Source organism: Paroedura picta, chromosome 3, assembly GCF_049243985.1.
Source record: "Paroedura picta isolate Pp20150507F chromosome 3, Ppicta_v3.0, whole genome shotgun sequence".
In the NCBI taxonomy this organism is placed as follows: Eukaryota; Metazoa; Chordata; class Lepidosauria; order Squamata; family Gekkonidae; genus Paroedura; species Paroedura picta.
Window position 1 is genome coordinate 65,322,139 of NC_135371.1, and position 222,406 is coordinate 65,544,544.

Consider the following 222,406-nt stretch of genomic DNA (forward strand, 5'->3'; position numbering starts at 1 on the left):
ATTATGGCGAATGGCACCTGATGCCTTTGAAGGTTGTGACTCCAGCAGCATTTTTATTAGTGTGACACTTCAGAGAATGAAATTCTTTGCAGTCATGCATGCTCTGTGCTGTCTGTCAACTTCGCTTTAAGAAAGGAAAAAGGAATGTCTTTTCACACTGGAGAGAATGTAAGGCAGGCAGCACTGCTACAGATCTACCATTGTGCTTTGTTTCTCATATCTTCAAGGTTGTAAAATCTTTGATCCAACAGAGTAAGCAAACCTCCCAGAATTCCTACAGAGGCAAATGGGGAGCCCAGCTACCCCTGCTCTGTACAGCAGTTTTAATCTCACCAGGAGCCGATTAATGCATCTTCTCTCCCAGGACTCTCCTGGGTGGGGATGTGGGGAAGCACTGTTTATGGGGAACCCAGCAGGATCAGATGGAAGAGCTCACTAGCCTCTGCATTTGTAGTAAAGTACACTGGTTTATTTAGTTGATATGCTTCTTTACAGAATGCAGAAAACACATCTTTAAAATAATTATTATATAAGGACATAAAAACACATCAGTGGTTGGTGAACACTCTTAATACAAGATTCTCTCCACTGTTACAGTGTCTAGTGGCATAAATAAACAGCACTGGTGCTTAGGGGGAAGGCGGCTGATGAGAATGCCATTGTTATTATTCTGTTCACTGCCCCTTCGCCTCCAGTTTCTATGGTGACAGGTAGGCCCAGGCCTGAAACTGTTTGTGCTTGCGCATGACCAGTACAAAGTAGTATCAGTTGCTAGGGACAACGGCACTGTTTGGAAGGCCCTTCTGACTTGCAGCATTTGGGCTTAGGAGGCTCTGTGTATGGATAACTTGGAGACATCTGAAAGGCAGGCTTGCCAGGGTAAGTTTTGGCACTGTGCTGCCATGGCTAGTGGCTGAGAAAGGGAAGGGCTCTTACAAGCAGGTTTCCACCATCTGTTTAAAAGTAGTGCCACTTGATCCCTGTCCCTTCCGTTAGCATGCCTATGTGAGGCCTGGACCACGCTGCCTCTCCTCATCTCAGACATACTGCAACAGTCAAGTGGGCAGGGGGGGAAGGAGAGAAGAAGAGAGGAAATTTGGTTTAAAAAACAAAACAAAAAAACTTTGTAGGACAAATGTATACCTGCCAAACTAGACACAGGTAAAAACTGAAGCATCCTTTACAGTCACCCTCACTTCAACACATACCTCCCAGCCCACCTCATGGGGCAGAAGCAGAGTGCAGAACTAGAAGGGCCCTTAATCAAACTAATATTTGCCTTTGATAGGTAAAATCCTGTTCAAGTAGGGTTTTTTTAAAGGCTTGATGGGAAATGCCACCCCTGCAAGTTCAGACGTGCAGGTTATCTGAACCATTAATCCACTAGTTAGCTGGCCATGTCAGCACACAAACATACTTTGCAAAACAGTCAATATGGCTTAAAACGTGTCTGCTTTGTGTGCAAAGTCAGCCAGAGGCTGCCCAGCCCCCAGCCAGGGGATGGACTAATTATTGCAAAGGGTTTTGTCCTCCCTCTTAATGTACCAAAAATAGTCTCAAGTGGACAAGGGGGGGGGGGGAAATCCATGCTTAACATGTCTTTGTCAAAGGAAAAAAGGCATGGGAGTGACCTTGAGGGCAGCTAACTTCCCAGGAGAAAGATGAGAAAGCTCACTTTTCAAAAAGGCAAGAAACTTAGACATGATTCTAATACGTGGTTCTAAAACAGTGACTATGAAAGACCAAAAAGGCAAATAAAACAAAACCCAAAATGAGCGAAGCAGTCAGTCCTGTTGAGTTGATACTAAGAAGCTAAGCTCATACAAACTGCTGGCAGCGTTACTGTTTTTAATTTATTTTTTAATAAAACAATTTGAGGCTGTATCAAAAATTTAGTAAAAAATTAGAGCTGAGAGTTCACTGATTTTAACTATGAACTACTTCTGGCGCTTTTTATTTTCCCAACCGCCAGACAGCTACTATTGCGTCTGTGTGTGCGCAGAGGAGAACAGGGAGGGAGTTGGATAGGACAACCAGAAAGGATGGGGGAGGAGGAACTGTTCCAATACTGTGGTCTAGGAGGAGTTTTGATGTGAGGAAACTGCATTACACTACATAAAAATATTGCATCTTCACCAAAATACCTCAAGAGTGTTTCAAAAGCCAGAGTTTGCCTTCCAGATGAAAAATCTCACAGCAGCACCATGAACCTTTCAGCCTGAGGATACCACTGCTGGGCCTCCAGTTTCCCAAAGGCAGCAATGTCACTACATAGCGAGATTTGACACAGCTTTCTGATAACTGCAAAGAGTTCCCTAAACTTATCTCTTATAAGAAACTTGCAGCTGTCAACACAGCATCTGTCTAGGAACAGCAGGGTAGAGCAACAAGTCCTCTCTCTCTACAGTTTGCAAAAGGACCCCCACTTGATGACTGATTTGTATAACGTGTGAAAAAATAGGATTCCTTTGATTTAAAAAGATGGTCCCTCAGCCTGACTGGCATTGGAAACACCCCGGGAGCTTATTTGTAGTAAAGCACTTCCCCTCCCCGTCCCTAAATCTATACATACAAGTTTAGGTAACAGCGATTAAATGTAAAAACTTAATGTTGACCTCAAAGTCCTCTGAATTTAATTCTTAGGCTATGTTTCATGTTATGCCCTGTAGCTAGACACATGTGAATAGAAAAAACAGTACAGTTAGTTTTAAAGGCAAACAGCAGAGACCCAGTGTGCCACCCCAGTGCTGCCTGCATGTCCAGCCAGTCTCCCTCTGCACAAGTTCACTGATGCTTTGAGACGCCTGCTGTCAGAAATACTTTTTGAGCCAAGAAGATTTTTTCTATGAATAAACAAAACAAAAGCTGTTAGGCAAAAATAAAAGCAGTCTCCCAAAAGTTCCACAAGCACTCTGGTGTAGCAAATGCATTTGGAGAGGGCCTGCTGGGACCGGGCAACACTTGAGATTCCGGATGTTGGTTTTCTGGTTGGTAATGGATTTGCAGGCCAACGATCCCTACAGACAACACTGGTGTGGAACTGTAGGCCCCATCTCCACATGCGTCTCTTGTTCATTAAGGAGGGACATAAGGGGGTGGAGACCTGTATGGGGTCATGTTCTTCGGGCGGGAACCTTTACCTTCCATGGGTGCTGTGAAGGGTGGGGGAGGTTGATAGGGAGGTGCATTGGGATCTTCATCCCGCAGTGGTGTGTACTCCCCTATGGTGTCTTGGTTGAGTGGTGTGGTCTCTGGCATGTTCTGATTTGGGTACTCAGGGGGTGGGAGAGGAGCTTTTTCTTCCTGTAGGATCAATGGCATGCTGGAAGAAGGAGGTGGCTTAGAATCGTCTAGTTCATCAGCAAAAATTATTGGTACTCCCTTCTTGATAAAGGTAGCCTGGTCTTCTATGGTAAGTTTGCCTTTTCTCTTCTTGCGATAGCAAATCATAGCAATAATTCCAGCAATAAGCAGAATGGCTGCCACCACGACAGCAGGGATTACTGTGTGCAGGTACACATCATCCTCACTTGTCTTTTCTGGATCTCGTCCTGGAAGCACATCTGTAGGTGGTGCAGTTGTAGGTGGTCCTTCTTTAGTTACTGGAATAAATTGAATATGTCTGCAGCTGCCAGCACCAACTACAGAAATGTTGATGGGCCTAAATTCTGGTTCTAAGGCATTAGAAAACGCTTGGCTTGGAACACCAGAATCATCAGAAATTTTTTTGCTCAAGGCTCGAATTTTCTCTTTTGGGCATGGTTCAAAAGGCAGAGTATTGTTTGTCCACTCAACTACAATAGACCCTTTGCTGATGTTACCTATGGTAATAGTACTACTGTTTCTGTCTCCAAGTGCAAATGCCAGCTTCTTCACCAACATAATTTTCTTGTGAATGTCATTGGTAACTGTATTATGGTCTCCGTGGAATCTGGCCTTAAATTTAACTGGAGGCACCTCATCAGATTCAAGTGCATGGACAAATATTTCAAATGCATCCACAGCTGTAAGGCCACCTTTGTCAGTGGCATGCATGAAATATTCATGAATGCCTGAATGGGTGTGATTAGGGAGCCCATACATGAGCTGACTAGTGCTATTGAATTGCACCCAAGAATTTTCTTCTAGTGGCTGCTCACCTAATAGTTTCATGGTCAGCTGCAGTTTATCAGTGGTGGTATCTTCCTTGTCATAGAAAGTATCTGAAGGTATTTTAAGCTCAAAGTAAGTGCCCACCCATGCATCTACTCGGTCAATGTGGTTTTTCAGCACAGGTGGATCATTGGGCACACGGGGAGTTCCAACAGTAGTAGTACGCACGCGAGTTGCTGGCGAAGCTTTTTCCGGTTTAATGAGAGGCGACCGAGTAGTTCCAGGCGTCTTTGAAGGTCGAGGAGTTTTAGGACCTCTCTTAGGAGTTTTTCGTGTTGTAATATCTGTGGTTGATGGTGTGGCTGGTTTGGGAGTGGTTCCTCTTGGCTTCTTTGTTGTGGGTGGGGTAACTACAGCAGTAGGTTCCACATACCCTGTCACTGTCGGCTGAATGGGCCCAGGGAGAGTAGTAGTTGCTTCTCCCACTCTGGTTGGTTGAATTGGTCCAAGTGTTGGTGTCTGAACAATAGCACCTCTTGTTCTAATAGTAACTGTGGGTTTCTTAGGCAAAGGTACAGGTTCTCTCACTGGAGGAGCTGTTGTTTCAGTAGGAGGTGCAATGGCTGGAGAAGTGGGTGTTGGAACAATTCTAGTTGGAGGCTCTTGGAGGCCTGTTGTTGGTGGTCCAACAGCAGTCACAGGTGTTGGTGTAGCATTAATTTGCCGCCGAATTCTCTTTGGAAGATTAGGTTTCTTATTAGCAATATGCCAGCCAACTACAGGGTAGCCAAGATGAGCAGACATTGTACCTTCTTTCGCTGGAGTTTCAACATTGCTTATGTTTGGGACGCTATTTTGGCTCAAGGAACAGCCCAATTTCCAGGAGAGTAGAGCTCCATTCTCCACCACCTTCTTTGCATTCCCTGGTCCAGCCATAAATGCTGACATGTCAAAAAGTCTATTATTTACAACAGGTACTAATTTCATGTTATACAGTTCCACTTCTGAGAAGCTTTTCATGCGGTTTAAAAGTTCAATCCTTTGCTTTGGTGTCATTTTTGTTAAGTCAGCATCCAAAATCACAGTCAAAATAGTGACTGGTTCCTCTGCACTACACACAAATGGTGCTGCTTCATTTATATCTTGTGAAGTCACCCGTACCGACTGAGGTTCATTGTGATCTTCAGGATGAACCTCAATTGAAAAGACATTGGTGGTTTGGGGTATGTAGCTTCCATTAGATATTAGCTGCATTGCATTCACTGAAATATAATGAATGCCCTTATCTGTATCAAGTGGGAGACCTTCCAGGGTGCTACTGTTTGGGTCCCAATGCAGCCAAGAAGGCAAAGATTCTTTTCCAGCTTCAGTGATCTATTAAAGAGAAAGAACAAATATAATAAGTTATGCTTTCTTTAAGAAAACAGTAAGATAAAGTCTGATACTTTTAAAGTTTATACAGCAGTGATTTAAAACTTCTCCAATGTGCAATGTGGAAGATAAACCAAGAGTTCAGTTTGTAAGAGGCTGAAGATAACCGCAAGTTCATTAGTCGAAACAAGCTTGTAACACATTGGTTACTGTGGCAAGTAAAAATAATCTCCAGGTAATATTTATTAAACAGCAAGTAATGTTTTCTTTTAGGTTATTGATGTACTACAAAAGATACAAATATAGGCATGTGTGTGGTGGAGGCAGGCAAATATCTTTTTTTGCCGGACAGTAATCTTTACAGACTTCTTTGCACGGGCATGTTACATTAGTCTGTTTGATTCAGATGGGCAGCTGTGCTGGTCTGAAGCAGCAGAACAAAGCTGGAGTACAGTGGCTCCTTTAAGACCAATACAGTTTTATTCAAGGTATAAGCTTTTGTGTGCAAGCACATATCTTCAGATACTGATGAAGTGTGCATGCACACAAAACTTATGCGGTGAATAAAACTCATTCGTCTCTACAATATGCTCCAGGAGAACCTGTTACTCTTTATTAAAAGATAACTTTCCATGATCACCAGAACTCTGGTACAAAAATAACAAGTTACAGAACAATGAAAAATACTAAATCTCCTGTTGCATTACAGACAAGAATGCAGACAGGATACTGAGCAGCAACATGAAAGTGATGGTAGCTAACTAGATCCTCAGCTATTACAGGGCAAAAGGTAGTAAAGGTGGGAATCTGATGCTAAAAGGAAAAGGGCAGTTTGATAAAGTACACTGGTCATTACAGAGTGAGGACTTTTAAAAATCCTGACACTATTTCAAATATGTTTGGTGCTTAATGAAGACCAGCACTCATGACTCATACATTTTGATGAGAATTTCACTGTTTTGCCAAACCTGGTGTCAACCATGGCAATGCTAGGGCTCTCCCAATTTGTTACTGGACCCACTCATCAAGTCGGCCATACACTCGCTGTGGTCTTAAGTGCAGGGATATATGTAGATCTGGTGGTGGCTAATGCAATCTCACGGTCAGACCAGTATGCCCTGAAGGCCAGGCTCAGGATATCACCCCCTTCCTGTGTGGGCAGTGGGTGTATTTTAGCCCGCCTGCGTAGACTTATGGATTGGATTGGATTCCTTATTGCTCTGCGGGACTCAATACCTCCCAGCACTAGTGGGGGACTGGCAGTTCTGCTTCATGGTCACCAATCTTTATTTACGGTCATTTAGACCAAAACTTTAGATGCACTACTATACAATAAGGTAAAGGTATCCCCTGTGCAAGTACCAAGTCATGTCTGACCCTTGGGGTGACGCCTTCAAGCGTTTTCATGGCAGACTCAATACGGGGTGGTTTGCAGGGCCTTCCCCAATCATTACCGTTTTGCCCCCCAGCAAGCTGGATACTCATTTTACCGACCTCGGAAGGATGGAAGGCTGAGTCAACCAAGAGCCGGCTGCTGGGATCGAACTCCCAACCTCATGGTCAGAGTTTCAGACAGCATGCCAGCTGCCTTACCACTCTGCGCCACAAGAGGCCTTCTACTATACAATAGCAGTTTGTAAAAGGGGAAGGTAATACATTAAAAGGTTAAAAAATGCATGAATAAAACTTAAAACTTCTCCACCATAAAAGTCAACATTTAAAAGCATTAACTACCGTTGATCTTCAAGAGAACTTCAAGAGGAACTAAGGAACTAAGAAAGAAAAGGAAAATGTTCAGGAAATGGAGGGAAGGACAGAGCTCTAAAGAAGAGTACCTAAGGTTACTAGGCACTGTAGATCAATCATAAGAAAGGCCAAAGCTGAAGGTGAGCTAAGATTGGCCAGGGAAGCCCATTGTAACAAGAAAAGATTTTTCAGCTATGTGAGGAGCAAACGTAAAGTGAAGGAGGCAATAGGCCCACTGTTGGGTGCGGATGGACAAACTCTAACGGAAGATGCAGAGAAAGCAGAAAGGCTTAGTGCCTATTTTACATCTGTTTTTTTCCCACAGGTCAAAGTGTTTAGGCACATCTAGAGATGGCAGTAGCCAATGAATAGTGTCTGGGTGGCAGGTTAACATGGATAGAGAGGTTGTCGAGAGGCATTTAGCTGCACTGGATGAGTTCAAATCCCCTGGTCCGGATGAAATGCATCCGAGAGTACTCAAAGAACTTTCCAGAGAACTTGCACAGCCCTTGTCCATCATCTTCAGAACCTCTTTAAGGACTGGAGATGTCCCGGAGGACTGGAAGAGAGCAAATGTTATTCCGATCTTCAAAAAAGGGAGGAAGGATGACCTGGGAAACTACAGACCAGTGAGTCTGACCTCTGTTGTGGGGAAGATAATGGAGCAGATATTAAAGGGAGCGATCTGCAAACATCTGGAGGACAATTTGGTGATCCAAGGAAGTCAGCATGGATTTGTCTCCAACAGGTCCTGCCAGACCAACCTGGTTTCCTTTTTTGACCAAGTAACAGGTTTGCTGAATCGGGGAAATTCGGTTGATGTCATTTACTTGGATTTTAGTAAAGCTTTTGACAAGGTTCCCCATGATGTTCTGATGGATAAGTTGAAGGACTGCAATCTGGATTTTCAGATAGTTAGGTGGATAGGGAATTGGTTAGAGAACCGCACTCAAAGAGTTGTTGTCAATGGTGTTTCATCAGACTGGAGAGAGGTGAGTAGCGGGGTACCTCAGGACTCGGTGCTCGGCCCGGTACTTTTTAACATATTTATTAATGATCTAGATGAGGGGGTGGAGGGACTACTCATCAAGTTTGCAGATGACACCAAATTGGGAGGACTGGCAAATACTCCGGAAGATAGAGACAGAGTTCAACGAGATCTGAACACAATGGAAAAATGGGCAAATGAGAACAAGATGCAATTTAATAAAGATAAGTGTAAAGTTCTGCATCTGGGTCAGAAAAATGAAAAGAATGCCTACTGGATGGGGGATACACTTCTAGGTAACACTGGGTGTGAACGAGACCTTGGGGTACTTGTGGACTGTAAGCTAAACATGAGCAGGCAGTGTGATGCAGCAGTAAAAAAGGCAAATGCCATTTTGGGCTGTACCAACAGGGGCATCACATCAAAATCACAAGATGTCATAGTCCCATTGTATATGGCACTGGCCAGACCACACCTGGAGTACTGTGTGCAGTTCTGGAGGCCTCACTTCAAGAAGGATGTGGATAAAATTGAAAGGGTACAGAGGAGAGCGACGAGGATGATCTGGGGCCAAGGGACCAAGCCCTATGAAGATAGGTTGAGGGACTTGGTAATGTTCAGCCTGGAGAAAAGGAGGTTGAGAGGGGACATGATAGCCCTCTTTAAGTAATTGAAAGGTTGTCACTTGGAGGAGGGCAGGATGCTGTTTCCATTGGCTACAGAAGAAAGGACGCGCAGTAATGGGTTTAAACTACAATGATATAGGCTAGATATCAGGAAAAAAAATATTCACAGTCAGAGTAGTTCAGCAGTGGAATAGGCTGCCTAAGGAGGTGGTGAGCTCCACTCACTGGCAGTCTTCAACAAAGGTTGGATACACACTTTTCTTGGATGCTTTAGGATGCTTTGGGCTGATCCTGCATTGAGCATGGGGTTGGACCAGATGGCCTGTATGGTCCCTTCCAACTCTATTATTCTGTGATAAAGGATCTCCTGTGCTCAGGATTTACTACTTTTCTTAGATATTGCATCTGGGTGTTCCTGTTTAGAAGATCTTTCCTAAAAAGTGGGTCCTGAATACGGCTGAAATCATGTTGCCTCTCTACTTCTATCACTCTTGTCTTAACAAGATCTATAGCCTTGTCATAAACTATAGACAAAAACAATTGATATGAGAGACCATAGTAGCACAACCTTTTAGTGAGTGCCATTTTTTCAAGGTGCGACGAATGTGTTTATCACTATTGGACTTGCAAGACCTTGCTGTCGGAAAAGTAGTTTTAGCCAGAATGTAAAGGTAGCTATCCAAAGCCTGGACTGAATGTTGACCATACCTGTCTCAATCCTAAGTGCTATGTTTGAGATGTTGTTTGGTATTGCCAGAATTGCCCTCAGAAATTTAGACTGGACCTTTTCTAGACTGCCCAATCTGTCCGTTATACTAATTGGAGCTTCATATGTTAGCTGAGCAAGAGCCTTAGCCTTGAAGACATTAATTGCTGCTGGAATGTAGCGGCCTCCTTTCTGCCAAAAGAATTTTTTAAATTGCACCTGCACTTTTCTGTGCATTTAAAGAGATGTTATTAATATGGGCAGATCTTGAATAGGTTGCCTGGAAAATAACACCAAGATATATGTACTGTTGGACTTGTTCTATTAGGGCACCATTTAGTCTCCAGATATGAGATTTAGGTCTCTTACCACATACCATGATCTTGGTCTTATCATGGTTAATTACCAGGCTATTCAATTGACAGTAGGAGTTTAGTGCTCTTAATGCTCTTCTCAGTCCTATAGGGGTTCTGGCAAATATGGCTAAATCATCAGCGTATAACAAAAGTGAGATGTGTCTTTCCCCAACTTTTGGTGGGTGGAAATTTGGTTTCTTCCGAGTGGCCAATATCATTGTCGAGAACGACTAGTTTGGGCAGCGCGGGGGGTCCGGAGAAGGAGCGTGCTGACAGGAGCGGAAACCTAAGAAAGGAAGATACAGAGGAAGAGATCCCGACAGACCCTCTTTGGATACGAAACTTACATAAAGGGATGTGGGGAATCAGTTCGCCAGGGGTGGGGGAAACGGTAGCACAGGGGCAGTCAGTACAAGCGGGGAGAGCAAGGGAGAAATCCAGGGCGGGGCGGTGGCGGAGAGACGCGGAGTCCCGGAAGGGCGAGGTCCGCCTGAGAAGCCCGGAGGGTGGAGACAGGGGCTAGAGAGGCTACTTAAGGAAGCGTCAATGAGGAGATGGGGTTGGAGGCGTAGTGAAAGAACTACCCTGAACCCAGGAGCGGGAGAGAGAATACCGACTCCATTCTGAGATGCTGTTTCCTACAGATAAAGCCTTCTAGTCCCGGGTCTCCCTCACCGAACAACGTGGCGGACCCGAAGCGTGGCAAAGACCCGGCGGACCCTGACAATCATTTATAAAGAAATTGAAAAGGAGAGGGGCTAAGATACTGCCCTGCTTAAATCCCTTTCCAGAGTTAATTATATTAGTTAGATGGCCTTGGGGAGTACACTTAACTCTGATAGCTGTGTCTTTGTATAAGTTTTTAATTAAGAAAAGTAGACATCTGTCAATGGATGTCCTTTCTAATTTGGCCCATAGCAAATTTCTAGAAATAGAATCAAATGCACATTTAAAATCAATGAAGGCAATATAAAGGGAGGACACTGTTTTAGATGAATATTTAGCTATCAGGTGGTCAGCTAACATACTGTGGCCCAGCGTTGACCTTCCTTTTCTAAAGCCTCCTTGTTCCTCTATGAGCAGGTTTTCTTCCTCTAGCCAGTCTTGGAATTTCCAACTTAAATGCCTTGCATATAATTTGCTTACAGTACTCAATAAACTTATAGGCCTATAAGTTTTTTGTAGCTACCTTTTTTGTAGCTTGAACCACCAGTGTGACCTCCCACCCTTTCGGAAATCTGCCTGATCTCTCAATTACTGTGAAGAGCTTGGCTAGTACTTGGCTAGTACTGTTGTCCACCAATCAATGTTTCTCTTTATTAAATCAGGGGGTACTAGATCATAGCCAGGAGCTTTACCTGATTTCAAAGTTCCTATCAGCTTCCTTATTTCTGCCTGGCCAACTTGTGGCCAGTCAGGCAGATGGGCTTCCACTTCAATTTCCATTGACTGGGGAATATTCAGGCCCATTCCGCACAGATTCATTGTAGCAGGAGTGTGGCAAATTGTAATCGCTACTAAAATGCAGTTATGCACAACATCGTACACAATCTGCCACACTCCTGAAACAGTCCCGCTAGAAGCGCTTCGTTGTAGCACTTCCAGGGAAATCCCAAAAAGTGGATTCACCCTCTGGAAAGTGCTACACTCTTGCAACCAATCTGCAACATTAGCGAAAAAGTTCTGTGTGTTACCATTGTTGCGGTTTCAGCAAAGTCCCTCCCCCTGGCTCTCTCCTTTGATCTTCCGGCGAAACGATCACCATTTTTTTTTCTCGGAGCGAGTGGAGAGCAACGAACCGGCGAGCCTTCATTCACCCAGCGAGGCTTCCCCGGCTGCAGTCCCTCCACAGAGCTGTTTTAAGTCACCAAGCACCAACAGCTCCGTTTGCTGGTTCCCTTTATTTTCGGCCGAAAATCGTGCCCATGCATGGGGGGGGGGGATTTTTTTTTCACTTGGGGGGAGCGTGGCAACGATGAAACGGCAGCTCACACGCCACCTGCCAGCTAGATGAGTCTCTCCGTTGCAACGAATCAACGCAGATTCGTTGCAACGTGTTGTTGTTTTTTTAAACCTGCCTTGGGAAAGGGGCTTTTCAGGAGCATGATAACAGCCGCCCATTGGCAGATTGTTTGATTGACGGCCAGGGGCGGGACAAAGCTCGGCAAATATCGCTTCCTGGATAGTGATTTTTTTTTATTTTTTATAATTTTATTATTTATTATTATATGAAGCATTTACAGAAAAGTAAAGAGAAAAAAGCGACCAGCTGATATGGTTTGCCACCCTCTTTTAACATACATATTCAGTTCCCATCACATATTAATCCTAATCTAGAAGTTTTTACCATCTTTCTTAGCAAAATGATTGTTAATACATATGAGAGTATGATCTGTTATGAGAATATATTCTATTATTATCTTAAGTGATATAAGGTCAGTCGCCTTCATAAATTGGCCCTGACCTAAGAGTTACTGCTGCTGTCTTGTTAATACATATGAAGTATAGTTTGCCATCCTCTTTTAGCATACATATTGGCATACATATTCAGTTCCCATCACATATTGATCCTGATCTAGAAGTTATTACCATCTTTCTTAGCAGAGTAATTGTTGATACATATGAGAGTATAATCTATTATAAGAATATATTCTATTATTGTCTTAGATGATATAAAGTCAGTTCCCTTCATATATTGGTCCTGTCCTAAAAGTTACTGCTGCTGTCTTCCCCACAGGAAACCAGGAGAATGCTCCACTGTTCATCACATCCTTCAGGTGGTCACAGAAAATGAAATTGTGTTTTTTTCCATAGTAGAGTATTTTCAGGGCCAAAGAAGTCTCTTACTTGATTCTTGCTTGCAGTCGCCTTTAAATAGGCTCTGTATACTTTGTCAATCCGGATCTCTTCCTCTGGTCGCACAGAGATATTTCCTGATAGCTTCCTGCGTGCTGTCGCCTTTGAATAGACTCTATTTATTTTGTTGATCCAAATCACTTCCTGCTCTAAATAGACTGTTTTGGGGAGCTTTCATAAAAAGGACAATAAAATAAGATGTGCGAAATTTTCTCAGGTCGGGAGTTATCACAGGGGCATACACTTAGCTCCAGCGGACAATTGAGAAACCTGCCCTCGAGGGCGGCTGAGGGGAATGAGTTGAAACGTGCTCTTGAGAAGGCCCAACAGTATTTTGCTATTGAGATGTTTGTGAGATACGGAGTTGGAGCAAATCCTGACCATCCTTTCAGAGTGCTATAGATTCTAGGAAGAATTGAGAATTCCTCCTGGGAATCTATATCGGAAAGACGTTGCCGTACGACAGCTTTGGCTGTTTTAAGGCCAAGTTCTATTAGATGGTTTGGATCGAGGCCCAGAGTTTATTCCATATTCTAAAATCCTGTTTTAGCTGTTACAAAGGGAATTTTTAATGAATAGCAGTCACTCATTTAGGAAGAACTTGGTAGACATTATTATAAGGAACACATTAATTTATATGACATGAAGAATGAACCTAAATAATGAGATTATTCTATCATTTAGCTAATTATGAGCATTGTTAACTTCCTATAGAACAACTAAATTTGAGAGAATTTGTTAAGTTTATCAGTGGAGCAAAAATTGCACTGAAAAGACTATTTACAGCATTTGTTTCTACAAGACAATTAATTACACAGAAAGCATTTTTAAGCAGAGAAAATTCTGGGACCAGTACACATTACATGAATCCACACAACAGATAAAAACTGGTTTAAATGAATCTTTAGTTTGCACTTCATTTTGACCTTTACTTTGAACATTTAGGCAGGCAGTGAATGTTCACTAGGCAAAGCAAAAAATAAAAGACAAACAAGATATCTACAAGTGGAATTTCATGAATGTTTGCAGGAAGTATGCTTTAGCATTCAGACTCCCCCGTCCAACATATGTGTGTATTTTGCAGTGCTCTTTAGAATACCAATCTAGGCACAATCCAGCCAAAATGTAATAATAAAATCTCATTAATTTCAACAAGTGAGATAAGTATGTGCCAAAATCTCTGTAGCTAACATAAACAGGACTAAAGAGTGCTTTCTGTTAACATGATGTCCTGCTTTTACCTAATACTGCCAGTCACCTGGAAGTAATGTACTATCTGCTTCTTCAGGGAGGTCTGCATAAAAATTACTAATCGGCCCCTCTATTTCACTGCATTCTTCCCCCCCTAACAGTACATAGTTTGCTCCGTCCTAGATCCTTTATGCTAAGTGTTTACCCTTCAATAGCTAAAATGCTTGTTGATACTTACATGGCACCATAGTAACATGACTAATAACATGGTGGAGTAGGAGGAGTCAATAAAAAATTAAAGCTGTACCAGCTCTGACCTTGGGAGGCTCAAGATCCTAATTAGTGTTTCATATTTTTAGGCAGTTACCTGCCTATATATGTTTACTATATTATGCTCTTTGTATTGTATTATTTGTTATATGTCTTCTATAAACCACTTTAAGACTCCATGAGAAAGACAGATTTACTTCAGAATGAAGTAAAAAATGACATCACAAAAGTTCCAGAAAACATAATGGACTCAAAAATTGACAGGTGAAAGACAAGCTGCATTTTATCAGCTTGTCCATTTAAGTTCCTGTTGTCCATTTAAGTTCCTGTATATTTTCCACCTGCAAAGAAATAGAACTGTATTGTGTATCAGAATTACATTCTTTGTTCCTTATGCCACACCTCATTATCTCTCACCAATAGCATAAAATGGCATTCAAATATTGCGGGTGGGTAGGATGGAAAAAAACTCTACTATTGGGACAGCTAGGAAAAATCCAGGTACAGGGCACAAAAGCATGACTTCTTAAAATTGTGAAAATTTCTTCAACCAGTACTTGAAAGTTTTCAAACTTGTTGTACCTATGATGGCTACAAGTATGCATTTAAAAACAGAGCCACTACCAGTATACTCGTCAACTAAAACCCTTATTTCACACATAGACTCTACTGAGATAAATCTCTTTATTCCAAACTATTCTTACTTATGGCACAGCAGTACAATAAATATTGCTGGTAGAGGAAATGGTAGCAACTGATCCCCCAACAGTAAAGTAGGGGTTCTGGTGTACAGAAAGTAATATAAGGATAGGCAGTCCGTATATGACATATACTGAAAGTCTCTCTAATTCAGTCTGCTCAGGGGCCTATATCCCTAGTTTACTGTTTCAAAAGAATCACTTGGGGTTCCTACAACCCCAACTAGAACGGGTACAACACTAAGGTGACCAGATTTTAAGATTGGCACAGAGGGACATGGTGGGGTTGCCAACCTCCAGGCATGACCTGGAGTTCAGGAATCACCGCTCAACCCTGAGCCAGTTCCCTGCCTGATCAATATATAATGCTTTGCAGGATGGGGTCTTAATCAGTCCAGGCCAGAAGAAGCTATGGTGGTTCAGAGGATAACCAGGTCCCAACTGGAAGCTGGCATCCCCAGGGGAGATTTGGAAGTGTTTGATGGTTCTTTCTTTGAGCCTGCAGGTGTGTAAGCCTGAACAGTTTCATGCAGAATGCTAACAAGACCTCATCCAAAGATCACAATAACATGTTCCGCTGATGTTCTGCACCAATTTTTGGATGCAGAACACCCAAGCATTGATCAAAAGCTGTTACATGGATTTTGCCCTTATGAACCAATAAGGCTCTTTACAACTTCTTGGTATGGTTTGTGGTTGTTTTTATTGATTAAGTGTGTGTGTGTAATTTGCTTTGGAAGCACAAAAGCTTTTGTAAAGCATCACTAATTTTCCCCATCAACCCACTTGGTGTCACTGCCTTTTTTTATTATCTTAAACATCCATTATTTAGAAACTGCCGGAGCTTCGAAACCAGTTTTCATGCTTATTTCAGAAGTGTTTGCAGCACTTAGACAGTTATGGATGGAGCTACACATAAACCAACCACCAGAGAATGCAGGCAGCTGAGGCTGGGTGTCCTGCAGACACTCATGTAAATCAGGGTCGCCAACAATCGCATTCCAGCCTACAGTGGTTTATAGTCGTCTCCCAAAGACCATTAAAAAAAGCTCTAAGGAAGGAAGAAAGGGGCATAGATCAGGTATCGACTCTGTGGGGTATAACCAAGGGGAACAGTATCTCGAGGCAATTAGGGGGGGGAAGGGGGAGAGGCCCTTATCTACAAAGAAAACAGGCCCTTCAAGAAGGGAATTTCAGTTTTCAAACCACTTCATGCATGAGGCAAGGAAAGGGGAAAATAGTAATCGGCTTTTTATTTGTCTGCCACCATTTACTTTGTTTTATTATTCTATTTAATTTATGTCCCACCTTTCTACACGTTATCTTTTTTCCAGGGGTCTCCCAGTGCTTCTTTCTGGCCGGCCAGGCAGAGCGAAGCGGCGAGCGGGGCGGAGGCAGCCGCTTGGATGCCTATTCCATCTGGGCTGTTCCGCGGCTCCTACGCCGCCGCCTCCGGCTCCTCCGGCCTGGCCGCCTCGCCTCCATCCTGCTTGACGGGGCTGCAGCTCCTCTGGGGCATGGCACCTGGCAGGGGGAGCGAAGCGGCGAGCGGGACGGAGGCAGCTGCATGGACACCCGGCCCATCTGGGTTGTTCTGCAGTTCCTCCACCACCTCCTCCTCCGGCCCGGCTGCCTCGCCTCCACCCTGCCTGACGGGGCCACGGTTCCTCTGGTGCGTGGCACCTGGCTGGGCAGAGTGGGGGTGGAGGGAGCCAGAGGCATCGAGGCTGTCCCGCTGCATGGCTCCTCCACTGCCACGGCCTCCAGCTCCCTAGAGCTGACTGCCTCGCACCGCTCCGCCTCACGCAACCCTGCGGGGCCTTGCGCCATTGCGGGACAACTGCAGGACACAGCGGGACCCGGGAAAATTCGTCTGAACATGGGGCAGTCCCCACAAAAGTGGGACGGGTGGTCATGTTATAGAACACAGATGTTTCTCTGTCTTGGTTTCCTTATGGCAGTACAGTTTTCAGGAGTTTCCACATGACATTCTATGTTTTCCTCCACTTTGCTGTGATCTTCCCCAGGCTTGTTATTATCTTGTTTGAAAGACTGCAGTCAAAGTGTTTTGGGATACTGTGCTAATCTGAAGATGCCATTTTATTAGGTTCTATCTAAGAATGGGAGGCTTACTAAAATTAGGCAGAATTCAGGATGGCTAGGTGTATTGCAACCCACCAAGGTTTGCAAATGCACAATAAGAAAGCCTTTGCTATCCCTGAAAGAGAATCCACCACAAAAGACAACAGCAAGCGTTTTTGCTTTTAAACAGTCCATACTGCTTCTGCTACCTCAAATGTTTAATGAATTCATCAAGCTCTACATCACCCCCATGATGCTTCATCCATGAGCTATGGCTAATAAAATGTTCACCTCTCACCTAATCCTTCTACCTCCTGATTACAAAAAAGGCTCTACTGCCCTAAATAGTAAAACTCCCCTTAAGAGGGAAGTCAATTACTAAAAATATGAGATTCTCATACAGTACAATGAAACTTTTGGTTTGTGCAAAACAGATGAATTTATGTGGAATTAACAAATTTAAAACTAATGTATCCATAAACTGAGAGCTTGATTTCTCCTAGAAAATTGTTCTACACTTATTACTACAGGTTCTTCAGAGTTGTTTAATTAAAATCAAACAGTGATGTCATTGTGAAAAAGACTGGGGGGAAACCCCAGAACCATTTCACTGCATGTACTTGCCAAGCTCCAACTTCTCTGCAAGTTTTCTATAAATCTGCTAACATGTAAAAGTGCAAAACGAACCTATTCAGGGAGAGGTACCTATTCTGAGACCCCTATCAATTGAAGTCACCAAAATGCAAAGCAGTTGGACAGGGCACTACATAAACCCAGTATCAGGAACACAACAGTATAGGTCATTTAAGGCTTTGGGGCAGGAGAAGAGAGTTGCAACACCACTGCTGTATCATTCAGGAGCCTCTTATTAAGGCTATATCAAATTTGAAGTCCTGAAGCAATTCAATTTGAGAAAAGTTTCCGTGTCTGTCTACAAAATATCAGCACCATCTGTGAACTCTGCCATTTTATGAAGGACAGAAATATCCCCTCAGATATTTAAAGAAGAAAGCCTGCTTTTATTTCCAAATTATTTTGATTCAGTTACAAATCACACAGCAAGACTTTTCCACAGAGAATTGTTTTCTTATGACTCATGGGAGAAAATATGTACTCAGAATTTAAGGATAATGCCCTAGGACAGTGGTTCTCAACCTTCCTAATGCCATGACCCTTTAATACAGTTCTTCATGTTGTGGTGACCCCAACCATAAAATTATGCAAGTGTTCTTTCACAGAAATTAAACCAAAACTGACCAATGGCATGAAGATTCATTGTTCATGATAGTATGTAAATTGGGTTTTTTTCTGGGGTTTCTCAGTTCAGTTCTACCTCTTGTCCCACCATGCTGATCTTGCTCTTTTCCGCTGCTCCAGACAGACGAATGCTCTATCTCTATCTACCCCACAAGGCTGTTGTGTGGATGGTGTCCCCTCTGGCCAAGCTGCTTGCCCTGCCATGACCCCTGTGTGAAAGGGCCGTTCGACCCCCAAAGGGGTCCCAACTCCCAGGTTGAGAACCACTGCCCTAGGAGAACTTGGATTTATGCCTCTGCCATAAAGCCACTTAGATGCACAGGACATATGCCAATTTATCCTTGAAAGGAGGTTTAAAAAGCCCACAACCTCTGAAGCTCTGATCTGGCCAACTGGAACTAAAATGTTAGGCTTTAGGATCCAATACAGGTATGTCAAGATATGCAAATTTAATGTTGGGTCTGGTAGAAACAGTCCCCACAGTACTGACTTCTAGATAATTCTTGGAGATATGAATAACAAGCCTCACATTTGACACACTGATTATTACTGTATTTCATGCTCCCCTCACTCAGTTTCAAATTCTGGATCTTTTCATGCCCCACTCCAGATTTTACAGTTGTTGTTGTTGTTGTTGTTAGGTGCGTAGTCATGTCCAACCCATCGCGACCCCATGGACAATGATCCTCCAGGCCTTTATGTCCTCTACCTTTCCCCGGAGTCCATTTAAGTTCACACCCACTGCTTCAGTCACTCCATCCAGCCACCTCATTCTCTGTTGTCCCCTTCTTTTTTTGCCCTCAATCACTCCCAGCATTAGGCTCTTCTCCAGGGAGTCCTTCCTTCTCATGAGGTAGCCAAAGTATTTGAGTTTCATCTTCAGGATCTGGCCTTCTAAGGAGCAGTCAGGGCTGATCTCCTCTAAGACTGACCAGTTTGTTCGCCTTGCAGTCCAAGGGACTCGCAAGAATCTTCTCCAACACCAGAGTTCAAAAGCCTCAATTCTTTGATGCTCGGTCTTCCTTATGGTCCAACTTTCACAGCGATACATTGGAATTGGGAATACCATAGCCTTGACTAAACGCACTTTTGTTGGCATGGTGATATCTCTGCTGACTAGATTTGCCATAGCTTTCCTCCCCAGGAGCAAGCGTCTTTTAATTTCTTTGCTGCAGTCCCCATCTGCAGTGATCTTGGAGCCCAGGAAAATAAAACTTTTGCACTCTCCTCTTTCACCTGCATCAAAAGGCTCTTTAGTTCCTGGAGGCTTCCGGCTATGATGTCGTCCTGAGAGGATTGCAGGGCATCTGCTCTGCTATCTCTGAAGCCTGACAGGAGTCAATCGCGCAAGCAATTGGCAGAAAAGAGGAGGGGTACGCAAACCCCACCTCACCTTTCTACCCAGGAAGTTCTTGGAGCCGTCTCCAATCCTTTAGGGAGTATATCTCCCTGGATTATAGGCTGTCAGTGTTCCAGGTCCAGAGGACGACTGCCATATTCTATCTCGGACTTTCTTTTCTGTCTTTAATCTTAAAGCATCTGCTTCAACATCGGCTGAGTTCCAAAACATCATTTACTGCAAGTATCTCTCGTTTTTTTTTTCTCCGTCTCTCTTCCTGCATCAAAGCCCTTTGTTTCCCCCCTCCTTTTACTCTGCTCTGCCCGAAGCCACCTCATTATGAGGCAGGCTAATTCTCCTAACTAAGCAGAAGAAGGACTCAAATCAACTCAAATTAATTGGCAAAAGCTCTTACTGCAATTGTTTTTGTTTTCGGAGATAAGAGATAAGAGCTGTGAATGGGAAGATCTCACGAGAACTCTGTTCCAGCACGAGAATATCTGCCTTACTGACTTCAATATGTCACATGCCTGTGCCGGAACGTTAGAGGATAAAACAGAGGACCTCTACTGGCCACTTGTAAAATTGTTTGAGGCTGCTGTTGTCTTTTAAGTCAAAAACATGTCTATGTTAAAAAGATTGGCTCATCTAATAGAGAAACAAACCCAAAATTTCAAAGCATTTACAGAAGGATTGGTCAAAAATATCTTCAAGGAGATCCAAGATGGCAAGGAAGAAGTCTCCAACAGGAATGATGGATCAATAACAGTGGCTGATGACAGCTCTAAACAAGGTGGAAAACCAACAGTAGAAGAGAAATCTGAAATTCTGGAGATGGAAAAGGGGATGTCGGAGTTCTGCAGCCCAGATAAGGACACCCTTTTTAAAAAGACATACAGCCATCTCAAAGCAACAGTGTACAAAAATCAATCAAAAGATATATGGATCTGTAGTGAGTAACCGATTTAAAAGAGCTCTTTGGGGAAAAAATTGTATTGATACTGGAGTCCAGGAGGTGCAACGGCCTCAAGATTTATCGATGCATATTCTGCGGGAAAGAGTACAACTGCACTTTCTACGCCAAAGGCCAATGGGACAGAATATAAGTCTACGGGAACGACAAGATGTAGCAAGCCTCGAGATGAGACCCCCTTGAGAAGACCAAAAGCTCATATTGTTCTGTTTAATGTTAAGCATTTAATCTAAACCTGGAAACTTACTATTCTCTGTATTAATAACATATACTATATTCTATATTTCTATTTTTATGAAAAAGGGGAAGCAGTGTTTTTTTCTCTCTTGTTTCTTTTCTTTTGTAGGCATATAGGTAATATAATCGTTAGTGTTGGAAATATAAAACGGGGTTTTCCCCCCTTATTTTTTATTTTTTATTTATTAGTGTATTGTTATAGGGCCAAAGCTCACACTGATCTGTAGAAAACGTTTAATGTTAAGCTCTCAACTTAAATTTGAAAATATACCTGTCAGGATGGCTCTTAGAATGGGTCAAGTATAAATTGTTTTGTAGATGTATCTGTATTAAGGATAGGGAGAAGCTATGAAATCCTCTTGTAATTTTTTTTTTTGTACATCTTTATGGCAAAGCCCTACTTTCTTTTAGAGTATTGATACAGGGCTAAAACTCATACTGTTTTACAAGAAATGTTTAATGTTAAGCATCTAACTTAAACCTAGAAATATCTGTCAGGATAGCTCTAAGATTGTATCAAGCAGTTAACGTGAGGTCTATGATCTCTCAAGTAGGTTGATTATTAATAACTTCTCTTTTGTATATCTAAATAGGCCTTTTTTTAAATGTAGTGGAAAAGTGGATGGCTCTTAGACTCAGTTTGGGGCAAAAGTTTATATCATTGTGTAGTTAATGTGGGGTCGTACATTTTCAAATGATGATTATATTTTATATTTTACTGTTCTTTGTACTAATAACTTGTATTACATCCTATATTTCTATCTTTATGAAAATAAAAAAACTTGTATATAAAAAAGGCTCTTTAGTTAGCTTTCTGCATATCTGCATATCTGAGGTTGTTGATATTTCTCGCTGCAATCTTGATCCCAATTTGTGACTCATCTAACCCCGCCTTTCTCATGATGTGCTCCGCATACAAGTTAAATGGGCAAGGTGACAGTATACAGCCTTGCCAAACTCTTTTCTCAATTTTGAACCAATCAGTGATTCCATGCCTGGTTCTCATTGTAGCTTCTTGACTTGCATATAGGTTTCTCAAGAGACAGATAAGATGCTCTGATATTCCCATCTCTTTAAGAACTTGCCACAATTTGCTGTGCTCCACACAATCAAAGGCTTTAGCATAGTCAATGAAGCAGAAGTAGATGTTCTTCTGGAACTCCCTAGCTTTCTCCATGATCCATCGTATGTTGGCAATTTTATCTCTAGTTCCTCTGCCTCTTCGAAATCCTGCCTGTACTTCTGGAGATACAGTAGCTAATGGAAATTACCATTTATATTAATTCATATAGTTAAATGTGAGAACTGTGAGGAATTTGCGAGTCATTTAGCAGACAAAATTTCGACTCTCTGCCATAACCTTCCTCCAACTTTGGACACAGAAAGTGAACTAGAGGCCCCTTGGCCATCTTTGGAGAGAACACTGAGTAACTTCAGATCACTTTCCACTAAATTAAGTGGAAAGGATGCTAACAGCAATGAGGCCAACCACTTGACTCATGCCCATTGTGGCTCCTAAAAACAACGGACATAAGAATTGGGCCCCCTCTCTGGGAAATAATCAATCGCTTTCTCAATGGGAGAATTCCCAGAGGGACTAAAAGAAGCAGTGGTGCGCCTGTTGCTCAAAAAAAAAAATCCCTAGACCCGCAGAAGCCTAAAAACTACGGCCCCATCTCGCATCTAGCGTTCCTGGGGATGTTAGTCGAAAGGGCTGCAGTGGACCAAGTATCAGAATTCCTGGAGGAAACTTCAGCCCTTGACCCATTTCAGTTGTGTTTCCGGCCTGGCCATGGGGTAGAAATGGCACTAGTTGCCCTAACGGACAACCTCCATCGCCAGCTAGACCAAGGCAGGTCAGCGCTGTTTATACTATGAGATCTGTCAGAAGCATTTGACACTGTAGATCACAAGCTCCTAGCTCACCGCCTTGCCAATACCAGTATACGGGGGACAGCTTTCAAATGGCTGATCTCCTTCCTCTGGGGTCATGGTCAGAGGGCTGAAATAGGAGAGAGAGAGTATCCAACCGTCATCTACTCACATGTGGAATCCCACAGGGAGCAATCCTCTCTCCAATTTTATTTAACATCTTCATGCGCCCTCTTGCTCAGCTGGTATGGAGGTTTGGGCTGGGTTGCCACCTATATGCAGATGACTGCATATATGCAGATGACTGATGGATGACTGCCCCAATTTCTCCCCCCCCCCGAAAACCTTAGCCAGATGCCTGGAACCAGTGTCAAAATGGCTCAAGCAGAGTCATCTGAAGCTCAACCCTTTAAAGACAGATGTCCTGGGGCTGGGTAACAAGGGACCTAGCGAGAAAGTGCACCAAGATGGAGTGTGTCTAGCAGTAGCCCACTCAGCCAGGAATCTGGGTGTGATACTTGATGCTTCCCTCTCCATGGAGACGCAGGTCACGAGAGTAGCATGGCAGGCCTTCTATCACCTACACCAAGCCAAGCTACTAGCCTACTTGCCACCAGAACACCTAGCCACAGTGATCCATGCAAACCCAAATAACATCCACATGTCCCTCTCAGACATCCCCTCCATGGCCTGAACTAGTCTGACCTCTCTGGGGGCCTTAGTTAAGTTACAGTTCCTGTTATATTGTTGTTGTTTAAGATCACTGAAATTGTGTTATTCAGAACCACTGTTAGATTTTTGTTGTATTTGACTATGTTATATGTTAGGTTGTTCCATGTATCCCTCCCTGACCCATATGGAAGAGTGGTATAAAAATCTCAATAAAATAATGAATAAAAGAATAAATAAATAACCCTGCCCTGAACAACAAGGTCAAAAGACTTCTGAAAGCACAGAGAAATGTTCCACACACCTATTACTGCTCATTCTCTGCACCCTTTGAAAAGCCACTCTTTATGACTTGTGCTCACAGACTGTTGGACTCAACCCAAGGATGACTGGTTACCCTCTCCTTTCCTAAAGATGATCTCTCCTTTGGCTACTGGTTCTACTGTTACCCTTAAACACACTAAAATAAGTAAAGATAAAAATACAAATCTATTAATTTAGCATGAAGAAAACAAGGTTGCACTTACCTGTAACTGTTGTTCATCGAGTGGTCTTCTGTGCAGTCACACATGGGTTCTGTGAAGATCGCAGGCCTGCCACGGAGAAATAACTAGCCAACTAAAGCAAAAAATTGCCTCCCAAGAGTGCTCACCCCTCCCTTCACAGAGTGACTTTCCCACTCAAAGTCACGTGATGTGGGAGGAGTTAGCACTCTCCCCTCAGTCCTTTTTTTGCCGCTTAGCGGGACAATCAATACGTAGCGGCCCAGCGGGGATGGAGGGAGGGTTGTGTGACTGTACAGAAGACCACTCAATGAACAACAGTTACAGGTAAGTGCAACCTTGTTTTCATCTTCGTGGTTTCTGTACAGTCCCACATGGGAGATTAGCAAGATGACTCACCAGTGGAGATGGGGTGGGCTACGAGCAGAGTATAGATTGTAAAGCCGCTTTTCCCACCGCAGCATCCTTCCCAGCATCCACGTCAAGGGTGTAGTGGCGTACAAAGGTACCAGGTGTTGACTATGTAGCCGCCCTGCAAATGTCCAGAATTGGGAGACGAGCTGCAAATGCTGCCGACGAAGCTTGTGCTCTAGTCGAATTTGCTGTAAGCCTCATCGGACATTCCAATCCAGAAGCCTTATAAGCATGACTGATGGCTTGTACAATCCATGTGGAAACAGTCTGGGCAGATGCGGCCTTCTCCTTCCCCTTCCCCTTCCCCTTCCCCAGAAACAGACAAAAAGGGATTCTTCCTGTCTGAAGTCCTTTGTCCTATCTAAATAAAACAGGAAAGGCCTACGAACATTGAGTGTGTGCATTTGTTTTTCAAAATTAGAAGTGGGATGAGGAAACAACACTGGGAGCACTAGCGATTGGCCTAAATGGAACTTAGATACCACTTTAGGTAGGAAAGATGCGCTAGGGCGCAAAATGATTTTGTCAGTAAAAACTTGTAAAAATGGAGGCACTGAAGAAAGGGCTGCCAATTCTCCCACCCTACGAGCTGAAGTAATCGCTACCAAAAATGCAACTTTAAATGATAAAAAACACAAATCCGTAGTAGCTGAGGGCTCAAAAGGTTTATGTATCAGTTTTGATAATACAAGAGATAAACTCCATTGTGGCATTATAGGTGAAACTGGCAGAAACATGTTTTTCAAACCTTTAAGAAACATGGATGCTAATGGGTGCGAAAACACTGTTTTTCCGCCCACTCCATGTTGGAATGACGAAATTGCAGCCAAATGAACCTTGATAGAAGAGTTAGAGAGGCCTCTATCCTTTAACGTTATCAAATATGAAAAAAATATTATCTAGGGCAGTGGTCCCCAACCCCCGGTCCGGGGACCGGGACCGGTCCGTAGATCATTCGGTACCGGGCCGCGGCTCCGCCTCCCGGGCTGCTGCCTCGGGGGCTGTCTTGCTACTCTGCCGCTGGCTCACCTTTGGTGCTCTCCAGCGGACGCTATGGCTGTTGCTCCCCCTCGGTGTGGCACTGCACAGCTGCAGCTGGCAGCGCCTCCTAGCAGGTGGCAGGAAGTCAGGCACACCGGCAGGAAAGCAAGCGGAGTAGGGGCTCAGGCAGCGGTGACGTCCCTCAGCAAGACTACTCCCCCCCCCCCCCCGGACCTCAGTAAAATTGTCAAGCATCGACCGGTCCCCGGTGATAAAAAGGTTGGGAACCAGTGATCTAGGGTACAAGAAAATGAGTCATATCCCAACTTTGAAGCCCATTGTACGAAACTCTTCCACTTGTTAGTATAGGACTGTCGGGTGGAAGGTCGCCTAGCTGCCTCTAGAACCTTTTTCACATTCTCGGCCCTCATGTCCCCACTCTCCACACGGTTAGGTGGAGGGATTGAGGGTTGGGGTGTAAATACTTCCCCCATGTTAATAGGTCTGGTCGGTCTGGGAGATGGATGAACCGTCCCTGAGATAGGCGAAAGAGTGGCGGGAACCAGGTTTTCTGTGTCGAGAATGGGGTTACACAGAGGCATCAGGTGTTGTCTGTCATCAGTTTCGTTACCATCCTTCCTATCAATCCGAATGGTGGGAAGGCATAAAAAAGGAATCCCTTCCAGGATCGGAGGAAGGCGTCTCCTAGTGAACTCAGGTCCCTGCCTCCCCTTGAACAAAAACGAAGACACTGTGTGTTCTGACGTGTGGCGAAAAGGTCTACTGATGGTTGACCCCATAGCTGGAATATTAGAATTAGATAACAACGGCTGAGAGACCATTCGTGAACTAGATTTATGTCCCTGCTCAGCGCGTCCGCCCACGTGTTGAGGTCTCCTGCAATGTGAATGGCTGACAGCATTGTTTGGTTATCTGTGGCCCAGTTCCATAATTTCCCTATCACCCCAGAGACCCCGGGCGGAATGATGGAGACAATGTGCTCCCCACCCAGCAAGAGAGGCATCCGTATATAGGATTAAGTCACTTTGCAATCCCAAGGGAGTCCCCCTAGAGAGATTACATGGGAGAGTCCACCAGGTAAGTGACCGCAAAACTGAACGTGAAAGTAAGAATAGTTTCCATCTAGAGACTGAATGAGGCTTGCACACTGACAAGAACCAAAGCTGGAGCAGTCGCATCTGTAGCCTAGCATAAGGCGCAACAGCAGTAGTGGATGCCATGTGTCCCCAAATAGTCTGAATTCCATGGACGGACTGAGACCTGATCTTGGAGAATGCGATGGCTAGTGCAGAAAGCTTAGAGGTCCGTGCAGCAGGCAGGTATACCATGCCCATCTCTCCATCTAGCAAAGCACCAATAAATTCCAAACAGCGTGTGGGAATGAGGTGCAATTTCTTTACGTTGATATTAAAACCTAAAGAACGTAACAATGTAATTGTAATGGTGATGGAAGTAGAGAGTTCTTCCTCCGAATGACCAACAAGAAGCCAGTCATCCAGGTACGGGTAAATTTCAATGCCTTGTTTCCTCAGGTGTGCTATAACTGTGTTGGTAACCTTTGTGAACACCCTGGGGGCAGATGCTAAACCAAATGGGAGAACTTTAAACTCATAATGATTCCCCCTGCACAAAAATGCAGAAATTTTGTGTAGGATACATTAATAGCAATGTGAAAATACGCATCCTTCAGGTCCACCTTGGCAAACCAGAGATCCTTTGATAAGAGGGGAATCAACTCCGTAAGAGACAACATACGGAAGCCCTTACTTGTATGAAAACATTAAGTGCGCGTAAGTCCAGGATAGGCCTTTTCCCTCCATCTTTCTTATCTATTAAGAAATACTTGGAGTAAAATCCTCCCAAAGAAGGTGAAGGGCCCAAAAACACCACAGCACCCTTATTCACAAGGTCAGCCACTTCTGAAAAAACATCAGGGTCATACAAATCCCAGTGTGCGGGAGGAACATTAAACCTGGGGACATTTGAAAATTCCAAATTGTAACCATTTTTTATTATGGAAAACACCCAAGAATTAGGCAATATAGAACTCCAAACAGATAATTTGGTAGATAAATCACCAACAGCCATGGACGGAACCCCTAGTCATTGCAACTGAGTCTGCTGTCCCCTGTTATCTTTGTCAGGCATATTCTGCCTATTACGCCCTCCACTCCTGGGACCTTGCTGGAATCGAGGAGATGGAGAGAAATCTCTGGGATTGGACTCAAATGTTTTAAAAGTCCGAAAAGACTGAAAGCGGTAAAAAGGACATCCCCAACGTTTAGGTTTGGATGGGGCAGATGATATTCCAATGCCTAAAGACTTCGCCTGCAACCTATACCGCCTCATCTTCTCCAGGACCTCATCCATTTTGGAGCTAAAGAGTTCTTCCCCTTCAAAGGGAAGATCTTCCAAAGCTGATCTTATCTCCTGGGAGATGGTGGAATTTTTTAACCATGAGTACCTTCTCATTACTATAGAAGTACCCATGATTCTCCCTAAACAGTCCACGGTATGTCAGGCGGACTGAACCTGCTGCTTCGCCAAATTTCTACCCTCCATAAGGGTTTCTAGTCCTATGAGAGAGATGCTAGATAAGGCTCCAATTTTCCCCATAGAACCGCTTGGTAGCGGCTCATAAGGGTTTGCAGGATAGAAACCCTAATAGCCATAGCAGATGATATATACATCTTCCGGCCAAAGGTGTCTAATCTTCTACCTTCCTTATCTAGAGGGGCAGAATGCTGATCTGCTTTGCCCTTTCCTGGAAGGACTGCTGAAAAAACAGAAGAGGCTTTCGGGTGATTAAACAGAAAAGCCAACCCCTCCTCTTGAATTTTATACAAATGGTCAATTTTCTTGGCTGAAGGAGGGGCTGAAGCTGGAGATTGCCAAATCTTTTCCAGCACTTCTGTTACACCTCTAATCAGAGGCAGTGCCACTGGACCTCCTTCAGAGGAATATAAAAATTCCATGAGGGGGTCCTCTGATTTCTCCAGGTTCATTTTATACTGGAGACTCAAAGCATTCGCCATTCTAATCTATTGTTGGGCGTAGGGCTTATTGTCATCCATAGGGGACCTTGTCACAGACTCCCCCACCCTTTCAGATGGGGAAGGTAAGACATCAATATCAGACTCGTACTCAGATGCAGAGTCAATCAGAGTTTTTTCAGGATGTGCCCTTCGATGTTGATCATCGTCCACGGGAATTCTTGATGACGACAACACAATCGGCGACGAGGACCATAGGCGCCGAGCCCGGTCGTCGTCTTCAACATGCCGCTTTGCGGACTAAACTGTTGCCGGCTATGTATTTCGTCGACGACGGGAGAGGTAAGTTCTTTCATCGGCGGTGGGACGTCCTTTCCCCATCGACGCCAAGACGCTGGCACTAGCATCGGCACCCAGAATTCCGACAACGACTCTGACGGCGACAAGTGCTGATGGCGTCTGGGTCTCACAGAAGCGTTGTCATCTGACACCAAAGAAGAGCGATGATGGGACAAAGTCGGCAGTGAGCATTGCACAATGCTCGGCGTCAAGCCAGACCTTTCCACAGTAGACGACGAGCGTCGACACCGACCAGTAGATGGCGATGTCGAACGCCGCCAAGAAACTGACCTCTGCTGCGACGATTGCTCAGTGCCCCAATGAAGCACAGGCTCATCGCCAGCTGGTGGTTCTGCTGTCGACACCGCAACTTGGCATGACGGTGAGACACTGGAAAGCCAAATCACAGTCGATGGAGTCAGTTCGCGCCCTCGAGAGCGGCCCCTTGACGCCGATCGCGTTGGCGATGGTGAGGGGGAATCTCGCCTTCTGGCCCTTTTCGACACCACCAAGGCCGATGGGGAACGACCCCGTGATGTAGCAGTCGCCCTTTTCTTCTTTTTCTTTAAGGGCTCTGAGGCAGCTCTTTGCTGTCCTTGCAGGGAAACAGCAGATGTTGGGCCCACAGACGTAGAAGGGCCAGCTGCCTCCTCAGGTCTCAGGGAGTTTTTCCCACAGGGCAGCTTTTAATCTTCTTGCCCTATCATCCCTGGTCTTTGGAGTCAGTTTTTTACATGGGGGACAATTAGTTGTTGAATGTCCCTCACCAAGGCATAGTAAACAGGAGGAATGATTATCCGACTGTGCCATTTTGGCACCACATTCCCCACACTTCTTAAAAAGCGCCATTATATTGAATTGTAATTTTTTTTTACCTCACAAAGTTATCTGAGGAAAATACCAAGAGCTAGCTGACTAGCGTCCTTCTCCTGCAGCGGCAAAAAAAGGACTGAGGGGAGAGTGCTAACTCCTCCCACATCACGTGACTTTGGGCGGGAAAGTCACTCTGTGAGGGGAGGGGTGAGCACTCTTGGGAGGCAATTTTTTGCTTTAGCTGGCTAGTTATTTCTCCGTGGCAGGCCTGCGATCTTCTCAGAACCCATGTGTGACTGTACAGAAACCACGAAGATGAACTATACAGTATAGATTGTCTTCTTCCACTTAAAATTCAAACCAATTATTACAAAAGATGCAGTATATCATGTCTTCTATCCAGCTCACAATATGTAGACAGTCCTGACAAATAAGACAGCCTGCTGTGATCCTTGATAGAACCTGGCAAGAAAAACTACAAGCTCTACAGCATAATGAAACTGCAAAACACATTAGTTTTTTCAGGGACTAGCTTACTCTATATCCAGGCTGTCAAATGCACATACATAGCTTTGAAGTGTTTTTCTTGGAACATAGCAGGAATGAAAAAAAGGCAGCAGTAGGCCAGTCCAATCTAATTGGGTGATCCTGTCCCATTTTCTACGTTTACAATAAAGTTGTATTTCATTGTACCTAGTACAATTTGGAATGAGCAAATAAAATAGCTATAGTACACTATCACCTTATTTAATAGTTACAGTATCTATAGCCTGCTCCCCCCCCCAACCACCTTGAAAAAGTGTTCTGTGGTGGCTTGTATCTTATCAATGAGGCATTTAAAGCATAGTAATGCTTGTTAGAAATTGTTATAAAGAGTCTTGGTTTATTGTCAGGCACTGAAGTCTCAATCCACATATGAATATGAGAAGCTGCCTTATACAAAGTTGTTTGTCTTTTTAGCTCAGTGGTGTATTCTGACAGGCAGTGGCTCAAGCAAAGAAAGCTATGACATATCATTCTATTTAACTAGGTAGGCAAGGGATTAAATCTGTTAACTACTACATGCAAAGCAGATGCACTATTACTCACCCACAAACTTATATTTCACCCAAATTCCAAGAAATGTCTGTTAGTTTTGGTGGGTTATTTAACATTAACACTGCCCTCAGAGTATGACCACTAGAATATTTCAGAATTCTGGGATAAAGGGGAGATCTTTGTGTCTGTTATTTACCCCAAGGAGAACAATTTCTTGACAGTGTTCTCATAGGAGAAAAAGAAATAGCTGTCACCCTAATAGTAAACACAATTGGGAACTAAAGCTGTCAACATTCAGCTGAAATTTAGATACCATTAAAAGGCTCTGAATGATGAAACCATTGCATCCTAATGAGGATTTACACATTTTGGCAGAACTTTTAATAATTCTGAGTCCACTATATTTAGTATCAAGAAAGGTTTTATGCCAAGATCCAAGACTCATGTGGTCTAATGCTCTTCTCCCAAACTGGTTAAACTAACCCTGGGAGCAGGTTGAGATGCAGTTAGTTATTCATTTGTCCCACATACAGATTAGTTATTTAGAAGTTTATTTTCTCTACCATGGCAGACAGAAAATCTAATTCTGCTTCAAAGAAACCAATCTAGGTTACTAGTCATCACCTGGGTCTATAATTTGAGTATTTTTTTCCAAATTTGGACCCTGTGACTGAAAGTTAAAAGGCCAAACCTCTTCACCATAGATGGCATGAAAAGGCTTTGGACAAATCTTCCAGAGTTCCTTTCCAGGGGCCTCTGTGATCAGATTCCCAGGAGCCCACAGGTGTTACTGAAGCGCTGCAGCATGTGATAGGAGCATCGGGTTCCCACAGACCCAGGCATGCAAAACTCTAAATCCATTAGTTAACAGGCAGCCTGCCAATTGCTCCCAGTGCATTAGCCTGAAGCTTTCACAGAAAGTGCTCTTTGCACCATGTTGACCCTAATCTTGAGTTCATGTTCAGTTAGAAATCCATGGGTTAATCTCCTTAACAGAAGCCCAAAAGGGGGGGGGGAATCAGCATAAATGAGTACTCTCCACTCCTGAATGCTCTAGGATAACGTCTCTCACAGCAGAACTACTGACATTAATAGGGACAGACTGGAGTTCTGCAAATGTGACTGCACTAGCAGCAGATAATGAGCCTGTTTGGTTTCTGCAAATGAAACTTTTCAGATCCTGTTTGTGGATGAAATCGCCTTAATATCTGATAAGAATAAACCTGTTAAATAAAAGCCTCGCCGGCAGATGGTAAAAGTTATTGGCCTGCAAAGCAGCTTTGCTCAGATTTATTGCCAACTGGTTTATCAGTCATATAAACACCATTTGAATGGAGTCATCAGTTAAGTGAGACCTATTAAATGAATGGGATGTGGTCTTGCTGTGGGAAGTTCAATGTTGTCTCTACATCAGTTATATACATCAGTGGTCCCCCAACCTTTTTATCACCAGAGACCAGTCAATGCTTGACAATTTTACTGAGGCCCCGGGGGGGGGGAGTCTTTTGCTTGGGGACGTCGCTGTCGCCGCCTGAACCCCTGCTCTGCTTGCTTTCCCGCCGGCGCCCTTGACTTTCCGCTGCCTGCTGGGGGGCGCTGCCAGCAGCAGTTGCGCAGTGCTATGCCAAGGGAGAGCCCCAGCCATGGCGGCTGCTGGAGAGCCGGCGGCAGAGTGGCAGGGCAGCAGCCGGGGAGGAGGACGAGGAGGAGCCGCGGCCCGGTACCAACTGATCCACAGACCGGTCCCGATTCCTGGACCAGGGGTTGGGGATCACTCCTTCAACTTGTATACTGAACTCATCAATACACACACACACACACACACACACACATATACACATAAGATATATATATATATATGTATGTATGTATGTATGTATGTGTGTGTGTGTGTATATATATATATATATATATATATATATATATACACACACACACACACACACACACACACACACACACACACACACACACACACACACACCTTTAAGGCTGACAATAGCTTTTGAGATAGGTCCCAATTGGTGCATATCACCATTCCCAAAGCTGTCAAATGCTGGTCTGTTTCTCAATAGAGATGTCAAAAGTCTGCCTATCCACTAAATGATTCTTTTGTTTGCTGGATATCTGTTTTTTATTTTGCCGGAGCAGAGCTGGGTCTGGAAGTTTATTAGATTAATTAGGTTTGCTCTGCAGGAAGGCTGAATAATCACTGTGGGATTTTAATCAGCAGTATGACAAGAGAGGAAGATAATTATTTGCTAGATCATTATTGCTCTCCTGTGTTACAGCACCCATTCTGGCAGAAAGGCTAATGCCATCCTTAAAAATACATTCAAGTAGAAGCCATTTTACTTTGTAGTGGCGCAGGCAAGCCTAGTTGCCAGAATAATACATGAATAAAATAATACATGAAGTCTTCTGCAATTGGGAAAGAGTGGCTTGTTTTCTATTCTTTTTAGGCCACCATAAAAGGACTAACTTAGCTATATGTGCAGAAGAAAGAGTTTGTTGTAGAACAGAAAACAGAAAACTAGGGCCATCTCAAAGACTAATCAAATTTATTTCACAGCATAAACTTCTGTGAGTCAGATCTCATTTCTTCAGTGTAGTAAATCTTTCTGAATGAGTCCATGTGCAAGGGATGAACAGATGTGGTTGTTTCACTTAATGATGAGAGAGGTCAAGGTTTCCAGCTTCTCATGGGGCTCAGTTGCCAACAGCTGGATGAGAGCTCATCAAAAGAAGAAATACCACATCACATCTGAACCTAAGAGAAATGGGTTTCCTAACTCACTGTCACTGTGAATTGTTAAATTCAGTAGGGTAATGGGTTCTATCTGCTGAAATCATACTGTATCATATTGTATTCATTGTGTTATGACTCACACAAAACTTTCCTGGACTACTCATCTTGCTCTATTTTCATGTGGTTCATTTGCTGAGATAGAGCTGCTGAGAGATTATTTAGTTGATTTTTATACCAACCTGAGCTGGATTGCTGGGAGGCCAGTATAAAAATCAATCAATTAAATAAATAAATAATCAATCTGCAATTTTATCTCAGCAACTGAACCACATGAAAACACATCAAGATAGGAGTAGAAAACGACCATTGGTTACTTATCAAGTAAGGTCCTTCTCTGAGGACAGGAAGACATCCTGGTGGGTGTTTCCCTCCTCCTTCAATCTGGAAATTCCAAGAGCTATCTAAATAACTAAACTTGTAAACTCAATATTATGAAAAATTCAATCAGAAGGAAGGGAAGAAAACAGGAAGCATTAAGCATCTAGAACTATCCTTAGGTATAGAACACCAACTGCTTAATTATCATTTCAAGTGAACTTTCCTTTTCAGAATCTGATTTTCTGAACTCTTGTGTTCTACATATGTATGGCTTGAGTGTCCTGTGGACATCCAGCTTGTGCCAAATCTTTTCCTCCTGTGTGAAAGGATGGTCAACAGACATATCTCTTGGGACAAAGGAAATTTCAGATTGGCCTTAGGTCTAAATAAATGATTTGTTCTTAAAACAACTTTATCCCTATAAATTAAACACAAATCCTTGTCTATAGAAAGAGCATTAAGCTATGAGACCCTCTTGGCCGATGTAATGGCCACTAAGAGCCTTCATGCCCGCAAAATGCAAGAATAGAATCAATGGGTTTGATGGGTCCTGAGTCAATGCTGTCAAAACAACCTTTAGTTTCCATGTTGAGAAATGATGCTGTGGTGGTGGCTCAGATAGGGACGCTTCTTTCAGAAAATGAATATGTGGATGTTTTGACAGAGAAGAAGAAGAGTTGGTTCTTATATGCCACTTTACCCAAAAGAGTCTCAAAGCGGCTTACATTCACCTTCCCTTTCCTCTCCCCACAACAAACACTGTGAGGTAGGTGAGGCTGAGAGAGCCCTGATATTGCTGTTTGGTCCGAACAGCTTTACAAGTGCTGTGGTGAGCCCAAGGTCATGTGGGGGAGTGCTGAATCAGATTAGAAGTCTGCACTCCTAACCACTACACCAAAAGGAAGTCCATCCTTCAAGTTTAGAACAGTAGATAGTGCTGTGATTTGTCTGTGCAGTGTCCCTGAAGGATGACTGGTTCTGATGCATTCTTGCAGAAATTCCAGGATGCTTTTTATCTTAGGGGCCATACAGTCGATCGTTTTCCTCCTGCACCAATGAACGGAGGCCTTCCATATTCTGTGAGAGGATGACCTTCATGATGCCAATATAGTCTTCGCTACCTCCGAACTGTACGCTTTGTGCTTCAGAGCCAGCTTTTCAGTCTCCATATGGTCAAACTCCACCATTCTGGATGAGGATGCCAGAGAGGGCCCTGCTGCAGAAGATCTGGAATCACTGGCAGTGACCGTTGAGGAAGATCTGACATATGAAGAATGGCTGAAACCCACGGGTGCCTTGGCCACCAAGGTGCCACAAGGATGACTTCTGTTCTTAGTAACTTGATTCTCCTTAGTAATCTGGGCAGGACCAGTACTGGTGGGGAATGCATACATCAGGGTGGGTGGAGCTATCAGTACATCCACCAGTTCTGTGGTAACCTCGTGTAAAACCTTGGAAGTTGATGGTTAGATGGGGATGCAAATAAGTCCACAACTGGTTTGCCAAACTGAGTCATGATTAGGTGGAAGACTTCTTGATTGAGTGACCATTTTGATTCCTGGATAGTTTGATGGTTCAGCCAGTCCACATAGGTACTGAGAACCCCTCTGATGTGTTCTGCAGACAGTGAAGCTAGATGTTTCTCCACCCACATAAGAAGTCTCTTGGTTTCAATCTTAAGTCTGCTGGACCTGGAGCCACCTTGATGGATAATATAAGCTTTTGTGGCTATATTGTCCGTATGAATTGTTACATAAGGGTCTATTATCTTATCCTTGAATGCCTTCATGGCCAGAAATGCCGCTCTCAGTTCTAGGACATTTATGGGCATTTGCTGTTCTACTGGGAACCAGGGGCCCTGGGCTAAATGTGATTCCAGGTGAGCACCCCAGCCCAGAAGACTGGGTGTTAATATCTGTACCAAGTGCTGAATAGGGAAGGGCTTGCCCTGAGAAAGGTTGACTTTGGACATCCACCATCAGAGGCTGATCTTGACTGAAGGTGGTAAAGTAACAGGGATGTTTAATTTTCTGGAGATCTTTTCTTGAAATGGACGGAGCGCAATCTCGAGGAGGTCGAGAGTGGAAGTGACCTCACTATATTGTTTCTGCATTTGATACCAAAAGGCCCAGAAGACTGGAGAGCTGCATAAGAAAGGAACATTTAGCCTTGGTCGCTGCTGAAGCTTGGAGAATAGTTTTAAAAATTTTACTCTGAGGGAGAAAAAAATAGAGTCAAGTGATGTCTATTATCACCCCCAAGTGTTCCAGCCTTTCAGTGGGTGTCAAAGAGCTTTTCTGCCTATTCACCATGAAGTCAAATTGCTCTAGGGTTTGGATGGCCCTCTGTGTGGAAATTAATGATTGCTCTAGGGAAGGGGCCCACAGGAGCAGGTCAAGTAGGGATGAATATGAATCCCCTCCTGACAAAGGAGGACCACGATGTTCACCAAATCCTTCAAAAAAAACCCGTGGGGCCATTAACAGGCCAAAGGATAGGGCCCTGTATTGGTAATGTAGATCCCAAAAGAAAAAATGCAAAAAACACCTGTGACTAGGAAAAATTGGAATGTGAAGGTAGGCCTCCTGGAGGTCTAGGGATGTGAAGAACTCGCTGAGCTGGAGGGCCTCCACAATGGATCTCAGGGTTTCCATTGAAACATTTAAAAGAATGTACTTGTTTATGAAGAGATCCAGAATGGCCCTCCAGTCTCCGTTCCTCTTGGACACCATAAAGAAAAGGGAATAAATCCCCATGCCCCTCTCCTGTTGGGGAACCGGTTCTATGGCATTTATGTCTAGCAGATGCTTTATTGTGTCTAGTGTAATTTGCCTCTTGGATGCATCACTGGGCACTGGTGAACTGTAAATCAATTGGGCAGGAGCTTGCCCAACTGAGGCAAGAAACACACTGCAAGAGCCAAAGAAAGGGCCAAATTGTTGCCCCTGGAATCTTCAAAGTAAAAGCTTGGTTTAAGAACATGTATGTCTCTGTCAAGCAAAAATATTTATGACTAGCCAAAAAGTCCACTGCAAGCCTTGGGATGCTTTTTGATGTTACTATATCAACATGTAGACTTCAGCTCTGCAGAAATTTCTGAAAGTTCTGTGGTTGCTTAAGACAAACACTTCTTGTTTACTTGTAGCCTCCTCCATCTGAAGAGCACTTTAGTGAGTAAACCTTCCAGTTTTTTAAAACACAGCTTGGGAACCACTTAACTGCTCAAAAACAGATTCTTGCACGCTACAAGCAGCTATCAGTAGCTATCACTTTCTCTTGACCTTCATGCCGTAAAGCAACACCCATCAGGCTTTCTACGAATGTCCTATGCAAACAATGTGACTAGCAAAGCAATAGTCTGAATACAGAAGCATCTCATGCACAAAAATGGTTTATTGAAGTTTCATCAAGTTTTGAGTTCTACTTTAAAATACAACACAGTAAGTGCAAATGAGATCTTCCTTATGGCCAGCCAGAGTCAGAGGCATGGCAATCAAGGCATTCGGACTTATAGGGCACTCACTAGCACACCTAGGTAGCTTTAAACAGGTATAATATCATAGGACAAGACCGCTATCTATTATGTTGGTTTATCCTTTTTCAACCTTTTGACCATGGTAACCCATGAAATATTCTTCAGGCTTCAAGTAACCCCAGCAGTGATGCCAGCTGGCCATGCCTCCCTGCCACACCCTCGGAAATCAAGTTTTCAGTGTACATGGCATCACACATAAAATAAATTGCTTGTTAAATAAGAAGTTAATTTCATTTTTGTGTGTGCACTGTCTTGCCTGAGAAAAACTGTGAAGCAGTCATCTCAGTTGTCAAAGCCCATCATGCAAAGCAGCAATTCTCCTCAGGGGAAATGATCTGTGTGATTTGGAGCTCACTTGTAATTTTGAGAGATCTCAAGACACCACCAGGAGGCTGGCAATCCTAGCAAGACCTGAGAATATCTTTTCTCAGGGTTGGAAATGGTTGCCAAGGCAAGGGGAAACCTGGGAAGAAAAGAATACCTATGCAGACTCTGCACAGTCCTTACACTGGATCCAGATATAGCAGCTCTCAGCTAGGGATAACAGCCTCCAGGCGCGACCTGGGGATCCCCTGGAATCATAGCTCATCTCCAGGCTACAGAGATCAGTTCTCCTGGAGAAAATGGCTACTTTGGAGGGAAGACTGTGTTATTGGACACATTCCTCTCCTGCTTGGATATCTTCCTCCAATCATTTTCTGCTAGTGGGGCTCTGGGAAGAAATTCTGAAAGGGGGGAAATGGGAGGAGGTAATGGTAGGAGTGCAGCAGATCCAGCTTTTCCCTTGTGTGTGAATTCAACAAGGCCACAGCACACCCAGACAGATAAGCAGAAAGCCACACTGTCCCCCTGACTCATTCCCGAGTTAGTGTGGAACACAACAAATCCCCCTCCCAACTGGAGTAACCTCTCAGGGGCTCTGGAGTAATCTTGAGATTACTAGTAGCCCTGGTGGAGAATGACTGATTTGTTTTGAGCAACAGCAGTTCATGCTCTTCACTAACACAATGCCAGTGCAATGAATCAAATGTGGAATACAACACTTGCTCTTCAGTGTTGAGAAACTAATGCTGCTTCATTTAAAAAGGGAAAAGAGAAGTGTTTGTGCCACCAAATGCTTCCTAATTCTTTACATCTCTGGGAAACTATTCTGTACCTCATTCCTCATGCACCAACCACCTCTACCATAGTTGGTTTAATTGCATACCTCGTATTACTGTCCAGGACAACTATAAAAATCCACCCATATGAGCAGGCAAATGGCAGCACTTCTCCTGGACACTACAATGCTTTCTCTCAGGTCAGAAAAGGTCACAGCTTCAGGTCTGTTGCTTTTTCTTTTAGACACTACCCATTTAAGGCTAGAACTGTCAGCACATATACCATCTCAGTAACTCCTTGACTCTGGGCTGTATGCTTTGGAAACTTCATTTGGTATAAAACATAGGGCTTGCCTCCTGGCAGGGACATCAGATCAAACACATTTTGCCAATTTTTGCAAACCTTAAAACTGTTTTGATGGCTGTCTGCACTCTCCATTAAATTCACACAGTGCTAAGTTCTTACCTTCAAAGCCATTTATGGCCTGGAACTCACATATCTGATTTCATCTCTTATATATTTTAAAATTTACTGTTTGTATTTTTGTGAGTTTCAAAATCTTAAAAGACGATGCAGTAAAAGTGCTACACTCAATATGCCAGCAAATTTGGAAAACTCAACAATGGCCACAGGATTGGAAAAGGCCAGTTTATATTCCAATCCCAAAGAAGGGCAATGCCAAAGAATGTTCAAACTACCGCCCCATTGCACTCATTTCTCATGCTAGCAAACTTATATTCAAAATCCTACAAGCTAGGCTCCAGCAATATGTGGACCGAGAACTTCCAGAAGTACAGGCAGGATTTCAAAGAGGCAGAGGAACTAGAGATCAAATTGCCAACATATGATGGATCATGGAGAAAGCTAGGGAGTTCCAGAAGAACATCTACTTCTGCTTCATTGACTATGCTAAAGCCTTTGATTGTGTGGAGCACAACAAACTGTGGCAAGTTCTTAAAGAGATGGGAATACCAGAGCATCTTATTTGTCTCTTGAGAAACCTATATGCAGGTCAAGAAGCAACAGTGAGAACCGTTCATGGAATCACTGATTGGTTCAAAATTGAGAAAGGAGTTCGGCAAGGCTGTATACTGTCGCCTTGCCTATTTAACTTGTATTCGGAGCACATCATGAGAAAGGCAGGTTAGATGAGTCACAAATTGGGATCAACATTGCAGGGAGAAATATCAACAACCTCAGATATGCAGATGATACCACTCTAATGGCAGAAAGGGAAGAGGAACTAAAGAGCCTGTTGATGCGGGTGAAGGAGGAGAGTGCAAAAGTTGGCTTGAAACTCAACATCAAGAAAACGAAGATCATGGCATCCGGCCCTCTCAATTCCTGGCAAATAGATGGGGAAGAAATGGAGATAGTGACAGATTTTATTTTCCTGGGCTCCAAGATCACTGCAGATGGGGACTGCAGCAAAGAAATTAAAAGACGCTTGCTCCTGGGGAGGAAAGCTATGGCAAATCTAGTCAGCGTCCTAAAAAGCAGAGACATCACCATGCCAACAAAAGTGCGTTTAGTCAAGGCTATGGTATTCCCAGTTGCAATGTATGGCTGGACCATAAGGAAGACCGAGCATCAAAGAATTGAGGCTTTTGAACTCTGGTGTTGGAGAAGACTATCACCATGCCAACAAAAGTGCGTTTAGTCAAGGCTATGGTATTCCCAATTCCAATGTATCGCTGTGAAAGTTGGACCATAAGGAAGACCGAGCATCAAAGAATTGAGGCTTTTGAACTCTGGTGTTGGAGAAGATTCTTGCGAGTCCCTTGGACTGCAAGGCGAACAAACTGGTCAGTCTTAGAGGAGATCAGCCCTGACTGCTCCTTAGAAGGCCAGATCCTGAAGATGAAACTCAAATACTTTGGCTACCTCATGAGAAGGAAGGACTCCCTGGAGAAGAGCCTAATGCTGGGAGTGATTGAGGGCAAAAGAAGAAGGGGACGGAAGAGAATGAGGTGGCTGGATGGAGTCACTGAAGCAGTGGGTGTGAACTTAAATGGACTCCGGGGAATGGTAGAGGACAGGAAGGCCTGGAGGATCATTGTCCATGGGGTTGCGATGGGTCAGACATGACTTTGCACCTAACAACAACAAATGTTTGTGAGTTTACTGTTTGTCATTTCTGCATACTGCTAGCCATAGTAAGACTATGCAGAAGAGGATGTAGTCCATGTAATACAAAGTATGCTATTGTACCCTTTTTATGTTCAAAGGCATCTAGAAATACACCTGCACCATTATGGTCCAGGGAAAAAAGTACAGACACTGTGACAAGATGAAAAGGGAGAAAATACAGGCATGGCCAAGGAAAACAGCAGCTTTGAGATCACAGGGCTTAATATCCTCACCTGGATAACTTCTCCATTGGAAGCTATTAGGTCTGTTGGGATGGTGATTCTGAAGGAACGACCCACCACAGCAGAGCTGTCTGGAATCCCCACCACTGCTGGCACACTCTCTCGGAGATCTGAAAGCACTGAATGCATGGAGGCCTCCAGTTGATTCTCCCAGTCCCGTACAACTTCTGAGGCCTCACTGGGCCAGTAGCACTTAACAGAGGTAGTCACCATCAGCACCAGTAAAGTCCTCCCCAGCACTGGGGACAGCTGTAGAAACCCAAGAGTCATTCTCTTCACACACACCATGTACAATAGCCAGAAAGGGGAATCCAGAAGCCAGCCAGAGCTGTGCATCCACCAGTTCCTCACACCAGATTCATTGTTGCCAGGCTTAAGATCTGTAAGGAGAAAAGAGAAGCATATGAGTATAAATGTCATTGTGACCCTTTTAAATTGTATCTAGGTTTGCTACTTGGCTAAGACACGAAAACCTTTGGCTGGTGAAGTCTTAAAATCTGTGGAGACCTATTTAAATGCCACAGAAATGCCAGAGACTATTCCCTTAGTCAAAACAGCTCCTAGGCAATTCTAAACATGCAAGAGCAAATCTCTACCACCAAAATAACATCCCTTTTTACAAGACAACCCACTTATACTCTCTTCTTTTTTCCTCCAAGTAATGATGGCTTGGGCCCCAGCATCTTGTACTGGGTGCACTTCCATGGGCTGAACAATTTTTGTCCATAAAGCAGCCGAAGCAGCCGAATCGCACAAGCCTAGTTCTCACAGTGTGAGCCAGGGATTTTGTCTGTTGCCATCTTGGCCATAATTAAGCCACAGGGTGAAGTATGTCTTCTTTCCTTGAGTTTTCTGTCAATTTAAAAATCGATAGGGTTCTGACCACAGAAACCTTATCGATATCTGCTGTTTCCAATGCTGTTATAGCTCCAATTCAATGCGGAATTAATATTAAGAAATGGGAACTGAGATGGCTAGACTGAGTTTGGAGGAAGACTCACGAAGAAGAATCGAGAGCATCTTATAGACTGCAGTTAAGAGCCTATGAGATGGCGGTGAAGTCAGTGAAACACAACTTTTACTTGACTAGCATCGCGTCTGCGCACTCACGCCCAGCACAATTATTTAGGATAGTCAGATCTCTCACCGCCCTTGATGAAGGGTGCCAAAATAATAGCAAATTGAACATTAGCTGTGAGGCATTTGCGAGTCACTTTGCAGACAAAATCTCGAGGCTTCGCCGTGACCTTCCTTCAACTTTAGACACAGAAAGTGAGCTAGAGGCCTCTTGGCCATCTTTGGAGATAACAATGAGTCACTTCAGATGACTCTTACAAACTGAAGTGGACAGGATGCTAACTGCAATGAGACCAACCGCTTGCCCACGAGACCCATGCCCATCATGGCTCCTAAAAACAACACACAGATGAATAGGAGCCCCCCTCCGGGAAATAACCTCTCCCTCTCAACAGGAGAATTCCCGGAGGGATTAAAAGAGGCAGTGGTAAGCCTGTTACTCAAGAAACCATCTCTGGCCATGCAGGAGCCTGACAACTATCGCCCCGTTTCGCACTTAGCGTTTCTGGGGAAGTTGGTTGAAAGGGCTTCTACAGACCAAATATCAGCATTCCTGGAGGAAACTTCAGTCCTTGACCTATTTCAGTCTGGCTTCCAGCCTGGACATGGGCTGAAGACAGCACTAGTCGCCCTGATGGACGACCTCCGACACCAGCTAGACCGGTCGGCGCTGCTCATACTATTAGACCTATCAGCGGCGTTTGACACAGTAGATCATTAGCTCCTAGCTCACCACTTAGCCAACACCGGAATATGAGGAACAGTCCTCAAATGGCTGAATTCCATCCTCCGGGGCCACGGACAGAGGGTAGTCATAGGAGAGAATCTAACCAACACCAGCTCACATGTGGAGTCCCACAAGGAGTAGTCCTCTCTCCTATCTTAACATCTTTATGCGCCCTCTGGCTCAGCTGGTGCGGAGGTTTGGGCTGGGTTGCCACCAATATGCAGATGACACCCAACTCTTCCTCCTGATGGATGACTGCCCTGACCCCCCCCCCCCGAATCCTTAGCCAAATGTCTGGAAGCAGTGACAAAATGGATCAAGCAGAGTCACCTGAAGCTCAACCCTACAAAGAAGGAGGTCCTATGGTTGGGTAGGAAGGGACCATGGGAGGAAGCACGTCTGCCCAACCTGGACAGTGTGCAGCTCTCACCAACACACTCTGCCAGGAACCTGGGCGTGATCCTGGATGCTTCCCTTTCAATGGAGGCTCAGATCACAAAGGTAGTGCTGCTGCTATTCTACCACCTCCACCAAGCCAAGCTACTAGTGCCCTACCTGGACCCAGAGCACCTAGCCACCTCCAACTGGCTGCGGATCCCTTCCTCTGTAGTGCTGAAGTTTTTTAAAAGAAAAATTCAACATCAAGTTAGCAGCTACACACAGCAGCAAGGTGCCTTTCCCTTACAATCACTTCTTTAATGAAATCTTACTGTATTCATTTCACACATACGGTTTCTGGTACATCTATCACTAGCAATAGGGAAATGTGGCCCATGGGAACAACCTAGAAAGAAAAATAAGCATGATTGCTGAAAGCCATGTGCCCCAGAAAGGGAAAGAGAAGTTATTCAATTCTTGCTATTTATTGTGAATATCCACTGCCAACCCTAAATCACCATATATATCTTGTAGCATTTGGCACAAAATGGTCTAGCAGCAAGACCAACTTAAACTGATGGATGAGACTACACCAGGGATTTTGGCTCAGATGTTTACTAGGTGTATGACACATTCCAAGCGGCCACCTACACTCCAGCTACTCATTTCTTCGTTATGCTGAAATGTAACAAATAATTTTTTGTAATACCATCAGGTACAATGTAATACATGGAACATTAAAGTGCTCAAGTCAATTAGTGCACAACTTGAGTCATTAGGAAATCTCCTTTAGAAGCCCTGATCACCAACATCTATCATGTTTGGAGAAACTAGACCTGTGCCTTGCCATTTAGTATCTTTTATATTGTTACCAAACTTTAATTAGATCATTTCAATATTGTCTAAAGATACTAACTTCAAACATTATCCACATACAATACAGAAATTCAATTCAATCTGTCATTCACCCCAAAGTACCAAACGTAAGAAGCGTTTTGCAAGCTCTGAAGGTTCTTAAAGAAATTCTGTATGATCTAAACACTGTATTCAGGAAGATTCAGGTGTACAAAGTTTGCATGCTCACAAAAGCTTATACCTTGAATAAATTTTAGTTGGTCTTAAAAGATGTCACTGAACTCAAAATGTATTCATGGTAAAAGTGTTGTATTTGCTACTGTGCCAATATATAAAGAACTAAGCTCTATATATCTGTAAAAGTATCTGTTTGGAAAGATCTAATGGTCCTTTGGGCAGAAAATAATCAAATTTGTGCCAGTCAGAGATGGTGATATTCCAGAAAAGTTTGTGGGTTTCACTTTGCTGCTGCAAAAAGATTCAGCTCTTGGTTTTTCAAGACCACACTACTGTATCTTTCAGCCTCTCTGAGAATGTCCCTGAGGTCAAGGACAAGTAGACAATATCCTGGAGGGAACTTCGAATCACCTCACTACTGGTCTTAACCAGCCATGAGGGACATGGGTCAAGAGAACAAGTGGCTGGCCAGACAGCTGTCAGGGTCCTGTCTACCCCTGTCAGGAGAGCAAAGTAGTCCAAAACAGGACTTTGAGATGGTTGAGGGGTCTCTAGTTCACATTCTACATCAAACCTCTGGAGAGGGGTGGCATACAAGTCAAAATATAAACAAACAAACAGATCTGGTGGCCCTGGCAGAGCAGCAAGAATTTATACAGAAAATAGCTCACAGAAGCCACACAGCTAATATCCAGTTTATTTTTGAACAATCCTATGGATGTCAGTGATCTAATTATTATTTTAAATAATTGTGCTGGGCATGGGCTCAGGGAGGCAATGCTGGCCACATACAATTCCTTCTTAGTGGCTTTCACTGCCATCTTGAAGAAGAAGAAGAAGAAGAAGCATTCATAAGTGTCTTTTAAGATGTTCTTGATGCTTCGTCACAGGTTTTCTGCCTGACCCACTCTGTTCTTAGAATAACAAATTTGTCTGGTGTTTTCTCTGAGCTTTTTATGCGCTGTAGAACTATGGTTTCATGAATGGAATAGGCAATAATAATTTGTTTTAAGCTGTTTAGATTTTTTAGTATATTTATTGTATATGGTTTTATTATACATATATATTATTTTGTATGTCCATTACAATGTACTCTGCCATGAGTCTAAAAAGAAGGGACAGATAATAAATAAATAAAAAATTACCAAAGCTCATTCAAGCATTAAGTGAAGCAACAGAAACTGGAGATACTACATTTCTGATAAAAGGTAAAAATAAAAGAACTAAAATAAAAACCTACTCAGGAGGCTTCAAGTGAACTCACTGAACAGACCTGAACAGCCGAAGATCATAAACCCCTTCCCCAAGACAAGTGCACATACAAAAAGTGTACTGGGGTTCAGAATACTCATTAAACCACCATTTATCAAATTGGGAACAGACACAATTTTACCCTTATAGTGGCGTGATTGAGGGTTCTCCTACATTCTGTTCATAATCCCAATACCCTTGCTGAACGGAGGATGAACTTTGATATTACCAAACAATAATTACCAAAAGGAGCAGTAGCTTGGAAAACAACATGCTGGACAGAAGCAGAACACATGAATTTAGAAGCTAAATAAAGACACAGAGACTGAGTTGCAAATGAGGAAGCATACCCACTAATATTTACAGTGGGCTGCAGAAGTTTAAAAGGGGATTAATGCAATGACTGAATAACTGAGCTAGCTAAGCATGGGCATTTTTTTGAAGGCTATTTTTTGAAATATATATTTTTGAAGAATGAGGTTTGTTCTCAGATAAGAATTTAATATAAGTTAAACATTTAAGCAATAACCTTTGCACACAGGAAAAGGAACTTCAGCAGATGATGCTACTACTCCATTGTACAATGGTGAAAGCACAGTACTTTATAAATTCTTGACTGGGGTTACAGCCCCTCAGGCTTGATACAATGAGTTACCAAAGTGAACGACCATCTCCCTATTCTATCAGCAGCTGTTCTACCATCCCCTAATACAACATTCAGAACAACTTAAAAAAATTCTGGACATGTCCTATGCTGGTTCATTCTGAGGTTGAATATATTCTATATATGTTGAGCAGGTTCGTGCGTATTTTCTCTGAAGGAGCTTGCATCAATTTGACAGAATTATTAATACTTTCCTAATGCACGTGCTAACACGGGGTTTAAAGGTAAAGGTATCCCCTGTGCAAGCACCAGGTCATGTGTGACCCTTGGGGTGACGCCCTCTAGCGTTTTCATGGCAGACTCAATACGGGGTGGTTTGCCAGTGCCTTCCCCAGTCATTACCGTTTACCCCCCAGCAAGCTGGGTACTCATTTTACCAACCTCAGAAGGATGGAAGGCTGAGTCAACCTTGAGCCAACTGCTGGGATTGAACTCCCAGCCTCATGGTCAGAGCTTCAGATAGCATGTCGCTGCCTTACCACTCTGCGCCACAAGAGACTCTTGTAAACACGGGGTTTAGTGGAACTCTTTCTCCTTATCCTTAATATAGCATGGAAGAAAGACAAAAATGAATCTTTAAAGCAGATATTTATTCTACTAACTCTAATCATTAATATATTGATTTGCAATTAATTCAGACTGCAACAAACTGAAGCCTACTTTTCTATGTAAAATATGGAACCATTGAGGAAAATATTTGTTTCTTGAGGTCCAGCATTATATGTATGACCCAACAGTTCACAGACTATATTTTACTACAGCAAGTTATAAATATTATTTTGGATCAAACAATCAGGACATTTACTTTCCATCTCCTGAAACACCCCTGCTTTTGCCAGTAATTACCATCCTTGCTTCTGGAAAGTTCTGAGCACTGCCAGTCTGTAAGTTGACTGTATACTAATGACCATCTTTGTAAATAGCTAGGCCCAGTGCCAATTACAAAAGCAATAAAACCAAGCTACCTACAGATAAGGTAAGGATATCTACATTCTTGTGGGTGAGGACTCATCAGGAAAGGAGGAAAATATGACTTTCTGAAGGATACAAAAGAAAGGCAGCTGAAAAATAAATAAATATCTCCCAGGAACATAGAACATTTTACTTATTTATTTAGAAGGAGAAGAAGAGTTGGTTCTTACATGCCGCTTTTCTCTTTTTTGTAGGCTTTCCCCCTACAAAATGGGATAACCTGCCGTCAACCCCCCTCAAAAGTTTTAAGATTTCTGGAAATTTTACATTTGTCAGGAGCACTGTTTTTTAATATGATTCCAGGAGGTTCTCAATACAATTTTAAAAGAATTACACCAGAAACAATACTAATATCTAACAGGGCAGGCATTCTCCCATACTTCAATACTACCTACACAACATATCACCACAGGGCCTTCTCAAGTTAAATCCCAGGTCTTCTGGAAGAGGTCTCCAATCTAGCCTAGAAGGCCCTCAGAGATGCAGTTATCCCTCAGCTTCTGGCAAAGGGCATTCCATAAGAGCCAGACAGTAGCAGAAAATAAATGTACCCTTTGAGTTCCAGAAAAAAACTTTGGTTGCTGGTTCCCTATGGAAGGCCTCTTATATGGATCTCAGATCCTGGGTTGCAAAGTATAGGTTGAGATGATCCTCCCAGTGCTAAGGCTCCAAGTCATATAGGGTTTTAAAGTTCAAAGCACTTTGCATTGTGCCTAAAAACAAACTGAAAGACGAAGTGGATGCCATAATATGATTACAGCAGTGTATTCCAGAAAGAATCCCAACAAGTGCATTTTGTATCAACTGTTGTCTTCAAACCATCGTCAAAGGAACCAATTTGTTAAGCAAGTTAACAGAAAAAAGGTAAGTTATCTGCCAACCCCCCTCACCATTCCCAAGAATCATAACTTCCTCTCCACAAGAACAACCATTGGACTTACCAAATAGGGTCCTTCTCCCCTGGAGTACGGCTGACACCTGCAAGGATGGGTTTTCCCTTCGGCTTCTCAGGGAGGCAGGGGTTAATTAAAACATCCTCCCTCACTTCCTGTCCTGTGTGCACCATCTCATTCCCTAGTCTGAACACTCCGAAAGCCATAGAGTAGAATAACTGAAACTAGAACTTAATTTGTAAACTTTTTTGTTATAGAAAGAGCAGAAAAGAAAAGGAAATCTGCTGCATTTCACTAGCCTTACCTGTGTCTTGCTACCTGAATAGTGTTTCATGTTCCGGAATTAGATCAGGAGAGCCAGATGTCTTCCGTAGTCCAGGAGAGAAGGACCTTCTTTGGTAAATCCAGTGGTTGTTCTCCCCCTGGATCGGAGGACATATGCAAGGATGGGACCTTCTACAGCAGTGGTCCCCAACCTTTTTATCACCGGGGACCGGTCAATGCTTGACAATTTTACTGAGGCCCGGGGTGGGGGTAGTCTTTTGCAGAATGACATTGCCGCTGCCTGAGCCCCTGCTCCTTTTGCTTTCCTGCTGGCGACCCTGACTTCCCGCTGCCCGCTGGGGGGCACTGCCAGCAGCTGCTCAGTGCCATGCCAAGGGGGAGCCCCAGCCATGGCAACTGCTGGAAAGTACTAAAGGTGAGCTGGCGGCAGAGTGGCAGAGTAGCCCCCGAGGCAGCAGCCAGGGAGGAGGACGAAGAGGAGCCGCGGCCCGGTACTGACTGATCCACGAACTGGTACCGGTCCCCGGACTGGGGGTTGGAGACCACTTTTCTAGAGCATAATATACCTGGGTGGGTACTTTAGATTGGTTCCAGAACACATTGCCAGACTTCCCTGCCAAGGGCAGCGTTAGCTAAACCAGTTTTCCCTAACTCCCGGGCCGCGTACTGGTACCAGGCCGTGGAGCCCTCGGTACTGGGCCACAGGGTGGGGGGAGGCGCAGGTGCTGGCGCTCCAGTGGGCACGACCCCTCCCCCCTGTGGCTCGGCGCTCGCTGCACCGGGAGCAATTGGCCACCAAAGCGGCTGATCAGTCCCGAGACCCAGCGCAGCGAACACCGCGCCACAGAGAGGGGGAGGCATGGGCGCCGGCGGGCGCAAACACGCAGGTGCGGAGCTGCTGTGCTTGTGCGTTTGCACCCGCCAGCGCCAGCGCCTCCCTCTCCCCCCCTGGTTCCCGGGCCTCCCTCTCCCCCCCCTCCCCGGTGCCCAGCCCGAAAAAGGTTGGGGACCACTGAGCTAAACTGTATTGATCAATCTTGTAGTGCATGGTAAACGTGGCAATAGAACTGATGCTCTTTTTACAAAAGCTGCATTAGTAGATGCACTGCGAATGGGATGTGCAGTGATCCCTGTAGGTATTGACAAAATAAGCCATTTGTATGTCTCAGCCATGTAGGTTCTCAGATTTCTAGCGATCACTGCCATGGACATCTTCTGTCTGATATTCAGAGAAGTTGCTGAAAGGAAAAAACTGTCAGACCTTCTTATGCTTTCTGTGCAAATTATATAAGCTTTAAGAGTTCTCAGAACCTCTAATTGTGCCATTCTCATTCTGTAGGATGTTTTGGATCTAAGACTAATGGAAGAATGATTTCTGCTGCCTGATGGCCAGATCTGGGCGCAGCACCACCTTATCCTTGTGAAAGACACATAAGTCTGATCCTTTGGATAAGACTTCCAGTTCTGACATGCATTTTTCTGATGCGATGACTATGAGAAACATCACTTTTATACCCAAGTGTTTTAACGAAGTCTTTGCGCCAAGCTCAAATGGAGCCTTTGTCATAGCTTGCAAGACCACATTCACTTTCCATGTTGGGGAACTATGTATCTGTGGCAGGGCTTCATGGTTTCCCCCTTTGAGAAACCGACTTATGTGCGGAGGTGAGTGAATTGAAAGCCTGTAGACAAACAGTCACAATTGCCGTTATTTCTCTCCTTAAGGTGCCTGGTTTTAACCCTGAATCACCATGTTTTGTAGGAAGTTCAGAATTACTGTTACTGAAAGCTTTAGGTCAATTTACTTTCTTTCTTCTTCCTCATCTCAAAAAGGCCATCCAGGTGACACTGTAAAATCTAATATTTTAATCTCTCCTGGAAGCTAGGATTGTGCCTACAACCTCCTGTGAGTACCGGGCATTGGTTAGATGTCTCCATTTAATTTCCAGACAGTCATTCTCATCCACTCTGGATCTGGATATGACAAGGGACCCTGGGGTAATAGGCCTGGCATCTGTGGAAGCTTGAATGGTGGTTCCGCTGCCAGTTATAGAGAGCCAGTTTGGTGTAGTGGTTAGGAGTGCGGACTTCTAATCTGGCAAGCCAGGTTTGATTCTGCGTTCCCCACATGCAACCAGCTGGGTGACCTTGGGCTCGCCACAGCACTGATAAAGCTGTTCTGACCGAGCAGTGATATCAGGGCTCCCTCGGGAAGGGAAAAGCGGCATATAAGAACCAACTCTTCTATTTCTTCTTCTTCTAGTAGAGAACGAGGGTCTCCTGGGTCAGTATGACGCCACCAGGATGTCTACTGCTTTCTGTTTTATGATTCTGCATAGGAACACGGGCATTATAGGGATTGGCAGGAATGCAAAAGGCAGCCTTTCTGGCCAATCCAATGTCAGGGCATCTATGCTTTTTGCTTTATATCAGCGGTTCTCAACTGCCACCACCCCACGACCCCTAGAGCAGGTGTGGGGCGGTGGTGTGTGCAGTCACACGGCACGCGTGCGTGTGCGCAGATGCCATCGCTCTTGCTTGCAGGGGGCGTGGAGCGGTGTCAGAGGTGGCCAGAGTGGTGTGGTGATGGCCTCCTCCGCTCCGCCTCAGAGCTTACTGAGGCAGCGCCAAGAAGGCCAACGTCACAGGAGAGGTGGCGTCAGTGGATGGAGCAGCAGCAACAGGAGCAGCATGTCACTGGCCTCCTCTGCATCACCTCGGTGAGCTCTGGGTGACCATGGTGCTGCCGCAACCCCCGGGAAAGGCCAAATGACCCCTTGGGGGGGTTGCGATCCCCGGGTTGAGAACAGCTGCTTTATATGATGGAATCCAGACATAAATCTGGGAACCTGATTGTTCTCTGCCAATGCTAGTAGCTCCATGATTATGGTTACAAACCTCTGTACTATTAACCTGAGTGCCTCTGTGACCACTCTCCTTCTTGCAGGTCCTGCAGCTTAGCCAGTCCACCTGTGTATTTAAGGATTCACTTGATGTCTTCAGCCTGAATAGACAGGAGATTCTTTTCCAGCCACTCTAGAATCCTGGTTACCTCCTTCAATAGGCTCTGGATTGGGAACCCCAGTTTGTTGAGGTAGGCTCTGGCCAGTGTTGTCTATCCATATCAGCAGGTGTCTGTGTATGACCCACTGCTTGAAGTGTTGTACTGCCAGCAAGATGGCTCTCATTTCAAGCATGTTGACTGGTCGGATTGCCTCTTCCTTCGTCCAGGTGCCCTAGATGGTCATTCAGTCCAAGACAGCCCCTTCCATCAACCTTTCAGACTCACATCTGTGAAGATTTGAAACTGTTGGGACACTGAGCAAAAACTCTCCTGGGTGAGATTGTTTCTTTTGCACCATTTCCACTGAAGGTTGAACTTGAGTGACCTGTCTTGTCCTACTGCTATGAGGAAATGAAGCAGCCTGAGAAATATTTGTATCCCCCTTGCATTCTATTTGCCCCACTGAAGGACTCTGTATTCACCACTAATAGGCCCTGCATGCTTTCCAGAGTCAGCAGTGATATCCTCCTGTTCTTCATCAGCTCCCTGATGACATTCTGCCTTTTGAGGTACTTTTTCTCTTGAATAACTTCTTTTCTAGTGTATCTATGATTACCCCGAAGTGGAGAATTGACTGTGTTGGTGTAAAGATACCCGATCTCACGAGAACATCGTAGAGATACGGAAGCAAGTACATTCCTGATGTCTTGAAAATCAGGATTAGGTTGACCTACAGCTTAGAGAAAACACTCGGTGCGGTCACAAGGCCAAACAGGAGGGCTCAATACTGGTAGTAATCTTCCCAGAACTAGATAATCTGTGGTGTGGTAGGTAGATGGATACATGAATGTATGCCTCAGTGAGGTCCAAAAGTGTTTAGGAAGTGTTTAGGAATCCTGAAGGGATTCTGCGATGGAGCAGAACATTTCCATGCAAAACGTTTTGTTTGTTTTTAGCTTGATGTACCTGCTTGTGAACCTCAGGTCCAGGATTGCTCTCCGATCCCCATTTGGTTTTGGAACCGGAAGAAGAAAAAGAGTACACTTCAGCGGAGCACTCTGAAATGGGAACTACTTTGATTGCCTGAATGGAGAGAAGATGATTTTTACACAGATCAAAATCTATTTGGTGGATTGTACCTGAATTCCATCTTGTAACGTTGTTCCACAGCAGGGGTCCTCAAACTACGGCCCACGGGCCAAATCCGGCCCGGAGATGATTTTTATCCGGCCCGCCGGGTGTTTTTCCCTCCAGCTGCCTGTCACTTAGCAGCCGACTCCCTGCAGTGCGCATGTGTGAAATTTGAGCTGCACTCTCTGACTTCCCGCCTTTTCTCCGCCTCTTCATTCTTCCTCTCAGCCTCTGGCGTGATTGGAGGGATAACGAGTGTGCCTGTGCAAAGCCAGCGGCTGCCTGATCGAGGTTAAAAACAAGCTAGGGTTTTTTTTTTACGTTAGGAGAGCCTTTTTTAAAGTTAGGAGAGCCTTTTTTCTTAAGTTGGTAAGTTGGCTTGAGCTTAGAGTGGCAAGGGGAAATTGAGGTTTGCAAAGCAGCACAGGGTCTGCAGCGCACAGCGGCTGCCCTAGAAAAACTCTGCTCTTGCAAGGATTTTAATCTTTACCCCTCCCCTCCCCCCCCTTCCTGTCGGATCTTTTTTGCCAAGCTCTCCATTGTCAGCCGCCTTCCTCTGAAGAGAGACCCGGTCCCCCCCCCCCCATCACATTTTTTTTAACATTAGGAGAGCCTTTTTTTGAAGTTGGTTAGTTGGTTGGGGTGGTTTCTAGGTGGGTGGCATCACAATGATAATGCAAATGGTCAGTGCTCAGAGGAAATGAAAATGGTCAGTGCTCAGTGTTATTGCATGGGAACTTAATCCAGCTCTGCAGACAGCCAAGGAGTAGGAAACCCAATTTAATTGACAGTAGAAGAAGAAGAAGAGTTGGCTCTTATATGCCGCTGTTCTCTACCTGAAGGAGTCTGAAGCGGCTTACAATCCCCTTCCCTTCCCCACAACAGACACCCTGTGAGGGAGGGGAGGCTGAGAGAGCCCTGAGATTACTGAAGAAGAAGAGTTGGTTCTTATATGCCGCTTTTCTCTATCCAAAGGAGGCTCAAAGTGGCTTACAGTCGCCTTCCCTTTCCTCACCCCACAACAGACACCCTGTGAGGGAGGGGAGGCTGAGAGAGCCCTGATATTACTGAAGAAGAAGAGTTGGTTCTTATATACCGCTTTTCTCTACCCGAAGGAGACTCAAAGCAGTTTACAGTCGCCTTCCCTTTCCTCTCCCCACAACAGACACCCTGTGAGGTGGGTGAGGCTGAGAGAGCCCTGATATCACTGCTTGGTCACAACAGTTTTATCAGTGCTGTGGCGAGCCCAAGGTCACCCAGCTGGCTTCATGTGGAGGAGTGCAGAATTGAACCTGGCATGCCAGATTAGAAGTCCGCACTCCTAACCACTACACCAAACTGCATTTATATTCTGATTGCTATTCAGTTGTGTATATTGTTGTATGCTGTGTGCTGTGTAAGCCCTGGTTCACACTGTTGTGATCTCTGAGCAGTGCGAGTTCAGCCATGTTCTTGTATGGCTGAAATCACATTAAATCTCAGGAACCATGCACTCAAAATGGGAACCATCTTTGGCAGCACTTATGTCTGTGAACAGACTTTTTCCAGAATGAAACATCTGAAATCTTCAACCAGATCTAGACTAATTGATGCACACTTGCATCACTTGTCACGACTAGCAGTGACAAATATGGAACCAGACATTGACCATCTCATTAGCCAAAAGCAGGCCCATAGTTCCCATTAAAATACTGGCAAGTTTGTTGATTTAACTTTACTTGTTCTTCATTTTAAATATTGTATTTGTTCCCGTTTTGTTTTGTTTTTAACTTCAAAATAAGATATGTGCAGTATACATAGGAAATTGTTCAGTTTTTTTTTAAAAAAAACTATAGTCTGGCCCTCCAACGGTCTGAGGGACAGTGAACTGGCCCCCTGTTTTAAAAGTTTGAGGACCCCTGTTCCACAGTATTGATTTCCTAGTTGTCTACCTGTGGAATGTTCCATTTTTCTTTGAATAATGTCAGGCAACCTCCCACAGCTGGCCTGCAGTCATGCTCTAGGCTGGGAGCTGTTCTCTATCTATCTTGTCACTTCTGTTACCCATTTCATCTGGGGCAAAAGTTGCCTCTTCTTTGCCCCCTTTGGAAGTGTGACCACAATCCTCTGCAATTGTCTTGGCAAAGGTGCTGTAGAGCACCTTGCGTGTAAAAGGAACCAGGGGAAGGTCTGTTATCAGTGTTGTGTCTCACGTATCTAGGCATCATTCCTATCCTTTGTTTTGATGAGGATACATTCCAGGGCCTCTCCAAATAGATGATCTCCCACAAGGGATAGGTTGTCATGATAGTTTTTTGATTTTACCTCTGCAGGCCATGCTTTTAGCCAAAGAAACCTGCTTGCTGCAGCTGTGGACACCATGGCACTGGAATTAAATATTATGCTGTTCAGGGTTGCATCTGCCATGAAGGAGGCAGTCTTTTAAGAGTCTATTGACTCCTTCAAGAACCCTGGCACTGTCAGCTGGCAACTGCTGTATCAAGTTTCTTGCCCACACGATAACTGCTTTGTTCAGGATATAAGTTATTGTTACCGCTCTTACCATCATAACAATTGCCTCACGCGCTCTGCGGAGTCCCACTGGATCTCTAATGTTTCCCTCTCCATCCTTAGAGACTACACCTGGAGAGTGGATGGCCACCACAGAGGCACTGATTGAAGACACCTGAAGTACTTCTTCACCATATTTGTGAAGATTGCAAAGACTTTTAATAAACAAAGGAAACTGATGTTAATTAAAGGTTTTTCTTTATTTTTTCACTCTTATCTCATTTTTGGGGGGGGAAAAATAGAGGGAGAGGTGCAATTTTGGGGCAGCCTCTGGGGTAGGGAAGTAGTCCCTACATCCACAGCTGCCCTGCTCTTTTTAGTTTGGCTTGCCTGTGTATCAGGCTCTTCAGATTGTTTTAAATTGACCGCTGCTATGGCTAACATGTATTGGTAACCATCTTGTTTAAGGAACCTGCCAAATTGATCTGGAACAAAGAAAATCTGAGTCAATTTAAGGGTTTTCTGCACTATCAGAGGAGTCATAATGCACAGATGCACAGGATCCCCTCTTCCTGGCAGCTTTGTTGGCCAATTATGGGAACACTCATGGCCACAGCCAATATTAGACTCTTGCCCATAAGAGCTAGTCGAGTAATGTGGGGAGCCTTCCCCTTCAGATATGTGACCCTCATTCTGACAAAAAAAATCCAATTTCTTGTCTCATGGTTTTACAAAAGATAACATTTCATCACTGAAGAGGTTTTTATCCACCTGACTCACGTCCACGGTGTCTTTTGAAGCCACAGCAGGATCTGGTGCTGCAGCTGCACCTTGCTCAGCTCTGCTGGCATCATCCTTGGCTGTGCTCTTTTTATGGCACCCAGGCTGGTCTGGCCGTTTATAAGAAGTCCGGCAGGAAGAAGAGCTGCTCTCACCCAAGGCAGGTGTTTTTGGGCCAGCTGACTTTTTCGTGCTTTCTTCACCTTGGTTGGAGCACTCACCAGGCCTGTTGCTTCTCTTTCCAAGGCCCCTAAGAGAGCCTAGAGGTCTCCTGAGAATTCCTCCTGAGAAGAATTCTTCATTGTCCCAGAAGGACTCAATCAGGAATGAAAGGAGTTTAGCTGCGATGAAAAAGGCTCTCAAATTGGCTGCCACAGCTCTTTGCCACCAAAACGCCACTAGTGTGCCTTCTCCTACCATTCTCACTAATCTTCCCTCCATCATCAGCCACTGATCTGAATAACAAATAATGAAGCTGGAGGTGAGGGGAGAAGGGACGGGTGGGAGGAAAGAAAGAAAGAAAGAAGACTAGAAAAATTGAGAGAAAAAGATTTAGAGAAATGAAAGCAGAGATCTCTGTCTATGCTGTCTCCCTATCTCAAAGCAGGGGAAAGACTGGGGAATGAGATGCTGCATACAGGACAGGAAGTGAGGGAGTATGTTTTAATTAACCCCTGCCTCCCTGAGAAGACGAAGGGAAAACCCATCCTTGCAGACGTCCTCCGATCCTGGGGCCCTATGCAGCCACAGAAACATACCATACTTTATCAAACCAGGGAATGATCAAGTATATGTACTTCCCAAGCAGTTCTAAATGAGACTGATGTTTGCAGGACAACAGCCTTCCACTCTGCCTTCTTTATTGGATTCTCTTCCAGTGTACACTTATCTGGTAACTCCTCAGGCTATTTAAGCAGGTAACCCCATCACCTGCCCTATTAACATTCTCCGGTAGACCCCTGGGTTTCGGTTTCCTGCAGCTGTCAAGGAAAAACACAACATTTCAGTACTCAAGCAGCGATTCTTAGCTGTCACTTGGGGCTCGGTCTCCCACATCTACCCCACCCCTCTGTTGCTTGGACTCCGAATCAACACTGAGAACAAACAGTGCTCTCTCTGCAACTTTCTCCTCCCCTTTCCTCCCCAAAAGCCTATTTTCCAATCAGCTCTCACTTCCAGCTCATGGGCAGGCTCTGTATGTGGACGAGCCTTGGAAGGCCACTCCTAGGGTCAGCGGGATGGCTTCCACTAGGAATAACTTGAATTGCTATTTGGTTGCTTATTCTCTTGAATTTTATAGTATATAGCTGTAGGGTTTATAAGCTTCATAGAATATCCTTCCAATATTAGTACAGTCCATTGCATTTTCTGCTCCTGGCTCTCTCTCTTTTGGGGAGTCCACCTGGTCTAGCATTCTAGATCAATTCGATTTACCATCTCCTCAGTCTCCATCATTTCACCCCAAATACCATGGTATCTGTGCATACATATACGTCAAATACCTTGCCTTGGGGTCAAGAGATCCACCTATAAAGGCCATAGTAGCCCGTTCATTCTTTTGTAAGAGTTCCTTCACCCTTGCTCATTTTAATCATTATTAGAAAATAAAATCCATTAAATAGTCTGGGATACTTTGAGACTCTGGACGGACTACTACTAAATCAGCAACACTCCTTTACAATGAGAAGCAGCTGAACTGAAGCCTGTGTCAAGATTTTACAGATGAACAGAAAACAGTAAGTATACCTGTGGTCAAGTCGAAACTATTTCAGTCATTTTGATGCTCACCAACTATTTGAAAAATGAAAACACTATACATTATATAAAGCTACTACTTTCCCACCCCCCTATATGTATTCTGTTTTACCTAACTAAAAAGCAACCACCTTTGGGTTCCATTTTTTAATATGCTTTGCAGTTGAATGGGAACAATATGATTGGCAGGAGGTGCTTTGTTGCCGGCCAGAACAGCACGACAACACAGTATGCTGCTCATAAGAGCTAATGCTAACAAGGACAGAAAACCTAATGTTTTCAAGACAAAACTGGGAACAATGAAATCTAATGACAGAACTGGCAGAAAGACTAGGTCCCCTCCCAGCAATTTTTCATGGTTCTGGAAGAAAAACTCTTTAGCTCCACAGGATCAGAAAGAACATATCTGCAAGCAAGCAACCCCACAGGGTTTGATTCCATAGATCATTCCAGACTTTGGCATAAATTGGCAAACGGAAATATTGATAGGTTACTTTGTATATTGATGGATCCTCATTCCAATCTCACAGTCAGTCAGGTCTCCTTCACAAACCCAATTTACAGATCCAATTCCTTTGAGAACGGGCATCAAACAGGGGATACCTTTTAGCCCCTTTTCTGTTTAATTTTTATATTAACAATATTGCTCAGGCCCTGGATTCCAACAACTTCATTCCACCATCTTTAGTTAGTTGGAAAATCCCAGTACTGCTTTATGCAGACAATATGGTCATCTTGTCCCTTTCCAGAGTTTGATTGAGAAATATGCCATCTAGGCTGGCTACTTACTGCAGGGAAGACCATTTGGTAATTAATTATAATAAAACAAAAATAGTCTCTTTCGGCAACCATAGGGCTAAATTTCACTGGTTTATTAACTCCCTTGAAATATCTTAGCATTGCATTGGAATCTTTTTTCATGGCAGGCACATTTAAATGCCAACATCTTACAGGCACATTGTTTAATGGGTGCCATTATAAAAATCTTTTATGCCAATGGTGGCCAGTTGGTTGCTCCTGCACTAAAGGTCTTTCACGGTAAGATCATATCACAACTTCTATATGGTGCAGAGATTTGGGAATGGCAGGAAAAGGTTTTGGATAAATTTGAAAGTTGTCCAAAATACCTTCTTCAAGAAATTTTTGGGTCTTCCTCAAGGCATATCAGCTGCCTTCCTCAGAACAGAGGTTGGGTTCCACCTATTACCTCCAGAGTGTACATGAAACTCATGAAATTCTATTTATCACTTATTAATAGACCTGAGATCCACCTAGTCAAACTTTCAGTTTTATTTAGAAAGGAACTACTGGACAACTATGGTTTCCCCAATCTTGCATTTATAAGGATCCCTCCCTCCCCCGATTCGATGAAATCTGGGAATTTTGTAAAATTCAAGATTGGGTTTATGAGAAAGATGCCTTATGTCAGTGGTCCCCAACCCCTGGTCCGGAGACCGGGACCGGTCCGTGGATCAGTTGGTACCGGGCCGTGGCTCCTCCTCGTCCTCCTCCCCAGCTGCTGCCTTGGGCTGCCCTGCCACTCTGCCACTGGCTCACCTTTGGTGCTCTCCGGTGGCCGGCCATGGCTGGTGCTCCCCTCAGCGTGGCACTGCATAGCTGCTGCTGGTAACGTCCCCTAGTGGGCGGTGGGAAGGCAGGGGCACTGGCGGGAAAGAAAGTGGAGCAGGGGCTCAGGCGGCAGTGGCAATGTCCCTCGGCAAAAGACTACCTCCCCCAGGCCTCAGTAAAATTGTCAAGCGTTGACTGGTCCCCGGTGATAAAAAGGTTGGGGACCACTTATGTGACAGGGATCTGATCCAAAACTCTAAATTTTCCAGGTGGTATCTATCTCCAGATACCTATATGATATAACAAACGTCCATTTTAGAAAAGTTTTTACTTGTGTAAAGTTTCACACCTTCCCTCCTGCATACTTGCATAGCGATTTAATTGGGTCCTACCAGATTGTCAGGTGTGCCCTTGCAGGCTTAACCTTATCCACTACTTCCGGTTTTGCCCTCTATACAATGACATTCAAATCAGGTTGAATACTGTACGGTCCACTATCTCTGGATCTGATGATGATAAAATAATATTTCTCGGCATATGTTTTCCCTCCTGTCACTTTAATGGTTGCTAATTTAATTTCCTCATCCATTATTATTAGAAAAGAGTTCATTTCAAGTATGGCTGAGGAATCCATATTTTAGCTGATGTATAATTTGTTAATTTCACTTCATTTATTTTATTCTGCATTTGCAATTTTCTTATTGTGATCACCAGTTTATACTGTGACATACATGTGTATATATACATATATATTCATTTTACTGTTTTAATGCTTTGTTTGTATGATTGTTATGGCTTTGGCTTCAACAATAAATTTCAATTCATTCACAGGAAGTAGGAATGGCATTAAAACCATTACAGAAAAGTTACTTTCACCCATGTGCGCTTTCACGCAAATGATATAAGACATGCTTTATTGAACCATTATGCACGGGGGGAATAGCACACATTCGGGGTAGAATGGCGGCGACTAAAATCACCGATAACGCATGGTGCCGGCTGCAACCAGCCGCAGCTTCGGTGCATGTCGCCGAAAAAGCTGCGTTAGCGAAACGCGGAAGAAAGTGCAGTTTCCGGGTGACCGGGGCGCTACCAGAAGCGGTGCCTGGATCGCCGCGTGCATAATTGGTTACTCTGGGTTTTGCCGCCATTGCGCCCCGTCCCGTGCATAACCGGTGTGCTTCGCGTCTTCCCCCTTCGCATTTTCCATGTGCCTCGAAATCACCGTTTCGGCGACCATGCATAATGGCCCATACAAAGGAAAGCAAACCTTCAGAGAAATTGGTGTATAAACTGATCTTCAGTGACGCTGATACCTGTCAGGAACTGACAGTCTAGCAACAAGACTTCTGAATAAAAGAAAGCTTTATTGCATAGCAGTTCAGGATCCTAGACATCTCAAAGTCGAATCTGATAGATAGTTGAAATGCATCCCCTTTTACACACACATTCTCCTGCCCAAACCCAGCCGAGTTCCCAGAGGCTCGAAGCCCCTTCCTGCAGGTGCCAGTTCAGGCCAGTCTTCAGGCATTGAGATTTTCACAGAGTCGACTCGCAGAGATAATACAGTCTGGCAGAAATGTAACAGTTACTAAATCACTACACAAGCATCTCAGGGTTACATGGTTAAGAAAATACTGACACACAGAAACCCTGGAAAAAAACCAATTTACCGTATTTGCCGGCGTATAAGACGACTTTTTACCCCTAAAAAACATGACTCCAAGTGGGGGGTCGTCTTATACGCCGGGTGCACTTCAGTTGGGATAGACATAGCTGCCCATAGTGACCTCCTGATGCTCCCCCACTGCCCATAGTTTAAGGTGACCAGAATTAACGGACGCGGAGGTGGCGACGCTCCCCCCCCCCCCGCACTGAGCTCACCAACTCTGCTGCTGTCTTGTGAACTCCTCCCAGCTCGGAACTCGCTGGGTCCGCCAAACTTGTGCCTGTGTGCACGCCTCACCTCGCCATGGCAGCGACGGGCCCTCCCTCCCAGAAAATACTCTGAAGCGGGAGGGGGGAGAGAGAGAGAGAGCTCCCGATGGGCCGGCTGGGTGAGCCAGTGGCAAAGGAGTGGAAAGGAGGAGGATGCTGGGGAGGAGGGGAGGTGCCAGCCTCTGCTCCCCTCCCGCGGTTTCTGGTGTTTTGAAGCCGCCCCCATTCAGGAAGAGAGCACACACGGCCAGCCTGGCGCGCAGCCCTCCGCTCGCTTGCTCTCTCCCTCTGTTTGCAGTTTGCAGAGGAAGCTGTTTCAGTTCAATGCACAGAGCTCTGAGAGAGAGAGAGATGACTCTCGCCTTTTTTTGGGGAAGGGAGGTAATCACTAATCCGAGCATAGTTTCTTGCTTTCTTTTATTTTTTATTTGGTGTGTGGAAGAGGGGGTAAGTCTTATACGCCGAGTATATAACAAACTCTATATTTTGAGTGGAAAGGTTGGGGATCGTCTTATACGCCGGTCGTCTTATATGGTATATACAATATACAATATACAATTCATGCCACTGGTCAGTTTCAGTTTAATTTCTGTGAAAGAACACTTGCATAATATTATGGTTGGGGGTCACCACAACATGAGAAACTGTATTAAAGGCTCATGACATTAGGAAAGTTGAGAACCACTGCCCTAGCAGAAGAGAATTTCTTATATAAGTTCAGAACTAGCTTGGGAACTGCCTTTAAAGGTCCTTTCATTACAAATCCTTTCTTAAGAATCTAATTTCCTTTCCTTAATAGCTAACCTTCAGACCAAAGTCCTGCACTGGGAAGCTTTATACCATTTCCAAGGATGCTTGGGGGCCAAGGTTGCTATGTAAATATTAGTCTAGCTAATCACATTTTAGGTAAGTAATCAAGTAGACCAAAGGGAAGGGTACAAGATAACAAATGTTTCTGGAGGGAAAACATGCAGCATTTCTGGTATAACTGTATGAAACACTGACACTGTTACTTTGTCAAAGATTTGACATTAGAGATCCCTTTTAAGGCAATCACCGAGCAGAAGAATTGCTTGGTAGTCAACCGATTGAATTTAAACTATACAACGTGCAGCTACTTAAAAATTCTTCATCTGATGAATGAAACCACGACATTTCTTGAAAATACGTCAACAGCACGAATGTATACCTCTTGTTTAGGTCACTGAAGAATAATGAATTAGACTAATGGATTTTTTCTTTCTTTGAAACCCTCCTTTCCATGCTGCCTTGCATATTTGAAAGGAGCAGATATCTTAACCCCGCAGACTAAATAAAGCCATAAGGCTTGGGAGGAGGAGTTAGGGCGGGCTCTGTCCGGGATGAGGAAGGGTGCCGATTGTCCCCTTCCTCCGGACAGACAATCGGCGGGGCCAATCGTTGACGCGTCAGGCCGCCGGCACGTCGAACATGGCGGCCTGCCCAGGCCCAGCGACTGACCCGCCAGTGGCACTGGAGCCACCAGTGGCAGCGGAGCCGCCAGCGCTGATAGAGCCGCGATTGGCGGCGGCGAGGCCACGCTCGGAGGCGGAGCCATGGCCGCGATCACCAGTGGAGCAGCCAGCGCAGATGGAGCTGCGATTGCCGGCGGGTGAAGAGCCGCGATTGGCGGTGGCGGCGGCTGCAATTGCTGCCAGAGCCGCTACCACCCGCCTCGGTCTCCGCTGGGTGCGGTAGGCCGCGCCGCGGGGGGGGGCCCTGACTAACACCTAGCGCCCGCTGTATTTAAACAACAGCGGGCTTATTTTCTAGTTATTACATAAACTCCTGGGCTGTCTGGGGCAGGAAGCCATCAATATCTTTTCCCCAAGCATAGAAACAATTTTGTGCACTGTTTACCAAGATATTTTCAGGACTACCACAGTATACTAATAGCTTCCTTTTAACTTCACAAGAGTGTGATTAGCTCCAAGTCATCTTGATTTATGCACACCATTTGTAAGTTAATAAAACTGAGCATTGTGTTTGTGAATTCTGCATTTTCTTTAGTGAAAATTTATGAAGGAAAAGAAGAAGAATTGTTGGTTCTTCTATGCTGCTTTTCTGTACCAGGAGTCTCAAAGCGACTTACCGTTACCTTCCCTTTCCTCTCCCCACAACAGACACCCTGTGAGATAGTTAAGGCTGCTTGGTCATAACAGCTCTATGAGTGCTGTGGTGAGCCCAAGGTCACCCAGCTGGCTGCATGTGGGGGAGCGGGGAATCAAACCCAGTTCGCCAGATTAGAAGTCCATGCTCCTAACCACTACACCAAGCTGGCTCATTGGGCCTGTAATTTATTTACTCATTGTGTCTATACTTTAGCTCCATACATTCCACAACAGAGCTGGAACCCAGCCTCTTCTCTGTTCCCCCCCAAAAGCACTAATTAGATAAGCTTCATTCACAGTCATGTGGGCAACAGAAGGCAAAAGACTATGGGAGTGTATGAAGGAATCGTACGAAAGCTCAGCAATGCCAAAACAACAAATGATACAGGCATTACATCCTTCATGTACCTCTATTTTTCCATTTATTAGACAACTAGAAATGTACCTCTTTTGAGGAATAAGCATTTCTTGGTGCATGGGCAAAATTAAATTAGTGAGTATTCTATTACTTTTCTATCATATGAAGTTACTTTATGTAGAGTCAGACCACTGCTTCATCAAAGTCAGTAATGTCGATGATCAATAGCAATGTTTAGGTATAAACCTTTCAAATCATCAACTATCTGTTCCTTCTGTGATTCCAAGGAACAAAACTGGGATCTTCTGCTTCTAACGTGGATGCTCAGCAACTGAGCCATGGAAGTTCAGCTGTTTTAGGCTGCTTTCACATTTAGGGGTTTGAAAAGAGTATCAAGAAGCAGGATGTGGTTACAAGCTCAGTGTTGCCATGTTTTTTTGTAAAACATTTACATTTTTAGGAAGGCTATATGCATGACTTCCAAAGTAACTTAGGCTGTGAACACTCCTGAAATAGTTTTGAACTCACTCTCCTCCTGGAGCAAATTACCATGTACAATAAAATTACTGGAAAGGCAATTCATTACTAGAGAAGTCAACCTAAAGATTAACGTTTGCAAGAGCACCCTATCCTCGGCCTCATTCAAATGTGAGGAGAAAGAGGGGCTTTTCATACACAGACGGGTTGCTTGTCAACTGTGTGGATCTAGCTGACCTGCTGCCTTTGAACAATAAAAGGTAAGTTTATGTATGCATCATTCCCTTTCAACTTTGCCTCTTGCTCTAATCCTAATACAATTTCATGTCAGCCATTGACTTTTCATAGGCAGCCATAGCTACAAAGTTTCACTGCATGTGGGAAAACCAGGTTTAAGTCCTTACTCAGTAATGAAGCTCACTGGGTGACCTTGGGAAGTCAGTCTCCCAGCTGAAACTCCCTGATCTATGAATCTGAAATGTGGCTCTGCATTTTTTCAAAGATGGATGGGGCACAAAAGTAGCAAATAACTTTAATCTCACTGGAGGGGGGGGGTGTATCTAAAACACAAAAACTCTGTAACAGCACCAGTGTTCCTTCTAATTTTCCCCCTCCAACTGAGCAGAGCAGTTCATGTTCTGAGAAAAACAGAACTGCTGTAATCGTAAACTGGGCAATGGGCAGTGCAAGACCCTGCATGGCTCCAGACTGCTGCTGAACAGGGCTTCTGTGTTAACGAGCAGCTGCTTACGCACACAATTTGGCCGGAGCACTGAGCAACACCTGTACCTGTACAAAACAAATGACCTCAATGGCCTTTGCGAGGCAGCTGATGCAATATTGTTGGCCTTCATGTCTTGGTTTCTGCCAGCAATAAGGAAGAGGAATGGGCAGGACCCTCTTCAGGACTGGTTTGGTCACGGAAGAAGGACTGACTGGTCAAACCTGGCAGCAATCCCAGGCAATTTGCTGCCATTAAGGTTTAGCTGCCTAAGGCCTACTACTTTACTATCGTTAAGTGCCAGATTAAAACATTTCTTTTTATACAGGCTTTAGTTAGGTTGATCCTTTGATTCATTTTTGCATTCTGTTTGTAACCTGGTTTATAGAATCATAGAATCATAGAATCATAGAATCATAGAGTTGGAAGGGGCCATACAGGCCATCTAGTCCAACCCCCTGCTCAACGCAGGATTAGCCCTAAGCATCCTAAAGCATCCAAGAAAAGTGTGTATCCAACCTTTGCTTGAAGACTTCCAGTGAGGGGGCACTCACCACCTCCTTAGGCAGCCTATTCCACTGCTGAACGACTCTGACTGAGAAAAACTTTTTCCTGATATCTAGCCTATATCGTTGTACTTGAAGTTTAAACCCATTACTGCGTGTCCTTTCCTCTGCAGCCAGCAGAAACAGCATCCTGCCCTCCTCCAAGTGACAACCTTTCAAATACTTAAAGAGGGCTATCATGTCCCCTCTCAACCTCCTTTTCTCCAGGCTGAACATTCCCAAGTCCCTCAACCTATCTTCATAGGGCTTGGTCCCTTGGCCCCAGATCATCTTCGTCGCTCTCCTCTGTACCCTTTCAATTTTATCGATGTCCTTCTTGAAGTGAGGCCTCCAGAACTGCACACAGTACTCCAGGTGTGGTCTGACCAGTGCCGTATACAATGGGACTATGACATCTTGTGATTTTGATGTGATGCCTCTGTTGATACAGCCCAAAATGGCATTTGCCTTTTTTACCGCTGCATCACACTGCCTGCTCATGTTTAGTTTACAATCCACAAGTACCCCAAGGTCTCGTTCACACACAGTGCTACCTAGAAGCGTATCCCCCATCCAGTAGGCATGCTTTTCATTTTTCTGACCCAGATGCAGAACTTTACACTTACCTTTATTAAATTGCATCTTGTTCTCATTTGCCCATTTTTCCATTGTGTTCAGATCTCGTTGAACTCTGTCTCTATCTTCCGGAGTATTTGCCAGTCCTCCCAATTTGGTGTCATCTGCAAACTTGATGAGTAGTCCCTCCACCCCCTCATCTAGATCATTAATAAATATGTTAAAAAGTACCGGGCCGAGCACCGAACCCTGAGGTACCCCGCTACTCACCTCTCTCCAGTCTGATGAAACACCATTGACAACAACTCTTTGAGTGCGGTTCTCTAACCAATTCCCTATCCACCTAACGATCTGAAAATCCAGATTGCAGTCCTTCAACTTATCCATCAGAACATCATGGGGAACCTTGTCAAAAGCTTTACTAAAATCCAAGTAAATGACATCAACCAAATTTCCCCGATCCAGCAAACCTGTTACTTGGTCAAAAAAGGAAACTAGGTTGGTCTGGCAGGACCTGTTGGAGACAAATCCATGCTGACTTCCTTGGATCACCAAATTGTCCTCCAGATGTTTGCAGATCGCTCCCTTTAATATCTGCTCCATTATCATCCCCACAACAGAGGTCAGACTCACTGGTCTGTAGTTTCCCGGGTCATCCTTCCTCCCTTTTTTGAAGATCGGAATAACGTTTGCTCTTTTCCAGTCCTCCGGGACATCTCCAGTCCTTAAAGAGGTTCCGAAGATGATGGACAAGGGCTGTGCAAGTTCTCTGGAAAGTTCTTTGAGTACTCTTGGGTGCATTTCATCTGGACCAGGGGATTTGAACTCATCCAGTGCAGCTAAATGCCTCTCGACCACCTCTCTATCCATGTTAACCTGCCACCCAGACACTATCCTTTGGCTACAGCCATCTCTAGATGTGCCTAAACACTTAGACCTGTGGGAAAAAACAGATGTAAAATAGGCACTAAGCCTTTCTGCTTTCTCTGCATCTTTCGTTAGACTTTGTCCATCCGCACCCAACAGCGGGCCTATTGCCTCTTTTACTTTACGTTTGCTCCTCACGTAACTGAAAAATCTTTTCTTGTTACAATGGGCTTCCCTGGCCAATCTTAGCTCACTCTCAGCTTTGGCCTTTCTGATGATTGATCTACAGTGCCTAGTAACCTGTAGGTACTCTTCTTTAGAGCTCTGTCCTTCCCTCCATTTCCTGAACATTTTCCTTTTCTTTCTTAGTTCCTCTTGAAGTTCTTTGTTCATCCAAATAGGCTTCTTAGAGCTCCTGCAGTGTTTTCGTATTTCTGGAATAGTCATTGATTGAGCATGCAATAGCTCTTGTTTGAGTAGCGCCCACCCTTCACATGCTCCCTTCCCTTCCAGCATTCTCGTCCATGGTATGACACTCATCATGTCTCTGAGTTTATTAAAGTTTGCCCTACGAAAATCCAACATCCGCGTCTGGCTACAAGCTTCCTTGGCTCCCCATCTCAAAAGGAATTCTATGAGGACATGGTCACTTCCCCCTAGGGTCCCCACCTCCTTCACCTCATCCACCAACTCTTGCCTGTTGGTCAGTATTAAGTCCAGTATGGCTGAACCTCTTGTGGGTTCATCTACCATTTGATAAATGAAATTGTCAGCCAGGCAGGTCAGAAACTTGCATGACTGAGGACGCTTCGCAGAGTTTGTTTCCCAGCACACATCTGGGAAATTGAAGTCACCCATGATGACAAGGTCCTGCCGTTTGGATATTTTCTCAAGCTGCTCACAAAGTGCAGCATCCACATCCTCTCGTTGGTCAGGCGGTCGGTAGCAGACACCAACCACCACACTGTTTGTTTTCCCCTCGCTTATTTTCACCCAGATGCTTTCCACTGTAGATATGCTCTCCTTCACTAGAATTTCCTGACAGGTAAGCCCTTTCCTCACATACAGTGCCACTCCTCCACCTCTTCGATCTATTCTGTTTTTTCTGAACAGTTCATATCCATCCACCATTACATTCCAGTCATGAGAATCATTCCACCAAGTTTCTGTGATGCCTACTAGATCATACCTTTCCATCAGCATGAGAAGTTCCAGCTCTTCCTTTTTATTGCCCATGCTTCGGGCGTTAGTATAAAGACATCTGAATCCTTTTACTTTTGGTTCCCTATGAGCTGGCCTTGCCGGTTGGGCTGCCTCCGATAGTTTTCCTTGCATACACTCCCTATGTTGATCGTCTCCTTCCCCTAGTGGCTTTAGTTTAAAGCTCTCCTGATGAATCTCCCCAGGTTCCTGCCAAACACATTCTTCCCCAGTTTTGATAAGTGCAGTCCATCAGGTGCTAGTAGGCCTTCCTCAAGAAAGCCTATCCCATGGTCCCAGAAACCAAATCTCTCCTGCCGGCACCAACTACGCAGCCAGTGATTCACCTCCATTATCTTCCTCTCCCGACGCATTCCTCTTCCCTTGACAGGCAAGATTGAAGAGAATACCACTTGTGCCCCCATTTGCTTGAGCTTCCTCCCCAGATCTTGATAGTCTTTTTTAATAGGAGCGATGGTATTCAGGGACATGTCATTCGTTCCCACATGGACCATCACAAATGGGTAGCGATCCATAGATTTGAGGAGTTTGGGCAGCCTTTCTGAAACATCTTTAATTTTCGCCCCTGGCAAGCAACACACCTCTCGGGTTAGGGGGTCGGGCCCAGCCACGTGGCGATCCATTCTAGTTTATGTAATGTGTTACGGTATTATGTGTTTGAGGATGCTGCTAGGGTTCTTTTCTTCCACTACAACTTTTATGCTGCTATTATTATTAGGTTTTTCTTTGTTAGACACCTTGAACAGGCTCTATGAAGTGTATGAGGTTTAGTGATAGTCTAAATAAGCACAGTTGCCAGCTCTCACTAGCCACAACATTTTCTTATTTTTTTAGGCTATTTCATACCCTGCTACTCTCCTAAATGAGGATTGAAAGCACCTTACAAGTAACAACAATACAATCTAAACCTAAAAACAAAAAAGAGCACTAAACTTCTTAAGCTTTTCTTGAATCCATTAGAGCAGTGGTCCCCAACCTTTTTATCACCGGGGACCGGTCAACACTTGACAATTTTACTGAGGCCCGGGGGGGGGATAGTCTTTTGCCGAGGGATGTTGCTGCCATCACCTGAGCCCCTGCTCCACTTGCTTTCCCATCAGCGCCCCTGACTTCCCGCCACCTGCTGGGGGGTGCTGCCAGCATCAGCTGCGCAGTGCCACGCCAAGGCGGAGCCCCAGCCATGGCGGCCGCTGGAGAGCACCAAAGGTGAGCTGGCGGCAGAGTGGCAGGGCAGCCCTGAGGCAGCAGCTGGGGAGGAGGACGAGGAAGAGCTGTGGCCCGGTACCGACTGATCCATGGACTGGTCTTGGTTCCCGGACTGGGGGTTGGGGACCACTGCATTAGAGCAGTCACTCTAGGCCACAAGCTGTTCCTTTACTTCATGACCAAAACCTTGCGCCTTTGTACACACCCAGGCTTTAAGTACATACAACAGGAGGAAAACAGAACTTCAGCCAGATCTTAAGCAGTTCGCAGACATATTCCCACATTCCCCTTCCCATGCTAGCCAGGCAGTGTATATTCCCCCAGACCAAATTTCTATGCCCTTTCATAAAAATTGGCCAGAAATTATCTGTTCCTTGAAAATCTGACCCTTCAAATACAACAATGCAAAATAAGAAAATAAGGCAGTAAATTTGCATAAAGCATTCAATTGTAGAAATATATTTAATTTATTTACATTATTTATGGTTTGTCTTTTTCACTGAGACTAAAGCCATGAATGAAGCCTATTATTAACATGAATTTAGATAATGCTATATAGAAAACACACAATGTTTTTACTTTAGAGGTCAAAGCTAATTCCATATTGTGCTCAGAAACTCAGTAGGAACCAATATAGTCTATGGAACATGCTGCAGTATAATATCCTGCCCCATAAATAGCACAGCTCACTCAGCTACTTCATGCAGATGAACTTCCACTGCTGGCCCCCTCTGCAAGGTGGCCTTGTATTCTCTGCTGAAGCAAGCTGAAGTATTTCAGTAAGTCCCATTTCAGGGACAGCAATGTTAAATTTCAACTACCTGCACATACCACTGTCATTCTCCATTCAACCTACAAAAGTGGGGTACAAAAGTAGGCAATTCAGGAAAATGGGAGAGCAAAAACAGAGCAAGTAGTCAAGAAGAGTTCTGAAAGCAATAATTTTCATTTTAAGACTTCTGATACTTTGACAATGGGGAATATCTTCAAAAGACTTCCTCATTCAATGAATGAATCCCACATATTATCCAGTCTCAATTAACGTTCCTACCTCATGTTTATTCATGCGGCACCAAAACCTCAACCTACTGCAAAATTTGCTCACAAATCTTCCTCAAACTATTTCCTCTTAAAAACTGTATAGACAGCAGTTAGCCCTGCATCTCACAGCACGGAACAATAAACTGGGATGGTTACAAGCACTGGAAAAATTGATCAATTCAAAATGAATGTTGCCAGTAACTGGTTCACAAGACCATCTTTATGTAATAATTAATTTTAAAAATTACTTCCCCCCTCTGTATGTGTTTATTCTATTGACTGGATGCTGGACTGAGTCACACTTTTCATACATTTAACAATTTTAATACATTATTTTAATTCCAAGTTACTAAAAGCTTTGAAGTTTTTAAGGTTGAGAAGCAGGGTATTTTACATCCCCATTTTCAAGCTTTATCATTAGAATGATACTACATAGAAAAACCAGGTTGGTTATTAATGAAAATTCTCCATCAATCCACGCTGGCCAATCCTGTTTACACAACCCCAACCTTTCAACGGTCTCTCTTAACATACTTTGGATATTTTAGGTTGTTCTGCTTTTCTTCCTCTTAATGAGTTTAGCTACATAAACACATGCAGACATTAAGATTCTCTTCTAGTCTGCAGCCACTGAGGCATACAAATCTTTAAGAAGTAATTTAGGGGTGGTCCTCCCAGAAGCATCAGATAAAATGAACAGTAATACTTTATCTGTTAAAGTTACTTTTGTTTCTATTTTCTGCTCACATTTTTAATCTTAGCATAGTAACATTACATTGATTTGCACAATTCTGAAATGTGAAGAATTTAAAACTCCCTTTTATGAGCTCTTAGGGAAGCTCTGCACAATTTCTATTAGAATCCTATCAAACATACATTTCCAACATTTTTTTTCCAATTGGGCCCATGATAAGCTTACAGAAGTCTATTTAAATTATTGTTTAGGAGGGGTAGCATGACATATTGTCTGATGCTATTTTCAATAACACAGTGTGGGTGACAGATGCAAGCAAAAAAACTGGAATCTAACAGTGCCTGGATAAACAAGTAGTGACACTCCAGGTGCTCTAGGAATGCCACAGGGACAAAACCACCCACAGATTGGAGAAGGCAGACACTCAAAAAACTGAAGGAATTTAAAATCTTCTAACTACTTTACTCCCAGCATTGGACCGCTTATTACACTGGAGGCTGTTCTGCATGTGAAGGGCTAGAAAGTGCAGTGAGTGGCAATGAGATAACAAATTTCTTTGCTATTCTCACTTACAATAATGATTTCCGACCTCACTGTTACTGTGTAGCTCATAGATAAAAAAGTCAATGCCAATTTAAGCACTCTTTCTGAAACACAACCCTTCAGGGTAACCCACATTCAGCTTTGAGTATACAGCAAGACAATTTCATTGTACTAACTGACAGTTCCACGTTACGAATTAATTAGCATAGGCAGATCATACAGCAGATCTCACTGCTGATCAAGAGTTCCAAAGCATCTGCTTGACATGCAGAAAATCCTAGACTCAATCCCCAGCATCTCCAATTAAGTAGTAGGTGATGCAGAATACCCCCACCTAAAACCCTGGAGAACTGCTGCCTGTCTGAGCAGACTATATTGACCTAGATGGACCAACGGACGAATTAAACATAAGGTGTACCTATGTGTATTCTATGTAAATATGCCTTTGGTCACCTAGTGTAGTTTCAAAAAAGTACCCACTCAAAAGTCTCTGGAAGCTGACAAACTGAGCATGGAGCTGACAGTCTTAACTTGTTTGCCTGAAATGACCAGTGGTCTTACCCATGAGGGGTCCTTCTCCCCAGAGGTAAAAGAAGACATCTTGGGTGTTTTCATTTCTCCTTACAGGGAGGCAGGCTCACTTTTTTCCTTTTCTGCTTCCTATGTGGGCGTGCCTCTCTGTCCCAGTTCAAGATTTCCAGTGCTGTATCAGGAATATCAATCCTTACTCTATAGGAAACTTATAATATTAAACAGGAAAAGGAACATATCAAAGAGCACACAGCTAACAGGTTTAAATGAAGGAACAGAAGAAAAAACAACTTGCAACTTCTGGGGGGGGGGGTGAAGATATCTTTACCTCTGGGGAGAAGGACCCCTCACAGGTAAGACCATTGGTCATTCCAGAGGCAGAAGACATCTTGGGACCTTCCCGAGCAGTGTCGCCCCGTGTGAGAAGTTGCTATTTAAATATTACTTCTTGCAATGCCACCTGTCCAAAGGCATCGTCAGAGCTGAACATGTCAATCTTATAGTGTCTTGTGAACGTGGACACAGATGACCAGGTCGCTGCCTTGCATATTTCTTCCACAGACACCTGGTTAAGCGAAGCTGCTGTAGTAGCCACACTGCGCACCGAATGCACCATGATCCCTTCTGGTACAGGTACCCCTGAGGCTTTGTACATTTCAGCAATGCAATCTTTGATGCACTTGCTAATCGAGGATTTGGTCGTTCTGTTTTCTTTGTTTGGTGCTGAAATTGAGATAAAAATGAATTCAGTTTTGCGAAATTCTGTTGTTCTGATAAGGAAGGCTTTTAGTGCTGTACACACAACTAAGTTGTGCCACAGTCTTTCCAGGCGATACCTTGGTTGTGGACAAAAGGTGAGTATATGAATTTTTTGAGATCTGTGAAAAAGAGAATTCACCTTTGGGACAAATGAAGGTCTAAGCGTCACTTTGTCTTTATGAAAGACACATAACTTCGGGTTGGCCAACAAGGCACCTAACTCCCCCCAACTCTTCTTGCCAATGTAACCGCCACCAAGAAGAGGACCTCCATCCTAAGGTATTTAAGCCCAATGTCTCGTATAGGCCCAAAGGGTTTCTTAGTCAAGGCATTCAACACTAGACTGAGTTTCCAAGTTGGGAACCTGTGCTTCACTAGCAGCCCCAACTGTGATGCACCCTTAAGAAATTGCATAATGTGTGGGTGACGGGAAAGTCTTTTACATTTAATCTTAGAAATTACTGTGGAAATGGCTGCTGTCTCCTAAGCAAAGCCACTTTAAGGCCTTGATCCAGTTCATCCTGAAAGAAGGCCAGCATGTCCACTATGTTGGGTGAAGAAACTGACACCTTCTTTCTCCTACACCAACCCTAGAATACCTTCCAGGTGTATTCATATATTTGGTTTGTTGATGCTTTTCATGCTGCCAGTATTGTAGACATCACCTTCTCCGCATATCCCTGTGACCTGAGAAGTTCCCTCTCAGTTTTCAGGCAGCTAGGTGGAACCAGCCCGGGTCTGGGTGCCAGATTGGGTCTTGCTGTAAGAGATTTGGAACTAGAGGCAGATGGAATGGTTCTGATACCGCCAGCTGCATTATGTGGATAACCAAGGTCTTCTAGGCCAGTGGTCCCCAACCTTTATATCACCAGGGACTGGTCTACGCTTGACAATTTTACTCAGGCCCGGGGGGGGGGTAGTCTTTTGCTGAGGGACGTCGCCGCCTGAGCCCCTGCTCCACTCGCTTTCCTGCCAGCGCCCTTGACTTCCTGCCGCCCGCTGAGGGGGGGCGCTGCCAGCAGCAGCTGCCACGCTGAGGGGGAGCCCCAGTCATGGTGGCCACTGGAGAGCACCAAAGGTGAGCCGGCGGCAGAGTGGCAGGGCAGCCTCCAAGGCAGCAGCCAGGGAGTATGACGAGGAGGAGCCACGGCCCGGTACCGACTTATCCACGAACCAGTACCAGTCCCCAGGTTGGGGACCACTGTTCTAGGCCACATCGGAGCCACTAGTATCACTTCCACCTTGAGTAGACTTATTCTCTGAAGAAGCCTTGGTATCACTGGAAGTGGTGGAAATGCATATAGAAGCCCTTTCAGCCAGTACATTGTGAGTGTGTCTGTGTCTTCCGCTTGTCGTTGTAGGTAGCAGGAGAAGAACCTCAGAACCTGGTGGTTGTTGTGGAATGCAAATAGGTCCACTTGAGGCATCCTGAATCTACAAATGATTTGACTGAATACTGATTTCCTGGGAGAGTATTCTGCTTCTGACAGAGTGGACCTGCTCAGCCAGTCCGCCTGGCAGTTCTCCTCCCCTTGAACGTGTTCTGCTCTTAAGTTTAATATATGAGATTCTGCAAACCTCAACACCTTCATGGATTCCACATGCATCTTGGTTGAGCGGGATCCCCTTTGGTGATTTATATATGCTCTGTTTGCTATATTATCTGTCCTGACTAACACAGCCTTGTGTGTAAGGGTTGTCTTGAGTCTGAGGAGTGTCATGAAGACTGCACGCATTTCCAGTATGTTTATCAGAAGACGTCTCTCTGACCTCGTCCAGAAGCCCTGTACTAGATGTCCTTTAGTCATGGCTCTCCAGTAAGTCAGGCTGCGTCTGTGAATATTTCTACTTCCAGGGGTAAGATAGACCTCTTTCCCTTGGATAAGTTATTGGGAATCGACCACTATGTCAGGCTGCTCCGTACACTGTGCAGCAGATGTAGCTAAATGTCTTTCCGGTAGACTATGTTGATGTGATGTAGTTGCAAAAATGTTTGAAGTGGTCTGGCATGTAGCCTTACCCACTGGACCATGTCCAGACATGAGATGAATAAGCCCATGAGACTCGCTAGTGTCATGAGGGTGGTATTTTCTGTGTCCAGTATCTGCTGGATCAGTTCTTGTAATTTCTTGATTTTGGCTTCTGTGGTGAAGAGTGTCCATTCTTTGGTGTCTATGATGACTCCTAGGTGTTTGAGCCATTGAGTTGGCACCAGGGAGCTCTTCAGGAAGTTGACCTTGAACCCGAAGTCCTGTAGGGTGACTATGAATTTTGATCTGATACCTGCTTGCCATGCTCTTAGCCACATTACACTGTATGCTGCTGCAGCAGAGGCCAGGTTGCGTGCATTAAAGATTGCTGCATCCAATGTGGCATCCGCATCAAAGGATACACCTTGCAAAATTCTATTTGTACCCTCCAAGATGGATTTGTCTTTGTCTCCCAGCAGCTGGATTAATTTCCTTGTCCAGACTATGGATGCACACAAAATAACTGAGGATACAGAAGATGCTCTCAGGGCCATCACTGAGGTTTCATGAGCCTTACATAAGGCATAGTCAACCTTCTTGTCCATGGCATCCTTAACTGATCACCATCCTCAGAGAGGAGGCCAGGTGCTTGAAGTGCCACTACGGCCGCATCCACAATTGGGACCTGTAGAAATTATTCAGCAAAATCTAGTAAAGCATAAAGTTTCTTAGCATATGTGGAAAACTGCTTATCTGCCATTGGCTTAAGCCATTCATTCTTCATCTGGCACTCAAAGCATCAACATCAACAGGAGGGAATAACTGGTTTTCTAATGGGCCTTTTTGGTTTACTAAGACCTTCTTCCAGGTCTTCTTGAGGGGTCAGTTGTGAAATCCAAGGCAGCCAGGGTTTTAGCCAATAAAACAAAATCATCCTCCATCTTTAAAAACCTCTTAGAGGGTTCAGGCAGCTCTCTATCTACTTCCAGTTCCTCCTGTGTGAGAAACTCTATCTTGTTCAGCGGTAGCATTGGATTCAGAGTCAGATTCATGTTGTATCTCCCCCTCCCTTGGGGGAAATTTCTTTTCCTGACAGCTTTAGTTGGCCAAAAATGCCTGGGATGGGAAGCGTCAGAGCCATAAGCCCTTGATTTTTCCTCCTCCCTGTGAGGGGGGGGGGGAGAGAGGAATCAGAGGGATCCCTGCACCTATCTCCCATTGCTCTCCAAATTGGACGTAATTGGTTTACAATTGAGCAGTTAATAGACTCAAAAAATCCTTATTTAACATAGATTGCCTGTGGGGCCTTACTGTGTCCTGACTGGAGGTGCCTTCTCCCGGATCCATGGAGCCGATGGGCTCTGAAGCCTCTGCTCTGGCGGCAGCACGGCTGTCGCCCTCTTGAGCCTCTGTGTAAGAGAAGCTTTCCTCAGCCATGAGTGCCTTTTTGGTGCACTCTTCACGCCTTGTGGCTCCTGCTCCAACCAGATGCGGGGCGGGGGGGTTCTTCTCAGCTGCACCCACTGGCCCAGGAGGCTCATTTGGCCCTCCAAAACATATGTGGCGATGTCTTCTTCAGACAAAAAGTCTTCAGCCTCTTTGTCTGTTGCCATGCCGTCCTGCTCTTTTAAGCCGGGAGGGACTGAAGGAGGGGGGGAGAGGGGTCCGAATCAACGCAGTGAGCCATGAATGCAAAAAAACAACTCACCCCAAAGCTGCTGCAAGTAGGGAGGGGTGAAGAAAAGAAAAGATAGAAAGATAAGACTTTTTCTAAACCCTGCTAGCAGGGCTAGAAGAATGTGCTCTCCCTGATCTAGAGGCAGGAAAGAACTGGGACAGAGAGGCACGCCCACACAGGAAGCAGAAAAGGAAAAATGTGAGCCTGCCTCTCTGTAAGGAGAAATGAAAACAACCAAGATGTCTTCCGACTCTGGAGGAGAATATTTGATATTCATAGTTATAGTGCTCTGAAATCAGAAGTTCAACTGAACAATCAGGGGTTGCAGTGTAAGCTTAATCCTTTGAGCTAGAATCACTGGCAACTTAAGGATGATTTTGACAGCACTTTCCCAGTCCCAGTTCTAAGTTATTTTCCTTTGATTTTATCAACATTTACAAGCTATTAGAATTGGCCCATATAACATCAACTCTGTCTCAAAGCACTTAAAGAAAAAGACCCATTGCCTATTGGAACCAATGTCTTTTAAACAATTCTTTGTGCAGTCATACACAAGGGCTCAGCACTTGCACAGAACAAACCTCTACATGTTTGTGAATGCTAACAAGGAGTGTGCATTCGTCTAAATCTGGACTCCCCCCCAAAATAAAATAATCTGGAAAATACTTTATTAGAATTTCCCAGGTATTATTTTAGCAGGATTATTTATTTTCATTTAGTTTATTTTTGAGATTTTTAGGCTCGCCCTCTTCAACAATAGTCCCAGGGCAGCTAAGATTATTAAAATCAAACATAAATATTCTTTAAAATATAAAAGACCATTACAAATTGCTTACAAAACCTTAAAAGTGAGGCAAAACCACTCCATCACAAAGGCTCGGCCTGAACCTGGATCCAGATTAAACTACAGGCCCCAGGTTCAGATGGACGGGATAAGGTACAGGCATGAGGGCCCATTCATTGATGTTCCCAAGTAGTGTTGTGCGTGGCGGCGGCCAAATTAGCTGTTCCAGACCGACACAGCCAGCGCCATGCTGCGGCGCTGGCTGTGTCAGCCTGGAACGACCAATTCGGATGCCACCGCACACAACCCTATTCCCAAGTGTTGGCCCTGGCCTCAACCATCCATCTGGTGGAAGAACACTGTTTTACATGCCTATTAAAATTCAGGTCCAAAAGGGCCTGAATCTCTGTTGGCAGCTTATTCCATCAGGCTGGAGCCAGCCGCACTTCTTTGGGGTCGGGAACCACTAGCAGGTTAGCATTTCCTGAGTGAAGAGCTCTTTGGGGGACATACTCAGAGATATAGTCCCTCAAGATATAGACTGGAGCTGAATATCAGTTATTGGAAATGGCCAAGCCTGAAAAATCACTAAAGACCACCAAATAGTGAAGTTAAAGGACATTTAAAGTCCCTTTAAATGCCTTCCAGGTGAACTCGGCACTTGGAGCAGTTTCACTTGTGGGCTAGCTTAGAGAAGGCATTTAAAGTGACCATGAAAGCTTCAAACATCATCTCCCCCACGCACTGGAAACAGTGGAAGATGTTGGACCATTGACTATAATGGTATAATGGAGCCCCCCTCAAACCAGGATTCCCAAATATTTACCAATTCTGAATACCATACCAATATTGGGATTCGGGAACATCATGAAATACCAATATTTTTGGGGTTCAATATACCCAAACCTGAAGAATAATTTTTGTGTGTGTGCGCGCGCACCCCACCCCACCCCACCCCATTAACATTAACATTCACACACCTTTTCCCTCAAAGGAAGGATTCATAACCATGTGTGCTTGGTGAAATGGTTAGGGGTGCGGACTTCTGTTGTGGAATGTGGAATGTATGGAGCTAAAGTATAGACACAATGAGTAAATAAATTACAAGCCCAATGAGCCAGCTTGGTGTAGTGGTTAGGAGCATGGACCTTTAATCTGGCGAGCTGGGTTTGATTCCATGCTCCCCCACATGCAGCCAGCTGGGTGACCTTGGGCTCGCCACAGCACTCATAGAGCTGTTCTGACCGAGCAGTGATATCAGGGCTTTCTCAGCCTCACCTACTTCACAGGGCGTCTGTTGTAGGGAGAGGAAAGGGAAGGCAACGGTAAGTCGCTTTGAGCCTCCTTTGGGTAGGGAAAAGCAGCATATAAGAACCAGCTCTTCTCCTGCTGTTGCTGCTACCTTTCTCACAGAAGAAAGGGTGAGTATCCTCAAGTGAATAAGGAGTGACGTCTGGCACAGACATCGAACACAGTGTTTAATGAAAGTCAATCAGATAAACCAGAGGCAAGAAATCACCAGCACATGAGCTGAAAGCAGAACATCAGAACATCTGTGGCCTGGTCTTGCCCAAGCAACAAGGCACTGGCACCTCTGCTGGGACCAGCGTTGAGGGAGAAAGGGCCACTGGGACTTACCCTGAGGGCTGCTCCTGCTCTGAGGAAGCAGCACATCTTTTCAGAGGTGATTCCCTTCGGTCCCGTCAAGGAGGCAGCTCTCCCGGACAGAGTGACTCACTTTTTCCAAAAGCAGTATCTATGCTAAAACGCTAAGTAAACCGCTCAACATTTTAGGAAACAGAAATATATTAGAAAAGAAAACAATAATTTATTTTATTTATTTGCATTTATATACCACCCTCCCTTACAACTCAGTTAATAAACAGATTTTGGAATCTGACTTGGAGGCATTATTGAACAAACATAACATCTCCCTGCCCTTTAAATTAGGGTGGGACAAGATGCCTTTCCTACTTCAAAGTGGAAGGAACCCTCATGGTAAGTGCCAACGTTCCCTTCTCACTGTGATGGGTAAGGCATCTTGACATGAGACTTCCAAAAGCTGTAGTACTCCCAGTGAGAAAATCAATCCACTTGCAGTAATACCCTCTTTCTGAAAAATGCATCAGCTGAGGCAAGGATATGCACATTTTAGCATCTGCCAAAAGGTCTATAGATGACCATGCAGACTTCTTACACATTTCCTCAATGGAAGTTTCAGCATCCAATGCTGTGTTAGTTGCAGTACTATGAACGGTGTGAGCTGTGATCCCAGGTGGTGCCTTGGTTTTGCTAGTTCAGCAACCATGTGAGATTAATCGTCTCAGAGTCATAGTTCCATCTACTCCAGGCATTTTCTGTCCCTTGTTGGGTGGACCTACTGAGATTAAGAAAGTGTCCATTTAATGAGAAAGGTGCCCTGTCTTCAATCAGAACATTAACTCGTCTCATAATGTGACCAAGTACAATAATTTCAATTTAGTCGTTTTAGCTTTAGGGACAGTTCAGGCTAGATTTGATCTAGAACTCACTTGTATGTCTTTTTGGTGGTCCATGGTATCCATAAAACTCTCTGTCAACACCACATTTCAAATGAAATTATTTTCTTCCTGTTCACTTTCTTCATTGTTCAAATACTGGTCACAATGATGTAGTCCTGTGGAAGGAAAGGAAGTGTATCACTGTACACACTGGGGCAGAATAGAAAAGGAAGTAGTCATTGTGATTATAGCTGGTACAGATCCAGTGAACACATTGATAACTTTATAAAAGTAATCAGAATATGTATGCTGCTTTTCTCTTTCAGGGTTTACTGCAATTGTAAAAGAAACCTAGTTGCTCAGCACTTTTGCCTTTAGGATTCCTGAATGCCAACTCCTTATGAAACTCAGTGATCATGGATTTAGAATTTATACTGGCAGCAAATTGAAAAGGAATTGGGCCTATAAGCAATGTGGCCAAGGTCAACTTGTGCTTTGTACCAGCAGAGAAGAGAAAAGGTGTTTTTGTAAATAACGTAGTAGGTTGGGCTATTTCTAAAAAGATGTATAAGAAAATATGTGTAGAGAGATGCCATAAAAGTGTAGCATGCTTCCTGGCAGGAGCATCAAAAGATCAGATAGTTGGTTGTAGCCTTGCAAAGATACAACATTAAATAATAGCGGCTCCATCCTGATGGAAAATATCCTCCATTTCCCTGCTTAGGCATTTTCTTCATAGCAGATCCTGTTTGTTTCCCTTGAAATCTCTGCTGCAACAGATAAGCTTCTGTTTCTTTGCCAGAAGAAAAAAGGTTTGAGAAAAATGAGAATGTATGGAATGTAGGCAGCAGGTGGAGACAAGCAGATGTGCTTATCAGTCACAACACATTTGGGAGTGATGTTTTTAAACCATCTCTGATCTGGCTTGTGCAACCACTTTTTCAATCCATTCTCACTTTTACAAGGAATTTGGAACAGGAGGATATACATCCCTGGATGAGGTTTATAGCAAGCTTCCCGTCTTCTGCTTTTGATTTCCAAGGTGCAGCTGCTTAAGTTGTTGGTCACTGTGCTGTCATGTGGTCCATGAATACCACTACAGAATATTTATTCATATACAGTATATATATAGAGAGAGAGACATGCACACACAATGATTTTGGCAGAGTTGGCAGGACACATTTAAAATCTTTACTTGCCCTGTGTTCTGTGAACTTGTTTCACATCTGGCAGGCCTCATCAGTATGTTTACTGGAAAACAAATAACACAGCTGATAGTGGAAGCCAGTTGTGGGAAATGTTCTTTTGGGGAGTGTAAGAGGAGGAGAAGGAATAAAATTCAGTTGTGAAGAAACTGCAGTACACAGAGAGGATAGTTCATTCTGCACACTCAGCACACTGGCACAGCTTTTACCTGCTCTGAACTACACATTTCTGAAAGATGCTGGTAAAAAGATAATGCTGGGGAAGATAATGGAGCAGATATTAAAGGGAGCGATCTGTAAACATCTGCAGGACAATTTGGTGATCCAAGGAAGTCAGCATGGATTTGTCTCCAACAGGTCCTGTTAGACCAACCTGGTTTCCTTTTTTGACCAAGTAACAGGTTTGCTGGATCGTGGAAATTCAGTTGATGTAGTTTACTTGGATTTTAGTAAAGCTTTTGACAAGGTTCCCCATGATGTTCTGATGGATAAATTGAAAGACTGCAATCTGGATTTTCAGATAGTTAGGTGGATTGGTTAGAGAACCACTCAAAGAGTTGTTGTCAATGGTGTTTCATCAGACTGGAGGGAGGTGAGTAGCGGGGTACATCAGGGCTTGTGTGCCCACTGACTTCAGTGAACTTACAGAGGTATAACTCTTGCCCTGTTGGTGTGATCCTTCCTGACTTAAAAAAAAAAAAATTTGTTTGCAGGACTGCAGTCCTATTTCCTGTAGACTGGTTTTCTTTTTTTCTCTCATGATCATACTTGTATAGTGGGTCTTCTAAGAACTGCTACCCTGAGCATTTCTGTTTTCCATTAAGCATGGGGCTTTTCTGACCACCACAGACAATGTATATATACAAGCAGTTACTGATTTTACCCACTTGCAGGATGCAGCCTTCAGAAGGTTTTCCTCAGATGAGCAAAATCTCTAATGGCAGGGCACAGCCGGAAAGGTAGTCCTGCAGATATATAGGTTCAAGGCTATTTAAGAGCTTGGGTATAGCCACCTTGGTATAACGGTTAGGAGTGGAAGCTTCTAATCCGACGAGCTGGATTGGATTCCACACTCCCCACATGCAGCCAGCTGGAAGACCATGGGCTCACCACAGCAATGACTGAGCTGTTCTGACTGAGCAGTGATATCAGGGCTCTCTCAGCCTCACTTACCTCACAGGGTGTCTGTTGTGGGGAGAGGAAAGGGAAGGCGAATGTAAGCCACTTTGAGACTCTTGATAGAGAAAAGTGGCATATAAAAACCAACTCTTCTTCTTCTGCTGCTCTTCATAAGCAGAACCTTGAAATGAACTTGGTAACTGAAAAGTAACCAACGGAGTGTCTGCACCTGATAGTCACCAGGCTACAGCATTCTGTTCCAATTGGACACATGATAATACACTCAGGCACAGAGAGGGCTTCTACAAGGGTGGCATTTTTAAGAATAAATATTTTAATTTGAAGGCTCCAAGATATATATTTGGATATTTTTCACCTTATAGTCCCCATTACATCATATGTGCATTTAAATATTAGACCAGCAGTCCCCCAACTACCAGTCCGTGGATCAATCGGTACCGGGCCGTGGCTCCTCCTTGTCCTTCTCTCCTCCTTGTCCTCCTCCCCAACTGCTGCCTCGGGGGCTACCCTGCCACTCTGCCGCCGGCTCACCTTTGGTGCTCTCCAGCAGCCGCCATGGCTGGGGCTCCCCCTTGGCGTGGCTCTGCGGAGCTGCCGCTGGCAGCACCCCCCAGCGGGCGGCGGGAAAGCAAGTGGAGCAGAGGCTCAGGTCCCTCGGCAAAAGACTACCCCCCCCAGGCCTCTGTAAAATTGTCAAGCATTGACTGGTCCCTGGTAATAAAAAGATTGGGGACCACTGTATTAGACAACTGAAGAAGACCCCACGGGGGGTTTAAATGCATTTGGTTATTTGGTCATTTATCCATGTTTCAAAATGTTTTGAATTTGTGCAATACAGCGTGATATAAGTTGATTTTTTTAAGTGTTATATTGTGCACACTTACTGTAATGTTTGCATTTTAATTTTGTATACCAATACCTATTTGTGCCTCCAGGCCAGCATCAGAGAGGAATCCATCCTCATGAGCCTTCTCAGCCCTGCTAGCAACGTCTGAAAAGATCACTCTCGGCTGGAGTAAAAATGGCCGCTGCAGTAAGAAGCTGCAATCTGAAATATTGTCTTCCTAACAACAGGCTGCTAGCTTTCAGCTAGGAAGCAGTAAGGGGGAAGCAAGGGAAGGAGAGAGAAATAGGAAAGGACTGGCAGAAGGGAACAAAGGGGAAAGTAGTAAAGGAAAACTGAGAACTAGAGCCTTCTACCTAGCTGCTCTTCCTATTGAGGCAGGAAGAAAACTGAAGGCAGGGTGACTACCATTTAGAAGTTAAGAAGAAAGTTTGTTCCTATCTCCCCAAGTGAATGGTAGGAATCACCCAACCAAGATGTCCAGTACCTCAGAGAGAACACAAAAAGTTCAAATGCATTAATGAATTCAGATGTCAGGTTTGTCTCAAGAAGCCATTTGCTTGGCATACAGATAAAAGTATTTGGCTGAAACATCAGGAAATACCTTTCTGATGAGCACTTCAGCATACTGACTAACTTGATAAGAAAAGACTGAGTTTGTATAGTTATTTTGTTTATCATCTTGGAAGGCTGCTTTCTCGTATTATGTATTAGCTCAATAATAAACAGGGCAAAAAGCTTTGCACTAGAACAAGTATCTTTTTGAAGCTTTCTCCACATGGTTCTAGTTTGCTCTTTATTAATAGCACAACTGCTACCAACTAGGGCAGGGATTTCCAGGTAGGGGTCAATGGATCCCTGGGGGTCTGTAGCCTTTCCCCTTCCTGCTAAAGGACTCACGAACAAGCTAGGGAATTGGCCACTTCTGTTGCTCTCCCTCCTCAGCATGAGTGAGTTCTGTCATGGTCTCTGCACCTGCCTACTCCTGACTTAAACTGCCTCCTGTCTCTCCCCCTTCAGTCCTCCTCAAGCCTGCCTGTTAATGCAAGCAGTGATGTCACTTCCGGTGACATGACACTTCCAGGGTGTGTGGCCCAGCTGACAACACTTCTAGGGATCCTCGAAGCCTGAAAAATTATTTCAGGGACTCCTCCATGGTCAAAAATTTGAAAAAGGTAGTTTAGAGTCATACTGTTGCCACATGCTTAGGAGGGGCGGGGAAGAAAGAAATGAGACAGCTTAGCCCAGTGCCAAGTATCTAGTAGCAAAATAAACCAACAATAAGCAAACCAAAAAAAGCACAATATCAGACAAGACCTATGAATGCTCTCAAGTGGAATAACTATGGCCTCTCAAACAAAACAGGCATTTCCAAAATCAGCATCCTTACAGAACTATTGCAACAAAAACATTTTGCTGATTATTATGCTTCTCTAGGACTTACCAACCCCACTCTATTCCAAAATAAGATTATTATAACACAAGATGAGAATAGAAGGGGGAAGGCAGAAGCCAGACAGTCTCCAGAAGTCTAAAATAAACTACGCCAAGCCTGACTGGTGTCACAGTAAAAATAGTTTGGTTTTCTCTTCATTTCCAAGACTTGGTTTTACAGGAAAGAGCTGCATGACCAAGCTGTATAAAACACTCCAAAACTAGCGAATCTCAGACCTCAGGTAAATTTGCCTAAGCATTTACCATAAGAAAGGTCAGCAAATAAGCATGCTGGCTTTTAATTTTAATTTTCATATCCAACAATCCAAGCAGTGGTAATTGACCACCTAATTTAAGAACTTTGATCTATTTTAGACAACGGAGAGATTCCCCCTCTAGCCTATGTATTGCTCATATCCACCTCAGACATAAAAAGCAAACCACAGTACACAACATTCTCATACCCCAAGAAAACTCAAGAAACAATGATGCTCAGCTCACAGTCAACACTGACTTTCCTCATTAAAATGAGTATTCCCTGAACTTGTAAATTAATTTTGTCGGTGTCTATGTGGGTGGGTGCCCTAACATTTTCCCAAAGAGATAACTACAGTTTCTAAACAACATCATTATGTTTTTTTAAGGCTTCCAAGACCATCAAAGCAGTATTTTCTCATTAAGCGCACTAGTTGTATATGGAGAATCATGAACCCTCATTGGACATGCCTTGCTAAAGGCCAGGCTTTTCCTACTCTGGCATTCTTGGCATTCCAACACTGAACTTCAGCTTCATATATTGAAGCACAAAGAAACATTGTCTTAACCAACAACAAAGACCAGTCCCTGACCATACTTTAAATCTTTCCCCCTTCCGTTTTGCAAAACCATCATTTCACATACTTCATCTGAACAAATTCAAGTATCAGCTTTTTGTCTATATGGCATAGTGATTGTTGCAGGCTGTGCTGCAACTGCTGCTTGGTAAATGTTGGTCTGTTATAAATCCCCCCTTCTTTTCCCTAGAGATTTAATTTATGTGCAGGGAATCCTTAAAAAGCTGATCTAGAAGCAAGACACTTATGGAAGGAAAGAATCTGGCCAGGGAATCAACCTCCAAGAGTTTCTCAGACGATCATGGAGGGGCCATTTTCAGGGTTCAGATGGGATTCCCAAAGTGCACCCCCAGTAAATTCTCACAATCATCCACTTGTTCTTCTGGAGAACTTCTCTTTCCACTCCCTAATACATTAAAATCAAAATGCAGAATAGTAATGCAAACAATTACTAGGAAACAGACTTCTATGGGAGCCAAAATGAACACACATTACTAAAATGAGCAAATTCCTTAGGCTTCAGTGCGCAGAAAGTACTTTTTACTGTTGCAACACAATCTAAGAAGTTGCTAAAATATTGAACCCTGCAACAGCATGCAAGCACAACACAGCCTCCCACTGCTCTTCTTTCTCACTTTCTCAGCTTCATTTACATCCTGAAATAAACTGATAAATGTTTGAAAATACAATCAAGGAATAAAGGACACTGATAGCTGATAAAGCAGGGTCTTATCTGTTTGTCATAGCAGGTTCTTGTTAGCATGCAAACCACCATGTTTCGCACCAACTGACATTTTAGGGACAATACCAATACAGCCCCACATGAAGCACATCCTACTTGACTCCCATGTAGATGCAGAGAATGGGGCCAAGTACAAAAAAGAGTAATTGTTCTACAGACCTGGAAGACCCATCTACAGGTTTGCAGGAAACTCCTATCTATAATTAACTTTTACCTAACGATCAACATTTCAGCTGTGAGATCTCAGTCACCATTTAGAAGTCAGGAGCAGCCATGCACCTCTGAATGACCCAAGCAGATGGGGGAAGAGAAATGGGAGCTGGCATAGTGTGGGAGAAGGGAGAGCCACCACCCCTCACCGCCATCTCATTTGCCATTTTAGCAGACAAGCTGGAAAAGAGGGAGCTACCACTGCCCCCCTCCACCAATGGCAATGCTAATGGGTGAGGAAGAGAAAGGGCAGGGAAGGAGGATGCTAGCTTGCTTGTCCCTCCCAGCTTCCTGGTCTGGGGCCTTCTCTGCCCCCCTCCCAATCCTTCCTTCACCTGCAACTGCATCCAGCCAAAGTAATTTACTTTCTTTGAGCGCTCTTCCTGCACATTCTCCTTATACAGTCTTAAGTCCCATCCCAGTCAGGTTTCCGGCCTGGCCATGGGGTAGAAACAGCACTAGTCACCCTGATGGATGACCTCTCTCACCAGTTGGACCAGGGTGGGTCGGCACTGCTCGTGTTATTAGACCTCTCCACAGCATTCAATACAGTCGACCATGAGTGTCTAGCTCACCGCCTTGCCGATGCCAGGATTAAGAGGACTGCCCTTCAGTGGCTGATCTCCTTTCTCCGGGATTGCGGACAGAGGGTAGCAATAGAAGAGAGTTCATCAAACCATCACCAGCTTGCATGTGGAGTCCCCCAGGGAGCAATTCTCTCTCCAATCCTATTCAACATGTTGCTCAACTGGTGCGGAAGTTTGGGCTCGGTTATCACCAATATGCTGATGACACCCAGCTCTTCCTCCTGGTGGATGGCTGTCCTGATTCTCCCCCAAATACATTAGCCAGCTGCCTAGAAGCAGTGACAAGGTGGCTCAAGCAGAGTTGTCTGAAGCTCAACCCTTCAAAGACAGAGGGGTCCTGTGGCTGGGCAGGAAGGGTCCAATTGAGGAAGCGAGCCTACCCAACCTGGACGGAGTGCAGCTATCAGTGGCTCACTTAGCCAGGAACCTGGGTGTGATTCCCAATGCCTCCCTCTCAATGGAGGCTCAGGTCATGAAAATAGCGCAGCTGGCATTCTATCACCTTTTCCAAGCCAAATTGCAAGTGCCCTTCTTGGCCCCTGAACACCTACCCACAGTGATTCACTCTAGACTGGACTTCTGCAATTCTCTCTATGCAGGCCTTCCCTTAACCTTTATCCAGAAACTACAGCTGGTCCAGAATGCAGTGGCCAGGGTCCTCACAGCAACACCATGGAGGCTCCACATTCAGCCCATTCTCCAACAGCTGCATTGGCTTCCAGTAGAATTCCAGATCAGGCTTAAGGTTCTGGTAATCACCTTTAAGGTCATACACGGCCTGGGACCAGTGTACCTGAGGCACTGCCTTTCTGCCTACACCCTCAAAGAGCTTTACACTTTGCTTCCTCCAACTGCCTGGTGATTCCTGACCCCAAGAAAGCTCGCTTGACCTCAACCAGGGCCAGAGCTTTCTCCATCCTGGCTCCCACCTGGTGGAATGAGCTCTCAGAGGGCTCTCATCAGGGCCCTAACAGAACTTGAACAATTCTGCAGGGCCTGCAAAATGGAGCTTCTCCGCCAGGCATTTGGTTCAGTTCAACCTGAACTAATCACCTTCCATTGGCCACCAATCCTCCTTCCTACGAAAACCAATGCCAATTTGTCCAACTCACGAGGCCATCAGTATGCTGTTTAATGTTCTCACCATTGTTCTACTATTCTATTATATTGTTATCACTGTATTGTTATTGTTTATAACTACTGAGTTATCTGTATTGTTTCCCTATTTTATGTAAACTGGTGAGCCTCAGGGGTGGGCGGTATATAAATATAATAAATAAGGCAGGGATGCAGGTGTAGATGGATAGAGTTGGCTATGGGAATGGGAGACACAGAGGGTGTTCCCCCACAGCATATTGACCAGCCAGCTCTAATCCCCTTACCACAAGTCTCATGGGTCCCCTCTCACTTGTCACAGCACTGTTATCTCATCTGGATTAAGTGTCAGTTTGTTTGCTCACACCCAGCAGTTCACTGATTCAAAGTTTCTGCCACCTCTCTAGAGTTAGGTGGGAGAGCAAGAGCAGGATATTCTACAGGCGATACTTTATTACAAGCCTTATTTTATATAGACTGGAGATTTCCCGTTATTTCCTCATGAACTACTGCAGATATGTCAAACATATAGACTAAGGGCTCTTCTACGGCTAGCAAGCAACGGAAGGAGAACATGCCTGAATGTGATACTCAAGGGTCTATATTAGAGTATTATGTACTCTGCATGTTTCCTCTCTTCCCCCAAACACTGGATCCCTCTCCCCAAGCCTTCCCTCAGATCTCCATGGCTTGCCAAATCTGGAGCTGGCAACCATAAGTGTCAAGGAGGACTAGTTTGGTTGGCTCACCCTCTCCCCTCTGATCATAACATGTTGGGCTCCAGTGTCTAGCACCTGAGCTGCTGGAAAGAATGCTGGATGCTCATGTGCAGCAGGCAGAAATCTCTTTGGTCCCACCTCCCTACGCCTAGCCAAGTGGCTTCTCATTTGCAAGAAGCCCAGGGAAGGTACCTGTGGGAAGTTGCTGGCCTACCCAGAAAATATACTCATCTGTGTAAGCATGTGAATGGAACATCTTGCTCGGATAGGCACACAATCCGCAGTAGTCCAACGAGAAAGAAAAGCCTGATCTTAATGTAAGGGCCACTAGACATGTGGAATACCAAAGGTCAGGGGCAGAAGTTGTTTGCTGAGTGGGGTGAGCCAGAGCCTGCCAACCCACTTACTCAAATATGTGTCATTCCTCTCCTGCCTCCCTCCCACAGCAGCATAAAAAGGATTAAATAAGAGGCAAAGCCAAAATGCACACACACTGCCTGTACCCCTTACACACAAGTGCTGCCTGTTGAGGGGCTATAAGGCAAAGGTCAAGGAAAGGAGCAGCCCTTCAGAAAAGTGCACACAGCAGAGGCAAGCATTGGATGTGTATCTGTGCGCTTGCACATGGCGAGTAATTTTTCGGGTGGTTGGATAATGCTGTGTGCCAGCTAGAAACAAGTCTACAAATGCAATTAAAGCGGAGCTGGCATCTTTGGAGAGTGGCAGTGCTTGAAGGTTGCTTGTGGTCCTGCGGAGATCTGCAGTTCCCCTTGTGGTTCAAGCTTCTGGCTGAATTTGGGACTCTGATAGAGGGATGTGTGGGATTGTCTGTGGGATTATCCTCCTCCCTAAAGCCTCTTAACCATAGTTGTTTCTTTAAGGCAGAGCTTGCTAGATCCTTGGTTGATGCTCCTTGGCTTTTGGCTGCCACACCTATGGCAACAGAATGCAGCACTTTGTGCTCCAGCTCAAAAAAAGTTTCTGAAATGTGTTAGTCTTTAAAGAGCCACAAGAATCCCTGGTTGTCACACCTTGATTGCTAGGCAACAGCTCTCTGTGCTGTGCAGAACTTCCTGCACATATTGAGCAAAGGGTACTGAGGTGCTGAGGAAGGGGTGTGGGTCATGATCAGCATTAAAGTATCTCCAGTACCTTGCATTACATTTTATGGCACACCTGATCCAGCCCAACTAAGTGACATTTATATCAGCTCTGTCTCTTGTAACAAACAGCTCTGATCTACTGGGTAGTTTACAGACAGGATGGCAGTCATAGGAATAGCAGGACTTCAACCGAACCTTCATGCACAGAGGCAGTATACCCTTTAATAAGAAATGCTGGGGGGAAATTAATTTATGGCCACCTGCTATTAAACCCTACATGACCTTCCCAAATCATCTATTAAGAAACCACATGATTGGCTAGATTGTTTTTTGGTGTTGAAAGGCTATTTTAATGTTTCCATCCTGTGATCTATTCAGTATGAATAAATGGAATAAGATAGAACTCTCCAAACAATAAAGGTTTTTATCTCTTCAGTTGGAGACTGACATACAGTTCCCACTAGCAACATGGAACCTACTTTCCATTTACTATATGTTGGATTGCACAGAAAAATTTCAAGGAGGAGATCTTTTATTTACTTCCCCAATGCCTTATGGCTTGAGCTGAATATGCTTATGTTCAAAATGTGCCACAGTACACAAGGCTGAAGCTGCTACCCCTTTGTACTTTGGGAACCTGCCACTCCTTTGTACTTTGGCATATTATGTCAACAAAGGTCTACTGACCCTCAGAGAAGATTTCAGGACAAGCAGCTGACTGCTGGAGGAAAGATCCATTCTGCCAGTTCTTCCCAAGATTTTTCCTGTAGGATCTGATCTGGGAGACCCTGTCTTAAATTCCTGCTCTAGAATGGATAAGGGTGACCTCAGGCTTCAAAGCATTATTGCAATGATAAATGTAGAAGGGAGAATGATGTTAGAACCCTGTTTTGGGTTCTGACTAGTGAGAAAAGCAAGGTATAAATATACCTCCCTGGCCCATGGGAGGTTCCGCCTGGCCTCGACCAGGGCCAAAGCCTTTTCGGTTCTGGCCCTGACCCAGTGGAAGGAGCTCCCGGGAAAGACGAGGACCCTGACAGAACTAGCTTTAGTTCCACAGGGCCTGCAAGACAGAGCTCTTGAGGCCAGAGCAAAGTACATCTGGGTCCCTGCCAGAGCGAGCCTTTTCCATCCGGCTACCCTGTCTTCCCCACCCCTCTGCCGAGGCATTTTTAAGGAGTCTGTTTGAGCAGGGGATAGTTGCCGCCTAGGTGGTTTTAATGGCGTTTAAAGATTGTTTTAGTGGGATTTTTACTGTTTTACCTGCCATGAATCACTGTGTGGGAGTAGCGGAATACTAACTGAAATAAAATAATCCCTTTTTCCCCTTACCCACAATAACATTATTTTTATTCCCAACAATTCATTGTTTTAACATTATTTTACTATTTTAATATTTTATGTAGCAATATTTTTGTATTTTTGTCATGATTATTAATTTCTATTATTACAGTTTTGTGTAGATGTACCATTTATATGGGTCAATTGACCGAATAAACATAACAAACGAATGAAACTGAAATAAATAAATGTAAACATTCTATCGGTCAGTGTCTTCCTCCACATACATCTTTCTGTATGCAACACTACTGGAGGCAGCAACTCAAAAGCTGAAGACTGTAACAGCAGACTAAAGCTGTAGGAAAGAATTCATAGTTTATATCTGTGGCTCTTGCAAATATTCCTTAGGCTTGAGGGCACTTATGTTCCTTAACTGGGAGAGGCAGAGGTTTCTGCCAATTGTACTTACTGCTGACCCCCCCCCCTTTGCTCCATATTACCTTCCTGCATAATCTATAACACTTTACTCAGCATGCTGATATTATATGCTCTGATTTTTACAATCATGTTGTCCTTAGTTTTCAAATCAAATGACATATAGCTCCACAAAGAACTTCCACCTCTTGGTTGCTTTCTAGAGGCAAAAGCTGCTCTTACAATACAACATACTCAAAAAGCTTACTGGAGCAAGTTCTAAGAAAAATATAGATTGGTCACAGGAGATAATCATCAACTTGCCTGCCACTTTATTTTTCTAGAGGCTTACATACTTAATTGCTCACCATTCCATACAAGAAACATGACAAAGTTTGGGAATATTAAATATAGTCCATCCAATATTAAAACAGTTTACCCAGTTATGTTGACAGGGGTCTGTGGACCCATCTTTCCATCACTGAGGATCATGTACTCTTCATATTGCTAAAGCCCCCTGCAACTGAACAAAATCCTGAAGTTGCTCCAAAGACACATGCCTCAGATTTAAAGGACTTCTGATTGGCACATCTGTTGTAAATCCAGACTAGAGATTTGAAGCACAGAAGAAGCCTTGAAATGAGAACGTGTGGGAAAGCACCTTTTATGAAAGATCTCATGCTACCATTAAACCAATATTAATTTAAACTGCCTTAACCGATCATCTGTAAATAAACTGGCTGTACATGTACAGCAGTCTCACAGAATTGCAGACTTTCACAGACTCAGAGTGGAAGCATTTCAGAACCGCTTTTTTGCAAAATTCTATGCTGCCTGCTTTCAAATGATGAGTAGATTTAAAGCACATCCTATGAATTCAAAAAAGTACACCATAGTGGTGCAAACAGAACACTGAATGTTTTCAAGAGTTTTGGTTTCTTTTTCATTCCAACGTTACCAAAAACTCAGGAGTGTGCTTCTACATGTGGACTAGAAAAGTATCATCTACCTTGTTCCAATAACCAGGATTCCTAAAGCCAGCATTCCAGAAATTCACTTGTCTGCTTGCCAAAATAAAGTCCTCCTCCCAACACCACATCTCTACCAAAAGCTGTGCTTAAAACCAGACTCTGCCTTCCTAGAACAAACAACATGGAAGGAAGAATAGGGGTGGCTTCACCCTTTCCTTTTTGTCTAAAATCCTGGCAGAAGGGTGGTGGTGCTGCATTCTGGCACTTGCTCAGGACAAGGGTAAACAGTCCCTAAATTCTCTGCATATGACACAGAACTCGTGCAAAGGAAGAGGGCCTGTGGCTCTTGCAAATAAAATTTTAGCTAGTAAGCCAAAATGCAATGACCTTTGCCCAAAGCCAAAATAATCCTTGCCATCACTCAGGGCACAACATTATTCAGCAACATAATCTTGGGGCTGCAACTGATTGCAAATTTTTTGGAACACACATAGTTTGGGAGGACAGCCTCAGCAGAAGCTTCTTCTTCCAATGACTTCTCACCAGGAATCTCCTCTTGTGGTGAAGGCTGCCAACTTCCAGGTGGGGGGCTGGAGACCTCTCATAATTACAGCTGATCCTCGGGATGATACAGACCTTGGAGAAAATGGCTGCTTTAGAAAGTGGCCCCTATGGCATTATACACCTAAGGTCCCTCATCTCCCTAGAGTCAACACCTAAATTTCCAAGAATTTCCCAAGCAGGAGCTATCAGCCCTACTTCCATGAGAGGTTCCCTTGATAGATTTGCCACCAACAAAATGGAAAAGCAGTTCGTACAAAGTGTGCACACGAGGAAGAAATGACAGACCAAGCATCTTCTTCCACTACTTCTCTCCTATGAACTGCATTCTGCCCCACCACTTTTCAATAGTTAACAGGATCTCAGACCTGGGGCTGCTTCTAGATACTAATTTAAGAGAACACATCACCACTTTATGAGCCATGTTTTAGGACAAAACACTGGGCACAAGTATTTTAATAAATATAAATATAGTTTGTGGTACTGTTGCATAGCAGCATGTGGGTGCATGGTACAGAGCACATCAGAGGTGTAGTGGTTTCTAGCCTGTCTGCTCCCTTCCATACTGTGACAGAAAAGCAATACTGAGGAGCATGAGCCAAGTTACATTAAGAGATAAAACAAGATTTGCTTGCTGAAGATTCAAGTGTCTCTCTTGTTTTGTTCTAAGCAGGCTCTTTACAGACTTATGGAATACATTTTAAGGAAAGAAAAGTACACCATTTATTGTCTGTTTTCCTCTGTAAGGAAAAATAAGGTAAGTAGGCTGACCAGTCCAAACCTCAAGAACCTACGCCTTTCAAGAAGGCAAATGATTTGAAATGCCAAGCCATTTAATGAGAGAATGGACAGTGATGGACACCAGTGTCATAAATAATTGTTTGCAGCATTGCTGTGCTGTAGCAATTACATTTTTCCTGGCATCCATATATTTTCTATCATGAACAAGGCACGTACTACTACAACACAAGTGGATTTTTATCTTCTGCTCAGGGTCTGACAGTTTTGGCAGCTGCTACTCAGATAGTTCTTCTGGTATCCTGACAGCTTGTTATTTGAGCTAACTGAGGATTTATGAACTAACACAAAAGTTCTGCCAAAGCAAGGAAGAAAGGGGGGGGGGGAGAAAAATAGAAGCCTGTAACTTCTTGGAAAGCAAGAGAGGATTTTTGACATATAGGGGGCTCAGTCATCCTTCCAAACAGCCCACCCAAAAAAATGTTTGCTAGATTCCATTACCAAAGATGGGTTAGCGATTTGAGGCATATTTATGTAGAAGTTTATTATAAGTACTTCTTTTATCTTCAGTAGCATATTTGTGGATTGCCAAAGTCACTTTCCACAAGTTGGTAGAAAGTAAGCCAAAAATAAAACAAAGAATCCAGAACAGAGGCAGACTGATCATGTGGTATTTATACAAATAAAGAAAAACAAAATAAGATGGAAATATTTACTTGTAAGAAAGGGAAGTTAAGTAACTGAAGTTAGCTGTCATATAGCTAAATGTATTAAGAGCTGGGAAGCACAGAAATCAAAACTGATCAAAGCTATTTCATCTGTTATGCCTGGGCTATGCTGTGTACCAACTGAGAATCCCTACTAGCACTATCTTGAAATGGTTTTGGAAGAAGTATCTTAAAAGTACATGAAAGTATACAGATTACAGCTTGCAGAGTGAATGCTATATTATCCAGAAAATAATAGTGTGGCAGAAAATAGACTGTCCTTCAACTGACAAAGGTAGGGAAGCATACTGACCTTTCGAGAGGACAAAACTGAACAGTTTCCTCTAGGTCATCTTTTCTCCATAATTACAAATTGCAAAGAACTTCAGACAAACATTCCTGAAAATTTTGGATCTAATGCCGTTTCAACACTAGAATGGGTTCAACAAAGAATAGTCTTTGTCAAACCATTCAGTCTCTCACAGCAGGCCCTTGAGAAAGTTCCAGTCTGTAGAGCAGAGTAACTTTCAGAGTCACGGTAATAAGGCTAATTCCTTTCCAGTGAGGGGGAAGGGAGAGGGGTGGGTGGTAGACTGTAAATGGAACAATTGTTTCCCTATGAATGTACTTTGAAAATCAGTTCAGCCCGCTCATTTCTCCAAAGCCATAAGACATTAGCCTGATTGTAAATACTTTGATCTGATTCTTAACCTCGCCTGTTATCATCACCTCCATTAGGGCATGGCTCCCCAGAGATGTATCTTTATATGGACTCTACATGCTAGAGATGTATTCTTTATATGGACTCTACATGCTATAAGTAGATAAGAGTCACTACAATTTGAAAATTGATAATACAAATACAAGTTCCTTAATGTGCCTGAGGCGAGCCCCTATGAACAAATTACCAGTTGATGAAGCTAATCAGACATAAGCTCTTCATTATTTGAAGGGCTACTTGAACAGTGTTTCAGATTACCTATTAGTTTCCAGGAAAGACAGATGTGCAGTTAGCATACTATCTGAGAAGCATCAAAAGAATATCTACTTTTCTTCAATATTTTTTTCATGTCAGCAACCTGCTGGGAGTTCATACAAAAGGGCATTCCATTGTATCCTCACAACAATCCTGCAAAGTAAACTGAACATAGAGACTTGTCCAAGACAGTTCAGTAAACTTTAAAGCTACATGAAGTTTCAAATCAGGATCATAAAAATTAATAAATTGTTCTAATACCATCCAACTGATATGTAAATTTTATTGCAAGTGATTCAGAAACACAGGATAACATCAAACAGATAACAGTTTGAGAAAACAGCTTAGTTCAATTTCTTTTAGAGTCCCTCAAGGCAATTAAATGTGTCATGGAATGGGGAAAAAATCACCGCCCAATGGATTCTGTTATGTCAAAGTGATGTCAGCAAAGACAACAAATAACTTTATCTTGCCTAAATCTGTTCCGTGTGATGAAAAGGAAGAACTTTGAAGAACTGTTCAAACCTAAACTGGCTGGCTTCTTAAACTGGTGTTCATTTCTTGTCAAATTTTTAGTAATGAGTATTGAGAGTTTAGCAGAATGGTTGTGTTTCTGCGACTAAAACTTTGACAATAAGTTGGAAAGATACACACTGTAAAATATGATAAAAAATAAATAAGGTAATGTAACAATAACAAGATGAGCCTCTTGTGGCGCAGAGTGGTAAGGCAGCCGTCTGACAGCTTTGCCCATAAGGCTGGGAGTTCAATCCCAGCAGCCGGCTCAAGGTTGACTCAGCCTTCCATCCTTCCGAGGTGGGTAAAATGAGTACCCAGCTTGCTGGGGGGTAAACGGTAATGACTGGGGAAGGCACTGGCAAACCACCCCGTATTGAGTCTGCCAAGAAAACGCTAGAGGGCGTCACCCCAAGGGTCAGACATGACTCGGTGCTTGCACAGGGGATACCTTTACCTTTAACAATAACAATGGGGCAATTTCTGGTCTTTAAGGTGCGGCATTTCTACGTAGTAAACAAAAGAATGAAAATGCCTTATGGTAAGACCTCATTTAATACAGTTCATGATTTGGTCTTGTGTTAAAGACACCAACCGAAACAACTGCTTACCAATTTCTAGATTAACTGGAAGTACAGAAAAGCTTTCTTGTGAAGAGAAAGAACACTGAAATTCTGGTTACTACTGTACATGAAGTGCATTAAATGGGTTACTAGTAAAAGAAATATTTGGATTAATAACTATTCAGGACAACACTAAAGTACATCAACATTTTAGCAGCTCTATTTATTTAATTTATTTGGATTTTTATACCACCCATTCCTTACAGCTCTGGGCGGTTCTAAAAGAAGCTTCTACCTAAAAGGGTTATAATTCAGACCAGTCCTCTGCTCTGGGACAAAAAGCTACACTAATTTAAGAAACAGCCAATTTGTTAACTTCTTTTTAAAAATCTCGTGCCACAGTTAAGCCCACTAGAATTCAAAAATGCTTTTCTTCATGTTCTTTGATTTTTATTCATTACCTCAGGAGATACTACTTTGACTGAAGACACTGCATTGCTGATGAGAGATTTGTTTGGGGAGCTAGTAGGGAGAAAGTTCAGGACACACTGGCTAGAAGTCTAGGATGGGATGCTACCCAGATCACTAGTTAAATGGACGCTTGTTTGAGCAATCCTGACACAACATTCTTGAAGTATACAAATACCAGCATCTTAAGAAACATCATTCATTTTGCTCTCTGTGGCCTATTATGCACGGCCGCTGAAACGGCGGCATGGACAACGCGGAGGAGAAAGAAGCAAAGCAAACCATTTACGCACGGGACGGAACGCAACAGCGGCAAAACCCAGAGTATCCGATTATGCATGCAGCTAAATCCGCTTCTGGTTGCGCCCTGGTCCCGGGAAGCTCCACTTTCTTCCGCATCTCGCTAACGCGGCTTTTTCAGCTGCATACATTGATTCTGCACCCGGTTGCCGCGTGCATAATTGGTGAGTTTAGCCGCCGCCATTCCACCTCGAATGCGGATGTTCCACTCCGTGCATAATGGGCCTGTGTGGCACATTAACTAGAATGATATTCATCCACATTTTTTATCTATCACACATCATTCATTTTGCTGTGTGCATGTGGCACATTAACCAGGATGAGATTCATCCTCATTTTATCTACTACATTCTTGGGTGATAGAAGCTCATTTCTCCCCATGCACACATTTACTATGTCATTCCGAGAGCAAAGAGTAGGAAAGAAGAGATGGGTGCAACCAAATTATCCACTCCATTATTGTTCAATGTGAAGCTAATAATCAAGTCAAGTTACAAATTTCATTACTTAAATTCCTAAACCCAGACATTTATGGTACAATTATACCTGGCAATTTTGTAGAGCTGTTTGGTCATATTATACACAACTGAAGAGGCAAAGTACAAATTTGGTCCCTCTCACATCTGGTATCTGCAAGATCATAGAATCATAGAATAATAGAGTTGGAAGGGACCTCATGGGTCACCTAGTCCAACCCCCTGCACTATGCAGGACACTCACAACCCTATCGCTCATCCACTGTAACCTGCCACCCCCATGAACCTTCACAGAGTCAGCCTCTCCGTCAGATGGTTATCCAGCCTCTGTTTAAAAATTTCCAAAGATGGAGAACCTACCACCTCCCAAAGAAGCCTGTTCCACTGAGAAAACGCTCTGTCAGGAACTTCTTCCAGATATTTAGATGGAATTTCTTTTGAATGCATTTCATCCCATCCGTTCTGGTCTGTCCCTCTGGGGCAAGAGAGAACAATTCTGCTCCATCCTCCATATGGCACCCTTTTAAATACTTGAAGATGGTTATCAGATCCCTTATCAGTTGTCTCCTCTCTAGGCTAAACAAACCAAGCTCCCCCAACCTTTCTTCATACGTCTTGGTCTCCACCATCTTTGTTGCCCTCCTCTGGACACATTCCAGTTTGTCAACTTCCCTCTTCAACTGGGGTGCCCAAAACTGAACACAGTATGCCAAGTGAGACAGAACCAGAGTAGAGTAAGGCAGTACCATCACCTCCCATGATCCGGACACAATACTCCATTTGATACAGCCCAAACTCCCATTTGCCTTTTTAGCCACTGAGTCACATTGCTGACTCGTGTTCAATGTATGGTCTACTAAGACTCCTAGATTCTTTTCGCACATGCTACTGCCAAGACAAGTCTCCCACATCTTATATTGGTGTATTTGGTTTTTCCTACCTAAATGCAGAACTTTACATTTGTCCCTATTGAACATTTTATTCAGTTTAGCCCACTTCTCGAGCCTATTAAGATCATCCTCTATTCTGTTGCTGTCTTCAGTTGTGTTTGCTACCCCTCCCAGTTTAGTATCGTCTGCAAATTTAATACGTATCCCCTATAATCCCTCATCAAAATCATTTATAAATATGTTGAACAACACAGGACCCAGGACAGATCCTTGGGGTACTCCACTTGTCACTCTTTTCCAAGAAGATGCTGAACCATTAACAAGTACCATCTGGGTATGATTTGTCAACCAGTTATTGATCCACCTGACAGAATTAGGATCCATATCACATTTTACCAACTTGTGAATAAGAATATCATGTGGAACCTTATCAAAAGCTTTACTGAAATCCAGATAAACTATGTCCACGGAGTTCCCCTGATCCAGCAAACTTTCTCGAAAAAAGAGATAATGTTGGTCTGACATGACTTGTTCTTGCGAAACCCTTGCTGAGTCTTAGAAATCACAGCTCTCACTTCCAGTTGCTCAAGGACCAAGTGTTTGATTATTTGTTCCAAAATTTTGCCAGCTACGGATTACCCAGGATGCATGGTGAAAGATCAGATTTGATTGATCCCTCACATGATAAATATAGGCTATAGAAGAGAAACTTTCTCCCAAATGTACTAGCTGCTTTCCAATTATAAGTAACTGCCAACATAGTGACATTAAAACATGTACATTTTCATTTGCAGTCTGAAAATGACGGATACTCACCGAGAAGGGTTCTTCTCCTCATAGGTCAGTAGGACAGCTTGGTGGGTGATTTCCCATCTCTCTTTGAGGGAGGCAGGTCAAAGGAAAACTTCATGTCTCCCTGTTGGGAAATACGCTCCTTTCGCCAGTCAGATTCTTCCTGAGATCTCTCCCTGAAAAACCTTGTCCGTCTGGAAATTAAACTTGGTTAAAATAAGGAGAGACCACAAAAGGCTAAAGAAAGACAGTACAGGAAGTCTTCTGCATGTAATGTGTAATCAGAAACACTTGTCAACGTATCCAACGTGAAACACCTCCTTTTCTTTTCTTTTTTCTTTCTCTCTCTCTTTTTAATACCACAGGAGGTGAAGAACCAAACAGGTAACAACTTTTTTTTTTTAACTGATTGCCTGCAAGGAGAAGACTCTCCACAAGATAAAAAGAGCTCTGGCTAGAGAGAAACAGGGAGGGACAAGCTGTCCTCCTGAACTATGAGGAGAAGGAGCCTTCTCAGTGAGTATCCAATGGTTGTTCTCTCTCTAGGTCAGGAGGACAGCTTGTTGGGGTGTACAAGAGCAGTCTCCAACTGGAAGGGATAAATAAACAAACAAACCCTCTAACCAGAGTCAGTTACCCGCTGTAGAATCTTATGGCCAAAATCTGACTCTGCTGCCTCCAAGGCATCTATACTATAATGCCTGACAAAGGTGAAAGGGGTGGCCCAAGTGGCGGCCCTACAGACCTGTTCTACCGAAGCTCTGTTGGAAAAGGCAGCAGAGGCGGCCGCACTTCTGAGGGAATTATCTGTGATGCCCTCCGGCCCTGTCTTGCCCTCAATTCTATATGCCTCTACAATGCAGTATCGGATGGACTTGCTAATAGCAGCCTTAGACATGGCCAGGCCTGCCCGCGCAGGTGCCGTTGACACAAACAAACTTTTAGTCTTTCCGAGGGTCTGTCCATTTGATGTAAGTCTTAACTCTTCTCACATCCAGCTTATGCCATTTGTGTTCCTCCTCAGAACAAGGCTTAGGAAAAAATGAAGACAAATTAAAGTTCCTGAGACAGGTGAAACCTGGAATCTACTTTTGGTCTGAATAGCGGGTCTGTCCTGAGCACAACCCGGGAACTGTGAAACATGCAGAGTTCCTTGTCAATAGAAAATGCCCCCAGCTCTGAGACCCTCCTGAAGGAGGTGATAGAAACTAAGAAAACAATTTTGAGAGTCAATCTCAAAAGAAGAATGGACTTAATGGGTTCGAATGGTACCTTAGACAAGGCCTCAAGCACAATCTTCAAATTAAATATATCCTGGAGTTCATACAGGAGGGCATGCATTCGGGTCTCAGGTCTGGGACACTTCGTCGACAGGTAGAAGCCCTGTCTACGGTGTTGGGGCTAGAAGGGGGGTCATGTGGGAAAATTATGTCTGGAGGGGGGCTCTGAAAGAGCCACACCTCTAAGAAAACATAGAATGTGTGGATGACGGAAAAGTTGTGACCCCCCTTCTAGCCCCAACACTACCTGTTGACGAAGTGTCCCAGACCTGAGACCCGAATGCATGCCCTCCTGTACGAACTCCAGGATATATTTAATTTGGGGGGTACTGGGGTTGATACCCTTCTGATATGACCATCGTTCAAAGGCCTTCCAGGTACAGTTATACAAACGCGAAGTAAAAGCTCTCCTAGAGGCCAGAATGGTATTGGTCACTGCTGAACTATAACCCTTCCTACTTAAAGCCAACCTTTCAACAGCCAGGTGGTCAAACTCCACCATTGGTCGAGGGTGCCTTAGCGGACCCTGAACTAGCAGGTCTGGAATGGTTGGCAATGTCAGATGTGTGCTGTCTGACATCTGGACTATGGTGGGGAACCATGGGTGCTTGGGTCACCAAGGAGCCACCAGGATCACCTCGGCTCGCAACATCTTGACTCTCTGTAGGAATTTGGGAAGGACAGGAACCAGCGGGAAGGCATAAAGAAGACCTGTTGGCCAGTTGGACATCAGTGTGTCTGTCAATGCAGCTCTGGGATGAAAGAACCTCGTGCAAAAGGGCTCCACCTGAAAGTTTAGGTGAGATGCGAACAGGTCCCTGATGGGGTGGCCGAAATGCTATGCAATCATTCGGAATACTGACTTGTTGAGGCTCCATTCCGCCTCCTGAAGATTCTGTCAACTGAGCCAATCTGCCTGAGTGTTTAGGACGCCTTGGACGTGTTCTGCTCTTAGCGATGCGAGATGTTTCTCCACCCAGTCCATTAGCAGTCTAGCCTCCTTCTGTAGTTGTCCAGATTTCGATCCGCCCTGGTGGTTGACATATGCCTTTGCCGCCGCATTGTCTGTCCAGATAATCACGTGACTTCCTATGAAGCTTGACTGGAAAGACTTCAGAGCGAAGAAAATTTATCGTAACTCGAGCAGGTTGATGGGTTGTCACTGTTCCTCCGCTGTCCAGGATCCCTGAAGAAGGATATTGTTGAGTGTGGCCCCCCAGCCTGTCAAACTGGCATTCGTGAATATCTACAAATAATTTGGAATAAGAAAAATTCTTCCAGGGAGACGACTGAAGATGGCGCCATAAAAAAGCTGGACTTCTGTTCAGCTCTTAAGCCATGCCGAGGGTCAGGAGCTTCTGCACCTGGCTGACCTGAGCAGATACGCAAATCTGCTCACCGGTCGCCCCAGGAACGGCATCCTGAGGGTCCTACAGATCCGTGGGGAGGTAGGGGGACCGAACTCCCCGGATTAATAGCGGCCTGTGCTCAAGGTCACGATGGCGTCCTTGTCGCAAACAACTTTACAAGCTTGAAACGACCAGCTGACCTTATATTCTTCCCAGACCATCTGTTACCAGATCGACAGGAGCGTTGACAGAAGTTTGGAATCTGCAACAGTAAGAACTGAAAGCTTTCTGGCTTTTCTCTTTCTTCCCCCACAAGCTCTTCCCTCCCCCCCCTCAACCAATTTACAAGCGAATTCCCTATTTCGTCAAGTGAGAGACTCCCAGCTAATTATACCCACTAACCAAACAAAAACAGAGCTTTGAAGATTTGTTGGTGAAAGTTCAGTGGGGGAATTTGACTTGATACGGAGATCGACAAACTGATAATTTGGGATCGCTCGTGCTCCCGCGAGACCTCACGAGACTTTCTGTTTATAGTTTGTGACTGCCTAGAACTATGGAAGAATTAACTAAGGCACAGCTTTTCCATTTGTTATGCAAAGGAAACTCAAAGATACTGAAAGCAGTCAATAAGCTGGAAAAGGAAATCCGTGGGACTAAGGGGGAGCTTTTGGATGGAGCCCATGGTCCGGAGAGACCAGCTGATGACGTAGCTCAGCTAACAATAAATCAATGTCTGGAAGTTAATCAATGTCTGGAAGTTAATCTACTGGAGGGAGAGAGTGCCAGAGATGTAAAAACTCAAAGTACCTTTGAAGAACCTGGGAAAACAGATTCAAGGAAGAAAAGTACCGAAAACCTGGAAGTCTATTCAGAGCAGGAAATGATTTGGATCAGCAAAATAAATTAATATGCGATGGGAATTGAATATGTATGTCAATATGTATGCTAAAAGAGGATGACAAACCATACTTCATAGGCATTAACAAGACGGCAGTAGTAATTCTTGGGTCAGGGCCAATCTATGAAGGAGACTGACCTAATATCATTTAAGATAATAACAGAATGTGTTCTTATAACAGATCATACTCTCATATGTATTAACAATCACTTGGCTAAGAAAAATGGTAAAAACTTCTAGATTAGGAATAATATGTGATGGGAACTGAATATCTATGTTAAAAGAGATGGCAAACCATATCAGCTGGTCGCTTTTTCTTCTCAATTTCTCTGTAAATGCTTTATATAATAATAAATAATAAAATTATATTAAAAAAAAAAGAAAAATTCTTCCACTTGAGAGGTTCTTGCAAGCAGTCCACCAACAAAGGCTGGCCTTGACCTGTCGGTCCAGAGTCACTGGAACATCCACATGCAGGAGATTCTCTGTTGAAAAGGTCGTAAGGTCTGCTGCAAAGGGTGTGTGTGGCCGCAACCCCACTGAAGGGTTTCCAAGTTCAATATCAGGAGCCCCATCAGACTGGCCAGCTGTAGGAGTGAAGAGGCCTTGATGACCTGTGTGGTCAACCCTATAGTTTTGATGATCTTGGTTTGTGGGAGGAAAAGTGCCAACTTGGTTGTGTTGATCACCACTCTAAGATGTTCTAGTGTCTGAGATGGAACAGTTGAACTCTTTGTCAAATTCACCAGAAAACCATACTGCTCCAGAACCTGGATAGTTCTGTAGATGTAAGACGTGGATAGCTGACAGGAGGGGGCTCTGATCAACAGGTCATCTAAATATGGATGGACATGAATCCCCCTCCTGTCTCAGGAGTACTACCACGTTGACCAGAACCTGTGTGAATACCCACGGAGCTGTTGATAGGCCAAAGGGTAGGGCCCTGTACTGAACCTGACACCCTCCCTTGCGCAAAAACGCAAGTATCATCGGTGCCCCTGAGCTATGGGGATGTGAAGATACGCATCCTGCAGGTCTAGGGATGTGAGGCATTCATCCTTCTGTAGGGCCTCTGTGATGGAGTGAAGAGTCTCCATACGGAATCTCTTCAGATGAACCGGTTTACAAACTTTAGGTCAAGTATGGCTTTCAGTCCCTGTTCCTCTTGGGGACGGTAGACAAGATCAAGTACACGCCTCTGCTCTGGTCTTGTGGAGGAACTGGTTCTATGGCTCTGATTCACAGTAAGTGGTCTATCGCGTCCAATGTCTGTTTTCACTTGTCTGGTTTTTTTTTTAATTCTGGGGACTGTAGGAATCTGTCTGGGTGCAGAGAAGCAAGCTGGGGGCAGAGAAGCAAAGGTAGCCTTGAGATACTACCTCCTTGGCCCAAGCGTCTATTGGTGAATCTATCCAGGCCTGCTTGAAATGTTAAAGTCGCCCTCCTATAGGAATAGTCGGTGAGTCATGCTTTAAGGGACTTACTGTCTCCCTCTGCTGTGTCGGAGCGACCCTGCTTGAAACGGTTGGATCCGTAGCTGGAACCCCCTCTCCTGAAACCTTGCCTATTGTAGCCCCAGGATCCCCTCTTCCCTTCCGGTCTGAATCTGGGACCAGTGTTCTGGGACCCTGAAGGTTGATGGAAAGGGCTTGCCATCCCTCCTAATGCACTGTGGCATAGTCTTCTTTTTGTCCCTAAATAAGGACTCTGTCCAGAGTGTCTCCAAAGAGCTTGTCCCCTTGGAAGAGATAAGCAGTCACTTGAGTTTTAGAGTAAGGATTGGCTTGCCAGGCCTTGATCCATAACAGTCATCTAGCCACAGTGGTAGAAGCCATGGCGCGAGCTGCAAAGACCACTATATCTAAGGAAGCGTCCGCATCATACGCTGAAGCCTTTAGGATCCGGTTGGTGCCTTCCTGGAGGCGCCCCTCTGATTCAGGAATCAGTGAGCAATTTCTTACATCAGGCCATGGACCCTCTTGCAACAATTGAGGCAGTGGTAGCAGCTCTAATTGCCATTGCCATGGCCTCGTATGCTTTTCTCAGTGCAGTCTCTGACTTTTTGTCCATGACATCTCAAAGATATCCCTTGCCATCCTCAGAGACCAATCCAGAAGTCTGCAATGCTGCCACTGGACCATCTATTGCAGGAATCTGTAACATGGATTCAGCATACTCTGGCAGGGCATACATATACTTGATAAAGGAAGGAAGCTGTTTAGTTACAGTAGGCTTTTCCCATTCAGCCCTGATCAAAGGATTCTGGTAAGGGAAAGTCCTTTATGTTGGTTTGTATCTTATGAAAAAATTCCCCAGTGCCTTTGGGACCATAATACTTTCTCTCCTGCTTGGCAGGGGGTTCCTCTCCTGAATATTTCAAATTCAAAATGGAAATGGACTTATTTAATAAAAATTGAAAGTCCTCTGTATTAAAGAACCTTTCTGTTTGTTGGGGAATCTGTATTGGTTCCACTTCCTCTTCATTGGTAATAAACTCTCCTTCTTCCCATTCCCTGGCCTCAGTGTCCTCAGAGGATTAAGACTGGCAATTGGAGGCATAGTAAGCGCTTTTTTGTGCTGCCTTAATGGGCCATCTAGATGTGGATCTGCCTTGATGAGAGGAGGATCTTCGCCTATGAGACTGAGAGTCAGGGGAGAAGGAATGGGAACGGACCTGGAGACCCTGGCCGAAGAGCAAGGCTTTGCTTACAGAATTTAGCAATCTCTGCCTGCATAGAATTTTGCCTGAAGGTAAAGAATTCGGCAAGCAATTTAAAACATTCTGCCATGGATTCAACGTTACCCAATTCCTCAGGCTGGTTCTGTCTCATGCATTGTGGACCTTCAGGATCAGTCCTCTGCTGTTTCCCTACTGAGGAAGTGCCAGGGAAGTTCCGTAGCCGCTGAGTCAGACAACTTGGGGGGGGGGGTGGCGCAGTTCCGTAGTGGCCCTGTGCAAAGAGGAGCGCTGTCCTTGCTCCTGGGGGGCCATTTGCGCTGAGGTTCCTTGTGTCGCCATGGCTGTGGCATCCCTGGAATCAACTGGCCCCTCTGGGACCTCCTGAGAGTGTTGCTCGTCCTCTGATGAAAAATTGCGTTCCCACCTGCTGGAGGCCATCTCCTGGTAGTGGGAAAAATAAACTCAAAGAAAAAAGCAAAAAAGGAACGTGTTCCAAAATGGCCGCTGCGGCTGGGACACGCTAACGAGCAGCCACGTGGTCAGCTCCCCGCTTCAAAGTCACTCTCTGCTCTTTCTCTCAACTGATCAAGGGGAGGGCGGGAAAGAAAAAAGGAACAGCAGGAGGAAAGGCGAGCAGGGAAGCAGGAAAAGTTGTTGGAACAGAGGGTTGTAAGGAGAAATTCTCTTCCAAGCAGGAGACTTCTAGTCTGCGTGCTCCCTTGTGTGAGGCAGGAAGAAGACTGGCGAGAGGAGGGCGTTTCCCAACAGGGAGACAGGAAGTTTTCCTTTAACCTGCCTCCCTCAAAAAGAGATGGGAAATCACTCACCAAGCTGTCCTCCTGACCTAGAGAGAGAACAGAACAATTGCAAACAATTATACTAAAACTCAGAGCACTTCAAACTGATAAAGGGTGCAAGCTGAATCTAGTTGCACCTTAAAAAGATAAACAAGATTTGTAGGGGATAAGCTTTTAACTGTCAAAGTTCCCTTAATCAGATGAAGGTATCTGACAAAGTGTGCTGACTTTCAAAAGCTTACACCCTAGAAATTTTGCTAATCATTTAGTGCTACCAAACTTGGATCTTTCTTTTCTACTGCAGACCAAATAATTATCCACGTTAAACAATCTGATTAAAAAAAAACAATCTGATATCCCAGAATGATTCATTAAAGCACAATGCACCCAGTTGTATTACTGGAACTACCATGGTCATCTTTTAGTCACCAAGGAGATCTATCACTAGGATATGTAGGCTTATACAGTTTTGTCTTATTCTCCTGTTGATATAACAAGCACAGATTCCATCGCGTTAATGTTTAGAAACATTAGTGTCTGGAATAAACCTGGAAAAATTCAGGGGTATCCCTTTTTCTACCACTACCACCTATATCCATTTTAAACACTGGAAAAATTAGAGTACACTAGAAAAAAACTTCTTCAAAACTCCTTTAAGATGAAGCTTTACTCACTCTAAATGTGTTATAATTCATGTAAGATAATTAATACTAATAATATCAGAGAATGACCATTCTTATGCTTAGAATAGAATATATATTTTATCACAAAATGTGCCATCAACATGCATATGATAAATTTCTATTGAATGTTATAAAGTTTAATTCAACATGTAAATACTCCAGCAGTTCTACTATGGCTGTATGAGTCTGTTCAAATCATACACATTTCTTAATTTATGAAAAAATAAATAAAAAAACAAAAACAAAAAACAGCAAGACGCACATTTTTTCATTTATCCTTATCCATGGTTCCTCTATATATTTGTGAAACAGCCTGGGGGTGAAACATGTCCGGCTGTACAAGTTGGAATAGGGCAAATCTGGCTGCACCCTGATTGGCCCTGCCCCTACAGCTCCCTCCCTCCCTCCCTTCCTGGACACTAGCCATGTTCCTCTCAGAGGTGCCATTTATCATATGCATGTTGATGACACAGTTTGTGATAAAATATATATTCTATTCTAAGATAAACATAAGAATAGTTATTCTGATTTTATTATTAATCTTTTCAGTTTAAAAAATATAAGATGCATATGCAAATGTTAAACAAAGTGCAGCAATCAGCAGTTCTCTTCTGCATTGTGTATATTTATCATTTTGTTTGTATAAAATGAAAGCATTTACACCTTCAAATTCAATAAATATGTCAATAGTACAATCTGTTCCAATTAAAATTTCTGGTAAGGCCTTGGAGGAGTAGCAGGTCTCATGGCTTAAGTGTCACTGAACGCTTAACAGCCACTCAGGACAGCTGTCTTGCCTCTAAGTGCCTTCTCCTTCAACAAGCCTGCCTGTCGGTCCTGCAGCAAGCCAATCACCTTCCATTCCCCACCCCCAAACAACCTCCTCCCCCTTCCACTTCCCTCTGAGGCTTGGAGCCTGCAGATCCCCACTGCGCTAGAGCTGCCCCTGCCAGTAAGTTCTATAACAGCTGCCTGCAGCCTTTCCAGGTTGTGGGGGGAGGGGGAGGCTGTCCACAGAGTTCTTCCACCCCAGCCCCCTAATCTAGCACCCACTGTATTCCTTAATACAACGGGCTTATATAATTATATAAATAAAATGATACATTTTATGCTAAATCAGTAAAATTAGTGTAGTTCTAATAAGTAAGCACCCAACGTACTTCAAATGTGTCCAAACTAAATATCGTGGAGATGATCATGAGCATGTTGATTATCCTTAATAGCTCTTAGTTACTTTCAGTTAAAAATGCACATAGTAATAGCACATTTCATAAAAAGTAACATTTTTATTCAAAGTAAATACATTTAATATGAAAAGTAACCCTAAAAACAATTGAAACAGATAATAGAAAACTGACAGATTCAGGTACCAAAGAACCACATCAATGAAAATAACAAAATACGTGAAACTGACAGATCTCCAGGATTTGGGGTGAAGCTTTTTCAGACTACCAACTTCCTGCATTGAATCTGGAACCTTCTGATTCTGTTCTCTCTTGAGGAGAAATTCATATATACAGACACCATCAGTGAAAAAGTCCTATTAATGGTGAAGGTTAATAACATTAATAGCATTCAAGTGGTAACCTACACAACTCCTTGTCAATAGACAGGGCCCCCAGTTCCGAAACCCTCCTGGCCGACGTAACAGCCACTAAAAATATGGTTTTCATGCCTAACCACTGCAAGGGAATACCCCTAATGGGTTCAAAAAGCTCCTTTGTCAAGGATGACAGAACTAGTCCCAACCGCCAGGTCGGAAATGTTTCTAGGCGGTGGCTCAAGGTTGGCGGCTCCTTTCAGAAACCTTACAATATGAGGATGCTTAGACAATGGAGCACCCTCCTGCAGTCCTAGGACCGTAGACAAAGCCGCCACCTGCCTGCGCAGAGTCCCGGAACGGAGCCATCCTGTAAAAACTGCAAAATGTTACTAATTTTTGGTCTGGATGGCGGCACTGCCTTCTTTCTACACCATCTAACGAAGGCCTTCCAGGAACAATTATAAATTCTTGTAGTAGAATCGCGCCTGGAGGCCAAAATGGTGTCCATTACAGCAGCGCTGTAACCCTAGGAGTTCAACGCTGCCCGCTCAGTCGCCACGCGGTCAAGTTCCACCATCCCGGACGGGGATGAAAGCAAGGACCTTGGAGCCAACAGCTCCGGCGTGACTGGGATCGACAGGTGCGGACGAACTGCCAGCTGTACTACTGTTGAGAACCACCATCTTCTGGGCCACCATGGTGCCACGAGGATCACCTCTGCCCGCAATTCCTGGACTCTTCGAAGGAATCTTGGCAGCACCGGAAGAGGCGGAAACGCATACAAGACGCCCCTGGGCCACACTGCTGTCATCGCGTCTGTCAGCTCTGCTTCTGGATGCCAAAACCTGCTGCAAAACCTCTCTACCTGTCGATTCTGCGCCGTCGCAAACAAATCCATGATTGGCGATCTGAACTGTACCGTGATGAGATGGAAAGCCTCTCTGCTGAGAGACCACTCCGCTTCCTGGATCCACTGACGGCTCAGCCATTCCGCCTGAGTATTTGCCAGGCCCTGGATATGTTCTGCTCGGATCGACGCCAAGTGAGCCTCCGTCCTCTCCATCAGTAACTCGGCTTCCTTTTGTAGTCTCCCTGATCTGGAGCCTCCTTGGTGGTTTACGTACGCTTTCGCTGCTACATTGTCTGTCCTCACTAACACATGAGTGCCCGTGAGACTGTCACTGAAGCACATCCGTGCCAACCGGATCGCTCGAAGCTCCAGCACGTTGATCTGCTGCTTGCTCTCCGTCTGGGACCACGTTCCCTGCGCCGGTGTGCCATTGTACATTGCCCCCCAGCCGGAGAGGCTTGCGTCTGTGAACACTTGCTGCAACTGCTCGTGAAGGAAAACTTTTCCCTTGTTCAGATGGGATCTGATAGTCCACCATCTCAGTCTGAGCTTGACCTGTTGGTCTAGCGTCACTGACACATCCTTTTTCTTCGATATTCATTCCTTGAATGGTCTGAGTGCCTTTTGAAGAGGTCTGGCCCGAGCTCTGCCCCACTGAATGGCCTCTGTGTTGGATACCAAGACTCCTAGAACCTTTGCCAGCTGTAGAAGCGATGACCATCTGGCCTGAATCACCTGGGACGCTAACTGAACAGTTTTTAGTACTTTGCTCTGAGGAAGGAACAGGGCACACCTCACTGTGTCTATCTCCACCCCCAGATGCTCTAACCTCTGCGCTGGGACCAGGGAACTCTTTTCCTTGTTGACCACAAACCCAAATTGCTCGAACACCTCGATCGCCCTGAGTGTGAACTGGCTAGCTAACTCGAGCGACGGAGCCCTGATCAACAGGTCGTCTAAATACGGGTGAATGTGCACTCCCTCCTGTCTCAAGATGGCTACCATATTCACCACTAATTTTGAGAACACCCGGGGAGCAGTGGACAGCCCAAACGGGAGCGCCCTGTATTGATAATGCCGCCCCCCGGCGCAAAAACGTAAGAACCTTCTGTGCTCTGCCGCTATAGGGACGTGCAGATAAGCCTCCTTGAGATCTAAGGATGTCAGAAATTCCCCTTTTTGCAAGGCCTCTGCTATGGACTTTAATGTTTCCATCCGGAACTTCTTTAATGGGATAAACGAGGTTACAAATTTTAGATTGAGGATGGCCCTCCAATCCCCTGTCTTTTTGGGCACCGTGAACAGTAGAAACTCCCTGTCCCTGTTCCTCTGGCGGTACAGACTCTATCGCCCTTATGGCCACTAAATGCTCTATAGCTTGAATCATGCGGTCCCTCTTTACTGGGTCCTTTGATATGGGGGAAGGAAAGAACCTGTCTGGAGGTACGTGACTAAACTCTATTCTGTACCCCCGTTGTACCAATTCCTGAGACCAGGCATCTATTCTGAAGTCCCGCCATTCCTCGAGAACTCCGCCAGCCTTCCCCGCACTGGCAGATTCTGGGCGTCATGCCTGAGATCCCTTGTTGTCACCGTCTGTGCAATCTGATCTCTGCTGCCTGAATCTACTGTTTCTATTATTAAACGTCCCCCTGCGGAAGGACTGTCGTGATTGACCCCAGGACCCCCTTCTGCCTTCCGGTCGAAACGTAGGACCTGACCCCTGACGGCTGATGGAAAGGGCTTCCCATCCCGGCGAATGCGTCTCGGGAAAGCCTTTTTCTTATCCCTGGTCTCAATCAATACGCGATCTAAGGAGTCCCTGATCAATTTATCTCCCTGGAATGGGTAAGCCACTACTTGGGTCTTAGAATGGGGATCCGCCTGCCAGGCCTTGAGCCATAAGAGCCTCCTGGCCACTGCTGTCGATGCCATAGCTCGTGCTGCGAAAACCACGATATCTAAGGAGGCATCTGCACTGAAAGCTGAAGCTTTAAGAATTCTGCTGGTTCCCTCCTGCAGTCGCCCCTCTGACTCTGGAATAAGGGAAAGCAGCTTCTTGCACCAGGCCATAGACGCTCTGGCCACCACCGAATCTGTTGTAGCTGCTCTAATGGCCATGGCCATTGCTTCGTGCGCCTTACGCAATGCAGTCTTGGACTTGCGATCCATCACGTCTTTAAGGAAACCTTCCCCATCTTCAGAAACCAGTCCTGATGACTGGAGCGCTGCAACGGGTCCATCTATGATTGGCACCTGTAGCAGCATAATCAGGTAAGGTATACATCTTTCTGATGAAGGCTGGAAATTGCTTAGTCACTAGCGGTTTCTCCCATTCTGCCCTGATCTTTCTTTCAAAAGACTCTGGCATAGGAAAGTTTTTTAAATTCGTCTCAGGCTTAGGAAAAAATTCACCACTGCCCCACGGGCCATAGTACTTCCTAGCCTGTTTGGCAAGTGGCTCCTCTGAACCTGTCTGCTTTAATTCCAAAATAGAAATGGATTTATTTAACAAAAACTGAAAGTCTTCAGCATTGAAAAAATGTTCAGTCTGCTGAGGTACCTGAATTGGCTCCACCTCCTCCTCATCTGTAATAAATTCACCTTCTTCCCTCTCCCTGAGCTCCATTTCCTCTTCAGAGGAAGGAGATTGCTGCTGAGAGCAATGAGGCCTCTTCTGCGCTGCCTTCGTTGGCCAGCTAGCCCTGGGACGTTGCTCCCTGGGAGACCTCCTATGAGAAGAGCTCCTCCTGGATGCTCTGGACTCCGGGGAAGAAGATCTGGGCCTGGACACACTAGGCAACAGTTGTTGACATACTTTGGCAATCTCCGTCTGCACAGTATTTTTAATCATTGACAACAATTCTGCAGGCAAAGAAATCTGGCCAGAACTGGCCTCAACATTACCAGTGTCCTGCCCGTCCCCGGTCTGCACAGGAGAGGTGGAGTCCTCAGTGCCTGCTTGCCTCCTGGCCGAAGAGCTAGGCACGTCTGGATCCGGGCCCTTACTATTAGCGGCTGAGTTAGACGGCTTTGGGGGGCAACGAGCACGATTTCTGGCCTTGGCAGCCTTGGAGCGCTGTCCTTGCTCCGCTGCCATCTTCGTCGCTGGATCAGGCCCGCTCGTCTCAGCCACCTTCTCCCCGATATCGACAGGGGGCTCCTGGAGGCTGATGTCCTCCTCGGAGGAAAATGCGCCTTCCCGGCGCTCGGCCGCCATTTCGCCGAATTCTGCTCTCAAAATGGCCGCCGGACCACGAGCCGAGCACGCGGTTGCCGCCGCGGAGCTCTCTCCTGCTGCCCGATCCGGCGCAGCCGAGGAGGGAGAGCTCTAGCCCGTCGAATGCGGCCCGATTCCGAAGCGCGGCTGATTTGCGGCCCGAAGAAGCACGCGGCTGTTTTTTAAACGCAGCCCTCAACTCTAACTAATATTCCTTGCTCACTAACAGAACGGGACACTTAAGGTCACGTCTGCTCCCTCGCGAGGCAGGAAGAAGACTGGAGATGAAGGGGCGTTTCCCACCGGAAGGCAAAATATGCAAATGACCTGCCTCCCTCAATGAGAGATGGGAAATACCCGTCCAGCTGTCCTCCTGACCCGGAGGGAGAACATCCAAGATGCCATTGATCATTGGCCACAGGTGGCCTACCTCCTTGGAATGGCACTATTAAATGAGGGTTATGGGAGTGATGCTTAAAGGAAATTATAACCTTCTAATTGATCATACAGTTATTGGAAATTGGCTTTAGATCCATATTGGAGACCAAAATCTCGCTTCTTCTATTTGACCTGTTACCTACAATGGAACATAAGGGAATGGTTTAAAGTGCTTTACAAATATGCTGAATTATGTTTTGACTCAAATAAAAGGTCACTCTTATTTCTAATACCTGGCACAAGAAACAGAGGGCTGTTTAGAAATATGCTGTTTATAAGTGTGACGGGTGAGTCCTGACCTGCTGACCTTGCCATATCAGAAGTATGAGATCAGGACTTGAGTGCTGGCCTAGAGACTTTGAGGGAGGACCAAAGGGGAGCTGGAGATGATTCTGAAGGAGTGACATTACTTATTTATATTTTTTGACTTATATGCCACCACTCTCAAAGACTCGTAGCAGTTTACAATAAAAATAAAACAACCCTTAAAATCCCCACACATAAAAGATAGTAATTCATTAAAATTAACCCCCCATCTCCTCCCCTGTCCAGCTTGCAGTCTGGAGCTCTTTCATTAGGAGCGAGGATCCTGATCTCATTGCTTCTAGGGGATCCCCTGATAGTAACTCTGGGACCACAGCTCAACCATATGCCTGGCAGAACAGCTCCATCTTACACGCCCTGCATTGTTCCAAGCCTCTGAGACAACCCTATAAAATTCTGTGTAGCCCTCTGTTTTCATCACGAGTCCCCTGTGACATTGTTTTTGCTTCAGCTAAAATTTAAAAATAAAAATAAAAGGTTTTCCTGGTGTGTTTTTGGGCAGCTCACACTCCCCAAGAACTCTGCCTGGCCCTAGGGCTGATGAAGGCCTTCCGGGTACAATTGTAGACGTGAGTGATGGACTGCTATCGTGATGGTAGTCAGTGACTTCCTCACTATAGCCTACTTTTAGCAGGGATGTGCTATCAGTCTCCACACGGTCAAACACACGTTCCGGATATCAGTGCCAAATGAACCCCTGATTAATCATGTCGACTGACACTGGTAGTGTGAGATGTGGTCTCACAGCCAAAGGATGGTTGACAACCATGGTCTTCTGGGCCAGAACGGAGCCACTAAGAATCTCCACCTATTGCTTCCTGAGCCTTCATAGGACCTTCAGGTGAATAAAAATTGGAGGAAATGTGTAGAGTAACCTTTCTAAACAGCCTGAAGTCAGGGCATCTGTCATCTCTTTTTGGATGGAAAAATGTGGAGCAAAATATTGATTGGTATCGGTAGTAAATAAATTCAGTACTGGCTGACCAAAGTAACTCACAATGAGGGAGAAGACTTCCTTTTTGGGGGACCATTTTCCCTCTTGTATATTTTGGCAACTCAGCCAGTCTGCTTGAATGTTGCAAATCCCCTGTATGTGTTCTTCACAAAGCAACAGAAGATCCTTCTCGGTCCAGAGGATCAGCTTTAACACCTCCTTGTGTATGGAAGATCTGGACATCTCCTAATCTGCCATATTATCTGTTCCAACATCTATATGTGACCAACACTACTGAAGTGCAGTAGTACCAAGCAGATGGCCTGAAACTCTAGCACATTATCAGAAGGGAAATCTCAAACACCGACCATATATCCTGAGCTGTTCTTTCTTTTAGGATAGCACCCCAACCCGAGGCTTGCATCTGTAAATATCAGGAATTCCTCATTGAATAAATCTTCCTTGTGTGGTTTTTGGTCTTGGTCCATTAAAGTAAGATCTGCTGGACCTTCAGAGATACCTTGAGTGATACTGTCCTGCTTCCTTGTTATCTATGACTGAAAAGGCCATATGAATTGCTAGAGCTGCCAGGAGTGTAGTCTGCCCCACTTTATTTATTTGGTTTCTATAGCACCCTTTCTAAGAGCCTCTTGTGGCGCAGAGTGGTAAGCAATAGAAATGCTATCTGAAGCTGTTGGTCCATGAGGTTGGGAGTTCGATCCCAGCAGCCGGCTCAAGGTTGACACAGCCTTCCATCCTTCCGAGGTCGGTAAAATGAGTACCCAGCTTGCTGTGACACTCCAAGACCAACACCTTCCCCGTCCCCAAATCTTCATTCAGCCAGGCCAGGCTACTCTCCACTGGGACCAGTCACCTTAGACCACGGAGAGGAGGCCACATTTTCAGCTTGCTTTTTTTTCCCGTCCTGGGGATAAATGCAGTCCATGCGTCATTCGGGCCTCGCTCTGCAGCCACCCTCCTGGGCTCATCTCACAACACCCCTCCTGTGCCCCCGAATATGTATCTGACAATTTGGACTCCTGTCCCCTCCCAAAAGGGCAGTCCCAGTACACCAGCTTCTTCCTTCACTGGTGACCAACTCTTTGCAGGCCATCGTCCGGATCATCCACCTCCCTCCCTTTTGTTACATCCCGATCATGTTGCGAACCTTTGATTCATCCATATCAAGAGGAGGCCGGAACGGCGACCTCTTTTCATCCTGAGGGTTTGGGGAGCATAAAGAAGAACCCTTTAGGAATCCCTCAGCCACACAGGCACCTCAACCCAGTCCTCCGCCCCGCCCTCTTTAGGTTCCCAATGGGCTCTCTGTCTTGCATCCATTTCACCCCCTCTTAGTTCCTTTTAGCATCCCAAATACATGAGAAGATTTCTGTGTCGACACTCTTGACCTTTTAATGAAGTGTGGATGGGAGCTCTTGGCCCTGGCAGGAATGGGGCCTGCTCCCTGCCAGAGGCCTCCTTCCTCCTGAAGCTGACTTTACGGTTAACAATCTGTGTGTAACACAAGGGGGTTTGAGAGGGAAGTCATCTCCCTCAGCCCCAAAGCTGCTCAGTTGTCTCACAATAATAAAATCATACTTCCCATACTTCCTTGAATAGTGACAGCATCCCCCTTGCCCCCCAGCACCTTCTGCAAGTGATGCTCTTATAGTCTTGTTTTCCTTTTTTGGCTTCTCCTGTCTGTTATTTTCAGGTCTCTGGAATCTGGAAAAGAGAACTCCTCTCTTGAACATCTGCCTTGGTTATGACCAGGATGAAACCTGGGCAGGGAATATTGGGTACAAAAGGAATAGCCCTGAGAGAATCTGCAATTTCCACTCCTGATATACCTAGGCAGGACTCTTTCTATCCCTTGTTTCAACAAGGATTTTGTTTCATGCCTTGCCAAAGTTTGCCCCCTTGGAAGTGGTAAGCTGTGACAGTAGACTGTATGATTATCCGACTGCCTTGTGTGAAGCCAAAGAATCTTCCTGGTGGTTGCACCAATACCATGGCTCTGGAAGAAAATGATGGAATCCAACGTGGTGTCCTGTTTGCCCCTTCAGCCAATCTTCTGTTGTTATACAGAATCAGCTGGATGATTTTATTCAACCACACAACGGCAGCTCTTGAAACAGTGGTGGAAGCCCTGACCACCATAACTATCACCTTATGTTCCTTTTTTAACGTGAAGTATGCCTTCATATACACAAATTTAACTGAGGTTGCCTTCACTGTCTTCTGAAAGGAGGCTGGATGTTTATAATGCAGTTACAGAAGCATCCACAAGAGAAATCTGCAAGAAATCTTCAGCTTATTGGGGTAAGGCATATAACTTTTTAATAATTCTGGAAATTGCCATAACCCACTTCGGCCCAAACCTTCAAAAAAATTCAGAAGTGGGAAATGTTTGGAGACCTTTCCAAAGTGTTGGGGGGGGGGGTTCTGATTTCCCCTACATCTATTAGCCTTTTTCTGTTCCTCCACCAATGGGGAGTGTTTTACACCAAGTGCAGCCAGAGAAATTGGCAGTATTGGTAGACTTCTGATTTAAACAAATGCTGTCTCAGGTACATAAATTTCCTCCTCTTCATGTAAAACTCTCCTCCTTATTCTCTATAACAGGGGTAGACAAACTGCGGCCCTCCAGATGTCCATGGACTACAATTCCCATGAGCCACTGCCAGCGATCTATGGATCGCTACCCATTTGTGATGGTCCATGTGGGAACGAATGACATGTCCGTGAATACCATCACTCCTATTAAAAAAGACTATCAAGTTCTGGGGAGGCAGCTCAAGGAAATGGGGGCACAAGTAGTATTCTCTTCAGTCTTGCCTGTCAAGGGAAGAGGAATGTGTCGGGAGAGGAAGATAATGGAGGTGAACCAGTGGCTGCGTAGTTGGTGCCGGCAGGAGAGATTTGGTTTCTGGGACCATGGGATAGGCTTTCTTGAGGAAGGCCTACTAGCACCTGATGGACTGCACCTATTGAAGCTGGGGAAGAATGCGTTTGGCAGGAACCTGGGGAGATTCATCAGGAGAGCTTTAAACTGAAGCCACAAGGGGAAGGAGACATTCAACATAGGGAGTGTAAGGAAGGAGACCAATCGAGGGCAGCCCAACCAGCAAGGCCAGCTCATAGGGAACCAAAAGTAAAAGGATTCAGAAGCCTTTATACTAACACCCGAAGCATGGGCAATAAGAAGGAAGAGCTGGAACTTCTCATGCTGATGGAAAGGTATGATCTAGTAGGTATCACAGAAACTTGGTGGAATGATTCTCATGACTGGAATGTAATGGCGGATGGATATGAATTGTTCAGAAAAAACAGAATAGATCGAAGAGGTGGAGGAGTGGCACTGTATGTGAGGAAAGGGCTTCCCCGTCAGGAAATTCTAGTGAAGGAGAGTATATCTACAGTGGAAAGCATCTGGGTGAAAATAAGCGAGGGGAAAACAAACAGGGTGGTGGTTGGTGTCTGCTACCGACTGCCTGACCAACAAGAGGATGTGGATGCTTCACTTTGTGAGCAGCTTGAGAAAATATCCAAGTGGCAGGACCTTGTCATCATGGGTGACTTCAATTTCCCAGATGTGTGCTGGGAAACAAACTCTGCGAAGCATCCTCAGTCATGCAACTTTCTGACCTGCCTGGCTGACAATTTCATTTATCAAATGGTAGATGAACCCACAAGAGGTTCAGCCATACAGGACTTAATACTGACCAACAGGCAAGAGTTGGTGGATGAGGTGAAGGAGGTGGGGACCCTAGGGGGAAGTGACCATGTCCTCATAGAATTCCTTTTGAGATGGGGAGGCAAGAAAGCTTGTAGCCAGATGCGGATGTTGGATTTTCGTAGGGCAAACTTTAATAAACTCAGAGACATGATGAGTGTCATACCATGGACGAGAATGCTGGAAGGGAAGGGAGCATGTGAAGGGTGGGCGCTACTCAAACAAGAGCTATTGCATGCTCAATCCATGACTAGCCCAGAAAGAGGAAAACACTGCAGGAGCTCTAAGAAGCCTATTTGGATGAACAGAGAACTTCAAGAGGAACTAAGAAAGAAAAGGGAAATGTTCAGGAAATGGAGGGAAGGACAGAGCTCTAAAGAAGAGTACCTACAGGTTACTAGGTACTGTAGATCAATCATCCTAAAGGCCAAAGCTGAGAGTGAGCTAAGATTGGCCAGGGAAGCCCATTGTAACAAGAAAAGATTTTTCAGTTATGTGAGGATCAAACGTAAAGTAAAGGAGGCAATAGGCCCACTGTTGGGTGAAGATGGACAAACTCTAACGGAAGATGCAGAGAAAGCAGAAAGGCTTAGTGCCTATTTTACATCTGTTTTTCCCCCACAGGTTTAGGCACATCTAGAGATGGCAGTAGCCAAAGGATAGTGTCTGGGTGGCAGGTTGACATCAAAGAACTTACCGGAGAACTTGCAGAACCCTTGTCCATCATCTTTGGGACCTCTTTAAGGACTGGAGATGTCCCGGAGGACTGGAAGAGAGCTAACGTTATTCCGATCTTCAAAAAAGGGAGGAAGGATGACCCGGGAAACTACAGACCAGTGAGTCTGACCTCTGTTGTGGGGAAGATAATGGAGCAGATATTAAAGGGAGCGATCTGCAAACATCTGGAGGACAATTTGGTGATCCAAGGAAGTCAGCATGGATTTGTCTCCAACAGGTCCTGTCAGTCCAACCTGGTTTCCTTTTTGACCAAGTAACAGGTTTGCTGGATCGTGGAAATTCGGTTGTTGTCGTTTACTTAAATTTTAGTAAAGCTTTTGACAAGGTTCCCCATGACGTTCTGATGGATAAGTTGAAGGACTGCAATCTGGATTTTCAGATAGTTAGGTGGATAGGGAATTGGTTAGAGAACCACACTCAAAGAGTTGTTGTCAATGGTGTTTCAACAGACTGGAGAGAGGTGAGTAGCGGGGTACCTCAGGGCTCAGTGCTCGGCCCAGTACTTTTTAACATATTTATTAATGACCTAGATGAGGGGGTGAACGAGACCTTGGGGTACTTGTGGATTGTAAACTAAATATGAGCAGGCAGTGTGATGCAGCGGTAAAAAGGCAAATGCCATTTTGGGCTGTATCAACAGGGGCATCACATCAAAATCACAAGATGTCATAGTCCCATTGTATATGGCACTGGTCAGACCACACCTGGAGTACTATGTGCAGTTCTGGGGGCCTCACTTCAAGAAGGACGTAGATAAAATTGAAAGAGTACAGAGGAGAGCGACAAAGATGATCTGGGGCCAAGGGACAAAGCCCTATGAAGATAGGTTGAGGGACTAGGGAATGTTCAGCCTGGAGAAGAGAAGGTTGAGAGGGACATGATAGCCCTCTTTAAGTATTTAAAAGGTTGTCACTTGGAGGAGGGCAGGATGCTGTTTCCGTTGGCTGCAGAGGAGAGGACATGCAGTAATGGGTTTAAACTACAAGTACAACGATATAGGCTAGATATCAGAAAAAGAATTTTCACAGTCAGGGTAGTTCAGCATTGGAATAGGCTGCCTAAGGAGGTGGTGAGCTTCCCCTCCCTGGCAGTCTTCAAGCAAAGGTTGGATACACAGTTTTCATGGATACTTTAAGATGCTTAGGGCTGATCCTGCGTTGAGCAGGGGGTTGGACTAGATGGCCTATATGGCCCCTTCCAATTCTATGATTCTATAAATAACATCTGAGAAGAGCAGTTTTCACTGGGGGGCAAAATGACCATCAAGTCTATTGCCAGGTTCAGCTATCTCTCTCCTGTTTTTCCCCGGGAAGGCTGCTAGCTGTCAACAAACAGTTAAAAGAATGGGGGAAACATAAGAAAAGGTATAGGAAAAGGCATTTAGTGACTGAAGGAAAGGAAAACTTGTGCAAAGTATTGGAGAAAAAGACTGCAGGGGCAAGAAGAAGACTGAAAACAGGGTGACTTCCATCAAAAGAGACAAGAACAGGAAGAAAAGTTTGTTCTTGCCTCTGAGGGAATGGTGGTAATCACCCAACCAAAATGGCCTCTGTCTCAGAGGGAGAACACATTAGATATGGAAGCCATGTTTGTTTGTTAGCAGCAAGAGTCCAGCACCACCTTAAAAACTAACAAAATAGAAGTGATCAGTAACTTACAAAAGTTGATATTCTGTAACAAATCTTTGTTAATCTTTCAGATGCTACTGGACTCTTGCTCTTTCCTACTGGTAGAGACTAAAGAAATACTATAAATTCAAGGAGAACAAATTTCAGCAGCAGGAACCATTGATAGTTAAACAATACTACAAAAGGCATTCATGGTTTCCAAGAGACAACGCAAAATGGGAGGAGCAGGACAGGGGAGACTGAAGAGACCTGAGGACATTCCCTTTCTTTCTGCAGGGAAGCAGAGAGTAAAATTCAGACAGGACTACATAAACAAGTAATCTTGTTGATTCCAGTCCCTTAATCTTCTCAGATAAAAGAAGGGTATGGCCAGCAAGACTAGCAATAGTCTAATGCAGTGGTCCCCAGCCCCCGGCTGTGAGACCGGTACTGGTTTGTGGATCAGTTGGTACCGGGCCGGGGCTCCTCCTCCCTGGCTGCTACCTCAGGGGCTGCCCTGCTCACCTTTGTTGCTCTCAAGCGGCCGCCATGGCTGGGGCTCCCTCTCGGTGTAGCACTGCACAGCAGCTGCTGGCAGCACCCCCCAGCGGGCGGCGGGAAGTCAGGGGCAACGGCAGGAAAGCAAGTGGAGCAGGCGCTCAGGTGGCGGCGACGACCCTCGGCAAAAGATTACCCTCCCCCCGGCCTCAATAAAATTGTCAAGCGTTGACTGGTCCCCGGTGATAAAAAGGTTGGGGACTACTGGTCTAATGTACATCTCTGCTAATTCATGATCCTTTGTATTTACTCTTGTACCTTCCCCTAAAGTAGTGATCCCCAACCTGTGGGCTGCAGACCACATGTGGTCCTTCGACTAATTGGAGGTGGGCCCCGAAGGATGCCTTCTCCCCCCCCCCCCGGCCCTTTACATCATCCTCCCCAGCCCTTCACAACACACTTCATTGTTGTGGCGTGTCTGTATCTTATTTTGAAGGGATGTTTAAACATTACCATAGCGATCAGAGAGTGTTAGGGCAGTGGTTGAGAGTAGAGGAGTAAACTACCACCCCCCACCGGGCCTCAGTAAAAGGTGTTGAGTGATCCCCGGCGTTGAGTGGTCCCCGGTGATAAAAAGTTTGGGGACCACTGCCCTAAAGCCCTGAGAATAACTAGCACTTACTCAAGCCATTTTGTTTCTCTTTGATTCTGAAGAAGCTTGAATAAGTTTATTCTGGACTTTAAATGAACTACTATGACGCAGTCTGAGAATCCCTGTTCTATGGCAACACTAGTCCTACATCATTCAAGTACAAGAGCTCCATTCAATGAACACAAACATGGAATATTAAGAAAATACATAAAATGCTCAATTATGCACACAACCACATAACTGCAGCCTACACATTCTAGTAAAGTCTCTATGCATATATTATAGAGGATAGCAAAACCCCTGCACTTGATCAACTATGAATTTCTCATCAACACCTATGCAGAGCTAGCAATTCTAGTTTTCTGCTGGTTTCTGAATATTTCACCCTTGTCTGCCCCAAATGCTTGTGACTACAAAATTAACATGAAGTAATGAAAAAATACAATGAAAAAATATAATGAAAAAGAACCATAAGAAAAAATCAAATCTGTTGAAAGATGTTGGTTGGTTTTTTATACGTACTTGGGTGGGAGAATAGCTGACTGAATTTAAGCGCAGAAGTGTGAGTTATTGTGAACATTATCTTAGGATGGTACAAGTTAGGCAATCCTAATGTGTTAGAAACACGCTGTTAGCACCACCTATAATTAACATTACCAGTTTTACATACTTTTGTTATGACACTTCAGTCAAGGAGTTAATTTCGGCTGAGCTGAAAACTACAACTTGCCACTGTAATAACTGACTGTTGTTGTTCATATGTGTGTTAATGTTTAGCCAACACCGTTGTCAGACTTACAATCATGAAAAGTAGCCCATTCCCTCTTCCCAAAACTAGTTACCGCTTAACTTGCCTGATGTGCTTTGGAATCAAAGCCAACCTCTGAAGCGTTAGCAAAGCAGCTTGCACAACAGTCCTGTGAGGCAATAGTTACTATTTACACCTACAGGACTGTCAGCTGTCAAACAGTAATTTCAGTGTGGATCTACCAGATCCAGTTCCCACATAGCACATTAATTCTCATACCTGCTTTTGGCAAAAAGAATTTTATAGTTTTTAAAAAATCACTACCATCTAGAGATGTGAATGCCTAGAGAAAAACAGGAAAATTCTGATTTCTCAGGTAGTTAAAATTAAGATACATATGCAAAAATGCAACAGTTTACAGCTCTCCCAGGATTGAGTATTTTACAATTTTGTTTGTGGGAAAGTAAGGCACCTTAAAATGCCAAATAATACAACTTTAGAGCCTACATTATAAATGATGTATTTTATGTTATTCATATTCAATTCAATGAAAGGTGTTTAAATTTCACAGGAAAATATGGCATATGTTTCATTTTTAAAAAGATTTCCAACATAATCAAAAAATGGGACATTAAAAATTCTGTAAACTTCAGATCTCTACTACCATCACCACTGCCATTTTACTGAATTAGTATTATCATTCAACTAGTATCAAAGCTCATTTTAAAAATGGGCTTTGAAAGGGGCGGCAGGCAGGAGGGTGTGAGAGGGTGGCCGTGGTTCTCTTTGGCCCACAAAGTGGGCTAAAGGGAATGGAAAGCCCCCCCCCCAATGCCGGTGGCTGCTGTGGGAGGTTCCCTTTGTCCTGGCAAGTGCTCTCGCTGCAGTGAGAGCACTTCCTGGGCTAAAGGGAGTGGAAATCCCCCCTCCTGGCAGCAACAGGGCTTTGTGGCCCACAGGGAGGCTCCAAACTCCCCCACATCGGCTCCCTGCAGGCCACAAAAGCCCTGTCGTTGCCTCTCTCCTCATGGTCAACAATGGAGGCCGCTGCCACAAGGCTTCTAGCAGGCAAGGAGGGAGGGTAGGAGCTAGAGGGGGAGGGCCAATCAAGGTGGACCTGGATGGATAGGGTCCCGGACAGTCTCCTCCCAGGAGGCTGTTTCTCAAATATAAAGGAGCGAAATAGTGTTAAGGATACTCATAACATGACAATACCCCAAACATACTTAAATTTCAAGTGAAAACCTGAATATAGTCATAAGCTTGTCAACTTGAACAAAAGTACCAACCTTTCCAAGGACCAATCGAACATCTCAAAGACCCATTACAAAAATGAAATATGAACAACTCTGCTGGATCTGACCAAGGATTCATACAGTGTAGTATTCAGTTTCCAACCAAAGCCAGCTCCATCAAACCACAAGTTCATACATAGAGCACTGAGGAGACACTGGCTGCTGTTAGCCCACGAACTACTAATACTTAAATGCATACTGTCTCTAAACATAAAAAATCCACTTAACTTCCATTTATCTATGTAAACTATCATTTTGCCTGGAATGAATTTACTGTCATTCAATGTCACTATGCAACCTCCAATTCCAGTGTTATGGCAAGAGAAGGGAAAATGCTAACACTGTTATTCACAGCATAAATAGATTTCTGTCGTGATTCATCCTCATTTCTAAAAAAATAAAAGTATTTTCCCTGGCAGGAAAGACTCTCCAATTTTTGATAATTTTGGTTGCTCTTTTCTGCACTTCTCCCAGTTCCATGAGACACCACATAGCAACTTCTCTCAACCTTTTTACCACTGAGAAACCCCTGAAATACTCTTCCGGCTTCAAGAAACCCCAGAAGTGATGTCAGCAGGCCACACCTCCCTACCACGCCCATGGAAGTCACAAGTCACCAGAAGTGACATCACCAGGCTACTGCTATAGCGAAGAAATATTTTCAATTGATTTGTGAACCATACCTGCATTCTGGGCTGGCTGCCCGTTTGCTCTTCTTCACCAAAGGGAGTCTTCAGTGAGAAACTACAGAAACAGGGCTGGGGCAGGCTTATGCCACTCAGCCACCCTCACCCCCATGCTAGAAATAGGGCGGGGGAAGGCCTATGATGCCCCAATGCTAGAAACACCCCAGTTGCGTATTCCCCTGTACCAGGAACAGGGTTGGGGAAAGCCTATGCTGCTCCATTACCCCCTGCAGTCAAGTTAAAATGAGAGTACTTAAACTCTCTGGATTCTAGTCACCCCCACATGTGACAAGCCTTGGCCAGCAAAGATTCATAAGGCCAGGGCCTTCGTGTAGTGCTTAGGAGCGCAGACTTCTAATCTGGTGAGCCGGGTTTAGTCCCTGCTCCCCCACATGCAGCCAGCTCGGTTACCTTGGGCTTTCTGCACCCAAATGTATCAGTTTATACTGAACTGCATTTACCATTTTGTTGCCTATTCATTCGACTTGGACTGAAGCTTTCTGCAGGCTGCTTAAGTTTTCATCTTGAATACTTTGATAACTGCTGAAAACCGACCCATTTCTTGACAACAATCATTTAAGATTAAATATCTCCAGAGAATATCACTGTTTGCTTCCACCAATTGTAAAAACTGCCATGTTTACTCAAGAGCCTTATTGATGACTATTTTTGATAAGGTTTTTGTAAGTCCACACGTATTCATAGACTATTAAAGGGCTACTATTTACATATTTAAGGTTGGCAAGACAGAACTTCTTTGCAGAAGTCATGAATTTTTACTTTGCAAAGCTTATTCTTCAAGATGTTTAATAATGCTTTCAACCAATGTACTTCAGAGTGATATTGGGTCAAGATTGTTTGCAGACAGCTTAGAAGTGTGTAGAGATCTACCTAATTACTAAATTTTTAATATTGGGAGAACATGGGTCAATCCAACAATTAGCATGGCTCATGATGAAACAATTAACAGCATTAGAGGGAGGGATGGCACTGCTTTGCTAGGAAACCTGAAACCCAATAGATTCTGAACTGGAAAGTCTAACCCAGGGTTCTGATGTCACATCAATATGATTCTACATCTTAGTTTTAAAAAGGAATGAAAATCTCAAGTTTATTCACACATTACTGAGGCAGTACAACTGCATTAAAAATATTTTCGTACAGGCCAAATATGCACCACTAAAAGTCAAGGACTTCCTCCAACTTAGCCACACCATCTCAGTTTATATCCAAGTAGAAGAATTCCCAGCAAAAACTGACCTCCAGCACTCTGAGATGTGAGTTGTGTGGAAAAACAGATTCCAAAAATGGTAAATGTTTATGATAAGTCTGCAGTATATAAATACAACAACTCAATACAATAATAAATATATATAACTGCTATAAGAATAAATAGACATCTTGGGTATATGGCATCCAAATTCAAATACTTCTAATTTGTCTTAGAATACCTTATCTCACCTCTGACTTGTACCTGTGTCAATTCTTCTGACACCCTCCTCAAAGATACCAAAGGACATCGCCACCACTGAGCCACAGCCCCTCCCCAGTCTTCAGTTTCCTTTTAAAAGTGATTAATAGACATCCAGAGAGTGCCAGATTTAAATTTTATCATTCATATATCAAGCACAGTCAAAACATTTTGAAATCATATTCATTTACTATCAGCTACTCCAATATTCCTATCACTGAAATATTCCTATCATTGAAATCATATTCATTTACTATCAGCTACTCCAATATTCCTATCACATTTTGATACTGTAACAGTTTCCCAACAAAGGTAACTAATTACATAACCTAGATTCACACAAGTAGCCATGTTGGTCTGACAATAGAACAAAGTCTGAGTCCAGTGGCACATTTAAGGCCAAGTTTAATTCTGGATATATGCTTTCGCGTGCGTACACACTTTCTTCAGATACTTGAAGATATCTGAATATATCTGAAATGCACATGCAAACTTATGCCCCGAATTAAACTTTGTTGGTCTTTGTTGGCCACTGGGCTCAAACTTTGTTCTATTTACATAAACATTTGCCTCCTAATCTGAAAAATAAATGGCCCAATTTTAAATCAAGTCTCGTGGGCAGTGAAGCTATGTCAAAGTAAAGCCCTGAAGTAAGGTATTCAGTGATCCCAGCAATTGTAACAGGAGCTCAGAGAGTGTTTTAAATACACCAGATCCTCCGTACTCATGTGACTACTAGGAGGCCATAGATAGAAGTGAGATACAAATGCCCTTCTTCAAATTCACTGCTGTTTCAAAACCTCAAAGTTTTATCACACATGTTCACATTAAGACACATGTAATCTAAAGAACCACTCTTCCATTAAGAGTGCACTAAAAATAAGGCTAGGTTAGAGCTTTTTCCCCCTTAATACATCTGTCATTTTTAGACTGATACCCCAGGTCCTACCACAATGTACCATAGGTATCAATGGTAGAAAAACAGAATAAAAGACACAAGGTAAAATGTCCTATGTCATGAGTGCAAAGCCAAACTCCTAACTGGTAGTGAGTTACCACTCCTGCTGTGGACTTTCAAATCTTACTTATACTTCAATAATGAGAGATCTTATAAAGTCAGATTCTCAACATAGTCAGGCCACTGCACACAGTGACTGTACAGATCACCATCGTCAATCTAGGGCAGGGGTAGTCAAACTGCAGCCCTCCAGATGTCCATGGACTACAATTCCCATGAGCCCCTTCCAGTGTTTGTTGGCAGGGGCTCATGGGAATTGTAGTCCATGGACATCTGGAAGGTCGCAATTTGACTACCCCTGATCTAGGGATTAACACAGTGATTCTCAAATTTCTGAAAGTTTAAATACTCCCTGCCCCCACTCCCCCAGTTCAGAATGGAGGCACTATATCTGTTATGGGATATAAGAACCTACAATTCTTAAAGTGTTCACTACTGTCTCGTATTTCTATTTTAAAATCAACAACTGATTTATGAATGTACATATAGAAGTTGCTTGCAATGTACTTTCCTACTGTGAAGAACAAGCATGAGTGAAAGGAAAGACTGCAATAAGGAAAAGCCAAAAGAAGCCCTAGTTCTAAAACAAAGGCTTTAGAGAAGTCAAACTTAAACATGCGCAAGCACTCACATTCTATCCACAATAGAGAAGGGAACAACCTAGCTCCTTAAAGCAAAGCAGATCTCAGTGTTACCCTTTGTTCATAAAACTTTTTTTTTTACATCCTTTCATGATTAACCCAAACATTAAGCAGTTCTGTTCACAAATATGTACACAGCTTCACAATTATGTTAGGTGAATGGTACCAACTATAAGTGTTAGAATTTCTTCTATGGAATCCGCTACCTTGCATTCATTAAAACTGCCTCCTTAAGCAAGCCTTCAATCTCACCACCTCTATGTATCTGGGCATAGTAGTAGCATACAGACAGGGATTTCAATATTTTTCCCTACTGTAAAATGAACTGTGCCCAATTTTTGCTGGAGTTATTTCCCCACAACTCACTCCAGTCTATAAGATGCACTTAAGACCAAGTTGATGAGCCCTGTTTAGAGGTTCAGAGGATTCAGCACATCCAATCCCTGCACTGCACACACTGGTACCTTGCCCATCCACATGGCTGACAAGAATAGTTGTAGGTAGAATCAATGCAGCAGTATCCACCTTTTCCTTCTACAATATCCACACTCCCAATTGAACACTGCAACACAAAACCAAGAAAGCTGAGCATGGCCTGCTTCTAAATATACTGAGTATTTTTATAAATTGTTCTGAATGCTTGTATTGGATTAAGCATTTGGAATGCCTTGCTCATTCTGCTTGAGCAAAACAGTCAGCAATCCCTGGTATGATGACAGCATTCCCAACAACAAGAAAGGTTCTAAAGCATCAATTTACAAGTCAATAGAACCTCTGGTGAATAATTGATTCTTTTAAACAAACTTGCATTTAACCTATTCAATGTCAATGATTCCTGCAGGTCTGAGCTCCAAGACACAACACTAAAGCAACTCCAAAATATAAACAGGCATCTACAGGGAAGCAATGTCTCCTACCTAGCCATTATACAGTTTCTAGCACTTTTAATGGTACAAATGCACGCTAAATATGCCAATGGAAAAATACAGTTAGTACTGTGCCTTACTGGGAAGCTGCAAGGATCACTAAAATAGTCAACATCATGTTATTTTCAATAGCCTAAAGTGCTGTATAATTGTCACTTTCTCCTGATCCAGGGCACTGTGGATGCAGGGCCTTTGAAATGGACATAAGACCTCAACATACACATACACATATGGGAACCACAAAAGGTGTCAAAGGAGCATGACAACATCCTTCTGAGATTCCCCGCATTCATAAGTATGAAAAGAAAAATGCTAATACAGAAATGTCTCCGAACACCAGGCTTTGGCCTAAGGCGCCTTGCTCCTGGAAAAGCAACACCAACACAAGGACCTCATCCCTCAACATGGCAGGCAACTGCAGAGAGTTTTGTAAGGAGGAGCCTGCAACGCTCCCGAAATGGGAAAAGGCAGCCGCGGGAGCGCCACATTTCCCCACGCGACAGATGTCCCACATTCTCGGGCGCAAAGACAACACGGATGCGCCGAGGCCACTCGGGTCCTCCCTGGGTCCTTCAAAGGTGCCGACCCTTCCCATACATCTCAGCACAACCCGCACCGCCAGGGCTGCTCCCCAAGGCAACGCTCGCTCGCCAGCTGCACCTGCCGAGGACTTCCTTTGCAAATCAAGAGCCAGCAGCCCACCCGTCCCCTGCAATCCAGCCGCCCTCCAGGCTCCCTCCCTGCCAGCCACACGCCTCACAGAGGCAGCAGGAGGAGGGCAGCGGCCCAGGCCCGCCGAGAGACGTCCCCGCACGAGCTCAGCCAACGGGGACGGAGGGCTGGGGGAGGAGGCAGGAAGCGGGGGCTGGAGGCGCAGGGTCCCAAAGCCGCCCGGGGGTCCGGCTCCGCCCCAAGCGCCAGGGAGGCCTTTCTAGCCGCACAGATCCCGGGCCTGTTCGGGCCCCGGTCGCCGCCGCGCCAGAAAGCGCCTCTGGGACGACAGCTTACCTACTGCGGCGCGCGGTCCCTACGAAGCCCGGCCCGCGAGAAGGCCGCTTCCTCCGGGGACTCGCCGCCGGCACAGCGACCGACGGATCAGGCGACCGAGCAAGCGCGACACGTACCTGGGGGAGGGGCGGCGCACAGGAGCCTAGCAACCACCGGCACGAGAGCTCTGCAGCCAATCACGAAGCCTTCCCCGGCCGAGCGGCAGCGCAGCGCCGCGCAGCTCACCAGCGTCTGCCCGCTCGGCTCGCGGCGGCCCGACCCAACCCGCCAGGCTCCGCCTCAAGCGCATCCGCTCCCCCTACCCAAGCCCAGGACACGCCCTCCATGAAGCCACGCCCCGAATCCCGGCGCGCAAAACTCATCGATGCTCGTTGCCTTAGCCGCGCCCACGGGCGTCTGCATTTCAAAGACCGCGAATCAAAGGCTCGAGTCCACGCCCATCATCACACTTCGTATTGGGTAATGGACGGGTAAAAAGATAGAGGCCGCGGCTTGCTTCGCTATTGGTCAATCCTGAAAATTCTTGTAGGCGTGGCTCAGGCAGCGCGCCTTTTCCCACCTGCAGACCCCGCCCAGCCCTTTTCTTTTCAGAAGTGGGACAAAGACCTGGGAAAGGAGCAGAGTCTCTGAAGCCCATTTTCTCTGGTAACTGAGCCTATTTATAAATCGTTATCCTTAATCCTAGAGTTGCAGTTGTTGGTGCTCAGTGGAGAATATGTTCTGCACATGCTCAGATATGACAAGATAAGGAAATTTTAAAAGTAATAAATATTGGGATGTTAAACTGAAGGTTGGCTATATTGCTGTTGTCTTTGTCTGAGGGTGTATTTGGGTGTGGGTTTTTTTAGATGTATAAGGTCCCAAGTTCTGGCTGGGAGGCAACGTTTCTAAAGCCAATAAATTCTGCCTTAGACTGGACAGCTCCACCTTGTCAAATTCCAAGAGATCATGAGGCAGTGCTTAGGGAAAGCAGAGTTTGGGCATGGGAGGGAGCTCAGCAAAAATATGATACCTTCTGAATCTCCAGGAGAATTTATTTCAGTAGTCTAGAGCAGTGGTCCCCAACCCGCGGGGACCCTTCACCAAAGCGGCCGATTAGCTTGTGGCCCGGCAAGCTTCTCGCTTCGGGAGGGGAGGGAAGAGAAGCTTGCCGAGCCGTGAGCTAATTGGCCGCTTTAGCGGCTGATTTGCTCGCGGCCCGGAGGGGCCGGGAGGGGAAGCCGCAGCCACCGGCATGGTGGCGCAAATGCGCAGGCTGCCGCGCACGTGCATTTCTGCCCCTGCCGGGCGCATACGCGCGTGCGCGGCAGTCCACACATGCGTGTTTGCGCTGGGGCTGCTGCGCGTGCACAGGCCCCCGGGCCGCCCTCTCCCCCCACTACGCTGCAGCGGTCCGCGGCAAGCGGAAGCTTGCGGACCGCTGGTCTAGAGAGCAGCTGTAATTCCAGAAATATGCCAGACCCCAGTAGATGGTTGGCAACCTGAAAGCCACTTAGATGGAATATCATCTGCTAACTCCATGGTTTTCATGGTTAAAGAAGGGCAGGTAAACATGGAATAATAATCACAAATCCTGAAGGACTGAAGTACTTAACAAAACATCGACCAAATTTAGGACTTGTAGCCTATGTCAATTTCATCTTGAATGCAAAAGAGCAGCTCACTGAATAGGCCATGCTTTATTTATTTGTTTGTTTGTATTTTTAGACCACCCATTTTTTTACAGCTCTGGGTGGTTTACATTGAACATTGCATAAATTTACATGGAACATTATAACAATCTATAACATTATACAGATTTTAATAGAACATCACAACAATCTATCAGGTAACAATTCACAACACAATATGAATAACAACAACACTGGTGAGATCAAATAGTTCAGTCATTGAAGGGCGTTGGGGGGGCAGCAGATGTTCTGAATCAGTCGGCCTCAAGCGAATGCCTGGTGGAGGAGCTCCCTTTTGCTGGCCCTGCAGAATTGTGGATGTGGAAGTTCAGGCAGGGCTCTGATCTCCTCTGGGAGCTCATTCCACCAGGTGGGGGCCAGGACAAAGAAGGCTCCGGCCCTTGTTGAGGCCCGACACACTTCTCTGGGGCCAGGGATCTGCAGCCAGTTGGAGGTGGCGGAGCGTAAGACTTTTGGGGGGTTATAGGCAGGGCGGCGGTCTCTCAGATACACTGGGCCCAAACCGCGTACGGCCTCAAAGGTGATTACCAGAACCTTAAGCTTACTCCGGAATTCAACTGGGAGCTAGCCAAGTTGTTGGAGTACCAGCCGGATGTGGGATCCCCATGATGTTTTAGCGAGGATCCTAGCTGCAGCATTCTGCACCAGTTGTAGTTTCTGGATTAAGGATAAAGGTAGGCCTGCGTAGAGTGAGTTGCAGACGTCCAGTCTAGAGGTGACCGTCGCATGGATCACTGTGGCTAGGTGCTCTGGGTCCAGGTAGGGAGCTAGTAGCTTAGCTTGGCGGAGGTGGTAAAATGCCAGCTGCACTGCCTTTGTGACCTGGACTTCCATTGTAAGAGAAGCATCCAGGATCACGCCCAGGTTCCTGGCAGAGTGCGTTGCTAAGAGCTGCATACTGTTCAGGGTGGGCAGACGTGCTTCCATGGTCCCTTCCTACACAACCACAGGACCTCCATCTTTGCAGGGATGAGCTTCAGATAACTCTGCTTGATCCATTTTGTCCCTGCTTCCGACATCTGGCTAAGGGTTCTGGGGGAGGGTCAGGGCAGTAATCCATCAGGAGGAAGAGCTGGGTGTCATCCGCATATTGGTGGCAACCCAGCCCAAACCTCCGCACCAGCTGAGCCGGGGGCACATAAAGATGTTAAATAAGAGAAGAGAGGATTGCTCCTTGTGGGACTCCACATGTGAGCTGGTGCCAGTTAGATACTCTCTCTCTCCTATCACTACCCTCTGTCCAGGACCCTGGAGGAAGGAAATCAGCCATTTAAGGGCTGTTCCCCGTATCCTGTTATCAGCTAGGCAGAGAACTAGGTGCTCATGATCTACTGTGTCAAACGATACTGAAAGGTCTAATAGTATGAGCCGTACTAACCCACCTCGGCCTAGCTGACATCGGAGGTTGTCCATCAGGACGACTAGCACTGTCTCTACTAAGGTTGTGTGCTGCGGTGTCTGAATTGGCCGTTCCAGGCCTATGCAGCCCGCACCGTGCAAGGGGAGGGGAGGCGCGGGCACCAGTGTGCAACTCAGGGTACACACACAGGCGCGGATTTCCGCACCTGCATGTGTGAGCCGACTGACGCACCGGCACCCATGCCTCCCTTTCCTCCACCCCATGGCACAGCACTGGCTGCATCGGCCTGGAACAGCTGATTCGGACGCCACCTGGCCCCAACCTGGTGGGATGAGCTCCCAAAAGAGCTAAGGGCCCTGCAGGATCTACCAGCTTTCCGCAGGGCCTGCAAGACGGAGCTCTTCCTCCAGGCATATGGTTGAGGCCAGGGCAGCTCTCCCACTAATCCATCAGAGGATCCCCTCCAATATTGAGATTTCTAACATCGAGATCATTGTTAGATCTATTGTATTGGTGCCTCCCTCTTCTGAATATTATTCTCTCCATCAGGCTGAACTTGGGGGGAACTCAGGTAACTAAGATCAGAATTGTGACCACCGCTGCTATATATTATATGTAACTTTTGTTGATGTTAATTGGGGTTTTTATGGGGATTTTATTGTGTTTTAACTATTTATGTTGTAAACCGCCCTGAGGCCTATGTGGAGAAGGGCGGTCTAAAAATTAAATAATAATAATAATGCACAACCCTAGTCTCTACCCCATGGCTAGGCCGGAAACCCAACTGAAATGTATCAAGGGCAGAAGTTTCCTTCAGGAATGCAGATATTTGGTCCGCAGCAGCCCTTTCAATTAACTTCCCCAGAAATGCTAGTTGCGAAGCGGGGTGCTAGTTGTCAGGCTCCTGCAGAGCCAGAAATGGTTTTCTGAGCAGCGAGCGTACCACTGCCTCTTTTAATCACTCCGGGAATTCTCCTGTTGAGAAGGAGAAGATTATTTCCTGGAGGGGGGCTCCTATTCTTATGTCTGTTGTTTTTAGGAACCACAATGGGCATGGGTCTAGTGGGCAAGTGGTTGAGATGTGTCTAGTGGGTCGAGATTTTATCTGCAAAGTGACTTGCAAATGTCTCACAGCTAATGTCCAATTGGCTATTATTTTGGCGCCCTTCATCAAGGGCGGTGAGAGATCGGACTATCTGAATAATTTTGCTGGGCATGAGTGTGTAGACGCGATGCTAGACAAGTAAAAGTTGTGTTTCACTGACTCCACGGCCATCTCATAGGCTCTTAACTGCATTCTCTAAGATGTTCTTGGTTATTTGTTGTGAGTCTTCCGCCAAACTTGCTCTAGTCGTTTCAGTTCCCATTTATTCCAGTGTAGCTCCTCAGTATACCAGGGAGCCCACTTGAGACAGGGACGGAGGGGACATTTGGGAGCTATCTAGTCAATGGCAGGCAGCATTCTGTCATGCCAGTCACTGACCAGTCCATCTAGAGAAGTGCCAGGAGGCATTGGGTCCCACAGAGCATTCAGGAATCCAATTGGATCCATAAGTCTCTGCGGGCGAGCTGAAATGTGCTCGGTGCCCAATACAGCAGGAGGTGGCAACCTAAGCCGGGTCTTCAGGGAATAGTGATCCAACCATAGTATGGCAGTAGTCATGACCAGATCCACACTCAACCCCGCACCGAAAATCAGGTCCAGGGTGTGACCTGCTTGGTGGGTAGGGCCAACAACAAATTGCGAGAGCCCTAGCATCATCATGGCTAACACCAGGTCCAGCCTGTTGCCAGAAGACGGCAGTTCCGCATGGACATTAAAGTCCCCCAGAATTAGTAGTCTGGGGAACTGTAATGTCCAGGCAGCGGCCACCTCTAGCAGGGCAGGCCGGGCATCTGGAGGTGCATTGGGCACATGATACACCAGCCACATGGCTACGCTCTTGGTTGTGCCCCACCCGAGGCCAACACATCCAATTCCTGGGATTATCGGTGCAGGGAGAGCCCTGAAGGAGATGTTATTATGGATCAGGATTGTCACTCCTCCTCCCCACCCCACAGTCCGCAACTTTTGTTAAATGTTTAGCTTGGATGAGACAAATGACTGTTTGGAGCTGACATGCAGAAATCTTTAAGATAGTTTTGTGGTATTTCTCAAACATTGTAATGGGATACATAAAGGAGCCAGTCACTAAGTTTTTTGTATCTAAACCAATTAAACTTTTATAGGTTACAGTTAATTTATTTAAATAGTCATATCCCACTTGATCTCCATACAGGAAACTGAAAGCAGTTTACTTATAGAATATACAAAAAAACACTGCAAATAGAGGTATGCAAACAAGCACACTTTGCCCAATGATGGGATACAAAGTCAAACTGATTCTGGCAGCAGACTTTGTGCAGGGCCACAGGCCAAGAACACTTTGGCTCTTGCCCTTTGGCTTATGCCTTTGGACAAGCCCACAGTTAAATTATTTTCAGAATAGAAAGGCCAGATGTTCAGCCACAGGTGTTGTTCAGCTGGCTCAGATCATCCCAATCTCTTTGCCTCCTTAAGTACTAGAATGAGCACTTTAAATTGTGCCTGAAAGAGGCCTGTTGAACCAGTGCAGATGTTAACATGGCCATTCAACCTTCATCAGTCTTTACTATATAACCCAGGCTCACAGGGGCTCATGGGAATTGTAGTCCATGAACATCTGGAGGACCACAGGTTGACTACCCCTGATATAACCAACTCAACTTTCTTCTGCCAAACTCAGAATCTAACAAGCTGCCAGTCTAAGAAAGGGCCAGGGGGAGAGTCTTGTAAGCCCTGTCTTAGTCTTTGTGCTGTACGATTAAAACAGCCATATACATTTTTGAGGGAGTCACACATAAAAAATGAAAAGTAGAGCCAAGATTTTCCAAGACATTGTAATGCAATGCTGTAAATATATATAATATTTAAACCAGATGCAAGGTTACCCCACAAGAAATAACAGAACAAAGAATAATATAACATAGTATATCCTGGACAGACAGTATACAGATTGAAACAAGGAGATCAAGTTAGACTACTGAGTGCCCCACTAAATGCAATAGTACTTACTTTTGAGTACTGAAACATAGGCCAAGGCTACACATGAATAGGAATTGCAGCTAAGAAGCGTGCTGCTGTAATCAGCAGTGAGTGTCATTTGTCTTTATATCAGGTGTGTTCCCTTACTATGTACAGTTTCACAGTAATTGACAAAGTGCATGCACATAAAAGATTATACCTTGAATGAAATTTTGTTGGTCTTAAAGTAGAAGACTTGGTTCTTATATGGTGCTTTTCTCTACTCAAAGGTGTCTCAGAATGGCTTATATTTTCCTTCCCTTTCCTCTCCCCACAACAGACACCCTGTGAGCTGGGTGAGGCTGAGAGGGCCCTGATATCACTGCATGGTCAGAACAGCTTTATCTGTGCTGTGGCGAGCCCAAGGCCACCCAGCTGGCTGCATGTGGGGGAGTGGGGAATCAAACCCGGCTCACCAGATTAGAAGTCCGTGCTCCTAACCACTGGACTCAAATTTCATTCTGCCGCTTCAGGCCAACACAGCTACCCACCTAAATCTAACTATTTTATGTACAAGAAACTTTTGTAATGCTTTGGTTTAAAAAATATTGTCTCTCTAAAGCAGGGGTCCTCAAACTACGGCCCGCGGGCCAAATCCGGCCCGGAGATGATTTTTATCCGGCCCGCCGGGTGTTTTTCCCTCCAGCTGCCTGTCACTTAGCAGCCGACTCCCTGCAGTGCGCATGTGTGAAATTTGAGCTGCACTCTCTGACTTCCCGCCTTTTCTCCGCCTCTTCATTCTTCCTCTCAGTCTCTGGCATGATTGGAGGGATAACGAGTGTCCCTGTGCAAAGCCAGCGGCTGCCTGATCGAGGTTAAAAACAAGCTAGGGTTTTTTTTTTACGTTAGGAGAGCCTTTTTTAAAGTTAGGAGAGCCTTTTTTCTTCAGTTGGTAAGTTGGCTTGAGCTTAGAGTGGCAAGGGGAAATTGAGGTTTGCAAGGCAGCACAGGGTCTGCAGCGCACAGCGGCTGCCCTAGAAAAACTCTGCTCTTGCAAGGATTTTAATCTTTACCCCTCCCCTCCCCCCCCTTCCTGTCGGATCTTTTTTGCCAAGCTCTCCATTGTCAGCTGCCTTCCTCTGAAGAGAGACCCGGTCCCCCCCCCCCCCATCACATTTTTTTTAACATTAGGAGAGCCTTTTTTTGAAGTTGGTTAGTTGGTTGGGGTGGTTTCTAGGTGGGTGGCATCACAATGATAATGCAAATGGTCAGTGCTCAGAGGAAATGAAAATGGTCAGTGCTCAGTGTTATTGCATGGGAACTTAATCCAGCTCTGCAGACAGCCAAGGAGTAGGAAACCCAATTTAATTGACAGTAGAAGAAGAAGAAGAGTTGGCTCTTATATGCCGCTGTTCTCTACCTGAAGGAGTCTGAAGCGGCTTACAATCCCCTTCCCTTCCCCACAACAGACACCCTGTGAGGGAGGGGAGGCTGAGAGAGCCCTGAGATTACTGAAGAAGAAGAGTTGGTTCTTATATGCCGCTTTTCTCTATCCAAAGGAGGCTCAAAGTGGTTTACAGTCGCCTTCCCTTTCCTCTCCCCACAACAGGCACCCTGTGAGGGAGGTGAGGCTGAGAGAGGCCTGATATTACTGAAGGAGAAGAAGAGCTGGTTCTTATATACCGCTTTTCTCTACCCAAAGGAGACTCAAAGCGGCTTACAGTCGCCTTCCCTTTCCTCTCCCCACAACAGACACCCTGTGAGGTGGGTGAGGCTGAGAGAGCCCTGATATCACTGCTTGGTCACAACAGTTTTATCAGTGCTGTGGAGAGCCCAAGGTCACCCAGCTGGCTGCATGTGGGGGAGGTGCAGAATTGAACCTGGCATGCCAGATTAGAAGTCCGCACTCCTAACCACTACACCAAACTGCATTTATATTCTGATTGCTATTCAGTTGTGTATGGTGTTGTATGCTGTGTGCTGTGTAAGCCCTGGTTCATACTGTTGTGATCTCTGAGCAGTGCGAGTTCAGCCATGTGCTTGTATGGCTGAACTCACATTAAATTTGGAAGAAAAAAGGCATATGTGCCTTCTTTTTTCCTGCAGTGGAATCTGATTGCATGGGTCTTAATCTCACCTATGCAATCAGATTCCTATGCGAGTTCACAAATCGCAGTGCGGTTTGCACCGGGTAGTGTGAACTGGAATGGTGGTGGAGGAACCAGCTCTGTAATTGTGCCGGTTCCCACATCATACCAGTTTGAGCCTGAGATAAAAGTGGAGTTCCACCAATATGGGCACTGGTGAGGCTGAAATGATGTGGACTGGCAAGGCTACATTGATGGGCACTGATCAGACTGCATTGATGGGCAGTGCAGTCTGTATGTCTGTGTGTGGGCAAAGTTATTGCTGGTATATTGTTTTTGTAGTGCTTGGTATTTTACTAATAGCTATTTGTAATCCCTAGGAAACAATGATATCAAGAAAGAGAAAAATTGACTCGGAGTGTAGGATATTTAAAGAACAGTGGACTTATGATTACTTTTTCATGCAGTACAACGAAAAAGCTGTGTGTTTGATATGCCAGAATATAGTGTCTGTGTTCAAAGAATACAATTTGCGTCGACACTATCAAACTCAACATAAAGATAAATATGATTGTTTGGTCAGAGAAGTGAGAAAAGATAAAATATTAAAACTGAAAACTATGTTGACAACTCAGCAAAATACTTTTGTGAAGCAGAAGCAGCTAAATATTTCAGCACTGCAAGAAAGTTTTCAAGTTGCCAAGCTAATAGCGTGCACTGGCAGACCATCCGTGGAGTGAGAATTTGTTAAAGAATGCCTTCTTTCTGTAGCCAAAGTGATGTGTCCAGAGAAGACAGATTTATTTAGTACAGTGAGTCTTTCAGGACCTACAATTACACGAAGGACTGAAAAAATGGGAGACAATTTACATCAGCATTTGCAAAACTCTGCAAAAAAACTTTCCTATTTTTCCTTGGCACTCGACGAAAGTAATGATGTTCGTCATTCTGCAGAACTTCTAATTTTTATTTGTGGGATGAATGACTATTTTGAAGTCACAGAAGAGCTTGCTGCACTGCAAAGCATCAAAGGAACAACTACAGGAGAGGATATCTATGAAAAGGTTTGCCAGACTGTGAATGGTTTGGAGCTGGACTGGGCTAAACTAGCCAGTGTGACAACTGATGGTGCTCCTAGCATGGTGGGGTCTAAGAAAGGAGTAATTGCTCGTATGAGATGGACAAACATAACCATTCTCATCCAATAGCCATACACTGCCTCATCCACCAACAAGCGCTGTGTAGTAAATCACTGAAGTGGGACTCTGTTATGAAAATTGTGGTATCTTGTGTTAACTTCATTAAAGCTAATGCACTAAACCACAGACAATTTCAGGAATTTCTGTCTGAGCTAAATGTTGCCTATGAAGATGTTCTGTACCACACAGAGGTCCGTTGGCTGAGTCGAGGGAGAGTTTTGAAACATTTCTATGACTTACTTCCACAGATTACATCTTTTCTGCTTTCCAAAAAACAAAGAAGTACCAGAGTTCAATGATCCAGAATGGAAATGGCACCTTGCCTTTCTGACAGATGTAACAGAGCTACTCAACAGTTTCAATGTGCAACTTCAAGGAAAGAGGAAGCTCATCTGTGATATGCAATCACATGTGAAAGCATTTGAAGTAAAATTAGGCCTCATCAAACAAGTGAAGGAGGAAAATTTCTGCCATCTCCCCACAACTCAAAATCTGTTAGCGGAAAAACCATTGGTTGCATTCCCAAACAAAACATGTGTGGATTCACTGGAAAAGTTGCAAAAGGAATTCCAATTTAGATTTAAAGGGCTTCATTTCTATGAACAGGACATACAGCTTTTCCGTAACCCATTTTCTATTGACATTGAAAATGTGGATACAATTTACCAAATGGAACTGGCTGATTTGCAGAATTGTGACTCTCTGAAAGATGCATTCAAGTCAAGTAGCCTTCTTAATTTTTATGCATCTCTCCCCTCTGAGACATATCCTAATCTCAGGAACCATGCCCTCAAAATGACAACCATCTTTGGCAGCACTTATGTCTGTGAACAGACTTTTTCCAGAATTAAACATCTGAAATCTTCAACCAGATCTAGACTAACTGATGCACACTTGCATCACTTGTCACGACTAGCAGTGACAAATATGGAACCGGACATTGACCATCTCATTAGCCATAAACAGGCCCATAGTTCCCATTAAAATACTGGCAAGTTTGTTGATTTAATTTTCCTTGTTCATTTTTAATATTGTATTTGTTCCCGTTTTGTTTTGTTTTTAAACTTCAAAATAAGATATGTGCAGTATACATAGGAAATTGTTCAGTCCGGCCCTCCAACGGTCTGAGGGACAGTGAACTGGCCCCCTGTTTTAAAAGTTTGAGGACCACTGCTCTAAAGTCAGTACTTATTCTCCCTCTAGGTCAGGAGGACAGCTTGGTGGGTGATTTCCCATCTCTCTTTGAGGGATGCAGGTCAAAGGAAAACTTCCTGTCTCCCTGTTGGGAAACGCCCTCCTCTTGCCAGTCTTCTTCCTGCCTCACACGGGGAAGCATGCACACTAGAAGTCTCCTGCTTGGAAGAGAATTTTTCTTTACAACCCCTGTTCCAACAATTTTTCCTGCTCCCCTGCTAGCCTTCCCTCCTGCTATTCCTTTTTTCTTTCCCGCCCTCCCCTTGGTTGTTCTGAGAGAAAGAGCAGAGAGTGACTTTGAAGCAGGGAGCTGAGCACATGGCTGCTTGTTAGCAGTGGTCATTTTGGATTGCTTTCCTTTCGCTTTTTTCCTTGCATTTATTTTTCCCACTGCTGGGAGATGACCTCCAGCAGGCGGGAACGCAATTTTTTGTCTGAGGACGAGCAACACTCTCAGGAGGCCCCAGAGGGGCCAGTTGATTCCAGAGATGTCACAGCCACTGTGGCACAAGGAACCTTGGCGCAAACGGCCCCCCAGGAGCAAGGACAGCGCTCCTTTTCGCACTGGGCCGCTTCGGAACTGTGCCACCCCCCCAAGCCGTCTGACTCAGCGGCTACGGGAGAGGGGCCTAATCCTGGGACTTCCTCAGCGGGGAAACGGCGGAGGACCGATCCTGAAGGTCCACAACATGTGAGACAGAACCAGCCTGAGGAACTGGGTAACGTTGAGTCTATGGCAGAATGTTTTAAATTACCTGCTAAATTCTTTTGTTGTTGTTGTTATGTGCGAAGTCGTGTCCGACCCATCGCGACCCCATGGACAATGATCCTCCAGGCCTTCCTGTCCTCTACCATTCCCTAGAGTCCTTTTAAGTTTGCACCTACTGCTTCAGTGACTCCATCCATCCACCTCATTCTCTGTCGTCCCCTTCTTCTTTGGCCCTCGATCACTCCTAGCATTAGGCTCTTCTCCAGGGAGTCCTTCCTTCTCATGAGGTGGCCAAAGTATTTGAGTTTCATCTTCAGGATCTGGCCTTCTAAAGAGCAGTCAGGGCTGATCTCCTCTAGGACTGACCGGTTTGTTCGCCTTGCAATCCAAGGGACTCGCAAGAGTCTTCTCCAGCACCAGAGTTCAAAAGCCTCAATTCTTTGACGCTCGGCCTTCCTTATGGTCCAACTTTCGCAGCCATACATTGCAACTGGGAATACCATAGCCTTGACTAAACGCACTTTTGTTGGCAGGGTGATGTCTCTGCTTTTTAGGATGCTGTCTAGCTTTGCCATAGCTTTCCTCCCCAGGAGCAAGCGTCTTTTAATTTCTTTGCTGCAGTCCCCATCTGCAGTGATCTTGGAGCCCAGGAAAATAAAATCTGTCACTATCTCCATTTCTTCCCCATCTATTTGCCAGGAATTGAGAGGGCCGGCTGCCATGATCTTTGTTTTCTTGATGTTGAGTTTCAAGCCAACTTTTGCACTCTCCTCCTTCACCCGAATCAACAGGCTCTTTAGTTCCTCTTCCCTTTCTGCCATTAGAGTGGTATCATCTGCATATCTGAGGTTGTTGATATTTCTCCCTGCAATCTTGATCCCAATTTGTGACTCCTCTAATCCCGCCTTTCTCATGATGTGCTCCGCATACAAGTTAAATAGACAAGACGACAGTATACAGCCTTGCCGAACTCCTTTCTCAATTTTGAACCAATCCGTGATTCCATGTTCAGTTCTCATTGTTGCTTCTTGACCTGCATATAAATTTCTCAAGAGACAAATAAGATGCTCTGGTATTCCCATCTCTTTAAGAACTTGCCACAATTTGTTGTGCTCTACACAATCAAAGGCTTTTGCATAGTCAATGAAGCAGAAGTAGATGTTCTTCTGGTACTCCCTAGCCTTTTCCATGATCCAGCGTATGTTGGCAATTTGATCTCTAGTTCCTCTGCCTCTTTGAAATCCTGCCTGTACTTCTGGAAGTTCTCGGTCCACATATTGCTGGAGCCTAGCTTGTAGGATTTTGAGCATAACTTTGCTAGCATGAGAAATGAGTGCAATGGTGCGGTAGTTTGAACATTCTTTGGCATTGCCCTTCTTTGGGATTGGAATGTAAACTGACCTTTTCCAATCCTGTGGCCATTGCTGAATTTTCCAAATTTGCTGACATATTGAGTGTAGCACTTTTACTGCATCGTCCTTTAAGATTTTGAATAGTTCAACTGGAATGCTGTCACCACCACTAGCTTTATTGTTGCTCAGACTTCCTCAGGCCCATTTGACTTCACATTCCAGGATGTCTGGCTCCAGGTCAGTAACTACCCCATTGTGGTCATCAGGGATGTTAAGCTCGCTCTTGTATAGTTCTTCTGTATAATTTTGCCACCTTTGCTTAATCTCTTCTGCTTCTGTGAGGTCCCTACCATTTTGGTCCCTTATCATACCCATCTTTGCATGAAACGTTCTCTTCATATCTCCAATTTTCTTGAAAAGATCTCTGGTCCTCCCCATTCTATTGTTTTCTTCTATTTGTTTGCACTGTTCATTTAAGAAGGCATTCTTATCTCTTCTAGCTTTTCTCTGGAATTCTGCATTCAATTGGGTGTATCTTTCTCTTTCTCCCTTGCATTTCACTTCCCTTCTCTCCTTAGCTATTTGTAAAGCTTCCTCAGACAGCCATTTTGATTTCTTGCATTTCTTTTTCTTTGGGATGGTTTTAGTTGCTACCTCTTGTACAATGTCGCGAACCTCCGTCCATAGTTCTTCAGGCACTCTGTCTATCAGATCTAATTCCTTAAATCTATTTGTCACCTCTACTGTATATTCGTCGGGGATATGATTTAGTTCATACCTGAGTGGCCTAGTGCTTTTCCCTACTTTCTTCAATTTAAGCCTAAATTTTGCAACAAGAAGCTGATGATCTGAACCACAATCAGCTCCTGGTCTTGTTTTTATTGCCTGTATAGAACTTTTCCATCTTTGGCTGCAGAGCACATAGTCAATCTGATTTCTGTGTTGACCGTCTGGTGATGTCCATGTGTAGAGTCGTCTCTTGGGTTGTTGGAAAAGAGTGTTTGCTATGACCATTGTATTCTCTTGACAAAATTCTACCAGCCTGTGTCCTGCTTCATTTTGTACTCCAAGGCCAAACTTGCCTGTTATCCCGGTTATCTTTTGGCTTCCTACTTTAGCATTCCAATCCCCCATGATGATAAGCACATCATTTTTTGGCGTTGCTTCTATAAGGTGTTGTAGGGCTTCATAGAACTGATCGATTTCATCCTCTTCAGCAGCAGTGGTTGGGGCATAGACCTGGATCACTGTGATGTTGAATGGTTTGCCTTGGATTCGAACTGAGATCATTCTGTCATTTTGGGGATTGTATCCCAAGACTGCTTTTCCTACTCTCTTATTGATTATGAAGGCTACTCCATTTCTTCTGCGAGATTCTTGTCCACAGTAGTATACCTGATGGTCATCTGAATTAAATTCACCCATTCCTGTCCATTTTAGTTCACTGATTCCTAAAATGTCGATGTTCAGTCTTCTCATTTCTTGTTTGACCACGTCCAGCTTGCCTCAATTCATGGATCTGACGTTCCAGGTTCCTATGGAATAAAAATCTTTACAGCATCGGACTGCCTTTTCGCCACCAGTTACTTCCACAACTGATCGTCCTTTCGGCTTTGGCCCAGCCGCTTCATTCATTCTGGCGCTACTCGTACTAGCCGTCTGCTCATCCCCAGTAGCATATTGGACACCTTCCGACCTGAGGGGCTCATCTTCCAGCGTCATAACGTTATGCCTTTTGGAACTGTCCATAGAGTTTTCATGGCAAAGATACTGGAGTGGTTTGCCAGTTCCTTCTCCAGTGGATCACCGTTTGTCAGAGCTCTCAGCTATGACCTGTCCATCTTGGGTGGCCCTGCACGGCATAGCTCATAGCTTCACTGAGCTACGCAAGCCCCCTTGCCACAACAAGGCAGCGATCCTTGAAGGGGGCTAAATTCTTTACCTTCAGACAAAATTCTATGCAGGCAGAGATTGCTAAATTCTGTAAGCAAAGCCTTGCCTCTTCAGCCAGGATCTCCAGGTCCCATTCCCATTCTTCCTTCTCTGACTCTAGATCCCATGGGCAAAGCTCCTCCTCTCATCAAGGCAGATCCACATCTAGATGGCTCACTAAGGCAGCACAAAAAAAGAAGAAGGCCCTACTATTCCTCCAATTGTCAGTCTGTATCCTCTGAGGAGGAAATTGAGGCCAGGGAACGGGAAGAAGGATAGAAGGTATTATGGTCCCAAGGGCAGTGGGGAATTTTTCCTAAGATACAAACCAACTTAAAGAACTTCCCTTACCAGAATCCTTTGAAAGAAAGATCAGGGCTGAATGGGGAAAGCCTATTGTAACTAAACAGTTTCCTTCCTTTATCTAGCGTATGTATGGCATGCCAGAGTATGCTGAATCCATGTTACAGCTTCCTGCTATAGATGGTCCAGTGGCAGCATTGCAGACTTCTGAGGATGGCGAGGGGTATCTTCAAGATTTCATGGACAGAAGGTCAGAGACTGCGCTGAGAAAGCACACAAGGCCATGGCAATGGCAATTAGAGCTGCTACCACTGCCTCAATTGTTGCAAGAGCGTCCATGGCCAGGTGTAAGAAATTGCTCACATTGATCCCTGAACCAGAGGGGCGCCTCCAGGAAGGCACCAACCGGATCCTAAAGGCTTTGGTGTATAATGCAGACACTAGTGGTCTTTGCAGGCCGTGCTATGGCTTCTACACTGTGGCTAGAAGACTGTTATGGCTCAAGGCCTGGCAGGCCGATCCACACTCAAGTTACTGCTTATCCCTTCCAAGGGGACAAGCTCTTTGGAGACACTCTGGACAGAGTCCTTACTGAGACCAGGGATAAAAAGAAGGCGATGCCACGGCCCATTAGGAGGGATGGCAAGCCCTGTCCATTGACCTTCCGGTCCCAGAACTCTGGTCTCAGATTCAGACCGGAAGGAAAGAGGGGATCCTACGGATCCAACTTCTTCAAGCAGGGCTGCTCCAACAGAGCAGTGGGAGACAGTAAGTCCCCTAAAGCATGACTCACAGACTACTCCTATAGGGGGGCGACTTCAGCATTTCAAGCAGGCCCTGGATAGGTTCACAAATGGATGCTTTTGGCCAAGGAGATAGTATCTCAAGGTTACCTAATAGAGTTTGCTTCTCTGCTCCCACACAGGTTCCTACAATCCCCAGAATCCAAAAACCCAGACAAGTGAAAGCAGACATTGGACGCGATAGACCACTTATTGTGGATCAGAGCCTTAGAACCAGTTCCTCCACAAGACCAGGGCACAGTTGTGTACATGTTTACTGTTCCCAAGAGGAACGGGAACTGGAGAGCCATACTTGAAAGTTTGTCAATTGGTTCATCTGGCTGAAGAGATTCCTTATGGAGACTCTTCGCTCCATCACAGAGGCCCTACAGAAGGACTAATACCTCACATCCCTAGAGCTGCAGGAGGCGTATCTTCACATCCCCATAACTCAGAAGCACTGACGCTACTTGTGTTTTTGCACAGGGGGGTGTCAGGTTCAGTACAGGGCCCTACCCTTTGGCCTGTCAACAGCTCCGTGGGTAGTCACGAAGATTCTTGTCACCGTGATAGTACTCCTGAGACAGGAGGTGATTAATGTCCATCCATATTTGATCAGGGGCCCCTCCCGTCAGCTGTCCATATCTTCCATTATCCAGGTTCTGGAGCAGTTTGGTTTTTCTGGTGAATTTGACAAAGAGTTCAACTGTTCCATCCCAGACACTAGAATGGTGATTAACACGACCAAGTTAACACTTTTCCTCCCACAAACCATAACCATCAAGACCATAGGGTTGACCACACAGGTCACCATGGTATGGTCCTCTTCACTCCTACAGTCCGATGGGGCTTCTGACATTGAACTCAAAAACCCTTCAGTGGGGTCGCGCTCAGTCAGTCAGTAACCTTTTATTGGCGTAAAAAGTATAAGACATATAAAAATACGGTTTAAAATTTCAACAAAATAATAAAATGGGGTTACATGACCAAACAGATCTTAAAATGATTAAATAAACTATAAGAGATAAAATACAAGGTAGGCAGCATATTATAAAAGCATCTTAGTTAAAACTCTGGCAACTAAAATGGTTATCTCTGGGTCTTTGTCAGAGAGCAGAAATTGCAAGGTCATAGATTTACTTACAGAAGGCTTGTTTCCCAGCAAGGCAACAAAGCTGTCATCCCGACACTGCTCATATAAGGGGCAGTCTAACAAAATGTGTGAGACAGAGTCAGGGCAACCAGAACCACACGGACAGAGTCTCGCATGGTATGGGATATGGTGGAATCTTCCCTCTAAGACCTTTGAGGGGAAAGCATTCATTCGTGCGAGGAGAAAAGCTCTTCTCAGGGGTGGGACATCAAGGAGATGCAAATATGAAGGCATAATATTTCTCTGCATAATGATGCCAAAGAATGCTGGTGAGCAGACTCGAGGCTGGGTAGGTATGAGTTCCTGCTGCTCCTGGTCTAAAATTCTCTGTTTAATAATCCGGAAGATACATTTTTCTTCCAGAGGTAGAAGGGAGTTCAGATCAATGCCAATGGAGACTAATTTTTGTTCAATAGCCTGGAACCATTGAAATTTAAGAGGGTCACTTTTTAGACAAGTTAAAAGGCTGCCAGTTTCTATTCTAAAAAACAGTCTGACCCAAAATTTAAAAGTAGCTATCCAGGCCCTTGTCTCTACCCTAATTTGGCCAAATTCTGCGCAAATGGCATGGTAGGAGACACAGTTGGGAACCCCTGCAATTTGCCTATAGAAAGCAGATTGAACACCCTCAATAGATTTATTAAAGGCAGGAACCCATAAGGGGCATCCAAACAGGAGCTGGGACATTACTTTGGCATTAAAAATTTTAATTGCTGCAGGGATAAATTGGTTACCTTTCACAGAGAAAAAGAACTGTTTTATCAAAGAAGATGAGGATTTGGCCAGATTGATAGCTCGTTGGCAGTGGGAGCTCCATTTCTGGTTATACTGGAAGGTAACACCTAGATACTTAAATGTTTTGACTTGTTCTATTGAAGTGCCTCCAATAGACCAAGTCATTGCATGCCAGCTCTTAGAGAAAACCAAAACTTTTGTTTTACCATAGTTAATTACTAACTTATTATCTTGGCAATATTGGTAAAAGGTGGATAAGTATCGTTGTAAGCCAACCCTTGTATATGAGAGTATTGTAGTATCGTCGGCATACAACAACAAAGGAATATGCTGGGAACCAAGTTTTGGGGGATGACCATTAATTGGTTCCAGTTTTAACGCTAAATCATTAATGAATAAATTGAACAACAAGGGGGCCAGAATACAGCCTTGCTTAACTCCAATGGTCATTGGAATCTTGGAGGTTAAGTCTCCCTTTGAAGAATACCGGACTTGGCAGGAGGTGGACACATAAAGTTTTTGGATGAGAAACACAAGTCTCGGTTCCATACCCATTGATCGCAATTTATTCCAGAGCATATCCCTATCTATCTTATCAAAGGCACTTTTAAGATCTATAAAAGCTGTGTATAGCCTCTTACCATTTTGGGACGTATATTTCTCGGCCAGGCATGAAAGAGTTAAACAATGATCTATAGTAGAGTTACCCTGCAAGAAACCAATCTGTTCAGGACCTATAATTCTTTGAGAGCGAGCCCAATCAGTTAGGCGCCGTTCGAGATGTTTTGCATAAATCTTACCTATAATTGATAATAAACTAATAGGTCTAAAATTATTAGGGTCGCGCTCATGCATGCCCCTGCAACAGAGCTTACGACCTCTTCAACAGAAAGGTGGATGTTTCAGTGACTCTGGACTGACAGGTCAAGGCCAGCCTTTGTTGGTGGACTGCTCGTAGGAACCTCTTGAGTGGAAGAATTTTTTCTTATTCCAAATTATTTGCAGATATTCACGGACCAGCTTAACAGGTTGGGGGGCCACACTCAACAATAGCCCTGTTCAGGGATCCTGGACAGCAGGGGAACAGAGACAACCTATCAACCTGCTTGAGTTACAAGCAATTTGCTTGGATCTGAAATCTTTCCAGTCAAGCATCATAGGAGGTCACATGATGATCCAGACAGACAAGGTGGCAGCAAAAGCATAGGTCAACCACCAGGGCGGATTGAAATCTGGACGACTACAGAAGGTGGTCAGACTGCTAATGAGCTGGGCGGAGAAACATCTTGCATCGCTAAGAGCAGAACACGTCCAAGGCGTCCTAAATACTCAGGCAGATTGGCTCAGCCGACAGTATCTTCAGGAAGCAGAATGGAGCCTCAACAAGTCAGTATTCCAAATGATCGCGAAGCAGTTTGGCCACCCCATCATGGACCTGTTCACATCTCACCTAAACTTGCAGGTGGAGCCCTTCTGCATGAGGTTCTTTCATTCCAGAGCCACATTGACAGACACACTGATGTCCAACTGGCCAACAGGTTTTCTTTATGCCTTCCCGCCGGTTCCTGTCCTTCCTAAATTTCTACAGGGATGTTGCGAGCCGAGGTGATCCTGGTGGCTTCTTGATGGCCCAAGCGCCCCTGGTTCTCCACCATAATCCAGATGACAGGCAGCCCACATCTGACTTTGCCAACCATTCTGGATCTGCAAGTTCAGGGTCTGGTCAGGCACCCTCGGCCAGAGTGGTGGAGTTTGATCGCCTGGCTGTTGGAAGGTTGGCTTTAAGTAGGAAGGGTTATAGCTCAGCAGTGACCAATATTCTGGCCTCTAGGAGAGCTTCCACTACATGTTTGTATAACTGTACCTGGAAGGCCTTTGTACGATAGTCACGGTTATAAACCCCAGTGCCCACAAAACCAAATATATCCTGGAGTTCCTATAGGAGGGCATACATTCATGTCTCAGGTCTGGGACACTTCATTGACAGGTAGAAGCCCTGTCTATGGTGTCGAGGCAAGACGGGGGGTCAGCACTCCTCCGTCTTCCTCACATGCTATGTTTTCCTTAGAGGTGCAGCTCTTTCAGAGCCTTCCCCCAGACGTCATTTTCCCACATGGCAGTTGAAGGTTGTGCTTTGAGGCCTTGTCTAAGGTACCATTCAAACCCATTAAGTACATTCTTCTTTCGAGATTGACTCTCAAAACTGTTAGCTGCCATCACCTCTGCCAGGAGGGTTTCAGAGCTGGGGGCATTGTCCATTGACAAGGAGCTTTGCATGTTTCACAGTTCCCAGATTGAGCTCAGGACAGAGCCGCTATTCAGACCAAAAGTGGATTCCAGGTTTCTCCTGTATCAAGAGCTTGATTTGCCTTCATTTTTTCCTAAGACTTGTTCTGAGAACAAACGCAGATGACACAAGCTGGACGTGAGAAGAGTTCTTAAAACTTACATCAAAAGGGACTGAGATCCTTAGAAAGACAAAAGGTTTGTTCGTGTCAGCAGCGCCTGCGCAGGCAGGCCTGGCCATGTCTAAGGCTGCTATTAGCAAGTCCATCCAATCCTGTAGAGGCCCATATAATGGAGGGCAAGATGGTGCTGGAGGACATCACAGCTCATTCCCGCAAAAGTGCAGCTACCTCTGCTGCTTTTTCCAACAGAACTCTGGTGAAACAGGTCTGTAGGGCCGCCACTTGGGCCACCCCTTCCACCTTTGTCAGGCACTATATGATAGATGCCTTGGAGGTTGCAGAGTAGGATTTTGGCCATAAAGTTCTACAGCGGGTAGCTGACTCTGGCTAGAGGGTTCCAATTGGGGACTGTTCTTGTAAGTCCCACCAAGCTGTCCTCCTGACCTAGAGGGAGAATGACCATTGGATACTCACCGAGAAGGGTCCTTCTCCTCGTAGGTCAGGAGGACAGCTTATCCCTCTCAGTTTCTTTCTAGCCAGAGCTCTTTTTATCTTGAGGAGGGTCTTCTCCTTGCAGGCGATCAGTTAAAGCAGGGTTGTTACCTGTTTGGTTCTTAAAAGAAGAAGAAAAAGAAAGAAATGGGGGTGCATCATGTTGGAGACGTTGACAAGTGTTTCTTATTAAACATTATATGCGGAAGACTTCCTGTACCGTCTTCTTTTTGCCTTTTGTGTCCTCTCCTTATCTTAAACAAGTTTAATTTCCAGATGGACAAGGTTTTTCAGGGAGAGATCTTGGGAAGAATCTGACTGGCAAGAGGAGGGCGTTTCCCAACAGGGAGACAGGAAGTTTTCCTTTGACCTGCCTCCCTCAAAGAGAGATGGGAAATCACCCACCAAGCTGTCCTCCTGACCTACGAGGAGAAGGACCCTTCTCGGTGAGTATCCAATGGTCATTTTCACTATTTTTTGCAAAAAAACCCCAACAACATTGCATTCTTCAATCCTGGGTACTCCCCTGCCCATTATCAATGGAATAATACTTCTGTTGTACTGCAGCTTGTAAACTGGTGGAGACAAAGCTGATTTGACTGCATTTGTCACTGTATATTGTTATCTTGTTGATGAACAAGATAGTTGTGATGTGTTTCCTTCTGATTCTTACTGCTTTGTTGGCTTCCTTGAGGCTGAGAAAAATGCTTCAAGTTACCCCTCCAGTTTTCCTCACATCTATACTTACCTTCTACCCTCTGTCTTCATGCTTACATACTTTCTTATATTTGGAAGCTTTTACTGTAGCTGTGAACTTTCAGATTTTCCCATGGAGCAGTAAAGAAACGTGTTTGTGTGTTTTAATGAAGGCTGGTGTGATTGTAGACGTATTAGCAAAGGATACTGCACAGCAGTATACAGAATCTTTGTTAGCTGGGGTAGCGACACATTATTAGAGGTTTTATAAAGTTCATTTCAGAAAAGATGCTGAAGCACCTGATTACAAGGAAAGGCTTGTGAAGAATGTCAACAATATATAGCTAGTATTGTTAAGTTTACGTTACTTTATATGCATTCTTTGAAGTTGCTGGCTGCTCAGGAAAAGAGAGGCCTGTCCTGCTCCTGGACCTATAACAGCCCTTTAATAATGCAGGGGGTGACCAAACTGTGGCTCAACATGGACATCTGGAGAGCCACAGTTTTGACCATGGCTGACTTAGGAGGTGGAGCTTGACTACTTTTGATTTTCATTCTTCTCACCAACACTGTTTTCATTTAGATTGCTAGAGTACAATTTGCCATACATTGCATAATGTATGTCCCTGAAAATGTATGTCTCAGAACACGACCCTCACAGGGTTTTGAATGCGGGGAGATGATCGGAAAGTGCTTGTAAGCTGCTTTGACACTCCTTCAAGCAGTGAAAAGTGGGATATAAAAACCAACTCCCCTTCTTCTCAGACATGGGTGCCTGAGCTTTGTGAGAACTGCTTTGTGAGAACAGCTTCTAACAGGGCAGCTGCATATGGAGGTGTGGGGAATCAACCCCAGCACACTGAGATTAGAAGCCACTGCTCTTAACCACTACACCACATTGGTTCCCTTGCAGCTGTGTCCAGATATAGATTAGCACCATGAAGATGAGGGCAGTGCAAATTGATCCCTATCTGGCTATGAGGTACACAAGAAAGTTGAGGCTGCACCCACTGTTTGTGTCACAGAGATCCTTTTGGTGCAGCCTTGAATAGGGATGTGTGGTGAAAAAGCCAAGAGTACAGGAATTCTTTGTGCACTTTCCTTTGAAGTCTTCAAACATATTGCAGAAATTCTGGCTGCTAGCTGTTTACCCTCTGGTTATGATACTTTCATGCTAACTATTTTCAAGTAGCTTCTAGAACATGACAAGGAATGATTCAGTTTGTCTGGAAAAATCATTCTTTAATTGCCCAAACATGAGAAGGGATTTAAGTAAGGCAACCATGAAGACTTTGAAACTGAGTTATGAATAGTTTTCTTTGTCGGTGTGTGCTAGTGAGAAGCCTACTGCCATTGGGTAAGCTGCTTTGATGTCACAGCTGGGCTGAGCAGGAAAAGGGGTCTAGAGTTATAAGAGGTAGAGGTCTGAGGCAGTAGGGAGCCAAAAAAGGAAGGGAATACAGGTAGCAGTCAGAGCCAGAATGAGGGAACTTATCAAAAGGAGGTGACTAATTAGGATGAGAGGAAGACATGGAGTCTGAGGAAGGAACAGAATGGGTAGGTGAGTTAACGAGCAGAGGCAGAAGAAAGGAAAGAAGTCTGCATAGCAATTCCATCCTATCTTGAGGCTTTAGATCATTTAAAGGTATAGGTTCCACCTTTAGACGATGACCTAGTAGCCCGGATCAAGGGCAGTTCACACTCTTCAAACTGTGTTCCTAGTGCCATTGGTCTAATTATTCTTTTGTGTTGCATTGTTAGTGATTTTTAGTTTTCCTGTAAAGTTGTCAGGTCATTTGTGCATAGACATTTAACTATAAGGCAGCAAGACAGGATGGAGCTTCTGTACCTCCCACCACATGCCCCCTCTGTTCCCTCAGCGCTATTCTTGTTTGCCTGCTGTCAGGCACAAGTGGAACTTTGACAGTTGAACCAAGCGCGGGAGAGAGAAAGGTGGCAGTAAAAGTGATTAGGACAGTCGTACAGGTCCTGTCCTATTCTTGCCCCCAGGTTCAAGGGCTTGGCAATTCTCAGTGGGGTCATGTGGCCCAAGCATGTACATCTGTCTTACTTCCCCACCAATTCCAACACCTTTGCACATGGACATGATAAGGGATGGAAAGTATTTAAATTGCCTTGGATGACCATAAAGTGTTGCCAGTAGGAAGGTGGTAAGCAGATGGGAAAGAAAACAACCAAGGGATCTCAGAGTGCATAAGCTAAGAAGGCTGTCAGTAGGACAGGATGTAGGGGGAATCTGAATGGATCTGGGTGTTAAACACGAGTCCCTCCAGCCACAGATGTGTGTAGATACTCATGAGCTATAATGCTGGTATTTGTGTGCAATCTAGAGTATGTTTATCTCTGCGGGTATGCCAAGAGGATCTCAAACACATTCTTGAAATGTCCCATAGTCAATGCTGTCATTGTCCTAGTGAGCATGCAGGCTGCAGCCCACAGTCTAAAGAATGCTATGTGTTTTACTTTGCCCTTTTCCTGTGCTGACTCCAGGCATCTCCCAGTAGTTACCAGGTTCTCCCACTGTGGCAAAAGTGAGAGAACCTGGTAGCTATTAGAATCATAGAGTTGGAAGGGGCCATGTTGTCCAACTTCCTGCTCAATGCAGGATCAACCTAAAGCATCCAGGAGATAAGTATTTGTCCAAGCCACTGCTTAAAGACTGCCAGTGAGTGGGAGCTCACCACCTCCATAGCCAACTGACTGTGAAGACTGGGATAACATTTGCTCCCCTCCAGTCTTCTGGCACAGCTCCAGTCCTCCAAGAGGTCCTAAAGATGATGGACAAAGGTTCTGCAAGCTGTCCAGAAAATTCTTTGAGCACTCTCAGGTGCACACCATCCAGCCCAGGGGATCTGAACTCATACAATGCAGTCAGGTGCCTCTTGACAGCCTCTCTGTCAGCCTGCCACCCAGACGCTTTACCATGCCTACTACCATCCCTAGATGTGTCCATATTCTTCTGGGAAAACACAGAGGCAAAATAAGTACTCAGCCTTTCTGCTTTCTCACTGTACTCTGCTAGAGTTTCTCCATCTTTACCCAACAGCAGGCCTATTACCTCGTTTACCTTAAGTTTGCTCCTCACATATCCGAAGAAGCTTTTCTTGGTATAGTGGCCTTCCCTGGCCAGCCTCAGCTCACTCCCAGCTTTGGCCTCTCTGATGGCTGACCTGCAGTGCCCTGTAACCTGCAGATACTCTTCTTTAGAGGTCCGTCCTTCCCTCTATCCTCCTGAAGTTTTCTGTTCATCCAAATAGGCTTCTCAGATCCTTACCATGTTTCCATCTCACTGGGATAGTCATGGCTTGAGCATGCAATAACTCTTGCTTAAAGAGAGCCCACCCAACACTTGTTCCTTTCCTGTCCAGTATTCTTGTCCATGGGATGTCTAGTACCCGTCACTTGACCTTTGCAGAGAGGATGGGCTGCTTGGATCTGTTATTGGGGGTGGGGACCTTGCTGACTGGCTGGCCCAGTTGCCTGTAGCAGTATTTCTCACATGATGTTATCTCCATCAGCCATTTCTGCAGGTACAGTAACAACAGAGAAGAACTGCCTTTGAGGTGTTTGTTCTGGAAAGACAAGGAGACTTTCCCCTTGGCTGTACTATTGTCTCTCTAATAAAGGTAAAGGTATCCCCTGTGCAAGCAGCGAGTCATGTCTGACCCTTGGGGTGACGCCCTCTAGCGTTTTCTTGGCAGACTCAATACGGGGTGGTTTGCCAGTGCCTTCCCCAGTCATTATCGTTTACCCCCCATCAAGCTGGGTACTCATTTTACCGACCTCGGAAGGATGGAAGGCTGAGTCAACCTTGAGCCGGCTGCTGGGATTGAACTCCCAGCCTCATGGGCAAAGCTGTCAGACGGCTGCCTTACCACTCTGCGCCACAAGAGGCTCATTGTCTCTCTAATAGTTGATGATAATTCAGAAATCTGTGTTTATCTAGAGCAGAGATGCAGTGATGGGCAAATACTTCAACTGCATAGTTTCCAAATATCTCTGGCCATGTGACATTAATAGTGCAAGAACCTTTGTGGGAGTGGGGTGGATTGGCTGTCCACATATTTAATTGAGAAGGACATCTACTTGCCTGCAGACTCAGAGCAATCATAGACAGAGGCAGTGTTTTCACCACCACCTGCTCCTGTGCTGCTACATTCTTTCCTCCTCTGTGCTGGCAGCTGAGCAAACACCTCTTTCCCAGGAAGCAGAAAAAAATTATCTGTAAGTTCCCAGTAAGAACAGAGGCAGCCTAGATTTCTTCAAGCTCTTGGGGCTGTAACCCTCAAACAAGTATTGAGAAGTCACGGAAGGTTTGTCAGGTGGAGTTCTGGATGAAGTTTATCGAACAAATGTGATGTACCAGTTAGTGTTGAACTAGGGTGACTTGGGATCAAATTTGTGCACTACCATAAAGATCACTGGGTGACCTTGATCCTAATCTCTCTCTCTCTCTCTCTGCCTGTCCTTCCTAAATTTGTTGGGAGGATAGAATGGAGGAAGGGGAGCACTATGTTTGCTTCCCCAAATGCCAGTGAGCTCTTCTTGGGAGATGAGTGCCTGCTTTTCTTCTTTATGGCACTCTAAAGCAGTGGTCCCCAACCTTTTTCGGGCCAGGAACTTGGGGGGTGGAGAGGCAGCCCCGGCACACCAGCATGCGCAAAGGTGCAGGCGCGGCAGCTCTGTGCCTGCACGTTTGCGCCCGCCGGTGCCCCCCCCCCCCCGCAGCACAGCGCTCGCTGCATCGCGGCCTGGGAGCAATTGACCGCTGGAACAGCCGATCGCTCCTGGTGCAGCGAGTGCCACGCCATGCTGCGGGGGAGGGAGGCGCGCTCGCTGGCGCCTGCTGGCACCCGCACCTCCCTCCCCCTCGCCGCGGCCCGGTAGCAAGGGCTTCACGGCCCGGTACCTGTCCATGGCCTGGTGATTAGGGAAGACTGCTGTAAAGTAATGACTAGAAGATGTTAAGGAGAGATCCAAGATTTGTGTAGAGAAGAACGATCTGTGTTTCTGGAGCCTATGGATTACCTGCCTTTTCTTGGCACAGCAGTTCTGCCTGTTAGTTTCCTAGATGCCACTTCTGACTGAAGTTCCTGCAGTTCCTTGTTCTTAACAGCTATCATGGTAGTTTACAGGAGCATCAGGACCCTGTTCTGTGGATATTAAGGGCTAACACCCAGGATACTTAATAGTTCCCATGGTATGTGTATCCTTGCTGACGCCTACAGTCATGGTATACTGCCCTAGCTGGCCATACCCAGTAGAAGCTGTCTCGGAGAAGCCTGGACAGCAAGCCCAGCTGGAGGAGAGTCAGAGTTCGGTCCAAGTCACCGGGAGTTAAACAAGTACAGTGCAGAGCAAGGCAAAGTATAGTTGAGCAGTCCCAAAGTCAAAGTCCAGATAATCAAACAAAGCCAGTTCACTTAACCAATGCCGGAGTCAAGAGCGAAGCCAGGGGTCAGTTGCCAGCGATCAATCAGACGTTCACAGGAGCAGAGCCGGTCAGGTGGGGGGGGGTTATAGCAGAGATTGCTTCCACACCTGAAAAGTCGCGTTTGTCTTCCTAAATACGGCCCAGCTAATTAGCTGCACCTGGGGGATGACTCACCCATCCTCCCGGGAGCTAACCCAGCTGGCCCCCATCTATTCTGGCAACATGCCTGCAGCCTCTGGCTTCTTCGGCGTTCTGCCAACCCCACCCTGCAGCTTCGTCTGAGTGGCTCGGGCAATCCATCTGAATCTGATTCAGACTCCTGCTGCCCAGCTGATTGGAGCAGCCCTCCCGAGCGTCCCTGTCAGAATCCCCTGTTTCTTCAGGCTCTTCAGCCAGAGCTGAATCAGCTGCCGGGTCCAGTTTTCTCTAGCAACTCCTGAGAGATAGGAGGTGATAGCGGGGGCGTGACACCATCCCCCCTTCCAGGTCCCCCTCCTGTAAGGTCAGGGACGGGTTCAGCTGGAAACCGGGTGTGGAAGTCCTGCACCAGATTGAGAGCATGCACCTTGCTGGCGGGTTCCCAGGTCCGTTCCTCGGGCCCATAGCCGTCCCAATCAATCAGGTACTGGAGCATTCCCCAACAGACTCGGGAATCTAGTACCTGCCTGACCTGATACTCTTCGTCCTCATCGACGGATACGGGTTCTGGAGGGGCCGGTGTCGGTGGATGGAGGTTGTCCGTGCGGAGCGGTTGGAGCAGCGAGCGATGGAATTTGATGAATCTGATACAACCATGGCAGCTTCAATCAGTAGGCTATAGCAGTGGTCCCCAACCTTTTTATCACCGGGGACCACTCAACGCTTGACAATTTTACTGAGGCCCATTGCCCTAACGCTCTCTGATTCTGGTCGCTATGGTAATGTTTAAACATCCCTTCAAAATAAGATACAGACACGCCACAACTATGAACATAAGGAACATTTTATTTTCATGGAAATTTTAACTCATGACAATGACAAATCAACAGGAACCCTGAGCTTGTTTCTCTGCAACGAGATAGTCCCATGTGCGCCTGCCGGATCGTGGATGAAGAAAAGGGCCGGGGGGGGGGGGAGAGAAGGCGTCCTTCGCGACCCACCTCCAGTTAGTCGAGGGACCACATGTGGTCCGTGGCCCACAGGTTGGGGATCGCTAGGCTATAGAATTCACCTGCTCCAGAACTTCAAACGGTCCCACGACTACTGTGGGTAGAACGACGGGGTCAGGCAGGAACCGAGGGTGAAACCCATAGTGGCTTGGAATGAGTGACTTGGAATGGGGACATCTGCATGGAGGCATGGATTGAATTGTTGTACACAAATTCAGCCAATGGGAGCCAGCGCGACCAATCGAGTGATGCGCACTCGAGAGGCTGATATTGGTCCCTAATGCGGCATGCAATTGTCGCCAGAAGTGGGAGGTGAATTGCACCCCTCTGTCTGTGATTATCCTCGTTGAGAGCCCGTGTAACCGGAACACCTGTGCTAGGAAAAGGTGTGCCGTTTCCCAGGCCTTGGGCACTCCCCGGCAGGGAATCAGGTGCGCCATCTTGGTGAACCGATCCACCACAGTCAGGATAGTGGCAAACCCACGGGATACAGGAAGGTCTGTGACGAAGTCCATAGTTACTTCCTGCCATGGCCCTTGGGGAATGGGGAGAGACTGCAACAAGCCCGGAGGTTTGCCTATGGCATGTTTCACCTGTCTGCACGTAGCACACAAAGCCACGTACTGGACCACATCAGCTCGCACTTGAGGCCACCAAAAGCATAGGGTCAGCAGACGGAGCGTCTTGTACTGGCCGAAATGCCCTGCTGCCAGGTCATCGTGGGTTTGTTGCAGAGCATGTGCTTGTAAAGTGGACATGGGAAGTACCACCCTGCTGCGGTGGTGCAGGAGCCCCTCTAGGATGTGGAAATCAGAATGTTCATCGGGGTGTTCCTGCAGCCAATGGATCTGGGCCTCGGTCCATGGGTCAGTCGCCTATTGTTCTGCCACCCGTTTGCAGAAAGCCGGAGTGTCGGGGACAGTTGCAAACACTGAGGCTGGAAGTAGCAGGGGTGGAGGGCTGTCATCAGGGTCTGTTGTGTCTTGTGGCTGGTGGGATAGGGCGTTTGACCTCTTGTTCTGGGTTCCCGGGATGTACTCAATCCGGAAATTGAACCGCAAAATGAACAGGGCCCACCAGATTTACCGCTCCAACACGACTGTGGTAAGCTGCTGCACTCGGGTTTCCAAGGCTTGGTTCTGCACATTTAAGTCAGCCACCTGTTGCTCCAGCAACTGGTTGCAAGCAACCAAGTTGGTTGCTGTGGCCTAGTTCATCCTGGCTAGAGCTGCTGGCTCTTAGTTCCAGCCGCAAGGATGGAAGAGGGGTTGGTGGAAGCAAGGTATGCTGCCCTAGCTGGCCACACCCAGTAGCAGCTTTCTCGGAGAAGCCTGGGCGGCAAGCCCAGTTGGAGGAGAGTCAGAGTTCAGTCCAAGTCACAGGGAGTTAAACAAGTACAGTGCAGAGTAAGGCAAAGAATACTCGAGCAGTCCCAAGGTCAAAGTCCAAAGAATCTGATAGTCAAACAAAGCCAGTTCACTTTACCAGTTCTGGAGTCAAGAGTGAAGCCAGGGGTCAGTTGCCAGTGATCAATCACAGGAGCAGAAGGGGAGGGGGGGCTAGGAGCATAGATTTCTTCCATGCCTGAAAAGTCATGTTTGTCTTCCTAAATGCAGCCCAGCTAATTAGCTGCACCTGGGGGATGACTCACTCATCCTCCCGGAGCTAACCCAGCTGGCTCCCATCTATTCTGGCAGCGTGCCTGCAGCCTCTGGCTCTGCCAACCCCACCCTATGGCTTCGTCTGAATGGCTCGGGCAATCCATCTGAATCTGATTCAGACTCCTGCTGTGGCAGTGTCCACGATCTCTCATATGCCGGGCCCGGCTGACTGGAGCAGCCCTCCTCAGCGTCCCTGTCAGAATCCCCTGATTCTTCAGCCAGAGCTGAATCACCTGCCGGGTCCAGTTGCTCTGGCAACACCTGGGAGACAGAAGGTGGCAGCAGGGCCGTGACACATGGTTTCTTCTCGACATGGTTCCTCTTGTGGGGAAGATGACCTGATACAGAATCCCAGGAGATGGCAGTCTTCAAGCAAAGGTTGGATACACACTTTTCTTGGATGCTTTAGAATGCTGTGGGCTGATCCTGCAATGAGCAGGGGGTTGGACTAGATGGCCTGTATGGCCCCTTCCAACTCTATGATTCTATGAGATGGCTCTTTAGCAGAAATGTTGAATATTATGAGCAAGTGTATTAGCAGCCCAGCACACAGTGAGCAGGCATGCATCAGGCAGCAGTGATTAGGGTGGAATCTAATATATACATGCTCCACTAAGATTCAGGAGGCAGCATTTACCTGAGTGGGCTCCATTTGGAGAAGAGAGCACTGGAGATTCAAAGAGTTTCTGCAGTATTTTCTTTATTGAGCAATATATAGGTCAAGGCGCCGAAATATTCCTATAGCAGATTCCTACATCCGCAAAGTGCTTGAGCCAGCTCACATTGATGGCTGTTTTCTCTCTGTCCCTTTCAGCATTGTAACTGCACTTGTCGTCCCTACCTGCACACTCCTTGCAGCCGAGCAAAGAGGTGGAGTTCCCTCCTCCAGGCCCTGGTGGGCTGCTGGACGGTCCAGAGGTGAATGTCTACACTTTTTACAAAACATTGCCATTCCTTTTGTCAGGGAGCAGGGAGCAGCACTAAACTACACAGATCAGTATCCCAGCCTGTGGTGGGTTTGTGTATTGGGCAGGATGTTCCTTACGCAGCAGGCAAGGCTGTAGCAGTTGATTGTTAGGCAGGCCTGAAAGAGTATTAGGGTGTTGTGCATTTGGTTTGGGTGCAGAATGTTAGGTCCAGTTATGGCAACTCAGGGTTGTTCTGTGCAGGAAATAGCTGGCGTTGATTGGTGGCTGTAGGGCAGAATGGCAGCTCACAGTGGAAGCGTCTTCTCTGCCCTTGTCTTTCAGTGTTCTCTGCCCATCTCCTCTTGTGTTTCTGGCTCTGGGGTATTTTTAGCTGCACTCTTCCTTCTACAGGTCTGCTGCACGCCTCTCATCTGACTCAGTGGCACCAAAATCCCTTTCCCTGGAATTGGACTTGGCTCATCTTACAGCTCCGTTTCATGTGTGAGACGTGCCAAATTCTAGGGCAGTGGTGTGCAGGACTGCCAGCAGGGATTGGAGGATAGGCATGGGAGAAGGGGAGCATGGGGAGAAGGGGGCCCATGATGGCATCTCTAGTGTTCAGCTCCAACTATGCCCTTTCCACAGCAGCTGTGTTCTGAAAAGAAAGGACTGGAGTGCCTTTGCCCTGAGTCACTAAGGGAGGGGTTGTCTGTGTGCCCAAGGCATTTCTTACTAGGCCTTTAGGTTTGTGCGTAAGAGGCTCCCTTCAGCCTGACTCACTGTCATCCATGTGAAGAAATCATGGGACAACCAGAGTGCTTGTGACCCTGAATGCTCATATCACTTTGGAGAATTCTTTAACCCTGGAGCCAAAGTATGTGAGAATTATGATTCTCCTATAATCAAATTTCAATGTTTTAAAAAAACTTAGGAAAAGCTGAAAAATAAAGAACAACATCAATCAAAAATCACTTTAAAATTAAATTCTATTTTTAAACCAGTATTATGGTTGGACTAATTATAAATGCAGCTGTCCAAGGATATTTACCCCGTCTGCACCAAACACTGTTAAGAGCAAAACCAGGTTACAATTGCAGCAGGAGTTGAAGAGAAGTATCAGTTGGATGCCTTCCACCATAGCTCACTGGGTTTTGCATAACTGCAGGCCATTTCCATCCAACATGCCTGGAATTTTGACTGTGATTCCCAAAGCTTCAAGAATCTCTAGCTAGCAGCTAGGCAAAAGATCCAAACAGGACTGGGCCTTTTGGAAGTCCGAGTTCAGCCAGAATAAAACTCTCTTGTTCAGGTGGGACTCTGCCATTGGCCCCGCTGCAGTACTAGTTAGTATTTCCAGTTAAAAGTAAGTCCCCCCAAAGCTTGGCATATGAGCTTACACCATAAGAAAAGCAGAGGGGAAACAACGCTCCTGTCTTCTTCCATAAATATAGTGTGTGTCATAATCTTTGTTCTCCTATTTTTATGGCCTGTAACCATCCCATTGTATATGTTGATCCCTGAGCATGACACAAGTGGAGCAATGTGCCTTGAGGCCCAGGAAAGGATAGGAGTTATTCTGTGCAGTGGATAATTCCCCAAGGACTTGGTGTCTGGTGTTTCTCAGCTTGTAAAAGTAACCCCATAATTTTTCCGGCATGCAGAGTGAATGCACTTTAAAGCACAGGTTTTCTTGCCAAACCTCTGACTGACCTGCCTGGATGTCAAGGAAGCCAGGAGTTAAACTGCCACATGCTTGAAAATGGCTGTTATCGCTGGAAGGCACTGAGACATGTTTTGTAGCCAGGTTGGATTTCCTTTGACATGTATTTGGTCTTTGAACTCTCACACAACAGCCCAGCCAAGGACTGGCCCGACCAGTTTACTCTCAGAGGACCATTGTTCTGGGGCATCAAGAGACAACGCCAGACCTGGCTCACTACCCACTTACATCCTGCTACACAAAAGAGGATAGAAAATTAACAAAGGCTCCCTGATCTTGTACCGATTGTGTGATGTTAGTCCAGCTTTTCAAACCATGTCCCAGCTGCCTTTGGTCACAAAGGTGAACACAACCTCTGGCCAAGTACAGCTTTTGCAATACATGCACATTTCTAGGCTGGGTTCAGTGTTCAGAGTCTTGAGTATCCAGTGGTCAATCTTTATGCATATTGAGTGTGACTGGCAGTCTCCCCATTATGTTCCTGCCTCTAAGGATTCCAGATGGGTAGCTGTGTTGCAACAAAGAAAGAAAGTTTTACTGTTTGATTGTACCCAATGGATTTATTTTACCATTGGCATTCATAGAAGTAGCATAGTATAGCGATCTAGAATCTGAAAGGCCCAGGTTTAAATTCCTGTTCTGCCATGAAGTTTTATGAGTGACCTTGAATCTTTCACATATTCTTAGCCTACCCTTACAGTGTCCTCATTGTTGTGGAGGAGGAGGTAGGTTTGCCAGGTTCCCCCAGTCCATCAGCAGAGGATGGAGGGTTATGGCTGCCAGACCAGGCTGGGAAACGCCTAAAGCAGTGGTTCTCAACCTGGGGGTCGGGACCCCTTTGGGGGTCAAATGACCCTTTCATAGGGGTTGCGGCAGGGCAAGCAGCTTGACCGGGGGGGGGGGGCACCATCTACACAACAGCCTTGCAGGGTAGATTGAGATAGAGCGTTCGTCTGTCTGGAGCAGCGGAAAAGAGCGAGATCGGCATGATGGAACAAGAGGCAGAACTGAACTGAGAAACCCCAGGAAAAAAAACAATTTATATACAATCATGAACAATGGATCTTCATGCCATTGGTCAGTTTCGGTTTAATTTCTGTGAAAGAACACTTGCATAATTTGATGGATGGGGTCACCACAACATGAGGAACTGTATTAAAGGGTCACGGCATTAGGAAGGTTGAGAACCACTGACCATAAGATGCAAACGATTTTCACTGGAGAGATGAAGTCAACTGTATGTCATGGAATTTAGCCAGCCAGCTTGGGGTAGTGGTTAGGAGCGCCAACTTTAATCTGATGAGCCAGGTTTGATTCCCCACTCCCCCCTCACACACACATGCAGCCAGCTGGGTGGCCTTGGGTTTGTCACAGCACTGATAAAGCTGTTCTGACCGAGCAGTAATATCAGGGCTCTCTCAACCTCAACTACCTCACAGGGTGTCTGTTGTGGGGAGAGGAAAGGGAAGGTGATTGTAACCTGCTTTGAGACTTACTCTGGTAGAGAAAAACGGCATATAAGAACCAACTCTTCTCCTTCTTCTCCTTCTTCTGTAGCTCCTCAGTGATCTATTAACTTGGCAGTTCATTGTGATATCGTTTGGGCTGGCTGCTGTCCATGTACTTATGACACCCAGTTCTGTATTTCTTTACCTAAACTTCCCCAAAACAAGCTGATATTTTAAATGAGTGGACTGATTCTGTGGTCAAGTGACTGAGACTGAACAGGTAGAAATTAATTCAGAGATGGTCAGGAAGGCTGGTCCTAGATGGGACTTCTCTCCCTCCGGGTCAGGAGGACAGCTGGATGGGTGTTTCCCGTCTCTCCTTGAGGGAGGCATGTCATTAGAATATTTTGCCTTCCTGTGGGAAATGCCCCTCTGAAGCCAGTCTTCTTCCTGCCTCACGAGGGAGCAGTCATGACTGTTAGAGTCCCATGCTGTACTGTGCAAGGCTTGATCTCTCGGAAAGGGGATCAGAGTTATTCAACGAGGCACATGCGGTGCCTGCAGCCGCGGCAAATTTCAGGCCGATTTCGACGGGCAGAGCTCCCTCAGTGGCTGCGCCGGATCGGGCAGCGAGGTAGAGCTCCGCGGCAGTGACCGCGTGTTCGGCTCGTGGCTGGCGGCCATTTTGAATAGCGGCCAAAATGGCGGCTGAGCGCCAGGAGGGTGCCTTTTCCTCTGAGGAAGACAGCAGTCACCTGGAGAACTCCCTGGCTACCGGTGGAGTGGTGACTGGCACGAGCGGGGCCAATCCAGTGACGATGGCGGCAGGGGAGCAAGGACAGCGCTCCAAGCCTGCCAGGCCCACTAAACGTGCACGTAGTCCCCCCAAGCTGACTGACTCAGCGGCTTCGGGTGTGGGGCCGGACCAGGCCACATCTAGTTCAGCTGCCAGGTGGCAACTGGGCACTGAGGCTTCCACTTCCTCGGGACAGACCAGCAGATAAGACACTGGTAACGTTGAGACCAATTCTGGTCAATTTGCTTTACCTCCAGAGTTACTTGTAATGGTTCAAAATGCTGTGCAGACTGAGATAGCTAAGGTGTGTCAGCAAATGTTGCCTACTGTTACCAGACCTTCCTGTTCAAGGTCTAGGTCATCCTCTCCTGACTCTAGAGCCTCCAGGAGGAGTTTTTCCCAGGGGAGATCTCCTAGGAGGCCACGTGCCTGGGCCCGCTGGCCTACCAAGGCAGCACAGAAAAGGCCCCATTGTTCTCAACAGCAGTCCCCTTCCTCTGAGGAGGATTTGGAAGCCAGGGAGAGGGAAGAAGGTGAATTTATCACTGACGAAGAAGAGGTGGAGCCGATACCGGTACCTCAGCAGACTGAACGTTTCTTTAATGCTGAGGATTTCCAGTTTTTGCTTAACAAGTCCATTTCTATTTTGGAACTCAAGCAGTCAGGTTCTGAGGAACCACCAAGCAAGCAAGCTAGAAAATATTATGGACCTTGGGGCAGTGGTGAATTTTTTCCAAAGCCATAGTCTGGTCTCTGAAGATGGCGAGGGATATCTAAAGGATGGGATGGATCGCAAGTCAGAGACAGCTCTGCGTAAGGCACATGAAGCCATGGCAATGGCGATCAGAGCGGCCACCATAGCGTCAGTAGTGGCCAGGGCGTCCATGGCCTGGTACAAGAAGTTACTCACTCTAATACCAGAGTCAGAAGGAAGGTTGCAGGAGAGAACAAATAGAATTCTCAAGGCTTCAGCGTTTAATGCTGATGCATCATTAGATATAGTAGTGTTTGCAGCAAGAGCCATGGTATCTACTGCAGTGGCTGACCCACATTCCAAGACCACGGTGGTGGCTTACCCTTTTCAGAGCGATAAATTGATTGGGGACTCCCTAGACCGGATTTGGATAGAAACCAGGGATAAGAAGAAGGCTTTCCCACGGTGTATTCACAGAGATGGGAAGCCCTTTCCATCTGCCTTCCGGAATCAAGGGTCAGGTCCCAGGTACAGGCCGGAAGGCAGAAGAGGGTTCTGGGGCCAGTCAAGGCAGTCGTTCCGAAGGGGGACCTTCAATGGTAGAGGCAACAGGTTCAGACAACAGAGATCAGACCGTGCAGATGGAGATAAAGGAGCCCAGGCATGACACGATGTCCTTGCCAGTGGGGGGACAGTTAGCACGGTTCCATCAGCAATGGCTGGATCCCAGGATAGATGCCTGGTCTCAAAATCTAATAGAAAGGGGGTACAGAATAGAATTTGTTCAGCAACCCCCAGACAAGCTTTTTCCTTCCCCCATATCCAAAGATCCAGCAAAGAGGGATCGCATGTTGCAAGCCATAGAACACTTAATTCAGATAAGGGCAATAGAACCAGTTCCACCCGGGGAACAGGGCCAGGGGGTTTACTCACTTCTGTTCACGGTGCCCATAAAGACAGGGGATTGGAGAGCCATTCTCAATCTAAAATCCGTGAACACGTTCATTCCCCTAAAAAAGTTTTGGATAGAAACATTAAAATCCATTGCAGAGGCACTGCAAAAAGGGGAGTTTCTAACATCCTTAGACCTCAAGGAGGCCTATCTATACGTCCCCATAGCGGCAGAGCACAGGCACTTACATTTTTACGTGGCGGGGCAGCATTATCAGTACAGGGCTCTTCCCTTTGGGCTCTCCACCGCCCCCCAGGTTTTCACAAAGTTAGTGGTGAATATGGTGGCCATCTTGAGACAGGAGGGCATTCACATACACCTGTACCTCGACGATCTGTTGATCAGAGCTCCGTCGCTCGAGCTAGCGAGTCAGTTCACAAACAGGGCAATTTCAGTTTTCAAACATTTTGGATTTATAGTCAACAGGGAAAAGAGTTCTCTAGTTCGTTCACAGAGAATAGAGCACCTGGGGCTGGTGATAGACACAGTCCACTGTGCACTCTTCCTTCCTCAGAAAAAGATATTAAAAACTGTTCAGTTGATGTTCAGGTGATCCAGGCAAGGCAGTCTTCACTGTTGCAGCTGGCGAAGATCTTAGGACTTTTGGTATCCAGTACAGAGGTCATCCAGTGGGGCAGAGTTCAAGCCAGACCTCTTCAAAGGACACTCAGACCTTTCCAGGAGCGAATTTCGCAGAAGAAGGACTTGTCAGTGACCTTAGACCATCAGGTCAAGACAGATCTGTGTTGGTGGACTGTCAAGGCCAATCTGAGCAAAGGCAAGAAATTCCTACACAATCACGTTCACCAAGTGTTCACCAATGCAAGTCTCTCTGGCTGGGGGGCAATGTACAATGGTATGCCGGCTCAGGGAACACGGTCACAGACGGAGAGAAAGAGCAGATCAATCTTCTGGAGCTGCGAGCAATCCGACTGGCGCTGATGGTTTACTGCAGCTGGCTCAAGGGCAAGCACGTCCTAGTTTGAACAGACAATGTGGCCACAAAGGCATATGTCAATCATCAAGGGGGGCCCAGGTCCGAGAATCTGCAGAAAGAGGCCGACCTACTGATGAGGTGGGCGGAGGACCATTTAGCATCGATCCGAGTGGAACATATTCAGGGACTGGCGAACACGCAGGCAGACTGGTTAAGTCGTCTGGAGATTCAGGAAGCAGAGTGGTCGCTCAGCAGAAACGCTTTTCACCTTATTACAGTTCAGTGGGGCCGCCCGGTCATGGACCTGTTTGCAACATTCCAGAACCGTCAGGTAGACAGGTTCTGCAGCCGGTTTTGGCATCCGAAAGGGGAGCTAACAGATGCATTGACAGCTGTCTGGCCTCCAGGCCTATTGTATGCTTTTCCACCTCTTCCAGTCATCCCAAGATTCTTGCGAAGGGTTCGAGAGCTCGGCGCAGAAGTCATTCTAGTGGCACCGTGGTGGCCCAGAAGGTGGTGGTTTTCGACAATAGTGCAGCTGGCCGTGCATCCGCACTTCACGATTCCAGTGTCTCCAGACCTGTTGTCCCAAGGACTTTGTCTCCATCCTCGTCCAGGATGGTGAAACTTGACCGCGTGGAGGCTGAGTGGGCGGCATTGAGAGTGAAGGGCTATAGTGCTGCAGTAATGGACACCATATTAGCTTCCAGACGAGATTCTACCACAAGAATTTATAACTGTTCCTGGAAGGCTCTCGTGAGATGGTGTAGGAGGAAGGCCGTTTCTCCGTCCATGCCCAGAATTAGCAGCATTTTACAATTTCTGCAGGATGGTCTCCACTCTGGTACCCTGCGTAGGCAGGTGGCGTCCCTATCCACGGTTCTGGGGTTGCAAGGGGGGACCCCGCTATCTAAACATCCTCATGTGGTACGATTCTTAAAAGGGGCTTCCAGGCTAGAGTCACCACCTAGTCACTGGTTCCCAACTTGGCGGCTGGGGTTGGTGCTTTCTGCTTTGGCAAAGGAACCCTTTGAACCCATTAGAACAGTGGGCTTGCAGTGGTTAAGCAGGAAAGCCATATTTTTAGTGGCGATTACTTCCGCGAGGCGGGTTTCTGAGTTGGCAGCCTTGTCAGTAGATAACGAATTGTGCAGGTTCAGGAAGACCAGGGTTGTTCTTAGGCTAAACCCTTCATTCCAATCCAAGGTAGATTCCCGGTTCCACTTGTCCCAGGAAATCAACCTGCCCACCTTTTTTCCCAATCCTGCCACGGAGCAGGAGCAGCAGTGGCACAAAGATGTCAGGCACATCCTCAAGGTATACATTAGGAGGACGACGGATATCAGGAAGACGGAATCTCTGTTCATCTTTCCGTCAGGGGCAAAGGTGGGAGGAGCTTTGACTAAGGCAGCCATCAGTAAGCAGGTCAAATCCTGCATTGTGGAGGCTTACAGGGCTGTTGGAAAGGAAGTTCCACAGGGCATCACAGCGCATTCGTTGATAAGTGCTGCGGCTTCAGCAGCCTTCGCTAAGAACCCTTCAGTGGAGGTTTGCAGAGCTGCAACCTGGGTTACTCCTTCCACATTTGTCAGGCATTATAGAATTCAGGATAGGGAGACAGAATAGGCGGCATTTGGTCGAAGAGTTCTGTCGCATGTGATGGACCCGGTTGGACCCTCCCTGGGTTAGGGACTGCTCTTGTAAGTCCCATCCAGCTGTCCTCCTGACCCGTAGGGAGAACGACCACTGGTCTACATACCAAAAGGCGTCCTTCTCCTCAGGGGTCAGGAGGACAGATGGCCCCACCCATAGGGTGGTCAATCACAGACGTATTTTCTCTAGATCCTTGCATGTTCACATTATTCAGACAGCCGGGGTATAGACGTTTGTTATGGGTTATGTTTGCCTTCCCTGTTTGTTGGTTGTTTGTGCAAATTAATGCAGATTGCTTTGTAGAACCAAGAAGGTGATGGCAAGATGGGCGCTCCAGAAGTTTCAACTGGCTTCAGAGGGGCGTTTCCCACAGGAAGGCAAAATATTCTAATGACCTGCCTCCCTCAAGGAGAGATGGGAAACACCCATCCAGCTGTCCTCCTGACCCCTGAGGAGAAGGATCCCTTTCAGTATGTAGACCAGTGGTCGTTCTTTGACCAGTAATGTGAAGAGCTCGGGGATGTTCTTGGGCCCAGCCTTGCTAGCAGGGATGCAAACAAATACAACTGCTTAGACCACTTTCTTTCAATTACATGTTTCCTGTAAATGATCTCCTTAGCACTATTCTGAACTTGTCACAGTGATCCATGATGCTGCAATCTCTAAACTGGACTAATGCAATGTACATGGGATTGCCTTTAAAGACAACTCAGAAGTTTCAACTTCTGTTGAATACAACTGCCCATTTATTGACTTTGCACTGTGAACATATTTTTATTTAGTAGCCAAGGATTGGTCCCTGTTCAAGTAAAACAATTTGTACAATGGGGCCAGCCACGGTTACCAGGTAAGGTTCTGCAAACCCAACAAGAACCTCCAAGCTTGCAGGAAAGAAAGTGATTTAAAAAAAATAACTCAGAGGTTTTAAACAATTCCTCCAAATAAGAGCAATGGTCTGCAATGGAAAAAAAAAAGTGAGTTAACTCAGTGTAAACCACTTTGGGTACCGAGGGGAGAAAGGTGGGGTACAAATGAATTAAATACATTTTTTAAAAAGTTTAGCTGAAACCAAAGAGGGGTAATGTCAAGAAAAGGCAATGTATACATCTGATGAAGTAGTCTTTAGTCTACAAAAGTTTGTGACCCAGTACATGTTAGTTTTCAATATCCCATAAAACTAAAATTTTATTTTAGCTGAATTGGAATATTTGTTTTCACTCCCCACTCCCAGCACTTTAAAAGGCCCAGACACAGAGAACAAGACTGCCTGTTGGGGTTGTGTAACAGCTTTGCGGCAATTTTTAAATAGGTAGATTCTCTTCTAACATGACATTGGTGGTCATAAATTGGCCCTGTGGGCTACCATCACATCTGGTTTAGCCTTGTATGTGGATCTGATATGGGGTAATTTATCTGCTATCCTTTAAAAGTGTAGCAAACACAACCGAACACAGAATCAGAATAATTCTGTTAGGTGGATCAATAACTGGTTGACAGATCGTACCCAGAGGGTACTTGTTAATGGTTCAGCATCCTCTCGGAAAAGAGTGACAAGTGGAGTACCCAAAGGATCTGTCCTGGGGCCTGTGTTGTTCAACATATTTATAAATGATTTGGATGAGGGAATAGAGGGGATACTTATTAAATTTGCAGACGATACTAAACTGGGAGGGGTAGCAAACACAACTGGAGACAGAAACAGAATACAGGATGATCTTGATAGGCTCTTGAAGTGGGCTAAATTGAATAAAATGAAGTTCAATAGGGACAAATGTAAAGTTCTACATTTAGGTAGGAAAAATCAAATACACCAGGGTGGGGGAGACTTGTCTTGGCAGTAGCATGTGCAAAAAAGATCTACGAGTCTTAGTAGACCATACATTGAACATGAGTCAACATGAGTCTCTTGCCCCAGAGGGACGGACCAGAACTAATGGGATGAAATTAATTCAAAAGAAATTCCATCTAAACATCAGGAAGAAGTTCCTGACAGAGCGGTTTCTCAGTGGAACAGGCTTCCTCGGGAGGTGGTGGGTTTCTCCATCTTTGGAAATTTTTTAACAGAGGCTGGATAGCCATCTGAGGGAGAGGCTGATTCTGTGAAGGTTCAAGGGGGTGGCAGGTTACAGTGGATGAGTGATAGGGTTGTTAGTATCTTGCATAGTGCAGGGGGTTGGACTAGATGACCCATGAGATCCCTTCCAACTCTGATTCTGTGATGCTAACAAAATAGTTTCAGGAGATGTGTTTAAGATGGTGAGATGCTGTGCGATAAGTTTTATGCCTGACAACGGATTATCTATTTATTGTGGGGGGTTTTTTTAAAGATTTTATTGTAATACACCTTGAGCCATGTGGAGAAAAGTGTGTTTGAAATGCTGTAAGAATCTCAATAAAGGTTTTAATATTTCTCTCTTGATCTTCTTCCATCTGTATCCTGGCTGTTTGGAAAATACTTCTTTAGTAGCTCTGGTAGATATCTGCAGCTTCAGATGAAGAATGTAATGTCTGCTTGCCTGATTTTGTGAGTTCCATCAGCAGATTTCAGTATAGCATCTCTCCTAATAGCAAGAATATTTGGACCCTAAAGGCCAAAAGTACACATTTGTTTTTTAACATGTTGAGTCAAAGGAACCCTAATCAGATTCCCCTGTGGCCATGCAGCAGCTGCAGGAAATGACTTTTTTTAAATAAAGGAGGGCTCAAAGAGTCTCAGAATGCTGCCTCAAGGGGAAGAAGAGCTCCTGCTTTTCCATCCCCCTAGCTATTTTCCTTTGCAGAAACAGCACTGGGGGTTATTTTCCCACATTCTGGACAGAATGCTCTACATGGAGTGGCAAAACCAGAGAATTAATCCCCCCCAGCAGTTTTTGCATGGAAAAATGGCTGAAGGGGAGGCAAGAGTTTTCTCTCCACCCAGGCAGCAGCGGCGGCGGCGGCATCGGCATCATCATCATCATCATCATCATCATCATCATCATCATCATCATCTATTTCCCGCCACTCCCTACAGGCTCGTGGCGGTTAACAATAGTCTTAAAATCCCATATGGATTCTGAGCCCATATGGGTTCTCCTTTATGTTTAAAAAAGCAGTTTCCTTCAGGTGGTATGTGTCTGCAAAGAATCCCAGTTGGGTTCCTGGAACCAAGACCCAACTTGTTAAAAACCCAAACTTTTAGGCTGGCTCTAAGGTAGAGCTCTGCATGACTTTTCACTTTCTTCTTTGAGGTAAGTGGCAGAAAGTTGTCATTGCAGAGATGGCCTCCTTAGCCTGGAATTCATACTGCAGTGCGCCTAAGGATTCCATCCGTTATCCAGTTTGTAAAAATGTATACCAGGCCCAAAACCTTGGCAGGTTTGGAGATGGCAGTCATCAATACTCTGAGCTCTGTCTCTCTTTCACAAGACCTCTAGATGCTGCAGTCTCTGTCCTCAGCCAATGCCCTTGCCACTCCAGAAAGCACTGCAATTGCATCCAGATAGGATGGAAGTGACCCCGGTTGGGAAGGCAAAGTCATCAAGTAAATAAGAACTGTCCCTTTCAGAAAAGGAACAAAAATCCCAGTCAGACATGAGATGCAAAGACCAGGCACACCAGAAGAGGTTGGTGCAGTACAGCCCCCTTATGCAACAGCTCTGAAGCTGGAATAATATATTAGCATGGCAGAAGAGACATGATTAGATTTTTCTGACATTAAAAAAATACCTTTCCCTCCACAGAGTGTTAAAGTCATCTGACCAAAACCTGCTTAGGATTCCCGGCCCAAAAGAAGTAAGATTGGCCTCAACCAGGGTCAGGGCCTTATCAGCCTTTCCCCCAGCCTGGTAGAAAGCTTTTCTGAAAGAGACCTGGGCCCTGCAGAACCTTAACCAGTTTTACAGGGCCTGCAAGACAGCTGTTCCACCAGGCCTAAGTAGACCATCAAGAAGTACTGGTCTAAAACAGAGGAAGATCTGCCCCCCAAGGTTCTCAAATCCCCCCAGCTCAAATTAGATGGGGGCTACTGGAAGTTTGATTTCATTATGTGATTGTTTTAAACCATGTTGTTCCTGCCCTAAGCTATCTAGGAAGGGGAGGATACAAGAATAACATTTGTTATTATTATTGTACTTGTTGCTACAGGGCCCCCAAACTGAACTGAGGCCATGGTGCTTGGAAAGAAGGAGAGGTAAATGTCTCCCTGCATATTGTTTCCCCCTGAAGTAATCCCTCTAAGCTTCTGTTAGCCATGATGGGGAGAGCAGGAAAGACAGCCATCCATTGTACTGTAAAGTCTGATCTGTTACAGCGGAAAGCATTATTCAGTTGCAGGCAGGTGAGGAAGGATTTGGCCACTGCAGGTCCAGGCAAGGTTGGAGAATGCAATTGCTTATCTCCCCTCACCCATAAACATTCCTTCCAAGTCATTCATCTGTTTGCCAGATAAAACCATGCTATTTGAATTACATGAAGAGCAGGAATGGACAGGAATGACAGACACAGGCGATCATCCTCCCAGGCCCATCCTTGATGGCACCCGCGCTGACAAAGCCTTGGGGGCTGGGAGGACATCTGCCCTCTTGTTCCTGCGCTGACCACAAAAAGAGGGAGACAAAGACAGAGAACCCTAAAATGCTAATAACTGCAGGTAGCAGTTTTCAAGACTCTGGAGTCTTACAAAATCTTTCACCTGAGCAGAAACATAGTCTTTTCTACTTTGTCTGCCTCTCTTTCCTCTTTTTTTCTGGGACGGCTGCTTCATACAATATGAATTTAATGACCACGCATAAAAGGGCTTATATTATGTGCAAAAATCAATTATGTTACATCAGTAGACTGTCACAACCAAATACAGCCGATAATCCTTTTTCAAAACAGCCAATCAGTCCCCTAGAATTCAGTGTACTTTACAAAGAGAAACCAAAATGCTGCTATTAGAGATCAAAGGCTATCACCTCCCCATACAACTGTGAGACATTCCTCCCAGGGAATTGCTGGTCACTTCCCAAGGCCAGGGAGTCAAATTCAAAATTCCATTACAATGCCATATCTTACAGTCACATTCTCACAAATAAAATACATAGTGAGGAATATGGATACACAAGGTTAGCATGGATAGTGAGATAAAAAGCCTTTGTCCCTATTGAGTCCTGGGTATGTTATAGTTTTTAGTTTTGTAATAACAGTCACATAATCCCAATTAAAATAAATTGTGAGGAATGTGGGTACACAAGTTACATAAGGTTAGCATGCATAGTGAGGTAAAAAACCTTTGTTCTTGTTGAGTCCAGGGTATGTCAAAGTATTGAGAGTTGTAATAACTTGCATTTCTGCAATCTCCCTTTCTAGCCTGTTCTTGAAGTTTCTTTGTAATAAAACAGCTACTTTCAGGTCCCTTATAGAATGTCCTGGAAGGTTAAAGTGTTCCCCTACAGGTTTTTCAGTCTTGTGGCTTTTGATGTCAGACTTGTTTCCATTAATTCTTTGGCGGAGGGTTTGACCCATTTGCCCTATGTAGAGAACAGAGGGACATTGTTGGCACTTGATGACATATATCAAGTTTGAAGATGAGCAGGTGTATAAGCCTTTGATGGTATAGGTGACGTTGTTGGGTCCTGTAATTGTGGCATTGGAGTATATATGGCAGCAAAGTTGGCATCTGGGTTTGTTGCAAGCTCTAGTACCAGTGTCCATGTTCACATCCAATGATGCATTGTTGTGGGTGAGGAGTTGTTTGAGATTGGGGGGCTGTCTGTGCGAAAGAAAAGGTTTACCCCCCCAGTGCTTGGGAAAGAGAAGTGTCATTATCCAGTAGGGTGGCTGGATGGAGTTACTGAAGCAGTAGGTGAGAACTTAAATGGACTCCGGGGAATGGTAGAGGACAGGAAGGCCTGGAAGATCATTGTCCATGGGGTTGCGATGGGTCGGACACGACTTCTCACCTAACAACAACAACAACAGAGATTACATCTGCAAGTTCTTTTAGTACTCTTGGATGTAATTCATCTGGCCCAGAAGACTTTGTTTCATTTAAAGAAACTAGGTGTTTGTGGACTGCCCAACAGTGATCCTACGGCACCATTCCCATCTCCCCTGTTGTGTTACTTTTTGTCCACATTGAGCACTATTTCCCTCACAAGAGAAGACTGAGGAGAAATAGGAGTTAAGCTGTTCAGCCCTCTATTCATCATCTGTTATAATTTCACTTTCTTGTCCTTGCAGTGGTCCTACTTGAAATATAAAGACCTGTCAGCGGCCTTTGACATCGTGTACCACGAACTGTTGGTCCATCGCCTGGCCGGTATGGGGATACGGGGCACAGCCTTGTGCTGGATATGCTCCTTCCTCCAGAACCGGTCCCAGAGAGTTGCTGTGGGGGAAGAGTTCTCGCTGCCCTATAGACTCCCTTGCGGGGTCCCTCGGTGCGGTCCTCTCCCCCACATTGTTTAATATCTTTATGCGCCCTCTGGCCCAGCTGGTACGGAGTTTTGGGCTGGGTTGCCATCAGTACGCTGATGAGACCCAGCTCTATCTCCTAATGGACGGTCACCCGAACTCCCCCCCGGAACCATTTGCCAGATGTTTGGAAGCAGTGTCTGAATGGTTCGAGCAGAGTCGCCTGAAACTCAACCCCTCCAAGACGGAGGTCCTGTGGCTGGGGGGAAGGCGGCGGGAACAGGCAGCGCGTCAACCCACCCTAGCAGGGGTGCAACTTACCATCGTGCCCCAAGCTAGGAATCTGGGTGTGACCATTGATGCCTCCCTGACTATTGAGGCTCAGGTCAAGAGAGTAGCGGGCCAGGCATTTTTCTATCTTCGCCAGGCCCGGCTACTAGCGGCCCTACCTGTCCCCTGACCACTTGGCCACAGTGATCCATGCGACAGTCACCTCCAGAATAGATTTCTGTAACTCGCTCTACGCAGGCCTACCCTTGTCCCTGACCCGGAAACTACAGCTGGTGCAAAATGCAGCTGCCAGGGTCCTCACTGGAACATCTTGGAGGGCCCACATCAAGCTGGTGCTGAGGCAGCTGCATTGGCTGCCAATTGCTGCCCGGATCCGGTTCAAGGTTTTGGTTTTAACCTTCAAGGCCATACGCGGGCTGGGACCCACATACCTGAGGGACCGCCTACCGCTCTATGCTCCCCGCAGGGCCTTACGCTCTGCGGGTGAGAACCTGTTGGTCGTCCCTCGACCAGGGCCAGGGCCTTTTCGGTCCTGGCCCCTACCTGGTGGAATGAACTCCCAGGTGATCTGCGGGCACTGCAGGATTTGTCAGCTTTCCGCAGGGCCTGTAAAACGGAGCTCTTCCACCAAGTCTATGATTGAGGCTAGGGTCAGCGAATCAGGGACATCGCTCCTCCCCTAGGAGTTGGAGTGTATGCTACTCCCCTATCCTTTCCTCTTCACCTCTTTGATAATTGGGAGAGGGATGGAATTTTTAGCTGTCATGCTAGTAGATTGATGTTTTAATGGGAATTTTAATGGGGTTAGTTGTTGTGACCCACCTCCAACCTGTCGGGAGAGGCGGGAAATAAATCTAATAATAATAATAATAATAGTAATAATAACCAAAGAAGCCTTTTTTGTTATGTTTAGCATTTCTTGCTAACCTAAGCTCATATTGAGCTTTAACTTTTCTAACACTCCCCTACAATTATCGGTTATTTGTTTATACTCATCCTTGGTAATAAGGCCTTTCTTCCATTTCCTAAATGACTCGTTTTTATTACTCAAATCATTTGACAACTGCTTATGGAGCCACCTTGGCTTCCTTAGGCTCTTTCTATCTTTCCTTCTCAAAGGAATTGTTTGTGATTGAGCCTTCAGTATTTCACTTTTAAGAAACTCCCAGCCCTCTTGGTCTCCCATCTCTTTAAGTCTTTCTGACCACGGGACTCTACACAACATACCTTTAAGACTGTTAAAATCAGCTTTCCTGAAGTCCAGTCTGTACATCCGACTACGTAAATTATTTATCTTTCCCACAATTGAAAATTCCAAAAGCACACTACCAAGTGTGCTCACTACTTCCACCTCATCTACCAGTTCTTGTTGTTTTTAAAAGCTATGGCTTCACTGAATACTGTTCCACTAACTGGGGACTAACTCTGAGAATGTTCAAGCACAGGCAGATGTCGATTTTACCTGTTTGCAGAATGGCAACTGCCAGGTATGCCTGAAGCTGCTGTGCCACCACATATTCAATTGTCTTTACCAAGAAAGGCATGTTTGACACTGGTCTTCCATTAGCCAGATCCTCTTTATCCAAAGAGGGCTTTTCTAATGAAGGTCATCCTACAGGATCTTTCAGGGCTATTGGAAAATTCCTTTAATATTCCTTCTCAAAGAAACATTCATCTCTAGCAAAAGCATCACAGCCGGTCAGCCAAGGTTGCTTTTCAGAGCATCATGGTCCTGTGTGCTAACAAGCTTTGGACAATTTTTCAAAAGCTCTGCTGGATGAAATGCAGCAGAGTCGCAGAGGGGAAAGCTTTCTTTGCTACCTTATAGGCCATTAAAACTGAGCCTCTTGTGGCTCAGAGTGGTAAGGCAGCAGAAATGTTGTCTGAAAGTTCTGCCCATGAGGCTGGGAGTTCGATCCCAGCAGCCGGCTCAAGGTTGACTCAGCCTTCCATCCTTCCGAGGTCGGTAAAATGAGTACCCAGCTTGCTGGGGGGTAAAACGGTAATGACTGGGGAAGGCACTGGCAAACCACCCCGTATTGAGTCTGCCATGAAAACTCTGGAGGGCGTCACTCCAAGGGTCAGACATGACCCGGTGCTTGCACAGGGGATACCTTTTCCTTTTACCTTTAGGCCTTTAAATCGGCTCTATAGTGCACATGATGTCCAGCCTTTCTCAATTTTTTAATCATTTAGAAACCTCTGAATTATTCTTCAGGCTTCGAGAAATCCCAGAAGTGGAATGATTATGCAGAAGATGGTTGCCCCCCAATCATCCCTAGATCCATCATTGGCCATAGGGAGGGGCAGGTCAACATGACCATATGTGGTCATATCAGGATAGATATTTAGCAAATTTAAATTTAAAAAAAATATAAAAAATTACTCCCACCCACTAAGTAAATGTTTCCAGGGCTGTCAAGAAACCCCAGGGTGTCACGAAACACTGGTTGAGAAAGCCTGGGGTGTGCTCTGCCTGACATCATGGTAGATGCCAAGTAGAAGCATACCAGGTGGCTCCATACCAGGGGCAGACTGGCTGTGAATGCAGCTTTGCTGTGCGTATCCTCATTGGCTCTTGGACCAGAAGCAGAGGTTGGACCAGAAGGATTCTACTCAATTATTAAAAGTAGCTAAGTGTTAAAATTATATTTCAGATTACATTTCTGCTGGTTTTAGACTTTAGCAAGATTAGCTTTTGAATGAAGTTTTACCTTTTCTTTAATCATATAGCTACTCTGTGATGTTTATAGTAGGAATGTAGAATATAATATTTCTAAATTTGATGAGCAGTGCAAGGAACTATGCCAGTGGCCAGGACAGTGAGAAATGACACTAATAGTGTGCATAAAGTGTCATACCTGATGCACCAATTCAGATGACTGTAGTACATCTTGCAGACTTTCAGACTCCAAACATGGCTTCATATTTCCATTTCTGTTTCCAGTATTTTCCAGTATGCTTGCAGGACTAAAAAGATGAAAACGCAGCATATGTCTTCCATAATTCATATGCACACACCTACTGAGTTGCAGATTGTGTGTGGGGTATGTGTGCATAGTTTGAAAATATGGGCCTTGTCAGCATATGTGACTGTGCTCCATAAATTTGCTGAAGTTCTCTCATTCCCTAGGCCCTGGCAAATGGGCAAGGCCAGCTCACTGGAGACCTTATATGCCCAATATAAAACAACTGATACATGGCTAATAGTTTGGGCATGAGCAAAATGTAAACATGAGGTGGTAAACTCTGATTCCCTCCCCCACACATGTGCATGTGTAAGAAGCAGGTTGCAGGGTGATTTATTATTTCATTATATTTATGCCCCATCTTCCTTCCACCACGGGTCTAGTGGTAGAGTATGGGGAGGGGTTCTCATGAGGCCTCCAGGCCAGACACTGACTGACAGAGAGCTTCCTGGCTTCAGCAAGCCTGCTCTCTCAAGTTTGTTTAGCCCAAACCCTTGTTCTCCAACAGAGTAGCCTTCTTCTTTTCTTTTTGGCTGCTGCCAAGCCCAGCAATATTGCAGAGGTGCTTGTGTCCGCTGTTGCACCTAGGTGCTTTCTGTGCTTTGCACAGGATGATCCAATATCTCCCTGGACCAGCCACACAGTGCACAGATGGGCCTATGAGTTGCTGCAGCATCCTGTGCAAAGTGCAGAAAGGCTTCTACCTGGAAGAAAGCACCATATTGTGTAGGCCACAGCTGATCCATGTTGTAGTGGCAGGATGGGGAGGAAAGGGTTCTGTTTGGCTCCATTCAGTTTATAGCACGTGCTCGGAGAGCATGATAGCACCCATGGTCCTTCGTTGGTATTCTGAATGGAAAAAATGGGTGCCAGGTACATCACAGTTGCAACATTTCAGACTGTGGGGGCAGCAGTTAATTGTCATCTTGTGTATTGTCACAGTGGCACAGATGGTTATATAAGCCACAGAATGGAGCGGGGGGAGGGTACCTGAGCTGCTGAACTTTGCAGCTTTGGGCAAAAGAGTGCTGGTGTTGATTCCAGCTGACATTTTGTGAGCTGCAGGTGACCCAGAACTTCTGTCTCTTGTCTGATGAAGTTGGAATGAGGAACAAAGGCAGGATTTCCCAATCTTACAAAAGGATGCATCAGTCCCCTGAAGACATAGGGAAGTGAGGGTCTTCCTAAAGCAAAGACAGAGTTTTAGGAGAAGGCATCTGATGCTCTCTTATCTCTCCTGTCTCTCAGGCTGAGAGTATAGTGGTGATAATACATCTGCAGCATGATATTTAAAAAGTAACGACGCTGTGGCGTGGGATGATCTCCACTATCACTTCAAGCTGCTGACTCAGCCTCCTCTGTCAGATCAGGGTTGACTTGTGCTGCATGTCCCAAGGAATGCTTCCAGACATTTGGAGGAGGGTGTTGTTTCGGGTTTTGTACAGTGAATGTATTAGCATTGTTCATTTGTTTTGCAGGGAGAATCCAGGCATCTCTCCTAAGGAAGCACATCTGTTGCAGAGACATTCTTTCAGCAAAGTGCAATGCTCTGTCCATGGGAAAATGTGATACTTCTGCAAGCAGTGTGTCCTTGTATGCAGATACTGTGTGATTGTGTACAAGTCATGGGAACCTCTTACATAATGCCTTTGATGAGTGAATTGAATTTAAATTTATTGTTGAAGTCGAAGTCATAACAATCATGCAAACAAAGCATTAAAAAATAAAATGAATATATATACACTAGAATTAAAGCCCGTTGTAACTGATACGACAGGAGCTAGCGGGAGGGGGGGAATAGCAAAGAGAGAGGGAGGTAGAAAAGAAGATAGTGATTAAAATAGAGAGAGCTTGGCATTGGGAAGAGTAAGGGGAGGGGCTGTCCAATCTGTATGTGTTGTGGGGGGGGGGTTGTGGTGGTGTAGTGACAAATGAGGGTGTGGTTGTGGAGAGATGGGTGTCAAGAACCTGTGGTTTGGAATGTTAGTTGAGTGTAGGAGAGGACTGACATTTAGGAATTGTGGCATAGTGGTTACAGATGAGCTTTCCAGAGCCATGTCTTCAGATATGTGAGGGGAAAATCAGACTGGAGACTCTTCTTAGGGGGAGATTACATGGCAACCATGGCAATTCCTCCCAGTTCTGCGTCATTTCCCTTCTTGTGTGAATTAGGCCACAGACACCGAAATGTGCCCCTGCCCTAATCCACATGGGGTAGTCACTCTGCTCCTTCGGTCTCCATTTTTTTTTACTGTTGATATAACGTTATGTGCCCACATGCTTCTTTCACTGTTGCCCCTTAGAAGAAAAGTTGGTTTTTTCTACCCTGCTGTTTACTACTAAAAGGAGTCTCAACGCGGTTTACAAACACATTTTCCCTTCATCTCCCCACAATAGACAACCTATGAGGGATGTGGGGCTGTGAGAGGTCTGAGAGAACTGGGGCCCATTCCGCACCAGGATCAATGTTGCAAATTGGTTTCGGCAAGAAAAAACGCCATTTTAAATAGTGGAATTCGTCGTTAAGCATACCTGCCTTTGTAGTGGAATCCAGTTGCGTTTCTATCATTTCCCACCGGTTGTCCCGCCCCTGGCCGTCAATCAAACGAGCAGCCAATGGGCGGCCGTTATCATGCTCCCGAAAAGCCCCTTTCCCTTTATGGCAGGTTTAAAAAAAAACACGTTGCAACGAATCTGCGTTGATTTGTTGCAACGGAGAGACCCGTCTAGCTAGCAGGTGGCGTGTGAGCTGCCGTTTCATCGTTGCCACGCTCCCCCGAGTGAAACACCCCCCCACTGTGCACGGGCGTGATTTTCAGCCGAAAATAAAGGGAACCAGCAAACGGGGCTATGTGGTGCTTGGTGACTTAAAACAGCTCTGGGGAGGGACTGCAGCCAGGGAAGCCTCGCTGGGTGAATGAAGGCTCGCCGGTACATTGCTCTCCGCTTGCTCCGAGAAAAAGAATGGCGATCACTTCGCCGGAAGATCAGAGGAGAGAGCCAGGGGGAGGGACTTTGCTGAAACCACAACAATGGTAACGCACAGAACTTTTCTGCTAGTGTTGCAGATTGGTTGCAAGAGTGTAGCGCTTTCCAGAGGGTGAATCCACTTTTCGGGATTTCTCTGGAAGCGCTACAACAAGGTGCTTTTTGAGGCTCGGCTTCAGGAGTGTGGCAGATTGTCTACGACATTGTGCATAACTGCATTTTAGTAGCGATTACAATTTGCCACACTCCTGCTACAATGAATCTGTGCGGAATGGCCCTGGGAATGGGCCGCAGTCACCCAGCAGGCCTTAGGTGTCTCTAAGCAGTTTCCAACTGCCTTCACTTTCTCTCCCCATAACAGACATCCTGTGACCGAGTTGGAGCTGAGAGAGCTCTGTGAGAACTGGGAATGGTTCACAGTCACCCAGCAGGCCTCAGGTGTCTCTAAGCAATTTAAAATTGCCTTCTCTTCCTCTCCCCTTAATAGGCATCCTGTGAGAGAGCTGGGGCAGAGAGCTCTGAGAGAACTGGGACTTGTTTGCATTATTATTGTTTAATGTTGTTCTGTTACTCTGTTGTTATTTATATGTACGGTTTCTTGTATAGTTCTCGATTCTATGTGAACTGCCCTCAGCCTTCGAGGAGGGCGGTATATAAATGTAAATAAACAAATAAACCCTTCCAGGGCCCTCAAGAAGCCCTGGGATTTCATGAAACTCTGGTTGAAAAAGCCTGGTCTAACAGGTCAAATCTAAAGCATCTTCTAGTGGGGATTGTTTGGAGCTGTGGAGTGTGTGTGCTTAGCCTGACCCAATGCTAAGACTGGCCTTGGCAATGCAACCCCTCTCTTTCTAGTGGCTACAGTCTACTCTCCATCTGTCCACCTGATAAAGTGGGCTCCAGCCTCTGCTAGAATAAAAATGTGCTTGTCTCTAGAGTGCCGCAGGATTCCTGTTTGTCCCTCTGCCATTTTCCCGCTTTAGCAGCTGTCCTTGAACCCCCTTACCTCCAGAACTTCCATTTTCCTTTTTTTCCCCAGTTCCAGTGCCTCTCTAGTACCTAGATCACTGAACGTGCTTAACAGTAACAGAGCCACCAATTAAAAAAAAATTGTTGGCAATGCAAAGTGGGAGACAAGCCTCTATATATTCTAAGACTAGTCCACAATCATTTAGTGGCCCTGCCTACCTTAGTGTGGTGGCTGACTTTCTTCCAGCTGCTGTGCACTGCAGAACAGAAACCTTCTAGATGGCAGAGAAGTCAGACTCATGCTGAAGAGCATGGACAAGCATTGTTCTTTGTGCCTTGTTGAGTCAGGTGCCTCAGGGAATCTAAATGTTGTTTTAATTAATAATCAGGCCTAGACCCTGAGAGAGTAGGATGTATCACAACACAGGCGGTTATAATCTCTGGAAATGAATCAGAGTTGACATTCAAAATGGAAGAATCCAACAAAGTGGCAACCAGCCTAATATGCCTTTTACTGAATTGTGTGGAGTCTGCAACAGTCCTGTAGTCATACGGACAACTCTGTTCTTTTAGAAATATCTGGGAGTCCATCACTGATTTAGGATTATAAGACTCTGGGGCTTTGTGCTGAACCAAATTCTGGGTCTTAATATTTCTCTGACTAATTTGAGCGAGCCCTGCCAGTACAGTAGATCCAGGCTGTCCTGATGGAGTACTTGGGTAGCACATTCGTGTCTGTGATCTCAAGGTCAGAGAGTAGGAACATTAAGGAACAGGTCTCAAACATGGGCAAAGTCCCTGTTCATCCCCTCAGGAAACAAAAGAGTTTTCAGAGCTAGCTAAGGCATCACTGCCAATCATGTCTTGGAAAGCTTACCTGAAGGTACCATTCTGATAACCAAGATGGCTACTTGCCAGGGAGTTCTTCATGCCAAATTTCAAACTGATTGGGGGGGGGTATCTTGTTTTTATGAAAAACATCCTCCAGGCATTACATGGAATACTGTAAAATATTGTTTTTAAAGTTGATTTTATTTAAAAAAACACATATTGTCTGAAAAGGGGGCATCTGTTATTGACAGTTAAAATCATACATTTCCAGTCCAATGAAATCACATCACATTTCAAGCATGACGTTTTATGAGATTCACCTGCATGTTCAGACCTGAATGAATACCATTTCCTATAATATGCCAAGCTGACAGCAAAACTGGGACTGGCACTTAGCGACATCATGTGGTCATTTTTGGTTATGTGCAAAGTTTTGTCCAACAAGATTTTCCTTTCCTAAGAATGCAAGCATCGCCTTGAGCTGGACTAAAGCCCCCTACCCACCCCCTCCACTTTAGCATTTGCTTCCAACATGACCAAAAAAATGCTGCTGGGAAATTCACACATGTTGAATGTCTTTTTCAAAGGAATGCTGCCAGTGAATGTGGAGGAGATTTAGCTATTACTGCCAACAGGCATTAATAGAAACGCCTTCCAAAGATGCGTGCAACAAATGCTGAGCTTTTGAAGATGATGAGATCCAGTGGTCATTTCTGCAGAGGGAAAGGGTTTCCATCAGAAGGAAAACACTTTCATTCCCTTTGCAGATGCCTGAATGCTGCTCCTGGGGGACAGGGCACCTCCTGGGGCAACATGAGGGGTGAATTGTAGATCTTCCGTGAGTGGAGAAATTAACAACAATGCATTTCCATTAACAGAAATGTATTGCTGGATCCAACCCACTGGTGATCAGCACATCAGACAAGAACTGATTCCATACGGTAATAATAATAGAGCTCATAGTGCTTTTTAATGGGTTGTGTGAGCACTCACATATTGCAACAGAAAATTCTTTTTAAAGAATCAAGAAGAGTTGTTTTTATACCCTGCTTTTCACTGCCCAATGGAGTCTCAAAGCAGTTTATAATTGCCTTCCCTTCCTCTCCCCACAACAGACACCCTGTGAGGTGGGTGGGGCTGAGTAAGCACTGAGAGAAACTGCTCTCTGATAACAGCTCTAACAGAACTGTGACTGGCCCAAGGTCACCCAGCTGGCATCATATGGAGGAACGAATAATCAAAGTTTCGCCAGATTACAAGCCACCAGTCTTAACCACTGCACCATACTGGCTCAAAAGCAAAAGGGAAAATTGCCTCTCATTGGAAGGAGAAGCTTATGACTCCAGTAATCAAGGACATTACAGGTACTATCCAATGCACCCTTGTCATAGTTGCATAGTCATATATAATAGCAGAACTTGCTAGCAGCTGGAGGAGAGTAGTGCACTTCACTAGGAGCATCCAGTTGCTGAGTGCCCAACCAACAATGGAGGTGCAAGATGCTAAGAAAAACATCTATGCACTCTGCAACTAAAGAACAAGATTCAAAAACAGGCTAGAAAGGGAGATTGCAGAAATGCAAGTTATTACAACACTCAATACTTTAACATACCCTGGAATCAACAAGAACAAAGGTTTTTTATCTCACTATGCATGCTAACCTTATGTAACTTGTGTATCCACATTCCTCACAATTTATTTTAATTGGGATGATGTGACTGTTAGTAATATATAATGTAATTTTGAATTCTACTTTCTGGTCCCAGGACAAGATATCTGCCAGCTTAGCTTGTAAGAATGTTTCACACTGGTATGGAGACAGATGGGGCCAGCAGTAAATAGAATGCGAGCCATGGATCACCCGCTTTGACAGTTTTATTTCTGATATATGTCTTTGTGAACTACAAATGGGTTTGAGGGGTCTGATTGGCTGTTTTGGCAGGAAGTTATCATGTGGCTGTGTTTGGATGCTGGACACAGTTTACTAATGTTACTTTTGCTTATATATTCCTACTGTTATGATGGTCAGTTCTTAGTCTGACGAAGAGTGCTGACACTCGAAATTTCACACTTGAATAAATCTTTGTTGGTCTTAAAGGTGCTCTGATTTTATTAAAGAACAAGATGTTTGCTGTCCTCTCTCAAAAATAAACCCAGAAGATCAGCTTACCTCACTGTTCCTTTCTTATTTTCCCGAAGTAAGATGTCCTGTATGGCAGTGGTCCGTAACCTTTTTCAGGCTGCGGACCGGCGGTAGGGAGGGCAATCGCATGTGCACAAGCGCAGGAGTGCCACGCATGCACGTTTGCGGCCGCGCATGGCGCAAACACGCAGACACGGCGGAGGCAGGGAGCCGCGGCCCGGTAGTTGGGGACCACCGCTGTATGGGATCGGCAGCGAAAGTGACCATTCTAGAACCTGACAATATTCATTACAAAGAGAATGAGTCAAATTGAGGAATAAAACTCCCATAGACTCCTATACTTTGCAAAAGATTACCACGGCTTATCTGCTGGGAGAGAAAGGAACAGACAAAGCAAAAGTTGTCACACACCAGAGACCAGAAAACAAATGGAGCAAAAGAGAATCCAAGTCACTCCACTGAATTATTCTGTTGTCCCTGCTGGAAAGTCTGTTTTGGAGTATTCTGTGGGTGTTTCCGCACAAGGACCAATGTTGCCAATTGGTTCCACAAAGCGAATATGCTATTTTAAATAGTGGAATCTCAGTGTTACGCATACCTGCATTTGTAGTGGAATCCAGTAGCATTTCATTCATTCCCCACAGGTTTCCGGTCTCACAGGAATCGCTAGAAAGGAAGCGATTTTTTCTGTGCTTGGTCCTGCCCCTAGCCATCAATCAAACAAACAGCCAATGAGTGGTTGTTATCATGCTCCAGAAAAGCCCCTTTCCCTTTAAGCACAGATTTTAAAAAAACAACACGTTGCAACGAATATGCATTGATTCGTTGCAACGGAGAGACCCATCTAGCTGGCGTGTGAGCTGGCGATTCATCATTACCATGCTCCCCCGAGTGAAAAAAAAATACCCACCCCCCCGCACGGGCACGATTTTCGGCCGAAAATAAAGGGAACTTGCAAACGGGGCTGTGTTGTGCTTGGGGACTTAGGGGCGCTTTAAAGCACTTTTGTGGAGGGACTGTAGCCGGAGAAGCCTCGCTGGTTCGTTGCTTTCCCTGCTCGCTCCCAGGGGGAAAAAATGGTGATCGCTTCGCCGGAAGTTCAGAGGAGAAAGCCAGGGGGAGGGACGCAACATTGAGAACGCACAGTTCTTTTTCGCTAGTGTTGCAGATTGTTCGCAAGAGTGTAGCGCTTTTCGAAGGATGAATCCATTTTTCCCAATTTCCCTAGAAGCGCTACAATGAATTGCTTTTTGCAGAACTGTTGCAGGAGTGTTGCAGATTGTGTGCAACGTCATGCGGAACTGCAAATTAGTAGCGTTTACCACATGTAAGCCTTCTGCTACATTAAACTCGTGCGGAATGGCCCTGTGCATTTCTCCCTTTCGGGTTAGTCAAGTTTTCCATCTGTCCATCGTCCCCTATAGTTAGTCCAGCAGCCATGGCGACCATTAGAAACCTATGCATTGTCTGTCTTCATGATTTCCCATGCCATAACTGAGTGCTTATTTTGAGAAAGTAGCTCCTCCACCAGTTTGCCTTTGGCAGAGGAGACAAAGAAAGTGATTGCCAAATGTGGCAGTCATACAAGCCAGCATTCAGCTGCCCACAGCAGAATGATATCTGGCTTCCTTCCATGTTAGCAGTTAAGCCTGGAATTCCCATGACTGAGTTCTAAAAGAGAACCCAGATGACAGTGCTAGCATTTTACTGCATTCCAGTGTTTTCTGTGATGCGTGTCCCTCTTTTTACAAATACAACTTGTAGCCGTTTTTTAAAACATAAAAATGCATTGCAATACTTGTCATCTATGTGTGGACTGACAAAGCCGTATGTCCCTTTAGTTCCCCCCTAGCTTAATTATTTTCTGTCCTGCTAGAGGCCCCAACATTTGTGATTCATTCTTGTCAGTTTTTGTTCTTTGAGGGCTTAACTAGGGCTTTTATGTTTTTTATAATTATTGTAAGTAGACAATAAGGCTATTATACAAAATAAAAATAACACGAGCACCTTTACTTGCAAGTGAAAACTGTACTGAGTAACACACCCACACCGCAATCCAAGAACTAATTAAGATTTGATTTGGGAGTTTTGTGGCCACAGAGAAAATAGGAGGTCATAACCCCTTTTACCACCTACACCAAGCCAAGCTACTAGTGTGCTACTTGGCCCCAGAACACCTAGCCACAATGATCCATGAGACTGTCACCTCTAGACTAGACTTCTGCAACTCTCTCTAAGCAGGCCTGTCCTTAACCTTGATCCAGACACTGCAACTGGTCCAAAATGCTGCGGCCAGGATCCCCACAAACAATGTTTTGGTAATCACCTTCAAGGCCATGAGTGGTCTGGGCTCAGTGTACATGAGAGACCGTCACTCTTCCTATACCCACCTAAGAGCCCTACACTCTGCCACTGCCAACTGGCTGGTGATCCCTGGCCCCAAAGAAGCATGCCGGACTTCAACCAGGGCCAGAGACTTCTCTGTCCTGGCCCCCACCTGGTAGAACGAGCTCCCCGAAGAGATCAGGGCCCTTTCTGAACTACCACAATTCTGAAGGTCCTGTAAAAGGGAGCTCCTCAACCAGGCATTTGGTTGAGACTGGCCAGCTCAACAATATCTGTTGGTCCCCCAAACACCATCTTCCATGATCTGAGCCATGCTGATCTCCTACAGGTTCATGTTAAAAGTTGATAGTTGTGAATCTGTTACAGTGTTTTGTTATAATCTATTAAGTTTAATTTTGGAACCACTATTATGTTACTATCACTATATTTCAATGTATACCCATGATGTTTTATGTAAACTGCCCTGAACCTTATGGGAGGGCGGTATAGAAAATGAATGAATGAATTAATTAATTAATCTGTCAGACCAAAATGGAAAAGGAACTTTACAGATTAAAGCCCAGTGAAATTTATTCCTGGGTAAACTTCCTGTTTATGATCTTGTCCTCATAGACAGATGCTGCTGGACTTTTATGAGAAATGTAATGACATGATATGTTCTATGTGGACAAAACAAATCCTGACCCAAATCAAAGTCATGAACCCCAAAAGGTCAAAATAAGGGGAATGAATTTAAGCCCGTTTAGATTAGAACACAATTTTTAATTAAGTACTAATATCTATTAAAATTAAAAACCCAGGGCTTATTGCATAGCCTCAATAAGACCAATGCATACCAGTACCTCCACTGACCAGATGCGTTTTGGCGTTATCGCCTTTATCGATGGTCAGGCATGAAATAAAAACAGCATACATAAAATACAATTGTAATCTACATGTATGCACTGATTTTCCTGAGGTTATGTGATAAACCTTGTTTTTTAATTTTAATAAATATTAGTACTTAATTTTAAGATTGTGTTCTACACTACATAGTCTTAAACTAATTCCCCTTATTTTTGATCTTTTGGGGGTCATTACTCTTGTGTTACAATTGTAACACAATCAAGAGCCTCTTGTGGCGCAGAGTGGTAAGGCAGCCGCCTGAAAGCTTTGCTCATGAGGTTGGGAGTTCGATCCCAGCAGCCGGCTCAAGGTTGACTCAGCCTTCCATCCTTCCGAGGTCGGTAAAATGAGTACCCAGCTTGCTGCTGGGGGGTAAACGGTCATGACTGGGGAAGGCACTGGCAAACCACCCCGTATTGAGTCTGCCATGAAAACGCTGGAGGGCGTCACCCCAAGGGTCAGACATGACTCGGTGCTTGCACAGGGGATACCTTTACCTTTACCTTTTTACTCTTGTATTCTATGTGGAACCTATCAGCATAAATTCACCACAGCTGAATGTGGAAAAGTAATGACTGAGCAGCACCCAACAGTCTTGGAAATGGACACAGCCCTAAGTTGTAAGAAGACAACTGTGGGGACCACCAGTTTATACATACTCCAATCAATGTGGAAAGAGAAAACTTAAAGTCAAATCTTGAGGGGAGGGCAAAAGTGGTTAAGGTCAGGTAGTGTCAGGAATCAGGTAGAAGTCAGCTAGCAAAGTCTGTGATAAAGGAGCTTCCAAGATCTCAGGCAGAGTGAAGATCCAAAGGAAAGTTTTATTAGTTAGAACAGTACAACAGCTAGTAAGTGCCAAGACTCGGTGAGCAAACATCTTGGCAGAGACAAAGATACAATAGACATTAAGGTGTACTTATAGGGGGGACCAAGCATGGGAGGGGGCATGAGGGATCAGGATGGCGGGAAAGGTACATTTGCAAAAGAGTTACAAAAGTTCCCAGCAGAGCCAGATGGCCTAGCTTTGATCTAAACCAGTACTCCTGTTAAGTCTCCAGTAAGACTGGCAAAGTCACAAGAAAGCGAGGGAGATAAGAGAACCCTACTGAGGGCAGCTTTGGAATGCAGAGGCAGCCAGGAACCAGGAAAGGGATTTATGGTTTTACTAGGGGCAAAGCCCGTTGTATCCGAGAATACAACGGGTGCTAGAGCTTGGCAGTGGGAAGAGGAAGGGGAGGAGTTGTCCAGTCTGTAAGGGCATGGGGTTGAATGTTGAGGCCTACTGCACAGGGTTGTTGTGCAGATGAAACAGGAAACAAAAAAAAAACAGTTTCATCTGCAGAATAATGCTGTGCAGTGGCCTCAAACCTGCAGAGAGTTGCAAAGAAGAAAGACACATGGCTTGGCTATGTCTAACCCCTGGCCAGAGCAGTATTTTAAGTGAAAAGTGCCTCCCTGTCAGCCAACTGTTTGGCAGAAGGGGATAGTCCCCCCCCCCTCAAAAGGAATGCCCTCAGATTCCCCTTCGTTGCTCTTGGAAATGCCTCCCTCCCCTCAGTCAGGGCCTGTCAGAGGCTCCTTCCCAACAAGCCTGAAGGGGGGGAGGGGGAGCACTCAGCAGCCTCCTGCCAGCTCTGTCAGGGTTCTGAGGCAATTTACAGTTGGACATGACAGTTAGGACAGCCTTGGGGCAAAAAGGGCTGGCGCAGCCTGTGTTCTCATCCCCCTTGGCAGCCCTACTGACCTCCTCTCCCTGCGGTGGTCAGGAGCAGACTGGCAGCCAGACTGGGCTGGGTGAATGGAATTTTGGTCTGTCCTGGTGAGGGGCCAATTGGAAGGCGCTGTGCGTGCTTCCCCATTGGCCGCTTGGCCCTTGAGTGGCACTTGGAGGGGCGAATCAAGAGCCGCTTCGCGGCTCCTGATTCGCCCCTCCGAGTTTTTATCACGGACAGAGCCCACCCTAACTCCTCCCCAATAGCCCTTAGGGCTTTATTTTATAACCACAGGAGCGGTTAAAGATGACAACCGACCTGGAGGAGACCAGGAGACTGAAGTGAGAGCAGGGTTCATGACAGGTAGCCGCTACACTTCCTTGGAGTTATGCTGGCACAACCTGGAGATGTTCCAGTGAAAACCCTCACCTGGTACACTGCAGACCCCCACTGGAGCACCACTGGACCCCGTGTGTGTGTGGATAGGATAGTTGGCTCCCTAAGTTGCTCCGGCCAAGAACAACAGCACCAGCACAATTTCATAGCATAGCCCACAGGTACCTATGGAATCTGAAAAAAATAATACTTTTAACCCACCCCCACAGCTACTATGGCCTCTGTGCCCCAGGAAACACAGGAGGCTGACAAGTTCTTTACCCAGCACCCATTGGTTTGCAGTCAAACACCCACCCCTTTGGCATGGCCAGTGGCAGCCCTCAGATGGCAATATAAACCTCAGGCTATGTGCAGGAAGGACAGATGCCAAGTCACATGTCATGGAGTTATATCAGTGGCAGTTCACATATACTTCATCAAAGGGTGCACCATGTGGGAACACAACTCACTGACAGGGCAGATAGATTGAAGAAGCAACCACAGAGGAACAGCAAACCTCTGCATATCTGTTTCTACTCATGGAGGATGCCCCTTTACCCCCACAAGGGTGAATCCCAGTTCTCTCCTGCAGACCCAGAGCAGCCATGGTAGCAGCACACCACCTGACCACAGAGTCCTGTCACAGTGGTCATAGCATGGATGTCTCAGCACAGAGCTGGTTAAGTTCAACACCTTTCCCCACAGAGCAGGCTTCCCCTTTCTGCCCACCCTGTCCCCTAATCCAGGGCTGTGGCCACACATGAACTCCTGCAGCTAGTAGCACCTGGGCAGATGGCAGCAGACTGTTCAGCCAGCAGGGGGCAGCCATCCACCACTGCCCCATGAAGACAGCACCCCAGAACCAATCCACACTGAGACCAGCCCCAAAGGAGTTTAAGAGAACCCACCAGACTATCATAATCACCTCTAGCCACCTCAGGGACTCCTCCAACTACTGGACTACCATCCCCCAGGCAAGCTGGACCCCCTACCCATAGCCCTATTCCCAAACCTTGAGCCACAACTGTGGAACCCACTTGCCCTGGGACCCTGTGGGTGTTCATGGATAGGCTGCCCACCACACATCCCTGTGCCTGTTTGTTCTGTCCTTTGGTGATACTCCAATTTGCTGCACAGCTACTGTTGTCCTGAACCCTCCATGGCAGTGGAAGAACCTGCACAGACACCCCTAGGACATCAACCCTGCCCTATGGGCCTGCCTCCTGAGGGCATGGAGTCAAGAAGGACAAGGCTCAGGACCATGCCAGGTTCTGGCCACTGCCACAGAGTGAAAGCAGCACAGAAGCAAGTCAAAACAATACTTTTAAAATGAGGATACATAGCAAGGAAAACATTGTTAGCATCACACAAGCAGGACCACAATGGATATGGGGGGTGAGTCCCAATGGAGACAGGCCAGCTAGGCTGCCCCACTGTTGTGGGCACACCAGATATCATCCTCTGTTGTGTCCTTCACCCAGCAGTGCCCCTAGGATGTGTGACACATGGCCCTAGCAAGCTGCTGCTAGTGTCCCCAGGTATCCTCCAGGCCCATAATTGAGCTGCCATGCAGCAGGCTCATAGCAGCTGCTAATGGGCCGCTGAAGTTGTCTCATGGCAGCTACGTCCCTCTCTAGGCGCTGCAGGATGGCCACTGTCTAGTCCAGGCAGGCCTCCCTATGGCACTGAATGGCCAGAACAGCCAGGAGCTATGTCCGTGGGGAGGGAATGGGGGCATGGTCAGCACTTACTTACTTACTTACTTACTTACTTACTTATTTGGATTTTTATACCATCCATTCTTTGCAGCTCTGGACAGTTTGCATTGAAACATTATCTAACTTTACATGGAACATGATCAGGGTGACCTGGAGAGATCAGAGAGATCAGTGAAAAGGCACCTGGGTGGAACAGAATGGGCACCTGACACACCAATTCCTCACTGATGCCTCAGTGACAGGGAAATGGTGGCAAATAAGGGGGGATATCAGCAACTTACTGTAGTATTGAAGTGACTCCCTGTGTGCCTGAAAGTGATGTCAGCGCATCACTAGGGGATGCTGGGGCATCCCAAAAAGAGTTTTGTCTAAATGCCAGAGCATCCCTGACATCTCTTGGCAGCATCACTTCTGCACTCAAGGAATGACATCACTGCATCACAAGCAATGTCATTACATGACCAGCAAGAGCCCCTGCCATTGGTAAGTCCCCCAGTCAGTTTCCAGGCCCTGCCTAGCAACCCTATTGGCCAAAGAGGCTGTTGGAAACCTCTAGTGTGAGCTTATCATCCTTGGTGACCTCTGGCAAGCTTTAGCCCCTGGAGGATCCCTCAGGGTCCAGTACAGCCTTGGCCCCCTCTTTGCTATCCGAGGAACCCAATCCATCACTGCAATGAGGTATAGATGTCTGTGCAAGATTTATGTGAGGTAGGAAGAACAGGACCTCATGGGCCAAGCAGGCCACATGGGGGTAATTTATGGCATTGCCACTTGAGTAGGTGGATGGCCCTACCCACCTGCTCCCCAGACAAAGCACTAGAGGCCAGTAACACAAGCCATAGAAGCCAAGATGTGTTCTTATTGAATTATTTGTTGTTGTTAGGTGCGAAGTCGTGTCCGACCCACTGCGACCCCATGGACAATGATCCTCCAGGCCTTCCTGTCCTCTACTATTCCCCGGAGACCTTCTCCTCTATCCAGGACAGCTTTCCATAAATTCTGCTGCCCCTTCATTGGCATATGGCATGAGTGAGTACAAGGCAGCCCTAGTCATCTGTTCCAGAGAGAAGGACAGCCATCAGGAACCCCCATCCACTACCAGCCTCACAGGCAAACTGACACATCCGCCAGCCCTAGCCCTCCAGCTATCAACCCAGCCGGTAGCTGAGTTTAGATGCAGAAAAGATCTGTGCATCATGCACACTAACCAAGAATTTGTCCAGGAACCTGACTATGTGCAGGGGAGACCAAAGTGCAGGCCTTAGTGCAGGGGAGACCAAACTGTGGCTCTCCAGATGTCCATGGTCTACAATTGTCATGAGTCCCTGTCAGCTGTTTGGCCACCCTTGTATTATGGTTGTATTCATTGTGATAGTCTGCATCTCCTCCCATTGAGTAATGAATGTAATGTGGATAACCTATGCCCCCCACAACATTCAGGGAAGTCCAGAAACCTGGAACAGACAGGGATCAGCTCTGTCCCCTCTGTAGGGAAGCACATATGCCCCAGCAGGAAAAGCTGCACTGCTTCCAGGAAGCTCCAGAGACAGCAGCTCATCAAGTCTGGGACAACTACAGTAACTTGGCCATGACCAGCCTGACTGAGCCCATGGTGAGGAATTGGAGGGAAATGAACACCCTCTGCAAGACAGAGATGGTCCTGAGGCTGGCTCTGTCCAGTTCCAAGCAGAGGGCTTGTATGACCACCCTGTTCAGGGCAATATTCCAGAAATTCTTGGGCCCCAACATTTCTTTTTCCACAAATAAGCACTTGCAAGGAGGGGAATGATTGCTTAGTAGGCAAAGGCCTCTTTTGTAGTGGTGTTTTCCTCTAGTTTCAGAGTGCATTCCTGTCAAAAGTTTTTCTTCTTCTGCATTTCATGCCACTTTCCAAGCAGATGTGTGTCAGGTTCTTTTCTCCCTTTCTAAATTGTTTTTTACCGAAGAAGAAGAAGAAGAAGAAGAAGAAGAAGAAGAAGAAGAAGAAGAAGAAGAAGAAGAAGAAGAAGAAGAAGAAGAAGAAGAAGAAGAAGAAGAAGAAGAAGAGGTGAAGGAGGTGGGGACCCTAGGGGGAAGTGACCATGTCCTCATAGAATTCCTTTTGAGATAGGGAGCCAAGGAAGCTTGTAGCCAGACGCGGATGTTGGATTTTCGTAGGGCAAACTTTAATAAACTCAGAGACATGATGAGTGTCATACCATGGACGAGAATGTAGGAAGGGAAGGGAGCATGTGAAGGGCGGGCGCTACTCAAACAGGAGCTATTGCATGCTCAATCAATGACTATCCCAGAAAGACGAAAACACTGCAGGAGCTCTAAGAAGCCTATTTGGATGGACAGAGAACTTCAAGAGGAATTAAGAAAGAAAAGGAAAATGTTCAGGAAATGGAGGGAAGGACAGAGCTCTAAAGAAGAGTAGCTACAGGTTACTAGGCACTGTAGATCAATCATCAGAAAGGCCAAAGCTGGGAGTGAGCTAAGATTGGCCGGGAAGCCCATTGTAACAAGAAACGATTTTTCAGTTATGTGAGGAGCAAACGTAAAGTAAAGGAGGCAATAGGCCCACTGTTGGGTGCAGATTCTACAAACTCTAACGAAAGATGCAGAGAAAGCAGAAAGGCTTAGTGCCTATTTTACATCTGTTTTTTTTCCCCACAGGTCAAAGGGTTTAGGCACATCTAGAGATGGCAGCAGCCAAGAGATAGAGTCTGGGTGGCAGGCTGACATGGACAGAGAGGTTGTCGAGAGGCATTTAGCTGCACTGGATGAGTTCAAGTCCCCTGGGCCGGATGAAATGCACCCGAGAGTGCTCAAAGAACTTTCCAGAGAACTTGCACAGCCCTTGTCCATCATCTTTGGGACCTCTTTAAGGACTGGAGATGTCCCAGAGTACTGAAAGAGAGCTAACGTTATTCCGATCTTCAAAAAAGAGAGGAAGGATGACCCAGGAAACTACAGACCAATGAGTCTGACCTCTCTTGTGGGGAAGATAATGGAGCAGATATTAAAGGGAGCAATCTGCAAACATCTGGAGGACAATTTGGTGATCCAAGGAAGTCAGCATGGATTTGTCTCCAACAGGTCCTGCCAGACCAACCTGGTTTCCTTTTTGACCAAGTAACAGGTTTGCTGGATCGTGGAAATTTACTTGGATGTTAGTAAAGCTTTTGACAAGGTTCCCCATGATGTTCTGATGGATAAGTTGAAGGACTGCAATCTGGATTTTCAGATAGTTAAGTGGATAGGGAATTGGTTAGAGAACCGCACTCAAAGAGTAGTTGTCAATGGTGTTTAATCAGACTGGAGAGAGGATGGGGGATACGCTTCTATGTAACACTGTGTATGAACGAGACCTTGGGGTACTTGTGGATTGTAAACTAAACATGAGCAGGCAGTGTGATGCAGCAGTAAAAAAGGCGAATGCCATTTTGGGCTGTATCAACAGGGGCATCACATCAAAATCACAAGATGTCATAGTCCCATTGTATACGGCACTGGTCAGACCACATCTGGAGTACTGTGTACAGTTCTGGAGTCCTCACTTCAAGAAGTACGTAGATAACATTGAAAGGGTACAGAGGAGAGCGACGAAGATTATCTGGGCCCAAGGGACCAAGCCCTATGAAGATAGGTTGAGGGACGGGAATGTTCAGCCTGGAGTAAAGAGGGTTGAGAGGGGACATGATAGCCCTCTTTAAGTATTTGAAAGGTTGTCACTTGGAGGAGGGCAGGATGCTTTTTCTGTTGGCTGCAGAGGAGAAGACACGCAGTAATGGGTTTAAACTTCAAGTACAACAATATAGGCTAGATATCAGGAAAAAAATTTTCACAGTCAGAGTAGTTCAGCAGTGGAATAGGCTGCCTAAGGAGGTGGTGAACTCTCCCTCACTGGCAGTCTTCAAGCAAAGGTTGGATGCACACTTTTCTTGGATGCTTTAGGATGCTTAGTGCTGATCCTGCGTAGAGCAGGGGGTTGGACTAGATGGCCTGTATGGCCCCTTCCAACTCTGTGATTTGAAGAAGAAGAAGAAGAAGAAGAAGAAGAAGAAGAAGAATTGGTTCTTATATGCCACTTTTCTCTACCCGAAGGAGGCTCAAAGCGGCTTACAGTCGCCTTCCCATTCCTCTCCCCACAACAGACACCCTGTGAGGTGGGTGAGGCTCAGAAAGCCCTGATATCACTGCTCGGTCAGAACAGTGGCGAGCCCAAGGTCACCCAGCTGGCTGCATGTGGGGGAGTGCAGAATCGAACCCGGCATGCCAGATTAGAAGTCTCCACTCCTAACCACTACACTAAACTGGGCAGTATTTTTCTTATCTGTGCCTCCAAGCCAAAGTTAATTTAGAAGCATACAAGTCCCATTGGAGTTTTGGTCACCACCCTTTTTCCATCTCTGGGAGGTCAGTACTTTACTCTTCCAATGCCCACATTGAGAGTGGTCTTTTCAGTCTGTACTTTCCACTCTCCTCTCCTCCTCAGTGTACTATCTCCACTGGCATTCCAATTTTTCATCTTTTAATTGTTTAATTTTTTGATGTTAAACATATCTACTGGCATGCTTAGTGAAATGGAAGTTTTTACAGACGTGATGTCCATGAGACTCCCCCCCCCCCCTGAGTGCACCAGAAGACCTTGGGAGGTAGCCAGCACATAGGCAGCCAGCAGTGATGGAGGAGGCTGAGGAGGCTGGCCCAACCGTGGAAGCACCACCCACAGAATATGGGGCAGCCATGGCAGCAGCGCAGGCCAAAGGAGCCCTGCAACAGCCAGCCATGGATCACTGAGCTGAGGCATTGGAGAACTGCCAAACATGGCAGCCTTCCTGTCATAAGAGGTAAGGATGGAGAAGGGAGTGGGGAGTGGGGGAAAGGTGCCTGTGTGTCTGATGGGGAAGGGACCAGGGATGAGTTCAGGGAAGCTCTAGGTAAGGGGAGAGAGGGCAGGGGGAGGGGGGGGGAAGGAGTCTGCGTCTTCCTGTGTATGTCTGAGAGGGGCGGAGGGGGAGGGACCAGGAAGGATGTTGGGGAAGTGAGAGGTAAGGGTAAGAGGCAAGGGAGGAGGTGGGGGGAAGGAGTCTGTGCCAGCTGCCACCTTCCTTATGTGGATGTGTTCCACATAAGGAGTGAGAATCCTTGTTGGTAGATTTTTTAACATCAGGCTAGTCAGTCTATCAAAAAGGCATGTGGAATACTAAACTTGTATCACAAAGGGCAGAAGGATCTTTTTAAAAAAAATTAAATGTTGGCTAAAAGGGCAAGCAGCTTTCAAAGGGCATAAATCCTCAGGAAAACAAGACCTAATCGAGGGGGGAATATGGGTTTGTTAGAGGGCAAGTGATGGTCCAAAACTTCAACAGCAAAAAGGCAAATGACTGAGTAGTTAGAAAAAGAAAGTGGTATTGGTGGACAGCCACAAAAAGGACAAGGAACTTTCAAATGTGTAGATCCTCAGGAAAACAATATATATGTGCATTCCCAAAGGCAGACCATCAAGCACTTTGTTATTGAAGGGGTGGCTGGCATGGAGCTCTGCCTCGCTTCCACAGCAAAGCACATGGGGTAGGGGGACTCTCTCCTGCACTATTTTTTTTTGGGGGGGGACATTAATGATGCAGTGCTACATTGATAGACTTCACCCAAGTGTGGGGCGCTTCCCGCCCCCCCCCGCAGGGTTCACCCTTCTCAGCCGTGGCGTCCCCTCTTCTTCCGACCAAGAACCACAAAGTATGGGACTGAAGATGGCGCCATAAAAAAGCTGGACTTCTGTTCAGCTCTTAAGCCATGCCGAGGGTCAGGAGCTTCTGCACCTGGCTGACCTGAGCAGATACGCAAATCTGCTCACCGGTCGCCCCAGGAACCGGGAACGGCATCCTGAGGGTCCTACAGATCCGTGGGGAGATAGGAGGACCGAACTGCCCGGATTAATAGCGGCCTGTGCTCAAGGTCATGATGGCGTCTTTGTCGCAAACAACTTTACAAGCTTGAAACGACCAGCTGACCTTACATTCTTCCCAGACCATCATTGACCAGATCGACAGGAGCAGAAGCTGACAGAAGCTGGAATCTGCAACAGTAAGAATTGAAAGCTTTCTGGCTTTTCTCTCTCTTCTCCCACAAGCTCTTCCCTCCCCCCCCCCAACCAATTCACAAGCGAATTCCTTCTTTCGCCGAGTGAGAGACTCCCAGCTAATTATACCCATTAACCAAACAAAGAGAGTGCTTTGAAGATTTATTGGTGAAAGTTCAGTGGGGGAATTTGACTTGATACGGAGATCGACAAACTGATAATTTGGGATCGCTCGTGCTCCCGCAAGACCTCACGAGACTTTCTGTTTATAGTTTGTGACTGCCTAGAACTATGGAAGAATTAACTAAGGCACAGCTTTTCCATTTGTTATGCAAAGGAAACTCAAAGATACTGAAAGCAGTCAATAAGCTGGAAAAGGAAATTCGTGGGACTAAGGGGGAGCTTTTGGATGGAGCCCATGGTCCGGAGAGACCAGCTGATGACGTAGCTCAGCTAACAATAAATCAAGTGAAACTTCAATGTCTGGAAGTTAATCAACTGGAGGGAGAGTGTGCCAGAGATGTAAAAACCCAAAGTACCTTTGAAGAATCTGGGAAAACAGATTCAAGGAAGGAAAGTACCGAAAACCTGGAAGTCTATTCAAAGCAGGAAATGATTTGGATCAGCAAAATAAAAAGAGTCTATTCAAAAGCGACAGCAACTAGGAAGCTATCAGGAAATATTCCTGTGCGACCAGAGGAAGAGATCCAGATTGACAAGGGATTCAGAGCCTCCTCAAAGGCGACTACAAGCAAGAATCAAGTAAGAGATTTCTTTGGCCCTGACAGAAGGACAATCAGAAACACTCTACTATGGAAAAAAACACAATTTCATTTTCTGCGACCACCTGAAAGATGAGCTGAACAATGGAGTATTCTCCTGGCTTCCTGTGGGAAAAATAGCAGCAGTAACTTTTAGGACAGGTCCAATATATGAAGGGAACTGACTTTATATCATCTAAGACAATAATAGAATATATCCTTATAATAGATTATACCCTCCTATGTATCAACAACTACTTTGTTAAGAAAGATGGTAATAACTCCTAGATCAGGATTAATATGCGATGGGAATTGAATATGTATGTCAATATGTATGCTAAAAGAGGATGACAAACCATATTTCATAGGCATTAACAAGACAGCAGTAGTAATTCTTGGGTCAGGGCCAATTTATGAAGGAGACTGACCTAATATCATTTAAGATAATAACAGAATGTATTCTTATAACAGATCATACTCTCATATGTATTAACAATCACTTGGCTAAGAAAAATGGTAAAAACTTCTAGATTAGGAATAATATGTGATGGGAACTAAATATCTATGTTAAAAGAGATGGCAAACCATATCAGCTGGTCGCTTTTTCTTCACAATTTCTCTGTAAATGCTTTATATAATAATAAACAATAAAATTATTTTTAAAAAAAAGAACCACAAAGTATGCTGGATTTTCCAAACACCGTCTTTCATTCTCTTCTCCCCGTACACTCGCAACGTCCTTTTTCCTCATCCACACCAAAACCCCCCAACCCGTGTGCACTCCCCACCTTATATTTCCCGCCTTGGACTCCGTCCCCCTACATAACCCGTCTTGCCGCCGCCGCCCTTCCGTCCTAGTCGCTCTTCGGCCTCCAGAAGTTCCCTTCTACTCTAGGTAAGCGTTTCTTTCTAGGTTCCAGCATCGACGACTTCTCAGTCGGGCCCGTCCTCGGAGCGGGCGAGTGGGGAGGTACAGCTGACCACAACTCTCTTTCTCCCCGCCCCCCTTCTGGGGCTGTCCGGGCACTCAACGCGAGGACCGGTTCTATGTTGGCCGCTATTAGTCCCTTGCTTCTAGCATCTTCAATCCGGGTTTGAAGTCCGGGCGTAACTCTACAGTCTCCCTCCCCGCGTTCGTCTCCTTTGGTCCCTAACCCTCCATCCTCGCCCGGACATACTTCCTCCATTAAGTCCATCCTCGTCTTCAGGGGCTCTTCGAATAATCGAGACAAAAAATCAGCATTGGCCCCCAAGCGCCCATTGCGATGGACTACCTGAAAGGAAAAAGGGGAGAGGGCCATATACCACCTCAGGACACACGTGTTATTGTCTTTGGCCTTATCCATCCACTTGAGGAGTTCGTGATCTGTCACCAGGATAAAGGGATGATCTGTCAGATAGAACTTCAATGACCCGATGGCCCAAAATATCGCTAAAGCCTCCCTCTCAATGGTAGCGTACCGGGCTTCCGTAGCTGTGAGCTTACGGCTTAGAAACCATATAGGTTTCTCTACCCCATCCTGTTCTTGGGCTGGCACAGCCCCTATATCTGAGCCAGATGCATCCGTTTGAACGACGAACAGCTTGTGAAAATCGGGATTGTGGAGTACTGGACCTTTTGATAAACATATACACAAATCTCGGAAAGCTCGTTCTCAGTCCGTATTCCACACTACCCTATTAGGTTGAGTTTTTGCCAGGGTATCCGTTAATGGTGCCGCTCTACTAGCGAACCGGGGAATAAACCTCTGATAATACCCCACGAACCCTAGAAATTGTTGCATCTGGCGTTTGGTTTTTGGCTGTTCATACTGTTCTAACCTGGCTATTTTCTCCGGTAGGGGTTTTACCTGCCCATTCCCGACTATAAAACCTAAATACTTGAGCTGTCTGAATCCAAGCTTGCTTTTATTTGGATTGACTACCAGTCCCACTATGAGCCTCTTGTGGCGCAGAGTGGTAAGGCAGCAGGAATTCTGACTGAAGCTGTCTGCCCATGAGGCTGGGAGTTCAATCCCAGCAGCCAGCTCAAGGTTGACTCAGCCTTCCATCCTTCCGAGGTCGGTAAAATGAGTACCCAGCTTGCTGGGGGGTAAACGGTAATGACTGGGGAAGGCACTGGCAAACCACCCCGTATTGAGTCTGCCATGAAAACGCTAGAGGGCGTCACCCCAAGGGTCAGACATGACTCGGTGCTTCCACAGGGGATACCTTTACCTTTACCTTTACCAGTCCCACCTGACTCAATGCTTGAAAAACGGCTTCCAAATGTTTTATATGACTTGCCCAATCAACACTACATATTATTATATCATCTATGTACGCAAAAGCAAACTCAGTACACTCTCTTAAAGCTATGTCCACCAATCTCTGAAATGTGGCAGCCGCTCCGTGTAAACCGAAGGGCATTACGGTGAATTGATATAATCCCCAAGGAGTGGCAAATGCCGTTTTTTCTCTATCCTCCTGGCAGAGAGGCACCTGCCAGTAACCCTTAGTGAGGTCGAGTGCCGATATAATCCTGGTCCCTCCCAATTGATTTACTAAATGCTCAGCACGGGGCATGGGATAAGCGTCAAACTGCGCTTTTAAATTAACAGCCCTGAAGTCCACGCAGAAGCGTGTTGACCCATCCGGTTTTGGAACTAACACAATAGGACTCCTCCAGGCACTACTAGATGGCTCTATTACCCCGAGAGATAACATTTCCTCGACTTCCTTCTGAACTGTGGGCCACTTTTTGAAAGGAATAGGCCTCCACGGTACCTGTACTACCACTCCCGGGTCGGTTCTGATGGCATGTTCTAACAGTGACGTTTTCCCCGGTTTCTTTGCGAACAATTTTGGAAACCGTCGTACCAGATTTACCACATCTTCCCTCTGGGGGGGGGGGATAACGAGTCGTCTACCGGCGGGGTCTCAGTCACTTCTGCCTTATCTCTCCACGGAGGGTTTCCATCTGACAACAACTTCTCACTTATCTCCAATGCGCATTCTCCCGCGGCTCTGATATGCCACGTCTTCAAATGATTGACATGCATTCTACGGGATAGCCCTCTTCCCGTTCCCGAAGTTATTTCATAGGTAACAGGACCCAATACTTGGGATATCTTGAAGGGTCCCCGCCACCTATCCCCCGTGTTACTGCCTAACCCCCGCCGATTTATTAAAACCAAATCACCTACAGCAAAATGCCTCTCTTTTGCGTGCCTATCATAGTACTCTTTTTGATACTGCTGAGCCGCCATTAGGTTCCTTCTTGCCTCCTCCCTTACTCTTGACAGGTGTTCTCGTAGCTCTTGCACATACGTCTGTGGGCTTACTCTGTCTTTGGGCTGATCTTGCACCCACTTTTCTCCCACTAGGTCTAGGACCCCTCTGAGCTGCCGGCCATACAGTAACTCAAAGGGGGAGTACCCTGTCGACGCTTGCTTTGATTCCCTCAGCGCAAACAAAATGGGATCTACAAACAGGTCCCACGTAGTGGGTCTGCCATACGCTAAGGCTCGCAATTTACTCTTTAGTGTCTGATTCATTCTCTCCGTGAGCCCATCCGTCTGAGGGTGATAGACTGTTGTAAACACTTGAGCAATACCCAAAATTTGGCATACCCTCTTCATGCACGAAGACGTAAACGGGGTTCCCTGATCTGTCAAAATTTCTTTGGGTAACCCTACCTGCACAAAGAAGCACATCAATGCCCTGGCTACCCCTTCACTCTGCATGCTCCGCATAGGAATGGCTTCCGGGTACCGCGTAGAATAATCCATGACCACTAACAAATATCTAGAACCTCGGGGGGTTCTGGGCAACGGACCCACAAAGTCCATTCCAATCCTTTCGAATGGGGTGTCCATGACCGGCAAGGGTTGTAAGGGGGCCTTTGGCGGTCCCCGTCCTGTCGTGTGTTGACAGGCTTCACAAGATTTACAGTATTCTAAGACATCCTGGGCCACATTAAGCTAGAAAAACTTCCTCAAAACTCGGGTCAGGGTAGCTTTACTTCCCTGGTGCCCCGCACATGGGTGATCATGCACGGTTTCCAGTACCTCTCTATGGTACCCGGATGGTACCAATACCTGTTTTGCGATAATCCCCTTTTCCTTCTGACACCTGAACCAGATCCCGCCTTCTTTAACCACTTGTGGCCATCGCCCACTCCTTCGGGTATCTCTTACCTCTCCTTCGTCTATGGCCACTCGGGCTCGTAAATCCTGCAAAGTCTCGTCCTCTTCCTGCAAGTTCAGCAAGTCCGGGTCATTTTGCAGGTTTTCTTGAAGGGCGACTTCAGGCTCTTTTAGGTTGCCCTGGTCTGCCGCTTCCTCCCTCTCAGCTGCAAGACACCTTATTCCCCCCCCCCCCCGCTGCCTGGTTGTCCTGGATAATGCCTGTTTGAACTCGGGTGCGTCTCTTCCCAGAAGTACGGCATAGGGTAGCCGAGGAACTAAAGCTACCTCTAAATTCCACTGTCTACCCAGGTACCCCGCCTGTATTTGCACTATCGGGAACTGCTCCATATGCCCATGGCAACAAGTGACTCCTACCCACCGAACCACCTGTCCCTGGGAGGGCACCTGATTGGACCTCACCATGGACACCGAGCTCCCACTATCTACTAACGCGTGTCGAGGTTGACCTTCTATAAAAATGGGCAGCAACTGGGGCTGACTGTGCATGGATACATCCCACCCCATGTCGTACTCCACTAACGGACAATCCCGCCGGTAATGCCCCCATTGGCCATAAGGAAAGCAAGGACCTTTTTCTTCGCCCTCTTTTGGTTTACCCTTGATTCTTGGAGGAAACTTCAGCATTCGATCCATATCAGTCTGGCTTCCGCCCTGGCCACGGGGTGGAGACGGTTTTGGTCGCTCTGCTGGATGACCTCCGTCGCCAGCTGGATAGAGGCGGGTCAGCCGTGTTGGTCCTTTTAGACCTATCGGCGGCCTTTGACATCGTGGACCACGAACTGTTGGTCCATCGCCTGGCCGGCACGGGGATACGGGGCACAGCCTTGTGCTGGATACGCTCCTTCCTCCAGAACCGGTCCCAGAGGGTTGCTGTGGGGGATGAGCTCTCGCGGCCCTATAGACTCCCTTGCGGGGTCCCTCAGGGTGCGGTCCTCTCCCCCACATTGTTTAACATCTTTATGCGCCCTCTGGCCCAGCTGGTACGGAGCTTTGGGCTGGGTTGCCATCAGTACGCGGATGACACCCAGCTCTATCTCCTAATGGACGGTCACCCGAACTCCCCCCCGGAACCATTTGCCAGATGTTTGGAAGCGGTGACAGAATGGTTCGAACAGAGTCGCCTGAAACTCAACCCCTCCAAGACGGAGGTCCTGTGGCTGGGGGGAAGGGGGTGGGAACAGGTAACGCGTTTACCCACCCTAGCAGGGGTGCAACTTACCATCGTGCCCCAAGCTAGGAATTTGGGTGTGACCATTGACGCCTCCCTGACTATGGAGGCTCAGGTCAAGAGAGTAGCGGGCCAGGCATTTTTCTACCTTCGCCAGGCCCGGCTACTAGCGCCCTACCTGTCCTCTGACCACTTGGCCACAGTGATCCATGCGACAGTCACCTCCAGAATAGATTTCTGTAACTCGCTTTACGCAGGCCTACCCTTGTCCCTGATCCGGAAACTACAGCTGGTACAAAATGCAGCTGCCAGGGTCCTCACTGGAACATCTTGGAGGGCCCACATCCAGCCGGTGCTGAGGCAGCTGCATTGGCTGCCAATTGCTGCCCGGATCCGGTTCAAGGTTTTGGTTTTAACCTTCAAGGCCATACGCGGGTTGGGACCCACATACCTGAGGGACCGCCTACCGCTCTATGTCCCCCGCAGGGCCTTACGCTCTGCGGGTGAGAACCTGTTGGTCATTCCCGGCCCGAAGGAAGCGCGCCTAGCCTCGACCAGGGCCAGGGCTTTTTCAGTCCTGGCCCCTACCTGGTGGAATGAGCTCCCGGGTGATCTGCGGGCCCTGCGGGATTTGTCAACTTTCCGCAGGGCCTGTAAAACGGAGCTCTTCCACCAGGTCTATGGTTGAGGCTGGGGTCAGCAAATCAGGGACATCGCTCCCCCCCCTAGGAGTTGGAGTGTACGCTACTCCCCTATCCTTTCCTCTTCACCTCTTAATAATTGGGGGAGGGATGGGATTTTTAGCTGCCATGTTAGTTAGTTAGTAGATTGATATTTTAATGGGAATTTTAATGGGATTAGTTGTTGTGACCCGCCTCGAGCCTATCGGGAGAGGCGGGAAATAAATCTAATAATAATAATAATAATAATAATAATAACCCTTTCCCCAGACTCTCAGGTTGGCCTCCGGGAACCGGCCTTACTTCCTTCGACCCTTTGTTCACCCACAGTGGTCGGGGGGAAGGGTGAGCGGGAACCCGAGCTCTGCCTACTTTCCCAGGTGTCCCACCCGATTGTCCGGCGCCTCCCAGACTCCCCCTGGACCCTTGGGAGTTGGTCCCTGTGCGGAACCCTTCTTTCAAAGTCTCTCTTTGGTCTGCCGACATATACGTCTCCAAATCTTCTGCAGCCTGAGTCAAAGTTGAAGGCTTCTGACAGGATAGCCAATGCCACATACGTCTGGGTAATATCTGGAAAAGTTGCTCCAACACCACCTTCTCCATAATTAGTCTCTCCCCATCTGTCTGGGGCACTAGCCATCTTTTTGCTGCATCTCTCAGCCTGTTAATAATTACTCTGTGTATAACCCCTGTTGTGAAGGTTATGGCCCGGAACTTTTGCCGGTAACTCTCAGGGGAAATAGCGTATCTGTCCAAGACCGCCTTCTTCAACACCTCATAATCCGCCGACTCTTCCTTGTCTAAATCCTTTAAGGCAGCCTGGGCTTCTCCCGTAAGATAGGGCCCAATTATAAACGACCATTGAGTCCTGGGCCACTGTGCCGCCTCTGCGGTCCGCTCAAAAGCATCTAGGTAGGCTTCTACATCATCCTCCGCTCCCAGACGGGCTAAGGACGGCCAGGGCACCTTACCTAACGGGTTGGCTGAAGGGTTTCCTCCTTCCCTGCCATTGCCGCTTCTCCTATCCTCCCACGTTCTCTTCATTTCCTGCATCATGCGTTCCTGGGCAACCGTTTGCCTCTCCATGAGGTCCTGCCACACCCTGGTTTGGTGCTCCACCAGCCATTTACCAAACTGGGCGAAATCCATGGGGTTAGCTTCGGGCTTTCTTTCCATCACGGACCCGGTGGACGACGTGTCTGAACTCTCGTCCTCTGAGCTGCTCGACACTCCAGTCAGCGGAATAGTTTTCTCAGTGCGATATCTCTCCGGGGGGGTCCACCCCGCTGGGATAGGGAGTGTCGGAAGGGGTTTTGCAGTTGTTCGGGCAGTGCCCGCATCCTCCACCACTGTGGGGTGCTTCCCGCCCCCCCCCCCGCGGGGTTCACCCTTCTCAGCCGTGGCGTCCCCTCTTCTTCCGACCAAGAACCACAAAGTATGCTGGATTTTCCAAACACTGTCTTTTATTCTCTTCTCCCCGTACACTCGCAACGTCCTTTTTCCTCATCCACACCAACAACCCCCAACCAGTGTGCACTCCCCACCTTATATTTCCCGCCTTGGTCTCAGCCCCCCTACATAACCTCTCTTGCCGCCGCCGCCCTTCCGTCCTAGTCACTCTTCGGCCTTCGGAAATTTCCTTCTACTCTCAGGTAAGCGTTTCTTTCTAGGTTCCAGCATCGACGACTTCTCAGTCGGGCCCGTCCTCGGAGCGGGCGAGTGGGGAGGTACAGCTGACCACAACTCTCTTTCTCCCCGCCCCCCTTCTGGGGCTGGCCGGGCACTCAACGCGAGGACCGGTTCTATGTTGGCCGCTATTAGTCCCTTGCTTCTAGCGTCTTCAATCCGGGTTTGAAGTCCGGGCGTAACTCTACAGTCTCGCTCCCCGCATTCGTCTCCTTTGGTCCCTAACCCTCCATCCTCGCCCGGACACCAAGCTTATATTTAAAAGAGAACTTGCGGGAGAAGGGATGAGAAGCACTAAGCTACCTGACCTTAAATGCAGCTGGATGAATTTCTCCTTATAATTAAAAATTAAAAATGCCATGCCTGAAACTGATCAATAAGGAGAGAGCAATCAGATTTTTTTAAAGGGTGCATTGCAGGCACAGGGATCAAACAAAGGGATTTCTGACGACTTCTCCAATAAATGGGAGACATTTGTGAGTGCAGAAAGGGCCACATTGATTTAGAAATACTTTCTGGATAGTAGAAAAGGCAGTTATAGTGATTCTGGGGACCCACACAAGGATGAGCCCCCAGAATCACTGGGTGCAAGTGGCATGGCATGGCCCCTGTGATCCCACCATGCCGCTAATTGCCTGCTAATTCTCCCTTCTCTGCCTTTTTGGATCCTTCCCCCCCCCCTCCAAACAAATAAAGAGGCTCCCTGCTTGGCTCCTCTCCCCACCCTTCAAGAAAAGAAAGAAAGAGGCTTGGCTCCCCCCCCCCCTTCTAAACTTCCCTTACCACGTGCAAAAGACTTTCCTGTTTCAATGGGGGGGGGGGGGAGGAGAGGAAGACCCAAGATCAAAGCGATCTGAATTCAACAGGATTGACAATGGAATAAACAAAGTAAGTGCAGACTCTGCCCTAGTTTGGTGGAAGGCAGCATTTGTGCCTGAATTATTCACATATGCTTGACATAAATATATCCTGCAAAGAAAGACCTGTGACAAGGTCACCCACAGAAAAGGTCAGATAATGGAGGTGCATCATGAATTTACAAAAGCTGTAATTTCATCAGGCTAAATCCAAAACAATGTCTCCTCAAACATCTCATTCTCTAGTTTGTGCTATTTCTGGACTCTGAGGGAAAACTCACACTGTGCAATGACATTTTGAAAATTGATGTGCTGTTACTATTAAGAAATGTGTTTGAAGAGGAGGAGGTGTTTTTGTCACAGCTTGGATGTTCAGTTTGTTTGTGGCTCCCTGTCTTCCAAATGCCCAACAAACAGGGCCACACTTAACTATTAGTATTAAAAATATGACTGCCTCAACTATCCCTCACTCAAAAAGGGACCCAAGGCAGGTAGGTCTAATTTTTTGCCTATGCCTAATTCCTCAAATTCTGCTTTGCACCGGCTATCTTATTTTCTCCCTCCATTCCCATAGTCATGCTAGCCAGTCAGCCATCATGTCCCTAGAACATCTGAATGAACCCAGGCAGGCTGCTGGTGCTTCACTGTCCCAGCTGTGAACAACCGGACTTCCTGGCAACGTCCTTCAGCTGTTACTAAGAATCCTTTCCTAATCCCTGGTCCTTTCCCTCCTAATATCAGCCATCTTCTTTGCCTAGGCTAAGGGGCCTGCTTTGCATGCAGAAGATCTCAGATTTAATCCTCAGCATCTCCACTGAAAAGGATCTCAGGTTAGGGTTTGGTAAAGGCACCTATGCCTCAAGCCATGGACAGCTGTTACCGGTCAAGGAAACAATGGTCTAACATAGTGGCTACACATATTCAAGTCAGCGGAGAGAAACAGATTGAGTACAAGTGAATGTGTTATGAATTGATGTAATTAATATACTACTTATCTAGAGGCCTGCTTAAATTCTGGGCCGTTCCGCATTCGTCCAAAATAGCACAATGGTTACTAATTGAAATCGCTACAGTTTTGCCATTATGCACGTTGTTGACAATCTGCCACACTCCTGAAACCGATCTGCAAAAAGCGCTTCGCTGTAGCACTTTCAGGGAAATCCCAAAAAGTGGATTCACCCTCCGGAAAGTGCTACACTCCTGCAACCAATCTGCAACACTAGCGGGAAAGTTCTGTGCATTACCATTGTTGCGGTTTCTGCAAAGTCCCTCCCCCTGGCTCTCTCCTCTGATCTTCCGGCGAAGCGATCGCCATTTTTTTTTCCTCCGAGCGAGCGGAGATCAACGCACCAGCGAGCCTTCGTTTACCCAGCGAGGCTTCCCTGGCTGCAGCCTCTCTGTTTAAAGTCACCAAGCACAAGCATCGCAGAGGCCCGTTTGCTGGTTTATTTTCCCTTTATTTTTCACACTGTTTTCGGCCGAAAATCGCACCCGTGAGGGGGGGGGGTTTCACTCGGGGGGAGCGTGGCAACGATGAAACGGTAGCTCAAACACCACCTGCTAGCTGTATGGGTCTCTCCGTTGCAACGAATCAATGCATATTCGTTGCAACGTGTGTGTGTGTTTTTTTTTAAAACCTTCCTTAAAGGGAAAGGGGCTGTTTGGGAGCATGATAACGGCCGCCCATTGGCTGCTTGATGGCCAGGGGCGGGACACAGCTTAGCAATAGCGCTTCCTGGCTAGCAATTTTTGCAGAGACCGGAACCCTGTGGGAAACTATAGAAACGCAACTGGATTCCACTACAAAGGCAGGTATGCATTACGCCGAATTCCACTATTTAAAATGGCGATTTTTCGTTCAGCAAACAATTTGCTACATGGATCCCGGTGCGGAATGGCCCACTGAATTCCAGAAAGCAACAAAGAAGCCCAGAAAATTTGGAAATAATTGTGAGAAGCTTGAAGTATGAATTAAAGGTAAAAGTGATCTAATATACCTTCCCTCCTCTAAACTTTGGCTGGTTTGTGACTTTCAATAAATGTTGTACATGATTACCCCAAGTTAGGTACTAAAGGAGAAGCTCCAGTTTGAAAAAAAACATGCTCCTATCAATATGGCTGTTAATTTAACCGAAACCATCAGAGGGCAGTGTATGTAAAGACATGTGTTATACTTCATCATAAGCAAGAACTTGGAGCAATCTGACAGTTGGGTAAAACAGTTTCCCCTAAAGTTTAGTTAATTTAAAGGCTGTAGATTTTTTAATTAAGCGATGCAATTCTGAACCACAGTTCCATGCCTCTTCCACCACACTGCGCCAGGAAATCTGCATTAGCTAAAGCATTTCCTGGCCTCTTTGACTAAGAGTAAAATATTTCAATGCTTTTCTCCATCCCAGCACTTGTACCACAGGTGAATGTGAAGAGGCCCTTGCACATAGTCAGGGGTATGCATGTGTCTATACATGTGCACATGTGTGTGCATGCATGAATGGGACATTAATTCCTGGGCCCACATAAGTTCAAACATGAGACCTGCAATGAGATCCTGGACTTGACTGAAGGCTACCTATATATGACACAGGGAGGAAAAAACAAAGTGCCCTCTGACATATCTGTGATTATAGTAGATGCACCGATAAAAACTGGCAGTTGACTTGGCCTTGGTTTGTAAAACTTGTCCTAACCTGTTATTTTGTATGAAAAATTCTAAACACAAAATAACACCATTTTTTTAAAATCACTATGGAAAAAGGAATGTTCAGTGAAACACTTCCCTCAGAAGTATTCACACAGGCACTGTTCAAGAGTGGTTCAGCAACATTTAGGCTTCTAACTAGATTATGAGAAACAGTATTAAACCAAGGGCTACCTGGTCTTTTGCCAACTCCACGACTAACTATTCTAAAGAATAATCTACCCTGTTTAGAAACATTGTTTTTGTATTATTATCTTAATGTATATTTAATCAAGTCAATATGAGGATTATTGAAGTCATCCATTATTACAGCATTTCTTTTTGATTGCCTCTATTATGTATTTCTTCTGTTTAAGATTACCTCCAGGGCTTTGGTCGTCAAGGACATTCTTCCCTGCTAAGAGGAATGGATCGCCATGTGTCCGGGCCTGACCCCCTAACCCGAGAGGTGTGTTGCTTGCCAGGGGCGAAAATTAAAGACATTTCAGAACGGCTGCCCAAACTCCTCAAATCTACGGATCGCTACACATTTGTGATGGTCCATGTGGGAACGAATGACATGTCTGTGAATACCATCGCTCCTATTAAAAAAGACTATCAAGATCTGGGGAGGAAGCTCACGCAAATGTGGGCAGAAGTGGTATTCTCTTCAGTCTTGCCTGTCAAGGGAAGAGGAATGCATCAGGAGAGGAAGATAATGGAGGTGAATCAGTGGCTGCGTAGTTGGTGCCGGCAGGAGAGATTTGGTTTCTGGGACCATGGGATAGGCTTTCTTGAGGAAGGCCTACTAGCACCTGATGGACTGCACTTATCAAAGCTGGGGAAGAATGTGTTTGGCAGGAACCTGGGGAGATTCATCAGGAGGGAGAGCTTTAAACTGAAGCCACAAGGGGAAGGAGACAATCAACATAGGGAGTGTAAGGAAGGAGAATGATCGGGGGCAGCCCAACTGGCAAGGCCAGCTCATAGGGAACCAAAAGTAAAAGGATTCAGATGCCTTTATACTAACACCCGAAGCATGGGCAATAAGAAGGAAGAGCTGGAACTTCTCATGCTGATGGAAAGGTATGATCTAGTAGGCATCACAGAAACTTGGTGGAATGATTCTCATGACTGGAATGTAATGGTGGATGAATATGAACTGTTCAGGAAAAAAAATAGATCGAAGAGGTGGAGGAGTGGCACTGTATGTGAGGAAAGGGCTTACCTGTCAGGAAATTCTAGTGAAGGAGAGCATATCTACAGTGGAAAGCATCTGGGTGAAAATAAGCGAGGGGAAAACAAACAGTGTGGTAGTTGGTGTCTGCTACCGACCACCTGACCAACGAGAGGATGTGGATGCTGCACTTTGTGAGCAGCTTGAGAAAATATTCAAGCGGCAGGACCTTGTCATCATGGGTGACTTCAATTTCCCAGACGTGTGCTTGGAAACAAACTCTGCGAAGCGTCCTCAGTCATGCAAGTTTCTGACCTGCCTGGCTGACAATTTCATTTATCAAATGGTAGATGAACCCACAAGAGGTTCAGCCATACTGGACAATACTGACCAACAGGCAAAAGTTAGTGGATGAGGTGAAGGAGGTGGGGACCCTAGGGGGAAGTGACCATGTCCTCATAGAATTCCTTTTGAGATGGGGAGGCAAGGAAGCTTGTAGCCAGACGCGGATGTTGGATTTTCGTAGGGCATACCATGGACGAGAATGCTGGAAGGGAAGGGAGCATGTGAAGGGTGGGTGCTACTCAAACAAGAGCTATTGCATACTCAATCAATGACTATCCCAGAAAGACGAAAACACTGCAGGAGCTCTAAGAAGCCTATTTGGATGAACAGAGAACTTCAAGAGCAACTAAGAAAGAAAAGGAAAATGTTCAGGAAATGGAGGGAAGGACAGAGCTCTAAAGAAGAGTACCTACAGGTTACTAGGCACTGTAAATCAATCATCAGAGAGGCCAAAGCTGAGAGTGAGCTAAGATTGGCCAGGGAAGTCCATTGTAACAAGAAAAGATTTTTCAGTTATGTGAGGAGCAAACGTAAAGGAGGCAATAGGCCCACTGTTGGGTGCGGATGGACAAACTCTAACAGAAGATGCAGAGAAAGCAGAAAGGCTTAGTGCCTATTTTACATCTGTTTTTTCCCACAGGTCAAAAGGTTTAGGCACATCTAGAGATGGCAGTAGCCAATGAATAGTGTCTGGGTGGCAGGTTTACATAGATAGAGAGGTTGTCGAGAGGCATTTAGCTGCACTGGATGAGTTCAGATCCCCTGGGCCGGATGAAATGCACCCGAGAGTGCTCAAAGAACTTTCCAGAGAACTTGCACAGCCCTTGTCTTCGGGACCTCTTTAAGGATTGGCGATGTCCCAGAGGACTGGAAGAGAGCTAACGTTATTCCGATCTTCAAAAAAGAGAGGAAGGATGACCCAGGAAACTACAGACCAGTGAGTCTGACCTCTGTTGTGTGGAAGATAATGGAGCAGAGATTAAAGGGAGCGATCTGCAAACATCTGGAGGACGATTTGGTGATCCAAGGAAGTGAGCATGGATTTGTCTCCAACAGGTCCTGCCAAACCAACCTGATTTCCTTTTTTGACCAAGTAACAGGTTTGCTGGATCGTGGAAATTCGGTTGATATTGTTTACTTGGATTTTAGTAAAGCTTTTGACAAGGTTCCCCATGATGTTCTGATGGATAAATTGAAGGACTGCAATCTGGATTTTCAGATAGTTAGGTGGATAGGGAATTGGTTAGAGAACCGCACTCAAAGAGTTGTTGTCAATGGTTTCATCAGACTGGAGGGAGGTGAGTAGCGGGGTACTTCAGGGCACGGTGCTCGGCCCGGTACTTTTTAACATATTTATTAATGATCTAGATGGGGGGGGGGGTGGAGGGACTACTCATCAAGTTTGCAGATTACACCAAATTGGGAGGACTGGCAATTACTCCGGAAGATGGAGACAGAGTTCAACGAGATCTGAACACAATGGAAAAATGGGCAAATGAGAACAAGATGCAATTTAATAAAGATAAGTGTAAAGTTCTGCATCTGGGTCAGAAAAATGAAAAGCATGCCTACTGGATGGGGGATACGCTTCTAGGTAACACTATGTATGAACGAGACCTTGGGGTACTTGTGGATTGTAAACTAAACATGAGCAGGCAGTGTGATGCAGTGGTAAAAAAAGGCGAATGCCATTTTGGGCTGTATCAAGAGGGGCATCACATCAAAATCACAAGATGTCATAGTCCCATTGTATATGGGACTGGTCAGACCACGCCTGGAGTACTGTGTGCAGTTCTGGAGGCCTCACTTCAAGAAGGATGTAGATAAAATTGAAAGGGTACAGAGGAGAGTGACGAAGATGATCTGGGGCCAAGGGACCAAGCCCTGTGAAGATAGGTTGAGAGGGGACATGATAGCCCTCTTTAAGTATTTGAAAGGTTCTCACTTGGAGGAGGGCAGGATGCTGTTTCTGTTGGCTGCAGAGGAGAGGACATGCAGTAATGGGTTTAGACTACAAGTACAACGATATAGGCTAGATATCAGGAAAAAAATTTTCACAGTCAGAGTAGTTCAGCAGTGGCATAGGCTGCCTAAGGAGGTGGTGAGCTCCCCCTCACTGGCAGTCTTCAAGCAAAGGTTGGATACACACTTTTCTTGGATGCTTTAGGAAGCTTAGGGCTGATCTTGCGTTGAGCAGGGGGTTGGACTAGATGTCCTGTATGACCCCTTTCCAACTCTATGATTCTATGATTCTATACTTCCAAGACTTCTGTACATTTTTTTGCCTGGCAGTCCTATCCATAGAAATTTCTCTGACTGCTTTTGTTCCTCCCAAGATTTCTAACTTATTTCTCTCAGTGATCTCTTAGCCAAATAAAGAAATACTGTTGTTAACACATCTTGTTCTGTGCTTTCTGCATTCATCCTACTGTCTCCATAACATCGTTTCTGATATTTTTACTATATTTTATCTTCTAATATCAGGCACCCTGAATCACTTGTTTTATTTTGTACATACAAATACATATGCATTTTCTCTCACTTCAGATGCTTTTCTTGCATGCAATCTTTGCTATATCTTTGCTATATTTTTTGACTACTTGCTGGCTTGCCAAAGTCTCTGCATGCTATCCTCCTTTTGACAATATTAGATCACCCTCTTCATATCTTAATATCTGAAGCTTCTGTTTGGGTTTTTCTCTCAGTTCAGCCAATGTGACAGTTGCAGTTCATTGAGCTGTTTTATTAATTATTTTAAGTGCCATACTGGCAGTGTAGTTCATTGTTGGCTCAGCTTGGCTTCTCTGAAAAATTCCCAGGGGCCTAAGAAATGTGAACCTTTCCCCCCAGTACTTCTCTCTCAACCACACATTGTTTCCTCACAGCTTGTCTTGCCTAGTGGATGCCATGCCTGTAATGTAGCATTTCCAAAAGATTCTGTGTGACAGGAGTAGAGTTAGAAGATGCTGCGAGTACAAGGAAGCACAGGCAGTGAGACAGGTAGAAGTTCCACTAGAAGGGCGGTGGGTTGCCATCCTGTTGGCAGGGTGTAACTGGAAACACCAACAGCTGGAAGAAGGTGGCTGGTCCATGCAATGACAATCAGAGGAGAAGGGATATTACTGGGGTTGAGGGGTATTGGACCAAATACCTGAGAAGGAAAGGCAGGGCCCATTGCTAGGGAGAGCACTTACTCATGGTTCAGAGAAACTGAGAGGTAGCCTGGGAGTGAGAAGGCTTTATGAGTTGCTAGTCCAGAGTGAAGTAACTCTGAGGCAGGGGCAAAGGCCTAGGAGGTATGACATGATGTAATGCTGGCTGGGGAGCCTGCCACTTTGCATCTGTTTGATGGATGGAAGAACAGACAGACATTTCCATTGGTGAATCCTAGTCCTACCTATTGATATTGGGGGAAGTAATGGAAACATACCCTATGCCCATGTTATTGTAAGCCTCCACCCTAGCCTACCCTTGCCTATCCAACCCTGCAGAATCACGCACATCATATTACCACAAAGATTCTGGATATCAATTTCTTTTTTAGAAATCTAAATTTGATTTCCCAGCTTTGCTAATTTCAACATGTGCCACATCTGCTGATTCCCCCTCTCATCTAAACAACCCTTCAAGACAGCGTAAGATGTCCACAACCTCTTCACAAGGTACCAAATGATGATTTGTGGTAATTATCATTACAAACCCATCATAAAGACCACATTTCCCACTACAAAGATTCTTTAATCAAAAATACAAGTGGGAATTTTCCAAGAGATTATTTTTCACATGTGAAGCTGCCTTATACTAAATCGGACTATTAAGGCCAGTATTGTCCACTCAGATTGGCAGCAGATTTCTGGGACCCCAGGCAAAGGTCTTTTCCATTTCCTCCCACTTAACCTTTTTAACTGGAGTTGCTGGGGATTGAAGCTGGGACTTTCTGGGTGCCAAGCAGAATCTTTACTAGTGAGCCTCAGCCCCTTGTATGATATCCTCCTGCCTCCACAGCATCCATGATGCAGCCATCACAGTGTTCTTAAGGATCATGTACATACCCTCCTGTCTCTCTCAGTTTTGTATCAGCTATCTTGACTTCATGGTAACAAACTTCCAGTAAACCTCTGAATACCAGTTCCAGGAGGCAACATAAGGGGGAAGGCCTCAGCCTCTGTTCCTTGCTGTTGGCCCTCCAGACAAACTGGTTTGTCACTGTGTGAGATGGGATGCTAGCCTAGATAGACCACTGGTCTGATTCAGCAGAGCTCTTGTTATATTCCATAAGAGCAAGCAGCTCATTCTATTGAATAGGCAAACATCAAAACATTGGGGGCATTTCTGCACATCGCTAAAAATAGCGTTACGCCAGCTGAAAGACATAGCACTAAATATTATCACGCCTCCGGCCATTCCTCACCTTTTTGCCATCTTACTGTAGCCTGCTGCCTTTTTGCACTTCTTACCTTCCACAAGTGCTGCTGGAAATGGCGGAAGAGTGCAACATGGTTTATCCGGGACTCTCTTCCACCTGTCAATCAAACCAGGCAGCCAATCCCCTTTCTCCTTTTTTTAAAGGTCCTGCAATCCCTGCCAATTTTTTTTTAATTAACAGTTCTCCGTTTAAATGCCTATGCATCTAATCATATGCATCTAATCATAGATGCATAGTGCTTTTTATAACGCCACCCCTTATGGAGCCTTGAATCTTAAAAAAATTAATCTCATTCTTAATTTGGGGGGGAGGGGACTTTAGAGAGGCATGCTTTGGGGAAAATTATTTTTGGCTTTGCCTGCATGCTTTTATGCCTATTCATTGCTCCAGGCAATTTGCTTTTTAAAAAAATCCCATTCCCAGAAATGGGAGAGAGAGGCGGATGTGAGGGTGGGATATTGGAGGCAGAGATAGCGCTTCTTCACCTCCATACATTTCTTTGGTGTGTAGTGTGCTGGTTGTCTACTGGGAGAAAGCGATTTTTAGGTTGGAGAATCCACTTTGTGGACTTCACCAACTTGCACTTTAAAATGGTGGATTTAGTGATGTTTGCTGGCTGGACATGGGAGGTTGGCAACATCATGTGGAGCATCCAGAATATAGCATCTTCGGGGGATAAGTATCATGCTAAATTTATGATGTGCGGAATAGCCCTGGATAGCCCCCATATCCATGCTGGCCATTCATAATTTAACAGCTTTATTTTACCATTTTATAAAGTAGATTGTTTACTGTAATTCCTTTGTTACTTTAGCTGTATATTTAAGCTCTGGCTATTCTCTAATTCTAGAGCCTCTTGTGGCGCAGAGTGGTAAGGCAGCCGTCTGAAAGCTTTGCCCATGAGGCTGGGAGTTCGAACCCAGCAGCCGGCTCAAGGTTGACTCAGCCTTCCATCCTTCCGAGGTCGGTAAAATGAGTACCCAGCTTGCTGCTGGGGGGTAAACGGTAATGACTGGGGAAGGCACTGGCAAACCACCCCGTATTGAGTCTGCCATGAAAACGCTAGAGGGCGTCACCCCAAGGGTCAGACATGACTCGGTGCTTGCACAGGGGATACCTTTACCTTTTTATTCTCTAATTCTCATTTCCTTGCAACTGAACTCTTCCAGGAATTACAGTTTCATCATACATTATACTAATAAGTTTTGTTAAAGGATCATGTTTTGCTTTTATGATTCAGCTGAGTTTTAAATTGAGTAGGGACAGAAGGGGGATAGAAAGTTAAGTCTATGACTTTATTAGGTTAAAGTTCTCACACAGCTTTATCAGGAGTTGCTTGACAAGGTTTCAGTAGAGAATTAATTTAGATCACACCTTTTGCCTAAGCTTTCCTATTACCCTTCTATATTCCTGACATCTAAAAACACGAGTTAAAAATACACGTAACTATCTCCCTGTCTCCACCCCATCTCTGTCTTCTGTTCTTATAAAGAAGCTAGTATTAGTCATCTGTTTAATTGTACAGTGGAATGCATCTCTTAAGGGAATTCACAGACTGTTGTTGTTATCTATTCAATCGTCCCTCAGCAATTCTATCGGGAAGTGTTTGCCATGCGTCCCTGTCACTAACTGCTTCTTTTAATTGGTTCATGGTCATCCCTGTATCGGCTTTGATCGTGTAGAGCCAGTGGATCCTTTCACGACCACGTTTCCTTTTGCCACTGACCATGCTGGGCATTAATAATTTTTCTAGTTAGTTTCATCACATGATGTGTCCAAAGTAAGTGAGCTTTAGCCGTAATATCTTCCCTTCTAATGACATAGTTGGTTTGCTCCTCTCTAAAAACTATCTTGTTGGTAACTTTGGCTCTCCATGGTATTTACAGCATTTGTCTCCAACACCATAATTCGAAAGCATCTATTCTCCTCCTGTCTTCCTTCTTCAGGGCCCAGCTTTCTCATCCATAGGTTATTATGGGGAAGACAACGGCGTTGACTAGCCAGCACTTTGGATTAAGGCTGATATCATTACTCTTCCATTTTAGGTTCATGTCTAACACTGTGTTTACGGCCCAGTGTTATTCGCCACCTGATTTCATGGCTGCATCCACCACTTTGAGTTACCATAGAGCCAAGAAAGATGAAATCATCAATACATTCAATGTTCTCATTGTCAATCATGACTTTGGTGCTACTGCCTGTAGTTGTCATGATCTTGGTCTTCTTGATATTTAGATATAGTCCCATCTTTTCACTTCCTTCTTTTAGTCTCTTTATCAAGGTCTTCAGATCACACTCCGATTCAGCAAGGAGTGTTGTATCATCTGCAAAGTGGAGATTATGGATGTTACGACCTCCAATTTTGACTCAGATTGTAGATTCTTCCAGATTAAGCTTCCGCATAATTACCTCTGCATAAAGGTTAAAAAGAAAGGGTGATGATATAGGAAGGCCAGTTGGGGATAGCACACTAGTGAGACTGCAGTAAAAGAATGGCATGTTGTTCAGGCTGTGACATGCTTTTTAAAATTAACACAACTAGATCCTGTTCTGAGATTTCTTTCCCAGAACTTTTGAGTTGTTCACTTAGACACTTTTTACATTTTGCCTCTGTAGTCAAGTTCCCTTTCTCTGGTATTTTAATGCTAACAAATCTATTTTGCAAATAGAGCTGGCTTTTCAGAGATGATGACTTAATATAACTTGCTCTGGTTCGGCCTCACTTGGAGTACTGTGTTCAGTTTTGGGTACTCCAGTTGAAGAGGGATGTAGACAAACTGGAGCATGTCCAGAGGAGGGCAACAAAGATGGTGAGGGGTTTGGAGACCAAGACATATGAAGAAAGGTTGGGGGAACTTTCAGAATTCACTCTAACAACACAAGGTCAATTTCCCACGGCCCACTTAGTTGTCATGGGACACTTCAATGCTTGCATAGGCACTTCTGACTTAGACCTAGACTCCACCCTGGGGATTGACACTGAAGATCATATACCTTTTCAATTTTCCTTTGACCGATCATCCATGGATGTTACACTGAATAGGGCAGGTCTCAAATTGATTGAATACTGTTTGGCGTACAATCTGCTTGTTTTAAATGGCCTCGATCAATTTCCTGGCTCAAAGGACTTTACTTTTTGTACAACCCATGGTAGGAGTGTACTTGACTATAGCTTATGTTCTTTCAATTTTTTTACATCAGTTTATTCTCTGTCAATAGACTCACACACTGAAAGTGACCATCTACCTCTACAACTCTCATTCGAAACCCTTCATACCATTACTTCAGACCAAGCTCAACTTCCCCCCTTGAATACGCTATGATCTTTAATAAAATTAGATGGTCACCTAAAGTTGGCACTGAATTCACCCTCTTCCTTAATTCTGCTCAGATGATTAATCTAAGAAAGGGTATTACTAGAACCGGCTCCCATTCTGAGATTTTAAGAACATTAAACCAAATTGCCTCGGCCTGCAGATCTAAGGCCCCATCCCTAAGATCCACTCCAACTCAACCTTCCTCTTGGTTTGATAACGATTGCCTCAGGGAAAAGGTTGCTCTGAGGAAGTCATTCCATGAAGCTCGTCTGTCCAAAGATCTCACTCTGTTAGAAAACTACACACTCTAAAAAAGACATTACAAATCTCTAACAAACACTAAGAAGCACTCTTATTATTAGGCGAAATGGGACCACCTTTTAGCAGCATTTAAATCCAATAACAGCAGCTCTTTTTGGAAAATGATTGCAAGCCACTTAGGCGAAAGCAACGGGTCATTTAAATATTCTATTTCTCTCCAAACATGGTGCAATTATTTTTCTACACTCTTTGCTGCCTCCCCGATCCAAAATAATCACCCCAGTCTCCCCTCTGCTGATTCTCTTCCTACCTGGCCACCTGTTAGCCTGGATGAAATTGAAAACCTTATCCAACAACTAAAACTAGGCAAATCTCCAGGCCCCTGATGGACTACCAGCTGAGTTATTTAAACTAAACTCTAACTGGTGGAAACAACTTCTGGCTATTCTTTTTACAGCTATCGAACAATCAGGAATATTCCCTGAATCCTGGCTTAACTCAGTCATTGTGCCTATTTACAAAAAAGGTGGTTCTAGCTCATCCTATTAGCCTTCTATCTATCACCAGTAAAATGTACGCCAAACATTTAAGCTACTAGATTAGGTGACTTCAAATGACTTAATAGGTTCCAAACAAATTGGCTTTACTAAAAAATTGTTCTACTCTAGGCCACTGTTTAACCCTCTATTCTATTGCAAACAAATATCTTCATACAGGTAGGAGGAAACTCTATGCAGCTTTTGTTGACCTCAAGGATGCATTTGATTCTATCTCCAGGTGTTTACTATGGAGAAAATTGCAAGACCTTAATATTGATTCACGCCTATTACTACTCCTAATTAACCTTCTTTCCAACAATACCTGTCAGGTCAAATTTACTGAAAAAGGTCATCTAACTACTCAAATCCCCATCCTGAGAGGAGTTAAACAAGGCTGCATCCTTGCTCCTCATTTATTTAACCTTTTTTTACACGATCTTCCAAAAACACTAAGACTCATAAATGGTCATCCTCCCAAACTAGATAAACTGCCAATCCCACTTCTTCTATATGTTGATGATACAGTCTTGCTTTCCTATTCCAGAAATGGTCTGAAAAGATATTTGAATGCTTTCTATGAATATTGCCAACTTAATGACCTATCGATTAACTTCGAAAAAACCAAAGTGATGGTCTTTGCACAGAAGTGGTACCCCTTAAACTGGCATATTGGTGGTCACCAAATTGAGCAGGTCAAATGGTTCAAATACTTAGGAATCACCTTCCAACATAATTTGCACTGGACCAAACATAGAAGGATTATTTTGCAGGCTAAATGTTCTACTATCCATCTAAACCATTTTTTCTTCCTCAAAGGTAATCAGTCTGTCCCAGCTCCCTGTCGTGTGTTTAACTCAAAAATTCTTCCCCAAATTTTATACGGCATCCCTCTGTGGATCTCAGCTTTTAACAAAAACTTGGAAAAGTTACAGTCTGCCTTTTTCCGGCAGATTTTGGGAACTCCAAATTGTGTCCCTTACTCCTCCTTATGTCTCGAAATAGGCCAAAATCTTCTCGAAACTAAGGCCTGGATTTCTACCTTCAAATATTGGCTAGAACTGCATTTTAGGGTTCGATCAGATAGTCTATTGGCCTGTTTATTGAGAGACTCTTTTAAATTTAAATGGTTCTCTACCATCCTGACTACACTCCAACAAATTGGCATTGACTACAATTACATCTTATCTCTGAATGAATCTTCCATTATGCGCCAAATTAAACAAAGGCTCCTCGATCAGGAATTCCAAAAAGTCCATCCTACTGTCCCGGCAATTTGCTCTCCCCGTGCTCTTGGCCTCCAAGTGAAGCCGGCTTATTTCTATAACTTGGCAAATCCCCTTTATCGCATAGCATTTTCACTTGCACGGTTTAACAGCTTTCCATCCAAAGTATTACAAGGGAGATTTGCCAAGATTCCTTTCGAAAATAGACTATGTCCCTGTGAGTTAAAGACTCCTGACACCATGCAACATATCTTACTGGACTGTCCCTTGTTTATTGTCCAGCGAAGGCACGTTATGCCTCTCATGCCCAAATGGAGAAATCATTCAAAAGACCTGATCTGCCAATTTTTGTTGAGCGATAAGGATGCCAATGTCACCTTTATTATGGCTGAATTTTTGTCTTCAGTTTTTAAACTTAAACTGCTTGATGTATCATGACTATCTCTGTTCATTTTGCTAATCTGCTTTATGCCAATAAAGGTATTGTGTGTGTGTGTGTGTGTGGTTAATATAACTTGCTTTACTCTGCTCTGGTTCAGCCTCACTTGGAGTACTGTGTTCAGTTTTGGGTACCCCAGTTGAAGAGGGATGTAGGCAAACTGGAGCGTGTCCAGAGGAGGCCAACTAAGATGGTGAGGGGTTTGGAGACCAAGACATATTTAGAAAGGTTGGGGGAGCTTGGTCTGTTTAGCCTAGAGAGGAGATGACTGAGAGGGGATCTGATAACCATTTTCAAGTATATTAAAGGCTGCCATATAGAGGATGGGGCAGAGTTGTTCTCTCTTGCCCTGGAGGGACAGACCAGAACCAATGAGATGAAATTAATGCAAAAGAAATTCTGTCTAAACATCTGGAAGTAGTTCTTGACAGAGTGGTTTCTCGGTGGAACAGAATTCCTTGGGAGATGGTGGATTCTCCATCCGTGGAGAGGCTGGATAGCTATCTGACAGAGAGGCTGATTCGGTGAAGGTTCAAGGGGGTGACAGGTTACAGTGGATGAGCGATAGGGTTGTGAGTGTCCTGCATAGTGCAGGGGATTGGACTAGATGAGGTCCCTTCCATGAGGTCCCTTCCAACTCTATGATTCTATGATTCTGACCAGGCTGCTTCTGTATTTGAATCACCCTCAAAACATTTCTGTCAGTCAAACCTTTAATCAGGTCTCCTCGGGCCTTTTTGTTATCAGAATCTCAGGTCCTTGCCTGTTGGTCATTTCCTGGCCATGGGTCTCTAATAGTGTGCTACGTTTCCTTCCAGAACAATAGCTGCAAGAAATCTATCTTGTGGGTAATTATGCTGTTGCAAAAAACAGCCATTTTCTGTTTCTTCTTCTATGTAGTGAAAGTTTGAGCTGACTAACATAGCCTGTAAAGTGGCCCAAGGAACAGTCATGACAAATGCATCCAGTTAAGAGATTCACAACTATCAGAAATATTGGGGTGCACAGCATATCCTTGAGTGCTAATAAGGGATATGACTGTATAAAAAGAGAAAGCCTCATTAACTTCTCAGGTGATTATAGCCAAAAGGTAGACTTTGTATCTGCAGGATCAGGAAGAAGTGCACCACTAGATCAGGATCTAGTGATGCATATGCATGGCATTCCTTTACATTCGAAGCACATATAACACATGCTACAAGCTACATGGTTCCAGGGGCCCTGCAGTGCTGTATGGTTATTTTTATATTGTTTTCTTATTTATGCTGAGGAAGTTAAGTTCAGGATAATACTAGTATATTTTCAGCAAAGTTAAGCTGTCATTTCCAAAGTTCCAACTATCCCTGGGAAGGGTGCAGCACAAGTAACAGCCTCAGTTGTGCTCTGCTAAGGCCCCATAAATACTTAAACTGTCTCTGGTGCTATGAACCCATAAATCCTTAAACTGGGCCGGCATATGGCTGTATATAAGCAGGGTGAGTTCCTTTCACATGGGAGCTGCAAAGGACAAAGAGTTAGATATCTCATCTTCTTCACAGTGGCTTTCTCCCCTCCTCTCCATGGGTATATTACCTACGTATTGCCTCTGTAATGGCTTCTCTTTAGAAAAAATAAGTCAGAAAAATGAAAAGCATGCCTACTGGATGGGAGATTCACTTCTAGGTAACACTGTGTGTGAACGAGACCTTGGGGTACTTGTGGATTGTAAACTAAACATGAGCAGGCAGTGTGATGCAGCGGTAAAAAAGGCGAATGCCATTTTGGGGTGTATCAACATCACATCAGAATCACAAGATGTCA

The 222,406-nt window shown here is 45.4% G+C and overlaps 1 protein-coding gene and 2 long non-coding RNA genes across 6 annotated transcripts; 2 read left to right on the top strand and 1 right to left on the bottom strand.

Moving 5' to 3' along the window:
- Positions 1-447: 447 nt before the first annotated feature.
- On the bottom strand, positions 448-128,947 carry DAG1 (dystroglycan 1). 3 transcript variants are annotated; one of them, XM_077326102.1, is made up of 4 exons: positions 128,681-128,767; positions 79,144-79,268; positions 40,558-40,946; positions 448-5,466 (listed from the first exon to the last, which is right to left on the bottom strand). In XM_077326102.1, the coding sequence occupies exons 3-4, from the start codon at positions 40,900-40,902 to the stop codon at positions 3,076-3,078; spliced, it is 2,736 nt and encodes a 911-aa protein (XP_077182217.1). In that variant the 5' UTR covers positions 40,903-40,946; positions 79,144-79,268; positions 128,681-128,767; the 3' UTR covers positions 448-3,075. The 3 variants fall into 3 exon arrangements, with proteins under 3 accessions (XP_077182217.1, XP_077182214.1, XP_077182215.1); XM_077326099.1 differs by lacking the exons at positions 79,144-79,268; positions 128,681-128,767 and adding an exon at positions 128,797-128,947; XM_077326100.1 differs by lacking the exon at positions 79,144-79,268 and having other exon boundaries at positions 128,681-128,810.
- LOC143832169 (uncharacterized) lies at positions 25,864-50,313 on the top strand. Its single transcript, XR_013229117.1, has 3 exons — positions 25,864-26,325; positions 46,862-47,531; positions 49,185-50,313. It is a non-coding gene; the product is annotated as an uncharacterized LOC143832169 (long non-coding RNA).
- Positions 128,948-129,013: 66 nt separating the features above from the next.
- LOC143832168 (uncharacterized) lies at positions 129,014-183,327 on the top strand. Of its 2 annotated transcripts, none has more exons than XR_013229116.1 (4): positions 129,014-129,325; positions 158,895-158,998; positions 171,314-171,359; positions 178,305-178,620. It is a non-coding gene; the product is annotated as an uncharacterized LOC143832168 (long non-coding RNA). The 2 variants fall into 2 exon arrangements; XR_013229115.1 differs by lacking the exon at positions 129,014-129,325 and adding an exon at positions 157,575-158,458 and having other exon boundaries at positions 178,305-183,327.
- The last annotated feature ends 39,079 nt before the right edge of the window (positions 183,328-222,406 follow it).

Bases quoted from the DNA above. Each gene is read 5' to 3' on its own strand.
- DAG1 (XM_077326099.1), bottom strand. From the start codon at position 40,902: ATGCACAGCTCTGGCTGGCTTCTGGATTCCCCTTTCTGGCTATTGTAC. The intron at 5,467-40,557 runs GTGAGGATATTA...TCTCTTTAATAG, and splicing joins CCAATGGAGAAGTTATCCAG to ATCACTGAAGCTGGAAAAGA.